The following is a 282373-nucleotide window of genomic DNA, read 5'->3' as shown; positions in this document are numbered from 1 at the left end:
AGAGAGAGATGCCAGCTTCATCTACCCACAACAACACAGACATAGTACCCACAACCAGAGTGACTCGCAGACACCCTAAAGACCCAGTAACGGGTCTGCAGTAATTCAGGGGAGAAAACAGAATGTGTCCCTGGCTAGATCAGGCTAAATGAGTTGCTCTCGACCCCTATGTCTCCACCCCTTATCATCTCCGTGCCTCCCCTCCTGACAGTCAGCAGGATGCAGCATGGTGCCACTGTCTCACTCTGAAGGGAACCACTAAGGTCCTCAGGTGACCCGCACCCGAAGACACATCATCATCTGTCAGAACCCCACAGAGCTCACGTGGTTAAACACCTCATGGGTCCCCAGGCCACTCGCCTCCAAGAAGCAGTTGCTGTTAAACCGTGTAATAAAAGGATCTGCCTCCTCCCTGCAAAGTGCCAGCGGCATAGAGGTGAGTGCTGAGGCCACACTTTTCCCAGGACCCTCCCAGACACATGCCCACAGCCAGCTACTTCCTACTGAAATCTCCAGCGCGTGGGTGCGTGGCAGCAGATCAGAGCTGCAGCACTCTGATCCAAGCTGAGTCACTGCAAGGGGCTAAGTTACAACCCCAGATTCTTTCCCAGTGACCTGGACTGTGCAGGTTTACGCACCATGGGTTGCTTGCCTCTCTGCTGCGGCAGATATTCTGAACCCCAGCACTATCTGCAAATCCCATTGCTGTCATCGGTCCCCATAACCTGTGTTTCAGGTTTCAGAGTCAATCAGGGCCATGACGGTCACCTGCAGCCACAATGTTCCTTGTTAGAGGAGCCTGGATTAGGAAGACTTTTTTAGCTACCTCCCCTGAAAACTTCAGCAAGCTTGTCGCCACTGCGGACATCCACGGAGAGTCTCGGGGGTTCCTGAGGCATCATCCACACCGTCCTCAAGTGACAGAGCTGAGTGAAGGGTAGCATAGAGCCCAAAGGTAACTTGTTTAGAGGGAGAAAAAAAAAAAAAAAAGGCTCAATTAGCTGTTATGCCCTAAATGCCCACTAGATGGAGATAGTCCTCAATAAAATTTTGTGCCCACTTTCTTCCTCTGGCTTTGATTAGTTGTTTTTGTTTTTGTTGAAATAAGGTCTCACTATGTAGCCTAAGCTGGCTTGGAACTCATTGTGTTGACCAGGCTGGCCTCAAATTCATAGAGATCTGTCTGTCTCTGCCTCTATGAGCCACCATGACTCCCTCCTCTTTGTTTTAATATACCTCTCCCCAGATGTTGTATCCCTCTACAGTGGTTTTAATATACCTCTTCCCAGATATTGCATTCCTCTGGTCGTGCGTGTGTGCGTGTGTGTGTGTGCGTGTGTTTTCTGTTTTGTGTCATTTCAAATACATTTTGTGAATCTGAATACATTTTATAGAGAATTTCATATGTGAATATAATGAGTGTTGATCAAACCCACCCACCCCCATTTCATCCCTACAGATTCTTCTCCTATTCCCTCCGCTTCTCCCTTTCTTCATATGCTTTATTTTTTAAGACTCACTGAGTCTCTTAGGGGTGCTATTTAGGCGTGGATGCAGGGCTGTCTACATAGGGAGCCTCTCAGAGTCTTAGTGGTGCTATTTAGGCGTGGATGCAGGGCTGTCTACATAGGGAGCCTCTCAGAGTCTTAGTGGTGCTATTTAGGCGTGGATGCAGGGCTGTCTACATAGGGAGCCTCTCAGAGGTCATATCCCTGAAGGAAACTCACTCTTCCTCCCCAGCAGCCTTCAGTTGCCAGGAGCAGTAGGGCTTCATGATATCCTCCCCCATCCAGGCTGGGATTTTGACTGGCTTGATATTGTGTGATAGTCAAGCCCAGGAAGATGGCTGTGCAAGCCTTAGGACACCTGGGTTTAAATCCCCAGCACATACATGGGAAAACAAACAAAAGCAAATAACTGGGTAAGGCTACCCTTGCTTCTAACCCCAGTGGCTGGAAGTGGGGGTGGACCTTCAGATTCTTCCAAAAAAAAAAAAAAAGAAAGAAGAAAGGGAGGGACGGAGGGAGGAAAAGAGGGGAGGGAAGGAAGAAAGGATGGAAGAAATGAAGGAAGAGAGGGAGGGAGGGAGGGAGGATGGATGGAAGAAAGGAAGGAGAAAGTCATCTCTCTCCAGCATCACTAGAAACCAGTTACCATCAAATACTCTCAGCCTTTTATTAGCATACACAACGCACACACACACACACACACACACACACACTCCTCATTCCTGCTTTCATGGTGGAGCAGTGACTGCCTCGACCCGTCCTGATGTGATGCTTTCTCTCTGACTCCTGAGGTGTCTGTCGTCTGTCTCTTCAAAGATCCCGATGTTGCTTATCACAGAGGAACACAAGGTACAAGGGAAGAGAGGTGAAAACGGGAGATGATGGTGGGGGAAGACAGAAGAAATAGGATTAGAGGTGGCGGAGAGAGAGAAGGCGAGAAGACAGTGGCTCAAGAGCAGAGAAAAGCAAAGGAAAATAGCTCCTACCACGGAGCGTATTCTGATAATCTGAGTTGTGTCAACTGCCCCACCCTGGAGCAACAGCTGGGATGAACCTTCTGTAAATTTGTGTCTGCTGCAGTCATTGACTGTGGGCTCCCTGAGAATGATTGTTATCTGAGAATGCCGTGGGAAGAGAGCGTCCGAGTTTGTGTTCTCCTGCTGTGATAAGCACCATAGCCCAAAGGAACTTGGGGAGACAAGTCTTTATTCTGTCTTACAGATTACATCATGAAGGGAAGCCAGGGCAGGAACTCAAGGCAGGACCCTGGAGACAGGTGCTGACATAGTGCCACACAGGAGCACTGCTTACTGGCTTGCTATTCAGGTGCATCTTCCTTCCTGACACCTCCCAGGGATAGCAGTGCCTACAGCTCCACATCAATCATCAATCAAGAAAATGCTTCACAAATTTGTTTACAAGACAGTCTGGTGGAGACATTTTTCTCAGTTGAGGGTCTCTCTTTCCAGGTGGCCCTGGTTTGTGTCAGGTTGACAAGTCAAGATCTTTACATTCTTCAGGACACAGAAGAAAGTGACTGACAAGCTGCCAATATAGGCGGAACTGTCTTTGGAATTTCCTGCTTCGTGGAAAAGTCTGCTGGATACTATGGGCTTGTAGGCTGAAGATGCATGCCCCAATGGTACAGAAAAACTTTGGGTGACTGTGCAGGCAGCAAGATGTCTCTGTCAATTCTAGAGTTTTGGAATTTGCTTACAATGCACTTCCTATTTACTTAGATAATATTATATCCTTCTGGAGTCTTTGATGGAATTGAAGAATTTATAGTTATAGTTACAGTTTTCCTTAGTTATGATAAAAGATAAAGTAGATATAAATATTGTAACTGTAATTCTTGCTTGATACCTGTTTTGTTATATGTAATTTTACTATATTAAAGTTAAAGCCTTCCTTTTTGTTTAAACTGAAAAGGGAAAATGGTGTGGAAGGTTCTTCTGTCTATGTGTTGCTTTTATTGGTTAATGAATAAAGAACTGCTTTGAGCCTGTGGCAGGGAAGAATAGAACTAGGCAGGAAAAGCTAGGCTGTATGCTGGGAGAAAGAAGGTGGAGACAGGGAGATGCCATGGAGCCACTGCCGGAGACAGACATGCTGAAACTTTGCTGGTAGGCCACGACCTCGTGGTAATGCACAGATTAATGGAGATGGGTTAAACTAAAATGTAAGAGTTAGCCAATAAGAAGCTAGACCTGATGGGCCAAACAGTGATATAATGAATACAGTTTCTGTGTGATTATTTCGGGTCTAAGCTAGCTGGTCGACCAGGAACAAGCAGACCCTCATATTACAAATTTGTGCCCACTTGGCCAACTAAATCCACGTAAAACCTGAGAAGGCTTGAAAAGGAATTCTAAGAGGCAGGTGAATCTCTGTGAGTTCGAGACCAGCCTGGTCTACAAGAGCTAGTTCCAGGACAGGCTCCAAAGCCACAGAGAAACCCTGTCTCAGAAAAGCAGAAAAAAAAAGAAAGAAAGAAAGAAAAGAAATTCTAGACACAAAAATAGAGTTTAACACAGATTCTTGCTGCTTGCTGGCAGGGTGTGGCATCTCCTTTCAGAGGGGTCTTACTGATTCAGCAGTAACAGCTGCATGGTTTCAAAATGGCAGCTTCCCAGCCATGGGCCATGCTGTTAACAGGAACTCTGGTTCTTTGGGGAGACCAAGCATTTTGATGGGGTCTGTGAGCAGCATGCTGTGGCTTGCTTGATGGTAATGTGGACTGGCTGTGTGCCTGGAAATGGGGTAGTGTGTATGGCTCTCAGAGGCAGTGAATGGAACAGCTCTGCCATGCTGGACTGGCAGGCCAAGCAGGCAATGCCATATTTCTCTTAGCAAAGGCACAGCTAAAGTTTTAAAAATGCACTTAGCGTTTTAAGAAGTGCTCCTGGACAATAAAGAATTACAGATACACAGTAGGACCAGATTTAGACATAAAAGACCTTTAAATGGGTCACAGTGTTGGCTAAGTGTATGTAGGCTTGGGAGATAGAAAAAAGAGTATAGAGAGTTGGAAAAGAAGTAAATGATTTTTTAAAAGGGGGTAAAGTCTTTAAAGAGACAAAGTGCAAACAGTAATAGATTAAAGGAATAAAGATAATAAAATAAATATTAAAAAGTAATAGAATAAAAAACAGGCCATGTAAAGATGGAAAATTCACAGAGTCTGGATTATGTTTATTTTGTGTTTTATTTAAAGTTTTTGACTGTGAATGAGCTAAGTGCAGAGAGACATTTCATTGTATGGGCTGCTAAGCTAAACCAGCATGTATATTATAAAGGTATCTTGACTTCAGAATTTGGGTCTAAGGATATGTTGCTTTGGAAAAGAGGTTCTTCTTTTGCTTTCACAGAGGATGAGAACCTGTGGATTGCTTCCAGACCAATATGGTTTGATGGAACAAGACCCCCCCTAAAAGGTTGCTGTGAAACCCCCACAAAGAAAATACTTCACCCAATAAACAGGAGGAAGCAGTTTGGAGAAATTACGCCCATATTATCAAATATTGTTCATAAATGTTCTTTTACATTTAAAGGGCAATATGCACCTCTTTAAGCTTAGCATTTATAGCACCTTCATAGCCTCCATCAGTATCCTAGTGTCCATCTCTCCTAAGACACAGATCCATACAGAGTTCATGGCAAGGATTGCACACATGGTTCAGAGGTAAGGAAGGCTCAGTTGTCCCTGCCTCCTTATTTTTATTTTAATGTGTATGGTATGTGTGTGCACATTGCTGTGGGGCCTCAGCTCTGGTTCTTCGTGTGCTGTCTACCATTTTTGTTGTTGTGTTTGAGATGGGGGCTCTCACTGGCCTGGAAGGCTCCCATTACGTTAGTCTAGGGATCTGCTTGTGTCCATTGTCTTAGTTCTGGAATTCAAGAGCATACTTCCACGCCAGATTCTTATTTTGGGGGGAAACATCTTGCCATGTTTGTAGCTTTTGTCAGCCTGAAGCTCAGCATATAGCCCATATTGTTAGGTACTAACCCTAACCCTTAACAATAATCCTCTTGCCTCTGCTGCTTAGACAGCAGGATCACAAGCTCTCACCACCATACCCAAAGACTTTGGAAAATGATTCTCCTGGGCTCTGAACTGTTCATTCAAAATCTGTTTTCTAGTCCAGGTGTGGTGGTACACACTTTAATCCTAGCACCTCGAGGCAGAAGTAGACAGATAAATCTCTAAGTTCAAGGCCAGCTTTATCTACATAGTGAATTGTAGGCTAGCCAGTGCTATACAGTGAGACCCTGTTCCCCCAAAATAAAAATATTTTTATTAGCAATGAACAATTACAAATCAAGAGTGTAAATTGATAATTAATTACACTTGGGACGTGTGGCTCAAGGGGTAGGTAGGGACATGAAAGAGATCACAGTCTTGTGAAAAGTGCCAAAAAGAAAGTAAGAGTTTCCCATCCAAAGTATAACCAGTGGTCTTTATTTCTCCCCTGTTGGGTAAAGGAGTCATGAAAGGTTGCTGATGTGTTTAATTGTGAAGAAGCATCATAGGAGTGCCAGTCCCCAAAGGATCAAAGCAAGGCTTTCATTAGGAAAAGACCAGCCAGAGCAGATGAGAGGGACCTGAGAGGAGGGCTCCCTTTGGAGCAGAAGGTATTGATCTTTATGTTTATCCCGATGGTTATATTCTTCAAGTTGCAGGCAGATTTTGTCGCGCAGCCCATTCCATGTATCACACGTGGGGGAAGGTTCTCAGTCACTTCTGTCAAAGAAGAGACCCAGCAGTCACTCTTCTCTCCCATATTGCCCCCGCTTCTCACCTACATCCTTTGAAAGGGAGCTCTGGGGGCTGGAGAGATGGCTCAGTGGTTAAGAGCACTGTCTGCTCTTCCAGAGGTCCTGAGTTCAATTCCCAGCAACCACATGGTGGCTCCAAACCATCTGTAATGAGATCTGGAACTCTCCTCTGGCATGTGGGTGTACATGGAGGCAGAAAGTTGTATACACAATAAATAAATAAAAAGGAAGGAAGGAAGGAAGGAAGGAAGGAAGGAAGGAAGGAAGGAAGGAAGGAAGGAAGGGAGCTCTGCTCAGAAGGGTCCAGAATCCACAACTTCCACCACTGCATGAGAACATGAGCACAGCTCCATCCACGTGGAGTCGAGCCTTCTTGTCCTCTGGCCCCACTGTCTTCCCCATATAGAAGGAATCTTAAAAGGACCCTCGCATCTTAGACACAAGACTAACACTGAGGCCTCTGGGTACCCATGAGAGATGAGCTCAATGCAGGTGAGGAGGAAGGCCAGACACAGGGTCTCAGCTGTTGGCTAGAACCCTTCGAGTGGGCCTGCCTGCCTTCCCCTCCCTACCCTCTCTCTCCTTCTCTGGGAGGGAAATATTGTGGATCTCCCGCAAACTGACTTTCCTTCTTCTGAGGGCTCTGAGTTCCCTATGAGAACAACTATAGAATGCACCTTATATCTGTTTCCCAAGGTAAGGCACCCTATTGTGGATGGCTTGAATCTTCCTTTGCATTCTGTGACACCCCATTTTCTTGCTTTATCTCAACTCATCTAGACAAAGGGCCTGTCCACTGTTCATCCCAGAACCTCTGTCAAAATTTTTCCCAACTAAAAATATAGCTTGCCCCCAGACCTCTCAAGTTCTCCGTCCACCACTTAGTTGGCTCCTAATACACCACTCGTTCCACAAAACCTTTCCATACGTTGTTCAGGAAAGAGTTGCCAGCTCCTCCTTTAGCTGTGCATTCCAGAAAGAAAAATCTTACAGTTGTTTTCCCAGTTCCTGTCTCAGTGGTATATGGATCCTTCATAACAAACATAATTTTCTCTCTCTCTCTCTCTCTCTCTCTCTCTCTCTCTCTCTATATATATATATATATATATATATATATATATATATCTTTTATATCTTTTCCTAAATCTAGAGTGACACTAGGTAAAACTTGAGTGCTTAATTGCAGGCTTTGGTGGCCACAATGGCAACACTGGTAAAGACATTTGGACCCCAAGTGCCATCACCTCCTACACCTCTAGTGAACTATGGCTCCATTCCAGGATATCACAGCAATGCAGGTGCCCAAACCTGACTCCTCTAGGGAAAGGAGTTACATTCCTTCTTCGGTTTCCCTTCCCTCCCATTCTTAACCCTTATCTCCAACAAATGGTTCCTTCCAAACCTTACAGACACATGGCCCATAGGACCACTTTCTCCACATGGAGACAGGTTTCAAAGATGGCCCAGAGTCTCTTCCATCTCCTGGCAGCTTCTACCCATGTTCAGTCAGGGTTGCTCTAAACTACCAACAGTCTATAAGAGGAAAAGTCTGTTGTTTCTGGGATTAAAGCATTAAATCCACAGCTCCCCTTTTCTATCTGTGTCTCTATCGTTTGTCCTGAGGAAAGCCAGTGGTTAGTCATGAGAACATGATATTAACTATAAAGAGACCATAAGAGAAAGAATTGAAACCCACCAGAAACCACAAGTGAACACGGCCCTTAGGACACACGCTGAGCTGGGACCATGCTCCTGGCCATTCTTGGGTTACAGATCTACACACGCTGAGATGCAATCAGTGTTTTCTGTGTTCAGTTGTTATGTGTGGCATAGCTCACTGCCTAGTGACTCACTGCCTGTGCTCTTAACAAGATGCTCAAGGAAGGACTCATACCTCTTCCGGTAACCTCCACACACTTCGTCTCTACACCGGAGCACTTCAGGGAAATCGGGTTACATGTGCCATTGTCACTGAAACAGGCAGGGCATTCAACACCGTTGGGTTGGAGAGATGGCTGAGGCACTGAATGGAGAGAGAAGAGGGGAATAGGCAGAAGAAATAGCTGAGAATGTATCTACCCACTATTCATCAAACACTGGTTCTCCTCACGATTCTACCAAAAAGCACTGCAGCTAGAACAAGCTGGAAGGAGACCCAGGAGAAAGATGAGCTGGAAGGAAGTCCAGGAGAAATGCCCTGCTCTGTGGGTACAGTGACGGATCTCACAGAAATCCCATGCTGTCCTCACCTTCATCAGTTACTCGGCTCTCGGTCCTGGGGGAAAGTCATAGACAGACAGCCAGAGCTACACAGAGAAACCCTGTCTCAGAAAACAAAAACAAAGGAAGAAGTCTAGATAACGGGAGAAGAGATCATCTGTTTTCTAGAAAGATGCTGTTCATAGGGTGAGGAATGAGTCGGGGTGGTCACGCACACCCGAACTCCCAGCTACTCCTTTGGAGGCTGAGCGGAAGGATTGCTTGAGACTAGAGGTTCAAGACAAACTTCAGAAACACAGCAAGGCTACTTCTCAACAAAACAAAAATGAACCTGAGAAATGAAATGGGTGAGAAAGCCTGTCAGTTGGAGAGGCAGAGCAAAGCCGTTAAACCAAAGGACCCTTAGAGAAAGTCCCCAAGACCAATTCCTGCCATCCAACTGTCGCTCAGTCTACCACACAGGAGAAGAGCCTGTATCTATTTCAACCCATTTTCAAGGAGCGCTCTACACAAAAGGGAGGCAAGCGTCAGTGCTGTTTCCCGGCACAGAGATAAACCCACAGAGAGGCAAAGGAGACACAGAGCAGATAGCGGAGACACGGAGCAGATAGCAGAGGCACAGCCACTCACCCCTTTTGGGCTCTTTGTTGCACTGCTCAGTGTAGCAGCATTGGAAGTCATATGCAAACGTCCGATGGCCCCCCAGGGTTGCTGAGAACGCTAGCTCAGTACACTCGTCTTTAGAACAGCCTCTCTCATGGAGCCTTAGGTTTGTGGCTGGTTCAGCTGAGAAACAAACCCCCAAGAAATGATCTCTTCTGAGGTACAGAGAGAATGAAAGAAGCGTCCAGAGGTAAGGAAGCTGTTCCTTCATTCTCTCTGTCTTTATGTTTCCTTATCTCCCAAAGGCCCTCTGTTATTGTTTCTGAGAACAAATGAACAGAGGGACACTTCGTTGCGATGGGTCTGAGGTCCAGTAATAGAGTGTTTGCTTAACGTGCATGGGGCCATGAAATTGATCCCTAGCATGTGGGGGGGGGGGGTGTTCACTCTCCCATAACTCTATGAGGTTGATATAAGAAACAGAGCCAAGGACTCCCGCTCTGTCCCTAGGGACCACATCCAGTATCATTGCGCATCCCCACCACCTCCCAGAAGCCCACACTCCCAGCCCCATCCTTCAAGGAGGCAAGGATAAACTAGACGACAGTAAGAGTGCAGATCAGCTTACATGGTGATTCAAAATCCTGTGCTCTGTAGAAGCAGCCTTTGGAGGATTCACAGGTCCTTGGATTAGACAAGCATCTCCCGTTAAAGCATTCTTTGTTTTCACATCTGTAACTCTCTGCGAAAAGGAAACAAACAGGCTCAGAAAGTCATCCCAGGGCTTTGCAGCTGCTGGCAAGCTTTCCCCGGGGTCAAGGAGTCATGAAAGTCAAAGGGAACCCTGAAGGCTTGAGCGGTCCGTGGCGTCCCCCGAAAGGCACCTTACTGCCCAACTCCCCCTTCCCATCCTTGTCACTCTCACCCACACAGCTGACAGACAAATGGGTGAAGATGTAGACAGCAAGGAGACTCTTCAGAACCAAGGACCAGGACATGGTGACTCGCATGAACACTGTGCAAGAAACAAGTGAGGACAAAGGAGTCAGAGCTAAGAGGCTAAGCCCTTGTAATCCAGCAACCCAAATGTCAGGCAACAGTATCTGTCTGTGCTTTCACTCATTCACTAATTCATTCTGCAGGCCAAATGTTAGCCACCACTGGCTTTACACTAGATACGGCCATTTGAAAGGAACCAAAACTGGCAAAGATGCTATATCTACCACTAGGCTACAAGGGAAGAGTCAGTCAGCCTGGGAAGGAGTTTTGCTCAAGACAGATTTCTTCCTGCAAGGGTCTGGAAGGTACCAGATCTCCTTTCACAGCCGAAATGGCCGAGGTGGTCAAGAAGTGACTCCTCCGGGGAGCAGGTGGAGGCTCCCTCTACATACTGCAACGTTCTGGGCCATGGTGCTCATCAGCCCCTCAGCTAAGGCTCACCATTTCCAAAGCCACCATTTCAGAGTCAGCCTCCGCCACCAGGTGTCACAAGCACACACTGAAAATGCTCACCAAGAAGACCTGATGTCCTGAGGCGGAGGAGGAGAGAAAAGCCAGTGTTCTCTCCTTGAGACAGGCAGAGGAGAGCATGCACAAGAAACGCTGAGGATGGGCTCTCTCCTCATTGTCGCTGACTTTTGCAACCTAGTGGTCATTCTCGCAAGTTAACATTATAAGTTGATAGAATCTTAGCATGAAGCCAAGTGCACTAAACTAAACTGATCTGATAGAGATGGACACCATGAGAACAGCTCTTCCTGGACCTCTGGCTTGCAGAGGAAGGAAGAGGAGGGGATCAAAAGGCCTCTGGGCCTCAGTGAGCTATGCAGGGGACTTCTGTTTAAAAGCTATGAAACAAGCCGGGCCGTGGTGGAGCCCGCCTTTAATTTCAGCACTCCAGGAAAGCAGAGGCAGGTGAATCTCTGTGAGTTTGAAGCCAGCCTACTCTATAGAGTGAGTTCCAGAACAGCCAGAGATACACAGAGGAACCCTGTCTCGAAAAAGAAAAAAAGTTACGAAATGAAGTTTGGCCTGTTGTGTGTGCCTAGCATCCTCCACATTCCCTCAAGGCAAATCCTAGCATTGGCTCTGTCCGGTGCCACCCATTCCTTCCTTCTTGGATTCAAACCTTAAGACATGTGCATTTTTGCAGGTGAGGGACTGGGCTTGTTTTTCTACATTTTCTCTCTCTTTCTGCCCATTTTTAGGTGCAAGTGTTCCATTTCTCTTCTATGGAGAGAAAGGGAAAGCTAAAGGGACTCGCTCTTCCTCTACCTTCCTGCAATCATCTAGATCTTTATCATGTTTTCTCAAAATCCAGGACTGTGCCATGGAAGTGAGGGCAAGGGGAACCTTCCTGGGAACCCAATATGCTGAGCGGTAAAGAAAGTGAGGGCCATAGGAAAAGAACAGCAAGCATGCCCAGATGCCCCCAGAAGCTGGTGTGGAGAGGTATAGGAGGAGGGACACAGTGACCGGTCCGAGATCAGCAGAGCCTCACTTGCAGTCTCTACCAAGGCCTGGATGCTGGGCAAGGGAAAGGTTCCTGCTGCCCACGCTAAGCTGACAAGTACGTCAGGGGATACAGGAGCACGTGCTTGGAAAATCTGCCACAGCCCAACAATGGCCAGGTGGAGACCATGGGTCCCTGATGAGGATCCATCCTCCATTCCAAAAAGTGTTCATTAGAAAGCAGCCGGTTGTCAGGGCCTGTAAGATAATGGCCAGGATCTGGCACACAAATCCCAGTATTCTTTCCTAGAGTTATGTCCACAGGGCCCCTTTGCCTATTGCCAGCCTAGGAAGCAATCCCAACTCCCTGCTTACAGAACCATGAATTCCCCACACAGCCCAGCTCCACGCCACTTGACTTCACGTCCTTTCCAGGCTTCTCAGTCAATGTCCAAAACTCTACAATTCATTCTTCTCTTACCTGCTCAGATTCGTAAGCCTGCTAGTCCTGGACTGTGGAGATAAGGAAGGTTCCTGCAAAGAAGGTGTGAGGCCAAGAGGCCAGCCTTACGGCAGAGCCTGGAGTAAGACCTTGATTAACCTTCACTAGGCTGTCCTCTACTGCCAGAGGCCTGGATTCTACCCAGCAGGCCAGTCAGAAGAGCTCACTCTGTCACTATGAACAGCAACCTGAGGTCACTGTCACAGTGGCGGTGGGGACAAAGTATGGCACCCCACTGACCGGGAACCACCCAATTCTGTGCCAACTTCCTGCTCCCAGGGCAAGGCCTCAGTGAAATCTCCATGAGGACAACTGGCCAGATATGTGCTAACTAACCTGTGGTCAAAGGAGATTGGGCATAATGCTTACTGGGGACATAGAGGATTCACTGTCTGGTTTATATCCCCTGCACATCACATTTGGCTTCAGAATGGTCCCAAGTTCCCTCAAGGGCTCTCCATCCCACGCTCATTCTTGCCAAAACATCATTCTGCAGAATGACAGCAGCCAGCCTGGCATCTGTAGAGACCCGGGTGCCTAGAGATGACAGTCATTCTCATTATACTGTGGTGTCATCCTGTGACCTGACAGCCTTGAGTGGCAGGGGACCCTTTATCCTAAGGAGCCCATCCTGGGAAGGGGTCCTTCTCCTCTCTATGGGTTGCCTATGGTTAGAGGAAGCTGATACATGGGCCTAGAGTCTGCAGCAGCCTGAGCAGGAATAGAAGAGGGCTTGCCTGATCTTAGGACATTTCTGACTTCCAGGATGCCAGAGCCAAGCCTGCTGAGAGGCAGGGTATAAATCACAGACTTCAAAGCTTAACAGTTTTAATAACCAGGTCTGACTTCAACTAATAAAGTCAACTAAACAAGTAATAATAAAGAACATCCAACAGCGTCTTATTCAAAGTGGCCACACTGAGAAGAGAGACAAAGAGGTTTGGTGACCTGCCCGCCAGGACCATCTTTAGGATCCTGGCATGAGGTTTCTGCTTCAGTATAGCGCCAGTCATATGCCTAAAGAAGCAGTCCTGGCCGAAGTGCGACCCCACCATCACTGCCTAGGCTCCAGTCTCTCCTGGAAGGCAGTTTCCAAGCACCTCGTTAGAACATCCTCATTCCTACCCAGCAGGTCGCTTACACTGGCATGTGTGGCTGGAGGTTAGAACTCCACCCATCCAAGACTATACCTGTTCTAATGGACAGTGGATTCCCAGGGAATGAGGAGAGAGGGCAGGGGAGAGAGAGCAGCGTGATGGGGACACAGCTCAGTCAGAGTGAGCAGCAGAGGCAGAAAGTCCCTCTCGTGGATTCAGCGCCTGTGGCCCAGGGGAAATACTGACAGCAGGTGAGAACAAAGGCAGCAGAAAAAAGTCAGGTACCCGTGCCCTGGGATCAGTGATACACTCAGATAAGGACGGTAAATAACCCGGTCCAGCTCCTGGCTTCTAGGTGGTTGCTCTACTTAGTGAAACTGGATGGAGTCCTGCAGCTGCAGACTCTGTGATCTTCTTGCCTTCTCTCTTTCTTGGCCATATTTTAATATCTGGTGTCTCAGAAAGTCACTGGGCACAGGGAGCGAACTCTAGAGAAGTGCCCCTGGGTCCCACTTTGAAGCCCTTCCATACCTAGCTGGGATCACTCGGGCTATGGAGGAAGGAAAGTTTTATATGCATGTTTCTCTGAGAGAAGCTTGTTCCCTCAGTGTCCTGTGTGAACTTTTGGGTGCATGGTACCAGGCATGACATCACTCTATACTTGGGAGACCATCTCTGCCTCATCAGGATGAACATAAGTTAGGCCCCAGAGTGGTAGCCAGCCTCCCTATCCCTGCTCTTTTCTGCTTGTTTGTTCCTAGGTCCTAAAATGACAAGGGTGTGCTTTGCCACACAAGGCACATCGGAAGGTCGCATAGGCTGTGTGGGCAGTGAGAAATGGGTAGGTTAGACTAACGTCGGTGGGCTTCAAGCTGTAGAGTGGTCCCTGGTGTCCTGATACCTACCTGACCTGTGACGATTAAGGTGGACACGTTCCCCTCCCTGAATGTATAGACCAGACGGAGGCCATGCTGCTCCGCTGGTTTGCGTCTCACAGATATTTTTTTATGTGATGAGGATGCTTTGCTGTCTCTCAGAACTTGTTAGCTCTCAGAAGGTCAGTGTCTCCCCAAAGAAAATGGTATTCTATTCTGTTTCATTTTTAATGTGTCAAAGCAAAATAATAGATGAAATTATGTATGTACACATACCCCCGCACGGACGCACGCACACACGAGCACACACTGCGTAGCACCTGCACTTGTCACTACAGGAGTGATATCGATCACCAACTGCCTTGAGAGTTGCCACAAACTTCACTAACATTGACAGTCATGAGCAAAAAAGGAGGGAAGGATGTGGGCAAGTTGGTGTCAACAGATACATTTTGAAATAGAAAAAGCTCACGAAACAAGAAAAAAAGTTGTGAAATAGTGATCTGGGAAATGAGATCTTTTTTTTTTGAGATCTTTTTTTTTTTTAAAAAAAGAAGACTTCTAATATTTGTACCACAAAGAAATGACCAATATCTGAGGATATAAACATTATTATTGAGATTTAACCATTAAAAATGTAGACATTTGTAGAAATAAACCATCATATTCAGGAAATATAAGTAATTTTCATTTGTGAAAACATACACATGTTATATACACATGTGAGCACATGAAAGACAGTGACAAAGGGTTGAGGGCAGAGGGATGACAAAGGCATCGGAGATCATCAGCTGTGGCCAGACAGCACCTTCAGTCTACAGCAGCCACCTTATCAACAAGGTCACCAAAGGAAGGGGAGTGAGCCAGAGTGGATATAAGTCAGCAGAGTGCACGGGCATCCTGCAAAAAGTGATCGGTTTGATTCTCAGCACTTCATAAACCTGGGCATAGTGGCACGCACGCACAGTCCCAGCACTCAGGAGACAGAGGCAGGAGGGCCAAAAGTTCAAGGTCATTCTCAGATACTCAGCAAGTTTTAGACCAGGTTGGATTGTGTGGGAAAAAGTCTCAAGAAAGGGAGAGCGGGAAGGGAATCCTTGAATTCTATAGGAGATACTTTCACCAATTTTAGAATTTAAGTAATCAAACAAGATTTGAATACTTTGAAAAGGCATGAGGTTGATCTGCAAGTATTGTAGTTTATACAAAAACAAATCCTGAGGCTCCTTAGATTGAAATAAAGAACATGTGTGAGGTGGAGATGCCCTGCTCCGCAGAAAAACATCTGGTGTGTTCCTGGGAAAGCATCACAGCTCAGATGATGCTCTAATTTCTGACCTACACAGTCACACAAACCCTCTCCAACTATATGTGCAGTTCCAAAGTGTTGTGCACCACTGACAACAATAGAGATGCAGAGGCAGGACCCAAAGAGACAGGAACAGCAGAGACAACCATAAGGTGTCACTCGCTCCCTGTGGCATCATCAGAAGACACAGGTATCTGGTCATCTTCCGCAGGCGGTCACATGCCTAGGATCACTGGGCTATCCAGTACATACAGTTCAGCACCACAGCCTGGACTGCTAGCCCACTTCAGGAAATTTCCATGTTCAAAACTGTTACAGTCACTACAGCCAAAATGCTAGGCGACAGAAATGCTCTCACACTCTCTCAGCTAGATGTTGTCTCTCTCCCTCCCTCCCTCTCCCTCTCCCCCTTCTCTCTCTCTCTCTTTCCATCTGTATAAGGAGATGGAGGGAAGTTTGCTCCCTTTTCTGCACCAGTGTAAGCAGTTGCAAATGGTACCTCAGTTAAACCCCATGCGCATCAGAGACCTGTTTCCCTTCATAGCCTGGTCCACAGACCCTTCATCTACACCTTACACCTAACCCAGTAAATCATCAGAGATGCAGACCAACATCTAGGGTTCCTCTTACATGAGCCTGCTCATCAGCTCTAAACCCAGTCCCTGGTCACTAGATCATCCTTCTGGGAGCTCACAGCTTTCTGTTCCTGAGCTAATGTAGCATTCAGAAAATTTTAGCATAGCTTTAAAAGAAAAATATTGCGATCAAACTTGAGCTCCCATAAATGAACTGTTTTTTCTGTTAGTGAAGAGGCAGACCTTTGAAGTACTCAGTCTGAGGTTGGCATGGCTACCAGGCTCAAAATGACTCATAGCCAACTCAAGTTCTTGGTTTCAGCTAAGTCCACTGAGATGGGCAGACACTGCCTCATCGGCCACTCTCCTCCTCCCCATGAACACTGGAGCATCTGCCTCCAGTAACGTCTGTTGCCCTTGCTTAAAAGCCTCCCTCCAGTCCAGTGGTTCTCAACCATTCTAATGATGTGACCCTTTAATACAACGCTTCATATTGTGGTGAACCCCAACTATACAATTATTTTGTTGCCACTTCACAACTGTAATTTTGCTACTATTATGAATCTTAATATAAATATCTGATATGCAAACCCTGTGGAAGGGTCATTCAATCCCCCCAAAGGGGTCAAGACACATAGGTTGAGAACTACTGCTCCACTCAGTGTCGCTGCCCCCATGGAGACAACAGGAAAAAACTATTCAGTTCTCCCTCAATTACAGATTCTGAACTGAAAGTGGTGTCCCCTGTCTTGAGCTTTCAAACCTTCTGACTGCTCCAAATGACTGTGGACAGACAGAGCATATTCACCAGCCCGTGAACCAATGTTCTAACATGTGAACAGACTAGACGCAGGGAGAATAAGCTCTATGGGTTCTCAGGGACAGAATACATTATTCAAATTCCTTATTAAGTACTTAAACATTCATGTATTAGAATGTAACTGTATTTGAGAACACTGTCTTCTGAGAAATAAATCAAAATGAGGCTATCTGTGTGGGCCATATCTGAAACAACAAGAACAATAGGCAGGGACCTGAGTTAGGCAGGGGGCAAACCATATGATGCCAGAGGAAGTGATGGTCACCTAGAGTCCTCAGAGAAACAAGAAGTGCCAGCATCACAAGGACAGAGACCCTGCTGGGCATCCCTCTGCGGCGCCTTGCTATGGCAGAGTTGCACACTCAAATTCTGGTAGACCAGAAGACTGGAATAGTAGTCCAGCTTCACAAAAACACTGGGTTTGCTTTAAGAGAATTCTAGACAGACTATAATGTGGAATCAAGGAAAGAACCACAGGTAAGCACACAGGGTCCTGGTAAGTTCCTATTCACCATCCCAAATGTGAGTACTCAAAGACAGGTCCACCTTAGTGAAGCCATGCTAGACTATTCCAGACTGACAGATAAAACCTTACCAGAAAGACTAGGCTGTTTCAAGTGTGAAAGTCATATTGTCATCCCAATAGTGAGTGTGAGTCTGTAGGTTTTCTTTGTGTTTCCACATCACAATATCCAAACAGCAGAATTCAAGGCTGTGAGTTTGTTGACAGCCATTACAACTGTCCTGCCTCTATGTGAGTGACCTCTGAAAGCGGCACAAGTTTCAAAGATATTGTAAATCACAAAACCCAAAATGTTCTCTAGACACATATCCAAGGTTTACGAAACTAGGCTGGGAGTCCAGAAGAATTAATGGTCAGGACTGTGAGGTTACAACATCAGCCCTTGGGGCTGTGCACACCTCTGTGTGATTTCAAAAGCATCTAGTAGAAATCTGGCTGACTACCGTAAGTTTCAGCATGAAGGTTTCCAATTAAATCCCACACATACAAAGAAAAGGCCAAAGTCAGTGTTTACGCTAATGTTCAGGATACCAGGGCACATGGAGAAATTCCTGAACCTGTGGAATCCTTGACCATTTCTGAAGATACCTCAGCTCTGGGACGCTGGTACCTAAAACACAAAAATGGCAGAAGTGGACTTTGCTGCTTGTTTTGTATGCAGGAAATGGGCCCACATTTCACAAACAAGCCAGGTCTTTGAAACTTAATTAGGCAATAGTTTTTCTTTTTCACTATCATTGTATATTTTACTTGCACAGTGTAACAAAGTTTTTGAATATTTTTATTGATATAATTTACACACTGTATAATTCACCTTGGAAAGGTGAGAAAGTACAATAAATTGGGGTTTTTCTCCAGAAGTTCTGCTGTCATTGTCACAGCTGAGGGAAGATACCTTCATCCTGTGGTGAAGGCTGCCAGCCACTAACTATTACAGGCAGTGCTTTCAAAATGGATGAGACACTGTGAAAAGACCAAATCTGGGAATCTTGGGTAGAAAAGGGGGGAAAATTTATTCTAAAGAAAGAGAAAATATTTTTAGTAAAGTCACATCCGTCAGTTTCCTCACATTTGGAAAGTGATAGTTAAACAAGAGAGGAAGAAAACATCAAACAATACCAAACCAACAAAATGATCAGTACATAATGAATGCATGCCTTTCAGTAATTCCTCATAATACCAGAGTTCTTAATTAACTATATTTTAAAAATAGCAATCTATCCAGTTGGGATAAAGTGGGTTCATAATTTTGCTACCTCAGAGAACATGCATCTTTCAGAAAAAAAAATGGACTCTGCTTTTAGAATGGAAGCATGAAAAGGATGTTCTGGTGTGGGAAGTCCTTCTGTCTATGTGTTGCTTTTATTGGCTAATGAATAAAGAAGCTGCTTTGGGCCGATGTCTTAACAGAATATAGCCAGACTGGAAAAGATAGAGAGAGAGCAGGCTGAGTCAGGAGACATCATGTAACCGCCACCACAGACAGATGTGCTGCATCCTTGCGAAGAAGCCACAGCCACATAGCTATACACAGATTAATATAAATGGGTTACCCAAAGATATAAGAACTAGCTAGCAATGTGCTTAAGTGATTGGCTAAGCAGTGATTTAAAAACTATAGTTCCTGTGTGATTATTTTGGGGATGATCAGCTGGGAACAAACTAACAACCTCCCACCAACAAATTGACGCCCAACATGTGGTTATCCAAATCCACATAAAACCTGATAAAGGTTGAAAAGAAAGTCTAGACACACACACACACACAAATAAAAAAATTAAAAAAAAAAAAAAAACAGAGTTTGACACAGCTTCTTGCTCTGTTTGCCGGCGGCCTGCCACAGCGCCTTTAAGAGAGGTCTTTTTGATTTAGCACTAACAAAAAAAAAAAAAAAACTGCACAGTTTCTAAACACCAGCTTCCTGGGCCATGCTGCCAGCACAAACACTGCCTCCATCAGGAGGCCGAGCATTTAAATGGGTTTGTGAGCAGAGGGCTACAACTTGTTTAATGGCAACCTAGATCTGCTGTGTGCCTGAAAATGGGGCTGTGAGCACGGCTCACAATGAATAGACCCCCACCATGTTATACTGGGTGGAGTCAAAAGACAAAGCAGACTTAGTCTTGGAAGTATGCTTAGCATTATGAAAAGTGCTCCTGGACAAAAAATTAGTTTCAGATACACAATAGGACAGATTCAGACATCAAAGACCTATAAAGGAGACACCATGTGTTTTTACAAAACGCATGTAGTCTTGGAAGAGAAAAGAAAAAGAATAAAGAAACACTAAATGTAATATAAAAGTGAAAAAGTAATAGAGCAAAAACCTTAAGCCTCATAAAGATGGAATATAGCAGAGAGTCTGGGTTATGTACATTATTGTGTTTTCTCTGAATTTTTTGACTCTGAAGGAGCTAAATACAGAGACACAATTCATTGTATGGGCTGCTAAGATGAACTGGCATATATATTTTTATTTATTTATTTTTTCATTGAAAAAAACATTCCCACCTCCTTCCAGCCTCCCATTTCCCTCCCCCTGCCTCTTCAGTCTGAAGAGTAGTCAGGGTTGCCCTGTGGAAAGTCCAAGGTCCTCCCGGCTTCATCCAGGTCTAGGAAGGTGAGCATCCAAACTGGCTAAGCTCCCACAAAGCCAGAACATGAAGTAGGATCAAAACCCAAAGGTGACCTGTCAGGGGGTCCTGACCATCAAACCACATTCTTCTGGAAGCAATTCACAGGTTCTCATCCTCTGTAGAAGCAATAGAAGACCCCCTTTTCCAAAGCAACATCTACTTAGACTCAAATTTTGAAGAACCAGAGATCTTGGGGAAAATATCTTCATAATTTAAAGCGAACATTTATAACTTCTTTAACAGACAGCCACTGTCTGTACCCTGGGGCCGATCCCTCCCTCTAAGATGCAGAAATATGCAGAAGAGATGGTGATGATTCCACACTCATGGTTCTGAGGTGAAAGAGTTTCAGGGGTGCCTGGAACTTCCTCTTTTATTTATATCTCATTTTACTTTTTTTTTCTCTGTAGCTTTGGGACCTGTCCTGTAACTAGACTGGCCTCGAACTGAGATTCACATGCCTCTGTCTCTGAAGTGCGGGGATTAAAGGAGTGCACCACAGCCCGGTAATATCTTATTTTTATTTTATTCTATTTTTTTGAAACAAGGTCTTTCTGTATAGTCTGGCCTGCCAGGAAATCACTATAAAGCACATGATGTCCTCCTACATTCCTACATGCAGTAATCCTACTGCCTCAACCTCTTGAGTGCTATGAGCTTCAACCTCCTGAGTGCTCATGTATCACCATATCTAGCTATAAATTTTTTGAGCTGTTTTATGACAAACTGTGGGAAATGATCCTCCAAAGCCCTGAATTACCCATCCAAATTCATTTTCTTAGCAAGAGTCAATTACAAAAAATGAATAGAAAATAATAATCAGACATGATATGTTCCAGGATGCATGGCTCAAGGGATGGTTGGAGACAAGAGTAAGACTGAAGAGAATCTCACGAATGTCATCTCAAACATCTTGGACATGCTACAAAGAGTGAAGGAAGGAGTCATTTCAAAAGGGATCACAGGGGCTGGAGAGATGGCTCAGTGGTTAAGAGCATTGCCTGCTCTTCCAAAGGTCCTGAGTTCAATTCCCGGCAACCACATGGTGGCTCACAACCATTGGTTTTGAGGTCTGGTGCCCTTTTCTGGCCTGCAGACATACACACAGACAGAATATTGTGTACATAATAAATAAATATTTAAAAAAAAAAAAGGATCACAGGGGACTAGAGAGATGGCTCTGCAATTAAAATTGTGCTCTTACAGAGAACCAGAGTTCAGATCCCAGCACCCACATCAGGCATCTCACAACACCTGTAACTCCAGCTGAAGGAGATCTGACACCCTCTCTGGACTCCACCAGCAACACGCACACGCATACACATATATGCATACATGCACACACATGTACACATACATACAAATTTTAAAATTCAGTAAAACTGAAAATCACCAGATTTTCATTCCCCCACAGTGAAGGATGCCCTCCAAACGTGTGTGTAGAACTGTGGGATTGCCTGAGCCCAAATGATCAAAGCCAGACTTTCAGCAGGAGGAGAACAATCAGCATTGGTACTGTTGAGATGGATGCAGGTCGACGGCCAGTTCTATCCGGAACTGATGAAGACTGAGCTAACTCATTCGAGCAGAAGGTGAGGATATTTGTGCTGTTGAGAACAGTTATACTCCTGTTGCAGGCGCTTTCTGTCGCACAGCCCATTCCAGTGATCACAAAGGCAAAGGGATGACTGCTTCCCGCTGCTAAGAAAAAGACTCAAGAGTTAGTCTCCCCTCGTCTCTTCCTCCCTCCTCACCCACAACCACTGGGAAAGGAAACTGTGCTCAGAATGATCCAGAGTCCACACTTCTACCTCTTGACTAAATGCATGAGCCCAGCTTCATTCCATCCATACACAGGCCCAGCCTTACTGTCCTCTGGTCCCATTGTCTCCCCGGTATAGAAGGAACCATTTAGAGACCGTTGCATCTCAGACACAAGGCTAACACTGGGGCCCATGCTTGCCCACTCACTAGGAGAGATGAGTTTGTTACACATGGAAGAAGGCCAGATTCGGGGTCTCAATTATTGGGTAAAACCCTTCTAAGGTACCTGTCTTCTCTACCCAGGCTCCCGTGAGTAAAATATTGTGATTCCCCCGAAAACTGACATGCCTTCTTTGAGGCACTGGGTTCTCTATGAGAATAGCTATGGAACATACTGGATGCCTGTTTCCTGGGGTACACTGAAGTAGAAGCCTGTCTCACTAAGGATGGTTTCAACCCTCCTCTGTATTCTATAATATCCCATTTACTTTATTCATCTCAACTCATCCAGACACAGGGCCCTTCCCTTGTTCTCCTCCAGACCTCTGTAAAATTCTTTTCACATAAAAACATAGCTTGTCTCCAGACCTGTCAGAATCTCAGTCTATACATAACCCGTGCCTAAAACACCACTAATTCCACACTACTTTTCACATTCTTACGAGGAGTTGCTAGCTCATCCCCATAGCATACAGTCTGGAAAAAAAAACCCTACAGTTATTTTTTAAGTTAATCCCTGAAATGTACCTGTGCCCTTCACAAATATGTACTTTTCTCCTGCATAGGAAATTATAAATATTTCACTAAAATCAGTGACTTTAACAAAACCTGAGAACTTATTGATGGGGTCTGAGTCATCATAACATTGATGATGGCTTCAATTGTCATCTCTCTGTGCACTTCTGATCAAGGTCCTATTCCAGAATATCACAGCAACACAGATGCCCAAATTTGACTCTTCCATGGGAAGCAGTTCATCCCCCCCCTCCCTCCGCTCCCATCTCCTATCCCAACTCTTCTTCCGCCACCTCTTTTCTTTCAAATGGGCTCAACCTGAGTTTAGAGGGACAACCAAACACTTGATCCCTTGTTGCCTTTGCTCTGCGGGCTAAACAGTTTTTAAGATAATCTGAACCCCGGGAGCTGGAGAGATGGCTCAGCGGTTAAGAGCAATAACTGCTTTTCCAGAGGACCTGAGTTCAATTCCCAGCACCCGCATGGCAACTCACAACTGTCTTGAACTCCAGTTCCAGAGGATCTGACACCTTCATACCAATACACATAAAGTTAAATAAATTATTTTTAAAAAATTTTAAAAGGGATAATCTGCCCCCATCACGCCCATCTCCTGGTAGAGGTGCCCAGGCGTTGAATCCATTGAATCTGCCTATGTCACATCTGGGTTCATCTATGTGACTAACAGGGCACAAACTGCAATGATATGTCACTTCTAAGATGAGGACTTGAAAAATCTCTGCTCCACTAATGACTCTGTGTCTCTCTCCCATCACTTCTCCGAGGGGGAAACAAGAAGATGTGCTAGGAAAACCCCGGAAACCTACGAAGAGACCCTGGGAAGAGAAAGTGAGACCCGCCAAATGCAAAGAGTGAGCTAGGAAACAGATTCTCCATCTGAAGAACCACAAGACATCCTGGGTATCTGAAGGACCACAGCTTATACCAACAGCAGGACTTAGCCTGACAAGACACCCTGAGATAGTCACACAACAACGCTGTTCTCAGTGTACAGACTTTCAGATACTGACTGGCGATAAATAATTATTGCCTTCAACTGTTAGGTGTGGTATTGGTAGTGATAAATGGTGCTATGCCCTTAACAATATGAACATCCTTGAGGAGATAATGATACCTGTGCCAATAACCGCAACACACTTTGTCTCGTTTCCCTTGCAGTTGAGGAGACTTAGGATACCCTGCGTGCCTGGCTCCTCATAGTAGGCAAGACATTGAATACCATTGGCTTCTTCAGATGCCTGAGGTACTGAATGGAGAGGAAAAGGTTTTTATTTAGAGAAATGGGCAGGAAATAATAGCTGAGACTATCACTACTTCACCCAACACAAAACCATATAGTTCTTTCATGATTGAACAACAAAAAATACAACTAAAATGTCATAGGAGGAGAGAACAAGAGACGGGTATCGGAGATCCTGTGGTGATGGTTGTGCACCCAACTCTCTACACCTCTCTTCAGTCACTCGCCTGTCTACATGGCAGGAGAAAAGTTCCTAGATATTGGGAAAGGAGATAGTCTGTCATCTAAAACTATGCTGACAAAAGGGTGAGGAATTAGTGCCAGCGTGATGAGTGTGTGTGTGTGTGTGCTCCTAGATATTTCTCCTTAGGAGACTAAGGATGGAGAATTACTTGAGTAGAGGAATTCAAAACAAGCATGGCAAACACAGCAAGATTCCATGATCACAACAAAAACAAAGATGAGGGACTAAATAGGTGAGAAAAATCTCTTAGCTGAAGGCTGGGGGGTACACATTTAAATCAATAGCCTCAAAGAAAAGAGTGAGTGCCAATCCATGGCACTCAACTGTCACTCGCCTCCCATCCAGGCAAGGGGCTTGCATCTACCCTTTCGCTTCTCAAGGACGGGGCAAAAGGAAAGACAAGCACGCAGCTCTGGCACAGCCCAGTGCAGGGAGGGACCCACAGATAGCCAGAGAAACCATGGTGCAGGTATCCATGGTACAGAAATGAGCTTTACTCATGTTGTGCTCTACTGATTGAGCTTATCAGCATTATGGCAATATAGATATTATCACTTGTTATATCTAAATGTCCGTTGGTCCCCCAGAGTTGCCTATATAGGTGGTCACACACACTGTACTCCCAGCTGCACCAACTTTGGAGGCTGAGGAAGGAGGATTGCTGGATCTCAGTAATGTAATGCAAGCCTGGATACATGCAAGACTCCATCTCAACAATACAAAAATCCAGGATGAGGAATAAACAAGGTGAGGAAATGTCAAGTGGAGGAGCAGAGCAAAGCATTTAAACATACTGAGTCATTGAACATATTAGAGAATAGACCCGGGACCAATTACTGCTGCACAGCTGTCACCCAGTCTGTGTATACAGCTATGTATACACACACCCAAGAGAAGGGTGATTATTCAACCCAGACCCTTTACAAAAGAAAGCAAAAAGGGAAGGCAAGTGTCACGGCCGCGGCCCATCAGCAGAGAGACGCACCCAGGGAAGGCAGAGGAGCCCTGAGCAGGTGGGGCCCCGGCTGGAGCTGTACTCACGTGTTAAGTCACCCTGGTTGCACCTATCAGATGTGCAGCAACGGTTCACAAAGCTAAATCTCCGTTGATCCCCAAGCGTGGCTGAGAATTCCAGTTCACTACATGGGTCTTTAGAACACCCTTTTTGCTTAAACGTTTGGTTTTTAGCAGGAGCTGCAAAAAATTGAACCACTAAGTAAATTTTCCTCCTGAGTTAGTGGTAAAAAAAACCTGTCCCTTCATGAGTTTTGCCTTGAGCACTGCACTTCTCCAAGAGTCCCTCCATCTGCAATGGTCTGTTTCAGAGAACGAACCAACAGAGGGACCATTTGCTACTAAGGGAGTGACTGGTGGTAGAGTATATGCTTAGAATGCGTGATGCCCTGAGTTAGATTCCCGATAGTGTGAAAGAAGGGAGTCACACCCGAATGGTCCTCATCATGTAGAACCCAGGTCCTACAACAAGCACATGCTCCATCTCCACCGCCTCCCAGAACCCCAGGCCCCAGTCTTATCCTGGAAGGGAAGCAAGGATAAACTGGAGATGCTCAAGGTGTGAGGGTTGGCTTACATGGTGTGTCAAATCTCTGTATTTGATTGAAGCAACCATTAGAGTCTAGACAATCATCTGCATCCTCAGTACATTGTTCATTTTCACATGTATATACTGTACACTGGTAACTCTCTGCAAGGAGGAAATATACATCATTTTAAGGGTAACCCAAGAGCCTTGTAGTTGATGTTTTCCTGGAGTCAAGAAGTCATAAGAGGCTAGATAGGAGTCTCGTCTGGTTGGCTACTTCCCCAAGGTTCTTGACTGCTCACCTCCCCCTTCCCATTTTTAGGAGAAAAGAATGCCATGTTTTAGTCTTACCCTCAGAGCTGACAGCTAAGCTGGTAAAGACAAAGACTGTGAAGAGGCTCTTCGGGCTGGAGGACCAGGCCATGGTGACTCCTGTGAACACTGAATGAGATGCAAGTGAGGACAGTGGGGTCAGAGCTATGGCGCTCAGACCTGTAATCCAGCAACCCACACACCGACTGTATTTTTTGTCCGTGTTCATTCACACATTCTTTCTGAAAGACAAAATTTAGTGAACACTGGCTTTAGAGTAAATTTAGAAGGATGCAAAACTAGAAAACATTCCATATCTGTATCAAGGCATGGAGGATAGGGAAGGGTCTTTCTCCCAGGGAAGGAATTTTACTCAAGAGAATTCTTCTTGCATGGGTCCAGAGGGCACTAGATCTCCCTCCACAGTTGACAGGGCTGAGTCAAGAACGGCTCCTCTGGAGAGCAGGTGCAGGCTCTCTATGTGGTAGAAGGTTCTGGGCCATGGCGCTCAAGAGCCATCGGGCCCTTAGCTAAGGACATGGATTCACCACCTCCAAAGTCACCTTTCCTCTAACAGCTGGCCTCCCTCACCAGGTATCACAGCCCACACTGGAAATGCTCACCAAGAAGTAGCCCGCTCTTCTGAAAGGACTGCCTTGAGATGGAGAGGAAGGCCAGTGATCTCACCGGAGCGAGGAGGAAACAAACACTCTATCTGCACTATCTCTGACTTTTATAGCCCAGATGACCTTTGCCTGGTGATTAACGCACAGTAAATAGTATCTTGACAGGAGACCAAGTGTACTAAATTTCCTGATCTTCTAGAGAGAGAAAGAGATTCCATGAGAACAGCTTTTCCTGACCTCTGTCTGGTAAGAGGAGGCTATGATGGCCCTGAACCTCCACTGAATTACAGAAGAGGAGGAAGCTATGGTGGTCCTGGACCTGCACTGAATTACAGAAGAGGAGGAGGCTATGGTGGTCCTGGACCTCCACTGAGCTGCAGAAAAGACTCTAGGGACTTGAAAGTTGCAGCACGCAAAATCTTGACTCCACACCCCCACTTTCCTTCAGTGGAAAAAAAATCTCAGTATTCCCTATCACAGACTCCATTCTTCCTACCCAGAACCAAACCCCAGGACCCACGTGCTTTTTTGCTGGAGAGGTACTGGGTATGTTCCTTTACGATATATTCTTTGTCATTCTTCCTTGTTTTTATCCAAACTCTTACTAGCTCTTTTTCGGTCTACTTATTTGCAGTGGAGAGAGAAACAAGAATCACAATTCATTTGCCCTTCTGCAACTGTCCCGATATGGTTACAAATTCTTAAAACCAGGACAGTGTGGCAGGCATGGAGATCAGGGAGAACCCACCTAGCAACCCACTATGTTGAGTGTTGAAAAGTACTGGGGCTACACGAAAGGGACAACATGGCTGCCCAGACTCCCTGAGGCTAGGGTGTGGATGTATGGAATGAATCATTTTGACAGGGGCAGCTGGGGCGGGGTGGAAGGGAACATCTAACAGACACAGATCAACAGAGCCTTGGCTGTAACATCTACAACAGCACAGAAACCTAGGGGAAAGGAGAGCTGAGCTTTGTCCTTGAGGGTCAGGAGTATATTTCACCATGTCCAAGAAAGAGAGAAATGGAGGCAGAACACAAATATACCAGAGCAATGAGGAGAGTGGCATCAATCAGTACCCTGACCTAACAAGTGACCCCAGCAAGGACCATGGTAATTATATTCTTCAGCCCTTCAGGTGCCTAGGATGGGGGTCCATCTGTCCAAAATATCCATTGGACACCACAGCAAGAGTTCACTCAGGCAGGCAATGACCTCAAGCACAAAGTCCTCGGTTTGATTCTCAGCACTTCAAAAATCTGAGCCAGGTGACACTCACCCACAATCACAGCACTCAGGAGGAAGAGGGAGGAGGACCACAAGTTCAAGGTCATTCTCAGATACTCAGCAAGTTTTAGACCAGGTTAGATTGTGTGGGAAAAAGTCTCAAGAAAGGGAGACTGGGAAGGGAATCCTTGACTTTATATGGGAAATACTTTCACCAATTTTAGAATTTAAGTAATCAAACAAGATTTGAATACTTTGAAAAGGCATGAGGTTGATCTGCAAGTATTGTAGTTTATACAAAAACAAATCCTGAGGCTCCTTAGATTGAAATAAAGAACATGTGTGAGGTGGAGATGCCCTGCTCTGCAGAAAAACACCTGGTGTGTTCCTGGGAAAGGATCACAGCTCAGATGATGCTCTGATTTCTGACCTACACAGTCACACAAACCCTCTCCAACTGTATGTGCGTTCCAAAGTGTTGTGCACCACTGACAACAATAGAGATGCAGAGGCAGGACCCAAAGAGACAGGAACAGCAGAGACAACCATAAGGTGTCACTCGCTCCCTGTGGCATCATCAGAAGACACAGGTATCTGGTCATCTTCCGCAGGCTGTCACATGACTGGGATCAGTGGGCTATCCAGTACATACAGTTCAGCACCACAGCCTAGACTGCTAGCCCACTTCAGGAAATTTCCATGTTCAAAACTGTTACAGTCACTATAGCCAAAATGCTGGATGACAGAAATGCTCTCACACTTTCTCACATAGGTTTTCTCTCTCTCTCTCTCTCTCTCTCTCTCTCTCTCTCTCTCTCTCTCTCTCTCTCTCTCTCTCTCTTTCTCCATCTGTATAAGGAGATGGAGGGAAGTTTGCTCCCTTTTCTGCACCAATGTAGGCAGTTGCATGCAAAATGGTACCTCAGTTAGCCCCATGCGCATCAGAGACCTGTTTCCCTTCACAGCCTGATCCACAGACCCTTCGTCTACACCTTACACCTAACCTAGTAAATCATTAGAGATTCAGACCAACATCTAGGGTTCCTCTTACATGAGCCTGCTCATCAGCTCTAATCCCAGTCCCTGGTCACTAGATCATCCTTCTGGGAGCTCACAGCTTTCTGTTCCTGAGCTAATGTAGCATTCAGAAAATTTTAGCATAGTTTTAAAAAAAACATTGCAATCAAACTTGAGCTCCAATAAATGAACTGCTTTTTCTGTTAGTGAAGAGGCAGACCTTTGAAGTACTCAGTCTGAGGTTGCCATGGCTACCAGGCTCCAAACTGACTCATAGCCAACTCAAGTTCTTGGTTTCAGCTAAGTCCACTGAGATGGGCAGACACTGCCTCATCAGCTACTCTCTTCCTCCCCATGAACACTGGAGCATCTGCCTCCAGTAATGCATGCTGGCCTGATGTAAGAGCCTTCCTCCCCTCCAGTGGATCTCAATCATCCTAAGGATGTAGATTCTAAACTGAAAGTGGTGTCCCCTGTCTTGAGCTTTCAAACCTTTGAGTGTTCCTAATGACTGTGGACATACAGAGCATATTCACAAGCCTATGGACCAATGTTCTAACTTGTGAACAGACTAGAAGCAGAGAATATGCTTTATTGGTTATCAGGGATAGAGTACATTCTCCAAATTCATTATTAAGTACGTAAATATTCATATATTAGAATATAACAGTATTTGAGAAAACTGTCTTCTAAGAAATAAATCAAAATGAGGCTATCTGTGTGGGCCATATCTGAAACAACAAGAACAACAGGCAGGGACCTGAGTTAGGCAGGGGGCAAACCATATGACGCCAGAGGAAGTGATGGTCACCTAGAGTCCTCAGAGAAACAAGAAGTGCCAGCATCACAAGGACAGAGACCCTGCTGGGCATCCCTCTGTGGCGCCTTACTATGGCAGAGTTGCACACTCAAATTCTGTTAGACCAGAAGACTGGAATAGTCTAGCTTCACAAAAACACTGGGTTTGCTTTAAGAGAATTCTAAACAGACTATAATGTGGAATCAAGGAAAGAACCACAGGAAAGCTTACAGGGTCCTGGTAAGTTCCTATTCATCATCCCAAATGTGAGTACTCAAAGACAGGTCCACCTTAGTGAAGCCATGCTAGACTATTCCAGACTGACAGATAAAACCTTACCAGAAAGACTAGGCTGTTTCAAGTGTGAAAGTCATATTGTCATCCCAATAGTGAATGTGAGTCTGTAGGTTTTCTTTGTGTTTCCACATCGCCATATCCAAACAGCAGAATTCAAGGTTGTGAGTTTGTTGACAGCCATTACAACTGTCCTGCCTCTATGTGAGTGACCTCTGCAAGCAGCACAAGTTTCAAAGATATTGTAAATCACAAAACCCAAAATGTTCTCTAGACACATATCCAAGGTTTAAGAAACTGGGCTGGGGGAGGTAGAAGAGGTAACAGCACTGTGCAGTTACAACATCAGCCCTTGGGGCTCTACACACCTCTATGTGATTTCAGAAGCATCTAGTAGAAACCTGGCTGACTACCCCAACTTTCAGCACGCAGGTTTCAAGTTAAATCCCACACATACAAAGAAAAGGCCAAAGTTACAGTGTTTACGCTAATGTTCAGGATAGGAGTGTTGTGATCTGGCTACCCTCACCCCCCCCCCCCAACAAACAGCAGAACTTCCTTGTACTTTGTAATTGACAAGGATGTTTGTGTTCTTTCTGACTGGTGGTTTTCCGCAGAAGTGTTCCCAGTACACAATGCCCTAATCTTGACATCTGGATGCTCAGCATCTCTCAAGCCTGTAGACTGCCTTGACGGGTTACTCTGTCTAGGGTCTGTAACCCGCCTGGCTGGTCAGTTATTCCAGGGTCACGGAGAGGTACCACCTGAAAGACATGGGCTGATAAGAGGAATGAGGCTAAGCATATTTGTCGAAGCCTCCATTTATTAGAGTCATGGTTACAGCTTATATAGGCCCTGGATGAGGAGCTTGGGGGGCTGGGGCACAGGATCTTGCCACGTGGTCCATGCCCGTCACGTAGGCCAAGAGGTTACGATCGGTCAGGTCACGATTCCTTGGTCAGGAAGTCACAAGTTGACACACCTAGTTCTCTAGATAGTTTGGAATGTGAGGCGGGTTCCGCTAACAGATAGCTCTCTATTAACAGTTAATTTGGGTGTGGGATGGGCTTTGTCAATAAGACTATTCTCAATACAATTGGGAAGTGGATCCCTCTGCAAAACTCCTCACGGCGGTGCTTCCTGTAAATTTTGGGGGTCATGGCTCCTGACACAAGCCAGCTGCTTAAAGGTATAAAAGGCTTTAGCTGGGGAAAAATAAAGGTTGCTGTTTTTCCACCTGAAAAGAAGCCTCTGTGTCTCAATCCCAGCACCCCCCCCCCCCGTACCAGTCTCTGTATCCAGGCTGTGCCGGCACCGCATATGGAGAAAATTCCTGAACCTGTGGAATCCTTGGCCATTTCTGAAGATGCCTCAGCTCTGGGAAGCTGGTACCTAAAACACACAAATAGCAAAAGTGGACTTTGCTGCTTCTTGGATATGCAAGGAATGGGCTCACATTTCACCAACAGGCCAGGTCTTTGAAACCTGCTTAGGCAGTGGTTTTTCTTTTTCACTATCATTGTATATTTTACTTGCACAGTGTAACAAAGTTTTTTAATATTTTTATTTACACAGTGTATAATTTACCCTGAAAAGGTGAGAAAGTACAATAAATTGGGGTTTTTCTCCAGAAGTTCTGCTGTCATTGTCACAGCTGAGGGAAGATACCTTCATCCTGTGGTGAAGGCTGCCAGCCACTAACTATTACAGGCAGTGCTTTCAAAATGGATGAGACACTGTGAAAAGACCAAATCTGGGAATCACACATAGAAAAGGGGAAAAAATTATTCTAAAGAAAGAGAAAATATTTTTAGTAAAGTCACATCCGTCAGTTTCCTCACATTTGGAAAGTGATAGTTAAACAAGAGAGGAGTAAGAAAACATCAAACAATACCAAACCAACAAAATGATCAATACAAAATCAATACATACAAAGTGATCAAATACAAAATCAATGCATCCAGTAATTCCTCTTAATACCAGTACTCTTAATTAACCATATGTTTAGCATTTTAAGAAGTGCCCCTGGACAGAAAATTTATTTCAGATATACAATAGGACAGAATCAGACATCAAGACCTCTAAATGAGACACAGTGTGTTTTTAAAAACATGTATGTAGGCTTGGAAGAGAAAAGAAGAATAAGAAAGAGACATTAAATATAATATAAAAAGTATAAAGGAATAGAGTAAGAAAAATAAGCCATGTAAAGATGGAATATACACAGAGAATCTGGATTATGCATATTATCATGTTTTCTTTGAATTTTTTGACTGTGAAGGAGCTAAATAAAGGCAGACATTTCATTGTGTGGGCTGCTAAGATATATATATTAAAGGTATCTTGACTGCAAAATTTGAGTCTAAGGATATGTGGCTTTTGAAAAGGGATCTTCTTTTGTTTCCACAAAGATGAGAACCTGTGGATTGCTTCCAGACGAATGTGGTTTAGCTGCTTGTTCTTCCTGGCTGCCTGGCTAGCTTACACCCAAAATAACCATCTTAATTTAACCCATTTCTGTTAATCTGTGTATCAACACGTGGCAGTGGCTTACTGGGTAAAATTCCCAGTGTCTGTCTCCAGCAGATCCATGGCATCTCTCTTACTCTGCTTTCTTTCTCCCAACATTCCTTTTAATTTTCCCCGCCTACCTAAGCCCTATCAACAGGCCCAAAGCAGTTTCTTTATTAACCAATAAAAGCAACAGAAAGACAGAGGGGCCTCCTAAACCATTTCCCCTTTTCTGTTTAAACAAAAAGAAAGGCTTTAACTTTGTCATAGTAAAATTACATGTAACAAGACAGTTATCAAGCAAGAATTACAGTTACAATATTTATATCTACTTTATCTTTTATCATAAATAAGGAAAACTATAAACTCCATCAAAGAGTCCGGAAGGATACAATATTACCTAAGTAAATATGAAGTACATTATAAGCACTTCCAAAATGCTAGAACTGACAGAGACATCTCACTGCCTGGACAGTCACCAAAGTTTTTTGAACCATTGGGGCATACATCTTCAGTCTACAGTCCCATAGTATCCAGTAGACTTTTCCATGAAGCAGGAAATCTTAAATACAGTTTAGTCACTTTCTTTTGTATCCTCTAGAATGTCTTGCAGACTCTTTTATGAAACATGAACCCCAAAGAATAATCTCACCTTTAGGCAAGTTCAGCAGTCATTTCTCTGTGCGGGTCCTGCATTTCCAGTAAAGCAGTCCAGGCAAGAGCAGTTTCTTGCCCAAATGGCTAACCAACTCCATAAGGAGCCTCTTCAGTGTCCATCATCCTTTTGAAGTAGCTTGGTGCTACCTGGAGCAGATGTGTTTCATTGTCATAAAAAGTCTTAAATTTTTAAAACATTTAAATGTCATATTCTGAAGGTCTCTGAAAGACTTGAAGAGTGCCTAACTAACTGAAATATATCTATATATATCTAGAAAACCTAACTAACATGACCACAATCTTGACTATTATAGATGACTATCTATTAACCTATGTTTTTAATTATACATTACATTTTTAAATGAATTATACAAACATAATACCTTAAGCAAGACAAGAAATACATATGCATATAACAAAATTTGCCTTAAATTTGTATCAATAAACCAAGATCTATACCAAAACAAATTATTCATCTCTATAGCATGGTTTAATGGACCAAGATCCCCTGACAGGTTGTCATGAACACCCCCAAAAATACTTTACCCAACAAAAAGCAGGAAGCAGTTTGGAGAGAACTATGCCCAAATTTCCCAAATATTGTTTACAGATATTTGTTTACATTTAAAGGGGGTATTATATAGAGATCAATACTTTGCATTGCTATGCATCTTGTTTTACTGATACAAATTTTAGGTCAATTATGTTATATGTATATTTCTGATCTTGATTAAGGTATTGTGTTTGTGCAACTCATTTAAAAATGTAATGCATACTTAAGAAATATAGGTTAATAGATAATCATCTATAATAGTCAAGCTTGTAGTCATGTTAGTTAGGTTTTCTGGATAAATAGAGCTATAGTTTAGTTAGATAGGTAATCTTCAAATCTTTCAAAGATTAACAGAATATGGCATTTAAAATGTTTTAAGAACTTAGGACTTTTCATTACAGTGAGACATATCTACTCCTGGCAACACCAATCTACTTCAAGAGGATGATGGGCATTGAAGAGGCTCCTTAAGGAGTATGCTAGCTGTTATGGCAAGAAATTGCTGTTGCCTGGACTACTTGATGTTATGCTGTATGAACTGGACATGCAGGAACCACAGAGAAATGACTGCTGAACCTGCCTAAAGCTGAAACAGTCCTTCGGGGTTCCAGCTTCATGAAAGAGTCTGCCAAACAATCTGCAGGACATAGAAGAAAACAGCTGATAAACTTTACTATTAAAAGGCAGAACAGATTTCAAATTTCCTCCTTCATGGAAAAGTCTTCCAATACTATGAGCCTATAGGCTGAAGATGGGTCCCCCAATGTTACAAAAGAACACTGGGTGACTGTTCAGGCGGTAAGATGTCTCTGTCAGTTCTAGAGTTTTGGAAGTTGCTTATAATGCACTTCCTGTTTACTTTGTAATATTGTATCTTTCTGGAGTCTTTGATGGAATTAAGAATAGATAGTTATAATTATAGTTTTCCTGAGTTATGATAAAAGATAAAGTAGATATAAATATTGTAACTATAATTATTGCTTGATATGTGTTTTGTTAGATGTAATTATACTATGTTAAATTTAAAATGTTCTTTTTTATTTAAAGAGAAAAGAAGAAATTGTGTGGGAAGTCCTTTTGTCTATGTGTTGCCTTTATTAGTTAATGAATAAAGAAGCTACTTTTGGCCAACGGCTTAACAGAATATACCCAGGCTGGAAAAGATATATAGAAAGACCAGGCTGAGTCAGGAGACATCATGTATCCATTGCTGCAGACAGATTTGTGGCAATCTTGCCAGTAAGCCACAGCCACATGGTTATACACAGATTAATGGGTTAACCAAAGATGTAAGAACTAGCTAGCAATGTGCTTCAGTGATTGGCCAAGCAGTGATTTAAATAATAAACTTTCTGTGTGATTGTTTTGGGGCTGATCAGCTGGGAATGAACAACCAGCCTTCCTCAAAAAAATGTTTCAGGCAAAGGGAGCTAGGAACCAAGCAGGTGTCTGTCACTATTTTAATATCTGACAAAATAAGCCTGAGACACAACATATCAGAAGAGATAAAAGTCACCTCATTCCAACTGAAAAAATGATCCATCAAGAGGGCATTAGAGATACCATCTTACACCTGTCAGAATAGCTAAAATCAAAACCACCAATGATAGCCTATGCTGGAGAGGATGTGGAGTAAAGGAAATGCTCATACGTTGTTGGTGGGAATGCAAACTTGTGCAACCACTTTGGAAATCAGTGTGGCGGTTTCTCGGGAAACTGAGAGTCAACCTACCTCAGGACCCAGCAATTCCACTCTTGGAAATATACCCAAGAGATGCCCAATCATACTACATAAGCATTTGTTCAACTATGTTCATAGCAGCACTGTTTGTAATAGCCAGAACCTGGAAACAACCTAGGTGCCCCTCAATAGAAGAATGGATAAAGAACGTGTGTCATATATACACTTTAGAGTTTTACTCAGCGGAGGAAAAAAAAAAAAAAAAAAAAAAAAAAAAAAAAAAAAAAAAAAAACACTGACATCTTGAATTTTGCATGCAAATGGATGGAAATAGAAAACACTTTACTGAGTGAGATAACCCAGACCCAAAAAGATGAATATGAACCTTAATCTGGCGATGGACGGAGATAGAAACAGAGACCCACATTGGAGCACTGGACTGAGCTCCCAAGGTCCAAATGAAGAGCAGAAGGAGGGAGAACATGAGCAAGGAAGTCAAGACCACGAGGGGTGCGAACACCCACGGAGACAGTGGGAATGATCTAATGGGAGCTCACCAAGGCTAGCTGGACTGGGACTGAAAGAGCATGTGATCAAACCCAACTCTCTGAATGTGGCTGACAATGAGGACTGACTGAGAAGCCAAGGACAATGGCACTGGGTTTTGATTCTACTGCATGGACTGGCTTTGTGGGAGCCTACTGTTTGGATACTCACCTTCCTAGACCTGAATGGAGGGAGTAGGACCTTGGAATTCCCACAGGGCAGGGAACCCTGACTGCTCTTAGGACTGGAAAGGGAGGAGGAGGGGGAGGGAAATGGGAGGAGGGGAGGAGGTGGAAATTTTTAATAAGAAAGAAAGAAAGAAAGAAAGAAAGAGAAAGAAAGAAAGAAAGAAAGAAAGAAAGAAAGAAAGAAAGAAAGAGAAAAAAGAATTCTTAAACACACACTCAGCAAACACAGATTTACCTAGCTTTGTCAAACAAATGCTCCACCCTGATGATCAGAAATGAGTTTCTTCTTTCCTTGACTGCACTCCAGCATTTGTTTCCTTGGTAACAGCCATCCTAACCAAGGCAGCCCAAAGTAGCATAAATCCTAACTTCTATGGTGGTTAAGGGTATTGAATGCCATTTGCATCTCTTCTCAGTTTATTAGCCCATTTCTCTTCCTCTCTCTCTCTCCCTCTCTCTCTCTCTCTCTCTCCACATCTTTGTAAATTATAAGTGGTTTTTTTGTAAATTATAAGTGTTAATCCTCTGTCAGATATATAGGTGTAAAAATCTGTCTATAAAGAGGAAGTGTTAGAGGTTCAAAGTCCAGAAAAAGTAATTTGAAAACTTAATTGTCCCCATGGCTGATAACATAACTGCTTTTGGAGACAGTCTTCCCAGAAGTCGTAAGTATAGATCCTCATTTAACATAGCAGGTGGCCTAAGAAGGCCACCTTGTAAGAACAGAGATTATGCCAGGTGGTGGGGCACACCTTTTAAACCCAGAACTTGGGGAGCAGAGGCAGGTGGATCTCTGTGAATTTGAGGCAAGCCTGGTCACCTTGTCTACAGATCACGTTCCAGGTCAGCCAAGGCTACATGGAAAAACCCTGTCTTGAACCTTCCAAAAAAAAAAAACTAGAGATTAGTGCCCATGTAATAAATATACAGCGGGTAGACAACATAAAAATGCAGAAAGAAGGTCAGGTAAGCCTGAGGGCAAGATCTTCAGGGAAACCAGCCCTTCTCCCAGTACCAACACTCACACTTCTAGCATTCAGAATCAGGAGAACGTGAGGTCATGTTTCTGCCATCTATCTGTGGTACTGAAGGGCCCAGACTCTCACCCAGTCTGCCCCACACCTGTGTTGGCAGCCATGACAGGCTGCAGAAAAGACCCAACAAGATGTAGGCCCCCGACTCAGCAGCATGTGCCGAGTCCCCAGCCTTGCCCGACCTTGCCCTAATTACTGTGAAGAAACTGCCAGGTATCCTCCTTGTGGTGCAGAACCAACCAGAAGTTAGCTGGTGGGCTCTGGATGTGCTTTACTGAGAATGGTGGGATGCAGTAACTGCCCCCTCCCATGGCATCCAGGTATAACTACCTTTCAGCAGCTGCAGCTGACCAATCAGCTCAGGACAGGTTCCCCCAGCCCAGAGGTATCCCAATCCTGAGACTGTTACTATGCAGCTAACAGACCCCCAGATGCCCTCCTTGCTCTACCCCCAATATATGCCCTGTCCCACTGCATTTCCAGGTCCCTGCTGCTCTACCCACCGTGTTGGACAGATGGAGGAACCGAGCTATCTCATAATTAAGAAGACTCTTTGCTCTTGCATCAGATCTAGTCTCTTGATGGTTTTTTGGGGTTCACACTCTGGGCACAGCAGTGTACTGTGATGACAGTCCTTGCACACCAGTACTTGGGAAACTCAGAACACTAGCATAGAATAGCTTCAAAGAGAATCTCCAGAGAGACACGAGGTTTCAGGGCTACTTAAAGTGACCCTATCGCTTAAAAAAAAAAAAAAAAAGAAAGCAGCATTGTATAATAGTGTAGCATAGGGTTTGGGGTGATAAAAGGTTGTGGCGTTAATGACTGTGGAGGCAGCAAACACTACTGAAGTACCCACTGCTACCCCTACACAGTAACAATGGTCTGGGCAGCAGCGCTTGCTTACTGGTTAGGTTGTATTTTCTCGGGGAATGGAGAAGGGAAGAGTCGGTGTGAGCACAGAACAATTAGAGCATAAGAAAGGCCAGAAACCTGAGCTTGGGTGCACAAAAACCAGCCATGGAAACAGAGAGACTTCAGCATTTTCCAGAGTTGGTAGCTATTTTATTTTTATGATAAAAGATATGAATGTGTCGAGGGACACTACAGAAGTCATCATAAATGCTGTCCTAATTCCAAGTCAAAGTTCACTTACGTGTGTGTGTGTGTGTGTGTGTGTGTGTGATGCTGATACTGTATAACTGGATCCATCAGCGCCATCTAGTGGAAGTCTTTATGTCTTAAAGGAACAATCTGGTTCCCATGGAACAATTGTTCCTACTTGAGAGGCCATCCATCTTGCTTCTCTTGTGAGCAACTGCTCCCAATGATGGACTGATCTCACTATGGAGAGGTCCACAAGGTTCTGCTGTTGCTGTAATCAAGTGATAACAGGCTCTGGACAATGTACCTTTCAGGAGGCCTGAATAAGATGGAAAAGCTGACCAACAGAAGCCTCAGTTATTCTTCGTGTCTTTCAGTTGAAGGACAGCAAATAAAGAACTGAAAATGTATGCTCCCAGTTCTGAGACTCCGAAACGTGGCACGCTGAACTGAGCAAGGATATGGCCAGCAGACCTGATATCAGGGACACAGACGTCAACAGAAGGCTGAAAGCCCAGGTTTACGCTGCTCTTACCTGTGAACTGGGTGTCTGCAAGCTCTGTGAGGTGGCTTTACAAAGTACTGGGGCTCAGCGTGATACAAACAAGAGATTGCTTTCCAGCTTCCAAGCAGATGGTGCAAATGCAGAGGCAACCATACTGAGGAGTTCTGGAGTCAGGAGAGGAGAGGAAGGCTAGTCAGCTGAAGTGTCACAGGACGGACTACAGTGTCTTGTGAGCATGTGCACAACAGAAACAGGGAGAAGCCAGAGCAGATGATGTATTGTGTCCCGAAGAACAGAGGCTCATCCCATGTCTTCACAGACCCAAGGGCTGCTGGTCAGCAGATACTCAGAGGCAGGCATGGTAGCCGCAAAGAATGGGTAGGGGATTCTGCTGTACCGTAGTTAGGGTTTCTAGTGCTGTAAAGAGACACTGTGGTCACACTTATAAAGGAAAACCTTTCACTGGGTCTGGCTTACAGTTTCACAGATTCAGTCCGTTATTGTCTTGATGGTGGCAGGCAGGCAGACATGATGCTGGTGAGAGGCTGAGAGTTCTACATCCAGATTAGCAGATACATTGAAGAAAATGTTACAATGGGCATGGTTTGAGCATCCGAGACCTCAAGCCCATCCTCAGTGACACACTTTCTCCAGCAAGGCCACGCCTGCTCCAACAACGCCTCACTTCCTGATAGTGCCTCTGAGCCTATGGGGACCATTTTCCTTCAAACCCCCACATGGTGTCAGACTGGGTTTGTTAGGGTGGGGCAATAGCTACAGGCACCAAGGGAGCTCCCCAACTGTGTGCTTCATGTGTCATTGGCTAGAAGGGTGGGACTGGAGCTGGCAAAACACTAAACCTTTATTGTAGGAACACACCCAAGTGACAAAGAGGGTTCCTGATTGCCACTACCATGTCATCGCTCTGAGTGCAGAGAGGAAGGAGTGGCAACTACCAGAGAAAACTGCAGGCAGACAAACTCCTTCCTTGATCCTTAGGCCGCCAAAGCAGACTATGCTTCTTGGCATGATGGTCTATGATGTGAGTCACGGTGTTTCTCTCCTCATCAGGAGGCAACGGAGGGAGCTTCTTTGCTTTGGTCACACCTCACACGGAACACTGTGTCCTGTCCAGAGCTCCTTGAAGAAAAGCTCCTGCAGTAACTCTGTCAAAGGACTGCTCTCACGATGCTCTCACATGTTCTGTGTCAAATGAATTGCTCCCAAAGATGGCCACAGCCCTTAGTAAAGTCCCCAGTACCGGACCATCTGCAGAGCCACACTTGGTTTCAACCAGTCTCAGTGATGCATACCTTACAGAACATTGAGATATTTTTAATTGGAAGGTCTTATGATTGGCTGAGTTATAGTCTATAAATAAGCACACATCTAACCCCAACACCATTTGTGTCATCCTTAGATGGTGAGGGAGACTTTGCAGAAGCAGGTAAGGACCCTGAGACAGGAACACTGCCCTGTACTACATGGGGCAGCTACCAAGGTCCTCAGAGGAGAAGGCATGGGCACCAGAGGAAGAGGCTGTGAGCCAGACTCAGAGTGGAGGGTGTGTGTAGACGATGCAGGAAGGAAGTCAGAGTAAAGGAATGCAGGTGATCCCTGAACACTGTACAGACAGGAAATGGGTCTCCACATGATCCACCACAGAGAAACCAGCTCTGCAGACACCTGAACTTTAGCTCAGGAAAACTCAGTTCAGACTCCTCCAGAACTGCGGCTTTGTGCTGTTTCAAGCCACCAGTTTTACTGTGATTTGTTATGGCTGCAACAAAAATCCAAAACAGTAAACAAAAGATAAACAAAAATGCTCTTCCAAGATTTTACATTCTACACCCATAGAGTGGGTCACTTGATTCTTTTCCCTAATGACAGAGTGGGTTGAACCCTCAGTCCTATGTTGACTAGCAAAACAGCTCAACCCACCTCTGCTGACTGCTTCCTTTCTTGCCATTTGGGGATGAGGACAGTACACACATTGGAAACAACTGTGCAAGGATTAGCAATTCACAGAGAAATTGCTAGGAACAGTGGCCAGCTCATCAAATGCCTCCACAATACACCAGGAATTTTTACTAGTAACAAAATTCAGCTCTCTGGTCATGAAAAAGAGAGGCAATTGATGCTCAGGAACCACGTGGGAAACTAGGAGGACCCACACACCACTTCTACTTCCTCAACTTTGAGCCTGAAACAATTGAAAACAAAATGCAAGTTACTTTGTTGTGGTCATTGTTTCGAGCCAGGATTTCTCTGTATAGTCCTGGCTGTCCTGGAACTCACTCTGTAGACCAGACTGACCTCGAACTCAGAGATCCACCTGCCTCTTTCTCCTGAGTGCTGGGATTAAAGGTGTGCGACCCCACCATCTGACCAATATGCAAGTTTTTAAAAGTTCAGTGTTAAGCTTTTCTGGCCATCCAGCGGGGTGTGTTCCTGTTGCTAGCTTTCTTTACGCCATCCCACTGTGCCCCCAAGCCTGACTTTTTGTCTGCAAGGTCCTTGGAACCCCATCACAGCCTACTTCAAGGCTAAGGGGACAGGAGAGCCAGCAGGGAGTTTTCCTGCCACTGGGCTTTCTTTCTCCCATCCCATCGTGCCCCCAAATACGCCTTTTCTTCTGCAAAGTCCTTGGAACCCAGCAAGAGACCCTGCTCCCATGCTGTGGGAACCAGAGGGGTGAGTCTGTGGCCACACGGCCAGACACTCGGAAGTCCCACTCTTTGGGACTTTCCCAGGGGGACAGATTCCAGGCTTCCCCTCAATTCCCTAAGCTTTTCTGGCCATCAGGTAGGGCGTGTTCCTGCTGCTGGCTTTCTTTACCCCATCCCACCCTGACCCCAAGCCTGCCTATGTGCCTGTGAGATCCTTGGGACCCTGCAACAAAGCCTGTGTCAGTGCTGAGGGGATCTGAGAAGCAAGTCAGCACCCACAGACTAGACAGCCTGGCACCCCACTCTCCAGGACCTTACCAGTGTACCAGAACCTAGGGGACCCTCCACAATTCCCTAACTTTTCTTGCCAGCCAGCTGGGAGTGTCCCTGCTGCTGGGCTTTCCTCCAAGGCACCCTGTCCCCAAGCCCACCTTTTCCTATGAGGTCCTTAGAATCCTCAAACACAGCTTACTCCAGTGCTGAGGGGACACAAGAGAAGGCAGACCAAGAAAAACTCCCAAGTACTCAGTTAGCCACAGCAAAGATTGGACCAAGACGTCAAGCCTCTGCTGGCCTCGTTTGAAAGAAGAGATGGATAGGCGCCAATGCAAGAATTCCTCCAACATCCTGAAAAGCAACATGGTAACACCAGAATCCAGCGAGCACGCAACAGGAAGATTTGAGTACTCTAACCCAGAAGAAGTAGAAGAAAACGACTTTAAATGTAACCTTATGAAAATGATGGAGACCTTTAAACAGGAAATAAAAAGCTCCCTTAAAGAAATGGAAGGGAAGAGAAACAAAAAGAAGAAATTAATAAATCCCTCAAAGATACCCAAGAAAACCAAGAAAAAGCAATCAAACAGGTAAAGCAAACAGTTCAAGACTTGAAGACTGAAATGGAGGTAATAAAGAAAACACAAACCAAGGGAAAACTGGATATGGGAAATCTGGGTAAACAAACAGGAACTACAGAGCCAAGCATAACCAACAGAATACAAGAGATAGAAGAAAGAATCTCAGGTTCTGAAGATACTATAAAGGAAATAGACTCATTGATCAAGGAAAACATGAAATCCAACAAATTCTTAACACAAAACATCCAAGAAATATGGGACACCATGAAAAAAACCAAACCTAAGAAACTATAGGGGGTAAAAGAAGGAGAAGAACTCCAGATCAAAGGTCCAGAAAATATATTCAACAAAATTATAGAAGAAAACTTTCCTAACCTAAAGAAGGATGTTCCTATGAATTTACAAGAAGCACATAGAACACCAAATAGACTGGATAAAAAAAAAATTCCTTCACCATATGATAATCAAAACACAAAACATACAGAATAAAGAAAGAATATTAAGAGCTGCAAAGGAAAAAGGTCAAGTAACATATAAAGGTAAACCTATCAGAATTGCACCTGACTTCTCAATGGAAACCATGAAAGCCAGAAGGTCTTAGATAGATGTGCTACAGACACTGAGAGACCATGGATGTAAGCCCAGACTACTATACCCAGCAAAGGTTTCTTTCACCATCGATGGAGAAAACAAGATATTCCATGACAAAGCAGATTTAAACAACATGTATCCACAAACCCAACATTACAGAAGTACTAGAAGGAAAGCCTCAACGCAAGGAAGCTGACAACACCCACAATAACACAGACATCTGATAATACTACACCAACATAACTCAAAGAAGGGAAACACACAAACACTACCACCAAAAATAACCAGAGTTAACAACCAGTGATTATTAATATCACTTAATATCAATGGACTCAATTCACCTATAAAAAGGCACGGGTTAAGAGAATGGATACAAAAACAGGATCCGGCATTCTGCTGTTTACAAGAAACACACCTCAACCTCAAAGACAAACACTACCTCAGAGTAAAGGGTTGGGGAAAAGTTTTCCAATCAAACGGACTTAAGAAACAAATTGATTTCAAACTAAAATCAATCAGAAGAGATGGAGAAGGACACTTTATACTCATAACAGGAAAAGTTCATCAAGATGAAGTCTCAATCCTGAATATCTATGCCCCTAATATAAATATACCCACATATGTAAAAGAAACTTTACTAGAACTCAAATCACACATCAAATCCCACACACTAATAGTAGGAGATTTCAACACTCCTCTCTTGCCAATGGACAGATCAACCAGCTAGAAACTTAACAGAGAAATAAGAGAACTAATAGATGTAATGAATCAAGTGGACTTAACAGACATCTATAGAACCTTCCACCCAAACAGGAAAGAATATACCTTCTTTCAGCACCTCATAGAACCTTCCCAAAAATTGATCACATACTCAGTAACAAAACAAACATCTACAGATACAAAAAAAAAAAAAGTGTAGTAACGACCTGTGTCTTATCAGATCACCATGGAGTAAAGCTAGAATTTAACAACAATACTACACCTAGAAAGCTTACAAACTCATGGAAACTGAACAGTTAACTACTAAACCACCCCTGGGTCAAGGAAGAAATAAAGAAAAAAATTAAAGTTTTCCTTGAATTCAACGAAAATGAAGACACAACATACCCAAACCTATGGGACACTATGAAAGCAGTGCTAAGAGAAAAGTTCATAGCACTAAGTGCCCACATAAGGAAAATGGAGAAAGCTCACATTAGAGACTTAAAAGCACATCTGAAAGCTCTAGAAAAAAAGAGGCAGACTCACCCAGGAGGACTAGAAGACTGGAAATAATCAAACTGAGGACTGAAATCAACAAAATAGAAACACAGAAAGCAATTCAAAGAATCAATGAAACAATGAGCTGGTTCTGATGGAGGAAGGTCATTTGTCAATAAACAAACTGCCTTGGCCCATTTGATAGGCTACCCCTTAGGTGGGTGGAGTAAACAGAATAGAATGCTGGGAGGAAGAGGAAGTGAGCTCAGACTCGACAGCTCTGCTCTCTGGAGCAGACGCCATGCACCATGCTCCCCTCTCCCCGGCAGATGCGATGAAGCTCTGACCCAGGATGGACGTAGGCTAGAATCTTCCCGGTAAGCGCTCCTTGGGGTGCTACATACATGAACAGAAATGGGCCAAGCAGTGTTTAAAAGAATACAGTTTGTGTGTCGTTATTTTGGGGCATAAGCTAGCCAGGCAACCATGAGCCGGGCTGTGGGAAGAGGCCCGCAGCTCTTACTACACTGGTTCTTTGAGAAAATCAACAAGATTGACAAACCCCTATCCAGAGAGAACACCCAAATCAACAAAATCAGAAATGAAAAAGGGGGCATAACAACAGACACTGAAGAAATTCAGAGAATCATTAAGTCTTACTTCAAAAGCCTGTACTCCACAAAATTGGAAAATGTAAAAGAAATTGACAATTTTTTAGATAGATACCATATACCAAAATTAAATCAAGACCAGGTGAGCAATTTAAATAGACCTATAAGTAGTGAGGAAGTAGAAGCTGTCATCAAAAACTTCCCAACCTAAGAAGGCCCAGGGACGGATGGTTTTAGTGCAGAATTCTACCAGAACTCCAAGAAGAGCTAATACTTATACTGCTCAAAGTGCTCCACATTATAGAAACAGAAGGGTCATTGCCAAACTCTTTTTATGAGACTACAGTTCTCCTGATACCAAAATCGCACAAAGACTCAACTAAGAAAGAGAATTACAGACCACTCTCACTCATGAACATCAATGCAAAAATTCTCAATAAAATACTGGTAAACTGAATCCAAGAACACATCAAAAAAATCATCCATTATGACCAAGTAGGCTTCATCCCAGAGATGCAGGGCTGGTTCAACATATGAAAATCTATCAATGTAATCCATCATATAAATAAACTGAAAGAAAAAATATGATCATTTCATTAGATGCTGAAAAAGCATTTGACAAAATTCAACACCCCTTCATGATAAAAGTATTGGACAGATTAGGAATACAAGGATCATATCTAAATATAATAAAAGCAATATAGAACAAGCCAACAGCTAACACAAAATTAAATAGAGAGAAACTCAAAACGATTCCACCTAAAATCAGGAACAATACAAGGCTGTCCACTCTTTCCATATCTCCTCAACATATTGCTTGATGTTCTAGCAATAGCAATAAGACAACATAAGGAGATCAAGGGGATTTGAATTGGAAAGGAAGAAGTCAAACTTTTATTATTTGCAGATGGTATGATAGTGTACATAAGTGACCCCAAAACCTCTACCAGAGAACTCCTACAGCTGATAAATACCTTCAGTGATGTGGCAGGACAAAACATCAACTCAAAAAAAAAAAACAGTAGGCCTCCTATACACAAAGGATAAAGAAGCTGAGAGGAAAATCAGAGAAACATCACTTTTCACAATAGCCACAAATAGCATAAAGTATTTTGAGGTTACACTAACCAAGGAAGTGAAAAACCTATTTGACAAGAACTTTAAGTCTTTGATGAAAGAAATTGAAGAGGATACCAGAAAACGGAAAGATCTCCCATGCTCTTGGATTTGTAGGATCAACATAGTAAAAATGGCAATTCTACCAAAAGCAATCTATAGATTCAATGCAATCTCCATCAAAATCTCAACAAAATTCTTCACAGACCTTGAGAGAACAATAATCAACTTAATATGGAAAAACAAAAAACCCGGGATAGCCAAAACAATCCCATATAAGAAAAGAACTTCCCAAAGCATTACCATCCCCTGACATCAAACTCTATTATAGAGCTACAGTAATGAAAACAGCTTGGTATTGGCATAAAAACAGAGACACTGACCAATGGAATCAAATTGAAGACCCGGATATTAATCCACACATCTATGAACACCTGATTTTTGACAAAGAAGCTAAAATTATACAATTGAAAAAAGAAAGCATCTTTAACAAATGGTGCTGGCATAACTGGATGTCAGCCTATAGAAGAATGAAAATAGATCCACATCAATCACCATGCACAAAACTCAAGTCCAAATGGATTAAATACCTCAATATAAATCTGACCACACTGAACCTGATAGAAGAGAAAGTGGGAAGTAGCCTGCAATGCAAGGGCACAGGAGACCACTTCCTAAGTATAACCCCAGTAGCACAGACAATAAAAGCAACGATGAATGAATGGGACCTCCTGAACTAAGAAGCAAAGGACACTAAGACATTAAGACAAAAGGCAACCTACTGAATGGGAGAAGATCTTCACCAACCCCACATCAGACAAATGTCTGATCTCCAAAAGATTTCAAGATCTTTTTTATCTCAAGAGCAAAAGAACTCAAGAAACTAGACATTAAAATTTTTAAATAACCCAATTTAAGAAATTGGGCACTGAACTAAACAGAGAATTCTCAACAGAAGAATTTCAAATGGTCAAAAGATACTTAAGGACATGTTCAACTTCATTAGCTATCAGGGAAATGGAAATCAAAACAACTTTGAAATACCATCTTATACCTGTCAAAATGGCTAAAATCAAAAACACTGATAATAACCTGTGCTGGAGAGGATGTGGAGTAAGGGGATTGCTGGTGGGAATGAAAACTTGTGCAACCACTATCAGTGTGGCAGTTTCTCAGAAAATTGGGAGTCAACCTACCTCAATATCCAGCAATACCACTCTTGGGAATATACCCAAAAGATGCCCAATCATACTACAAAAACATTTGTTCAACTATGTTCATAGCAGCATTATTTGTAATAGCCAGAACCTGGAAACAACCTAGATGTCCCTCAACGGAAGAATGGATAAAGAAAGTGGGCACATCTACACATTAGAGTACTACTCAGCGGTAAAAAAAACACTGACATCTTGAATTTTGCATGCAAATGGATGAAAGTAGAAACCACTATCCTGAGTGAGATAACCCAGACCCAAAAAGATAAATACGGTATGTACTCACTCATTAGTGGATTCTAGCCATAAACAAAGACATTGAGCCTATAGTTCATGATCCTAGAGAAGCTAAGTTTTAAGGTGAACCCAAAGAAAAACATATATAGATCCTCCTAGAAATTGGAAGCAGACGAGAAAGCCAGGCAAAAGTTGGGGGCATGCAGGCGAGGGGGGGGTAGAGGGAAGGGAAGAAGAGAGAGGGGAGAAGGGGAGGGTTGGGGAGAGCTTGGGGGAGTGGGATGGTTGAGATGGAGGAAGGACAGATATGGGAATAGGGAAGTAGATATCTTAATTGAGGGAGCCATTTTGGGGTTGGCAAGAGGTTTGGCTCTGGAGCTGTTCCTAGGAGTCCACAGGACCCTGGGCAGTGGGGAAGAGGGTGCCTGAACTGGCCTTGTCCTGGAGTCAGACTGATGACTATCTTGAATATCACCACAGAACCTTCGTCCAGTGACAGATGGAGACAGAGACAGAGACCCATATCGGAGCACTGGAATGAGTTCCCAAGGTCCAGTTGAAGAGCGAAGGAAGGAGAATATGCGCAAGGAAGTCAGGACCACAAGGTGTTGGTTCACCCACTGAGACAGCTGAACTGGGAATGAACGAACATGGGATCAAACTGGACCCTCTGAATGTGGTTGACAATTGGGGTAGACTGAGGGGCCAATGATAATGGCATTGGGATTTGTCTCTACTGCATGTAATGGCTTTTTGGGATCCTATTCTCTTTGGGTGCATACCTTCCTGAGCCTGGATATAGAGGGGAGGGCCTTGGACTTTACACAGGACAGGGTGCCTTGCCCTCTCTTAGGACTGGAGAGGGTGGGGGAGGATGGGGGGGAGCGGGAGGGAAGTGGGAGGAGGGGAGGAATTGGGAATTTTGATTGGTATTATTTATAAAGTAATAAAAAAGTTCTGTGTCTTTAAAACCCATTTATGTATTTTACATGTATGAGTGTTTTTGTTGAATGCATGTACACACATCACATGCATGTCTGACACCCAGAGAAGTCAGAAGGGGGATATTGTCCTTTGTAACTGGAGTTTCAGGCAGTTGTGAACCACTATGTGGGTGCTTGGAACCTACCCCGGGTCCTCTATAAGAGCAACCCGCCCTTCATCTGGAATCGTCCCTCAAGCCTTCCTGTGTCAGTCTCCGTGTTTGTGTTGCTTCTTATTTCCAGCAAATAATGGGTGTAATTGCCCTTCCCTAGTCCAAGCAAGAGAAGAAAGTTAGCTTTTGTGGCTCCGAGGATGTGTAAGTTCTGTACTGGGGGTGGGGATCACTGAGAGGAGTCAAGCACACCCCACAGCAGTGTAGGTGTTGAGTGGTCCCCACAATAGTATAGGAGTCTAGCACACACCACGGCAGTGTAGGATCCAGTGCACCCCGTGGCAATGTAGGAGCCTAGAGCACCCCCTGCAGTGTAGGAGTCGGGAACACCCAATGGAAATGTAGGAGTCAAGCACACAGCAGTGTGAGAATGAAGTGTACCCCACAGCTGTGTAGGGGTTAAGTGCAACTCACCGCAGTGTTCACACAGCCCCAAGGGTAGAGGCTAAAAGACGCTTACCCCCTTACCTAGGCCAGAACCCAATGAGCATTCTCTTTAATCTACAGAGGACTGTAGAGTGAGCTTAGAGAAGCCATGAAACTGGTGCCAGGAGGGAAAGAGGATTCTACAGCAGGAGGATCACAGCAGGGCCTGGTGGATGCAGAGAGACAGTTGTCACATACCAACTAGCCATCGGGCACTCTTCTCCTTCCTAAAACCTTGGGAGACGAGCTGAATACTGTTGGAAACTGAATCTGAGAGCTGAGGTCCATTTGCTCAGGGTCAGCGCCACAAGAACATGGTAAAGTTTGGGTTCCATACAAGCTTTCTCTCTCCTGGAGTCCCCTTGCCTTGCTGGCACATAGGAAAGGCTGTTTGAGCTGGCAATGGCCCAAGCCCTGCCTGTGAGAGGGGACACTTTTCAGAGATCTTGAGGAAAATATCTTCATAATTTAAAGAGAGTATTTATAACTTCTTTAACAGACAGCCACTGCCTGTACCCTGGGGCCGATCCCTGTAAGATGCAGAAATATACAGAATAGATGGTGATGATTCTACGCTCACGGTTCTGAGGTGAAAGAATTTCAGGGGTGCCTGGAACTTCCTCTTTTATTTATATCTTATTTAATTTATTCTATTTTTTTTTTGAAACAAGGTCTTGCTGTGCGGTCCGGCTAACTAGGAAATCACTATAAAGCACATACATGATATCCTCAGACATGCAGTAATCCTCCTGCCTCAACTTCCTGAGTGCTATGAGCTTATTTACCACCATAACTGGCTATATAATATTCGAGCTACGCTATGATAAATTGTTGAAAATGATCCTCCAATGTCCTGAATTATCCATTCAAATTTATTTTTCTTTAGAAGAATCAATTACACATATAAATAGAAATTAACATCCAGAAAAGATATGTTCCAAGATGCATGGCTCAAGGGATGGTTGGAAACCACAGTAGGACTAAAGAGAATCTCACGAATGTCATCTCAAACATCTTAGACACGCTATGAAGAGTAAAAGAAGGGGTCATTTCAAAAGGGATCACAGGGGACTGGAGAGAGGGCTCGGCAACTAAAATTGTGTCCATATAGAACCAGAGTTCTGTTTCCAGCACCCACATCAGGCATCTCACAACACCTGTTACTCCAGCTGAAGGAGATCTGACACCCTCTTCTGGACTCCACCAGCAACACACACACGCATACACGCATGCTTGCACACATACACACACATGCACACCCTCACACAAATTTTGAAATTAAATAAAACTGAAAATGAATTGGAGTTTTTACACTATAATACAAACAAGCCAAGCAATCACCAACTTTTAATTCTCCCACATTGAAGGAATCCGTCCAAATGTGTGTGTAGGACTGGGGGATTGCCTGAGCCCAAATGATCAAAGCAAGACTTTCAGCAGGAGGAGAACAATCAGCATTGGTACTGTTGAGATGGATGCAGGTCGAAAGCCAGAAGTTTCATCCGGAACTGATGAGTTGTGTGCAATCACAGCAAACTTACTCGAGCAGAAAGTGAGGATATTTGTGCTGTTGAGAACAGTTATACTCCTGTTGCAGGCGCTTTCTGTCGCACAGCCCATTCCAGTCATCATAAAGGCAAAGGGATGACTGCTTCCCGCTGCTAAGAAAAAGACTCAAGAGTTAGTCTCCCCTTGTCTCTTCAGCCCTCCTCACCCACAACCATTGGGAAAGGAAACTGTGCTCAGAATGATCCAGAGTCCACAACTTCTACCTCTTGACTAAATGCATGAGCCCAGCTTCATTCCATCCATACACAGGCCCAGCCTTACTGTCCTCTGGTCCCATTGTCTCCCCAGTATAGAAGGAACCATTTAGAGACTGTTGCATCTCAGACACAAGGCTAACACTGGGGCCACTCACTAGGAGAGATGAGTTTGTTACACATGGAAGAAGGCCAGATTCAGGGTCTCAATTATTGGCTAAAATCCTTCTAAGGTACCTGTCTTCTCTACCCAGGCTCCCGTGAGTAAAATATTGTGATTCCCCCAAAAAACTGACATGCCTTCTTTGAGGGCACTGGGTTCTCTATGAGAATAATTATGGAACACATTGGATGCCTGTTTCCTGACGTATACTGAGGTAGAAGCTTGTGCCACTGAGGACGGTTTCAACCCTCCTCTGTATTCTGTGACACCCCATTTACTTTATTCATCTCAACTCATCCAGACACAGGGCCCTTCCCTTACTCACCCCCGAACCTCTGTAAAATTCCTTCCATATAAAAACATAGCTTGTCTCCAGACCCATCAGGCTCTCAGTCTACCTGTAACCCGTGCCTAAAACACCACTAATTCCACACTACTTTTCACGTTCTTATGAGGAGTTGCTAACTCATCACCATAGCATAAAGTCCGGAAGAAAAACCCTACAGTTATTTTTGAAGTTAATTCTGAGAAGTATCTGTGCCCCTCACAACAAACATGTACTTTTCTCTTGCATAAGAAATTATAAATATTTCACTAAAATCAGTGATTTTATCAAAACCTGAGAGATTATTGTTAAGGTCTGAGTCATCATAATTTTGATGATGGCTTCAAGTTTCATCTCTCTGTGCACTTCTGATCAAGGTCCTATTCCAGAATATCACAGCAACACAGATGCCCAAACTTGACTCTTCCATGGGAAGCAGTTCATCCCCCCTCCCTCCGCTCCCATCTCCTATCCCAACTCTTCCTCTGCCACCTCTTTCCTTGAGAAAATGGTTCAATCTGAGTTTAGAGGGACAACCTTGCTGCCCTTGCTCTACAGGAGTAACAGTTTCTAAGATAATCTGCCCCCATCACGCCCATCTCCTGGCAGAGGTGCCCAGGCATTGAATCCATTGAATCCGCCTATGTCACATCTGGGTTTATCTATGTGACTAACAGGACACAAGATGAAATGATATGTCACTTCTAAGATGAGGGCTTGAAAAATCTCTGCTCCACTAATGACTCTGTGTCTGTCTCCCATCACTTCTCCGAGGAGGAAACAAGAAGATGTGCTATGAAAACCCCGGCAACCTATGAAGAGGCCATGGGAAGAGAAAGTGAAACCCGCCAAATGCCAAGAGTGAGCTGGGAAGCAGATTCTCCATCTGAAGAACCATAAGACACCCTGGGTATCTGAAGGACCACAGTTTATACCAACAGCAGAACTCAGCTTGACGAGACACCCTGAGATAATCATACAGGAATACTGTTCTCAGTGTACAGACTTTCAGATACTGACTGGCGATAAATAATTATTGCCTTCACCTGTTAGGTGTTGTATTGGTAGTGATAAATGGTGCTGTGCCCTTAACAATAGGAACCTCACAATCCTCGAGAAAATAATCATACCTGTGCCGATAAAGAAAGCGCATTTTGTCTCATTTCCCGTGCATTTTAGGAGAGTTGGGGCACTCAGCGAGCCTGACTCCGCATACTGGGCAAGACATTGAATACCATTGGCTTCTTCAGATGCCTGAGGTACTGAATGGAGAGGAAAAGGTTTTTATTTGGAGAAATGGGCAGGAAACAATAGGTGACACTATCACTACCTCACCCAATCCAAAACCATATAATTCTTTCATGATTGAACAACAAAAAATACAACTAAAATACCATAGGAGGAGGGAACAAGAGACGGGTATCGGAGATCCTGTGGTGATGGTTGTGCACCCAACTCTTTACACCTCTCTTCAGTCACTCGCCTGTCTACATGGCAGGAGAAAAATTCCTAGATATTAGGAAAGGAGATAGTCTGCCATATAAAACTATGCTGACAAAAGGGTGAGGAATTAGTGCCAGTGTGATAAGAGAGAGAGGGTGTGTGTGTGTATGTGTGTGTGCATGTGCATGCTCCTAGATACTTCTACTTAGGAGGCTGGGGCAAGAGGATTACTTGAATATAGGAATTCAAGACAAGCATGGGAAACACAGCAAGATTCCATGTTCACAACAAAAACAAAGATGAGGGACTAAATAGGTGAGAAAAATCTCCTAGCTGAAGGCTGGGGGGTACACATTTAAATCAATAGCCTCAAAGAAAGAGTGAGTGCCAATCCATTCTCCAACCGAGGCAAGGGGCTTGCATCTACCCTTTCATGTGTCCTCATGATTGAGCTTATCAGTATTATAGCAATATAGATATCATCACTTGTTATATCTAAATGTCCGTTGGTCCCCCAGAGTTGCCTATACAGCTGGTCACACACACTGTACTCCCAGCTGCACCAACTTTGGAGGTTGAGGAAGGAGGATTGCTTAATCCCAGTAATATAATGCAAGGCCAGACATGCAAGACTCCATCTCAACAATATAAAAATCCAGGATGAGGAATTAAAAAGGTGAGGAAAGTCTCTCAACTGGAGGAGCAGGGCAAAGCGTTTAAACCTAGAGACTCATTGAACCTACTTAGAGAATAGACCCAGGACCAATTACTGCTGCACAGCTGTCACCCAGTCTGTGTACACAACTGTGTGCACACATACCCAAGAGAGGGGCTTGTATCCAACCCAGACCCTTTACAACGGAAAGCTTCAAGCAAAAAGGGAAGGCAACTGTCACGGCCGCAGCCCATCAGCAGAGAGACGCACCCACGAAAGGGCAGAGGAGCCCTGAGCAGGTGGGGCCCCGGCTGGAGCTGTACTCACGTGTTAAGTCACCCTGGTTGCACCTATCAGATGTGCAGCAACGGTTCACAAAGCTAAATCTCCGTTGATCCCCAAGCGTGGCTGAGAATTCCAGTTCACTACATGGGTCTTTAGAACACCCTTTTTGCTTAAACGTTTGGTTTTTAGCAGGAGCTGCAAAATATTGAACCACTAAGTATATTTTCCTCCTGAGTTAGTGGTAAAGAACCTGTCCCTTCATGCCCTCTGCCTTGAGCACTGCACTTCTCCAAGAGTCCCTCCATCTGCAATGGTCTGTTTCAGAGAACAAACCAACAGAGGGACCATTTGCTACTAAGGGAGTGACTGGTGGTAGAGTACATGCTTAGAATGCGTGATGCCCTGAGTTAGATTCCCGATAGTGTGAAAGTAAGAAGGGAGTCACACCCGAATGGTCCTCATCATGTAGAACCCAGGTCCTACAACAAGCACATGTTCCATCTCTACCGCCTCCCAGAACCCCAGGCACCCTGTCTCATCCTGGAAGGGAAGCAAGGATAAACTAGAGATGCTCAAGATGTGAGGATTGGCTTACATGGTGTGTCAAATCTCTGTATTTGATTGAAGCAACCATTAGAGTCTAGACAATCATCTGTATCCTCAGTACATTGTTCATTTTCACATTTATATACCATACACTGGTTACTCTCTGCAAGGAGGAAATATACGTCATTTTAAGGGTAACCCAAGAGCCTTGGAGTTGATGTTTTCTAGGAGTCAAGAAGTCGTAAGAGGCTAGAGAGACCACTGGAGTCTCGTCTGGTTGGTTACTTCCCCAAGGTTCTTGACTGCTCACCTCCCCTTCCCATTTTTAGGAGGAAGGAATGCCATGTTTAGTCTTACCCACAGAGCTGACAGCCAAGTTGGTAAAGACAAAGATTGTGAGGAGGCTCTTCAGGCTGGAGGACCAGGCCATGGTGACTCCTGTGAACACTGAATGAGATGCAAGTGAGGACAGTGGGGTCAGAGCTTGGGGCTCAGACCTGTAATCCAGCAACCCACACACCCAACTGTGTTGTTTATCTATATATTCATTCATTCATTCTTTTGTTCATTCACTCATTCTTTCTGGAAGTCAAAATTAACAAACACTGGCTTGTTATGCTAGATGTGGCCATTTGGAAGGATGCAAAACTGGAAAACATTCCATATCTATATCAAGGCATGGAGGATAGGGAAGGGTCTTTCTCCCAGGGAAGGAATTTTACCCAAGAGAATTCTTCTTGCATAGGTCTGGAGGGCACTAGATCTCCCTCCACAGTTGACAGGGCTGAGTCACGAACGGCTCCTCTGGAGAGCAGGTGCAGGCTCTCTATGTGGTAGAAGGTTCTGGGCCATGGTCCTCAAGAGCCATCAGCCCCTCAGCTAAGGACATAGATTCACCACCTCCAAAGTCACCTTTCCCCTAACAGCTGGCCTCCCTCACCAGGTATCACAGCCCACATTGGAAATGCTCACCAAGAAGTAGCCTGCTCTTCTGAAAAAAACTGCCTTGAAATGAAGAAGAATGCCAGTGATCTCACCAGAGAAAGGAAGAAAGAAATATTTTCTCTGCCCTCACTATCTCTGACTTTTATAGTCCAGAGGACTATTGCCTAGTCATTAAGGCATAGTAAATAGTATCTTGACATGAAGCCAAGTGCACTATACTTCCTGATCTTCTAGATAGACAAAGAGACACTGTGAGAACAACTCTTCTTGGCCTCTGTCTGGTGAAGACGGGAGGAGGCTATGAGGGTCCTGGGCCTCCGATGAGCTGCAGAAGAGGAGAAGACTTGGATGGTCCTGGACCTTCGTTGAATTACAGAAGAGGAGGAGGCTATGATGATCCTGGACCTTCGTTGAATTACAGAAGAGGAGGAAGCTATGATGGTCCTGGACCTCCTCTGAGTTGCAGAAGAGACTCTAGGCATTTGAAAGTTTCAGCATGCTGGATCTTGGCCCCACACCATCCCCCACTTTTAATCAGTAAAAAATTTCAGCATTCCCTGTCACAGACTCTATTCTTCCTACCCAGAACCAGACCTTAGGATCCACAAGCTTCTCTGCTGGAGAGGAACTGGGTATGTCCCTCTACAACATATTCTTTGTCGTTCTTCCTGGTTTTATGCCAAACTCTTGCTAGCTTTTACCAGCCTACCTGATTGCAAGGAGAGATAAACAAGGAGTCACAATTCATCTGCCCTTCTGCAATTGTCCAGCTCCTGATTGCATTTTTTCAACATCCAGGACTGTGTGGCAGGCATGGAGATCAGGGAGAACCCACCTAGGAACCCACTATGTTGAGTGTTGAAGAATCCTGGGGCTACAGGAAAGGGATAACAGGGCTGTCTAGAATCCCTGAGGCTAGGGTGTGGAAGTATGGAATGAATCATTTTGATAGGAGCAGCTAGGGTGGGGAGGTATAGGAGGAGACATTTTGCCAGACAAAGAGATCAGCAGAGCGTTGGCTTTAACTTCTACAGGGACGTGGAAGCCTAGGGGAGAGGAGAGCTGAGCTTTGTCCTTGGGGATCAAAAGTATTATCCACTATGCCCAAGAAAGAGAGAGAGAGATGGAGGCAGAACACAAATACAGCAGGACAATGAGGACAGTGGCGTCAGTCTGTACCCTGACCTAACAAGTGACACCAGCTAGGACCAGGGCAATCAGAGGTTCATATTCTTCAGGCCTTCAGATGCCTGGGATGGGGACCCATCTGTCCAAAATATCCATTAAGCACCACGGCTGGGCATTCACTCAGGCAGGCAAGGACCGCTTGCTCTTCTCAGCAAGCGCCCAGATTAGGCCTACTCCAATAACCTGGACTCTAATGCCCTGGCTGGCTGGCATGACCTTACATGATCACACATAGAGAGTCCCATTCAACCTGTGTAATGGGCTGTGGGAAGGTTTGCTCTCCAGTCCACACAACAATAGCCAGTGCTCTGTTGACTGGTGCCTCAGTTGAAGCCCATGCACACCAAGGAGCCTGTCTACCTCCCAAACTGGTCCTCTTCCTACATCTAACCCAACCATCGAGGAGTGGACAACAATACCAGCATTTTCACATCTAAGCAATTTGTCTACACATGGCCAGGTCAGGAAGCATCAGTTCATCCATCTGGAAGCTCAGGGCTTTGTGTGCATTGGCTAGCAGAAGACTTCAGCCAAACTTGGGGGGTGGGGGGTGTATGACATAATGGCGCCCACCTTTAATCCCAGCACTCAGGAGGCAGAGGCAGGCGGATCCTTGTGAATTCCAGACCCACCTGGTCTACATAACGACTTCCAGGTCAGGCAGAGCTACATGATAAAACTTAACAGAGAGAGAGAGAGAGAGAGAGAGAGAGAGAGAGAGAGAGAACTTCAACTTCCATAAAAAGATAATCATTTCTGCTGGTGTTTCCTGGGCTTTCAATCTCAACACTTATTCTTTGTGCAACTGCTAGAACTTTACAGAACTCAGACCACTGTTTACACAACTGCCAGGCCCCAGACAGTAATGGGGGGGGGTGTCCCACAGTCAACTCTAAGTTCTGGTCTCAGCTACATCCATAAAGTAGAAGAACAAATAATGCAAAATCGGCTGGCATGCTTCATCTCCAGATGCTGGCACATTGTCTTCTTTTTATAGAAATATCCATTTGAGCGACGTGTGACCTTTCCTCTACGCACTGTCACCTCCCTGGTGTCAGGAAACAGGCAAGAGCTCTCCAGCTCTTCCTCAATTACAGGTTCTAACCCAAGGGTGATATCCTAGTTTTGACCTTTCAAACCTTCTGACCCTCCCTGATCTGTGGGCAGGGCGTATTCACCAGCCCACAGGGTCCTGTGAATGAACGAACAGGAGACGGAGACTGAGTTAAGCTTGTTGTTGGCAACAAAACGAGTCTCCAAAACTAACACATAGAAGACAAAATCCCAGCACCCCAGAATGTAACTTTATTTAAAAACACAATCTTCCTAGAAAGGGATCAAGACAAGGACATTCCTGGGGACCCTTAGTCCAACAAGAGGTCAGGACTCAACAGATTCCAAGTACAGGTCATATAAAGACAGGGGAAGATGCTCACTACAGTCTAAGAACAGAGCCTCGGAGAAAGTAGACCTGTGGACCCTGGATGCCACCCTTCCAGCCTCTGGGGTCATAGGAACTGTGTGCTGTGTGTCGTCCCGCGGTGGTGCATTGTTGTGGCAGGGCTTTCGGGCTCATGCTTAGGCAGACTAGAAGATGAGTAGAATAGCTTCCAAGAAACATTGGCTTTCTTAAAGAGAATTCTGGACAAGATACAGTGTGGGATGCAGAACCACAGGTTAGCTCACATGGTCTTGATAAACTCCTATTCTATGTCACAAACAGAGTACTCATGATGATCTATGAGAAGCTGACAACTAAGGTCTTGTCAAAGAAACTGGTCTTTTTCTTTTTTTTTTTTTTTTTTTTTTTTTTTTTATTTTTCTTGCTGATTTTTTTTATTAATTAATTAATTTAATTATTAAAGATTTCTGCCTCTTCCCCGCCACCACCTCCCATTCCCTCCCCCTCCCCCAATCAAGTCTTCCTTCCTCCTCAGCCCAAAGAGCAAGCAGGTTTCTCTGCCCTGTGGGAGGTCCAAGGACCACCCACCTCCATCCAGGTCTATTAAGGTGAGCATCCAAACTACCTGGGCTCCCACAAAGCCATTACGTGCAATAGGATCAAGAACCCATTGCCATTGTTCTTCAGTTCTCAGTAGTCCTCATTGTCCATTATGTTCAGCGAGACCGGTTTTGTCCCATGCTTTTTCAGTCCCCGGCCAGCTGGCCTTGGTGAGTTCCCGATAGAACATCCCCATTGCCTCAGTGTGTGGGTGCACCCCTCGCAGTCCTGAGTTCCTTGCTCGTGCTCACTCTCCTTCTGCTCCTCCTTTGGATCGTGAGACTTCAGTACAGTGCTCCAATGTTGGTCTCTGTCTCTGTCTTCTTTCATCGCCTGATGAAGGTTAATATTCAGGGGGATGCTTATATGTTTTTCTTTGGGTTCACCTTCTTATTTAGCTTCTCTAGAGTCACGAATTATAGTCTCAATGTCCTTTATTTATGGCTAGAAACCAAATATGAGTGAGTACATCCCATGTTCCTCTTTTTGGGTCTGGCTTACCTCACTCAGGATAGTGTTTTCAATTTCCGTCCATTTGTATGCAAAATTCAAGAAGTCATTGTTTTTTACTGCTGAGTAGTACTCTAATATGTATATATTCCATACTTTCTTCATCCATTCTTCCATTGAAGGACATCTAGGTTGTTTCCAGGTTCTGGCAATTACAAACAATGCTGCTATGAACATAGTTGAGCATATACTTTTGTTGTATGTTTGGGCATCTCTTGGGTATATTCCCAATAGTGGTATTGCTGGGCCTTCCTATACACTAAGGATAAGGAAGCAGAGAGGGAAATCAGAGAAGCATCACCTTTCACGATAGCCACAAATAGCATAAAATACCTTGGGGTAACTCTGACCAAGGAAGTGAAAGATCTATTTGGCAAGAACTTTAAGTCTTTGAAGAAAGAAATTGAAGAGGACACCAGAAAATGGAAGGACCTCCCTTGCTCTTGGATTGGGAGGATCAACATAGTAAAAATGGCAATTCTACCAAAAGCAATCTATAGATTCAACGCAATCCCCATCAAAATCCCATCAAAATTCTTCACAGATCTGGAGAAGACAATAATCAACTTTATATGGAAAAACAAAAAACCCAGGATAGCCAAAACAATCTTATACAATAAAGGATTGTCTGGAGGCATTACCATCCCTGACTTCAAACTCTATTACAGAGCTACAGTACTGAAAACGGCTTGGTACTGGCATAAAAACAGAGAAGTCGACCAATGGAATAGAATAGAAGACCCTGACTTTAGCCCACAAACCTATGAACACCTGATTTTCGATAAAGGAGCTAAAAGTATACAATGGAAAAAAGAGAGCATCTTCAACAAATTGTGCTGGCAAAACTGGAAGTCAATCTGTAGAAGAATGAAAATAGATCCATATATATCACCATGCACAAAACTCAAGTCCAAATGGATTAAAGACCTCAATATCAGTCCAAACACACTGAATCTGATAGAAGAGAAAGTGGGAAGTACTCTACAACACATGGGCACAGGAGAACACTTCCTACGTATAACCCCAGCAGCACAAACACTAAGGACATCATTGAATAAATGGGACCTCCTGAGACTGAGAAGCTTCTGTAAAGCAAAGGACACTGTCACTAAGACAGAAAGGCAACCCACTGACTGGGAGAAGATCTTCACCAACCCCGCAACTGACAAAGGTCTGATATCCAAAATATACAAAGAACTCAAGAAATTAGACCGTAAAAGGTTAATCAATCCAATTATAAAATGGGGCACTGAGCTGAACAGAGACTTTTCAACAGAAGAAGTTCAAATGGCCAAAAGTCACCTAAGATCATGCTCAACTTCCTTAGCAATCAGGGAAATGCAAATCAAGACAACATTAAGATACCATCTTACACCGGTCAGAATGGCTAAAATCAAAAACACCAATGATAGCCTCTGCTGGAGAGGTTGTGGAGAAAGGGGCACTCTCATCCATTGCTGGTGGGAATGCAAACTTGTGCAACCACTTTGGAAAGCAGTGTGGCGGTTTCTCAGGAAAGTCGGGTTCAACCTACCTCTTGACCCAGCAATACCACTATTGGGAATATACCCAAGAGATGCCCAAACATACAGCAAAAGTATATGGTCTTTTTCAAATCTGGGAGTCAACACAAGATCTCATCATCCAAACAGCAGAACTCCCAGTGCAATTTGTCAAAAGCTCTCACATCTGTTCTGCCTCCTCAGGAGCAACCACTGTGAGCTCTGTAAATGATAAAGGTGTTTTGAGCCATGAAATCTCATATGTTCTCGAGAAACACACCCAAGGTTTAAGAAACTGGGATGGGAGAGGCAGATTGTCTAGCTGAAAAAAAAAAAGAGTCAGACAGGTCTGTGCAGCAGCAGCCACCGCCCTTGGGACTGCACACACCCTAGTGTGATTCAGAGTGTCTTGACTGACTTGGCAGCAAGGAAATGTTAAACTATCCATACAAAGGAACTACATAGAGATGCCATCATGCCCAACTCTGAATGCTAGCCATCCAAAAAATAAATAATAACTAATAATGGTTAGTATGTGAACCATAGAGGTATGAGGGAAATATAAGATAGCCTAGTCTCTGGAGAAATCAGTGTAGATCTTCCTCAAAAAACTAAAGCTAGATCTACCATACGGCCCAGCTGTGGCCCTCCTGTGGGACCCAGAGGTATCTGTGCATCACGCTCACTGCAGCACTGTTCACATCAGCTAAGTCATAGAACCAACCTAGATTTCCCAAATCAGAAGAAAGGATAAAGAGAACATGGCCAGAACTTTCTCAGCCATTAAGAAGAATGAAGTTATATTATCCACAAGAAAACAGATTTGCTGGAGATAATCACACTCAATGTGATAGCAGCCTCAGAAAGACAAATATCACATATTTTCTTCATTGTGAACCACAGATTTTATAGCTAATTAAAATCACATATGTACAGTTGACATGAGAACAGAAGATAAAGTATGTAGAGGAACAAAGGACCAGTGAGAGAAGGTAGTGTGGTGTGGAGGGGATGCTGAAAGATCATTACACCCGAGCATGGAGACGGCCTGATGTAAGCCTAGAAAGTAAGATAAAACAGATCCAATTATCCAAATATGTTATTAGGATTAAAATGTGACACTTTAGATGGGCCTCATGGCATACATCTTTAATCCAAGACAGGAGACTGAAGCAGGGGGTTGCCACAAGTGTGAGGCCAAACTACGCCACATAGCCAAGTACCAGGGCTGACAGGATTATATAACAACCCAATCTCAAACTAAAACTCCCTCCAAAACTGAGACAATCAGATCTGATAAAGCCCAATCCCTTTGACTGAGCCTTAGCTGTCACTCTGAAAGAGTCTTACACAGTTTCAACCAAGACAGACATGTCCGAGAATTGGCGTTTACGGTGTAGAACTGGACTTATCAGAAGATTGTGGGTTAGCCTATGGCTCTTTCATTGATGTCATTCTTTTCCAGAAATCCTTCTAAGAACTCTGGCTTTTGTTTGCAGCTGGTCTATTCTAGTCTCCTGGTCCATCAAAGCATAGGTTTACAAGGACTATCATCAACAACATCCTACAAAGGGATGGCGAAATGAACAGAATTTATACTCTCATGATTCTGGAAGTTGGAACTCTGAGATCTAGTGCTGACTGATTCTGCAACACCTTCCCAACGTCTAAAAGCTTTAGCTAAATTGAAGAACTTGAGTTCATTGTGAAGCACAGCCTCAATACTATTTGAGGACTGGTAGTCATGTCAGCGGCAGGCTGAGCTCTACGAAGATCAGGTTAAAGAGGAAATGCTGAAGATTCCATTTGTTTGCTATCAACTTGATTGGTTGGGCTGATGGTTAATTCGTTGGTTGGTCTAATGCTGCTGACACAGTTAATGGATTGTGAGCTCCTAGATGAATGAGATGGTGGCTATGGTCCAGGCCATGGGATGATGGACAGATAGATGTGGGAAGAATGTTGGAAGCTGATTGCTAGGTTAGATGGAGGATAAGAAGGCTGTGGACCGGGATAGAAAGGTAGACAGGCTCACTGCAATGAAAGGGATTAAACTGGGGTACCATCCAGCTCCATCACTACCTAGAATTGTGCAGACTAGAGATTCACCTTCCCCACAATCCCTTAAACAAGTGGAAGGAGAGCATCTATGTGCAAACATGTAAGAGCATTTCAGCCCACTCTAAGCATTTAGGTCTAAAGCTACCGCAGTAATCTTGAGCTTGTGAATTTGAATGCTGAAGTGATCTCCAGACTGAAGTTCCAAACTGTATGTATTTGATAAATGGACAACTATCCAAGACATCTGAAGGCCTGGAGAGCATGAACTTCTGATGCCGGTGATGCCACCTGAAGTCATCTTCTGGGAGCTAGCAGTTGGCTTTGCAACCCCATTGCTCCTTCACATTCAGGTCCTGCCTCCGTCTCTCTATTTCTTCCTTGCCCGTGTAGACGTCATTGGAATGACACATGTAATGGAGATGGCTCCAAAGGATTGTGGAGAGTGAGAACTCCGGTCAGCTGAGATACAGAATCTTTTCCAGGTACGTGACAGATGTTCACCTGAGGAGCCAAAGGACAGCCAGCACATTGTCACCTGCCGCATGTTCTTGATTGCAACAGCCTCAGATGCTTCAGGGCATTTTCTTGGTTGACCTGTAGGAACTGAAGATTAAGTTTGTGGCTCTTGAGATGATTTGCCTATCACCTCATTGCACCTGTTTTTATGGTGGGCACTTAGATTTGGTGGGACCAGCATCATCTTTTGTTATGTGTACTAAAGAAATCTCTTACACATCTAGTGGTAAGTGACCTCTGGCTGAGTTGGCATGACTCTGACTATGAAGAAAAGGCAAAGTCCCACTGTTTAAATTGCTACTGCAAATACCATCAGGCACTAGGAACTTCCTGAATCTGTAAAGCGACAGGGGAGGGAGAAGATATTATGTCATAAAGAAATAGGTCCAAAGTCAGGAGACATTGTTCACTAGACTAAGACATCTATGTCTTCTTGTAGTTCTGATTAATGTCAGTGTACAAAAGTCCCAAAGACATTCCTGGACAAGCGTGTCCTAACTAGTGTGAGATACGGCAGTGGTCACTTGTGCTGCCTATAGTCTTTCCCCATATAGGGTTTTGTTATTTGCAAGGACTCGTGGGGAGGTCACACTGGCCTTCTGAGAGGAGATAGAGACTACAGCTGGAGGGTCTGGGTTCTAACAATGAATTCGTTTATTTTTATATAAAAATTAAATAAGGCTGGCAAGATGGTTCATGGGATAAGAGTGCTTGTCACACAAGCCTGACAACTTGAGTTCAACCCCAGAACCCATATGAAAGCCACCCCAAGCGACACACTTTCCCCAACAAGGCCATACTTCCTAATCCTTCTCAAATAGTGCCATTCCCTGATGATTAAACATTCAAATATAGAAACTTATGGGGGCCATTCTTATTCAAACCACCACAGAATGCTATACAACCACCATGGTATACATGCATTCATATGAACATACATACAATAATATTTTTTGTTTTTAAGACTTATATCTTGGATGAATAGTGCAGGGCATATAGCATCTTCAATACATAAAGAAATATTTTATAATCACAAGTTCTGAGAAGACTACTTCTCATAAAACCATAAAATGTTTAGAGACATTTCAGAAATTATTGGAATTATGCCCTATGCCAAACCAAAGTTCACTTAATGTTCTTTTTTTTCTATGAAACTCAACAATAATCTTTTTAAATTTAAGTATTATAATACAATATAGTCAATGAGTATCTTAATAGTTACAAACTTGTGGATGATGCTAGAAAATATTAAAAGTCTCATCTCTGTAATTAAATAATTTTGTTTCTCTAGGAGTGGGAACCTTGATGTGTATAAAGAAAACACCACAATTCATAATATACAGTCAACTCAAATCTGAGCCGATGTGTTTCAGGCAGTTTGTTAGTGTCACGTGGTATGTCAGCAGGAGGAGAACACATATGTGTTCAGAACCAAGGTGGCAATAGAGATGCGGGATGCAACACGGACAAGTAAGAGCTCTGACAAACAACTCAGACTCATGGCGTTTTGGATTTAGAATGAGTTTTTTGGTCATTATATAATGAGAAGCCTTTACAGTTGCGTGTGTGTGTGTGTGTGTGTGTGCGTGTGTGTTTTACAAATCTCACATTCAGTTACACAACTCTATTGGGGTCATGACTGATGACTTAAGAAGTTCCCAATCTCCCAATCTCCCAGCAGGAATTCACATCATCCCATAAAACTCAGCTTTAATTAACAAGAATGGCATAGTTAATAATAGGCTATGTACTCTAAATAGATGCTCACTGTGGTGAAAAAAATAACCACAAGGTCTGTGTTGTGCAGACTGGAGCTGCTCTCAGCCTCTCAGCACTCTGTCCCAAGATCACCCAAGAAGTAGGCAGGCTTTCCCTGAGCGCTGGAGAGCTTATAGGCCTGTAGGGAACATGAGGCCACCATAGGTCAGTACTTTGACAGAGCTGGAATGGAAGCTTGCATTCCTCAGCATGGTGGCAGATACTGCAGATGTGGTTCCATCCATCTCTCTTGCAACTGCACATCTGTGTGCTACCTCTCACTCCCAAGATGTAACAGAACACCTCAACTTGAGCCAGTGACACCATAGACTCCAGGCCCTTGACACAGTCCTTAGAGATGAATGCCATTACCTCAACCTCCAGTCTCTCCAGAACCCCTTCATGATCAACTTAGTCTATGGCAATATGCGGGTGGTGGTCAAGCACCATTCTGGGCTGGGCAGTAGTGAACAAGAAACTGAACCCTCTCTACTCACTGAACCCCTTCTAAATGCAGATACCGCAAAGCAGCTACAGCGCCTCCGCCTCCCCAAGCCAGGCTGCTATCTCGCTGTTGCCACCAGAAGAGTGGACACCAAAGTCCATGGTGGACGTCTGAACCTGAGATACACAACTTCTGACTTCATGCCAGTCTAGAGACCTTGGTGGTTTTCTATTCTATTATGTACGTATATATGCATGTATTATATTTTACCATACTAGAAAGAATTTAATATTAATAATAATAATAATAAAGTCAGACTTGAAAATACATGCCTACCATGCAAATTGTCAGGAGGCTGAAGCAAGAAGAGTACTGTGATGGTTAACATTATATTTGTTTTAATTACTTGCTTAAGATTATAATTTTTTATTTCCTCTAATATATAAGTCCCTAACTTGTACAGGCTGTATCCTAGAAGCCCACTCCCATTTTAAAAATAAAAAAGAGAAAGTAACCCATGGAGAGGAGGGAGAAGGAGGAGCTTGCCAGGCACAATCTTCAGTTGGATCTACGTGCTTCACCAGAAAGAAAATACCTTAAGTTTCTGGTACTTATAGTTGTGGCTATATATATATATATATATATATATATATATATATATATATATAATATGGCATATATTATATGGATATATATAGTCATTTACCTGTTTTTTGAGCCTTTGTTATCCTTTAGAATAATACAGAGCTCCGTCATCTTAGTCTGTTCAAAACCCTGGCCAGATTCTAGCTCATGACATTTGAGATAAAGTTGACATCCAGAAGACCTGTTATTTAGTCCTTTATTGAAAGATCAAACAGTTATTGATCATAATACATAAAACTTCATTTATATTAACTTAATTGAGGAGTAAATTTATTAAAGGTTTTGAAAATAAAACTTAAAAGCGATACATAATGTTAAACCTTCCAAAGTTCAAAATTTTAATATATTAATCAAAACATTCTAATTCACTATTCATCTAGCCTTGATAAAACACTGACTACTGTTATCATAGTCACAAGCTCAGAATTTTGAGTTGTCTTCAAATGTCTTACAAATATAGACTTAAAGATGCTTCTCATTATGCTAAAAACTCTCTGTTCAATCTACACACACACACACACACATATGGCTTTAGAAACAAGTATCCACCAGGGAGTCAAGGATTTGACTCAGGATACAGCTTCAAGGGGAGAATGTGGTTATTAACATTAAATTTAAGGTTTTAATTATGGCAGTAAAATATAGATGCTTTTAGATAGATAGATAGATAGATAGATAGATAGATAGATAGATAGATTGATAGATTGATAGATAGATGATAGATAGACAGATGATAGATAGATAGATAGATAGATAGATAGATAGATAGATAGATAGACCTCTAACATGTTATCTCCTAACTTGCAATCACCTAATTTATACAGGCTGTACCCTACCAGTCCACACACATTTTCCCCAGACTTTGAAGACTCTTCTTAAATTGACTGATCTTGTAAAATTTGTTGTTCTTCCAAGATATTATTAGGTCGTAAAACTAACTGCTATATCTGCTTTTGTAATCAAACTTGTCTTACTCTGCTCAAAAAGACAATTGCAAGACCCAAAATTGTAACTTTATGGGTTTTGCCTTTATAAACCCTGGACCAATATGGCTAGATGATGTATCTTGGGGATGCTCTCAGGTGCAGACCTGGTGCCAGATACCCAGTTCCAATACCTACATTAAAACTTATTCTTATTAAAATTTATTCATGGTAGTAATGAATCTCTGAGTAACCCAAAACAATTACCACATGTTGAGAGACCAGCCTAGGCTACATAGTGAGTTTTAAGTCAGCTAGGGGTACATAGAGAGTCTATGTCTCAAAATACACACACATTAGTAAAATATTTTAAAGTACAGTGTCAGAATGTTACAGGGAAAACTGAAACTCAGCACAGAAGCAAAAAATGTTCTCTCCAAAAATTCATCCTACAGGCCCAGGGGGTAACAGAGATTCCCACAAGCATTTGTGTTAGAGTCTTTAATCCAGTGTGTGTATGAGAGAGAGACAGAGACAGAGAGAGAGAGAAATATGATGGCAATTACATTTAGACATCTGCTCCAGCTACTGTCTGAGAAGGGCACTGAGGGAACTTGGAGTGAACAATAAGGTCACTCATTTGCCAGCTCTGTAAATTTCCAAATTGTTCCCAACAGTTCACGTCATATCTGTCCTATGGTTGGATGTGAACCAAAGTCCACATAAACAGTAAGAGTACAGCCCAACAGATGCTGAAAAGGGAAAATGGCACATATGGTGAGGCTCAAAATAAACCAACCACATCACCTTCCTGGCCAAGGTAGATGCAAAAGCAAGTTTATAGGCATTAACAAAGAAAATAACTATTATAAACTATCTAATCTCTTTACTAAAACTTAAAATCTCTTTTCTAGCCCTTTTCAATTGACTTAGAATCTACTTCATATAGTTTCATGCTGGTTCCTAATTTTGTTCCCTGAGCATCGCTGCACACTGCAGGTTTCCCACACACCATTCTCCTGTGAGCAGAGTAATTCCATCACTAACCAAGGTCATCTTCCTCTGGGAGAACATGCAGGTGCTTCTGTTAATTGCATTTAGGCTAAAGCTGACACTATAGGTAGGGAACGTTCTCCTACATTATTACATAAAAAATTCCAACTGGACCAAGGCTATGTTCTTTTAATTACACAGATTATTTAAAAATTATTTTTAGGTCAACAGACAAGATAATGGACTCCATCAAGGCATCTTTATACTGATGTCTTAAGTCGACTTTGTTCTCATTCGTTTCCCTCTCTATTGCCTTGCCTGTGACCCTCTCACCCTCTCCAGCTAAGAGATCCCTTTCTTCCTGGCTAGTCTTCTCATCTACTTTCCTACTAAACGCATCCCATTGTCATCTCTCTTTCCCACCTTCTTAAAATCTCTTCATTCCCATTCAGAATCCTGTTTCTGACGACCTACATAGTCACACACATATAAAAACATGCGCATGCACACACACATAACGTTAATTCCATGCTTTACACAGAAGAAAAGACTTGTGTTTGCCTGAATCTGGCTTATTTCTCTTAACACAATTTCCAACTGTAACCATGTTCCTGCAAATGCCCTTGCCCAATGACTGAATAAAATTTCACTTTGTATATGTGCCTCATTCTCATTGGCTACTCATCTGTTTATGGTCATATGCGTGGTTTCCATTTCATGGCTATTGTGTCTAGAGCATGGATAAACACAGGTACAAATGTTTCTGTAGTAAGTTGACTTAGAATCCTTTGGATAAATACCCAGATTTACTATATCTGGCTCATGTAGTGGCACTATTTTCATTTTTTTTGAGGGCCTCCGTGTTGGTTTCCCTAAGGTCTACACTAGCTTCCATTCCCACCAACAGAGAGTAATGAATCTCCTTTCTGTACACCCTCACCAGTATTTGTCACTATGAGGGCTGGCCACTCTGACTGGGATAAGATGGCCCTCAAAGCAGCTTGATTTTTTTATTTTCCTGATGGCGAAGGATTTTGAATACTTTCTAAAGTACATATTAGGCATATCTATTTCTAGAACTATTGTATTGTTAGCCCACTTGTTGATTGGATGGGTTTCTGTCTTGTGCAGTTTTTACATTTCCTAGATAGTAATTTCCTGTCTGATTTGTAGTTGGCAAAGCTCCCCCAACCCTGCAGCCATCTCTTCACTCTGGAGATTGTTTCCTGTAACAGGTTTTCTTTTGGGCCACACACCAGCTCCCAAATCATCACATGGAGACATTATTAGTTATGAATGTTCAGCCTTAGCTTGAGCTTGTCTCTATGCAGCTTTTCTAACTTAACCTGTTTCTCTTCATCTACATTTTGCCTCAGGGCTTTTTACCTTTCTTTTCTTCCTTTTGTGTGTCTTACTTTTCTGCTTCCTCCATTGCTGTCTGACTGGGTAACTGGGTGACTCAATGAATGGCCCCTTGTGTCCTTCTCCCCCTTCTTCTCCTCCTCTCCTCCTACTTATGCTCTCTGCCTGACAGCCCCGCCTGTCCCTCTCCTGCGTAGCTATTGGTCATTCAGCTTTTTATTAGACTAATCAGGTACCTTAAGGCAGGTAAGGTGAAGCAAATGCAACACAGATTTACATAATTAAAACAAATGCAACATAAAAAAAGTAACACACCGAAACATAGTTAAAGTAATATTCCACATGTTTCCTTTGTTGTGCGGAAGCCTCCTAATGTCCTGCTGCCCCACTTGTTAAATCTTTGAGTTCTTTCCTGAGCTGTTGGAGTTTTTCCCAGAAACTCTGCCTATGTTTGTATCTTGGAAAGTTTTCCCTGTGTTTTTCTCTAGCAGTTTCAAAGTTTCGGGTTGTTACCTTAAGGGTTGTGTGTGTGTGTGTGTGTGTGTGTGTGTGTGTGTTTTGTTTTGTTTTACCAATTTTGCATTGGTTTTGTGTGTGTGTGTGTGTGTGTGTGTGTGTGTGTGTGTGTGTGTGTGTGTGTGGTCAGAGATATGGATCCAGTTTCTTCCTTCTACACATGTGTGGTAGTTTGATTAAGAATGGCCCCCACAGACTCATAGATTTGAATACTTGGTCCCCAAGCAGTGATGCCATTAGGAGGTGTGGCCTTGTTGGAGTGGGTGTAGCCTTGTTGTCAGAAGTGTGTTACTGTGCTTTGAGGTTTTAGAAGCCCAAGCTGGGATCAGTGACTTTCTCTCTCTTTCTATAGCCTGTAGATTAGGATGTAGAACTCTCAGCTACCTCTCCAGCACCATGTTTACCTGTGTGCCTCCATGCTTCCTTCCGTGATGATAATGAATTAAACCTCTGAATGAAAGAAAGCTCTAGTTAAATGCTTTGCTGTGGTCATAGTGTCTCTTCATGGAATTAGAACATTGACTGAGACAGCATGGAAACCCATGTTCCCCCAAAAGAGCCAAAGAGTCTGTCTTTCTCCAATATGTGCTTTTGAGGCTTTGTCAAAAATTATGTGATTGAGTCAGGCTGTGGTGGTGCATACCTTTAATCCCAGCACTTGAAAGGCAGAGGCAGGAGGATCTCTATGAGTTCAAAACCAGCCTGGTCTACAAAGCTAGTTTCAGGACAGCCAAGCCTGTAAGACAGAGAGACCCTGTCTCAAAATACAAATTCTGTGGTTGTAACTGCGTGGGTTTACTCCAGCCCTCTGTTCTATTCCATTAGTGACATTTCTGTTTAGTGACAGTGTCATGTCAACTCCATGTCTACAGAGACTGGATATTCTGTGACATTGCCATGTCGACTCCATGTCTACGGAGATTGGATATTCTGATATCCAATATAGCTCTTTCTACTCAGGATGCTTTGACTGTTCAGGGTCCCTTGTGCTTCCATGTGAATGTTGTGGCTCTTTTTTAGGTCTATGAAGAATGCTGAAATTTTGATGGGGATTGCATTGAATCTGTATATTGTATTCAGTAATCTAGCCCTCTTCACAATATCAATTCTGCTCTACCCATGCAAGGATGGACTTTTCAGCCATGCATCTGCCTTCAAGTCAACCGTACTGATGTAAACCAGTGGTTCTCAATCTGGAGGTCACAATCCCTTTGAGGGTCATGTATCTGACATTCTGCATATGAGATATTTACATTACAATTCATAACAGTAACAAAATTACAGTTACAAAGTAGTAACTAAATAATTTATGGTTGGGGGTCCCCACAACATGAGGAACTGTATTAAAGGGTCACAGCATTAGGAAGGTTGAGAACCAGTGGCATAAGTGATCCCTCATCCAGGAGCCTGGAAGCAACCAAAATAAACTCAAGGTTCGCCAAGGCATGTTTGTGTGGAATCATTTCCTTCATCTGTCATTGTTTTCCGTGTAGGATGAATGGACTCCCTAGACATAAATTGTTCCCGTCTCCCCAGGAAAAGTCAGACGGCACTTGACTGTTGTGAACAGTCTCGACTGAACACAGGAGTGAAGATTTCTCTCTGAGATCCTGAGTTTGAATCTTTTACGAGACAAATGCATTCTGAAGCTCTGATAGGCAATGAACGAGGTGCCTATTGTTAATCTCCCCACACACACACCGAGAATCTGTTGAGGAGAGATTCCATGCTAAATGTTTTTATAGTTTAGCAATAGAATCTGAAGTAAGAAAAATGAATTCAGGAGTGGGGGGAGGGGGAGAAGGGCGGGAGGAGGGGGAGGGAAATGGGAGGCAGGGAGGAGGTGGAAAATTTTTTTTCAATAAAAAAGAAAAATGAATTCGACAGAATCTCATCTTCATATTGTGTTTTGAGAAATACTTTGCTTTTTCTTGGAGGATGATAGTGATGATGAGTGTTATGTGTGAGCGTGTTCGTAGACAATAAAATTCAGAATCAGTGATATTGTTAGTCATTGGCTTTCAGTGAAGTAATTAAATCTTTTTGACTGTATTAAAGTATATATTTAGACAGGCAATGGTTATTTAATTAAAGGTGCACACCTTTAATTCCAGTTCTTGAGAGGCAAAGGCTGGTGGATCTCTGAGTTCAGCCTGGTCTATAGAGCGAGTTCTAGGAGAATCAAGGCTACACAGGAAAACCCTGTTTAAAAACACAACACATATGTGTGTGTGTTGAATATATATAAACACATATATGCATGTGTATATACATATATATGCTTATATAAGTTGTATGTATGTGTGTGTTGTGAAAGAGAGAGAGAGAGAGATACATACACTACATACACACACACACACAATCAGAAGGCATCTTATCTATTTGCCTCTGGTTAAGTAGACCGGATCTGGGGTTGAGGAAATGACTTGTTGGTAAAGTACTTGCTGCACAAGCATAAGGACTTGAGTCTGAATCCCTAGAACCCATATAAAAGCTGGACATGTATGGTATAGAGAGCCTTTGAAGGTTTCCAGACTTTGAGACTCCCTTTCAGAGTTCAATTAAAGACGTCACAAAGAACTAAAGGTAGGCTAAAGATCTGAGGATAAAGAAGTCTACTCACAACAGGTTCTGTCTATCTATAATTCTTTATTCTTCTCTCTTCAATCCATCATTTCTCATTGTTCCTTCTTGTTCTCCTTTGTTCTACATTGTTCTACCCGTTACAAACGTTCCCAGTCATATATATCCTTAAAACCAGCAATTCTCTAGCCCTAGCAGGTTCCAGGGCCAGAATTCTTTTGCCCCATAGGAAATCAGATCACGGTTTTCACACACACACACACACACACAGAGAGAGAGAGAGAGAGAGAGAGAGAGAGAGAGAAGGGGGTGAGGAAGAGAGAGAGAGAGAGAGAGAGAGAGAGAGAGAGAGAGAGAGAGAGATCCATGGAAGTGGCTAGTACAAAACTGGTGAACTTCTCAATGGAGAAAGTTAGTTAAGAAAGGAATTAAATCACCAGGGAATCCTAGAGGGGAAGGTTAGTGCACTACACTACACTATTAGGTGGTAGATAAAAGAGCTAAAAGGTTTATTTTCAGTAAAATTATGAATAGGGCATGGATTGTTTAAATCAGCGCGCCTCTTCTTTTTTCCCATAAGTACATAGGCTACCAGGTAACCAGGCAACCTACGTAAACAGTCAGGGAGAAGCTTATAGCTCTTGATCAGAGAACACACACCAAACACTATAGTGTCTATGGGCGTAGGTCTGGAGTTAGACTTACTGCTCTAAGCAAAGAGACCCAGGCCTCTAAATTATCAGTTCCGAGCTATGCTGTTAGGGGCCCTTCTGATCGTGGGTGTTGTGGGTCTTTCTCTGGGTCCTTGAGAGTAAAACACAAGAAGTAAATTTCCTGAACTAAAGTGATCAGTAAAGTGAGGTGAAAGAGAGCATAAGAGGTTAAGAATCTTTTAAGTGGGGTAAAACCAGAACAGCAACTTGGGGCAGGTAGTAATTCTATGTCCTTGGAGATGTGTGAATATCTTAAACAGCATGCTCTTGCCTGAACCCTAAATATTGATCAAATGCCTGCTGATAAAGATAATTGCAGGAAGATAGATCTCTGTGCTTACCTGGGAGAGAGGAACAAGGCCTGGCAGTGGAAAACTGTTTTCCAGAAATAGTTCTGAATTGTGGGAATTCATTTCCAAATATGTAACAGAAAGGGAGGTCAGCCACAGCAGAAAATCTACAGCAAAGGACAGCCACTTTATTCACAAAGCAGTAACGCCAAAAACCCTTGCCTTTTCTTTAGTCTTTATCAGGTTCTGATAAGTGGCTCACGGAAAGATGTTGAGCGATTGCTATGTAATGTGTGGCTTATAGCAAGCAGTATGGCATATGAGCCTGCATATCCTCTCTCTCTCTCTCTCTCTCTCTCTCTCTCTCTCTCTCTCTCTCTCTCTCTGTCTCTGTCTCTCTCTCTCTCTGTCTCTCTCTCTCTCTCTCTCTCTCTCTCTCTCTCACACACACACACACACACACACACACACACACACTGTGGGCCTCTTTGTCGCCCTCTGAACCCACAGCAGATATCTTCAGTGAGGACACCCCTGCTTCGCTCTTGTTCTGTGACTACTGCAGTGAAGTTTTCAGTGCCTTTGATTCACCATGCTCCTCACTGAGCAACCCCGCACACTCATTGGTTCACCCAGGAAGACTTGGGAGGGTCTGTTCCTTCGGTCTGTGGTCAGTGCACTCTCTAGATAAACAGACACTGTTCAGGTCTCCTTGGCAAAAGGGATACATTCCCAGTGCCTCCAGCTGGTATTTTCAAGAAGCACATCTCAGTGCACACGTGTGATCTGCTAGAAACTACATGTCGTGATGGCAGGGGTCCTGCATGCTCTGTTTTATAAAGGCACATTGGTACTTTGTTCTGAAAGAATCTACACAAACTGCAGCCATCAAAGAAGAGGGGACCTCAGCTGAGAAATACTTCCATGAGAGTCACCAGTAGGCAAGTCTGTGGCACATTTTCTTGATACACGATTTGTACGGCCCAGCCACTGTGAGCAATGCCACCCCAGGAAGTGGTCCTGGATTACATACAAAAGCAGGCAGAGCAAGCTGTGGGGTCATGATGCCTTTGAGTCATCCATGAGGAGTAAGGCAGTGAGCAGCATTCCTCCGTGAGTTCCGCTCCAAGTCATGCGCTGCTGTAGCTCCTGCCTGACCACCCTCAATAATAGACTCTAACCTGTGAGAGGAAATAAACCCTTTTCTCCCCAAGTTGCTGTTGGCCATGGGGTTCATCACAGCAACAAAAAGCAAATTAGAACAACGGTCAATAACCCTTACGTAATCTTTCTTTTGTGGTAATGGTTTTGTCCTTTGGTTGTCAGATCGAGGGCAGTGTCTGGCACCTAGAGAGAAAAGGTCTGGGATGCTACTCATGTCTTGAGACACACCAGGAAGTGTACACCTCAGGGATGCATCTGGCCTCCAGTGTCATTAGCACAAGGCTGGGCCCTCCAATCTAATGCCAGTCTTCACAAGAAAATCAAGACTGTCTTAGAGGCTCGTTCACTGAAAGGAATACGAAAACATTATCAAGGCTGTCCAGAGATACTTTACATCTTGATAGGAATTCAGACCCCCACTGAGCACATCTGTAATCCCAGCACTCAGGAAGTAACGACAGGAGAATCAAGAGTTCAAGTTCATCCTCCTGATTTACATAGCAAGTCTGAGGCTAGACTGAGCTATATGAGATCTTGTCCCAGAAAGTCCCCCAAGGAATTGGATAGTTTGATTTCTCGTATGGAAAATATGCCTTTAATGTTGACTAAAAAACAAATGGGAGAAAAAAGGAAACAGAACAAAACTGCATCATGGCACTGATAAGTTCAATAGCGCCCCCTAGAGGATTGACTCCCCGTGACTCTTCCACGACAATACAAGAACAAAGAAAAATGGCATTTACATCCATTGCTGGTGGGAATGCAAACTTGTGCGACCACTTTGGAAAGCAGTGTGGCGGTTTCTTAGGAAATTCGGGATCAACCTACCCCAGGACCCAGCAATACCACTCTTGGGAATATACCCAAGAGATGCCCTATCATACAACAAAAGTATATGCTCAACTATGTTCATAGCAGCATTGTTTGTAATAGCCAGAACCTGGAAACAACCTAGATGCCCTTCAATGGAAGAATGGATGAAGAAAGTATGGAATATATACATATTAGAGTACTACTCAGCAGTAAAAAACAATGACTTCTTGAATTTTGCATGCAAATGGATGGAAATAGAAAACACTATCCTGAGTGAGGTAAGCCAGACCCAAAAAGAGGAACATGGGATGTACTCACTCATATTTGGTTTCTAGCCATAAATAAAGGACATTGAGCCTATAATTCGTTATCCTAGAGAAGCTAAATAAGAAGGTGAACCTAAAGAAAAACATATAGGCATCCTCCTGAATATTAACCTTCATCAGGCGATGAAAGGAGACAGAGACAGAGACCCACATTGGAGCACCGGACTGAAATCTCAAGGTCCAAATGAGGAGCAGAAGGAGAGAGAGCACGAGCAAGGAACTCAGGACCGCGAGGGGTGCACCCACACACTGAGACAATGGGGATGTTCTATTGAGAACTCACCAAGGCCAGCTGGCCTGGGTCTGAAAAAGCATGGGATAAAACCGGACTTGCTGAACATAGCGGACAATGAGGACTACTGAGAACTCAAGAACAATGGCAATGGGTTTTTGTACTGGCTTGGTGGGAGCCTAGGCAGTTTGGATGCTCACCATACTAGACCTGGATAGAGGTAGGTGGTCCTTGGACTTCCCACAGGGCAGGGAACCCTGATTGCTCTTAGGGCTGACGAGGGAGAGGGACTTGATTGGGGGAGGGGGAGGGAAATGGGAGGCGGTGGCGGGGAGGAGGCAGAAATCTTTAATAAATAAATAAATTAATTAATTAAAAATGGCATTTACAGGGTGATATCAGCAGCATGACTCAAAGACAGAAGCAGTCAGGGCTTCAGACAACTGTAAACTAAAATAAAAAACCGTCACATCTCAAGATTATCTCCTAGTGCCTTGTCCCTGAGTCACTCCCTGATGATAGGGCTTTGTGACAGGCAAAACTGGGCACAGTGGGGGGCGGATGCAAAGGAGACTGGGATTGAGCTGAAGCCACTGCCAAAAAAAGACCAAGTCATTCCTAAGTCTGAAAATGATCAGAGTCCAGGTAGGTTTGTTGGATTTCATATTGATGTCTCACTCAGTGTGACCAGAGAGAAGGGTTTACTGCCTAAGAAAGATTAAAAAATAATAGGTCTAATTATGGGTGTGTTCTGAAAAACATTTAATCCAGAAAAAAGAGAGGCAAGGAAAGAGAATAAGGAAGGGAGAGATGAAGAGAGGAAGGAAGGGAGGGAAGAGTAGGGGGAGGAAGGGAGGAAGCGATGAAGGGAGAGAGGGAAGAGGGGAAGAAAGGAGGGAGAAAAGGAGGGAGGGTTGGAGGGAGAAAAAGAGAGAGGAAGGAAGGAAGGTAAGAAGGAAGGGAGGGAGAGAGGAATACTCACCTTCAGCATCTCCAACAGACCAAGAATGATTTTTACACACTCCCCACCCACTTACTTGGATTTTTGAAGCAAAGAGTTTATTTAAAAAAAAAAAAAAAAGTTTTAATGTAGATTTGAGGTCATAAAGACCCAGATAGAGACACATAAGGACAGTGACTCTATAATGATGCGAGTGCTAAGGAAGTCATATTGACTCACCGTAATAATAGTTATACACATATGATATAGTGGGTTCTCAAGTACACTGTTTGTAGGACTCAGACTGTTAAATGAGTTGCTAGGCTTGTTCTTAGATGTAGAACATTTCGTTAGTAAATGAGCTCATAAGAGCTCATAACATTTATGAGGTGCATTCTGTGGGTTTATAGACTGGTGATATAAAAACATAGGTCAACAACAGCATTGTTATTGTGCACGGGTCACAAGGAAGCAAAGATATATGTCTTCATGAGAAGCATGGTTTGTATCTAATTTTCCTTTTTCCTGTCTTTCTATCCTGCCTCAGTTTCTCCTTCTGGGACATGGATCCCTTAATCTTAAGGGTTGGTGATGACAGAAACTCCCTTGTTCTGAGTCTTTCTAAAAAAGATTTACCTGGTCGGGTGGTGGTGGCACACGCCTTTAATCCTAGCGCTTTTGAGGCAGAGGCAGGAGGATCTCAATGAGTTTGAGGTCAGCCTTGTCTACAAGAGATAGTTCTAGGGCAGCCAGAGCTGTTACACAGAGAAACCCTGTCTCAAAAAGCCACACACACAAAAAAAAATTTACCTCTGTGTACGTGCATAAATGTGTATGAATGTATGTATGTGTGTATCCAAGAATGTATGTGTGTATGTGTGTGTGTGCATATGTGTGAATGTGTGTATATGTGTGTATCTGCATATGTATATGTATATATATAAGTGTATGTGTATATATGAGTGTGTTTGTAAGTTTGTGTGTGTATATGTATGTGTGTGTGTTTGTGTGTGTGTGTGTGTGTTTGTGTGTGTGTGTGTGTATCACATTTATTCAGGTACCCACAGAGTCCAGGAGAAGGTATCAGATCCTGGAACTGGAGTCACAAACAGTTGTGAGCCCCTACACGGGGGTACCAGGAACCTCCTCCAGTCGTCTACAAGAGCAGCAAGCGCTCTTAACTGCTGTGCCATCTATTCAGCCCACCAAGGCTTCTTCAGGCTTTACAGAGACATGGATCCTGCCTATGCAGAGACTGAAAGTCCACCTTGTAAAAAGACACAAGAAGGCCTGAGCTTAGAGAGCGAAGGGTCATGATAACTACATGAGAACTTGAAAAGTATTTTATCAGTGAGACATCATATCACAGAAGCCGTAAAGCAGATTTTCATGTTTAATCCAAGATTAACATTAAAATTGGACTTTTTTCTACCATGAAGACCTGCAGATGATACTTATGAGTCACCACTGAAGTGAAAATCTGGCAGATTTAACCTGGGTGTAAAAGTCTAGAACAGATGATACATCCCCAAGTTGTCAGAGGTACACACACGGCACTCTCCCTTATTAACAGCAAAGAGCCCCTGTGCTGTCAAAACACCAAGCAATGTTGGCTGTCTCCCAATGAGGAAAGCAGGTTTGCATACTAAGAAAGTGAACGTGCTTGAGAATTTTCACATAAAGAATTAAATTTGGCTGAGTATTTGGTACTGAAGGACACAAATCATCTTCAATACTTTCCAGAGTTGATATTTTGATTTTATAATCATGAATGCTAAGGAAGTCCCTGAGAGGACCAGCTTCCAAACGGCATCCTCTGCTAACCACTAACACTGATTCTTTGCCATAGCCTGGATACAACATGTCACAAGACCATCTGCATCTCTCCTAACCCAGTACAGCAGGCAAGATCATTGTCCCCACTGCACAGGTAGCAAAGCTAAGACATGAAGAGGCACTCGTCTAAATCCAGGCTTGGAATTGGGAACCATACTTTCAGATTTTAGTGATTGCCTTAGTTAGGGTTTCTACTGCTGTGAAGAGACACTATGACCACAGCAACTCTTATAAAGGAAAACATTTAATTGGGGCTGGCTTACAATTTCAGAGGTTTAGTCCGTTATCATCATGGCAAGAAGCACAGCCACATGCTAGCAGACAGGGTGCTGGAGAAGGAGTTGAGAGTTCTACATCTTGATCCACAATCAGCAGAAGTAGACTGTATACCACACTGAGGGTAGCTTGAGCATATAGGACCTCAAAGCCCACCCCCTCAGTGACACACTTCCCCCAATAGGGCCACACCTACTCCAAAAAGGCCACACCCCTAATAGTGCCACTCCCCATGGCCCAAGCATTCAAACACATGAGTCTACGGAGGTCATACCTATTCAAGCACACCATAGAGATCCTGCAAACAAGAAAGTGAAATGAATGTATGCATTTCTCTCTGCTCTTGATTGTGGACATGTTGTGATCAGCTGTCTTGAGCTCCTGCCCTGCAGTGATGGACTATAACCTAGTGTGATCTAAAACAAATCTTTTCTCCCAAGTGGCTTTTTGTCAGGGTATTTTATCACTGAAATAGAAATTAAACCAGAACAAAAGTTGATGCTGAGGAAATGTTATTGTTGCTGTGGTAGACCTGACCATATGGCTTTTACACTCTGGACTATATTTAGGGAAGATGAGAGAGCATTTGACACACTGGGCTAGAAAAGCCACTGGATGCTGGAAATGGAGGGGTGGGACATTTCAATGGGAGCTTGGAAGATAAAAATTCTGTAAGAAATGTAGACAATTGAGAATCAACACATGGGTTTTTAGAGAATATCAAAGACTTTATTAGGAATGCGGACGGGTCCATTCTGTGTGGCATTTTTTGGCTGAGAATCTCTGTGTGCTGATTGGGGTAGGACTGAAGATGCAGCTGTAACTGTCAGAGAAATCAACACCACTGAAATGAAGTTCTAAGCTTCGATGAGGCAAAATAGAAGCATCTCCTCAAGTCAGCACTCAGATCCTGATACAACTGTGGTCCAGTGAGGCAGGCTACATTTTAAACGGGCAGCAGAACTTGTGGATGTAAGTGCTATCCACATGGTACTAGTTTGGAAAGCATAGAAAAATGCAAGATTTAGGGCATCATGGAGAGGATCTGAGGGCTGACATTGTGTGACATAATCAGTCCCTGTGTGGAACTGTGAAGGTGGTCTCAGTTGCCATGGAAACCCCAGAGTAGTGAAGATGCTAAGACCACATACATCTTCAGGTCTGGAGTGGAGCCTCCCTAAACCCAAGAGAGAAGCTGTATGTGTTACAGGTGGCAGAGCTGGAGGGGTTAGGCTTCTTAAGTCATTTGGAGCAAAAAAATCCATTAGGAGCTTCAGATACTGTACAGAGGAACCACAAAATTTGGTATGTGCCCTTCTGGAATTTGGGGTTATTTTGATCTGATTGTGTAACAGGACTCAGATCTTAGTAGACCCCCAAGACCTTAGCACAACTGATGTCATGTTATAGGCACCATTCTAATCTTAGAGCCCAGCATGCAGACCCCAACACCTGCCAAAATGGGAACAAAGACCTAATCCATCAAAGACCTTGTCCATAGTCCCAGGTCTGGAAAAGTCCCCAAATGTTCTAACCTTGATTTTTGGCTTCTGTAGTTTTACTTCTTGCTAACTGTGCTTGCTAACCAAAGTGTGTCAAACAGGATGCAGCTTTGGGGCATAAAAGACAAAGAACGGTGAGGCTTAGAGTTATGAAATTTGGGAAAGCTACCCTGTAGCCCTCCAGCCAGCAAATAAAGACTTCCTATTGGCTTTAAGAGTCCGTGTTCTCAGAGACAGCTGACCTGGTCTTGTGAAAGCACATGAACTCTGGACCAACGATTAGGGGGCCTGCATGGAACATATCTAGGACCTCTGCACGTGTGTGACAGTTGTGTAGCTTTGTTTGTTTGTAAGGCTCCTAGTGAGATCAGGCCCTGTCCCTGGCACTCAACTGGCTTTGAGGAACCTGTTCCCCATGCTGGATTGCTTCACCCAGCCTTGATGCATGGGGAGGATCTTGGTCCTACTTCAACTTCATGTACTATGATATGTTCAAGCCAATGGGAGGCGTGCCCCTTTCTGAATAGAGACTGAGGAGGGGTGGATGATGCAGAGGGGGGGTCAGAGGGAGGGAATGGGAGGAGAAGAAGGAAGGGAAACTGTGGTCAGTATGCAAAATAAATGAAAAATTTTTAAATATTTTTTTTTAAAAACGAGTGTGTGTTCTTTAAAAGAGAGCAACATTCTAAAGACCCCAGTGAAATTACCAGAGACACTAAGGCCTCAGAACCTCTGGACCCATTGCACAGGAACTGACAGTTTCTGAGACATTCCAGAGCCCCAGAAACTTCTCCCACCTCTGCTCCAGATGCCTCCACCCTAAACAGTCACCTGGATCTGGAGGTACGTGTTTATGGTACCTTCTGCATAGGGTGGACCCAGCCCTAGTGTCTGGGCTCTGCATGAGATGTCACCAGAGCCCCCTGGCTCAAGATGGTGTGGTGGCCACCCTGGGTTGTCCTTACTACGTGTCTCTCTGTGTTTCCTTCTGTGTGTTTCTGTCAGTTCTGTTGGTTGGAGAAACAGATCTAAAATGGAAGACGAAATGAGCTATCCTGGGGCCAGAGTAGCTGCTTCTCCTGTGATAGTACACAACTGTCTGTAACTCCTGTCCCAGAGAATCCAGTGCCTTCTCCTAGCTTTGGAGGGGGAGGCGCTGAGTGCATTCACAAGGTGTACAGGCGTGCTTGCTGCAGGCAAAACATAAAAGTAAAAATCTTTAGAAGTGGAAGATTATGGTTTAAAAGAGTTGTGCTGTATGTCCAGTTGGCAAGAGGTGGAGTAGAATGATTGGCTTTATCAATTTGACTCTCTGGAAAGAGAGTCTCAATTGGGCGTGTCTATATTAGGTTGACCTGGAGACATGTCCTGTAGTGGGGAGATTGTCTTCATTAAGTATATGGGAAAACCCATCCCACTGTGGGTGGTGCCATTCCCTGGGCACAGGGTCCTGAACTGTAGGAGAGGAAATCAAGGTCAGCAAGGGATGCTGTGTGCTTATTTTTCTCTCTGCCCTTAACTGTGGATCGTGTGAGACTCCTGTATCAGACTCCTGAGGCTGTGGCTTCTCCTGAGTGATGAACTGTATCCTGGAACTGTGAGCTGAACTAAGCCCTTCATCTCCTAAGCTCTTTCTGTGAGATTATGTTATCACAGCAGCAGACAGAAAACTGGAGCACCGGGTGAAGGCACTCTCAAGCCCTCCTGGTTTTGTAACTTTTAGGTAAACATGAAACTGAAAATAAAGAGCTAAGGTGGGCTGCAGGGACGGCTCACCGCGTAAGAGAGGGTACTGGCTGCTCTTGTGGGGGACCTGGATTCCCTTCCCAGCAGCCACATCAGGCTGTAGCATCACCTATAACTCCAGCTTCGGAGGATCCGGCACCACTTCCAGCCTCTGAGAGCACTGTACACCTGTGAGCACACACCATGTGCACAGAAATAGTAAAAATAAATCATTTTTTAAAGAGCTAAAGTAAATCAGAGTGGACGCAGCAATGTGTACCATCATAGCCCTCATGGTGGCTTGCTCTTGCATCATTGTTAAATAAATACTCTTTACAATAAAGAGCCTTGATGACTTACACCTTTTGATTTCTTTATTGCAGAAAACCCCATTTATCCAAAATTAGCTCAACGCCCACCTTACTGTTAAACCTAAACCCTGTAAGCTTGGGTCTGAGTGGCTGTCTTGTCCCCTGGGTGTCTGATGTGGAATGGAGAATTAGGTTTAACTCTCTGAGTGAAGGGACCAGGGTTCTGCAGCTCACTCCATCCTGCACAGTACTACAGGAGACCTCCTAATCCCAGGCTCTGAGCTCCTCTGTCCTCTATCTTCCTGGAGATTTGATCATGCAGCTAGCGGGAGCATTCTGGTTCTCTGCAATCCTTTGGCTTGCCCTTCTTGGGCCTTCATAGTGACAGGCCTCTGGGATGACAATTTTCCTTCATCTGCTGTGGGTCTCTGGACAACTGCTGAGTTAACCAGATGTCATGATGCCGTACCAGACTGAAAGGCTGCTGAACTTCTGTGTTGGTACTAGGAGCAGCACAGGGCACAACAAGGCTCAGCTGGGGCACCTCCTGCATGTGACTGCACAAGAAGTAGCACGTAGAATGCTGGAGTACAGAGATGCTAACAGAAGGTGCCAGCAAGGCCACAGGTTCATCTTCTCAGGAGCAATATGGACCAGGAGCAGGGATATCATTGAGTCCTGAGGCAAAGAAGATCCTATCTCCAGAGCAAAGACCCTACCTCCAGGCAAGATGAGAAGAGGTGGGCAGGGTCTTGAACCACACCCAGCACCTAACATATCAGGACAGACTGTCTAGAAGTCAAACAACACTTTAATAAAGGACATAATGTGGCTGCTAGCATTGCCTGGAGTCCTGTGACTTCCAACCCACTGAGCAACTAAACTGGAAGGTATGTGAACAGAAAGGGCATTGACGCCCATGGGACACTGGGTGGGGCAGAGCCCAGGGATCTCAGAATAGCAGCTTCAGAAGAAGGAGGCTGCCGAAGACAGAGGAGATGAAGGAAGCTTTGATGCTTGTGCTGGTACTAGGGGTCGTGGTGACTGTGGTTGGGGTCGTGGTTGTAATCTCATTTGTGCAGCTAACCATCTGGAAAGCGAATTCTCCAACTGTTACGTTCCCAGGAGTCAGGATGTCGCAAGTAGCTTCATCAATATTAGAACACCCTTTCAGCTCCACTTTGTTATGTACAGTACCTGAAGATGCAAATGAGACAGTCAGAACTCTGTAACTTTATACAACCCTACCACCAAAGCCTCAGCCCATGCAGAGTTATTTATCTGCAAGCCGTAGAGCCCCTCTTGTGACAGCCAACTTCAAGGAAGAAGTTCAGAGTAAAGAATACCAAAAAGTAGCAGTACAAGAACTATGAAGGTCAGAAATCAGATCCCTCCCCACCCAACCCCAAAAGCAACTAAGATTATGAGATGAGGGTTGCTAATCCAGGCTTAAAGAAAGGATGGGAGATAGATCTTGGATGCCCCTTGTCTTGTGTTCCTGTGGAGCTGTCAGATGAAAAAGCCAAGAACAAACAGGGCATGGTGGTGCACACCTGCAAGCCCAGTGCTTGGGAGACTGTAGCAGGAAGATCATGAGTTCAAAGCTAGCCTCAGCTACATGGCAAGACTCAATCAAGAAAAACACAGAGGGGAGGGAATGAAAGAAGAAGGAAAGGGGAGAGGAAGATGAGGGGGAGAAAAAGAAGAAAAAGGCAAGCCTGGGGAACAGGCTCGGGGGCAGTTCTTTCTTTCAACTCTCCATTCAGAAGGGAACGAATCAGTGGGCTCCCTGGGCTCCAGCCCCAATTCCAGTATTTCCCTCAGTTCTCATTCCTCTGGGTCTGATTTTTTTCCTGTTTGAGTTTTCCTTGAGAAAAAGGAAAGTTAACAGAAAGTGTACAGGAAATGCTCAGCATCACTATCTTACCTCAAAGTTCTGCCTGCTTACACAGTTTCTTATTGTAGAAAAAGGTCTCCAGCCAGCTGACCTGAGCTTGTGGGAGCTCATGAACTCTGAACAGACAGCTCGGAAGCCGGCATGGGATCGATCTAGGCCTTCTGTATCTGGGTGACAGCTGTGTAGCTGGTCTTTTATGAGGCCCTAGTAGTGGTACCTGGACCTGTCCCTGATACATGAGCTGGCTCTTTGGAACCTATTCCCTATGGTGGGATGCCTTCTTCAGCCTTGATACAGTGGGGGAGGAGCTTGATTCTGCCTCAACTTGATATGCCATGCTCTGTTGATTCCCATGGGAGGCCTTACCCCTTCTGAATGGAGACAGAAGAGTGGATGGGGGGATGGGTAGAAGGGAGGTGATATGAGGGAACTGGAGAAGAGGAGGGAGGGGAAACTGTGGTTGGTTTGCAAAATTTAAAAAAAAAATGATAAAAAAAGTAAAAGGTCTTTAGCACTTTCAATGATGTAGTCAAAATAGCAGCTACTTCTGAGTGGTTGTACCTCTATGGATCTGCCAACTGCAACTCAAGCATCCCTGGGAAACAGGGAGCTCCCAGAGGCATAAGGAACCTGGTTCTGTCAGAGTATAATGTGTGAAAGAGACCTCCAAACCCCAGAAAGAAAAGTTGCTGTTGTTTTGTCCCAGGTATCAGTGCTGAGCGTTGAGCTAACATGAGTCAGGAAGTGTGGTGCTAGGTACATCTTGACAGGAATTTGAAAGTGATGTTGAACAAAACAATAAAGAAAATTTGTGACCTGCTGACTTTTAGTGTCAATGAGATGACACCACCAGGAGACTCGGGCATGAGATGAACAGAGATCTTTTGCTGCCTTTAGGTACAACTTTAGAATTAAAAACCAGGGCAATGTGGGCACCTCAACCATTTCAAGGAAAGTGACTTTTTGCTGTGGTTTAACTCAGAGGTACAATGTATGTTTTGCATGTTTGAGGCTCCAGGGGATGAAGAAAAGAGACAGATAAACACAGAGATACTGAGAAAGTGAGAGGGAGAGAACAGACATTCCGGAATAAGAAAATCTATAGAGGCTTGGATCCACTGGAAACTCCATGGTTATGGGTAGGCTTTGAGTTGACAAGCAAAAATTGAAATGAAATTTGTATTTGGGTGCAGGCCTTAAATCCTTTTAGTCTGAGCTGTATTTTAGGTGAGACAGGCTAGTTATTCATTTTTTGTTTGTACCACTTTTTTTCCTTCTTGGAAGTCACTAGATCACATTCCCAAGAGTTCCACTAGCCAGGATGGACACATTGGTTCCACCCAATGTACTATAGAAGAACATTACACATTCACTTCCAGACCTAACTGCTGAGTAGCCTTGCACCACTGCCTTCTTCCCCCTCCCCCACCTTTTACCCCTACCCCCCTACACCCATCACAAACAACCAGTAGCAAAGTAGAGATCTACTCTGTCCTCAGAAAATAAGGACAGAGCTACAGGGTAGTAGTGGCCCAGGGCTGTTCCACTAGCAAAAGGCAAATGTGCATTGCATGCTGCCGCCAGGTAGGTGGATACTCTGACAAAATGTCAGCACTGTCAGATTACTTTTGTAGAAAAAAAAAATAACCAGATGGCCATAGCTGCCCCAAGCCAACCCCTCTCAAGATACAGAAAAAACATATATATATATATATATATATATATATATATATATATATATATATATAAATTAAAATTACACCTATTCACTCTTACTGAGCAATGGCATCCTAGTACCAAAGCAAGTGCCAGAGGGTCATGAAGTCAAATAAATGAGTCTGGGGTTTAACCACAGGAGAGCAGGAGAAAGGCAACAAGAAGTAGTACTGGACTAAGAGCAGAAGTGGCGACCAGCAGAAGGCTTTCTGGCTGATGTGAATATGTTTTATTAGCACTGGTTAATAAAGAAGACGCTTTGACCTATAGCAAGGCAGGATATAGTAAGGTGAAAATGGAAGCAGAGACAGAGGAGGAAAGAAGATGAAGTCAGGGAGACACCATGTAGCTCCAGAAGGAAAAAAGACACCAGATCCTTACCAGTAAGCCACAACCTCATGACAATAAACAGATTAATAGATATGGGTTACTTTAAGATGTAAGAGTTAGCTAGAAATACACCTGAGTCATTGGTCAAACAGTGTTGTATTTAATATAGTTTCTGTGTGATTATTCAGATCTGGGAGGGCAGGAAATAGAGCAGTCTCTAGCTGAAAGGCATCCTGAGCTAATCCCTGCTCTGCTTCTACCCTTCCCAGTCCTTTTGCTTTTTTATCTCAGCACCTGAATCAAGGCCTGACGTGTTTCAGCTCCAGCCCTGTTAAGGAATTGAAGTCCCAAACTTACCATCTACATGGTCAGCAATGATGTGGACACATCGCTCTCCTTGGGAACACTGCCGGATTTCCTCCTTGCAGTCTGTTGTTGTGCTGGAGCTATAGCATGAAGGGCACTGGATTTGGGTGTTGGCGCGAGTATTACCATCACCACCTTCTTCTTCAGGGCCTGGATAAAGGAAAGCCATTACTTAGAATCATGCCATCACACTGCCCTGGGGAAGAGGAGACAGGCAGGCAGAAGCTGCCGGAGGGTCTGCCACTGGAAAGCTCAGATCTATCCCTAAAGATACATGCTTTGTCCAAACGTTTCCTATGCACAACCCCTGAGGCCCACCCTTATGGGGCAGCCAGTCTGTAAGAACGGTGGTCCACAGTGCTCTGAGGTTGACATGAGCAAGAAAGGAAAGAATCCAAGCTGTAGCCAATTTCAATGCCAGTCAGCTGTTTGAAGCATTAGCCAACAGGTTTCTGATTGGCATTAAGACTTGTCCTGAGCAGATGAACAAGGTCCATTTTCATATTGTGATGGAGCGAAAAGCAAAAAATAAAAATAAAAAAAAATCACATTGAGAACCAGCCTTGCACCTATCTGTCTGTGCTTATGATAATGAACTTCACCATCTCTGCTCACAAATTTTTCTTCTTCTAAATCAGCAGTTCTCAACATATTTCCGATGGTCTTAGGAACTGGGACACCACTCAGTAGCAAAATTACAATTATCAAGTAGCAACAAAAATTAATTTACAGTCGGGAGTTCTTAAGACCATCAGAAATATGTTTTTTCTGGTGGTCATGCCCCACGGATTAAGAACAATGGTTCTAAATGAAGACTTTGACATGGATGACCACTTCTCAGATTGTAGTCCAGGACCTCCTGGATCCCTGTGGCACTGCAAGGATCCCAAAAAGTTAAAACCAATTTTATACAGCATCAAGGTGTTATCTGTTCCTTTTACTCCTTTTGCCTTGCGTGCATGCAGCAGAATTTTCCAGAAGCCCCACATTATTCGCGAGATTAAATCAGACTAAATACACAAGCAAACATGAGATCCCAGCTTCCTTCTAAGTTATAAGTTAAAACATTCTTTCAAAATATATATTTGAGGGTGAGGTGCTAGAGAGATGTCTCAGCAATTAGAAGCACAGGCTCAATTCCCAGGTTCAGTTCCCAGTCACCATGTGGCAGCTCCAGCGGACCTGATACCCTCTTCTGGCCTCTGTGGGCATTTCACATGCATGGTATACATACGTACAACCTCATACATGTAAGATTAAAATAAATAAATCTTATTAAATGCTTTTTGGAAGCTATTTCTTTGTAAAACTCTATTAGTATTAATAAACTTTTTATTTGCTTTTGTTTTTTGAGACAGGGTCTCACTATGTAACTCAGGCTGGTGTTGAACTAATAGAGATCCCTCTGTCTCTTCCTCTATCACAGAGTGCTAGGATTAAAGGCATGTGCCACCTTGTCTGGCTAAATATTTTTACTTTTGAGTAAATGAATTAAGATTTGTGAATTTGTTTCACTTTAATTTCTAACCTAGTAAATGTAAGCAGGTAGTGACCATATAAACAAAAGACTTGGGAAGTTTCTCTTGCTACTGAGACACACATCTATATATTATATGTATATATTATAGGCACACACCTACAATCCCAGGACTCAGGAGGCTGAGGCAGGAGGACTGGGTGAAGATCATCCTTGACTCCATAGCAAGTTTGATGTGAGCTAGACTGCAGGAGATACTGTCTAAAGAAACTGGTGGTTGAGGCCCTGAGATCACAAAGTTTAAGAATGACTAATGAGCACTTGCTTCACTTGCCACACAAATGAGATCTGCATCTTCACTGAAGAAGGGGAAAGCATGGTATTTGGGCTGCCTGAGTACCCTCCGTGTTTCTTTTGTGATTGCGGTAAGTCAGATGTTGATGTCATCCAGGTCTGTGCTGAAGTGCCTGGTCTTGACACATCATCACAAGCCAAGCAAAGTGGTCAGAAAATTAAGGGTGGAACATGGAGGTGTGACACAGGACAGGCTGCTGGGCCCAGTACAAACCTTCGTTGTTGTTGTTGTTGTTAGGGCATGCATCTCCTTCACAGCACTGGCTTGCAAAACTGAATTGTTGATTATCAGACACACGCACTGTGAAGGACACTTCAGTATTGTTGTTGACGGTGCTGCACTTATCTTTTGAGCAGAACTTGTTCTCGTACGAGTACGGGGACCCTCCTACATCAAGGCAAACACAGACTGTTAGCACCTGGAGAGACTCCAGCAAGAGCAGCATCTGGAGGATACAGTGCTTTATACAGGAGCATATCTTAGGAGAGACTGCAGAAGGTTTCTTAAAACGTCAAGAAGCCAGTGGGGCATAGTGGCGCACGCTTAAACCCCAGCACTCGGAACAGAGGCAAGTGGATCTCTGTGAGTTCGAGGTCCGCCTGATCTATATCGTGAGTTCCAGTACAGTCAGGGCTACATATTGATGTCTTAGGTGGGGAATGGGGGGAGAACAAAGAAAGCCCTGTCCCATCAGAGAGAACTCCTTCCTTTATCGTATTAGCAGAGGAATGGGTTAAACTCTGCCATTAGCTAACCTACACCTTGTGAGCCTTATGTGGGCGTGCAGCCAGGAAAGATGTAAATGAGACCCAGCACAAAGTTGTAAACTTACTTAACACATGATTGAAAGTTTTCACGATTTTTTTTTTCTGTTAAACCACCTCTCTCAATTCTTGAACATGAACTTTGTGGGGGACAATGTATTATCAAGTCGAAAGTTTGGGTATAAATGTTACTCAGGAGGGACACCAGAAGATGGTGATTTAGTCTAACAAATCTACAGCCCTCCCAGGCCACTAATTTGTCTTAACAGCTCAAAAAATAATAAAGCAGGCACAGTGGGATTTGGTATATGATACGACATCACAGTACCATCTATGGCTCCTTCCTAGAAACTACATGAGAGTCCAGTCAGAGCTACCCAGTACAGAGACATTAGCTATATGTGGCTGTTACGTCAAATGTGGATTGGTCAAAATAAATTGAGGAACTGGGAGTGTAGCTCTGTGGTAGAGTGTTTGTCTGGCATATGTGAAGCCCTGGATTTAATGTCCAGAACCACACAAAAAAAAAAACCATTAAATAAAGTTAATTGGCCATGTTGGCATATAATCGCAATTCTAGCATTCAAGAGGCAAAGATCGACACTGATTTCCTCAATGACTCTCTGACTTATTTTTTGGTAAAGGGTCTTGAGCTGATCTGGATCCCACCAGTTTTAGACTGGCAAGCTCCAGGAATCACCTTTTCTTAGCTGCCCCACTGCTGAGATTACAGGCATGCGCTACCATGCCTGGTCTTTTTACATAGATGCTGATGGACAAGTTCAGGTCCTCATGTTTGTTTGGCAAGCACCTTATTGATTGACCTATCTCCTGAGCCCCATTGTTGACTAAGGCCTTGCAAGGTTTCAATGTCAATTTGTTGGCTGTCCAGCTTTTGTGTATAGAAGAACTCTAAGTGCCTCAAGAGGTTCCCATCAGTCAGAATGCCTGGGGAGGAGTTTACCAAGGAAAATATATTTGATCTAGAAGAGAAAGGAGCCAGGAAGCTGAGAGAAGAGATGGCTGAAAAACATACATGTCCCAGGCAAGATACCTGCATCTTATTTAGCTCTGAGTTGCTCTAACTGTTTACATCTATCCAAAAATGTATCTACAGCAAGGTTTTGGTCAGTGGGACTGATTTCCAAGACACCACAGGGTTTATTCGCTTGTTTGATTCTGTGCCTGTATTGCCATGCAGTCCTGCTCACCTCAGCCACTGGGGAGTCGTCTTCATAACCCACTAGTCTCACTGCACAGCACAGCACAGCCCCGGCTCAGATGTCTTCCTTGTGCCCACCCTCTTTAGCACATCCCACAAGTCCCAGAGACAGAGGCAGCCCCACTCACCTAGAGTGGAGTTGACCGAGGACTCCACACAACTTATCCACTCAGTCACTGGATCGCTGTCGGGACAGTTTTGGGGTTCACTAGGGCAGCTCCCAGTGCCCTCAGAGATTGAGGAACACTGTGTACATTTCAGGGAGTCTTAGGGAAGAAAATATTCACAGAAGTCAACAACCAGTAGACATTCCCAGAGCACTACACCCACTACAGGAAGAAAGATCCAGATGGGATGCCCAACTGTCCTCTGAAGATCCCCAAACTCATGCTATGAGATAGAGCAATGCCCACTAGATTCCCCTCCTTATTCATCAGTCATCAACAGGAAGAACCAACCCTGACCACCAGCAGAGTGGTCTCTCTGAAGGCAGAGTAGACACATGGGTCTCACATAACACAACAGGCCTGGTAGAATGTACCAGATTGCCAAGAGCAAGGATGCTCTGATGTGGTGAAAAAGAAGACTTTATCCAGAAGGGGGCTTCTCTCACCTATAACTGTGATGGCAAACGCCGCAAAGACACCAGCAATGAGGATGCCTTTCATGATGGCGGGGCTGGCTTCTCCTAAGGATAGGGCCACGGAGCCTCAAACCTGGAAAGACAAAAGAAAGTAATCCATGATCTTGGAGGAATGCCTACCATCAAAAGTGTTTGAAAGACACTGAAACAAGCTTAGTGCATGATCTGTCCTTGTTTCTGGGGCAGAAAACTCAGTCCTGCACAGCTGCACAGAACTGTGACTTTTATCCATCTTGCCCTGACACAAGGTTGAGTTTCAGCTGCAAATGGGCAGACAGAGCAATTCCCAGATCTGCTGGGGCCGAGTTACCGGTCTGTCAGATTCCTGTCACTATGACAAAATCCCTGAGATAATCAATTTATAAGGAAGGAAGATTCACTGTGGCTCATGGCTTCAGAGGTGTCAGTCATTTTGCCCCATCACGTGGGCCTTCGTGGAAGCTCATGACAAAGGAGGTCTGTTCACCTAATGCAGCCAGGGAGTGACCAGGAAAGAGGAGTGTGTCCCAGGGTCTCACTCAATGAGCTAACTTCCTCCTCCCAGTCCACCCTCCTAAAGGTTCCAGCATCTCACTATAGAACCACAGCTAATGACCAGGCGTTTGTGGTATATTTGAGATCTAAATGCTAACAGGGCCCCAGATAAAAACAGTAGCCCTGGGTTTTGTGTCCTCCTCACCTCCCTCTGGTTCTATAGTCCCCTTATCTCCCCTGCCACAGGATCTGTGTCCTCCCACCCCTCCAGAGTACACTGTCTCTTCTCCCTGCAGGGATCTCCTGCATTCGCTTTGATGCCCAGGGGCTTTGCTGCCACCACCTATGCAGATAGCCCTTGCTTTGCCCCAAGCCCTTTACATGCACTAATCTGAGTAATTTCTTAGCACCTGGACAAGACTGAGCCCTAGAAGAGAGAAATGATGCTCTCAGAACCAAGCTCTTATTCCTTGGGGTGTCAGAGCTGGGATACAATACAGACCCTTTACTCCCACTTGTTCTGCCATCCAACTCATGTGGCACACCTCAGAAGCCAGGGCCTGAACACATCGAAGCTCCTGAGTTAGATTAATGTGTCACCAATTTCTCAGTACCTGGCCTTCTTTACCTGCCAGTCATCTGAATTAGATCTTTGGAGCTTGCTAGGTTTTTGTCACATTTGTTAGGATCCTAAGTCTCAGCTCAAAAAATTTCTCTTTGTCTGAGTAGCAGTGCAGCATAGGAAGCAAACATTTGCACGGAACTCTCCTTGATCATAATCTTATTACCCTATAAATGTCAGCCATAGCCAATGTGGCTCCCTAGGTTAACTCACTCGAGGTAGGTAACGACGCACCTGTCCCTCACTGTTCAGATGTCAACGGTCACATGTGCTGAGCAGCTGCCACTAACCATGGCAGACAGAACACTTGTCTCCCGTGGAGCCCCAGTGAATGGTACTGCCTGAAGACAGGCTGGTGTCTCCACCCCACAGACATGCAACCTCTGGCAGAAGCGGAAGCAGCCAGGCTCACCAGTGGGCCCGCTCTGAAGCCTGACAGCCCCATGACAGCTGCCACAGACTGAAGCAAAGCTGACCTTGTCTCAGGATACCCCTCTTCCTGCTCCGTCCCGTACGGCAGATCAAACACACATCTTACCACACAGCACGCCCAGCAGCATGGCCTTCTGGCTGAATGACTAGGGGCTAGTAAAAAATAAGGGAAGCTAGCCCAGTCAAGAGACAAAAACCCATACGCATTCCCAGTGACCACACGGTTTAGACACCCAGAGGGCAAATCGAGTATGTCTCATGTAGAGTATGTGATTCACAGCTCTGCATCAGCTACATGTTCCTCCATATACCAAGTCAGCCCTCCAGGCCTGGAACGCCAGCCGCTGGGGAAAGACCTCTAGAGCATTGTCACTGTGCAGGAGGAGGGGGAGGGAGACAAAAGTTGGGGGAGAAGCAATCACAGAAGGGCATTCACTGCACAGATCACCCCAGCTCCCACCAGCCTGATGGTGAGTCTTATTTCAAACCCAGAGAAGTCAGGACCTGGCTAGCAGACAGCAGAGAGGCAGGGACAATCCTGTGTGGGACATGAGGCCTGTTAATCACTTCCTTTTGCCAGAAGAACAAGGTCTCATGTAGCCCAGGCTAGCCTCAAACTGGCTACATAATGAAGGATGATCTTTATCTTCTAATCCTCCTGCCTCTGCCTCCTGAGTGCTGGGATGACAGACTTGTGCCACCATACCCACATAATGAGGTGCTAGGGATCAAACCCAGAACTTCCTGCTTCTTAGACAAGCACTCTACCAACTGAGCTGCATCTCCAGTCCCTTCCCTGCCTTGCAACAATCTATTAGTAAATCTCCCAGCGCGCTGACAGCATGTTGCCACATTGCTCATATCTGCCAGGGAAGCCGGAGCTCAGAGACACCATGCCACACAGATAACAGAATGCCAAGCAAACACGCCCGCAGCCCCAACCTCTACTCCAGCCTGCGCCACCCTGAGAACAGGGCAACAGTGGGCAGCACTGGCAGAAAAGAACCTCGAGAATACCCTGAACAAGCCAGAGCAAGCCTGAGTTCCCTCAACGCCACCCCCGCCCCAGGATTCAGCTTCTCCAGCTTCTCCCAGCATCAGGCTCCAGCTTCGGAGTCCGCTCACCTTCTGGATCCAGTCAGGGACACTGTCCCAAGAAAAGTGGATTCTGGCAGTGTGTTGGAGCAGGTGTGGGGAGAGCCCTTATATAACAGGTGGCAGTAGGCCCTTCAAGCCCAGTTGCCTTCTAGGGAGGGGCCTCTTTGTTATCCAGGCCCCTGCGTAGGGTTGTTAGATGGTGCCCTGCCCAACCATAGCGATCAGGATACTTAACCCTTGGCCCCTATGTAGGTGGTGTTTCCTCTGAGACCTGCAGGAATTGGAAGCACCTGCCTTTCCCACAGTGTGGGGACACAGTGTGTTCCTGGCCCCTTCCAGTGTCCCCCATAGTGCACTCACTTCCATGGCCTTAGAATAGCATTTCAGAATAGCAGCTTGGTAAAACAGTCCACTCCCGGTTCTGGCAAAATCCCCATTTATAGATGAGGACCCCAACTACAGAAGAACAATGTAAGAGGCTTGCCCATGGCAGGTCACTGGGCAGAGCCAGACAGATCACAAGAGGGCCACACCACTCAGAAAAGAGGTTCAAGTCTCTCTGGCAAATGACTTCACCTGGTTAAGTTTTGGAGTCTTCCAGCCAAGACAAAGCTAAACCCACTGTGCAGCTGCATGGGATGATGGGTGGGCCATGAAGGGAAAGCTGCCCACAGTAGGCTACACATGGGTCAGGACAACAACAGGGATTATTGCCTTCTCTGACAGCCAGGGTAGGTTCCTGGGATCCATTTGGGCAGCCAGCATTGACTAGAGGCCAGGTCAGGTTCACTGAGACAGCCTCCCACCCCCTTATGTGATACTGTGGCTCTCCTCAGCTTTCTGTTGTCCTACCAACACAATACACACACACACACACACTTCCCTAGACACTCCTGAAGCACCCTCCATATGTCAAGTTGGCTCTACGCATTTGGGAGTGCCTGTGGCCTTTACTCTCCGGAAGGGTTCTCTAGAAAGGAAGACAGAACAAATAAATATGATAAACATGCAAAATAGACAAAAAAAATCAGGGTCGATTCGTCAACCAAATGGGGGTACAAGACTGAATTTTAAGTAGAAACACCAGAATCATCTAGTAGAGATGACACAGCCTGAGTCAGGTTTCTAAGCAGAGACTCTGGACAGTTCTTATTCTCTCTGGCCCATCCTCCCTCAGGCTATTTGATGGGGGGGATCCCCTGAAAAAGAGCAGTCTCCTGTCTCACAGAATATTGTTGTTTCCCTCTACACACCCACTAGTGCAACAAAATCAACTAGCATGGGGCAGGATGGGGTGGTGGATACAGGAGAATGAACAGGAATGAGGAGTCCCAAGTGTTAGCTGCCCCAGCTGCACATGGAGGACTTGAAGATCCTGTGAATTTGTTTGACAGCCTTGGGAAGCCCCATCCAGTGTTAGAATGAAGATGGGCACAGGAAAACTCCACTAACCAAAGCGAAGTCTCAAGAGGCTCAGATACCCAGGCTAGAGAGACAAAAGCAACCCAAAAGATGTGGGCTGAATCCAGACTTTGCCCCTTATGTCACATAAGTTACTTATTAACCTTCTTCCCCATCCAAGCTCCCTGTGTGAAATCCCAAGGATTGCCCTAATAAAACAGCTGCTGGCCATTTGCTCCTGAAAGCTTCTTGTCACTCTGCCATGTTTTCCAAGACCGTCTATCAGGAATGTGGGAGGGGTGTTGAGCCTTTGGGGTTACACAGATGATCTTCATCAAGCTCCCTCATCGGAGCCAACACTGATGGCAACAACAAGCCCTGGGTTCGGATGGGCAGCTCTGTATGACCACCCCTCACAGCCCTGGGTTTAGTGCCCTTGGTGTCCTGAATAGTACAAATGGGTATCACATTTCCTTTGGTAGGCAAGGAAACTGAGGCCCAAAGATGTCTCTCTTCTTGACCTTCAGTCATAAGAAGTTTTCTGTGCATCCCAACATAGCTCAGGTAGTATCGAGCCTCTCTACCCAGATGGTCGGAAACACTGCCTCCACTTACAAAGATCCTAGGGGTAACATCTCTGTCATCAGTCACCAGATGGTAGGAGAAGCCACTTTCCTAAAGTAGACCTTCGGCTAACTAGCTAAGAAGCCCAAGGGCCCATGAGAAGCCGATCCCAGTGATCAGCTCAGCTTTCACTCTTTTTTTTTGTTTTTCTTTGGTCTGGTTTGGTTTTTAAAGACAGGATTTCTCTCTGTAACAGTCCTAGCTATCCTGGAACTCACTCTGTAGACCAGGCTGGCCTGGAACTCACAGAGATTCGCCTGCCTCTGCCTCCCAAGTGCTGGGATTTGAGCTGAGAATCCCTGAGAATGACTCAGACACGTTGGTTCCATCATTTCTGAGAAAGAGGAGGAAGTCAGCCATTTTTATACCAGGTGCTCTTAGCTCCCTTAGGTGGGATTGGGCCTCACAAGGCTCTTCCCCATCTATGATTGGATGAAAAAACCTTGGTTTTGAGACCTAGCTTTTCTCCTCCACATCTTTGAGGCTCTGGAGGCCTGGGCTGGTATCTCTCTTCTTCAGAGCTGTTACCTGCATGCCTAGAGCTGTTACCTGCATACCTTTGTGGAAATACAAGGTAGTGTCGTATTGTTCCTAGAGCCCCAGTGATATGAGCAGGGAAAGAGGCCATCGGACACTGTGTGATTGCTCCGAGTTGTTTCCATAGCCAGAGGAAGCAGAGAGGCAAGGATTGACAGTGGAAGATGCTGTGATCAGGGCACAGGAGGGAGGAACCTGACTTTTGGATCATCCACCTCTGTTACCCACCAGAGTCTCCTTTTGGCTAAACTAGACTGAAAATAGCAGAAAAAGGATCCTGAGAAGTGTTTCGGGAGAGATTCCCCTTTGGAATTGGAGAATCATGAAACTCCATCAGCAAGTAGGCTATAGATGAAGGAATAGTGATTTGGGGCTGTCTGTCTCCAAATAGTGTTTCAGGATGAGTACTGGGTAACCGCATGATGACCTCCCATAGGCATGGGGGGGGGGGGTTCTTCTGAGGATGAGCTTGGACTTGTGAAGCCAAGAGATTTGGTCAACATCAACATCTATGACATCATGAAGGCTCTGGGGAGGGGATGGTGGGTCCCAGGACAAAGCATCTTCCCTTCTTCAGATTCCTGCTGGAGCACAAGGGTTGGGGGACAAATTAAAGGAACTGAGTGTCCACATATGTTGTGATAATTTTTGTAATTAAAGACTTTACTTTTAAATGTTTATGTGTGTGCCTGTCTGTCTCTGTCTCTCTGTCTCTCTGCCTTCCTCTGTCTCTCTGAGTTTACGTGCACAGGTTCTCATAGAGGCCAGAAGAAGGTGTCAGATGTCCTGGTGCTGGAGCTACAAGTAGTTTTGATTCACCTGACATATTTAGCCACTGAGCCAATTCTCTATTCCCAGAAGTTGGTGCATGAAAAAAAAAAAAAAAAAAAAAGCAAAGGGCTTATACAGAGGCTGCTTGTTCATTTCCCAGCTGCCCAGACCAGAAATAATTACACAGAAACTGTATTAATTACAAAACTGCTTGGTCAATATCTTTGGTTTCTTATTAACTAACCTTTACGTCTTAAATTAACCCATTCCTATTATTTTATATTTTACCATGAGGCTCGGAGTTTACCAGTAAGGTTCAGGGGTGGGCGTCTTTCTCCTTTGGCAGCTACATGGCATCTCTCCAACTCTGTCTTTTTTTCCTCCTCTATCTCTGCTTGGAATTCCCACCTTGCTCTATTCTGCACTGCCATAGGCCCAAAGCAGTTTTTTTATTAATCAATGGTAATAAAACATATTCACAGTATACAGAGGGGAATCCCACATCAAAAGGTTGCAAGGTTTCCTCTATGCCTTGACCTACTGATAACCTCCCCTTCAGAGGGGAGTCATCACAAGTGAGGAGTCTACACTGATTTGCACATCATGTCAGATGACAGCCATCGTACTGATTCAGGTGCTGCAATACAGCCAGTGTATACTATGTCTCCAGACATTTTGTCGCACTGATGGCCCCTGAGAATGAAAGGCTGTGATTCTTATCTCTGGGCGTCTCTGAAGGAGGAGTAGAATTTTAGAATTTGAGCACATCCGCACATCCTCCGTCAAAACAGAAAGGGTTGTTGGAAATCTTGGGGACAATTATTTCAGCTTTCAGATGAAGAGTCTGAGGTCCAGAGAGCCAGCGGTGTTTCCAAGACCACGCAGCCAACCAGAGCCTGAATCTGGAGGTGGGGTGGGGTGGGGTTCGGGGGTTGGTTTTCTTTGCACTTTCTTGAGTGCAGGGCAATCACTGTGGTCACCTGCTGTGTGATGTCTAGAGGGTTAGACGGGAGGATGGCAGGATGGAGAACAGCTAAGTGTTTTTGTTTGGGGCGGGGAGATGGAGGCCTGCTCACCTCACACTGGCGAGGGAGTTGGGTGTGTGTGGGTTACCCTCACATTTTCTAAAACCAACCCTAGAGAGATACAAGGGGATTTCCAGAAACGAAACTTATGGCCGGTAGGTCTGAAAATCAGGCTGGCTTTCAGGAACCACTGCTCCCCCACCCCGCGCTGCCCAGACCTCCATTCCCCTTGCCCTTTGATCCCTGACAATGGCTGCCCTTTCCTTGCTCCAGGAAGAACCTGCCTATGAGGAGTTGCCAAGGGTCATTTAAAGTCGGCGGCAGGGTGGAGGAGCACCTGTTGTTCCTTGAGAGAGAAACGAAACCAGTTTTCTTTCAGCTTCTCCTTCCATGCCCCAGAGACTGTCTCCACTCTGTCTCTTCTCAGGACTCTAGAATCTTCCAACCTCCTTATCTTTCAGGGAGAAGGGAAAATATAACACTGTATGTCACAGGGGCAACCTGCCATGCATAAAATTTCATCCATGCTACACGACATCTGTTTCACTAACATATCAAAGACTGACATGGTACGGCATCAAGGATCCTCCAGGTACCTCTGTGTGCATTGAATAAATGACTGACCCCCAAATACATGAGCATAAGTTGTAAAATTAATGAAACACCTCTAACTATCTCACAATAATTCCCAGACAAACCGAAAAATCCCCACTAAATACTGAACCCATTCCCTCCACACACAGTATACAGGGAAGGAAGGGCTCAAGCCTGTTAACAGAGCCTGGTAGTGGGTGGGTGGAGACATTTCCACCAGATCCCAGGTCCCAGGTTCTACACAGATGATCATTTCCTGTTTTGTCTTTGTCATAGTCTTACCATTTCTTAGTGTTTACCTGTCTTGTGCCTTAGAATTTCACTCTTCTCTGTGCTTCTGTAAAGTTTCCCATGTAGCAAAAGCACCCTGCCATCCATGGTCCTGCATCCTGGTGACTTAGCAACAACACCCTGCCATCCATGGTCTGTATCCTGGTGACCTAGCAACAGCACCCTGCCATCCATGGTCCTGCATCCTGGTGACTTAGCAACAACACCCTTCCATCCATGGTCCTGTATCCTGGTGACCAGCTTTTATTGGGTCCTGATATAAGTGTATGGTCCCTGGTGGCTCAAAACTACCTCATTTCTCCCTTCTTTAGGTGACCGTTAACTAGACAAGTTAGTGTAACTTGATAATTCACACATCTCATCAAATCTGTGAGCTTCCGTTTTCCCTAAGTGTGCTATTTGGTGTCTCATTAGCTCAACATGGTGTCCCCTAAGCCCGGAGGCCCCACCTGTCAGTGTATAAATGCTCCAGGTCCTCTTCAGCTGTTTGTTACAATCAGTAGGGACTGTGTGGCTGTTGTTGGCACAAAGTGGAGTGTAAGGGTTAAAAAACAGCAGTACAATGAAGTTGCAGGGCAGATCTTAATCTGTGATACACTGTGGCAACGGTGATGTGGTAGGAGCTGAATCAGCCTCAGTGTACATGGATGCTTACGTTTTAATCAAATGCATTTCTTCTTTAGCAGGTATGGGGTTGGATTATGTGGTGGTTCGATGACAGTGGCTCCCATAGGCTCAATATTTGAATGCTTAGTCATCAGGGAGTGGCCTTATTTGAGGAGGATTAGAAGGATTAGGAGGAGTGGTCTTGTCTGAGTAGGTGTGGTCTTTTTGGAGGGAGAGTACAGCTGGGGTGGGCTGTGAGGTTTCAAAAGCCCACACTGGCCTCAGCATCTCTGTCGCTCTCGGCCTGTGGATGAGGATGTGGCTTTCAGCTATTCCTCCAGCACCATGGTGATAGTGGACTACACCTCTGCCACTGTGAGCAAGCGCCCAGTTAAATGGTTTTTAAAATTAGGGTTGCCTTGCTCATGGTGTCTTTTCATAGCAACAGAACCATGACTTAACACATAAGTATTTTTAGGTGTAGGAGTCATATCGTTACCACTCCCTCTTCTTTATTACTGTTATTCTCAAGTCCTGCCCACAGGCGCACGCATGCGTGTGCACACACACTCACACCCACACCCACATCATGGTACATGTATGGAGGTCAGAGGACAACAAGTTGCAGGAACTGGTTTTCTCTTTTTGCTATGTGGGTCCCAGGGACTGAACTCAGGTGGTCAGGTTTGGTAGTAAGAGCCTTTACTGACTGAGCCACCTTAAAGATTTATTTTTATTTTAAGTGTATGTTTTGAATGCGTGTATGCATGTATACTATGTGCATGCCTGGAGGGGAGAAGAGGGTGTCGGATGCAGCTGTTGTGAGTCACCCAAGATGGATACTGGGAACCAAAGCCAGATCCTCTGCAAGTGTAGCAAGTGCTGTTAATTCCCGAGTTATCTCTCCAGGCCCTCCCTGAGCCATCTTGCTGGTCCTAATCTGTGCCTCTTGATTGGTGTGTTAATTTATTTATCCATACATCGCTCTGGACACAGGTGGTATGCACATAAAAGAAGGGAGTGTCTTGTTTGCGCTTCTCTGGAATTCAGCTTCTGCAGTGTGAGGGATGGCTACATCTTGCCAGTTCACGACTAGGTTGGATCTAGGAAAGCAGCAGCTGTCTTGGCTGTACTTGCCTGGAGTCAGGCTTCTAGTCTGCAGAGAGTGAGAAGGAGCCAGGGTGGGGTGGGGGCAGAGTAGGGGTGGGGCGGAGGGGAGTGGACGTAGGGTTGCAGGCACTGTTGCTCTTACAAAATGTCAGACCTTCTTGAATAAATATCTTTTGAAACAATTAATTGATTTATTGTGTATGTGTGTGTGCTCCTGTGTATGCATATGTCCCATCTGAATGTGGGAGCCTGTGGTGGCCGGAAGAGGTGTCAGATCCCCTTGGAACTGAAGTTAAGGGTGCTGGGAACTGAATGCCAGTCCTCTGCAAGAGCAATATGTACTCTTAATCACCAAGCCATCTCTCCAACCCTGAATAAATACTTGTTCACTACAGAATTTCGCTTGACTGGTTGTCAAGATGGTTTTCAGCAGTTTGCTTGTTCTGCAGGGGGTCTGTGCATTGATTCCTAAGACTGCTGCTTCAGAAAGGAAAACCACCTTCTAAAATATTGGCTTCGTTTGGAAATTAAATGTTTAGTTTTATTTTACTATACTGGGCTGCATAAGGTGTGTTAGTCCCAGTTAGCTAAAGGAGCAGAACTGATAGAATGAATACATATATTTTAAAAGGGGGTTTATTAGATTGGCTACATGATGTGGCCCAGGTAGCCCAATAATGGCTGTCTCATGGTGGAGAGACTGAGAGCTGGCAATTGATCGGTTCACGAGGCTGGATGTCTCCATATTCCCGATCTGACACTGAAGCTGGAGGATTCCTGGAGAGCTGCTGGGCTTCAGTCTACTTTGGAGCTGAAGAGAATGCTTCTAATACTGGTGGAGGAATGCAGCAGCAACAGAGTAGATGAACTTGCCAGCAAGAGTGAGGACAAGCAGGCAACAAGCAAAACTTACATGTCTCTTAATCTGGGCTGCACAAGAAACCCTGATTTAGTGTGGGTCTTCTGCTTGAAATAATGCGATCAAGAAAATCCCCCACGGGAGAGCTCAGAGGGTTGAATTTTAGTTGATTCCAGATCCAGTCAAACTGACAACCATGATCGATTCACACATAGGCTGTTTTCACAGAAGTGTATGAAGTGCTTTGAGCATACGACACGCTTGGCACTACCTCCCTCTCTCGCTTCTCTCCCCTCTCCTTAGTCCCGCTCTCTTCCCTAGACGTCTCCTTTCCACTTGGGTGTGAAGTGCACACACATGGTTTTATGTATCTATGTAAAATCTAGGATCCACAAATGAGGTAATATATGTGACACTCATCTTATTGCGACAGACTTAATTCAGTTAGTATGGAAATAAGTATAGAGGTTCTTCAAATGACTGAAAGCAAATGTATGTGACCCATCTACAGCCCTGCTGCGTATGCACTCTAAGGACCCCGCGTCAGCGTCACAGCTACACACACATCAGTGTTTCCTGCAGCTCTATCCACAACAGCTTTGTTACAGATCCAGCCTCGGTGTCCAGAGCAGAGGAGTGGGTAGAGAAGATGTGGCTTAGGCACACAATGGAATCTTTTCCAGCCATAGGAAAAATGAAGTTATGTTGTTTGTAGGAAAACAGACACAACTGGAGATGATCAAATTAAATATTATCTATCTATCTATCTATCTATCTATCTATCTATCTATCTGTCTATCTATTATCTATCTATCTATCATCTGTCTGTCTGTCTATCTATTATCTATCTATCTATCTATCTATTATCTATCTATCATCTGTCTGGCTGTCTATCTATTATGTATCTATCTATGTATCATCAATCTATCTATTATCTATCTATTTATCTATCTATGTATCTATCATCTGTCTGTCTATCTATTATCTATCTATCTATCTATCTATTATCTATCTATCTATCTATTATCTATCTATCTATCTATCTATCTATCTATCCTTTGTTCTTTCTCTGTGAATATTTCAAGAACCTTTAAACTCACTAAACAACTCTGAAAGGCTTTAAATGCTGGTGTGATGCATGGATGGTCTACACAAAGCCAGTATCCAAATTCAGTGGCCATTTTTTTTGGATCTGAAGAGAGATGAATGAAAGATTGAAATGTCAAAGGAGCTGTTCACTGAGATAGACCAGACTGTGCACCTGTCTCTATGTGGTACCCATGTGGCTCCCATCCTGGGTGGCATGGAAGTGGTGTGTGTTAGGGAGGGCTCAGAGGCACCCTTCTTTCTCCTCATCCTCTGTCTCTCCTCACTCGTTTCCAGCTTTCTTGTCTCTATCTGGTCCTACGATGCCTTCATTCTTCTCTCCCTTCTTCTCACTTCCCCAGGAACCCATATGCCACCCCAGGGAACCCAGAACTCCATCTCCCACTCCCTTTTGGAGTCTCCTATACCTTGGCCCTGGGGTATGGCCAGTTGCCAACGCAGTCTGTCATCTGTTCTCTGTCCTCTGTCTGTGGTTTCTGAGTCTGGAGGGTGGAGGGGTGAGTTAGAGGACAGCTGGACGCAGGCCAGTCTCCTTGGCAGTGGGGAGTTCCTCACCTGGAAAGACTGCTCTCGCCACACCATGAAAGGACGTTAGACTCCTGGGCCTGGCTCACAAGTCCCATTGGTTAGGTTTGGTGGAGTCTATGACTAATTGATTAGTTTCCAATCCACTTCATAGCTGGGCGGTGGTGGCGCATGCCTTTAATCCCAGCACTTGGGAGGCAGAGGCAGGCGGATCTCTGTGAGTTCGAGACCAGCCTGGTCTACAAGAGCTAGTTCCAGGACAGGCTCCAAAACCACAGAGAAACCCTGTCTCGAAAAAACCCAATCCTCTTCGTAAATAAGGGGTGATGAGACACTACATATTTTCTCTCAGGTAGATACATTTTATTTTACTTTATTTTTTCTGTCCCTCTTTATTATTGCCAATTGGCACATAATAACTATACATATTTATTGGTACAAATTGAGATTTTGCTGTATGTATATAAAGTGTAACAATGAAAGGAAGACTATTATTATGCCATTAAGTCAAACACTTATTATTTATTTAATTTTGTTATTTAACTTATGTGCTTGTGTGTATCTGTCTGCCACGTGTGTGGTACTTTCAGTGGTTAAATGCTCCAGAGATGGAGTTACAAGTGGTTGTGAGTTATCATGCCACTGCCAGGACCCGAACCCAGGTCTTCTGGAAAAACAGCAAGTGCTCTTAACCACTGAAGCTATCTCTTCAGCTCTGATCATTTCTTTGTTTTGGGAACCTTTAAAGACCATTTGTTTAGCTATTTTGAGATACACAGCAATCATGAACTCCACTCTTCCCAAATGCCAGCCTGCTCCAGGACTCATCCTGTACCTCACAGGAGCTTTGTAGCTACAAACTGATCTTCTTAGTCTCACCTCCTTCATCCCCCTTCTAGCCTCAGTAACCCATATTCTACTCTGTATTTCTTTTGTTTTTTCCTAAATAGCCAATATTTATTTATTTATTTCCAACATAATATTTTTATCGATTATTTGGGAGCTTTACACAATGCACCCTGATCACACACTCTTCCAAGTCCTCCCAGGTCCACCCTCCCACCATTCGCCCTCCCCTCAAAAAAAAATTGCCAAGTCCAATTTGTATTGTCTGTTGCCATATACTCATTGGGGTACGGACAAATTCCCAGTGGCCAGCCCTTAAAGATGACTGAGTCCTTCACGCCCCCTCTCACCAGAAGCCATCCACTGTGAAGAGTTACTCTTCAGCGTCCCTATCATGATTTTCAAGGACTCTTTTCAGTGGCTTCCCATCTAGACTCTTTCTTTCTGGGGGTGGGGAGGGAGAGATCGTGACAGATGTCCTCAAGGTCTCTCATTCTCAACTATGAGCCCGCAGCCATTGATACCACCGTAAAAGAAGCTTCTTTGCCCACAACAGCCAGCAGCAGCAAAGACTGTGGACTTCCACATGGTTTCCAATAGCGGCACAGATCATGGACGTTCACATGGCCTCTGGCTGCAGCATGGACCATGGACCTCAGCATAGTCTTCATTGGCAACCCAAATCATGGATATCAACATGGCCTCCTGTGGTAGCCCTGGTCATGGACATCAGCATGGCCTTGGGCTACTCTGTATTTCTATGAAACCAATGTGGTAAGCTTCCATGCATGAATGAGAACATGAAGTGCTTCTTTTATTTAATACAGTGCCCTTTATCTAGGTCACCATAAATGTCTGAATTTTACTCTTTTTCATGACAGACTATCATTCCATTGTATATATACACTACTTTTTCCTAATCCATTCATCCATGGACAGCCACTGTTGGGGACCTGAATAATGACTGGGCAGTGCTGCAATGAGTGTGGATGACCTGGCATTTTGTCCCCTTGGTGGATGTACCTAGGGGCAAGACAGTTGGGTTTCATGCGGTTTTATTTCCAGTTTTCTGGAGCCTCCACTAACTGCACTAATGCATTAATGTGTGAGTTTTCCATTCTCCTCATGGGCAGCATTTGCTATTTGTTTATTGATTATTTATATGTTTTGCTATTTGTTTATTAATTATTTATATGTTTTGCTATTTGTTTGTTGATTATTTATATGCTTTGTTATTTGTTTATTTATTATTTATATGCTTTGTTATTTGTTTAATTATTTATATGTTTTGTTATTTGTTTATTGATTGTTTATATGTGTTGTTATTTGTCATCAGCATTTGTTGTCTTTCCATCCCATGACAACTGGGGTGAGAAGATGTCTCATTGCGGTTTTGATTTGCATTTCCTCGGTTAGTCATCAGGATGGAGGTTTATTATAAACACGTCATGGCTGTTTATACAGCCTTTTATAAAATGTGTGCTCAGGTCATCGGCCTGGTTTTGGCTGGACTACCTTTTCAGCTGTTGAATATCTGAGTCCCCGTGTATTCTGGACCCCACTTCTTTCTCAGAAAGAACAAGTGCACATCTTTCCCATTGTGTAAGCTGTTTTCTCATTCTTTGTTTTCTTTGCTGAGCAGACACTTTTCAGTTTGAAATAATTTCATTAGTCAGTGTTTTCTTTTACCTTTTGTCTTTGCTTTCTTCTTTTACTTTTATTTATTTATTTATTTATTTTCCTTTTTTCTACATCAGACTGGTATTGTTTCAATGTGATAACAAGGTTTGTGGGAGACACACGCCATTCAATAGTGTTAGCATTCAAGCACCGTGCTTATGAACACAAGAAAGAATCCCACTTGTCATTTTTTTTGCTTTTGTTTCCTGTGCTTTTGGAGTTTGCCATCCACTGCCTTGGGTAGGTTGTTTCCTGTGTTTCATTCTTGGGACCCACATGACAGAGGAGAGAACTGACAGTTGTCCTCCGACCTACACACACACACACACACACACACACACACGATAAACAGATGCAGTAAGAAGCTGCCTTTGCCAACATCCTGGAGCTGCCATTGGCAGATCTGAGTTGAGTGGAGACAAGGCTCTGCTTTCATTGTTCGTATGGATTCCAGTTTTCCTATCACTACTTGTTGAAGAGACCATCTTTCCTCCAACACACATTTTGGCAGTTGCATTGAAGACCAGTTGTCAGGGCAAGACACACGGATGATTTCTAAGTTTCCAAATATGCTCTATTGATTTATGTGCTGACGTTCATATTAGTGGTGTTTCGGTTTTTATAGCTTTGCCCTATGTTTAAAAATCAAATGCTCTCATTCTTACAGACTTTGTTTCAACCCAGGACTGATTTGGCTATTTGGAGTCTGTTATGGCTTTGTATGAATGTTAGTATTATCTTCTCTTCCTCTGAGAAGAGTTATTGGTATTTTGATGGGCATTGCATTTTGCATTGAATCTGGACTTGTTTTGAATAATGGCATTTTACCAAGATCAGTCCCTCCAATTCAGGATCACCTATTCCGTGTGCTTTCTTCTAGTTTCTTTCGTTGGTGTTTCATAATTCTATTATAGGGTCTGGATTAGTTACTTTCTTCACTACTGTGACCAAATACCTGACAAAAGCAACAGAGGAAGAAAAGAGGTTTTTTGGGGGGGGGCTCACTGTTTGAGGGTACAGTCTATTATAATGGGACAGTCATGTTGGCAGGAGCTTGAAATGTCTCAGAAGAAAATTTATCATGGGACTGTATGTAAGACATGAAGCTTCTAGAAAGAAATATAGGGGGACTCCTTCAAACATCAACAGGGGTGGTTAGGAAGCCAATGAGAGAGAGACAGAGAGAGAGACACACAGAGATTCTAATCTTCAGTTTATTCTCTCCTGCTTTCATTGTAAGACTCCAGCCCCTGCAATGGCGCCACCCATGTAAGGGTTGACTTTCCCAACTTAATTAACCCAATCTATAAACACCATCACTGACGTGCCCAGGGGTCAGCCTATTAGGTGGTTCTAGAACCTGTAAAGTTGACAGCCAGTATCAACCACCACAGAGTTCTTTCTTTAAACACTTCCTAAACTTATCCTAAGTATCTTATTTTTCTTTTTTGGTGAGAGTATGAATGTAACTTCTTAATTTTTCTCCTATGTATGTTTATTATTGTCATGTAAAGATGCTAATTCTGTAACACACCATTTTATGGAGAAGGAAATCGTAACCTTGGAAGGAACATTGACTCACAGACCATAAATTGCTTTATCATGTTGCAAGCAGCTCAGGTACTCTTTGCCATAACCTAAGCTGCTTATGAGGAGAACGAACACAGGATATGAAAATGAGCTCAGGAGAAGGGTGTGAGCACAGTCCTGTAGATTCTCCATAAATTAGTTCCTTTTGTGAACTGGTAATTCTGTAGTAAACTTGGTTCAGTTCCTCAAGCACTAGACTAGACTTTTGGGGCCATCTTGCCTTTCTAATTTCCGATCTGTTTTCTTCTCATTTCTCAGAAGGGTCTTCTTTGCTGGAATTCTGTGTGTCTGTGGAGTCAGCCCTGTTGCTTCCTGTGTCCACTCCATTTTGATTCTATGACAACAATGTAACTTGCACTGACCTGTACATGTCTGTCTGCTTGTAGCTGTTTTCATTAGATTTCTAAAAAGCTAGGGAAGACAGGGAATTGATTTGTCTTCTTCAGCTTTCTTCTCTTAGTACCTTGTTGAGTAAGTTTAAAACCTGGTGGTGAGGGCATGTGGGAAAAGAAATGAAGGCCAATGGTTAGAGAAAGGGCAAGGAGTGAGGGGGATACCACCTTGAAAATGCACATTTATTTATGTGCATGTGTGTGTCTGGGTGGGTGTATGGCATCTGTGTTCAGGTGCCTGAAGAGGTCAGAAGAGGCTGTCAAATCCCTTGGGGCTGGAAGTGGCTCTGGGCTAATCTGACATGGGTCTGGGTCTGATCTGGGTCTTCTGAAAGAACAGCGAGCCCTTATAATAGCTGAGCCATCAGTCCAGTCTTGTTCACAGGTTTTGTAGAACTGATTGTACTGAAAGTGCCCTGTGATGGTTAGCTCATCTGCTCCTAGACACACGCTCACCAGAAAGGGCCTCGTGGGTGGGTTTGCCCATATCACTGACAGCACTGTGAAAATGTCCTGAGCCAGCCTTCCAGTCTTCTGTGCGTTGTGCAAAGACCATCATATATTTCCCTCTTACTCTTTTGTTCGTTTGTTTTACTTTTGATACTACTTTGCTCTATTTGAAGGGTTGGTGCAAAGTACAAAACCTAGGTGAGCACTTTGGCACAGCTTACAGAAACGATACAGATATCTCTCAAATCTCTTGATCTTTACAGCCAGTTGGTATTGCAGCTTCCGTTTTTCTCTCAGGTGAAGAATCGGAGATTCAAATGGTGTGTAAATTTCTAAGCTCGCTTGACTGCTAGATGACAAAGTGCACTCTGAGGCTGGGCTTCACCCAGATCACTATGCCGTGTGGCCTTGTGTGTCCCTCTAGGCTGAGAGTCTCTGGTGTGAGCTTGTGGCTACAGAGCTGGCCATTGCTCCTGTGGCCCCTATGACCCATATGTATATATGCATGCCAAATCTCTCCCCTATGAGCTCTTTCTTTTAAAATAAAGATTTATTTATTTATTTATTTATTTATTTATTTATTTATTTATTTTAGTTTTTTGAGACAGGGATTCTCAAAAACAGCCTTGGCTGTTCTGGAACTCACTCTGTAGACCAGACTGGCTTCGGCTTCAAACTCACAGATCTGACTACCTCTGCCTCCTGAATGCTGGAATTAAAGGTGTGAACCATGCCACTTGGCTTAAAAATATCTTTTATGTGGGCAAGTGTTAATGTATCACATGCATGCAGTGTGCTTAGAGGCCAGAGGCCAGCCCTGGATTCACCAGAACCGTAGTTACAGATGGTTGTGAGCCACCATGAGGGTGCTGGAAACCGAACTGGGGTCCTCTGAAAGAGCAGCCAGTGCTCTTAACCTCTGAGCATTTCCCCATGTTTCATTTCTCTCCTTTAATTCTTAGAATAGCTTAGGAAGTGAGCGACGATTTTTTTTTTCATTTGGAAGATGTGAACAGAGGACCGTTTATCTCAAAGAGGAGCAAGGACCATGGACGAAGCTTATGTTTCAGGACATGACTGGATCTTCTGTGAAGTGATTGGGAGTGGGAACATTGAGGGCAGTGATTTTGATGAATTTTTAGCCTGTTCGAATATTGCAACTATAGGAATAAGGTAACCAGAGAGAGTTCCCAGAAGAAATGGAGAACAGGTGGGGCGAGGGTGATCATTCTTGACGGACTCCTCTGCTGAACTCTTGTCTTACTCCAGCCTGTCTTCCTTGATTACTCTGCACACTTACTACAGTGGGACTCTTTGAGGAAGTCACATCCGTGCTGGAGGCTGGGAAAAACCCTGGGAGGAACCCACTTCCCATAGTTGCTTCGGGTTTACATACTGGTATGACTTTCTGGGACTCAGCTAGGCTTCCTTCAGTCAAGTAGAGGGCTGATGGGGAGAGGAGGTCATTGTCTTCAGGGACATAGCCACTGGCGAGTTTCTCACATTCCAGGGGATGGTGTCACACTCGTACCCACACGGGTTGCCCAGCTCAATTTGTGAGCTTATAAAAAATTAAAATAAAACCAGAAACAAAAACATGAAAGTGGAAAAGGACTTGATGAGAGGAGGGGAAAGGAGGAGGTGGGTGTGTGGGAAGAAGATAAGGGAGGATATGAATCTGACCAGAATGTAGCATATACTCCTTTGGTGGTGCGTGCCTTTAGCCCCAGCACTTGGGAGGCAGAGGCAGGTGAATCTCAGTGAGTTCGAGGCCAGCCTGGTCTATAGAACAAGTTCTAGAATAGCCAGAACTACACAGAGAAATTATGTCTTGGAAAGAAAAAAAAAGAATAAACTAATCTTAAAATATTAATGGTTTTCTTTTTTCCTTTTTGGCTACCTAAGGGCAAGGTGGGTCACCAGCAGCTCTGCTGGGGTTACCTGCAGAAGTCCAGGCAGGGTTCTTACTCTGGCCATGTCTGCTCAAACCTCCATGGCCTGACCTGGAAATACCAGCTGAGCTTGTGCAGGCAGCTTTTCCATGAGTACAGGAAGGACATAGATGTCATCAAGTTGTACTGGGAGACCTTCCTTGAATGGTTTATTCCAGAACATCTACCCAATGAAAGAGGTCATGCTAGTCTCCTTACATCAAAAATAAAGAGTAAGAACTTCAAAAATCAGTTAAGGATCCTGACTCCAAGTCAGCATGCTCTGCACACCACAGCCTGCACACCACAGCCCTGTACATCACAGCCTGCACGCCATAGCCCTGCACGCCACAGTCCTGCACACTACAGCCCTGCACACAACAGACTGCACGCCATAGCCCTGCACACCACAACCTGAACACCACAACCCTGCGTACCATATCCCTGCACACCACAGCCCTGCACACCACAGCCCTGCACGTCACAGCCTGCATACCACATCCCTGCACACCACAACCTGAACACCACAACCCTGCGTACCATATCCCTGCACACCACAGCCTGCACACCACAGCCTGCATACTACAACCCTGCAGGCCACACCCCTGCACACCACAGCCTACACACCACAGCCTGCATGCCACAGCCTGCACACTACAACCCTGCACACCACAGCCCTGCACACTACAACCCTGCACACCACAGCCTTACACATCACAGCCTGCACACCACAGCCTGCACACTACAGCCCTGCACACCGCAGTCCTGCACACTACAGCCCTGCACACCACAGCCCTGCACACCACAGCCCTGCACGCCACAGCCTGCACACCACAGCCCTGCAGACTACAACCCTGCATGCCACAGCCTGCACACCCCAACCCTGCACACCATGGCCCTGCACACCACAGCCCAAACACCACAGCTGCACACTACAAACTGAAGATCATAGACTTGCACAGAACAAACTGAACACCACAGCCTGCACACCACAGCCCTGCACACCACAGCCTTGCACACCACAACCTGCATGCCACAGCCTGCACTCCATAGCCTGCACACCACAGCCTGCACACCACAGCCTGAACACCACAGCCTGAACACCACAGCTGCACACTACAAACTGAAGATCATAGACTTGCACAGTACAAATGGAACACTACAACCCTGCACTCTATAAGTTGAATGGTGTTCAGATTGTAGTCAACCTAAATACCACAGCTCTACACATTACAGCCTGCACACAACAGCCTTGCACACCACAACCCTGGTCCCAACACCCATCAACACTACTACACAATGGAGAGACACAGTTTGGGTCCTCAAAATGTTCTACAGTGGCCCCAATATATGTGCCAAGAACTCATAGTATAGTCCACAGGCTCCTGTGGAAAGCTTAACAAGTATACAATGACCAGGCAGTGACAGTGTATGCCTTTAATCTTAGCACTCGGGAGGCAGAGACAGGAAGAACTCTGAGTTCGAGGCCAGCCTGATCTACAGAACAAGTTCCAGGGCAGGTTCTAAAACTACAGAGAAACCCTGTCTCAATAAATCAAAAAAGAAAAAAATAAGAAAAGGAAAAGAAAAGAGAAAAGAAGAAACATACCCTGCTTCCCCAGCCCTTTTACCCCTAATTTCTGTATGAGTGATACTTGCTTGCAACCAATTCCAAGAACTGACATAGGAGGTTAATCGCTAACCGCATTTCTCTCTAGATTTACAATGTAGTTACTATAGTAACAAGGGGCCCCAGCACATGGACAGCCACCTTTGGAAAGTCCCTGCAAGAACCCTGCAATCTAGTTATGATGCCCTAGGTGAAATGGAGCTTCATCATGGAAGGGTGTGGTGATGGGTGGGGTAGGTAGGAGAGCGCCAGCTCTTGTGGCATAGGTTGTTCTCGAGTGGGTTTTGTTGTCTGTGTCCTGAAATAAATCATCACTCAAACAGGATGCAGCTCTGAGCTCTCTAGGGCAGCGTCTCAACCTGCTTGCTACACATTTCCAATAAACAAAGAGGTATGTTGAGATAAACAATAAAAAATAGCTAAGGACAAAACTGAAGAATTCTCCCAATGAAGGATTTTCCAAGTCATCCCTTCCTACTGTCTATGCCTCTACGTCAGACCTCCACATACATGTTGGCCACTCCATCCCCTTGAATCACTCTCATGGTGTATTGTGGGTCAATGCAGCCCATCTCAGAGCCCAGCCTGGAGGATCAGGGCAAAGACGTGTTGGGGTGAACTCTGACTGTGGTCTAAGGAGTGCATCAGTCACATGTATCTGTTCCGAGAAGAGGCCTGACCAGGAGGAATGTGGTGGTAGAGTCAAGCATACTGTCCCCAGGATCTCCAGCGTAGACTCTCTGAAGCCAGTGCTCAAATAGAATATCAAACGGGCACCTAAGGATTCTCATGTTGCTACTCAGTACATCAGAGTTCAGAGGTAGCTCCTTGTAGCATTCCTTGATACTATGTATATCTTAGGAGATAAAGTATCTACTCTATGGCAATTTAATGAGATAAGGTACTTATCATTAACTCATTGTTGCTTTCAAACTGCAATTGAGCTAGACTTTCTGAAAGGCGTGTGGTAGGAGGTGGGAAGAAATAGGGAAGGTAGCTCAAGAAACAAGTTGAAAAAGTGGCTCCTGGATTATGAGGGCTCTGACCTCACCTATGCACTAACACATTCATAAATCCATAGCTGGGAACGTCTTGGAGCAAGTGGATCCCTAGGACATGCTTTTGAAGGGTACGCTTTGTCCCTAGCCCCCTGTTCTTGCAGTCCTGATTATGTCCTCAGTGAGGTGAGATTTTCTCAGCCACGGCTTTCACCCCGATGCTCCCCACCTCGGGCCCAAACACTAGAACCAAGTGACTGCATGCATCTCTGATACCTGGAGCCAAAGCACAGCGTTTCTGCTTCCGGTAGATTACTTCCCCCAGGTCTTTTGTCAGAGTGTCAGAGAGCTGACGAACACAGAGTGTTTGGGCATTCCTGTCCTGTCCACAGAATGCCACAGCCCACCACTGCCACTGTGATGCTTATAGAGACTTTGAAACACGTTTCTCAACCCCTAAAGCCTTTCTGGGGGATGCTTTCGGATTTTGGATTTCTTCTTTTTTTGAAGATTCATATATATATATATATATATATATATATATATATATATATATATATATATATATCTCACGAGACACCTTGGAAATGGGGCCTGGCTCTTAACACAAGATTCCCTTATGTTTCATAGGCATCTTGTACAGTTAGGAGGGTGCATTAGATACACCTAAGACGGCATTCCGCAATTTTTCATACTTCTACATGAAACAGAGATTCATGAACACTGACCCCTCAGAGGTCAAGTGTGGAATTGTATTTGCCACTTAAGGTATGATGTCAATGTTTATTGACTATTCCATGCCCATACTAAACATTTCATGTTCTCCTGGATAAGCAGAAACCCTATGAAGCAGAGGTTATCTTGGGAGATAAAGTATCTGCCTTAAGGTAATTTAATGAGATAAGATACTTTTAAGTAGCCCTTGTCACTTTCAAACTGCAATTGAGCTAGACTTTATGAAAGGCGTGTGGTAGGTGGTGGGAAGAAACAGGGAAGATAGCTCAGAAAAACAAGTTGAAAATATAGACACAGCTTTCAGGAAGGCACCGGCAGTGAAGACAAGATTGAACTATAGGATACGACTCCTCGTGTGGGAACTCTGGTGAAAATAAAATCAGATTTCCAGGAAGTAGAGAACAAGGAGACAACAATGGGTGGGGATAGCCAGAGCCAAATTTAAAAAATTAAAAGGAAATTGAAATTGCAGAATCTGGGGATGGGGTCTCCAAGTCATGTCTACATTCTGGTCTTAGGACATATGCATGACTCGCTTTCCCTACAGGTCAAGGGTGTCCATGGAGTGATCATCACCTCCAGCCAGGACCAATCTCATCCTTTGTAGAGTTCAGGCCCCCCTTTGAGGATGAGGATGAGGTTCAGAGAAGATGCAAAAATTGCCTGAAGCAAAACGAGACTCTGCCTGTAACCATCCTTGCAGGCTTGAAGACAGTGCCTAAGTGTTGCTAATATCCTTCCTCTCTTCAGCTATCAGACTATTGAAACCATAGACCCAAGAAATTAGAATGTCTCCAGGAGTCTCATGCTAGGAGAAAGAAAAAATTGAATCCTGCCACCAGCCAGAGCGGGACCTGTCTCCCAGAAAGAGATTTCACACAGTTCTCATTGTCAGCCACCTTTCAGGAGCTAAGGCAAGGATGGGTCAGTGATGAACAGGACCACACACTGCTTGACTATGCACACTGAGGTGGGAGGTGATGTCTGCTGTGAATATGTTTTATTGCCATTGGTTAATAAAGAAGCTCTTTCAGCCAATGGCTTAACAGAGTGAAGCCAGGCTGAAAGAGATATATAGAGAGAGTAGGCAGAGTCAGAGAGAAGCCATGTAGCCACCACTGGTAGGCCACAACTTTGTGGTGATGCACAGGTGAATGGAGATGGGTTAGTTTAGGATGTAAGAGCTGCTAGCAATATGCTTAAGTTATTGGCTAAACAGTATTCCAAATAATATAGTTTCTGAGGGATTATTTCGTGGTCTAGGCAGCCAGGAACGAACTAACAGCTTCCGACAACAGCACACATTTTGCCTTCTATTTAAACTTAAGCCTCATATCAGAATATGATCTCTTGACTTCTCTGTTCTTTCTCACGTGGCCACATTAAGTATCCTTTCTCTCCTTGTCACTATGATTTATATCTTTATTGACCTATTAAGGATGGATGACCGGTTCTCACTTGTGAGGCCTACCAGCTCCTGTCAACATAGAAGATCCCAGAAAGGGCTGGTGCAACCCTTGCTCCAGATCCCCTTCCATTTCTGAAAGGACTATCACAGTCTCAGAGCCAAGCAGGGGCTGAGAGCAAGGGACCATGCTTCCGGAGTCAGCCACCCTCCCTGGGGCACACTGTATAGCCCTGCCTCACTTACGTCTCACTTGGTCTAAGGCCTGCTTTCGGCCCATGAAATCTTAGCAGAAGTTATGTCGCAGTCAACAAAAGCATTAGTGACAGATTCTCATGTGTTATTGAACTTGGGGGTCACAACCTGTGCCCCAAGTCAGGTCGGGCTGCCTGCCTGCAATAAGTGAACGAAAAGAGCCAAATCAAAGTGAAAAGCAGAAATAAATGTACTCAGTGTGACCCCACTGGAAAGAGGGGCAAAGGGGTCTAATGAACCCCTCAAATATGTCTTCTTAGGTCCTGAAGAAAAATTAAAATTTAAGTAGACAACCAAGGATGCGCACACCTAAACAGTCCCTGTCAAGGTATGGTTCTGCCCACCACTGACCACCCCCATCATCTGGGTTGCAGCCTGTAAGGCGGTCGGATGAGTGCGTAGAACGTGTGAAATATTCTTCTGGGAAATGAGGTTCCACACTGGCACCTTGTGTTTCTCCCAGCATGACATTCCTGGGGCGATCGCTATTCCTGCGGGGCCCATTGTTTTAACAGTCTCCTAGACTGAAGGACACAAGTCTCTCTTCAGAATATCTTCATTTCTGCCAGGCCTGTTACAATGCTCTTTTTTTTTTCTCCCCCATGACAATCAACAATTCTTTTTTGTTGATGCTGTTTGGTAGTCTTTTTGTTTGTTTAGTTTTTTTTTTTAATATTTATTCATTATGTATACAATATTCTGTCTGTGTGTATGCGTAAAGGCCAGAAGAGGGCACCAGACCCCATTACAGATGGTTATGAGCCACCATGTGGTTGCTGGGAATTGAACTCAGGACCTTTGGAAGAGTAGGCAATGCTCTTAACCTCTGAGCCATCTCTCCAGCCCCTAGTTTTTGTCATTTGTTTGCTTGTTTTTGAGACAAACTAAGACCTAGCTGTCCTGGAACTCATTATGTAAACCAGGCTGGTCTAGAACTCAGAGATCTGCTTGCTTCTACTACCTCTTAGAGTGCTGGGATTAAAGGCATGCGCCACCATGCCCAGTTTCCAATAATTCATGTGTAATATTTTCTTCTTTCTTTCCTTCTTTCTTCCTTCCTTCTCCCTTTTTGTTTTTGTTTTGTTTTGTTTGTTTCATTTTAGCTGGTTGATGTTTTGAAACAAGCTTTTACTATACTGGTTAGCATGAAATTCACTGTGTAAACCATGCTGGCCTTGAACTTACAGCAGTCCTCCTGCCTCTGACTCTCATGTGCCAGGATTAGAGTCATGCACCACTATCCCCAGTCTAGAACCTTTTCCCTTAATCTAGGTGGAGATGACATGGAATAGAAACTCAGCTAGCTGAGATAACATACGCAAGGAACAAATATGTGATATTGTAACGTCTAGTACCTTGGGATGACTTGTTACAGCAGCTTCACATAATGATAACATGGCTATTGTCTCTCCCTTGATATCTACACTGCTGGCAACAGCCATGAGGGTTCCATAGTACTGCACCTGCCTTATGCAAAAGGAAGAGATGAGTTTCTGTATCCTAAAACCTCAAGATGCAGGATGCAGACCTGCAGTGGGAGGAGCTAAAGAGCAGAGGCAGAAAACAGCTCCACAGATGAACTCACCAGTGTGGGGCATAAGCCAAGGGCCTGCTGCCCTGGGCTATGAAGGGAGGCTCCTCTTTATGAGGGAGACTTTTTGACTTAGGTTAGCCTAGTGAAGTGTGTCACAACCAATTTCCTCATCCTTAAGAGAAGTGGACAGAGGAAGAGAAATTGGTTGGAAGTCTTGATTATCATCCTCCTGAGTTAGGAACATTATTGGTACCCACTCTTGATACTGTGCAGATAGACACAGGCCAATGAAATGCAGAGCTGGGCTGATATCTCACTGGCCTGGAATCACTCACCACTTTTACAACTCACAGTAGCCAGCAGAGCAAAATCTTCTGGGGTGTCTAAGGTCTCATAAGGAAAAAAGACAGGTGGTATTTGCATCTCTCAAGGACGGACCTGTGTCGTGCAAAGGTGGAAGAGGAAATAAGACTCTGCAAACATTCTGTCCCTCTTTATGACACCAGTCATATGCCTGGCAGTCAACCAAGTCATCTGCATATGTTCTTCCTGGGCGTGTGCAATGGCTGGGGGAAAAAAATGAGCCAAAGTGTGAGGCCTGGAGGTGGGAGAGCAGAACTGGATGGGAGACCATGCCCTGGTGTTGCCCACCAGAGAACAAGCAATCAACTGTGTGGCTTTCTTCAGGCTTCAGGAGCCCCCCAAGAACTTGCCAGATCCATGCAGCTCCTTATAAGAGCCCAGACATAGGGGAAAATAACAGTGTATGATTTTCTTGCATGAACTCTGATTCTAGAATGCCTAGGAGGAGGGCCCAGTACCTGGTATGATTCATTCTGAATATGTTCTTCTGTCTCAGCACTGTCCCCATCAAGTGCTTCCCTAGAGCTTCTAATTGACCCGCCAGGGCTGGCATGAGCCTAAGGCTGGGTCCCTCAGGCTCAAGACTCAGCTGAGCCCACAAACCACTGTGGAAGTCCCATTTTCAAGAGCCTGACAAAGGAAGAGATGGTTGTTGGGTGAGGGAAGCCACCAAAGTAAGTCTGGAGAGCCTAAACCTGAGCCTCAGGGAGTGCCACAGCGTGGAGATCCTGGACCAAAGTGCATCGGAAGGCCTGCAGTTGCTAACCAAAAAGTGAGGCATCAGATCGGGAGGTAGTGGCAGGCAGCCTGGTGGTGGCATAACTTGATGAATCATGCAGGACGTCACTGAAGGTGACCTAGGGAGACCATGGTTCCAGGCCATGACAGGAAGGCAACACCAGACTGCTTTCTTGAGGTGACCCATCAAGAAAACCCTGGAGAGATGTAGGTGCCATGGGGACCTGAAGGGAGGGGCTGGAGGAGAGGTTAGCCCAGTTGCCTCATTTCTTGCCTGAAAACTGGGTTTTCCACTCACTGATTCATATTTCCATAAAAAGCTTCCCAGGCTCACACATGCGCACACACATGATGAGGTGGGGCAGGTAGGGTGGAATGAGAAGGGGGAGGACACTGAGGTGCGTGGAGAATATGCTCAAAGTCTATTATATACTTGCATGCAAATGACCTTTTGTAAGCCAGTGTAAGAAGAAGAAGCCAGGGGAGTCAGGGAAATGTGGATGAGCCTGCAAATGAAAACTTAAATAAAAGGTTGCAGGGCTTGTGGGATGGTTCAAAGAGGACCTAAATTTAGTTCCCAGCACCCATGGAGCAGCTCATAAGTACTTCAGCCCCAAGAGATCCAGTACCTTTTCTGGACTCCAAGGACACCAGCACACATGTGGCACATACACACACACACACACTGTAAAATTCGAGTGCCCGCACAGTAACTCATAAACAAACAAACAAACAAACAAACTGACCATGAGAAAAGGAGGACTCAGTGCCCTCCGGGCCTCTCTACCACTCTGGAATCCCATTCATGTGTCCTAGAGACAGGAGACAGTGTGAGAAAGACTCCAGCCATCAGGAAGAGTCAGACCCTCTTGGAACTAAAGGGGTGTGTTTCTCTAAAGTACAGACTTCTCTTACATACAGAGTTGGGAGACTGTTAAGCTGAAGGGTGCTCTAGAGCCAGGCGGGTCAACAGGGTAGGCTGTAGAGAAAAGTCATTGGGAAGAAAACTGGTAGATAGATTCATGGCAGATTTATATACCCCAAATTTATATACTGGAACCCTAGCCCCCAATGTGATAGTATTTGGAGGTGATGTTCTTGGAAGGTAATTAGGTCCTGAAGGTGGAACCATTACAAAAGCAACCCCAGATGAGAGCACGTCCCCTGGGCAGCTATGCAACAGGGAGTGGGTGGTTCCCAACCTGGAAGAGACCTCGCCATAAACCGTCCATGCTGGCATCTTGTTCTTGGGTTTCCAGCCTCCCAGGCTGTGAGAAATAAACTCCCGTTGTTTGTCACCCTGTGGGTATGGTCAACCTTCACCGTCGACTAGACAGGACCTACAATCACCCAGGAGGCTCACCCAGGAGGCTCACCCAGGAGGCTCACTTCTGGCTGTGGCTATGAAGGTGTTTCCAGGGGGGGGTTCTGGACAGGTAAGACAACTAGGATAACTCCTATCAGAATAAATCTCTTTATTTTAATGAACTCACAAATAAAAGGCTCACAGTGCTGGATTAAGGCAGCTTCTCAAACAATCATTTGTCCAGTCCCAAACTCCATGCATCTTAGTGAACATTTTCTGTACCGTCAGAATGACCATTCTGAAGCCATGGAGCTTCCCATAGGGTTTGACACTTTCATTATCAATTACATCTTTAGGCACAAAGAAAGAAAAAGCTTAGGAGGAATGACTTGTAATAGGTTATAGTACAAGGTGTAACTATGGTTACCAACAGTCTATAGTACAGAGTGTAACTATGGTTACCAAAAGCATATAACATCAAGTGTAGCTTTAGTTACAACTAAGTGAACAATAGAGAGGATTTATTTTTAATTGTCATTGTTTTGACACAGCATCTCATCTTGCTATGTAGCTCAGGTTAGCTCAGAATTCCCAATTCTCCTGCCTCCGCCTCAAGTGCTGGAATTTGTAAGCAACAACAAGAGCTGGTGCAGGCAGGATCTTGAATGTTCCAACACAGAGAGATGATAAATCTCTAAAATGATACATTGTAGCTACCCTAAGTTGATCATTACACATCGCATAAAATACTGAAAGGTGGCCACATGACACAAATTACTAACTATTGTTTTGTGTCAATTAAAAATAAAAACAGCACTCGCTGCTTTCACAAAGGACCTGGGTTCAGTTCCCAGCCACTTACACAGTGGCTCACAACCATAGCTCCAGTTCCAGGAGCTCTGATGCCCTCTTCTGGCCTCAAAAGGCACCAGACGCACAAAACACTCGTACACACAAAATAAAAGTAATTCAATCTGTAAGAAGTGAAAATAATGGTGGGGAGAAGCACTGTGAAATGCTGGCTTCCAGAGATGACACGGCTGTCACACTCATGAACTCACTGGGACTGTGGTTAGAACCCAAGGCCTACACCAGATCAACATCAGTCGGTAAGTTCTAACTGGACTATGGGTTAAACAAAAAAGGAGAGGTCATAAAGGAGGCAGGGGGATGTCTGTGAGGAAAAAAGAGTGGATGTGATCAATGCATACTCCGGTTCTAGGAGCTCTGATGCCATCTTCTGGCCTCCGGGGACACCTGTGCACCTGTGTTGCACATACATACTCTCGGGCACACACAGAAAACCAAACGTTAAAAAGTTCCACTGGTGAGGAGGGCTTCTGCTCAGGGCACTGACAAGGGAAACCCGTCTTGCTGGAATGTCACCGGGCCCACACTCATAGCCGCTGAGCCCTGTTTAATGCTCTATGTTGCTTCTTTCCACAAGCAGTTAAGATGATGTGCAAAGAGCCGTGGGCTTGTTTGGACTCCAGTGCGGAGGCTTATGAGCTGTGTGCTCCCTGCTCTATGAGTCACGCCTTCCTAATCTGTTAAAATGGTGAGTTATACCTACCTGAGGGAAAATGAGATGTGCCTCACCCCACTCGTTTATGAAATAGTCCAGGAAACAATTTGCCATTGGCCCCACAAAACAAATGAGATTTGTGAGCCGAGCCCAGGAGGAAATCCAGTGTCCTCTCACGGTTCTGTTCAGGGCCATCTCCTCATGTAGGGCCCAGTTAAAGTCAGAGGACAGGAAGGGCTTGCTTTCCTCACACGAGGCTAAACAACATGCTGAGAAGACCCTAAAGGCTCAGCTCTCCTTCCCCCGAAGTGTGCGCTCCACTGCTGAAGAGCCCAACCTGGACCCACCCTCCCAAAGATGGAAGGCGTGGACAGGCAACAGCGGCATTTGCACCTGGCCAGAGCCCAGGGTCAAGGCATCAGAAACTCCAGAAGGAACCAGACGGCGGGCGCTGCCCCTCGGCGTGCCACAGAGGTTCCCTGGGAGGTGGAAAGAAGGAAAAAGACTTCATAGAGGAAGGTGGGGTGGGAGTGGGAGCTAGGGAGGAGCAAGGAAAGGCAGAGGGTGAGCTCCCCTCCTCCTCCTGTCACCCCTGTGCCACCCGGTGTGGGAGTCTATGTCGGCACCACCCAAAGGCAGGTGGATGAGCCTGGTCTGTCTCCAAATGATACCCTACCTTCCTAGTGCTTCACTAGGTGACAGGTGGCACTGCCGTTTTGACTTGTGTCGTCTTCAACAGCTCTTCTTTAAAAAGAAGTATAGAATTGGCCCTCAGATAGACTTTCCCCCTGCCCCCCACCCCAAGTCAGCGTTTCTCTCTCTATAGTCCTGGCTGTCCTGGAACTCTCTCTGCAGACAAGACTGGCCTCAAACTCAGAGATCCACCTGACTTAAGGGCAGGTGTGAGGATCTCCCTGGGAAGGGGATATAGACTAGATTTTGTGGGTACACTAGGGATGGGTGAGGGTGGGAACAGGGGGGATCAAGTAGTAGGGGGGAGTAAATAGTGGGAGAAACTAATGGAATAGGGGGGCATCTCAGGGACAAGGTGGAAACCTAGTGCAAGAGAAACTCCAAGGTATCTACAAGAGTAACCGAGCAAAGACGTCTAGTAATGGAAGACACCGAGCCTGAACCAGCCGTCTTCTGTGACCAGTCAAGTCCTCAAGCAGAGGGATTGGGATGCCAACCCAGCCACAAAACTTTCAACCTATAGTTTGTCCTGCCTGAAGAGTATTCTGGGACCAGAGCCTAGTCTAGCAGAAACATCATCAAAGAGACCAGAGATGCTTCATTCAGCAACTGCTGGAGGAGATCCAGAATCCCATAGTCAAACATTAGACAGAACTCAGGGAGTCTTGCAGAAGAGGGAGACGAAGGATCAGAGGAACCAGAAGAGTCAGGGATACCATGAGAACTTGGCCCACAGAATCAACTGACTGGGTATAAATGGAGGCTGTGCTCTGTCGCCCAGCCACCCAGGCCTGAATAATCGCACAGAAACTATATTAGTTACAACACTGTTTGGCCAATGGCTCAGGCATATTTCTAGCTAGCTCTTACATCTTGAATTAACCCATTTCTATTATTTTATATTTTACCACAAGGCTCGTAGTTTGTTACCTCTTGCTTCTTTGGCGGCTACATGGTGTCTCTCTGATTCCACCTTCCTTCCTCTTCTATCTCTGCTTGGATTTCCTGCCTTGTTATATTCTACCCTGCCATAGGCCAAAGCAGTTTCTTTAGTAACCAATGGCAATAAAATATATTCACAGCATACAGAGGGGAATCCCACATCATTTCCCCCTTTCTGACTAAATATAAAGGAAGGTTTTAACTAAAACATAATAAAATTATATATAGCAAAACAGGTATCAAACAATAATTACGCTTACAAAATTTAGTCTATTTGTATCTGAAAAGTTTTACATCTAATTTATCTTTATCATAACTAAGGAAAACTATAATTATCTGTCTTCAACTCCATCAAGGACCCCAGAAGGTATAATATTACCTAAGTAAACATGAAGTACATTGTAAGCAACTTCCAAAACTCTAGAATTGACAGAGACATCTTGTTGTCTAGACAGTCACCCAAAGATCTTCTGTAACGTTGGTGCATCCATCTTCAGCCTATTGGCCCATAGTAACTGGCAGACTTTCCCATGAAGCAGGAAATTTGTTTGTTACCTCTCGCTTATTGGGCAGCTACATGGCGTCTCTCTAACTCTGCCTTCTTTCCTCCTCTGTCTCTGCTTGGATTTCCTGCCTTGCTATATTCTGCCCTGCCATAGGCCAAAGCAGCTTCTTTAATAATGGCAATAAAACATATTCACAGTATACAGAGGGGAATCCCACATCAACTGGAACTCATGAGGCTTGCAGAGTTCAGGGAACCCGTAGGGGTCTGACCTAGGTCCTCTGCATGTATGTTATGGCTGAGTAGCTTAGTGTTCTTGTGGATTCCTAACAGCAGGGGTGGGGGCAGTTGCTGACTTTTGTCTACTTATGGGACACTTTTTTCCTATTATATTGCCTTATTCAACCTTGATATAATAGATATGTGCTTGGTCTTATACTAGCATATTATGCTGTATTTGATTGATAATCCTGGGAGACCTGCTTTTTGGAGGGGAGATGGAGGGTGGATTTGGAGGAGAGGAGTGGTAGCGGGAGAGACTTGGGTGAGAGGAGAGAGGGGAAATTGCAGTCTGGATGTAATATATGAGAGGAGAATATATATATGAATAAACTGGCCCTCAAGATAGCTTAGCAGATAAAGGTGCTTGCTGGCAACCCTGATGACCTGGGTTCAATCCCTAGCTCCCAAATGGCAGAAGGATAGACTCTTGTAAGGTGTCCATTAACCACCACACATGTACTGTAGTAGTCAAGCACACACCCACACAAATACACACACAATAAATAAAATAAGCAATTGAGAAAAAAAAAAGACATTCAGGTCTGAGTATGGTGGCCCATGCCTGTAATTCCATCTCTTGATGGCAGCGGTAGGAGGATTGCAAAACTGAGTCTAGCCCCGGGCTACACATTCTGTGAGAGAAGAGGAGGAGGAGGAGGAGGAGGAGGAGGAGGAGGAGGAGGAGGAGGAGGAGGAGGAGGAGGAGGAGGAGGAGGGAAGGACAAGAGCTGGAATGCCGGGGATCTCAGCACTGGAAAGTAGATGTTAGAGGGTCAGGAGTTCAAGGCCAGCCTCTCCCAATAATGAATCTGAGGCAGTCTGAAAAGAGCCTGAGAAATAGTTTAGGGGATAAAAATGCTAGTTATGCAGGCCTGACAACCTGAGTTTATTCCTAAGAACCCGCATACAAAGCTGGATGTGTGCCATGCAGCTGTAATCCCAGAATGCCTAGGACAAGGTGGGAGGCAGAGGCAGGAGAAGCTCCCAGGAGCTTGTAGGTCAGCTCGTTTGGAGTACACAACACCTAGAGTACACAACACAGCAGTGAGCGATCTGACCAGTGCACATGTGTTGTCACTTGAGTACTCCCCACTCACTCTCGCATGCGCTTGAGCACACAGCACACACACACACACATACAGAGAGAGAGGGGAGAGAGAGAGAGAGAGAGAGAGAGAGAGAGAGAGAGAGAACCAAAGCCAGGCATGGTGGCCTTTGATCCCAGCACTGAGACGGCAGAGGCAGGGGGATCTGAGTTCTAGACAGCCTGAACTACAGAGAAAGTTTCAGGAGAGCCAGGGCTGTTACACAGAGAAACTCTGTCTCAAAAATATATATATAAATAAAAAATAAATAAATAAATAAATGAGGGAGGGAGGGAGGGAGGGAGGGAAGGAGTGAGGAAGGGAGGGAGGGAGTAGGGAGGAAGAAGGAAGGAAAAAGAAAACCAAGAAAAAGAAGAAGGATGGAAGAAAATAAATTTAGAAAATTTATGACAGTTCAACAATTTTATTTGGGGACCACAAATGTTGTATTTTTTGTTTTATTTGGTTTGTCATAATCAATGGCTAGGATGGAGAATTGTGGAGGAGTAGTAGGTCTGAAGGAAAAATAAGCAGAAGAACCAGTGAGGGCAGAAAGCACGAAGGGAATCTCCTGTGCCTGCTCCCCAGGCTTCCCGTGCCTTCTGAAGCACTGGGATAACTTCCTCTGGACTGGTGCTATTTTAGGAACTACATGTGAATTTCCAACACGTGATGTTGGTGGCATGGGCAGTAGAGAGCCAGTATTCCTATCTGATTTTTGTAGACTGTCACTTAGATCCAGAAGCAGAAAGCCGCTGGTATGTCCAAAGTTCAGCCTGGCTTTGGGTGCACAATTCCAACCCAATTCAAGTCTTTTTTTCTTACCTCAAATGTGTCCACGTGGCTTATGCAGAGCATGAGTGGACTGTCACAGAAGGCTTTTCCAAAATTATCTTGTGGTTCAAACGTCCTCAAAAAACACTCACAGGATGAAAGGAATTTGAAGTACCCAGCACAAGTGCTCCATGGTCATAAAGCCCGTTTGCAAAGGTGGGCTCCATGTGTGTGTGGTGGCCGTATCAGGAGTCTGCGCACACACTTCCCAGGGGAGGTCAGCTGAGTCAGCAACAGCCAAAAAGCCATCTCGAAACTTGTACATTGTGAAGATGAACAGGTATTTATTCAAGGAAAACTCAGCGACCCCATCCCCCTGCCCAGTCCATCTTTGCTGTCCTAACATGAGGTCTGCTTTGCTACCAAGTCCTGATCACGGTGTGGTCCTGCTCATCTCAGCTCCAGTCTCCTGCAAGGTGGTCTGACAAGTCCTCAGAAGTGTGTGGAACCGTGCAGAAGACAAGCTCCCCCTCTGGCTAGCACCAGGCTTCAGCCTTTTCCTTCCCTCATGAGATTCTCAGGGAAATTTCAATTCCTTCTCTGTGCTGCAGGTTCTGAACCATGTTTAAGATTTGGGAGGTAAATAGGCCTTTCCCTGTGTTCACTGCACCATGGGTGTTTGATGTTCAAACCTGAAAAGGCACATCCCATGCCGCAGGGACGTCTCACAGCCTGAAAGTCTTCAGGAGAGGTGAAGGAGAGGTAGCTCATCAGTTAAGAGCACTGGCTGCCTTTCTTTGCAGAGGACCTAGGTTCAGCTCCCATCACCTGCATGGGAACAACTGTCTGTAACTCCAGTTCCGGGGGCTCCAACACCTTCTTCTGGCCTGGTCTCAAGAGCACTGCTCACATACGCAGACAAAAGACACATAAAATAATAAGAGAAAAATCCTATGACACATAAAAGCTCCATGCTGAGCAACTGCATTCTGACTAGCAAATGGCATGTTCCGAACCTGCTGAGTTCCAGGCATGTGATTTGTGGAATTTACAGGCAAATTCTCAGGCGCATTCTCCTAGTCCTCTTCTTTTTTTTTTTTTAAGAATATTTACTTATTTATTTATTATGTATACAATATTCTGTCAGTGTATGTGCCTACAGGCCAGAAGAGGACACCAGACCTCATTACAGATGGTTGTGAGCCACCATGTGGTTGTTGGGAATTGAACTCAGGACCTTTGGAAGAGCAGGCAATGCTCTTAACTGCTGAGCCATCTCTCCAGCCCAGTCCTCTTCTTAATAGAGTTCTTTCCAGGGAATTTAAACAAGACCTCGTATTTCTTTTTTAATGATTTAACTTTATTTTATGTGCATTGGTGTGAAAGTGTCAGATCCCCTGGGACTGGAGTTACAGACAGCTGTGAGCTGCCATGTAGGTGCTGGGAATTGAACTCGGGTCTCAGGAAGAGCAGCAAGCAGCATTTTTTTAAAAAATATTTATTTATTCCTTATGTATACAGTGTTTTGTCTGCATGTGTGCCTGCAGGCCAGAAGAGGGCACCAGATCTTACTACAGTTGACTGTGAGCCACCATGTGGTTGCTGGGAAATGAACTCAGGACCTCTGGAAGAGCAGGCAGTGCTCTTAACCGCTGAGCTTTCTCTTCAGCTCCGCCAGCAGCATTCTTAACTCATCTCTCCTGCACCTCCAGCAAAAATGTTAAAGATGTTCCAGGAATGTGACTCCTCTCCCCCATGCCTTCTCTATACTGTGTACTCTATTTCCCTTACGGGGTCTGGCTTCCTGTTACAGTGTTAGATAACAACTTCCACTGGAGCCAACGAGGGTGAGGCCTGTCTAAAACTCCATTTATTGGTGATTTCCCTGACACCAGGTCCATAAAGCTCTTATCTGTCAGCAGCTGAAGAATTCAGTGAGCCCCAGGAACAGCCCCACACCTAGGAACCTAAGGCAAGTCAAGATAAGCGAGGGTAATAAAGCCAGTGTGGCTGTGTACAATACTGGTGCCTCTGCCAACATTTATGCTACAAGACACTGGGCATTTCCCTAAGGAACCTTCTCCCACTTCTCCCAGCCAATCACACATATCTTGGGGCTCATTTCCTCTCTGGTGCTGTGCATACTTTGTATTTTCTTAGATTGTTTCAGAGTTCTATGTTTGTAGAGTTCAGTCAAGCCTGAGCCTGACAGCCTCAACAAGCTTGGCTCTGCCACCCGAACTCCTATGTCAATTAAAAAGACAAATGTGGGGCTAAAGAGGTGGTTTCGCAGTTGAGTGTGTGCTGCTCTTCCAGGGGATGTGAGTTCGGTTCCCAGCACCCACACTGGACAGCTCACAATTACCTGGAACTTCAATTCCAGGGAATCTGGTGCCCTCTTCTGGCCCTCCTCAGGCACACACAGAAACATACACATAAAAATAAAATTTAGATAAGCTAACTTTTAGGATAGTTTTATGTCGATTTGACACACATTATAATCCCCTGAGAGGAGGGAAGCTCAATTAAGAAAATGCCTCCATATGATGGAGCTGTAGGGCCTTTTCTTAATTAGTGGTTGAGCGGGGATGGCCCAGCCCATTGTGGATGGGGCCATCCCTGGGCTGCTGATCCCTGGTTCTCTAAGAATGCAGACCAAGCAAGTCATGAGTTACAAGTCAGTAAGCATCACTGCTCCATGGCTTCTACCTGAGCTGGAGCCTCGAGGCCCCTCCCGTTTGAGTTGCTGTGCTGTGGTGTGGAAGCGTGGGCTGAACGAAGCCTTTCTTCCCCAGTGTCTTTGGCCATGGTGTTTCATTGCAACAATAGTAACCCGAAGACGGGAGAGAAACACGGGGACATTTATAAAGAGATGGGGAAGTAAAAGAAAGAACCCTTCGCTCTAGAACCTGGGCGAAGCCTCCTAAGACAGCAGCACAATTAGCATTCACTGTGGACTTAAAGGCATAGAGCTAATATTTCTCTTATATGAAAGTGCTTGCAAGTAAGAATGCTGAAGAACAGCTAACTAGTCTTAAGGCCAGAATATATACGACCTCGGGTGAGGCAGGTCTCACCACTCCCGGTCAATCTCACAAAACTATTCTGTGTTCACCTCAGGCTGTGTCCTGCTCTAAGTCACTCCACACAGTGTAAAACTTTTCAGTTGTGCCTTGCCCTGGGAGGGTAAGTAGCTTTTGAGTCCATTTTAGGATGCACTGTGCACCTGGCCGGGAGGGGCAGAGGCGGATAAGCAATATAACCATCTATCCAGCTCCACATGACATGGGCTGATAAATGACTTTTCTGGGAGCAAAGGGGTCCCACCTATAAATTTATCAGGATGACTGAGACTGTAGATGCATATGGGTATATTAGCATCCTACCAGGAGGGCCAGAGAGATGGCTCAGCTGTTAGACACTTGCCGCCAAACCTGGAGACCTGTGTTCAATATACTGGATCCACGTGGTAGGAGACAACCCACTCCCACAGATTGCCCTCTGGTGTCCGCACAGGCTGTAGTGTGTATGCTGCTTCCTCGGTCCCCAACACACACACTCACAGTGCTAGAGCCATCTCTCCAGCCCCTGGCTTTAGTTTTTTAAGACAAGTTCTCCTGCAGCTCAGATAGACCTCTGGCTCACTATGTAGCCCTAGCTGATCTTGAACTCTGATCCTCCTGCTTCAGCTTCAGTGCTGAGATCCCACACTTAGCCTTAGAGGGATGTCTAAGGATAGACTACTGTCCCGCCAACATGCAAAGATGTCGCAAGACACAAGAAGTGCACCTGCAGGTTACAACACAGTGTGATAGGAGCGAAGTCCAGGTGAGTGTTGCGTCTGTACAGAAGAAAAGATTTGGAAAGACGGAACCCTAATAAACCATGAAAAGATGTGGTTTCTCGTGAGGATGAGAGATGGGATGAGAGGAGACTCAGGTTCTTCACTCTATTTCATTTTGTCCTGTTTGGAGTTTTTATAAGCAGTTGTTACTTTTGTAATCTGAATCCCTAGTATTTTACTAACATAAAAGCTTAGGCAGAATGAGGGTTTAGCTCAATGATGGGGCATGGGGTGGACATCAGTGGAGTGGAGTGGAATGGAGTGTAGCTCAGTAGCAGATCCTGAATTCAGTAGGTTCAGTTCCCAGGACTATAAAAAAGAATGTTCAAATGCCTGAACAACTATTTTTCTCACAGCTATATTTTTAATCTAAGTAGCCAGAAGTTAATCTTTTTAGGAGCAATATGCAATTTGAATATTTTTCATGCTTTACGGATGAAATGTGACCTAAACAGAGCATTCACAATGAGGCAGCAGGTGAGTCTCCCTTCTCTCAACTCCAGGGCCCTACTCCTTCACTGCATCCTGGGTCTTGAGTGTTCTTTTCTACTTAGAAAAGAAACTCTTCTTGACGACCCCTTCCTCCACGTTATACTTCAATATATCAACTGTTTGCTTGTTTGTTTTCATACTGTGTGATGAGCACACCTGTTTACCCCAGAGAAGGAGAAATTCAACGCCAGCAGGCATCGCCTCACACAGAAAGCAGAATCTTCAGCAGCAACGGCTACTACTCCACCACTACTGGACTTTCTCCATCTTCCCAGTTTGCCCCGCCTCCACCCATACTCGTATGACCACATTATCTTACATTACGCAGCAAACACCCCACAGGACAGTCTTCACTGCCACTTCAGTGCCTTCGACTACCTGAGGTTCGCTACCTAATCCAGCCCCCTCCAAGCACACAGGGACAGGGACTGGGAGCGGAGTGACTCGTCCATGTGCGCACAGACCATCAGGGCAGAGTCACATTCGGGATGCAAGGGAATTTCAGGTGGCTTCTGCTTACTGCAGATAGAGCATGAGTGACAGCCAGAGAAGCACCCTCCTGCTCCAAGTCACAGTCGTTAAGCTGTTGAATACACACAAGAAAAGAAAATGCAATCTCTGTAAATATTTCCTAGTCGTGCACAAGGCCAGGGGCTTGGCTTTAACATCTGAAGCTGCAGAGAATCAACAAGAGTCACTGTAGCATCCAGGCTACACACAGCTGCACTGTGATAAAATTGTGAGCTCTCCCCAACAGACTGAAGACTTGACTCTGGGGCTTTGTACCACTCAATACTGATCTCCTAACCAAGTCGACTGCTGTAGGTTTGGGTTGTAAGGGGGACAAACAGCAAAAACACCTTTACAGATTACCGGGTACAAGGTGTGTGCTGAGCATAAGGGAGCCTGAAGCTCCAGCCCTTCAACAGAAATGACACCATCTAGAACTCATGCCAGGTGACATGTGGAATGACAATGTGGATAAGAGAATGAGACATCACAAATGTGTGTGTGTGTGGTCAGAGATACCGGTTACATAGAAAGCGCCCTTGTTAGCAAGGTGGGACTGCACCTTTACGGAGGTTGCTGTTGGGGAGCGCCTCCGGAGAGGCTGGTCATTTCATGACATTTTCTGACCTTCCTAGTTTCTGTTCACTCACCTTATCTGGCAGGTGACTAGGCCTAGGACAAAGCACATGAAAATAGCCCAAGCATGCCCTGAGGCTCCACTGCACCAGGAGCTTTAAGGACTCTGCCTGCTCCCAGGGATTGGCCAGCACCACCTCAAAAGCTCATTACTGAGAACTATATTATACTAAGTTTGCCAAGAGACATTTTAGGTGTTTTTTTTTTTTTTAACATAAAATACTCCACTAAGCTCAACTATAGTAACTACCTCACTATATCCAGGATGCCTCATTCCACATCTTGACTGCAGACAACTAATTTTTAAGTCTATCCACCCAAAGATGTAAGCCACAAACTCACGGAACTCCTGATAGATGGGGGAAGGCGGCCTCAAAGGAAGACCTGGACAGTGCCTGTCAAAAGTGAGTGCTGTTGGACTGGCTCCCAATGGCCCTGGGGAGCCAGTGCTTACAGATCACTACTCTGCTTGTACCTCTGACCTTTGGCCTCCACCCTGCCACCTAAAGCCCCTTCTGGGCTGATCCACTACCTCAATTGAGCTCTAAAGGCTAGCAGCATGCCCCAGCTGTAATAGAGACCAGAGTCTTTTGATCACAGCTTTGTTTTGAGACAGGGTCTCATATAGCACAGGCTGGTCTCACACTCTATGTAGCTGAAGGTGACTTCAAACTTCTGATCATCCTTCCTTCTCCTGAATGATAGGATTACAGATGTGGGTCACATCTGTTTAGAAGGCACTGGGAAGTGGCAAGACTCAGCTCCAGTCCAATCTTCACCTCCAAGGCTCTTTGTGGACCCGATTTACTGGATTTCTCACAGGTCTTTTCCATCCTTGTCTAAATACACTCAGACCTCTCCTACCTATAACCAGACATGCTCCAAGTCAGGAGTCACTACCTGTGTGAACACGTCAAACATGCTCCAAGTCAGGAGTTACTACCTATGTGAATATGTCATGATATTGCAGATTCAAGGCCACGTCCCTAATTTGATCCCTCCCCTTCCTTAACGCTTATGTGTGGACACACCCAGGACACTATGTGCTGTGCCAGCACTCTGGAGTCTTAGTCCCAACAATGGTTACTCCAACCCTGCAGGCCCTCTGCAGCAAGCCCACCCCGGCACTCGTTACACACAGTCTTCTGGGCACTGGTTCCCCAGCCTTGTCCACATAGCCTGTGTGTGACAAGACAGTACTCACGGCTGTTACATAAACTATTTTATTAAATAACCAGGACTGACCCTTTCCCACACACACCAGCACATGCACACGCACACGCGTGTCCTCATTTCTCTTCTTCCTGAACAGCCACCTCAAACCCCACGGTTCTCATCGTGACCATCCTCAAACCTGAAAATTGGGAGCTGCCATGCGAAACATGGGTGCTCTTCCCCCAGCCCTGGGCAAGCCCCCCCCCATCCTCCTGATGGAGCAGGAGGTCAGCTCTTCCAAGGCACCCAGATCTGGTGTGGTTTCCCTTCACACGACCCAGGAGCACCAGCACCCAGAGCTGCTCTTTGAGGCTGGGACCCCTCACTTCAGGTCAACTCCTCCCACACACGGGAGGCTTTGCATCTGTGCTTAAAGCCTCCCCAAAGGTTCCTGGAGTGGGTACTATCTGGCGTGAGGAAGAGCACTAGAGAACAACTGAGCACCAAATTCCCTAATGCCACCCTGTAGGAGGGCGCCAAGCTCCAGTTCAACCTCTACCCGAAAAAGCAAGCCCAGAGCCACACACGAGGAGGCGGGTGGGGATGGCAAGGTCTTAGCCTTGAGAATCTCACATCTCTACCCTCTAGCATAGACCCCATCAGGGACCTACTAGCACCTTGGCAATGAGAAGGGCCCAGCCCAGCTGGAGACAAACCACACAGACAGGGGCCATTTGAGTTGGTCCTAATCGCCACGTTGGTAACAAAGTTGAGCTCCTCCACCTGACACTGAATTGTGGACACACAGCACAGCAGCGAAGGTCACAAGGGGTGCAGTGACAGAAGGTAGTGTCTTCCAGAGGCACACGGACAGTTTACACATTGCTCACAGGCAGGCTAGGACAGGACGACAAGAGCACAGGCTGCCGGGACTCAGCAGCATATCTAGGGCACCCTGGGGAGCTGCCTTCTGGGAAGATGATGCCAGGAAGCAACAGGTAAGGGCCTGTCCAACCACTTGGGCTAGGGCATGTGTTCTCACATGACCTTCCTGCATCCTTTCTTGACCAAGTTCCCTGAGGGGAAAAGTCAGACAGATAGAAGTCAGGTCAGAAGAGGACATCAGAGAGAGCATCAGAGAGACTCAAGTGCCAGGAGGGGAAGAGGAGACAGGGCCAGAGCGCAAGCCTTCTGGGTGGGTAAGGCAAAGAGAGAGCTGCCTCCTGAGAAGGAACACTGAGAAAGCTAGGGACAGAGGACTGAGACACAGCTGACCTTGCCCAGGGAAGGCTGCAGACCAGACCTGGGGCAGACAGAACTCGAGGAGAAAAAGGCCTGCGGGGCCCTGATTGCCCATACTGAAGTCAAGCCAGCACACCGCACAAAGCTACAGGCTGACACTGCGCTGGTGCCGGCCCCCTCGGACTCCACCGTCACTTCCCCGGCGTCCCCGGCTCTGGGGTCCCAGCTCCTGGCCATCTAGACTGGCGTGGTCTGAGAGGCCACGCAGGTGCTCCACTGAGTCACACTTCTGCAAGTCAGAGGCCACGGTGCGCAGGCTCAACAGGCTTAATGTGTCCGTATCTGGGCCTGGACCAGGCCCAAGGCTGCTGCCCTCTTCCAGGCCCCCGCCCTCTGCCCCTTCAATCCCACTGTCCCCATCTTCAATGCCCTCAGGACCAGCTTCAGCTCCCACAGGGGAGGATCGTCGTGGACCCAAGGAATGAGGAGGCAAGCCCCGGCGCCGAGCATGAATCTGCTCGCTGATCTGCTCCAAGTTACGCAGCGCCACTGAGTAGCGGGTCTTGGCCTGTGCCACCTGCTGCTCCAGTTCTGTCACCTTGGCCTTGTGCTCCTGCAGGGGAAACAGGTAACCCATAGATGTCTTCTGAACCCACTCAGCCTAAGCTCAGCCTCCTACAAGCCCCTAGATACCCTAGGCAACACTGAACCACAATGCTTTTTCCAGCCCTGCTACACCCTCTGAATGTCCCTCCTCACCTGAGCCCCACCCAGCCTTCCTCCCATTGGCTCCTCCTCCTCCTCCCTTTCTCTCCATTCCTCCTCTGCTTCTGGCTGGTTTGCCCCCATTCCCAGCTTCCACCAATTCTCACTTTCCTCATTTACCTTTGCTTCTTGATCAATGTTCTCTACCAGCTCAAACCGCTCACTTGGGCCTCCCACTCCTGCAGGGTCCTTTTGAGCACTTGCTAGAGCACTGGCTGATCTGGCAAGGTTTTACCCGCATCAGTCCCCAGCACTGACCAAAGAAGCACACCAGCACTTCCTCTACCGGCCCATCCTTCAAGCTTAGCTACCTCCAGGATTTGGCTGAACTGGGCCTTGAGCTCGAAGTAGGGGCGGCTCTTGCCAATGGCTCGCCGGAGGGTCTTCTGCAGGGCCTGGACCCGAGCCTCAGCCTGCTGGCACAGCCGAGTCACACGCTGATGCTCCCGTTCACCTCGAAGCCGCTCTTCCTCTGCCTCATTCACCTGACCCGATAGGGAGGAGGACACACATCAATGAGCTGGCATACATACATCCCCAGGATCAGCCCTAGGCTGCCAATATGCACACTGCCCTGGGGGAACCTGAAAAGGAATGTCCACAAAGTCCTCCCCCCCAACCCCCACTGTCTACAAAGTGAGACGGACAGGGATTGGGGACAGCAAGAGCTTCTTACCATCTCTTTCGGACATGGATCTCAAGCACTTGCCTCTGTAAACACCTCTTCCCCAGTCTTGCCTGTCATCGCCTGTATGACATGCCACTCAGCTTTGCTGATACCATGGAAGGGTGCTACAGCCAGCTCATTCCCTAACTGTGACTGAACACCCTCAAGCACACTGCAATTGAGCAGCCAAATAATCCCGAGGGACCCCTTCAGTGCCAGTGGCTAGAAGTACAGGACAGGAGGCACTGCCTATGGAAAGCCGCGGAGGCATGCTAACTTCTCCTAGTTTCCACACGCTCCCTATCTGTGTGTAGCCCAGAACAGCATGGAACCAGGAGATTTCCAAAAGTAGAGAACCAGACAAGCTCATGGGTGCCCCCATCCCTATGGTTACCCAACCCACCTACACCCATTCTTGAAGCTCACAATAGATAAAGTGTCTTCTCTAGGCATCCAAAACTGAAAGACACAGTCACTACCCAGGAGCTAACACATGCCACGGACAAGCTGAAGAAGGCATAGTGAGCCCATGCCAGGGTGCCCCCTTTCCCAGTCTACTTTTAGGAGCCTGGAAATGGTACATAAATCAACCCTCCAAGATACACTAGCAGAGTGCAAGACAGTGAAGGGAAACTTCCTGGAAACAGGAACAGGGAGTTACATGGCTGAACTTAACACATGGGTACTGAATCCAAAGTCACTGCCTGGAAGCAGCTCATGGGTCGGCCCCACCCAGAGGACCGAGAGTAGAGGAGGCCTCCTAAGAGGGAAATGTTAGAATGGAAGCACTGGAGGGCAAGCAGGGCAGTGGTAGGACAGATTCCGCCCTAAATGAAACCAAAGCTAAGGGAAGGTTGGAGGGGGAGAGAGAGTGGAAGGGGTGAGGAGGTAAGGTGAAGCAATATAAAACGGAGCAGCCCCTTACCTTACAGGTAGCATGGTTGAGCATCTCTTGCCAGGTAGGGTCCAGTCGATTTTTGTCAGCCATGACACCCTGCTCAGCCACGAAGACCATCTCCCGGGCGGCACTGTGCATGCTCACAGCCCGCTCGTAGCGCAATGCTGCCTTCTGTGTCTCCTGCTGGGCCTGTGGGGAGAGGGCCATCAGGATGGAGAGTCCTGAAGGACCCCAGTCACCCATAAGATCCCTCAAAGGGGTAAGGAAAGACAAAGAGGAAGACCCACTTATACTGTCAGCTCCAGTTTCCAAACCACACTAAAGATAGATGCCATCAAAGCAACGCTCTACAGATTCGAAAAAGAAATGTAGGAACATGGAGAAGATACTGCTGCCAGGACATGGTGGCCCCATGAAATCTAGCCAGACTCTGTGTGTGTGTGTGTGTGTGTGTGTGTGTGTGTGTGTGTGCGCGTGTGTGTGTGTGTGCGCGCGCATAAATAAAAACAACTATTTTTAAATAGTTATATGTATAGGATGCTTATGAAATTTACATGAATTCCCTGTTCCAGGTTTCGGTTAGATTGTCATCTCAAAGGTATGTCGTTATATATAGGCATATATCCCAAAATCTGGGGAAAAAGTCCAAAATATTTCTTAGCCCAAAATTAAGATAAAGACTGCTTCTCAACTCACTGGCTAAGATCAAGCATAGCATCTATTACCAGTTTAACATCTGATACATCCTCTATCCAAAATTAAGATAAGAGATATTCATCCAGTACTAGGCAAGCAAAAACCTGGAAGCAAACCCACACTTCCAGGTTGACAGAAAACGGAAAAGAGTATGTCTTACAAGTGGAAATAGCAAAGCTGGGCGTGACGGTACACACCTTTAATCCCAATACTAAGAAGGCAGAGACAGGCAGAACTCTGTGAGTTCAAGATTGAGGCCAGCCTGCTACACATAATATGCTCCAGAACAACCAGGACTCATGGAAAGACACTGTCTCAAAATAAATAAATACACAGAAAGGACGGACGGACGGACGGAAGGAAGGAAGGAAGCAAGGAAGGAAGGATGGAAGGATGGATATAGCTGTTGAGCTTATAAAGTATGACACAGGGTTAGGGGTCTGACTCAGTAGCAAAACACTTCTTCACAACTGAAACCATTTCTCAGCCCCAGAAAGCACTTCATCACCAGAAGGTGGCTGTCTAGAGCTTTGGTATTATGTTATAACACAGTAACACAGATAAGATGAAGGAACAAAGATAGCACATATTATATGACCCTACTTTTGTAAAATATACACCCAAGTAGTTTTTAAAACAAAAAAAGCAAAATCTAGAAATAATAGTAAAGGGAAGAACGCATGCTTAGTTGCTTACAGCATACAAAGAAACAGATTCATAGCAACTAACAAATTGGCTTTTAGAGTTGGCATGACATACATACACTGGGCACAAACAGGGTTAAGCAGCCACATGAATAGGTGATGGAGGAAGGTCACTGGTTAAAAAATAAACTGCTTGGCCCTCATAGGTTAGAACATAGGTGGGTGGAGTAAACAGAACAGAATGCTGGGAGGAAGAGGAAGTGAGCTCAGACGCCATGCTCCCCTCTCCCGGGCAGATGCAGGGCAGCTCCTCTCAGAGGCAGACGCAATGAAGCAAGCCGCCAGGTCAGACATGCTGAATCTTTCCCGGTAAGACTGATGCTACCCAGATTACTAAAAATGGGTTAGGCAAAATATGAGAATTAGCCAGTAAGGGCTAGAGCTAATGGGCCAAGCAGTGTTTAAAAGAATACAGTTTGTGTGTTGTTATTTTAGGGCATAAGCTAGCCAGGTGGCCCAGGAGCTGGGGCGGCAGGAACGCAGCCCGCAGCTCCCCACAACAAATAGGAATCAGTTCAATGATTTTAGCTGTTCAGATTCGGCATGTACATACTTTTTTAAAAGATCAGACTTTTCATACAACCTAATCAACCTCCTGCACTTCTCTAAAGCAGTAACAGGTTGCACATCTGACAAAGTGAATGACATAAATTACCAAGTCAAACTTTTTGTTATAGGTTGTAGAGTAAATGAGTTTTATAAACAGAATTATTGTAAAAAGGCAACTCTACCAAATTTGGCAGTATCAATAAAATTGTAAAAACTCAAGAAGAAATAATTGTAAAAGTTCCTGAGCAACGAGTTTGTTCATGTGTTTGTTTTTGAATGACTGCTAATTATCAAATTATATTTAAAGCTAAATCTATCGTATGTGCAAATTTAAGAAATATCTGGAGAGCAAAAAAAAAAAAGGCTGAGGAGTAGGAGGAGAACACCAGCTTTTCCCTCTTCTTACTATTTCTATATTTTAATTCATATATAATTAGAAGTTCTTTTTGTTATTAAATGTAAATTTGGTTCAAAATGAAAACTAAAAAAAATGCAAGTTACTAAGAAGTGGTTCTCAAATGCAAAATATAAGTGTGAATTGCCTAGGTTGTATACAATTTTGTAATGAAATTTGAATTACAGGTAATAGTACAGTGATAATATATACCTAAATGAATAATACAGTGTAAAAACCATATTGCTTACATATTTTGAGATAAACAAAAACCTATTCCCATTAATAATAATAAATATTCCAAGGAAGTGGTGGTGCATGCCTTTAATCCCAACACTTGGGAGGCAAAGGCAGGAAGATCTCAGTGAGTTTGAGGCCAGCTTGGTCTACAAAGCAAGTTTTAGAACACCAGGACTGTTACACAGAGAAACCCTGTCTCAATAACAATAATAATAATAATAATAATAATAATAATAATAATAATAATAATAATAAATATTGACCAAAAAAACCAAAAACAGTAGCATTATCAAGCCAGGTATAATGGCCCAAGCTTTTAATCCCAGCACTCAGGAGGCAGAAGCAAGCAAATCTGAGTTTGAGGCCAGCCTGGTCTATACAGAGTTCCAGAACAGCCAGAGCTACATAGAGAGACACTGTCTCAAAAAGGAGAAGGAAGGAATGGAGGGAAGGAAAAAGGGATAGGACGGAAAGGGAAGAGAGTAAGAAACAAAGGAAGAGAAAACAGTAGGATGTCAGAGTGGATATCCTAGATACATCCTAACTATTTAAACACAGAAGACATCTAAACATCAGCAGGTGAGGCCTATGGGTGGAACTCAGCAGGAGAGTTCTTGTCTGGTATTCCCAAGACCCTGGGTTTAATCCCAGCCCAAGGAAGTAGAGGAGAGGGGAGGGGAGGGCAGAAGAGAGGAGTGAAGAGGAGGAGAAGGCAGAAGGAAGGATAGAAAGAATGAAGCCATTAGTAAGACTGAAATTTTCTGGACAAGACCCAATGCCTCCACACAACCATTTCTTGACCATGAGTCCATTTTCTTACATTTTATATATATTTGTGTGTGTGTGTGTGTGTGTGTGTGTGTGTGTGTGTGTATCAGCACAAATGCCACACAATGCATGTGGAGGTCAGAAGACAATACACAGGAGTCACCATGTGGATTCCAGTGAATGAGCTCATGTCATCAGGCCAGGGAGGAGGTGCCTTTATCCACTGAGCCCATTTCCTACAACTGTAAGAACCTCAACTCACAGGCTGTTCAGAGCACGTCCATACCCTTAAGTATGGTGCCTTATTCTCAACTCCATATAGAGAAACAGACCCTGCAGGAAGCCCTCCCTGATTGTAGGTCCAACTGCCCTGCTGCTTAGTGCTGTCAACCAGACACAGCCTAGAGTCACCTGAAAGGGAATCTCAGCTGGGGAACCGTCCAGATCAGACCGGCCTGTGGGCATGTCTATAAGGCACTGTCTTGATTGCTAATTGATGTAAAAGTCCAGCCCACTATGGGTGGCACATTCCCTGAGCAGGTGGTCCTAGACTATATAGGAAAGCTAGCTGAGTATAAGCCCTCAAGTGAGCCAGCAAGCAGGTTCCTCATGGTCCTGTCCCAGTTCTTGCTTGGGTTGCTGCCTTGACGTCCATCAATGATGGACTGTGACCTGGAAGTGTAATTCACAGAAACCCTTACCTCTCCTATGGTCTCAGTATTTGTCACAGTAGCAAAAACACAGGCATACCTCCTTAGCCAGTCGTCGAGCCTCATAGTAGGGCCGGGCCTTCTCAATACAACTCCCCAAGTGAGAGCCCTGAGTGTTAAGCTTTCTTGCAGACTCCTGCAGGATCCTCCGATAAGTGGTCCTGGCCTCCTGGAAGGGAAGATACAGAGCAGGCATACAGGTCTCAGAACCTCATTTCTCAGACACACCACTGTCTCAACCTAGGAAAACACAAATAGAGAAATCCCCAGAAACCAACCCAAGGGCGTGAGGAATGAGACACTCACATCTAGCTGTAGTTCCACCTGGTTGATCTCCTCACTAGCCTGGTTCAGATGTTCCAGCTCCTCCTGCCAAAGAAGGGTGTGAGTTAGAAAGGCGTGAGGAGCCTCAGGTGAACTACACTAGGCAGGGAGGAAAAACAGAGAGAGAGTCCCAGCAGACTGGGGAGCAGAGTGAGTCACTTGAAAAGGGCTACAAAATGCAGGAGGGACTGTTCCGGTGGCACCCTGTCTAGGCCAGAGCACAGCCTCATGTAATCTTCACAGTTCCACTTAATTGAGTAGTCAGACCCCATTGCAAGGATGAGGAAACCCCAGTTCAGGGAATGCGGTCCTGCCACACACAGAGCAGCAGCAGTGAGCCTCACTCTCCACCAGAATGCACTACTTCCTCTTGATGGGGGAAGTTTTCTAGAAGATAAAGGATTCTCCTTCCTGGGCCAGGAGGGTCACACACTTAGTACATGTTTACTACATACTTACTGCTCAGTACTTAGAAAAATGTGAGCACGCTGGGCGGTGGTGGCGCACGCCTTTAATCCCAGCACTCGGGAGGCAGAGGCAGGTGGATTGCTGTGAGTTCGAGGCCAGCCTGGTCTACAAGAGCTAGTTCCAGGACAGGCTCCAAAGCCACAGAGAAACACCCCCCCCCCAAAAAAAAATGTGAGCACAGAGCCTGGAGAGATGGCTCGGGGTTTAAGACTACACGTTGCTCTTGTAGAGGTTCCAGGTTCAGGACCCAGCACCCACATGGTAGTTCACAACCACCTGCAATTCCAGCTCCAGGGGATCCAGTGTCCTCTTCTAGCCTCCAAGGGCACTGCATGAACATGGTCCACATACATATATGCAGACAAGACACATACATAAAATAAATAAATCTTTAAAAAGAACGTAGAAAATAGAGAAAAAATGAGTGGAGCTGGAGAGATGGCTCAGAGATTAAGAGCACCGGAGGAAGGAAGGAAAGAAGAAAGGAGGGAGGGAGGGAGAGAAGGAGGCAGAATTTAGAACACAGCACACAGAGAAGTGGTGACTCCCATCAGTGAGCAAAAGGTTCTTGGCAGCAGCAAACCTGTGTGAAGATGGGTACAGGGGCCCCCTAGACCACAGGGTCACCCATCTAGGCAAGAAAAAGCCGGAGCAAGATGCCTGGAGCCCCTCTTCCCAGCAAGAAGGCAAAGTAGAGCAAGTGCTCCAGGGAGACAAGTTGAGGGGCACAAAGAAAGACCAGTGAAACAGGCACCATAGGAAGAGCAGAAATAGAGACCCAATTGGCAAAGTGAATCCCTAGAGCCTGGGGCCACTGAGTCTGAGATGTAAGATGACAAATCCGAGCAATGGAAGGAAAGCTGGAGGGATCACAGAAACAGAAGTAAAAGCTATTTACTGTGTTCCAAGAGGAAGAAGGGAAAGACCCCCAAGGAAATGCAGGACACAGAAACACAAGGGCTTGTTGGATGACCAAGATGAAGACCAAAGACCAGGGAAGAGAAAGGTTCCAAGAGGTTTTTTGACCAGATCTCATCCAATGCAGTACAACTTTTCTTAGTTATTCATTTTTCTAATTATGAGTATAGGATGAGGGGTATGCATGTGAGTACAGGTGCCTGCAGAGGCCAAGGCATCAAATTCCCCTGGAGTGACAGCTGGTTATAGGCTGTCCAACATGGGTGCTGCGAACTTAACTCAGGTCCCTGTAAGAGCAGTACATGCCCTTAACTACTAAGTCATCTCAGAAGCCACCCCCCACCACCCCCCGTGCAATGATCTGATAGTGGCAAGGAAGAATCTCAGGAGAAAAATCACTAGACGTACTAGTTTAATATCTCATTGGTCCCTGGGCCTGAGAGAAGAGCATGGAACCACCCTAGATCTCTCAGTGATGGGACAGGGAGCTAAGAAAGGTGCTGGCTACAAATCATTTTCCCTTGCCTAAGAGAACACATTCAATCCCAGATCCTGGAAATCTGAGGATATCCGCTAGAGTGCTGGGCTGTGCCAAGGGCTCTGCATCAGAAAATGCCAGGAACTTAGTCTCAGGCTCCACAGGGTAGGTGCTCAGCTCCAGGCACTGCCTCCACCAGTCCACGCAGTCTGCCTGCTGTTTATGCATGACAGCCATTAGACCCACCATCTTGCCCCCCTCTGCACAGATGTGATGTTGACTACCATTCACCTGGCTTGGCCCTTCCAGCAACCCAGTGAGGGGGGTTGGACTGGAATGAAAGCGCTCACTTATTTCATAAACAGACGCACACGTGCACACTTTGAAAAGACACTGAAAACTAAAAGTACAGGAAACTGCTCCCATGTGTCCAATAAGTTCCAAAACAGACGGGCTATACAGAGAAACCCTGTCTCAAAAAAACAAAAAAGAAAGAAAGAAAGAAAAAGTCCGCTGACAGGTCTAACTAGTGCTCACAAAGCTCACACAGAACCAAGAGAAGCCCCCCACAGACAGACGGACATGGTGAGCAGGGAGGGACAGCCACACTGAAGCATCATGGCAAAGTACAGTGGGTAGCCGCTGAGCACCCAAAGTGCTGTTGTGGACAGTCAGCAACACATTCCATTTGGCCTGTTCCACCAGGAACTCCTGGCACTCAGCGAAAATGGAATTCAGGGAGGACAGGGTCTGAGTCAGCATGCATCATCTGTCAGAAAGCCAGCAGCCAGCAGGAAGATGACCTTCTTGGGGCACTCTGGGTGCATTCCCAGAAGGCCAGGCCACTGAGTCAAAGCATGGGTGCTTGACTACAATGTTTCTGCTCCACCCTTGGACGCTCCTGGTCCTCTTCCACAAACCACCAAAAGCCCAAGCAGAAGATGAGTAAACAGGGCCAGGTTGGTGATGACTGTACTTTGAGAGTTAAACTAACAGATGAAGATTAGGACGCTAAGAATTGGGAGTAAAGCAAGTGTGTCCACATATCTTTTAAAAAAAAGTATCCATCGGAAAGAAAGTAGAGCTGAACATGGTGGCACACACCTATAATCCCAGCATTCAGGATGCAGAAGCAAAAGGATCAGGAGTTCCAAGTCAGTGAGTTCAAGATCATCAACTACATGAAACACTATCTCGCAAAACAAAACAAGACACCCAAGGAGGCAGAGAAAACCAGAGGGGGCCAGGCCCATCCTAGCACCACCAATCCCTCTGCCCAACACACCGCACTCCATCCACTAACCCTCTTTCCAAAAGCTGGAGGACTTGAGGAACTCCAGTGATCCAGTGAAAGCTTGATGGAGACACGACGACCTTTTCTGAAGGGGTAAACAGATAGTACAGGCAGGTACAGGCGAGTCTACAGTCTACTTCCAGAGACATCCCACCAGATGACAGATAAGAGCTACCTGCCTGGCAGCCACGGAAACCCAGCCACACATTATGGAGCCTCACCCTGAGGATAAGCATTTCCAAGAAATTCAAAAAATTCCAAAATAGTCAGAGCCCTGCCTCTGGGCCACCCCTTGCCTAGTGGACTCGGCCCCGGCTGTGCTTTAATTTCACATCTTATTCTGTTCGGCAGTGTAAATGAAATGTTTTTGAAAACTCCCTAGTGGGTTTTGATGGATCTGTTAATGGAGACACATTAAATGTGTTGAGAATTCCGTAAATCAGACACTTCCTGAAAGAGCTGAAGCACATTTTCCAGGCATGCACTATCAACACTAAAACAAACACAGAACACTTGCTAACTCACCTCCTCGGCACCAGAGAGTACAAACGCAGAAGGGCAAAATGTTGTGGCCACCACCTCAAAACTGTGGTATTCCACAGCCACCAGGCTGCTTTTTCCTACAGCAAAGTCTACAAAGTCAGGCTGAAGAACTGACCTATCTGTGCCTGTGTCATTAAATGAGGCAGAATGTGGGGCCTTCCCTCCCGGTGCAGCTTACCACACTCCACTAAGTGCAGTATGGCTTAGCAGGAGAGACTAGCCCCTCTAGTGCAGGTCACAGAGCAAGCTCCCTGGAGGCAAAGCTGACCTTACGCGCCATCAGGGCATCCAACACTCCCAGAGAGCATCTTTCAGAACTGCGGGTTTAGTCTACCTGATTACATTTCCACAGGGACTCTGGTGGTTACCTTTTGGGCAGTGCAGCACAATCGTGTCTCTCCATTCTACTTCCTTTGCCTCCACGAGAAAGTACACAGGACAAGAGGCAAGAAGAAAATGGAAGAAGGCAGGAGAGAAGGTTTCTCCAGAGCAGAGCAGGGGATGTTTCAGGAAGGTATAAGAAGTACATTAGATGCCCTTCTCGAGGAACAGATAGAGCTCCTTAACGATCTATAAACGCTACCAAAGAAGCAAGCAAAAGTATTTGTAAAAAAGAAAAAAGAATTCTAGACTTCTGTGCACAGTGAATGGGGGCTGTGCAAACCAGACAAATCAAATCTCCCACTTTATAGACAAATTTACTCAAAAAAAAAAAAAAAGTTAACTTTCTCAACAATCACAAATCATGGGGCTGAGGCAGAGGCTCCAGACTTTTTTGTGTGTTTTCTCAGTGGAGGACAAGTCTTTAGAATGAGCATGAGAAGCTGAGCTGTTTTCAATTCAGCACCATGTAGTACAGCAGAAATAAAATACTGACTCATGCCAGAAAAGACTAGCTCACCAAATCCTTCATTACAAGCACACAAACGGCCCAAGAGAAGCCTTACTACACACACACACACACACACACACACACACACCAAAACCAGCTTTGCTTTCTTTGCAATTCATTGGCATTACCCAGTTAAGGTTTGTTGACAGACAAGCCCAGGAATTCAAGCTTTAGAATGCTCTGGCTACCTAGAAGGAGATAAATCACTACCCCAAATAACAGAACCTCAGAGATGCAGCCTACCCAAATGGCATAGTTGGATCCCAAACACAGGCACATGCTGGCTATTATTTGCCCAAGAAACTTCCCTTAGAGTCCTCCTTAGACAGCACCCTGAAACACCACAGATAGCTCGGCTTCACCTAGCCAGCCATCTCCTCCACAACCCCACTTCCCTGATGTCTCTTACACAACCATCCCCGCCTTACCAACTAGACTGGACACGCTCCATGGCAATACACTGTTCTACCATTCTTTTGGTAAATCCACAATTCCAAGAGCCAGGAATGTATAATAAGGACTGATCCCAACTGGTCTAAATCCTTGCAATATAAGAGGCTTTCTGCTGGGCATGAAAGTCACACTTTTAATCCCAGCACTTGGGAGGCAAAGGCAGGCGGATCTCTGAGTTCTAGGCCACCATGGTCTAAAATAACCCTGTCTCAAAAAAAAAAAAAAAAAAAAATACAGACAGAAATTTTTATAGTGCCTTTCAAATTACCCAAAAGATCACACAACTAGATTCTGAAACACTGCTGAGAAGGCAGAAAAATAGAAAGATTCCCTCAAAACTGCCTCCCAATCTCAGTCACTTTTTCTTGCCTCCAGTACATACAAGACATCGGGGCTCCCAGCCCCTCTGCTTAGTCAGAAAGAAGAGCAATGGTTCTATGTCCTGAAGTGTACCATCACCCAGCATACCCGAGCAAGGCCCCGGCTCCCCATCAGCACTTCCGTTGGGACTTGTCGGTGATAAACCACAATGCTTGGTGCGCATACCTGTTTTCCTTCCTTACCCCAGTGCACTGTGGGAGAGTAAGTCTAAGGCCCCCTCCTCGAACATCTCTTCAGCGAGTCTGGTACCTGGGCTTCCCTGCCCTCCATCCACTCGGCCTTCTCACCTGTATCCTAGGATCCAGTTCTTCCTCCTCTCTAGGGGACAACTTGGTCTCACTGCTGTTGCTTCCACCACCTCCAGGCTCCTCTGCGACTGGGCTCCTAGGGACTTCATCCTCTACCACCTCTGGCCGCAGTTCCCCCTGGGGAGTCTCTCGGCCTCCTGGAGCCTTTTTGAAATCAGCCATGCTGGCTGGAAGAGGGCAGAGCCCTATGCACAAGAGAGGGCTGACATGCTGGGACCAGGGCCCCAGCTTGAGGCTTCCTGGGCTTTGGATGTCAAAGAGAAGGGCTTCTCTTCTCAGGACAGGGGGGAAAGAGGGCACAGGACGAGCCTCACGCTCGGTTAGAGGCCGAGATTCAAAGTGTTGGCGAGGTCCCTATAACTAAAGCCTGGTCTGTGCGAAAGTTCTTCACACCCCACCACAGGGAGTCCACCGAGAGACCCCAGCAGCAACAGCCCCAAATCAAGGAGCAAAGGGGGCCTGGATCCTGGGCCGAGGCCTACGAAGAGGAGCACCATTCGGGAGGGTGGAGGCAAGCGCCTCCAGGCTGCGGTGGCAGATGGAGAGACGGCTAAGTCCGAGCAGAGGCTAAGAGATGAGCCTCTGGGGAGCTGCAGGAGAAACAAAGGCCAAGTTATATATGATGTCAGCATCAGAACCTTGGCCAGCAGCCTCTTCCCAGTCCTGGGTCTCCCAAAGACACCACTGTATCCCAAACACACCCTTGTGTGGTCCGACCAGTCCCCACCTCAACTTCTTTCCTCAGGCCTCAAGGACTTGAGGTCCGACCCTGTCCCTGTTCCTCTCACTCCAGCCCCTCCCTAGTCAGCATCTTCCAGACTCCCCTCTGAGCCCCCACCCTCTCATCCACTCCCTCCTTCGATTCAGCCGGTCCCCCAACACCCTCTCCGGCTTAGCAATTCACCTTCTAAGCCTCTCAACCTCGCCTCACCAGTCCTGCGGACCATCTGAGCCTCTAGGCTCCAACCCCACACTCTTCCGCAGTCCCGAGGCCTGAGTTCCAGTCATCCCTAATGACCAAGAGCAAAAAAAATCCCCGTCCTGGCTTTACCTCAGTTTACCTTGTTGTGCGGGGAGCGTCTACGGAGCAAACAATCTTCCCCCGCCCTCCCCGCAACAAGACTGTCCAACCAAAAACGCCCCGGCGGAGAGGAAACGGAAATATGCCATCGCGTAACAACGCTATCCCGCCCTTCCTCACTGACAAGCCTAGCCCTGTGCGGGCTCAACGTCCGGAAGGCTGGCCTTCAGCGTCCGTACAGGATGGCGCTGCTCTTTGTCCAACATCGCCTTTCCTGGCTCCCAATTCATCCCCACCGAGTCTAAGTAAAATGAACGCCTGAATATGAGATTCTGAGGAAAACTACAGCGGGTGATGGGGACCTAGAGTCCCTCCCGACCAGGGAAGTGCTAGCAATAGTGTCGTAAGAGAGCGGACATCTTGCTTTACGGCATAGAGGCGGTGGCTGCGGACGGTCCCTTCTAAGCGTGAACCGGAAGTAGTGTTGGGTGCTTCTGGTTTCGGTGGCTTCAGCTCTCTCGCACCGGGGGATTGCTAGTAAAAACAAAAGTCGTTGTCCAAAGGTGATTTCTCTCCCTTCAATGAAACCGGCGGACTCTGTGTCAGGAAAGGTGAACGAAACTCCCGCTCCCTCCCTGCCGCCGGCGCCGTCGCTCCCGCTAAGTGGCTGGCCTCACTGGGCGCCAGCTACGCCGTGAATGGCGGGAATCTCAGCGTTGCTCGCTTTGAGGAGGAGGACGAGGCTCGAACTAAGCCCAGTGTATCACTCCCTACTCCATAAATGGATGGTCTGGATGCCCCTGCTACTTAGGCAAGAAGGGCAGCGGCTAAGAGCTGCAAGGTGGGGTCTTTGCTTTGTGCTGAATGCCTTAGCCGGGTCAGGCTTTTCCCTGGAGATGAAGCACGCCCCTGGGCCAAGTTCTCGTCCCATTGGGTTCTGTCCAACACAGCCCGTGTTTGGTAAAGCGGTTACAAGATTTTGGCTAGTCAAGAGCTGCATTCCTAGTTGCGTAGGGGGTCTTTAGATGTTTTAAGGGGAACGTGAATGAGGAAGGAGAACGGGGGTTCCGTAGTCAGAGAAGGGAAAGGAATTACAGAGCTGCTCACTGTAGATGCTATAAGCCAGCGTGTTTCCAGTTGACAGTTACGTTAGGATTCTTCTCCGTGTTAAAACCATCAGGAAAACTATATAAGGATTGTAGAACGAGATGCAGGGGCCAGTGCAGTGGGGGAGAGATTGGACCCCAACTACAGCGTGAACAAAGGGAAATTTATAGCCAAAGATCGGTGTTGGGGTCAGTGGATGGAATGCTGATAAGAGGGAAAAGTAGGGTCAAATGGGACTGGTTAAGCCAAACTGGATTCTTACTGAAGACAGCCCTGGAAGGTTTGTGTCTATACTGAGAATCCTGAGGTGCAGGATGGGTAGAGGAGTGACCTTGGTAAACTTACTGCACAAAATTCCTTATTAAAACCAGGTTTGAGAAGATAGTGTGCAGGTGGGCCTAGAGAAGGGGTCAGAGACCCGACTAAAGTTAGACCAAAGGATCGTTTCCATGTCTCCAAGACCAGGAAATGGAGGCCCTGTCTTTCCTAATAACTACATTGCAAAGATATGTGTGGCCCCTGGCTCTTTGTGAAGGATACCCCTAAACTATAAGAAATACGTACACTGCCTTAAAGGGACAAAGGAAGGATTCAAAATTGTAGACCCTTTTTAGTAAGTGCTCTAAGAAAAGTAACTTCGGGACCCGTTATTATTAGCAACCAGGTGTTGCCCAAAATAAACAGCACATTCTCCTGACAGCATTGAGCTTTCTCAAATGGGCATTTCAATGGAACATAAGAGACTAGGTCATCCTAGGGACAGGACTGTTGGTGCTGTCTCCAAAAAAGTAAAACTGGAGTGTGGGAATACAGCTCAGCAATACAGCCCTTGTCAGGTTCTGAGTTCAGTCCCTAGCACAGCACAAGTTGGAAGTTTTAATTTTAAAAATCCTTCTATTTAGATTTTTTTAACCTCTGTGTGAGTGTTTTGCCTGCCTTTATGTATGCGAACCACATGCGTGCCTGATGCCCCCAGAGATCAAAAGAGGACATTGGATCTCCTAGAACCAGAGTTATGGATGCTGTGAGCTGTCACATGGGTGCTGAGTCCAAGTCCTCTGCAAGAGCCAGCGCTCTTAACCACTGTGCCATTTCTCCAGCTCAGAAAAAACAGCTGTTGTTGTTGTTGTTATTACTATTATTTTATTTTATTTGGCTTTTTAAGACAGGGTCTCACTTTGTAGCTCTGGTTGCCCTGGAACTCACAGAGATCCACTTCCCTCTGCCCCTCCCCCAAGTGCTGGGATTAAAGGCATGAAGTACCACACCTGGTGAAAAACTAGTTTTTAATGAAGATGGTTTAGGGTCTGTTGTGAGGGAAATAAAAGGTAGCAACAAAGGTCTGGGCTGGTGAGAGGCCCAACGGATAAAGGCATTGCTGTGCAAGCCTGACAACCTGATTTCTTTCGTGGGAGGACTCAACTTCAATTCCCAGAACCCACATGGTGGTGGCTCAAAGCTATCTGTAACTCCAATTCTAGGGGATCCAACATCCTTTTCTGGTCTCTGGGCATTGAATACATGTGGTGCACATGGATATATACATACATTTTTAAAATTTTAAGAATGTAAAATTTAAAAGCCTTAAAAAGAGAGAAATAAAGGATATCTATGTCAGGCCAGGGGCAGAAAAAGGACCATAGAGGGCTAGCAGCAGCAGGTTGTGAAGAATTTTTTTCAAATGGTTTCACTGTATTCTGGCCTGGAAGTGCCATGACCCTCTGCCTCAGCTCTGTAAGCATTAGTATAGACATTATTATTCCCCTAACATTACTGTTTGCCTAATTTCATCCTTAAAGATGAAGACATCGTGAACTTGTGCGTTTTGTTTTCGAAGGGGCTGATCTTTAAATACCTGATCAGTGTTTCATCCTTGCTCTGTACCAGTTCATGGTACTTCTGTGCTACTGATCGTTCTTCGTAGTCAGTTTACTTACAAAAGTGTAAAAAGAAACATTAGTCTTTCTGTAGGAATAAGTGTTTGACACCTTGAAGTTGACTAAACTTGATAAGCAGCAGGAACCCCAATCACTTTTTAATTAAGTTTATTACTAATAAGAGCTAGAGAGATGGCTCAGCAATTAAGAGTAGCACGCTGTTCTTTGAGAATGAATTCAGTTCTTAGCAAACTATGTCAGGAAGCTCACAATTATAGCCTTGGGGGAGTCAGTGCGCATACCCCCACACATAGACATAATTAAAAATAAAAACCTTTCTTGAGCCAGGCGGTGGTGGCACACGCTTTTAATCCCAGCACTCGGGAGGCAGAGGCAGGCGGATCTCTGTGAGTTCGAGGCCAGCCTGGTCTACAAGAGCTAGTTCCAGGACAGGAACCAAAAGCTATGGAGAAACCCTGTCTCGAAAAATAAAAAAAAAAAAAAGAAACCTTTCTTGAAAAGATAACTGTCTAGCTTAATTTAAATGATAATTGTCAAGGCATCAGAATCACTTGTATTGCTAATGTCATTTGTAAGTTTTTGCTTATCTCCTTTAATTTCCTGAAAGCCATTTTGATGTACTTTCCCATTAATAACAAGATTAATTAAAACCTTCATTCTGTAATTCAGGACTCAGTTAACCCAATCTTTCTGTTCTAGTTCTAAATTACTATATTTCACTTTGCTGTACTCGGTTCTCTCCATCTCTGGAAACTCAGCTGACCACTATGAAGTTACTTGGAAAAGAATTTGAAGCAGGAGCAGACATGTTTTGCATGTGACCGAAATTGAAACACATAATGGGAAACATATTTAGTGATATAGTAACATGATGGATAAACTGAATTTCACCTTTACACAGTAGTAACAGCAAGCCTTCTCCATTCACAGGCTTCACGGGATACAGATGGTTCCACCATTCCCACTGGGGGATACTCTCACTCTTGGGTATGGATAGGGCCTGTGATATTCTATTTATATTCCATTAGCCAGCCATGTGCAGACACCCTGGCACCAGGAAAAGCTCGTGAGTAGTTGAGCATGTAGCTCTGTGGTAGAGCATTTGACAAGCATATTTAAGGGTCTGGATTCACATCTCAACCTACAGAAAAAGAGGAGCCACATGATTTGTGAACTCTTCCAAAATCTTTACCCACTCCACTTCCTAGAATTCTTGCCCTGCTCCACTCAGCAAGCTTTACAGCTGGGATTTAACATTTTGTCTGCTCTGGCCCACATTAGACAAGAGCTATCATTTGGGGTCACCCAGGAAATACACAACACTAGCAAAATGGGGGGTGTCTGTGTACAATTTTGTTAATCTCTACGAGCATATATAAACAAAATGTTTTGCATACTGATTCTAATTATGCAGCACTCTGTTCAGAGTCTTAAAATCCCTGGGCAGGTCCCCGATTTGCAGTCACTGATAACTAAAGCTCAGTGGGACATTTGAAGACCTAACACATAAATATCTGGTTCAGTGGAAGGAAGTAGTTTCAGTTCACAGCTGTTCATCGGATTTTTGTTCTAACTTCACTCTTAATTGTGCTTCATTCTTGAAAATAGTTGCTCATCTGTAGCAGCTGACGTGAATAAGGTGAGTGGTGGGTGTGTCTGTAAACATCAGACACAATCAGATTTTCCTTTAACTGTCAGATTGCAACTCTGCATTCCATTTGAAAAGTGGCAGGTAATGTAGTAACTGAAAAGAGATAAGGATGGTGTACCAAAATGAAGTTTTCCAGTTCTGTTTTTCCTTACCATACATCCCTTGATAAGCACCTGATTGGGCAGTTTGTCTGTATATGCCTTTCAAGTCACAGTCTTAGAAAACGTACACGAGTTCCCAGCAAATTAAGCCGAGCGCCTCAACGAAAACGTAGCCGCTGTCCCTTGTTTGCTGGATGGACATCCGTCATATGTAGTTTGTCTCTGGAGTTCTGCTGAATTTTTATTTATTTTGCTGTGGCGAAGGCAGGTAGTGAGTTTGGAGTCACCCTAGTCTACATACCGAGTTCCAGACCAGCCAGGGCTACATGGACCATCCCAAACCAAAGCCTGCCTGTTCTGCAATAAGAGTTCAAACCCCAATAATCGCTGCCTTGCACTCAAGTCACCACGAGCATATGTAACATCTGGTGATGCCAGTTTCAGTGCCTGCACCTAGAAGATAACACCCTGGAAACCACCATAAAACTGAGCCCACACGTACAGACAAACAAAGCCATATTTTTCTGTTGTGCAACATTTCAATCTCTTGTCTAAAAAGTAAACTGAAGTCGCTACAAAAGAAATCACACACACACAAAAACAATTTTAAGCTACACTTTTGTTATTTCAACACAGAGTCCTCTTTTCACATCTGATACTGTTGTAATACACCCTGACAAAGAGCAACTAAATGGAGCAAGACTTTATTTTAGCGGACAACTCTAGGTTTTATATATAGTGCCATTATTGCGGAGGAGGCAGAGCAGCAGGAACTTAAGGCAGCTGATTGCCCCACACGCACAGCCACGGCCAAAGCGAAAGGATGCATCAAGCTTTCTCTTAGTCGTCTCTCAAAACCTGCACGGTGCAGAACCCAACCTCTGTGAAAATGTCTCACAGGTTTGCCCACGGGCCAACCCAATCCATATAAGACCTCGTTGAGACTGTCTTCTCAGGTGACGTTATGTCCCATCGAATTGACAAAACTAACCATCACAGATTCTCGGGTAGCCTATGCTGGCTAGGAATTGCAGAGGCAAGGGATGACTGAATTCTGATCCTCCTGCGTACGACCCGCGTACGACCAATCCGTTTTATGTGGTGCTGGTAAAGAAATTCCGGGATTTGGCTAATCCAACAGTCTGCCACCTGAGCTAATTCCCCAGCAGGTTCCGGATTGGGGTTGATCCGCTTTCTAGGCGTCCTAGGCTGTATGCATTCTTAAGTTTTGGACCCCGGTGCTCTGCAGTGTATGGAGCCGTCTCCGCTCGCACTGGTCTCAGCCTGAGGCAGCTAGCCAGCAAAACAGGCGGTGCTCTTGGGCAGGTCATTAACCTATAGGAAAGATTAATCAAGATAGTGGACATCCGGTCTGGCCTCGCTGTGTAGGAAGATAGGAACTTGGTGACAGATTAGAGCGACCGGCCTCCCTCTGGTAACCTGCTACGGCCCTGACCCGTCTCCAGGTGGCAGGAAGGGACCCACGTGCAGACACCCGAACGGGAGGCAGGTTAGCAAGTGTGGCGGTCAACAGGTCGCCGTGCTGTGCTAACTTCGCCCTCCGCCAGGTCAGGTCAATAGTGCGCTTGCGCCGGATCGACGCCCCCAGCAACCAGCAACAGTGATGTGGTGACCCTGCAGGCAGAGCAGGCCAATCAGCATGCTGTCTTCTGGCCCCGCCCTGCGCTGCACCCGCCCCTTCCTCCGCATGCTGAGCCCTGCACCGTCTGCAGCGCGTTGAGGTGAACGCAGCTCGGGGCTGCCCCCGGCGACTGGTGAGGGGGTTGAGGGCCTCAAGGCAGGGCGGGCGGGGCCGCGACCCTCGACGGCTGCCGTCTCCCCTCGACCCGGGATCCAGCGGCCCGGACCGGAGGGCGACGAGCGGCGCAGGCGCAGTGAGCCAGTGCGCCTGCGCAGGCCGCTCCGGGACGGTCGTGCTGTCCGGCCGCGCGTCCGCGAAGTCGTGCGCCTGACGGAGCGGGTCACGGGGAGACGACAGACTCCGGCCTGTAGTGACGGCCCCAGGGGACCCGAGGAAGCAGGGGCCGCGCGCCCGCCACTTTCGCGTCACTCGGGGGCGCCGGCACCCGCCCGTGGCTCAGGCAGGCCCGCGTGCGCCTCCGCGGTGGGAAAGGATTCTTGCGGCCGAGCGAGAAAGCCAGAAAGACCTGGCAGGCTGTCGGCCAGTAAGTTAAGCCCCGGATTCAGGTCCGCCTAAATAAGGGCGGTTTTGAAGAGTAATCGCGATTGCCGCGCAGCTTCAGTTCTCAGTTCTATGGCTGCTTTGACCTTGTCCTTTTCCTAGAAAACGATCCCGGTTTCCTGTAATGAGTTAGCCCAGGCTGCGGGCACAGGTAGCCTAAGTCCTCTGCTCAAGGTCGCACAATTAGTCACGGAAGAGCCAGAATTTGGATGCTTGCCTTTCTCTTCCCTCTGAGCAGGTGTGTCAACATAAAAACGAAACTCCCCAAAGGTAATGTGAGATGTAGGCAGGCTACAGCAGAATTGGGGAGATACCTGCTGAAAGGTTTAGATGCTGTGTGATTATAGCCTTAGCTTTCAGGTTCGTGGAAGCTAATAGTATACATTAATGTCTTCCAAAGGCTTTACCTGATGATTTAAAGGCTGTTAGATAACAGAGGCGAGAGATAAATGGCTATTAAGGCTGATGGAAGATGGCGGGGCAATGGTGGTGCATGCCTTTAATCCCAGCTCTCTGGATCTCTGAGTCACAGGCCAGTCTGGTCTACAGAGTGAGTTTCAAGACAGCCAGAGCTACACAGAGAGAAACTCTGTCTTGCGGGGAGGGCGGGAAGCCAAGATAAATTTATCACCCCTACCAGTCTTTCAGCCTCAGAGTAACTGTTGGGATTTGTTGTTGTTGTTGTTATAAAAAAAAAAAACTTAAGGAATGAGTTCCTGTATCATGTTATTAGCCACCATGATCCAGGTAGCAAGTTTGAGGACAGCTTGACATGAGACCTTGTCTCAAAAAAAAAAAAAAGTATGACCTAAAGTAAAGGTAGCCGATGAGAAAAATCTGCAAACAAAAGGTATGGGAAGACTGATTTTGGTTTAAGATTTACTTTATGCATTTGGGTGCGTGTGTGCACGCATGTGCATGAACTCACCCATGGAGGTCAAAAGAAAGGATCGGGTCTCCTGAAACTGCAGTTATAGGCATATGAGCTACCCTATGTGGGTGCTCAGAAGAAACCAAAGTTTGGTCCTTTGCCAGAAGAGCAGGCATTCTTAAAATCACTGAGCCATCTTTCCACGCCCAGGGTATAGGTTTTAGTTCCTCTCTGGTGACATACTTTGCTTCTAAGTTAGTAAAAGATAATAGTTTCCTAAATTGATGCATTATATAGGATCTTAGGTCAGGTGGGTGATAAAGGACTATTAAGAGGACTAAAAATAACACAAGATGATTTGGGCTCTCCATTGCAACATTCCAAGTCTTTATAATCATTCCGCATATGTGCGGCTTTTCCAGGGAACTTTACAGGTTGCAATCCCAACTCAGTTATCTAAGGCAGAGCCTATATAGTATATATGGTGGATGGGACGATAGAGAACAGATTGAAAGAGCTGGATACTAGACTAATACAGCCACGTGACACAAAGTGCCATTTTAGCTTGTTTGTATGTTGGTGATCCTTTAAGATTTGATCACCTGGTAATGTCTTAATTGAGTTTGTGTAAGTAAATTCCATGATATTCACAATGACAGGCCCACATTTTTCTGGACTCGTCCCATTGTTAATTGGCACATGATTATCACTTTTTTTTTTACAGCCTAGAGTGTGTTGTTTGTGTCCAATTTATTGGTTGTCCCAGAGAAGATGCAAGAGACTGCTCGTTGCTTCTGCCATGTTCTCCCTGTTCTGAGATGTCTGGCTTTCAGTTTTGCCCATTTGTTAGAGAGACAGAGGATAAGCTCTTGGTGTCTGTATTTTTTTTACCTACCTACATACTAATCTCTAACCTTCCCAGAATTCACAATCTTTGTAAAAGGAAAACTTTTGATTTGTATTTGGATCATGATCAGACTTGGTTCTTGAGATGGAAGCAGTTGTCACTCCTGTTTCTGCCATCTCCTTGAATATGTCACACTGGCCATAAACCATCCAGTGAGAAATGGATAATTGATTTCAGGGTCCAGGACAACAGTGTCTCTCAGCTTTCTAGAGGTAGGAAGAGTCCAAGTGAAGAGTCACTTTCCCTGGAGAAAGCCACAGTCCGTTCCTGCTCCTAGTTCTGTCCCCTCATTTGAGTTTCATTTCCTGGGTAGGGTCCTAAGATTATTGTAGCTGAATCTTGGGTGAAACATTATCCTAATTATTCTTTATCAGTAAGAATACAGGAGTCAGATAGTGGGTAAGAACCTGAAGGAGCAGAGACGCAGAGAAGCTACTAGTAATCTACCTGCTCCACTCCTTCCATCTAAGGGCTGAGATCCTCTCTATCCCGCCTTACCACTTTCCTGTCCAATCTGTCTACAGTCCTCCAAAACCTCTGTGGTTAATTTTGATCATCTGTGGCTAGCTCAGCCCTCTGACTCCCAACAAGCTTTATTTGTTAGAACATGATCAGAATATCACACATTTCCCCCTTTTTGTCTAAAAAAGAAGGAAAATTATAACTAACATAGTAAAACTATATACAATACATATAGTAACTATGTACAAATATGTACATGTGAAAATTACATTAATAATGTCCAGTCCATTTGCATTTGACAAATTCAGAGAAAATTCTCCATTATCTATTTTGATGAGTCCAAAAGGTTGTACCTAATTCACTTTCTATTCTTATTTGCATTACCAAAACTGTCTTTTAATGTCTCTCAACCTTACATACTATTGTGAGTTTCTTTTCTGAATTTGGTAACAAGGAAAACAATAGCTATAACTATCTAATCTCCGACTCCCATCAGAGACCTGAGGTTTAGTACTACTGAAGTAAACAGAAAGGGCCAAGCAATCAACTTCCAAAACTAAGAAATGACAGGAACAGTTGGATGTCTGGAGAGTCACCCGAGGTACCTCTATAGCTTTGGGGCACCCATCTTCAGCCTGTAGGCCTAGGATATCTGACAGAGTTTTCTGTGACACGGGGATTTTTAAGAACTGCCCCACTTGTGTCAGCAAAGTTCGGCAGTCACTTTCTTTTGTGTCCTGCTTGTCCAATTTGAACACCATACTGTCAGCAGTTAAAGCAAGGGCAGTTGTTTGCCCAGTGGCTAACTTTTGCCACAAGGAAAAGAAGTTCCATCTGGAGTTTTTTCAATCCACATCATTTTCTCTGAAGTAGACTGGTGCTGCCAGAAGCAGATGGGTCTTACTGTCATTTAAAGAACTATTTTATTAAAACATCTTAAATGCCATATTCTGTAGATCTCTGAAGTGTTTGAAGACCACCTGTCTACCTAAAATATATCTCTGTTTGACCTTGAAAACATACCTAATATCACTATTAGGTATTAGGTAATAAGTGAATAGTTTCTAATAATAATTTTCAAAGACTAGAAGTTTATATTACATTGTTGAATGAGCTGTATATGTACAAAACCTTATAGAGTAGAAACATAGGTACAGTAGGCTCTAACAAAAATAAATTTATATCAATATACAAAAATATCTTAAGAGTAGAAACATCTAGTATAGCAAAAATAACCTCAATTTTTTTTATCAGTATACAAAAATCCATACCAATGTAAAATATTTAGACTGGTAGTGCTTTTTTGGTTTAAAAGTAGATTTAACACTGGGGAGGCAGAGGCAGGTGGATCTCTGTGAGTTCAAGACCAGCTTGGTCTACAAGAGCTAGTTCCAGGACAGACTCCAAAGCTAAAGAGAAACCCTGTCTCGGAAAAAAAAAAAAAAAAGTAGATTTAATAATCTACCCTTTTATCCTATCATTTCTATATCCCCTTTATCTTTTTAAATGAGATCCCTGAATCTAACTTTCTTTGTTCAGCTTTTTTCTTGACCATTACTAATAACAACTACCATAACCCCCTGAACAACAAAAAATCACCTACCCTCCCTCTTGGGAATGTAGGTATTACGTTCTTAGCCATGTGGCTCAGTACCTTTCTCAGAGGGGCAGCTCACGTGTTGCTTCTTCAGTGGTCTGGGCTGGAATGGGGGAATGGGCTTCCTCCTTTCCAGCATTCTCCTGTGCTCATCGCCCCGCCTCTCCTTCCTGTCTGGTTGACCCGCCTACACTTCCTGCCTGGCCAATTAGCGTTTTATTAAAATACATGATTGACAGAATACAGACAGTTCTCCCACACCGGACCCTGGATGTTTGAATATTGACGATGGAAAAATAACTACCCAACAGGGACTATCAAGAAAACTGGATAGGTTATGTAAGATGTACTAAATCATATTTCTAAATTTATAGAGCTGGTTTTGGAGTTGGACTCTGGCTCAGTACCTTTCACAGCAGGGCAGATCACATGTTGCTTCTTTGAAGTCTGGGCAGGAGTGAGGAAGGGCTTCCTCCTTCCCAGAATACTGTTCTCATTGCCCCACCTCTACTTCTTGTCTGGTTGACCCGCCTATACTTCCTGCCTGGCCAATCAGCGTTTTATTAAAGTACATGATTGACAGAATACAGACAATTCTCCTGCACCACAACTCCAAAGCTAGCTTTAATTTTTAATTGAACTACAAAAAGACCATTTGCAGAACAGCAGAAACAAACATTTGAGATTTATGGAATTTTATCCTGTTGGAAATGTGATATACTAAAAGGCAATTTACTCTTTTTCTGGGACATTTTCTCTGGATGATTTATCCTTTTTTCTTTTCAGATGCCTCATTTGTCCAGTGGTCTTCAGATTCTTGAGTTAAATGTCTTCATTCTTCTGAAAAGATAAAAACAAAACCCTGCCCCAACCCGAACTTTAAGGAATTTCCCTTTAGGCAAGTTATATCTGATCAAATGAAAAGCATCTGTTAGCCTTATAAGTTAGTTTAGATAGACTGTTCACACTGATGAAGTATCTATTGCCTCTTCTAATCAAAAACTCTCTTCAGTTCATATCTAATCTTTATCAATTTTGATGGTATCCATAGTTTTTCTTCTCCTGTGTAAACAAAAGCAAAACCTCTTCCCCAACTTAACACATATCCTGGTCTCCATTCTGAGGTCAACATATCCTTAAAGTATACAGGTTGATTTAATTCAGCATTATTTTCTATTATCCAGTATCTCTACACAGCTGTCGTTCCTTTCTCATTAGCATTTAAAAATTTTAAAGTTAATAAAGCGTTGTACAATCTATCTCTGGAGAATCTTAATTACCCCTTTCTTTTTATTAAGCATATCTTTTAGAGTGCAATTATATCTTTCTATAACTGCTTGCCCTGTAGGATTTTGGGGTTTACCTATAACATGCTTTATGTTATAATATGCAGAAATACTGTTTTATTTTACTAGAGACATCTGCTGGAACATTGTCAGCCTTAACGTATACAGGTATACCCATGATGACCAAGACTTCTAATAGGTGTATAATTATAGAATCAGCCTTTTCAGAACTTAAAGCAGTTTTCCATTGAAATCCTGAATATGTATCTGTGGTATGATGTACACATTTTAATTTTCCAAACTCTGCAAAATGAAACATCCATTTGCCAAATTTCATTTATTTGATACCCTTTGTGTTACTTCCTGTAGGCAGTGGTGTTTGGTTATACAAAGAACAAGTAGGACATTGCCTTATAATTTCCTTGGCTTTTTGCCAAGTGATGAAAAAAAATTTTTCAAACCCTTGCTATTAACATGGTTCTTCTTATGAAGTTCTGAGGCTTCTAACACTTTCCCACTAATAGTTGATCAATTTCACCATTACCTTATACTATATAGCCTGATAGATCCACATAGGATCTGATCTGTGTTTATTCGAGGGATGACTTATTTTATTTACTTATTTATTTTGATTTTTCAAGACTGGGTTTTTCAGTAGCTTTGGAGCCTGTTCTGGAACTCACTATGTAGACCAGACTGGCCTCGAACTCACAGAGATCCGCCAGTCTCTATCCCCCCCTGAGTGTTGGGACTAAAGTTGTGTGCCACCACCGCCCAGCTCAAGGGATGATTTTTGTTTCTGATTATTTCTTATAACTGAATAAATAGCAAAGTTAATTTTAAATCATCTGGAATAAATTCAGCAGTTTCAGTATGTGAAACAACTCTTTTTGCATATTGAGTCAGTAACTGTATTAAAAAGTTCTGGAAAATTAATAATACCATGAGAAGATTATATAATTCTGACTTTTGAACAGAATTATAAGGGCTTTCAGCCACTTTACTTAAATTTCCTGACTTATAGCCTGACTTTCCTGATTTGTTGGCATCAGAATGTAGGGGCTCCAGAAATTGGTATTCTCTTTACAGTATGAGGAAAGATCCAATGAGTTGTCTTTATAAATGGAAGTCTCTTGATTTGGAGATATTTATTACTACTCTTTCCTAAATAATTCCTGCAAACTCTTTGCCACTGTCCATTTTCTGTCCAATATGAGGAAATTTCAGCATTAGTAAAAGGTACCACAATTTCTGTTGGGTCTATTCCTACTAATTGATGAAGTCTCAATTTTCCTTTCAGAATCAACTCAGAAACTAGTTCTTTAATTTTTTACTGTATGGTAAAAATATCCATTCTTATATATTATCTTTTTTTTTCTGCACTAGAATTTCAGTAGAAGGTAAAATAAGCAGAGTACAGTCAAGCTGTGGATCCAGACAATCTACATGTACATTCTACAAATTTTTTTCTTCCAAAGCCAGTTCTCTCAACCTCAGCTGATAATTTTCTTGTACTATTTAAGTCCTTATCACTTTGTAGTTTAGAAATAAATTACTTAGTTCTTGGATTGTCAATCCAGTTGTGGGACATAGCCAATTAATATCTCCCAGAAATGTTTGAAAATCATTGAAAGTTCATAATTGATCTCTTCTGATTTGTACTTTCTGTGGTTGAACTTTTTTGTAAACCTCTATTATATCCTTGGTAGAATTGATAGAATCTCCTTGTTTTTCAGGAATAATTTATAATTCCCAATGAGGCCATTTTTTTTACTTCGAACATTTTCTTTAAGGTATCTGCATCAGAATCAACTAGTAAGATATCATCCATAAAATGGTAAATTATAGATTGAAGAAACTGATTGTGGAAGAATCTTTCACTGATATCTTTTAACAGGTTGGGAACTGTAAGTAGGCACTGTGAAGGCAATTTTTTTTTATATCCTGTTCTTGCAAAGGTATAGTTTAAAAAAAAGCACAGTCTTTTAAATCAGTCAGTATAATTGACCATCCTTTAGGTGATAGAGAAGGCAAGGGAATTCCAGCCCCATTAGCTGAATCACCTTATTAATAACTCTTAGATCTAGTACCATTTTCCAGATTTCTTTTTAATAACAATACAGGAGAATTCCAAGGATTGGTTGATTCTTCAGTATGTTGAGCAGTTCGCTGTTCCTGTACCGGCTACTCTGAGACCTGTAATTTTTATGATACTAAAGGACATTGTTCCACCCAGACAGGGTTGTCAGTTATTTTTAAGGTAGTGTTGTTTGTACCTTTGAAAGATCAGCAGCTGTTGTGCCCTGTTTATGTATAACCTGTATGGTCAGTGCCTGTTCTTTATAATACCTTTTAATGTTTTTCTCAGAAACATATGTTAGTTTTTGGTTTGTTCCCAAGATTGGAGGAATGTTAATCTGGGCATTCCGTTCCTGTAATAAGTCATGTTCCCATAAATTCATTGCTATGTTAGCCCCATATGGCTTTTATTTTCCTCTCTGTCCTTCCAGCCTGATACATTCAGCCCATCTTATACTTTGTTTTACTTAAGATAAAGTTCCAATCTCTAAAAGCTGAACATTTACCTCCTAAAGAGGCCAATTCTGATGCCAAGATCTTGGTGTAATTATTGTTACATCTGCCCCTGTGTCTATCAAACTCTCAACTACAATGCCATTTATTATTCATATTTTTAACTTTGTTCTTTGATCATTTATAGAAGTTTGCCAAAATGTGTTTTATGGTTTCTCCTTGAAATTTTTGTTTTATCTTCTTTTTTTTTTTTTTTTTTTTTTTTTTGGTTTTTCGAGACAGGGTTTCTCTGTGGTTTTGGAGCCTGTCCTGGAACTAGCTCTGTAGACCAGGCTGGTCTCGAACTCACAGAGATCCGCCTGCCTCTGCCTCCCGAGTGCTGGGATTAAAGGCGTGCACCACCACCGCCCGGCTTGTTTTATCTTCTAAAGCTATTCTGTCATCCAGAGCAGTATGGTTTTCCATAACAGGCATTAAGTCTTTTAATTGCTCTGTGGAGGAGCATGACTGAACTAAATTTAATATGGGACTTGCAAGAGGCCCCCATGGTGTTTCCCAGTGGTAAAGGGTTACCTTATGTGTCCCATGTTGGTCTGCATTCATTAGGCCAGTGTCGGCCTTTGTTGCACTTTCTGTGTATTCCAGAAGGCTAGGGCCTTCTGTTTGGAATCTCTTTAAAAAAAAAAAAAAAAAAAATTGTTCCTGGGAACATCTTGTCTGGAATCTCTTTTCAGATGACCTGGTTTACCTCAATTCAAACATCGAACCCTTTTGATTTTTCTTAATTTTTAGCAGTCACTTCTATCCAAGTATCACCACAAGTGTGAGATCTAATATCAGCTGTTTTTTAATCCATTCCTCTGTGGGTGCTGATCTTGCTTTCCAAGGCCTGATTGCCCTTATATGTTCTGAATTAGCATTTTCAATTAATATTCTTCTAACTCCTGTATCTGATATCATTCTATTTACAGTCCATCTTTGTAAAAATCAGTGAAGGTTCTTTGGGATCTTGTATAATTTTAGCAAATGGCTCAGTTCTCTTTCCTGATTCATCAATCTTGTCCTAAGCATTCAAAGCTGCTGTACAGCATAGGAACAAGGTGTGATCATCAAATATAACCTGTCTTTCCACATCAGCATAACAGTCCTCACCAAAACTTTGATCTTGGGAAATCTCATAACTTCTATCCCTACCTTGCTCTTCAATGGCCCTAGCTTCATCTCTCCACCAGGTTCTCCACTGTATCAGAGGACCAGCTTCCAATACTGCTGTAACTACATCTTTCCAGTCTTGTGGAAATTCTGTTCCAAATGAACCTTGAGTTTAACATCTGCTTCACAAAAATTGAATGCATACCATATGAAACTATTGGTTTCTTAAATCTCTTCAAATCTAACATTTTTATAGGTTCCCAGTTAACTTCTGAATAGCCTTGGGGATGCCTATCACTTGGTGGTTGCTCTTAAATGATTAACTGGATAAATTAAGTCTGGTTCTCTAATAGCCTTGGGCTGCTCCCCTTCAGTTTCATAATACCATGGTGTGGTAACTTCTGCTGTAAACTCCTCTGTGTGTAAATATTTTTCCTAGTTCTATTAGTCTGTCTAAGAATGTTATCAGTTTTTTGTATTTGTCACTAATATCAAATAACTTTTTAGGGGTAAAATAAAAATTACCAAATTGATAATTGACATTATGTCAATTATAACTAAGTTGATTTATCCATTTAATTGTTCAATTTTAAACCATTCATTATAGAACTATACAGAGACCTGCATCATGTTTCCCATTTTTAACATGTAGAAGAAAAAAAAACCTCTTTAAACTCTTTTTTTTTTTTTGGTTTTTTGAGACAGGGTTTCGCTGTAGTTGTAGAGTGTGTCCTGGAACTAGCTCTTGTAGACCAGGTTGGCCTCGAATTCACAGAGATCCATGTGCCTCTGCCTCCTGAGTGCCAGGATTAAATGCGTCTGCCACCACTGCCTAGCTTCCTTTCTTTTTCTTTTTTTTTTTCAAATCTTAATTTCACCCTTTAAGAATTCCCAGGTGTCTCACCAGATCTGCTGCTGATGGCAGTGAAGTGTGAGGATGGCTGAAGCTGTGTGGCATGCCTGGGTGGAGAACACAAGTTGTGCGTAGCCTGACTGATGGCAGCTGTAGCTGATGGTGTGTAATTGTGAGCTGAGAGTATGTAGCAGTTGCAGCAATAGAAGCCAAAGCTGGTGCTGGAGCAGCTAACCTAGTGTGGCAGCAGCCTGAGGAGGGGGTCCAGGAGAAGTCCACAACCCATGGGGAAAAGGAACCAAGGAGCCAGCATGTGAAAGGCAGCTTTGCCTGAGGTGAGGGTGGGGGCCATCTCTCCCAAGTGCAGGGGCCAGCTCTTGTAGTGACTAGTGAGAGGGAAGGCCAGCAAAGGGCGGGGCTGGCTCAGCATAGCCCTTTGATTTCATCTTGCACAGTGCCTAAGGTCTCCTGAGGTGACACAGGCCACAGACATCAACACAGTCCCTAGCTGTAGTCTGGGCCTGGACAACACCCTGGCTCTGGGTGGAAGGAATGGCCACTCAGGTGGGAATGGTTCTGATAGCCATGTGGCTGCCCCAACCCTGGCTCTGGGTGGAAGGAATGGCCACTCAGGTGGGAATGGTTCTGATAGCCATGTGGCTGCCCCAACCCTGGCTCTGGGTGGAAGGAATGGCCACTCAGGTGGGAATGGTTCTGATAGCCATGTGGCTGCCCCAACCCTGGGTCTCTATGGATGTCCCAATGGGGTTCTGTTAAGGATCCAGTGATGACAGTGTACCAGAAGCCCAAGGTCTTGAACCAGACCAGTGACTCATTGCAGTGAACATTTGTAGTAAAGCTGACAGGACAAAGGGGTATAAGATGACACACTGAAGCCCCAATGCCACCAGGACAAATGAAGAGATGTTGAAAAGGAGGAGAAGCAAAGAGATCTGTTTTGGTTTTGGGGGAGAATTTTGGTTTTACTTTTGTTTGTTTGCTTGATTTGCTTTGTTTTGTTTTGTGGGGGCCTGGCAGGGGTAAGGAGAGGATATGAGGGGTGAGCAGAATTGGGGTATATAATGTGAAATTCTGAAAGAGTCAATAAAGAAGCTAAATTTGAATAAATAAATAAATAAATAAATCTCACTCTTAAGATCAATGATGGATGATTTCTAAGTGTTCTAAGCATTATAATTTTTTTTACAGGCTTCTACCCCAGGAACAGACCTTTGCTCATGTAATGGGATGAGGTAAGGAAGAGATGTAAAAGGGCCAAGCAGCAAGCTTACACCCTACACTCCGGTCTGTTATACTGAAGAGATGGAATATTTTTTATTTGCCTTTTTATATATATGTGTGTGTGTGTGTGTGTGTGTGTGTGTGTGTGTGTGTGTGTGTTGTGCATTGGGGTTACTTTCCTTGGGCATGTTCCCTGGGAAGCCTAGGAGAGGATGAGCTCACAGAAGCATGAGCTGAGATGCCAGCCTCTCAGAGTATTGCTCTTGTACATTTGAAACCAGCCACTGGGTTTTAGTTTTATGAAGGCAACTATTCCTTTAAATGACCAGCATTTGGGAGGTAGAAGCCGGCAGTTCTCTGGGAGTTCAAGGCCAGCCAAGGCAACATGAGACCCTGGATCAAAAATAAAATTAGGGCTGGAGAGGTGGCTCAGCAGTTAAGAGCACATACTGCTCTTTTCATGGGATCCAAGTCACTCCATTTCCACAGGATCTGATGTCCTGTCGTCTCTGTAGGTACCTGCACTCTCATGCACATATCCTTACACAGAGACATATGCATAGACATAAGTAAAAATAAGATAAATATTTAAATTAAAAATAGAAGCAAAGCTCTCCCTGGAGGATTCAGAGTTAACTACTCTGAAGTCTGCTCTATGGCTACAAAGGTGCCCCTGCTTTGCAGGACTTAAAAGTCATCTTTGAATAAGGTATCCTGGGGTTTATAATAGTCCAGATTGGGGTAGGACAGGAGGGACACACATAAAAAGTGAAGTGTATCATAGGTAAGATGAGTAGTAAATGAATACATGTGGCACTGTTCCTCAGTTTTGCTTTCGTTTTTTAAGATTTATTTATACACAGCACTTGGGAGGCAGAGGCAGGCGGATCTCTGTGAGTTCGAGACCAGCCTGGTCTACAAGAGCTAGTTCCAGGACAGGCTCCAAAACCACAGAGAAACCCTGTCTCGAAAAACCAAAAAAAAAAAAAAAAAAAAAAAAAAATTTATTTATACAGTGCTCTACCTGCATGCCAGAGGAGGGCACCAGATGTCACTGCAGTTAGTTATGAGTCACCATGTGGGTGCTGGGAATTGCTCTTTTTTTTTTTTTAATGATTTATTTATTATGTATACAGTATTCTTCCTGCATGTGTCCCTACAAGCCTGAAGATGGCACCAAATATGATTACAGGTGGTTGTGAGCCATCTTGTGATTGCTGGGAATTGAACTCAGGACCTCTGGAAAAGTAGTCACTACTATTAACCTCTGAGCCATCTCTCCAGCTCCAGTTTTGATATTTGAAAATAACTATTTAAGAAATACCTTCCTCCTGCTGTATGTGGTGATGTGCCCTTTTAATCCCAGCACTGGGGAAACAGAGGCAGGTGCATCTCTAAGTCTGAGGCCAGCCTGGTCTACATACATATCAGGACAGCCAGAACTACATAGATTGACCCTGCCTCAAAAATTGAAGAAGGAAAAAAAGTCCTTACTTCAGGAAAAAACACACAAGAGGAACATATCCATGGTGATCCTCCACCCAGCATGGAGGAGCAGCAGACGTAGAGTTCACTCTGGCTTCTTGTGGGCCGAGCATTTCATCCACTTGACTCTACTCTACAGAAGTAGAGGCCCAGTCAGTAGGTTCTTCAGCCAAGCCAACAATGCCTGGTATTGAGGGATATATTTCTATTTCCCACAAGAGAATAACTATTGGCCATTTTGTTTGCTTTTTCTCAATGATCTAAGAGCACACCTTACTAGAGGTTGTATGATGTCCCATGCCTATAGAAACAAAGACTGACTGATCTCTCACCTGGTTGGCTTTACTAGTGACTTCTCCCTCAGGGCCTGGGATCTGTCACTCTCCCCAGACACCAGTATGATGTAGGTCAGTGTAGCTGTGCCACCCATTCGACCAGCAAGTGTCACACCTGTTTTCTGGTAGGTAGGGAATCCCCACTGGGATGCACTAGAAAATGACCAAGGAGGAATGCCAGGCAATGAGAAATCCCCAGGGGCTTCAGTCACACCAGAATATAGGTTGAGTACTTACTTCCCTCTTGGCCTCCCCAGCAATGTTGTGTGTTTCTAGTTGTAGCAAAGACCACACACACACACACACACACTCCTTGGAATCCACACATGCTTATTTACTGGACAAGTGTCATTTGCCCCTCTTGCCTTACCTGGCTCTACCCTCTGAATTTCTAGGACTCCGAGTGACTTCCTTCTCTTGAGAGGTAGGCCAGCTAATAATGTTACAGGCCTAAAGAGTTCAAGGTGCCTTTTCTGTGTCCCCAGCCAGAGTTGTTGCAGCCAGTGCTGGACTTAGGGTGACCTCCCTGCAGGGATCACAATGATGAGTCCAGTTCCTGCCTCCCTTTGGAACGGCTGGGACATCAGCTCTTGAAAGAAGAAACGGAGGAATCTGCAGACCAGTTTTCAAGGCCACAGCCTTTTTCCCTCTGGTACTTTCCAGGTATTAGAACCACAGATTGTTGACTGGAAAGACAGGCATCATGTTCACAGCACCTGGCATGGCAGCAGTTGGGGGAAGACCTTATTCCTGCAGTGAATGTGGCAAGAGTTTTCGGTACAGTGCAGTGCTGCTGCGGCACGAACGTGCGCATGGTGGTGACAAGCGTTTCCGCTGTCTAGAGTGTGGTGAACGTTGTGCTCGAGCCTCAGATCTGCGTGCGCACAGGCGGACCCATGCTGGCCAGACCCTCTACGTCTGCAGTGAGTGCGGCCAGAGCTTCAGTCACAACAGCCTGCTGGACCTGCACTTGGGGACGCACCGGAGGCGTAGCCACACTTGCCGTTGCCGCCTCTGTAGCCGCCGCTTCCCTCACGTCCCTGCACTGCTGCTGCATCGGGTCCGTCAGCACCCACCAGAGAAGCCGCACCGCTGCCCACTGTGTGCCCGTTCCTTTCGGCAGAGTGCTCTTCCTTTTCACCTGGCACGGGCACACCCCCCGGAGACTGCCACTGCCACTGCCCCTTCCCCTAGCACGCTCCACCACTGTACACAGTGCCCACGGGCCTTCCGTAGCAGTGCTGGGCTACGGAACCATTCCCGTATCCACGTGGTCCTCAGTCTCAGCGACCCTGGCGCTGAGGCCCACCAATGTGGTGTGTGTGGTAAGAACTTCAGCAAGAGTTCCACGCTTACACGACATCTCCAGAGGCACTCAGGGGAGAAACCTTTCAAGTGCCCTGAGTGTGGCAAGGGCTTCTTGGAGAGTGCCACCCTGGTGCGGCACCAGCGAACACACACTGGGGAAAAGCCATACGCGTGTAACGACTGTGGACGCTGCTTTAGCGAGAGCTCCACACTACTGCGCCACCAGCGCAGCCACCAGGGTGAACGGCCACATGTGTGCCCCACTTGTGGCAAGGGCTTTGGACAGCGATATGACCTTGTGGTGCACCAGCGCAGCCACACGGGCGAGCGGCCCTTCCCGTGCCCAGAGTGCGGCCGGGGCTTCACAGACCGCTCAGACCTCACCAAACACCTGCGCACACACACGGGGGAAAAACCTTACCACTGTGAGCTGTGTGGCAAGCGATTCACCTGCATCTCCAACCTCAATGTGCATTTGCGCAATCATGCCGGCCATAAACCACACAAGTGCCCAGAGTGTGGCAAGTCCTTCAGTGTTGCCTCCAAACTTGCACTGCACAGAAAGACACACCTAGGTGAGCGGACAGCAGAGTGCTCGGAGTGTGGCAAGTTCTTTAGCCATGGCCGGTCACTGTCACAACACCAGCGGTCCCACAGACGTGCTCGAGCAGCTGCCATGGCAGCCACTACCACCACCACTGTAGTCACTGAGGTGACAGTAAGTCCTCCCCTTGCCCTCACAGGGCCAATGCAACAGGAAAAACCAGGGCTCTTGGTGTCTCCATTTCAGGAAACTTGCTAAGAGGACCCCATGAGGGGTGTGGGTGGACACACATTGAGCCCCAAGGAACAGGGCAGCTCAGATGGCTAGGTATTCACCTAGCTTGCCTTGTCTCTAAACCGAGATCCCCACCAGCTCTTCCATCATCTTCCCCAGCTCGAAGTACTAGGAGTCAGGGAACAACACCACATCCCTATGCAAGACAGACTAGGTGTTCCTGCTGTTGCTGCCACTCTGCTCTCTGATGTTGCTGTGGCTCTTCAGGGAACATTTGGTCAGTTAGATCTCTTGCTTCTTACTGATCTGTTATCTCTACTGCTTTCTCTTGCTTGAAACATGTAGTTGCAGAGGTGAAACACGGGCAGTATGGAAAACTGGAATGGCTTCATTCATTAAAGAACCAAAATCTGTAGCAAGTTACTCCCTTGAAGAGGTAAAAGTAGCCAGTAGCCTGGCTAGCCATATGTCCTTTCACAAGATGCTTCTTAGGGCCCAACAAAGTGGTTCAACACCAGTTGACAACCTGAGTTTGATCTCTGGAACCCATATATGTACCATCCATGGCCCATGTGCACACACAAAGAAGTAATTTCCCCCTCCCCCAGTAAATGGCTCTTAGGACAGTTTTCTCTAGCCAGGTAGAATTGTTTGCCTTGGGATGCAGCCCACGACTGTGTGGGTCCATAAAGCTCAGTGACACCATGTGAAACAAAGTGTTATTTACAGACGAAGCTTCAAGGCACAAGGAGACAAGTTCCCTGGAGTCCTGGGCAAGGGCAGGATGTAAAGCCTGGAATTGGCCAATGACTGCTTATAGGTGGTGAAATTGTTACTTGTTTGGGTTTGTGATACCAAGAACCCCTTGGTCAAAATGAGTTCCAAGTTCTCATCCCTTTTGGTGGTGGTTTCTTCATTGCTGTGACAAAATGCCTGAGAAAATCAACTTAAAGGTTTATTTTGGCTCGTGGTTTCAGTAGTGTCATTCCATTGTCAGCTGGTTCCAACTCTGTGAGCCTGAAGCAAAGCCGAAAGGCATGGGAGGCTACTTACTTCAGGGCAAGCATACAGGAACATGATTACTCTTCAGACATAATTCCCCAGGGACTGTGGCCTCACTAACAGACCTTCAGCTATGAACTTAACTCTAACTCTGAACAGCTGTTTCTCTGTAGGGCTTGGTACTGCATAACAGGTCAGACTGCAGGGTCCAACCTGAGGCAAATGCCTTCTAGTGCAGCCTGTCCCCAGACCAGGGCAGATGATACGCTATACAGGAAAGGTCTCAAAAGAAATTGGGCATGTTAGCAGATCAGTTTCTGCTGCATTTTGGCACAGCTAACATCCTGTTTTCAAAAGTTTCTCAGATTCTTTTTTTTTTTTTTTTTGGTTTCTCGAGACGGTTTCTCTGTAGCTTTGGTGCCCGTCCCGGAACTAGCTCTTGTAGACCAGGCTGGCCTCGAACTCCCAGAGATCCGCCTGCCTCTGCCTCCCGAGTGCTGGGATTAAAGGCGTGCGCCACCACCGCCCGGCAGTTTCTCAGATTCTTTTTTTTCTTTTTTTCTTTTTTTTTTTTTTTTTTTTTTTTGGTTTTTCGACACAGGGTTTCTCTGTGGTTTTGGAGCCTGTCCTGGAACTAGCTCTGTAGACCAGGCTGGTCTCGAACTCACAGAGATCCGCCTGCCTCTGCCTCCCGAGTGCTGGGATTAAAGGCATGCGCCACCACCGCCCGGCAGTTTCTCAGATTCTTAACTCTCTAACACCAAAGCATTTGTTCTGCCCACATTTGTATAAAATACCATTTATTGTTCCTTGAGGAATGCTAAAGCAAGGTATCTGGAGCCCAGTTGTGCCTTACCCTCAACTTCACTCTTAATACCTAGCTCTTGGGGACCACCATCTGACTTTTCTCTGCATCCCTGAGATCTGGCAGCCCAGGTTGTGAAGAGCTGGCTGCTGAGAGGGCAGAATTAGAGTCAAAAGAGGAAGAGAGGCTAGCGCCCTCAGGAGATTGCAGGGGTTTGGCCACAGAGATGCTGAGACTAGACTCCAAAGAGCCAGGTGACTCCTGTGCAGAGAGCAGGGTTGGGTGGCTTTTGCTGCAGTGAGCTGCCACACTGTCTGGCTTCTCAAAGCGTTTGCCACAGAACTCACAGGGGAATCGCAGGGCAGCTGCAGTTTCTGCATGCTTGCGTCGGTGCCAGTTTAGAGAGGCCTTCTGACGGCAAGTGAACCCACATATCTCACACCTGCAGCCAGAGATAGAAGCCTTGGTCCACCTTCACCTCCCTGGAGGTTCTGCTGCCCACTTCCTGGCTGCCAGATACCAGCTCCCTCCATGGCCCCTGGCACTCACTGCAGGGGCTTCTCTCCTGTGTGGATTCTTCTGTGGATGACAAGGTTGCTGCTAGTGCGGAAAGAGCGAGCACAGAATTCACAGATGTAGTCCCGGGTATCTGTAGGCACACAAGGGACATTCAGTCACCTGTCTTCAGGCTTTAGCCCACCATCCCCAACAAAAGGCGAGTACTGGGGCTCAGGAGTCTTGGGTCCTAATACTTGACTGGTCCTAAAAACTAAGTGAGACAGACAATAGAGCATCTAAAACTGCACTCCTGACACCTTTAAGCCCTAGCTCTGACTGTCTCCTAGGCACAGGCATACCTCCCCTATCTGGGGCCTTGGACTGCATCTTTGTCAAAGGAGTAATTAATGGAGAGCTGGAGGCCTGTGTGGACAGGAAGTACCAAGTAGCAGGCACATACCCAGGACCAGAAATCTTCCAGGTGCATGTTGTATCTGCCATCCCCAGTGCCGTGTCTACAAGTGGCCAGTCTTCCTTTTACTGAACTTGCTAATTCCAGCAGCACTTGGTGTCACCATTGTTACTGATCAACAGCCCTCAGGCTTTTGTGGTTCCTCTCTGCCACTAAACCTAAATGCCTGCAGCAGAAACATCCTTGCATCTTAAGACTATCTCACAGCTCTCTGAAGACCTGGCCATCACCTGCAGACTCTTTCCTCCATCACTGCGCCTCCCACAAGCTCTGGCTTCACATCCTCTCCTCTATCTGCTGTCATACAGCAGTTCTGAACCCTTGTCTCCTCGTCATTTATTTCATCCTCCGCTCTGCTCAGACATCACTCCCAAGCACCATGCCACCTCACACATTTCAAGCCTCCTAGCTCCAACCAGGTCCTCCCGCCTTGTCCAGTGTGACAAGCTGATGATTCCAGGTCACCATCATCCCTCCTACCTTCTCATAGCCCCTGCCCCTCTCAGCTGTCTTTGTGGCCTTCTCTCACATTACCAATCTATCCTGTCCCTTGGAGTACTTGCTTGGTAAAAGTCCTACTCAAGCCAAACCTACCCCCTGTCCTGTGCATAAATACTCAACCCTCCCCCACGGTCTTTCCTTTTATTGATGAGTTCTACAACGGCTTCTGTCCCAAGAGAGCAACTGCTCTCTCCGACACTCCTACTGTCATCCCCGGAGCACAGCTCTTGTCACACTGCCTTGTTACCTAGGCCCCACTCCTTCCTTGGCCTGCAGCTTTTGTCAGCCTGTCCTCCCTGCTTCCTTGAGCAGTTTCTGCACTGCCGCTTTCTTTGCCTTCTTCCCCTCTGGCCTAGCTCTGAAGGCAGATGTACCATGTCAGACTTCCTTCCTTCCTGTGCAGGCACACTCCAGCCCCATGGCTCCAAACACTACCCTTATACTCATGACAGATTTCTGCTCATTCTGTAAATCTCATCTTACATCTTGACATCTAATTAACATATATTAACCCAGATTCCTACCCACCAGTCCCTTGTTTGCCTTCAGGGACTCATCATCACCTTTTACCCAGCTGCCCAGGCCAGAATCTTCTTAGTCACCCTCTCCCCTGCCAGTCCCACCTGCAGCTCACCCATCTTTCTCACACAGCCCTTTTGCACTCCTGTGAGAGCCTCAGGTACCGCTCACCAACTATGTTGGACAAACCCAAGCCGTTACCATCAGTGTACAACCATCTCTACTCATCTAGAGTCCAGATTCTCCACATAGTCATCTCTGAAAGTCAGCTATCTCCCTACCTTGGGAGAGCTCACAGTGGACTCATCCTTACTGTGGCCTTCGAGGCCTCCTCTCCATTCCTGAACACATGGATGCTTCCCACATGTGCTGCCCTCTGTTCCTCACTTCACTCAGGTTTTGCTGCAAAGCCTTGACCACAGAAACAACTTGCCCTTCCTGCTCTCCATTCTCCCCTCTTTCTTATCTCTTCATGGCCCTACCTGACTAGAGTAGACATTTCACAATAGTCTCAAGCAGGCAAGGGCTAATAGCACACAGGGACTAAGGGTTGTCGTCCTCCCCAGGGAGCTGAAGGGTCCAGCACTCACCACTGTGCAGCTTCACGTGCTCCTTTAGGTGCTTCTTAAAGTTGAAGGACTTGCCACAAGCTGGCTCAGGGCAACAGAATGACTTCTGGTGGATGTGCTGGTACTTCTTGTGGTGCTAAGAATGGGTGACGAGACGAGGCAAAAGGATGGCTGCCTCCGCAGGGAGACTGACTTGAGCTGGGTGGGCAGGTAGGCCCTCTTCCACCCTTGTTTCCTACCACAGTTCTGTCATTGTCTGGGCCACCACTTGACCTATGCCCTAAGTAGCACAACTGTCCTTCCACCCTGACCACTAACTGCCCTCACCTGCTCCCTCTGGATGCCTAGCCACTCACTTCCTTACACACCATTATTGCATGGCCACAGAATTGCCTGCACAAATTGACATCTGAGTGACACTCATGGTTTATCTATCTTGCTTTGTTTGTCAGAGACAGAGTGTAGTTTAGGTGAATATGATGACCCACACTGATATGTGCTGCAGTCTCTGGCTACTGCTATTTATACATACCAAGGTGGGGCTTTCTCCTAAACCTGCTTTGAAAATACACAGGCTTCATAGGCTCTCAAAGTAGAGCACTGTTGAAGGAAAAGGGTTCTTTTGGGTTTGGGGGAGGGAGTTCTTGTTTTCTATTTTCTTTTTTCAGTTTGGGGTTCTGATCCAGGACCTGGCATATGACAAGCCGGTGCTCTACCACTGAGCTACACCCCCACCTGGCAGATAGTCCTTCGAACTGAACTTCCCAATGAGCAAGTCCTTCTTATGTGATCTAGTCTCATCCTAGCTCATGCAGTCCTGGATGCCTTCCGCATTCTAGTCCTTTGTTCCCAGAGTTAATGGCAGCAGCAGCTGCAGTCCCCCACATAAGAGGCTCAAGTCTGACCTGCAGGTGCCCTTCTCAGGTCTACTCTGCCCACCTACACCTCACCATCTCTCTGGCCCTCCCTATACTTGGGGCCAGAAGCCCTTACTAACTGTGGAGCATGGGTCTACACCTCTACACCAAAAGCTGTGTGTGCTACCTTGCACATGCTAGACAGCTGCACTACAACTAAGTTATATCTACACCACAGCCCAGGAGTGTCTTTTTCTCCACCCCACCCGCAACCCCAGTGGTCCCGCAGGCCTCGGCTTGTGTCCCTCACATTCAAATACTGCCGGTTGGAGAAGATCCTTCCACAGCCAGGGAAGTCGCAGGGCATCAGCTCTCTTTTAGCAGCTTTTCTGTGGGGAGAATGGGAGCAAGACTCCTGCGCTCTGCCTCACTCCTGACCTCTCCCCTCCCCACAGTCCGATCTCCCCAGTCCTACCTAATTCTCCTGAGCCCAATCTGGGCAGTGTCCTCATCCCAGGTCGGGTTCGGATCAGACTGGGCCTGACTCCCAGGTCTATGGGTAGCAAAGAAGCAGCCAAGCACCTCAAGAGTGACACATCCCAGGGCACCCCGGCCTTCTCTGTCTCAGCCATCAGGTTACCTGTCCAGAGACTCGGTCATTTGCAGTTCTACAGAGGCCTGAGGGGTCCTTCTGAGATCCAGCTGAACCTCAGCATCTGATGTTAGAGCAGCTGGAGAAGCCAGTGAGGAAAGAACAGCACAAGGAGCGGGGAGAGTTGCAGGTACTGGTGGTATCTCTCCCTCCTTAGGTGTATGGGTAACAGGGGATGGAGGCGGCTTAGGGACATCTGGTTCACTACTGGAAAGAAAAGAAGGAGGAGGAGGACATTATCCCTCTGGGCAATCAGTCAGTCCTAACCAAGCCCTAGCCCTTAAATGGAAAAAAATCCCAACTCCCACAGTGGGGTCTCATGCTCTCAGCCTCCCCCAGACTTCATCCCTTTCCCACATTCCCAACTCAAAGCCTACAGTTCACTTTCCCCAACATCTGCCCTGCCCACCCTGCAACAAGTCCATCCCTCCAGCTGACACATCTCCGAATTATAAGGAGCCAGCTGCTTCCTCCCTCTGTCAGTCTGTTCAGCATCCTCCCTCAATCCCAACTGGCTCATCTGGGGAGGAGCTGTAGGTCCATGGACTGGCATCACTGAGCAGCTCTTCATCCTCATCCTCGTCCACATCCTGTTCCTCTTCCGGGGGTGGGAAGGTCTCCAGTGGGGATTCTAGTCCCCTGCAAGCTCATGAAAGACAATCCTGAGAAACTGCCACCTCACCCCGAATACCTGTGCAGGTCTAGCCTGTCCCTCACCTCCCGTCCTCACCTGGACAGCCTGGTCTCTGGAGTCCTTTCATGCTGCTCATGGTCCAAACCTGTCGGCACAAGCAGGTCATAAGAGAAGGAGGCCTGTGCTCAAAAGACTGAGGACAGTTTCTTCCCAATGGCAACCTGGTTTGCTAGGTGGTACTTTTTTACAAATGCATTCTCTTTTGCACCTTATTTCTAGTTTCTGTCAACCATCACTATGGTTTTGCTTCCTATACCTAACAATGCATGTGATGATATATTTCCTTGCTAGCACAAAAGGATCATTATTAGTAACTGCAGCACTCAGGAGGTGGAGGCAGGACCAGGACCTCAAGGCCCCTTGGCTATATGAGACCCTGCCTCAATCAATATATTAATTAACAAATAACAAGATCATTTTTATAAACCAGTTCTCAGCTAGAGAAGATTGGAAAACTGTTTTCTTTCTCCACAACCCTTCTTTCCTTACTCACCTTCAGGCTCCTGCTTCCTCCTGGCCTCTGAGCACCAGGTTCTCTCGGTAGTTTGTGTAAGGGGGTGCTGCTTAGGCACCTCTGAAGGTGTAGGACTCAAAGAAGGTTCCCAGGAGAACGTGTGGCCTGCTGAACACTCCCACACAAGCTCCCCATCTCCACCTCCAGGCCCCCGAAGCCCAGGCACTAAGCTGCACTCCCGGCTATGCCTATGAGACAGGAGCACCAGGTACTGCAGACCCTTTTGGGGCAGAGGTTCTGGACCTGGAGGTAAGATGTTGCAGTCACGCAAGGTTGGAAATCTCTCTCACCCAGAAAACCACTCAAAGCATCCTAAGCCCTCTAAATCCATCCATGGGCAACCTCAGTTCAAATCTGGTTTATCGATTTTTAAAGTACTCTTTTTAAAAATATCTTATTTTTAATTAGCTTTAGTGTGGGGAGAGGGGGTGTGCACATGAATGCAGGTGTTGGGTCCCCCTGCAGCTGTAGTTTCAGGCAGTTGGGAGCTCCCTGCCATGAGTGCTAGGGAATGTACTTGGGTCTTCTGCCAGAGCAGCACCCGCTCTTAACCTCTGGGCCCTCTCTTCAGTCCCTGGAGAGTTTTGCTTTTGGTTGTTTTGCTCTTGTTGTTCTGCTTTGGCTTTAAACCTAGACACACCCACCCCAAGGTCCTGAGACAAAGCTCTCTTCCCAAAGGCTGCTGCACCACGCTATTTCGGGCTCGTCCCCTTCCCAAACTCATTACGGGCTTCTGATCCAATTCTCTTTGAGCATAAGATTCTGGGAGCTGCCACTACCTGTTGCCATCTTTTACTTACCTGCACAGAGGACACAGCCAGAAGAAGTATACCTGCCAGAGAAGAGCTTGGGGTCAGCTCAGAATCTAGGAAGCTAATCACCCGCACCCAGACACTCAGACACAAGGGGCCAACCCTACAGACCTCCCATTCGCTGAGGTTGTAGGGGAGGAGCAGCCTGCCCTGACTAAGCGAGAAAACCGAGGCCGTAGGAACAGATTGGGCGCTCTGGCTCGGTGCCCACCCCAGTCCCGGCCCCTAACCTGTCCAGCAAGAACTTGGCGAGCTGTGAGTGCAGGGAGAAGCCCAGCCGCTCCTTGAGGAGGCACCACTGCTCCATGTGGCCGCCCAGGCGGATGCGGCACTTGCTGCGGCGCGCGTCCAACAGCCTACGCTTCTCCCGCCGCCGGCGGGAAGCATCTGTCACCGGAGAGGCCATGCGCGCCCGAGTCTGCGGGAGGACGTGGTGCCGTCGGGGAGTGCCGGGCAGACACAGCCCCAGCTCCGTCTGCACTGAGTGGGGACCCGAGCATACTGCCTCCAAAGCACTCGCGACTCTCGGATCCAGCTACCCATTCTTAGAGCCAGGGTGGGACTTGGGGTACGGGGGTCGCAGGCAGGGACAAGAGAACACCACTGGGAAATTTGTTCTCCCTGTCCCAGGATGGTGGGGTCTGCGTGCAGCCGTTCCTCGGCCTCTTCACTGCTTCCCATGCAAGGAAAGGCCCGACCCGCACTGCCTGGGCACCGGGCGGGCCCACGCCGGAGTCTTACCTGCGCGCCCCAACCCGCCTTCGCCTAGACTGCGCGTGCGCCTCCCGGTCCCGCGTGCTCACTCCGAGAGCCGCGGGAGGACCGGGGCCCACCGCGCTCGCCGCCGCTGTTTCTCCTTTAAGAAGAAACAGTCCCCCTTGGCGTCGCAGGTTGCAGACGGACTTACTGCAAGAGGCCAGAGGCCTGCGCTTGCGCGCCGCCGTGCGCCCCTCGCAAAGCCTACCGGGAATTGTAGTTAGCCCTGGTCCTGGATGATAGGGGAGCCTGCAGTAGTCAACTGCTCTTTTCTCTGCTAGCATCTCTGCCTCTCAGTTGCCACCAAGCAAACGCTAGCTGCAGCATTCCCCTCCTGAAGACAACTGGAACTCTTTCTGAACTGCTAGACCACCCTCCAGCTGCAGCCCATAACCTGTTACTATCAACATTCCTTCAAGAAGTTGCCTAGATTGTATGCAGACTTTCATTTCACAGTATCTATCTACAAATGCCTCTGACGGAACTATTTCCATCAAGCAACCGCAACGGGGATTTTCGAGGTCACTTTTTGTTTTTTGTTTTGCCTAAGACAAGGTTTCATGTTGTTCAGACTCATCTCCAACTCACTATGAAGTCAAGGTGACTTTGACCTGCCTCCACCTCGGAAGTACTGGGATTACAGGACCGCACCTCTGTGTTGCAGGAGAGTTTAGCTCTCTCCTCCTCTGCCACTGCATTCCTCCCACTTTCTCCTCAGCTTCGCTCTCTGACTTCACCTACTCCTGGTTTCCTCCCTCCTTGCTGGCCTTTCTTCTGGGAATCAACTGTTACCAAAGGATAAAGTGCGCCAGGTTCAGACCCTGGCAAGCCGCTCTTTTGGATGCTTTCTTTGGGGGTGATCTATATAAGTCACCCATTGATGGCCCACAAGGTTTATGTTTCTGGCTTCCCTCTTTGGATTCCAGACTCCTTTGACTGCCTAGTTGGCCCTTCATGGTTAATTGAGTTAATACACTTCTTGAGAATTTAGAGATCTGGAGAGAGATGGCTCAGCAGTTAAGAGCACTGACTGCTCTTCCAGAGGTCCTGAGTTCCATTCCTAGCAACCACATGGTGACTCACAACCATCTATAATAAGATCTGGTGCCCTCTTCTGGTATGCAGACATATATGCAGACAGGACACTGTACAGATAATTGTTAGAGGAAGGCTGCTTGTTTGTTTCCAGCTGCTCAGCCCCAAAATAACCACGAAGAAACCATATTATTTGCAATACTGTTTGGCCAATAGCTTAAGTGTATTCCTGGCTAACTCATATCTTAAATTAACCCATCTCCATTAATCTGTGTATCACCAGGAGGCTGTGGCTTACTGGGTAAAGTTTCAGTCTCCGAGGGGCTACATAGCTTCTCTCTGACACCGCCTTCTTTTTCCCAGCATTCAGTTTAGTTTTCCCCACCTAGCTCTGTTCTACCCTGCTCTGCTATAGGCTCAAAGCAGTTTCTTTATTAACCAATGGTATGCACAGCATACAGGGGGGGAAATCCCACATCACATAATAAATAAAATATTTTTTAAAAAAGAATTTAGGACAGTGCCTGGCACGAGAGTATCAACAATGAACAGCTACAGGAATGAGCTCAAACCTCACTCCCAGCCACCTGCACTATTGGCCGCCTTTCTGTGGCAAATCACTACAAAAGTGACAGCTGGAGACGGCAGAAATTCACTCCCTGGCAGTTTAAGAGGTCAGAAGGCCAGCACCAAAGTGCTGGCAGGGCCACGTGTCAAGTGAGAGCTCCCGGAAAGAACTTTCTCCTTGCCTTTCCTGCCTTCCAGTGGTGTCCAGTATCCTCCGCCTTCTGACCATGCCACATCAGCTTTTGACTCCATGGTCACATGGCCTCCTTTGAGGGCAAGCCTTCATTTGCCTGCTTCAAACAATCAATTTAGGTAATCCAGACAATCTCCCATCTCAATGCGTCAAACAATTATCTGCAGGGTGTTTGCTACAGAGAGCAGTTTTCACAGTTTCTGGGAGCGGATGTTTGAGGAAACTATGTTTCCATGTCCAGGACCCGCCCCATAGACTGCGAGGTATCTCCGCAATGAACGCGGCTTGCTGAGCAAGTCTGGCGGCCTTAGTTTAATCCCTAGAACATACATAAGGGTTTAAGGAGAGCAATATGGACTCTGCACACTTGTCCTCAGGCCTCCACAAACATGAACCATGGCACACATGCCCACACGTGTTACATGCATACAGAACACTTAATTCTTATTTTTAAAGATGATCACCAGATGTGGTGGTGCGGTGCACACCTTAATCCCAGCACCTAGGAGACAGAGGTACATGGATCTCTGTGAGTTTTGCAGGTCAACCTGGTCTACATAGTGAATTCTAGGCCAACCAGAGCTATAGAGTGAGACCATGTCTCAAAAAAAAAAAAAAAAAAAATTTAAAGTCTGTCTTCATGGGTCTGGAAGAATAGCTTCGTAGTTAAAAGTGCTTTCTGCTCTTGCCAAAATCCAGAGTTGGTTCCCAGCACTCACATCAAAACAGACCACTAAAACTTGTAACTCTTTTTCTTTAATATTTATTTATTATGCATACAATGTTCTGTCTGTGTGTATGCCTGCAGGCCAGAAGAGGGCACCAGACCTCATTACAGATGGTTGTGAGCCACCATATGGTTGACTGGGAATTGAACTCAAGACCTTTGGAAGCAGGCAATGCTCTTAACCACTGAGCCATCTCTCCAGTCCCAAACTTGTAACTCTTAACTCCAGGGGACCCAACACCCTCTTCTGGTCTTTGAGGGCACTGCACTTCTGTACACAAACCCACACCCTGACACATCCCCATATTTTTTTTTTAATTAAGAATATTTTCCCTTGAAGCTAGAAAGGTAACCAGACAGGATAATGTGCACCTTTAATTCCAGCACTTGGGAGGCAGAAGCAAGAGGATCTCTGTGAGTTCGAGGCATACTTAATGAGTTCTAGGACATCCAGGGCTATGTAGAGAGACCCTATCTCTAATTTATTTGTTTGTTTGTTTGTTTGTTTATTAAAAGAAAGAATTTTTGCTCTGGCAATAAAAAAAAAGACAGTTTTGCTTGGCGATAGTGGGGCACTCCTTTAATCCCAGCACTATGGAGGCAAAGGCAGGAGGATCTCTGTGTGTTCCTGGCCAGCCTTGTTAGAGAAGCGAGTTGCTGGACTGCCAAGACTATACACAGAAACCCTGTCTCTAAAAACCAAAACCAACAAAGAAAAAGACAGCTTCAAAAAAGTAGGAAAGTCAAGTCAAGCACTGATTCTAGTGGAGACACGAACTCACCAGAGTCTATCAGCTCTCTCTTTACTCCGTGTACTTATTCAAACATCCATTCACCACTTTGGGTACTGTTACGCCCAGTCCGTGAGGACCCCAAAAGAGTGGATTATTTTTAAAATCTCAAACTCTGCTCTGTGTGGTTTTAACGTCCTACAAATCATCGTTAACCAACTTTCAGTTACGTTCCTCGGACCCTTCCTTTGACTAGGCCTGAGTCTTGACCCGCACTTATCTCCTGGACTAGTCCGTGGAGGGTAGCTGATGCTACCGCCCCCCCCCCCCCCGCTCCTAGAGATAGCCTTTTCTCACTGTCCTCACTTTTTTATATCAACCTTTAATCACCGTCCCTCACCTTTGCTGTCTAAGACTTTGGCTTGGTTTTTGGAAGAATTCCACAGGGCCTGTTGAATGGGAATGCTCTTGTCCTTGACATCTGCCCTTAAGAACTTTCCACCCACCCTGGCCACCATTTCCCTGGCTACACCCCACCCCACCGCCGCTGTCTTTGCTGGCCCTGAAGAGAGACGGCGTTCTTTCTCTCTGCTTCTGCCATAGTCTCAATAGAACAGCCTTCCTCTCCAGTTGAACAAGGGCAGGGTATTTTTTCCTTAGCATCGTTCATTAATTGAATAAAATCCCGACATATATAACACTCATGATTGGATGGGTCGTGTGCTAGTCTTCTGCTTCATTTCGTTGAGACAAGCTCCCGCGCTTCCAGAGCTCACTGTGCAGCTGAGGATAATAACCTTAAACCAATCGCTCTGCCCGCGTATATTAGTTATTGAGGAATATTTTTCAAAAGAATATTGTTCTAATGAGGCCTCCCCCGGCAGATCTGACCCCTCTACCTATCAAAAGTCTTGTGTGGTTTTGTTGGTGGTGATTGGTTTTGGTTTTTTCTCGCGGGTTGGATAGCTGTAACGATTATCTCCCTCAGCAGCTCACCAGGGCAAAGGGAAGTTTTGGGGTTACATGAAAAAAGAAGTGACGGGTCGGGTGTCTGGGAGAAGCCGATCCAGGACTGTTCTTCCGGAAGATCCTGGCTTTTCCCCTTTGCAAGCTAAAGTTCTCAGAGTCGTGTCGCCGCTGCTGCAGCCACCCTCGCCTAAGCCAGATCGCTCAGAGAGGGAAGCCTGGAGCAGCTCCTAGTGTGACTCCCAGTCGATTATGCCCCTATCGCTGGGTGCGTCTGCAAGGCAACAAGGGTGACCGTGCAGTCCATAGCTGCGGTTCAATGCTGCCTTCGTCTCTCCCAGCACCGCTTTTCTGGGTTTACAGGAGGCGACGACGCTGGAACCAGCGGGGAGGGACGTTGTGGGGCGGCCGCACGTAGAAGCGCGCGTAGCACAGGCTCCAGGATGAGCGGGAAGGCGCAAGACTTCAGGTGTCAGGATGGCCGAGTGGTCTAAGGCGCCAGACTCAAGGCGTGAGCCTTCCCTACGGGCGTTCTGGTCTCCGAATGGAGGCGTGGGTTCGAATCCCACTTCTGACACATTTCCTTTTCTTTTTTTTTCTTTCTTTTTTTTTTTAATTTCCCTCCGCTCAGGAGCCGATCCTTCCGTGCAAGACTTCTCTCAGCAGCCGGCGTTGTCAGGTCCTCCAGGGCAGCGAGTTGCTAGGTGCCTAGTCGCTTACTCCCTGGCCACCGCAGTTGCCCGGCAACCCTGTCGTCACCTAGTCTAGTGCTGTTAGAAAGGAGAGCTAGTATGTCCTCCCTGGTGGTCTAGTGGTTAGGATTCGGCGCTCTCACCGCCGCGGCCCGGGTTCGATTCCCGGTCAGGGAAGTGACTCTTTTGCTTTTTGTTTCCTTATTTTCCAAAAGTTTCATTACTTAGTAAAACTCAGACTGAATACTTCGTTTAAGAAATAAAAGTGAGTTCGAGTTCGGTAACTTTCTGTTTTAACAGAGAACCGTACTGTGGTTTTGACACCAGCAGTGAGGCGTTGACGCTGAAATACGACCCAAAGCAATACTTCCGCCAGCCCCGCCTGGCTCCTGCTCAGAACCCTGCTACACCCAGGGTACCCTCACAGCAGCTCCTCTGCCAGCGCTTGCCTTTCTGGTTAGAAAATATGTAGAAATAATTCAAACAGTGCTGCGAACACTAGTGTTCTCTTTACCTAGAGTCAACGCTGGTCAATATTTTGCCGCAGTCTTTGCTACTCTGAAGATAGATTATTGACGATAGACAAACAGATAAATGATAGGTAAACAGTTAGATTTAGATTATTCATTGATAGATAATAGACAAACAGATAGATAGATAGATTGATAGATAAATAGATGAACAGATCAATTAGCAAATGAATGATAGCTAAATGATAAATGAATAATCAAATAAATCAAATGAGCCGGGCAGTGGTGGGTACACGCCTTTAATCCCAGCATTTGGGAGGCAGAAGGAGGTGGATCTCTGATTTCGATGCCAGCCTGGTCTACAGTGTAAGTTCCAGGATGGCCAGGGCTACACAAAGAAACCCTGTCTCAAACAAACAAATAAAATGATAAATGATTAATACTTAAATGATAGGTGATTTACTGATAATAAAAAGATAGAATGACAGATTATTAACAAATAACTAAAAATATTATTTGTTAATAATCTATTATTCTATCTTATATAAATTATAGATTAATTATTAATCATAGAATGATAAATTTTGAATAAATAACTGATAGGTGATTAATAGACAAATGGTAGTTAGGAGATAAATAGATAGATGAGATATAGACAGATGGTAGATAAATATCCACAGCGGTCCATCTCCCGTCCTACCGTTTGAAAGCTGCACACTGTTACTCCATACAGACACTAAGAACATTGTCATTTGCCTGGCCTCCTACATTCTTCGTGATTTTAGTGCAAAACTTCAGTCAAAACTTGGCCAAATTCAAGCTCCTCCTGGCCACAGTGTTCATGCTTTTCATTATAGAAATTTCCATTGTCTGTGGAAAATAATTTATATTAACAAGTGAAAGCATTTAGATGACATTTACATTCTAAATATCAGGCTCCTCCCCCTCCCCCCCCACAGTCTGGAGCTCAGTCCCAAAGTAGGCATGTGTTTCTGTGTGAGCTGTGTCTCCAGGCTCACCTGTTACCTTCTTAACATCTTTAGCATCTTCATAAGATTGTGCATCTGTAGCATAATTTCTGTTGCTGTCAACCAAAGTATTCATTTCTCCCTAGGCCCCTTTTCTAGCTCTCCAGATCTGTTTTGTGTACTCGGTATGCCTAGGACTGTGTGAACTATGAAAGACCTGTGCTGTTTTTTCTGCCAGGGCTAAATATGGCAAGGGAAATGCCATTACATTTTAAAAATATTTTTAACTATGTGTGTTCACGGGCACATGTATGGGTGTGTGCCCTGGAGCTGTGTGAGCCACCTGGCATGGGTGTTGGGCTAGCGAATTAACTCTGCAACTTCTGAACCATCTTTTCCAGCCCTGAAACACCATTTTTAAAAAATGAAAAAAAAAAAAAAAAACACCATTTGTCACCAGTCCCTCCTGAGTCAACGGTAGTCCTGAAATGAAAACTTTCTGTGATCAAGGTTACAGTGTGCTTATCAACTGCTCTGCTTTAAGTTAGCCAGTTGTAAAAGATTTTGAGGCTCAGCTCTGCCCCTAGTGTTAGGAGTAAAAATCCCGTGGGGATCCAGAGTGAGCTTGATTGCTTGCTTTGACGCAGCTGTGAACCCTTCTGCAACAGTAAAACCTTTACCTTGCCAAGATACCGACAAACCCATATCTTTTCCTTTCTTTTTTGGGGGGAGGGGTAATGGGGGAACTGAGGCAGTTGAGACAGGGTTTCTTTGTGTAGCTTTGACTGTCCTAGAACTAGCTCTGTAGACAGGCTGATTTTGAACTCAGAGATCTGTCTGCCTCTGCCTCCAGAGTGCTGGGATTAAAGATGTGCGTCACCACCACCCATCATCCCCAACCTATTATTAACAGGTCTTAAACCTGGCTTTCCCAGGAACAGGTGTGGTGGCGGCACACATCTTTAATCCCAGCATTTATTTGGGAGGCAGAACAAATTTCAAGAGAACACAAACAACTAAGTAAAAAGAAATATTTAAATCAATGCAATATAGAAAAAAGAGGAATTCAACAAAGAGATGGCAATACTGAAGAAAAAACAAACTGAAATACTGGAATGAAAATCACAGTAAATCAAATAAGATGCTTTCAGGAAGCCTCACCAATAGGACAGATCAAGGACAGGACATCTGAAAGATGAGGAAGAAGATCTGGAAGGATAAGCAGCACTTCCTAGATGGATGGACACTGAAGAGACAAATCTGAGAATCGTGGCCATGGAAGGAGCAGGATTTCATTCTGACCGCATTTTTAATAGCATCCCAATAAAATCGTAGTGGAAATTTTCCCAAATTAGGGAGTGTAGCAATTCAGACACAAGGGGCCTTTAGGAGATCAGCCTGACTAGCCTAGAAAAGAGAAGACTGAAAATAGAAAATCTGCTGGATAACATGGCACACAGCTTTAACCCCAGAGCTCAAGAAGTGGAGACAGCTGGATCTCTGTTCAAGGCCAACCTGGTCTGCATAGTGAGTTTCAGGCCAGCCAGGGAGCCAGGGTTACACAGTGAGACCCCATCTCAAAAAAAAAAAAAGAATTTGCTCACCAAATAAAGTCCAGGTCCTAATGGTTCATTCATTACTGCATCCTATCAGACCTTCAAAGAACCAGCAGCAATGCTTCTCGAGCTGCTGCATGAAACAGAAAGGAAGCACCACCTCCAAGCTCTTTTTGATAGGCCACTATTACCCTGAAGCTAAAACCAAACACACACACAAATACTATAGACCGAAGGCTCTCTGATGGAGATAGATGCAAGAGTTCTCAAAAAAGTACTTGCAGGGGCTGGAGAGATGGCTCAGTAGTTAAGAGCACTGACTACTCTTCCAAAGGTCCTGAGTTCAATTCCCAGCAACCACATGGTGGCTCACAACCATCTGTAAGGAGGTCTGGTGCCTTCTTCTGGCCTGCAGGCATACATACAGACAGAATATTGTATACATAATAAATAAATAAATATTTAAAAAAAAAAAAGTACTTGCAGATCAAACTCCAAACCACATCAAAATGATCATTCACATTGATCAAGTTGACATTATTTCAGATTTCAGAGATGCAGAGATGGTTCAACACAAGCAAATATTAAATATAAAACATCGTATAAACGGACAAGGACAGAAACCATGTGATCATCTCAGTAAGATGTAGAAAAAGCTTTTGACAAAATCAAACTGCTTCATGACAAAGCTTTAAGGAAATACTGAATAGAAGAAACATATATCTCAACGTAATAAAGGCAAAACGTGATAAACCTGCAGCCACCATTGTACTAAATGGAGAAAATCATGAAACTTTTCCACTGAATCAGTGTTCAATTTCTCCACTCTTATTCAGTTTAAAGCTGGAGGTCCCAGAGCAGTAAGATGAGAACAAATAAGAAGGGTTGGGGGGGGGGAGGATAAAGAAACAAAGTATCTTACTTGAAGGTGATCTGATTCTCTAAGTGGGAGACCCTAACCACTCCTCCAAGACACTCTTAGAGCTGATAACACTTTCAACAAACTGACAGTTTGTAACATTAACACAAAAACCAGTACTCTTGCAACACACCAATGACCAGCATACTGAGAAAGAAATCTGGGGAACTGTATTACTCAAGATTGACTCAATTTTTTTTTAAATACCTTGGAATAAACCTAACCAATGAAGTGAAAGACCTCTACAATGACAATGTTAAAGACAGTCAAGAAAGAAACCCACGAAGACTCTGGAAGATGGGAAGGCTTCCCATGCTCATGGATCAGAAGAGTCAATATTGCAAAACTGGCTATTTTGCCAATGGCCCTCTACAGATTCAGTGTAATCCCTTCAAAATCATAAAAATCACAGAAATAGAAAAGAAATCTAAATTTTATCTGAAGATGCAAACAATCTTTGCTAGCCAAAGCAAACCTAAGCAAAAACAACAATGCTGGAGGTGTTCCTAACCCTGATTTCAAATTTGATTTGATACAGAGCCATAGTAACAAAACAGCATGTTCTGAAACAAACAAAAACCATATCTTTATATAAAGAACAGAATAGAAGACCTAGGTACAAACGCATACACCTGATTTTTCGCAGAGATGCCAAGAGTCTGTGTTGGAGAAAGACAGTCTCCTTTAATGAACTGTGCTGGGAAAACTGGGTGTTACCTGTAAAAGATATTAGACCCTCACCTCTCACCGTATACAAAAATTAGCTCCAAATGAACCAAGGAGCTTAATTTAAGACCTCACATTCTGAAAATAGTAGCGGGAACGGTAGGGTGATCATCTCAAGACCTAGACAGAAATAAGGACTTTCTAAACAGGACGCCAGTTGCTCAGGTAATAAGGCCAGCAATTGACAAATGGAACCAGCCTCATGAAGTTGAAAAGCTTCTCTACAGTCCATCAGCTTACAGAATGTGAGAGAACCTTTACCAGCTATATATCTGATAAAGGATCCCTATCTAGAATATACAAAGATTAAAAAGCTAAGCAAGAAAACAAACAATTCAGTTTTTAAAAAGAGCTAACAACCTGAACAGAGAGTTCTCAAAAGGAGAAATACAAACATCCAATAAGTGTTTTGAAAAGTGCTTAACATCACTAGCCACCAGGGAAATGCAAATTAAAACTACTTTGAGATCCCTCCTCACCCAGTCAGAATGGCTATCAGGAAAAGAACTGATGGCAGATGATGGCAAGGATGTGGGGAAATGAGCCGTCACTCACTGCGAGTGGGGGCTAAGCCACTATGAGCCGTCACTCACTGCGAGTGGGGGGCTAAGCCACTATGCCGATCCGTGTGGAGATTTCCCAAAAAACTTCCACATGTCCCAGCCTCTCCACTCTTGGATATATTCCTAAAGGACTCTACATCCTACAATAGAGGTACTTGCTCAGTCATATTTATTTCTGTTCTCTGTATACACTCACACACACACACACACACATACACACTAGATATAAAAATAATCTAAAATATTTTTAAATAGCACAATAAAAATTTTAGTGCAATTGAAGAAGGTGGAAGGTGAGCATTCCGGCCCAGCCCTGTGACACTGGCGTGAGCCTTAGGGTTAAATGGGGAGACGTGGGGCAGGGAGCCAGGCCTGCATAGCTGCTCTTGGTCAAGGTGCAGTCTGGTTGATCCTTATTGCGCTCTGGCTCCCCAAGACAGTTCGGAGAAGTCCTTATTGCTTGAGGGAAGAAGCTGGCTCCCTCGCGAGGACTTCTGCTACTCAAAGGTAACCTCAGCACACAGGGATCTGCCTGGGAGGCATTGGGGCAAAAGAATTTACCAGATGAGAACGAATATAAAAGTTTTAATAAATAGTCACTGCCTTGAGAGGGGCTGGGATTTATTTATTTTTTTTAACAGTAATTGAGAGAAGTCCCCTGGCCTGGCCTCCTTGGGTTATTTGAGTGAACTTTAGGAAGGCAGCTCCTGTTCTGAGCCTAAATTCTTTATTTCCCCTTAAGGAGTCTATTCATTTAGTTCTCTGATAATCCCGTAGTGCATTCTGGCTGCTCCCTGGCCCTTTCTTCCCTCCTTCCCACCCTTATAGCCGCCCCCAAGTCTCTTTCCCATTCATGCCTGTTTTGTTGTTACCCCTGGGTTTAACTAGGCCTGGGTGACCATGGATTTCAAAGTGTTCACTGGAGCCTGGTGGGTTTACCAGTAGGTACACAATTGAAGACATTTCTGTCCCACCCCCAGAATCCATCAGTAGCCCCATAGTTCAACAGGAAGAGGTAAAGCTACGTGGCCGCTCCCCTACCTATGACTGACGTCTTACCCAGGCCCAGCCTTATGCAGTCGGCACTGCCGCTTTGACCATGCTTGCGATGGTCATGTCATGCTCAGGAGAGGGCATTTCACAGCCCTTCTCCCTGTTTTCTGGTCTCACATTCTTCCCGCTCCCTCTTCTGCATTGCTTCCTTTGCACTGTGAGAGGGGGCGGTATCAGTGTTCTTTTTAGAACACAGGGGTCCACCGTCACTTACTCTCGGCACCACGAGCAGCCTCGTGTCTCTGCCTTCACCGCCGTTCATTGTAAAGATCCCCTCAGACTGAGAGTAGCATTGTCGGTGAATGTGAGTGTCAGTACATACAGGGCACCTTGGCACTATGCTGAGTTAACTGAACAGTAGTGGTGAGTTCCTCCTAGGACATTAAGCCTCCTTGGCCACAGGTTTTTAACTACGTTTGCAGTGCCAGGCACGAGTTTCCTTTTGTGGAGCAGGCCTCAAAACCTATCAGAGAGCGTTTGGTTTGCCTCGCAATCGTGCCAGTATGGCTTTAGTGGGCACCTCTTACCCGGAAGGCTGGTGGGTTAGCTCGCTGGGCTCTCGGCTGGGTGAGACCACCGAAGCTTTTTTCTCCCGGCCGCCTGCATTGCGCTTTCCTGCACTCTGGCAACTGGCCAGCAGATTTGATTTCTCTGTCACTCGCCTAGAGAGCATGTGATGTCTTCAGCAACGGGGTCTAGTCAACTAGTTCTGGTGAGAACTCCAAGAGGAAGAAAAAGGAGCTGGATTGTAAGAGGCTCCGAGGCCTCCCCGAACAGCCGCTCATGTGGGGTGTCTGTTGGAGATCGTCTTGGTTGCTTTACCTGGAAAGACCCAGTCTAGAAGAGCGGCAGTCCACTCCCTGTTTTGGTGCCCTGACCCCTATAAGACTAAAGAAAGTTATTAAGCACAAAGCATGCGTCCATCTATTCTCTTTTTTCTCTTTTTAAAAAGAATTTTAAATTTTTATTTATTTTTAATTTTTTAGATTTATTTTATTTGTATGAGTGTTTTGTCTCCATGTATGTATAGACATATGTATGTAGGTAGGTATGTAGATATGTCTACCATGTGCACGCCTGGTGCCCTCAGAGGTCAAAAGAAGAAGGCATTGGATCCCCTGGAGCTGGAGTTACAGATAGTTGTGAGCCACTATGTGGGTGCTGGGAATAGCACACGGGTCCTCAGCAAGAGCAACCACTGGGCCATGTCTCCAGCTTCACGTTGTTATGTTTTGGGGTGTATGTTCTTGAACGTATGCACACATGTGTGTGCAGGTGCCCAAAGAAGCTAGATGAGCACTGACCCTCAGAGCTGGAGTCACAGGTGTTTGTGAGCCACCTTCCATGGTTCCCGGCAAGCAAACTCTGGTCCTCATGAGCTAGCAACAAGTGCTCTTCGCCACTGACCAATCTGTCCAGGCCATGTCTCAGCTCTTGACTGTGACCAGTTGCTTGAGTTCCTGCCTAGACTCCCCCGCGGGGATGGACGGCAGCTTAGATCCTTTCTCCCCTCAGCTGCCTTTGATCGAAGTGACAGTACATAGCTTGCTGCTCTCTGCGGGGAGAGAGAGACTAAGAAAGCTGGTGAGTCAGTCCTGGGAGAAACAATCTGTAGCCTGAGTGTCTCTCCACATGCCTTCTGGGTGTGCTGCGGAGGTGAGAACCTGGCTGGTTTGGACCAGGGCTGTTTGTCATGGTTGTGGTTTGGTGAACAACCCCAGGAGATAAAATAATGCCTACCCTGCCCGAAGAAAATTATATCATGGAACTCGCTCTGTAGACCAGGCTGATCTCAAACTCAGAGATCCACCTGCCTCTGCCTCCTGCTGAGTGCTGGGGTCTCAGCAGATTCTTGACAGTGCCTAGTTGTCTTTGGTTTTGAACTATCACCTCACTATGTAGCCACCTGGTCTCTTCCTGTGACCCTCAGGGTGACTAACTCAAAACCCCAAGAGTTCCCTTCAGGGCAAAATTCAGACCAAGTCACTGCCAAATGACGGGCTCGTCTAGAACACATCCATCCATCTCTACACCCTTCATCTCGTTATCTCTCTGATTAGAAGGCATCGCCAGCATCAACTCTGCCATCTCTACACCCCTCCTCTTGGGTCTGCCAGGACAGGGAGGAGTAGGGCGCACAAATCAGAATGCAGTCCTGGGCCTTCCGAGACATTGTATTCATCAAACACCTAACCTACTCATTGTGACAGGTTCCCCGTGTGAATCACTAGTTATATGAATGCAAAGGAGAATAAGACAGAGCCAAGGATTTGGAATGACGGCTAGACGGTTTTGGTGAGAATGAAGAGACCCTTGGTCCTTGTCTTTGACCATTAGACTATTGAGACAATGGACCCCAAGGGATTGGAAATCCTCTGGAAGTCTCCTACAGCGAGAGGGGAAAAGCCAGAGCCTGGCGCCAGGCAGAGATGGAGCTTGTCTCCCCGGAAGAACTGAGACATTGATGGGTCAGTGTGGGCAGGGCCACACCTTGACAGGATTGTTTGGTTATTCAGACATGGTGCCTTCTATCTACACTGTGTCAGCAACCCTGAAGACGGCCTGACTTTATTCTTCCCCATGTGGCTACACCAAATACTTCTGCTTTCTCTGCTTCCAGCCATTATTACCCTCCCTTCCTACGGGGTCTCACTACGTAGCCTTGGCAGGCTGGGAACTCTCTATGTAGACCAGGCTGACTTCAAACTTAGAGTTTCCTCTGTCCCTGCTTTCTGAGTGCTGGAGTTAAAGATGTGTACTATCATACCTGGCTTACTCTCTTTCCAAAGATATTTTCAATGTATTTGAGTATTTGCCTGTATGTGTGTGTACATGTACTACATGTGAGCAGTGCCTGTGGAGGTCAAAAGAGTGGATTGGATCCTCTGAACCTGGACTTATGGGTGTGTGTGTTGAAGGCGGGGGCATGTTCTACGGTCGTGTGCAGAGGTCAGAGGGCAACTTGTGAATCAGTTCTCTCCAACCACTTGGAACCTGGTGACTGAACTCAAGTCAGCAGGCTTTGTGGTAAGTGCCTTTACCTGCTGAGGCATCTTGCTGGCCACATTGTTTGTCTCCTTAAACAGTATGTTAAGAATGCGTGGACAAAAAGCCGGGCAGTGGTGGCGCACGCCTTTAATCCCAGCACTTGGGAGGCAGAGGCAGGTGGATCTCTGTGAGTTCGAGACCAGCCTGATCTACAAGAGCTAGTTCCAGGACAGGCTCCAAAACCACAGAGAAACCCTGTCTCGAAAAACCAAAAAAAAAAAAAAAAAAAAAGAATGCGTGGACAAGCCTGACTTATTGGGGCTTCCAGGGCCCAAGTCTTGACTGTGAAAAATCCCAGAAACAACACTATTAGAGTATGTCCACTGAGGCCGTTGGAACAACACAGGAAAGCATGGAACATATTGCTGGCCACTGTGGCCTCAAGTGACCAGCATCTCAACTTCCCTCAAAATTTGGTCATGTGGTCATGGAGCTGGGCAATGATGGCACATGCCTTTAATCCTAGCACTCTGGAGACAGAGGCAGGTGAATTTCCGTGAGTTCAAGGTTAACCTGGTCTACAGAGTGAATTCCAGGACAGTCAAGGCTACACAGAGAAACCTTGTCTTAAAAATATTCAGTCATGGAAGGGAGAAAACTGAGATGAGGAGGGGAAGGTAGTGGTGTGAGTGAGAACAACCCCATAGGCTCATATGTTTGAAGACTTGATGTCCCAGTTGGTGGAACTGTTTGGGAAGGACTGGGAGGTGTGGTCTTGTTGGAGCAGGCATGTTACTGTTGGAGCAGGCATGTTACTGTTGGAGCAGGCATGTTACTGGGGTGGCCCACAGCACTTCCAGTTAGCTTCCCCCCCCCTCCTTTCAGGTAGGGGCGCGAATTCTTAGCTTCTGCTCCAGCACACCTGCCTGTTTGCAGCCATGATTCCCAGCACAATGGTCATGGACTCACCCTCTGAAATAACTGCCTTGGTCATGGTGTCTCCATAGCAATAGAAAAGTAAGCCAGAGAGTTAGGACTAGATAAAGGATAAAAGCCAAGGCCCAAGAAAGGCAAGGGTCTCATCTGCCCTCAGGACACAACTCTAAAATTATTTAGGTGACTCTAGAATGTCAGGAAACACTTGGGCTGACCAGGTGGCTCAGAGGCTAAAGATGCCTGCCACCAAGCCAGGGGACTGAGCTTAATTCCTGGGAGCCACACAGTAGAAGGAGAAGGAGAGAACCAACTCCAGGCCTCGATCCATGGCATTTACACACACACACACACACACACACACACACACACGAGGGGGGGGGAGAATAAATAAAATTTAAGTTTAAATTTTTAAAATAAAAATAAAACAATGAAAGTCAAATTCAATAATTGCTTTATTGTTTTTATCTCTGTGACACAAGTTCTTCCTGATCTACTGTCATAGATCCAGGGGTCATGGGCCTTGGGTCAAATCTGAGCAAAAGCGAAGATGGGTAAAAGTGGGTTTTGCATCGTCTTCCGGTGGACAGACTTGTTTGGAATCACTGTAGTTCCTGAGGCCCATATGGGTGCTTAGAGTTCACTTTTGGGGACGTGTTCTTTTGTGTTTCTGGGGTTCCTTGTCAAAGCCAAGTCCACAGCCTCCTGAATGTTCTTTGCCACCCTAAGCCCTGACTTGATAGCAGTGTCAATCCAGCCATGGGGCATATCTGTGTGCTCACCTGCAAAAAAGACCAGCCCTTCTGGCTGGCTGAGCTCCTGGGCATAGTCCACATATTGGTAAGGGGTGAAAAAGGCAAAGCCACCCATGGAATAGGGGTCCTGGCTCCAGTTCTTGACTGTGGAGTAGGGACAGAGGGCACGGAGTTCTTCTTTGTTGCGATTGTGAATAGCAGCTAGGTCATCCAGAACAATGTCCACCACCCGGGTGTGGTCCAGGGCAGTGAAGAACGAGGAGTCATCATCCAGGGTGTAGGAAGCTAGGATGACGCCCACACCATTGGGGAAGATGTGGTTGGGATAGTAGACGAAGCGGGAAGGCCGGTCAGTGCTCGACTTCCCACTGAAGATGCCATCGTGTTCCCAGAAACGCTGTGTGCAGGCCAGGATCACTTTGGTGGCGCTATTGTAGTGGACGGAGCGCAGAGCATCCTGCTTGCTGAGAGAAAGAGATGGCTGGAATCGGAGGAGCCGGGCAGCCTTGGCAGTGCTAGCTACCACCACAAAATCGGCAGTCACCCGCGCCCTGGGCTGCAGAGGGTCAGGTGTCCGGTAGGTCACGTGGACACAGTCGCCAGACATCTCCACTTCCTCAGCTGGGGAGTTGAACCAGACAGTCCCCGGGAGGAGCGAATTGTGTAGGGCCTGGGGGAGCTGGTCAAAGCCCCCAACGATTTCATCGAACCTGAGAGTGAGCAGCAAAGAGGGAGATGAGTGGGTTGATGGACAGGGCCTTCAGAGGACAGGCCATTGGGACTGGACAATGACTCGGTCCCTTCACAGGCATGTCCCAGCCATGTTTTAGGGGGACGAACCGTTGGCAAAGAACCAAGGGCAAGCAGAGTGTCCATTAGCTCCAGGGACCCAGAGAAAGGCACTGCTTGGGGGTGACCAAATTGGAAGCATACATCTACCCTGAGCTCATACAACCCCTCCCCTGGTCACTTATCTCCTTTCGCCACCCAGGATGCCTGGTCAGAAACTGAACTTCCCATCCTCCTGCCTCCACCTCCCAGGTTCTGAAGTTACAGGCAGTTGCTGCTCCTCCCAGTTTTAAGTGGTGCTTAGGAAGGAACCCAGGGCTTCACGTGTGCTAGACAAGCAGTCTAGCAACTGAGCTGGAGCCCCAGCGCTGGCCCCGGGTTCTTAGAGCCCCTTCCATGATGCCCTCAGGGGCTGCTTAAGGAAAGAAGCTAAACACTACTGAGCTGTTTTACTTAGACTTCCTAGGACTTCCTCCCTTCCCACGCTCCTTCAGAGCAGTTCTTGGTTTGTATTCAAATTGATAAGATGGGCAAGAGTCCTTGCCAGAAGATCAGAATGTCTAAATAAATCAATATCCGGGCCTTCTGTTCAGCTGTCCTGTAGCCTGTTTTTTATTTTCATTTTTCACAAAACCAGTTTATCTTTATCTTTTTGTTGTTGTTGTTGAGTCTGGAACTTCAGATCCTCCCACCCCTACCTCGGGTGGCATCACAGGTGTGCACCACCTTGCCTGGCGCCCTTTTATCTTTATTGCTACAGATCACGTGGTCAGTGACCAACGGTGACTGGAGTCTCAGGTTTGCATCCCTGCTAAGTCTTCCTGGGCTGAAAGATGACAAGTGTCCCTCGAAGCAGAGCTGAGGCCACAGTCCCTGTCACAGTGCAGATGAGGCTCACACTCTCTCGATAGACCCTTAGTGTATCCAGAGGTTCTCAGAGTGGAGTCCCAAGGTAGGCAGCCTATTAGAAGGCTCGCCTCCGGGCTCTACCCCAGGTGTTTAACACCCCATCCACTCCAGTGACTCTGAGAGTTCTTGGAGTCAGGATTCCCTCCTTTCTCCTCCCCCACCCCGCCCTTTTTGAGATTAGCTGTAAACTCAGAAACCCACCCGGGTCTGCTCTCTTGAGTACTGGGACTGCGCAGCACCATACTGGCTTCCAATTTTGGAGGAATTTTTCTCCTGGTTTCTTAGTTCCTCCCTTCATACCATCCTCATCAGGAACTAGTGACCCCCTGTCCTGCTCCATTCCTCACCGGGGTTCTTGGAAGAAGGAGATGATGCCACGCAAGGTCTCCGTAAAGGCCTCGTAGTAGCCAGAGTCTGTGTTCAGCAAGTCCCCGATCATCTGCACAGCCCCGCGGCTCAGTTTCCCCACCTTGATCAGGTACTCCTGAGGAAATGAGGCAGGCAGATGAGAATGTATAAGGAGTTAACATGTGAACCTTGCTTCCTATCCAGGGACAGCAAGGAACAGAGCTGGACGGAGCAGAAGGACAAGTGTGTAGCCCCTGGGCCCCAAGGCTGTGTTGTACATGTGTCCAGACACTATCCCCTTGGTCCCTGTTTAGGGACAACAGGTAACAGTAGGAATAGTTTTCAACCTACACACTGTCAGCCGTTCATTCATACAATCCTCTAAATAATGATAAGGGTTCCTGCTTTGCTGATGGAGAAACTGAGTCCCCGTCTCTGTGTCTGCCCATGTGGACCCAGTCTGGCTTCTACAGAAGACCAGGCTAGGAAGAATCTGAGTACCAAAAAGTTCTCATCCTACCCTGACCTCCCACCCCTGCCCCATCACCTGCTGACCCAGCCGCTCCATCAGCAAGTGACCTCAGAGCTGGTTCATGCTGCACCTGCTGCCCTGATTGTGCCCTATGCTTTTTTTCGGCTCTGTGTCTTAGATAAAGCTGGCATATGGCCGTGACAAAGCTGGCTGGAATGGCTTCACCAGTTAGAGTGGGTGGCCATCTGGTTTGCCTGGGGCTGCACGCTCCTTGTCACCAGCACACGCAGGGCCAGAGACCAGGCCCTGAAAGAACCTGCTAGGATGTCCAGATACTGCCGGCTGGGAAAAGTGCCACTATTCAACATACTTGTGTAACCCAGGGGCTAAACCAGAGGGCCATGAAATCCTAGGAACAGCAGCACCAGGGTTCCCGAAGACATGCTGGATCTGTTAGGACTGCCAGCACCAAGGTTCAAAGAGGTTATCTCTGCCCCAAATCTGAGGGCATGTTCACTGGGGTGTGGGTCCTGGAGATCTCTGACTTGTCTCTTCTCTAATCTCTCTCTTGAGTAAGCAGTGGTCAGACCACACATGGCCACAGGCTTTGACCCACCCAACAGCTGAAGCAAGCAGCCCACAGAGGCAAACCACAGCCAGGACCTGGAAGTGACTATCAGCTTCTCTCTCAGGATCAGCTGGAGAATATCCACCACCACCCCCCTCTCCCCGTCCCCAGGCCCATGGGTGAGCTAGCTCCAGCATCCAGAAGCCAACAGCCTCCAATCAGGCCACATCTGGAACCTTCCTTGTGTTTTTGTTATCTGCAGTGCCAGGGATTGAACCCAGGGCCTCACACATAACAGACCAGCTCTTACACCTGTGGGCTATACCGCAGGCCCAGCCTTTCCTGACTTTCACCATAGTTCTGTGTTACGAAAAATGTTTTCATCAGTGGTAACCTGCATACGACAGTGGTCCCCAGCAAGCAACGCTGTAGCCTGCTTGGTTCATCCAAGGAAACATTGTGATTTTTGCACAACTATACAGTTATTTAAAGATACATTCTGAGACATTAGCACCTTGTTAAGCAGCACACACCTATATAAGGTTTTCCCATACCTCTGTCTGCCTTGGCTCTGTGGGTATTATGGATGACCCCCTTGATACAGCAAGCTGTGACTAAGTAGCCTTGATTGCCCTCCTTGGAGGGTCTCTGTTTAGTTCCTTCCCTCCCTCCCTCCTTCCTTCTCTCTCCCTCCCTCCCTTCCTCCCCTAATGGAGCTTGCATTCTGTCAGGGCAGACAGTTAAACTAGACAAGTACAGTGTAGCGCAATACGCCCCAGGTAGCAGTCCCGCTGGGGTGGTGTCAGGGTGTAAGGTCTCAGAACTGACCTTGGTGGAGAAGGAGTCGTACTTCTCCAGGACCTCACGGCAGCTGCTGTTCTTCAGCTCTTCCACAATCTCAGGAGGGAAGAGGACAGGGAGGACATGCGGTGAGGGTCGGCCCACAGAGATTGTCCAACCCACCCTGTCCTTCCCCCTTCCCCATGCACTACATTTGTTCAACAGCCCGTGTGTGTGTGTGTGTGAGTGTGTGTGTGTGACACTTTAATGAACCCTGCCTTCCAAAACTGTGTCCTAAATCTGGGATGGTGGGAATTTCACCTCGCATGGGTACCAAGTATGCAAAGGTAGGTGTCCAGGCTCCCCCATCAGCCTTAAGGTTCTGCCTCAAGTCTACCTCCTTGCCCTGTGTTGGGGACACTTCCGTGGACTTCTAGGTCACTGTGAAGCATGTAGGCACCAGAGGCTGGCCCCACAGAGCTGTTGAGAGAGGCTGGGTATGCTGACCTGAAGTGAACCACAGCAGGACAACACTGGGGGACACCCGGGGAGGGGCCTCTCACTGAGCTCAGTTGTATCCTGAGGTCCTTCCAGGCCATGGATCAGAGAAGGCAATGGCATGGTCACTGGCTGGGCCAAGTAGAGAAGGTGGGCAAGCAGCCGAGGTAGAGTGCTAATTGTTCTTCCTTGACAAACTGCCAGCCATTACGACTGCACAGTAAAGGAACACTGGTCCTGTACCTAGCACCATTTTGTCACCTTAACGCATCCTGTCACCTAATCCTCATTGCAACCCAGGAACAGGAGGCTCTGGCAATAATGGAGAAGTGAGAGGGGGCCGGCAAGTATTATGCCTGGAGTCACACAGCGCATTCAACCCCAGAGCTTGCAGGGCTCTCTCTGAAATGAACCTGGTCCCCGCACGACGATTTCTCGGCAGCTCCTTTGTACATGTCTGTACAGGCACCGCCGTCTGGGGTCTGAGAATATACTGACTGCAGAGCCACTGCCTGACACAGGACAGAGCCATGAGAGGGAGTGGAAGCCAATGATGCTCAGTCTGGAGCGGGCTTCCTGCTCTCAAGGATCTGGGGTCCACTAAAGCTCCTCCCTGGGGAATCAGAGGAACTGGAGGGTGTCTGCCTTACCTTCCTCAGCGACTTATCAAAGAGCTGTTCTGCCGTCTTCCCCATCTCGTCAGCTCTCAGCGAGTAACCCAGCAGCCCAGGGTCGGCCTGCACCGCCCCCGTGCGCTGCCGGATTCCATTCACCAGCACCCAGGTCTGATTGTTGCAGGGACAGAATTCCTTTAGCATCAGCCCAAATTTCCTGATGAGCTCATGAGAAAGCCTGTGAAGGGGGTCAGAGACTTCAGGCTCTGAGAGTCAGCCAACAGCCCTTCCTGCTCCCCAGGCCTACCTCTTGCCTCCCTCGAATTCACCAAGACCACCCCTGGCCTTTCTCCATGAGAGGGATGCCAGGCACCCTGGGCATTACACTAGACTAGAAGCCTTAAGGCCAAGAGGGAGCTGGATTTCCTGCCAGTTGACCTCTATGATGGCTGAGATCTCGGCCACTTTGTGCGGAACCTGCAACCTTCACACTTTCAAGGGTGAACATTCCTGAACATCCCAGTTCCTGGGTACACAATGAGGGTGGTGTGCCGAGTGTGTCTGTGGAGCCAGACTTCCTGAAGGCTACGTTCACTACTCTTGAACTTCTCCACACTTCTCACCCGTTCAGAAAGAGTCTCCTGGAAGGATACCAGGCTTCCTTTCATTTACGTACTCAGAAGGCTGCTTTTGACTTCCCAGCAGGTTTATCTTGCACCACCCTTCTTCTCTGATCCTCAACCCATGCTCCTTGGCAGTCAAACCTAGCACAGCTCTCTCCTTATGTGGATTAAACCCTGAGGCTGGGAGATGCTCCTGGGCTGCCCTAGGGCTGGGAAATCAGTTGAGTCAGACCCTAACCCCTGGGCTTCCAGCAAAGAGCTCCATCCACTGTCCTCCCGGTGTGACAGCCCTCATCCTGGCCTTCCTCCTATTTACCTGTGGTTGATTGGGATTCGCATGGCGCCCAGCTCTATGTACCAGTGTGCTCCAGGAACTCTGTGGGTTTCTATTCTGCCACCTACGCGCCCTGAGGCCTCCAGGACAGTCACCTGGAAAGGTACAGTTCTTTAATGGACTCAGTGAGCCTTGTCACATACCCTCCCCTGTGGCAGACCCAGACTTACCACCCTATCCCTCCTAATCTCCCTCCTTCCCTCCCTCCTTCCCTCTTATCCTCCCTCCTTCTCATCTATCCTTCCTCCCTCCCTCCCTCCTTCCCTTCCTTCTATCCGTCCTTCCTTCTTTCCTTTCCTTTTCAGTGCTGTGGATGGAAACTACAGGGTGTTCCTCACTCTACCACTGAGCTACAGCCCTAGCTTCATCCTGACTCTTTCTGGAAGCCACTCTTGATTGAGCTTATCTGCCCTCCTACCCCAGCTACCCTAGAGCCCTAGAGCTTCCTCTCAGCCCCAGCTCCCCAGGGATGTCCACAGCTTGGCCTTCTACCTCCCTATTTAGAGCCCAATCCTCCCACAAGAGATTCTCCCCTGCCCCATCACGTACCTGGTGGCCAGCATCCTGCAAGATCTTGGCAGCAGTGAGCCCAGCCATGCCTGCCCCAATCACCACCACCTGCTTCCTCTCTGCTGTCTGCCCCAGTCCATTTTGAGCCAGCTGCAGCAGCTCCTCATACTGCGGGTCCTCAAAGCACTTGACGAGCTGGCTGTTGAAGGCCTGGGTATCCAAGCTCAGCACAGACAGGAGGGTGAGAGCCAGCCAGCTTGGGAACATAGCTGCAGATGTGGCAGTTAGGCAAATGACTAGGGATGAAGGAGGACTGACCATAGCCCTTGATCTGAAGAAGATTTATCACTGGACCTGTGATGCAACATCCCAGGCACTCCCCAACCCAAGAGAGCCTTAGTCATGGGTCCTCCCAAGTGAACCTGCCACTCTTCCTGCTAGCCCACAAAAATGCCCTTCAGGTACGAAAGCCACTCACTCAGAGAGTGACACATACACGTGTCTGCACTGCCATGCACACAGTGAGGTAGACCTGCCCACCACATAGCATTTCCCCATGTCCACCACCATTTGAGGTAGATAGACTTTCTGCTGCAATGAGAAGACCCTTAATTCAGTACCACAGTGAAAGACAGAAGATTGGAAGCCTGAAACCTTGTATAATAAAGCAACAGTCCCCAAGAAGTGCGAGATAGGTCACCAGGTTCCCAAGACCCAAAGGATCATCACAAGGTTGCCTCTCAGAGATGGGCCTGGCTCCTCGAAGTTAAGTTTACCAGGTGGTGAGTCTGTGTTTTCACGCTTCTCTTCTGATGTGTTTCTGTCAATTCTGGCTCCACTGAGGGAGAGGCAAACCATGCCTTCCCTCTGGGAGCCCATCAAAGGTATGTGTGTTGTGGTAGTTGAGTTCTTGGTTTCAAAGCTATTGTCTGTGTTATGGGACAAACTGTGTTTTCCCAAAATTCCTATGTTGAGACTTTAACACACAAGATCTCAGAACTCAACTCTTTTTAGGGGTGGTGGTCTTTGAAAAGATGACTGAGTTAAAATGAAGTGTAAGGGTGGGTCTTCCCGCAATGTCCTCCTAAGAAGTAGAAGTATGTAGGCCTTGGAGCCTACAGGAGAACTACTACTGCCTCCTTCCTAAACCGGCGTAATTTCTAACTGCATCCTAAATACTTATCCCTATGTTCACAGCTAAGAGTGGCCCTCGTCCCTCACCAAAGAAACTTCTTTTTGCAGCACACAGAGACCAGTATGGGAAGCCTCAACTGGTCAAAGTGAAGAGAGAAACTGATTGGGGGGCACCCAGTCCCAAAAGATACATCTACAACACAATCCCTACAACTACGGCTCAAGAAAGAGGGAGCAGAAAGATTGTAAGAGCCAAAGGACCAGGGCATCTACTTTGAGATAGTCTCAGAAACACACACACACACACACACACACACACACGGGAAAAGTGGGAGAAGGGAGGAAAAGGGGGGCCTGGGAAGTTTGGGCGAAGAGTTAGAAGTGACCACATTGTATGGAATTCTCAAAAAAAGTAATAATAATATTGTGTTTTTAAAAAGGAAGAAGAAATGTGAACACTAAGAGAAACATCAGGGATGCCCCCATGGAAAGGGAATACTGATTAGGACGTGATGACATTGAGAGACCAAGGCCCACCCTCCATACCTTCATTGAGACATTCATCCACTATGAGACATACCATGTTCTATGTATTTTCTAACACGGTTTGAGCTGACTAATACAGGTTGTTCCTCTGTGTCTGTCCCCATGTTGGTGAAGAAACAATCGATTTCTCCAGGAGCATAGTTCACCACGGAAACACGTAGTCACGTTACAGCAAATGGAGGCAGAGGGATTGCCACCTGTGTATGACTGATTGCTCTCTCACCCCATTCCACCCATCACCGTGTTCCTGAGTTCTTGTTCGTCCTCGGTACGTTAGATAATTGCTCAACCTGGGTATCTGGCGTGAATCAAAAGTCAGTTCTGTCTGCTCAGAGCCTGGCTCCCGGGAGTTCTCAGAGCAGCTGAGGGGTACGAGCAGGGAACAATGAACAGAGGGGAAGGTGGTGGGTAGAGGAGTGAATGAGTAGACAGAGGGACGGACACGTGGACAGGTTGTCCTCTGCAGTCATCACAGACACCAGGCCTGAGGCCAGGGCCAGGGGCTAGGGTTTCGTCTGGACTTGTCATTGCTCACCCTTCAACTCAGCTTTACAACCTACTTCTGTCTGCTTTCCTCAGGGCCTGCCTGACTCCAGACTCCCTCTGTGAACCAGGGCACTGGGCATCTGGCTTTCGAATTATTCTTCGGGAATGAAACGCACACACACACACTCACACACACACATTCACACACACACACTCACACACACATTCACACACACACACTCACACACACAGATACATACACACACAGATACATACACACATACACACACTCACATACACACACTCATACACACTCAAACTCACACACACTCACACACAGATACACACACACTCTCACATACACACTCACACACACATACACACTCATACACACTCACATACACATACACACTCACACACCATGACCAGAATCCAGGCTTCTTTCCACCCCTTGGACTCACTCATCTCTAGGCCTAAGAAAGTGGATCCTGACTTTGAAACCGGAAGTCTGGGGTTTTCCCTCTTTGCCCCCTTGTGGTATACTTATTTACATTTATTCATTGTATATGTGCACATGATTCAGTATGATACACGCGCCCATCACCTTAACCGCATGTATTGTTGGAAAATGGTGCTCGAAATTCCCAGCAACCATCCCTTTACAAGGGGTGGGCCCTCTGGGAAACAACTCCCTTGAGCTGGAGGAAGTTTGCACTGGGCTGCTCTCGTCTTCCTGTCAGCTGCCCTGCCCTGGAGAACCCTGTCGACAGGGTGACTCCAGAGCAGAGACAAGCGAAGCATCTTCGAGCCTCAGGAGCTATCAAAACAACCCACAGTCCCCAGCTACAAAAAGAGAATGGAGCCAGGAAACCTGGCATTTACTATACAAGGTGATACCAACACCAGCCCTAGCGTCCCTCCACCCACCCCTGGCTTTAAAGAGTGCTGTGCCCTGTGTCTGTTGTGGGGTGACCACTGAGAAGCCCAGGTGTCCGCTGGAGTCAGGAGCCATGTTTGCCCTAGCCACACCGCATCAACCCTAAACTTTATGTGACCACGAAAATACTGTGAACATGTGTGTAATGACTTTGATGGAGGAATGGATAAAATCTGCAAGTGAGGAACAGGACACAGAAATCTCACATCCTGAATCCGTTTGTTTCTTTGAGATAAAAGTGGCTCAGACTGGTCTGGGAGTTCTAGAAGTTACTATATAAGACCCTGCCTAAAAAAAAAAAAAGTGTGTGTGTGTGTGTGTGTGTGTGCGCTCACACACAGACACATACACACATACCAAAGACGGAGCATGGTACCGAATACCTTAATCCCAGCACTCAGGAGTCAGAGTCAGACAGATCTTAGAGTTTGAGGCTAGCCTGGTCTAGAGGGAATTCCAAAACAGCCAGGACTACACAGAGAAACCCTGTCTCAGAAAAACAACAGCAAAAATCTACCAACAGGGAAGTTGGAGAGGTGACCCATCGGTTAGAGCACTGGCTAGGTTCTGTTGCCAGCACCACAAGGGCCTCAACACCATCTGTAACTCCAGTTCCAGAGGGTCCAGTGCCCTCTTCCAGTCTGCGTGGGTACCAGGCACACACATGACACACAAGCAAGCAAAACATTCATATACATACATATATGTATATGTGTGTATATACATTAAAACTCACCCCCCCCCTAAAAAAAAAGAAAGAGGGAAAGAAAAGGTTCTAATGTTTTACAATAAGGTAACTAACCAACAACCTAATTAGTATTTCTGTTTGTTTACTGATATAGGAACTCGAGTGGCTAAAACTGGCCTTGAGTTCCTGATCCTCCTGCCTCTACCTCCCAAGTGCTGGGATCACAGGCCTGAGCCACCACACCCAGCTTTAGTTTAGTTTTGAGACAGGGTCTTACTCTGTAGCCCGGACTAGCTTTGAACTCTCCATTCTCTTGCCCCAGCTTCCCAAGTGATAGGACCACAGGCACCTACCACCATGCATATTTTGTAAAGAACACGAAGGGGGGAATTTGAAAAGATATTGAACAACAGTAATAGTGTACATGGATGAAAACCCTGCCTCTGCCCTATGATTACACACTGTATTATGTACTAAATTATCACACTGTGCTCCATGAATATATGTGATCATTATGTGTAATTAAAAAGAAAAAAATAGAGCTGGCCATGGTGGCGAACACCTGTAATTCCTGCACTTGGGAGGTGGAGGCAGGAGGATCAAGGGTTCAACATTCTCAGCTACAGTTTAAACCCAGGGGGAAGATACATGAGACCCTGGCTCAAAAAAACTAAAACAAAATAACAAATTAATTAAAAATGAAACCAACTCTGTCCTTTCAAAATACACCTGTCAGGGAATTTCATTTCTGTTACTGGTTTGGAAACCATAATCAACTTGGATCTAGAGCTGGCCAGTGGGGATTGCAAGGGAAGACTGAAGGTGGTCCGGAGCCCTGGCCTGGCAGGCTCCCGGGGTTCTCACCGAAGACCAGCATGGATCTCAATCTCCAGTGGCCAGCTGACTCCAGTCCTTGAGTCAGTCTGAGGGTGGACAGACAGAACTTGTTTCTCTCCCACCTCAGAGCTTCCCCTATCTCGACCCTAGAATCGTGACTGCCACGGGAGGCACACAGGGGAGCCCTGGAGAAGCCCAGAGCCTGGGGGCTCGTGCCCAATCTGGGGACTCATGCCCAATCTGGTGCCATCTGCACACAGGCTAAGTTCTGTTCACCTTGTCACTAACTAGGGGGTTAAAGAATCCTTCTACCAGTTCTTCCCAGAAACCTTAGAGAGATTTGAACCCTCCTGAGTCTCTGTCCAGGGCTCCTTAGCACTGCTTGCTTAGGGCCTTTCACCTCAGCATCTACTTCTTCCTCATGCCCGTTCCTTACTGCTTCCACCACCTAGACAAGGGGCTTTATGATGTCTGTCTGTCTGTCTGTCTGCCTGCCCTCCCCCGCCATGTGTCTCTTTCTCTCTTTTTTCTTCTTCTCCCCTTTCTCTTTCCTCTCTTCTCTTTTCCTTTTTTAAGACAGGATCTCGCCATGTAGCCCAGGTTAGCCTGGAGCTCACTGTGTATCCCAATTGATCTCAGACTCCATCATCCTTCCCCTTCTCTTACGTTTTACTCAAACTGAAAAAGCCACCTCCTTCTTCCTGCAGGGCTCCAGGGCACTGGGAACAGAAACTTCAGAGTTGTACTTTTTTCCTGCTTGGTACATCCCTGGTGTGTGCTGTTCTTCTGACACACCTCTCGCTTCCAGGATTTGACTCTGTTTTTCCTGGAGCCCTTCTGAGAACCATCACCCTTCCTTGTCCCTCTCTTATGGGATGGAGAGCCATGGAGGTGTGGTGGAGCCTACGTAAAGGTTGGTACGTCTGCAGACCCACCCGCTTAAGGAGCGAGCCTGGGCCTGGTGGAAAGCAGGGTGAAGGGAGCAAGTACAAGCACAGGCTCCTACTGCCCAGCACAGCCCCGCTCCGGCACAGCCTTGCTCTGGCCCTCTGACATCTGGAGCCAGGGAGGCTCCTGAAGCTCGACCCCACGCAGCAAGAGCATCACCAGACTCTGGGTTTAGGCCCTCAGATCCCCCTCATAGTACTCTAATTACCTCTCCTGCTCATTCATAAAGCAGATTTACACCAAGAGGGGTTCATCAGAGACAGACCATGCCAGTCAGAGGATGACGCAGCAGGCTGCTTCCTAGGGTACCTGAGTGTCTCCAGAGGAGCCCCAGAACACCATGAATCAGAAAATCGGATGAGATATCTACAGGGATTCCATACTTGTACGATGTTTTAAAAGGACAGACCTGAGAATGGAGATAAAGTGACCATCAGGGGCTCACACTGGCCATCCCAGCGCTCCAGAGGCTGAGGCTGGAGGCCGTCCATGGCTCTGAGGTCAGCGTGAGCTACACGGTGAGTTCCACGCCAGCTGGACTAAGGGTGACTCTGTCCCTAACAACAGCATAAGTGATCACGAGGCTGATCTCTGGAAGGTGTTGCTTGAGTCCAGACACAGAAGACCTTCCTGGGCCTATGAGAAATTCTCTGCAATGTCACCTGAGTGGTGGTCACATGAGTGTGTCACCAAGTTAGATGTGTATACAGGGCAGTATATGCTCTATAAAAATCTCAAAAGCCAGTTCTAAATCATAAAAGTAAACCCAATGCTAACATTAAAATTACATTTCTAAAAATTTTTGAGACAGTGTCTCACATAGCTCAGGCTTCCTCCAAACTCACTATGTAGCAAAGGGTGGCCTTCAACTATTCATCCTCCTGCCTCTGCCTCCTAAGTGCTCAATTAGAAATGTATATGCTTGGCTGATTTTTTTTCTCTCAGGGGCTGAGGCAACGGCTCAGCATGTGACACTTGCTGTGTAAGCATGAGGACCCGAGTTCAAATCCAAAGCACCCACGTGATCGCCAGATGTGATTGTGTGCACCTGCGATCCCAGTGTTACAGGAGCTGACTCACTGGGGCTTTACCGGCTGGGCTCTAGTTTCAGGTTCCGTGAGAGACACTGTCTCAAGGGAATAAAACGGAGCTTGAGAGATCAGAATATCCAACAGCCTCCACACCTAAGCGCACACACACACACACACACACACACACACACACAGTTTTTCCTACGTTCAAAAGGTTGGGGATGGTGATCCTAGCACTTGGGAAGTGTGCTGGCTAGATTTTGCGTCAAATTCACACAAGCCAAGGTCATCTGAGAAGAGGGAACATCAATTAAGAAAATGTCTCAGTTAGATTGGCTTGTAGGCAAGTGTATGAGAGCATTTTCTTTCTTTCCTTCTTCCTTTCTTTTTATTTTTCTTCTTTTCTTTTCTTTTTTATTTATTATTTATTTTTTTTAGTTTTCGGGACAGGGTTTCTCTGTAGCTTTGGAGCCTGTCCTGGAATTTGCACTGTAGACCAGGCTAGCCTTGAATTTACAGAGATCCACCTGTCTCTCCCTCCTAAGTGTTGAGATTAAAGGTGTGCCCCACCACCACCTGGCCTGTGGGAGCATTTTCTTGATTGATGATTGCTATAAGAGAGCCTAGCTCAAGCTCACCATAGGTGGTGCCACCCATGTGCAGGTGGCCCTGGGTTGCATAAGAAAACAGACTGGGCAAGCCATCGGGAGCAAGTCAGCAAGCAGTATTCCTTCATAGTCTCTGCATCATTCCTGTCTCCAGGTTCCTACCTTGATTTCTATATAAACTGATGACATGACCACTCCAAGGTATGGTTAAGGGGAAGATTTCTATTATAGATATAAGAGAAAGAACAGCCAGAGGCATCTGAAAGAGTTCAGAGCAGAAAGAGAAAGAAGTAGACAGAACTAAAGGAGTAAGTCACAAAACAAAACAATCCCACACCAATTAGGAATTATGATTAATAAAAGGGTTATTTATTTAAAGGGAAAAAACTTACAGATCACTTTCCTAGACAACAGCCTCCTGCACGACCAGGAAAAGCGTCTGATAGCCAGAAGCGGAATCCGAAGCAAGCAAGAGAGCCAGAGAGCTGCCTCTATTTATTTCAAAAGTGAAAGATACCACACCCCAGTGGGCTGGTATCTCAAAGGCTATTGGCTGAAGGAGCAAAAGTAGCTCCCACAGCACCTCCCCTTTTGTTTAAGTAAGAGAGTTTTAAACCTACTACAAAATTATGTACAATAAGAACAAATATCCTATTCTAACTATCCTAAGTCTTGTATAATAAATAACTTGGCCAAGTCATGAGAGGAAAGAAGCTACACTTATCTAGTCTTCAACCCCATTGAAGATCTGAAAAGGGAAATAATGTTACCTGAGTAATTAGGAAGTACAATCAAACAACTTCCAAAATATGCAACAAATCACAGAGACAACTGGCTACTTGGGCAATCACCCGAACTCACGTTTGCAGCATTGAAACAACCAATTTTGGCTAAGGCCTACAATAACCGACAGATTATTTTTAAAGGCAAGAAATATTTCAAAACTCTCTTACCCTGTCTTTGCAAGATTTGACAGTTCTGTTTATCCATTTTCGGATACTCTGTATTTTGTCAGTAGTTGAGGTATGGGTAGTTCCTTGCCCAGAGGCCGGTTTTGCCAAAAAGAAGACAAGCTCCAAGTGGAGTGTCTTTGGTGCTCAACAATCTCTCAGGAATAGATGGGTGCTGCCAGGAGCGATTGTGTCTCACTACCACAGAACTCTAAATTAGCTTAAATGCCATTTTCTACAGCTCTTTGAAGAGGCTGAAGATTATTTATACAGAATATAATCGCTATGCATATAAAGAACTTGATTAGTCTAACTATAAATATGACAGACATAGATGATTATTGATCTACAATTCCTAACACCTATCTAACTTAAAAACTAAGAGAATAAACAACTGTGCAATAAATGAGGACAATGACCTCCAAATGTAAACAATGTATATCATTACATAAGCAATATATATAAGTATCTTAATCAGAGGTAGAAATGTACACTGTAATAAGGTAAATATATATGTCAATACAATATATATCAATACATAGAAAATGTTTTAAACAGAGGTAGAAGCATGCATGCATACAATATTCAATATAATTTAACTTTGTATCCATATACAAAAATCTATGCCAATGCAATTATCTATAAACAATAATTCACAAATACCAATCTATTAGACCATCATGCAGTTCCCCCCTCTTTTTTGAGCTTATAAAATTCTTCCCCCAACCCTCAACCATATAATAATTATAATCAACTCCTAAATAATGTCCCTAAACCCAGGGACAACTTTGCTGGGAGAGGGGATGTAGGTTGTGGTGGCGACATCAGTTGTGGTAGGATTTGCTGAAGGAGGCAGAGGCAGGAGGATCAAGTTCAAGGCCAAGCTGCCCTAGCGGCAGGCAGCCAAGCAGGGTTTGCCCCACGTGGGCGCCAATTAAAGGAGTAAGTCACAAACCAAAACAATCCCACACCAATTAAAAATTATGATTAATAAAAGGGTTATTTGTTTAAAGGGAAAAAACTTACAGATCACCGACCTAGACAACAGCCTCCTACACGACCAGAAAAAGCATCTGATAACCAAAAGCAAAATCCAAAACAAGCAAGAGAGCCAGAGAGCTGCCGCCACTTATTTTTAAAGCAAAAGATACCACACCCCAAAGTGCACTGGTATCTCAAAGGCTATTGGCTAAAAAGAGCAAAACTCGCTCCCGTAACACAGAACACAGCCAGCAGATTGGACCTGACCTGGGCTCTCTGCAAGAGAGGGGAACATAGCAGGAGACAGAGAATTCGTGGTGAGAGGAGCAGGAGCAAAACAGAGACCAGGTCGGGGCATGGGGCAAGAATAGCAGGAGTATATGGAGAATGAGAAGTTGTGGGGAAGGAGGCCCATGAGCTGGAGGAGGGTTAGGATAGAGCAGGAACTGAGAAGAGCTAGGATGCCGACATGGATGTTGGAATGTGTAATAGGTACATGTGATACAGAGGGCTCCTGGAGGCCAGCATGTGCTTGGATGTGCTAAAAGGTAATACAGGTAGCCATATGTCCCTTCTGCCCAAGGTAAGAGGAAATAACTCCCTTGGTAGATGGGAACCAGTTTCACAAGTTCCTGAGGAAAGCTGGCTTTTATCTAACTGTCAGAAATCCTATTATAGTCCAGGTTAAGCCCATTTCTAGGTATTTGGACTGCCTTTTAGAGCTTGGGGAATTGGAACGTCCTTTGGACCTAACACTTTCCTTTTTGATGGACCTAAGAGTTGTAAGCAGAAATAAACCCTTTCCTCCCCAAGTTGCTTTTGGTTATAGTGTTTATCACAGCAATAGAAACTTGACTAAACTGGGCAGTGGTAGCACACGCCTTTAATCCCAGCGCTAGGGCAGAGGCAGGTGGATCTCTGTGAGTTCAAGGCCAGCCTGGTCTACAAGAGCTAGTTCCAGGACAGCTAGGGCTGTTACCCTGTCTCAAAAAACAAACCAAAAAAAAAAAAAAAGGAAGGAAGGAAGGAAGGAAGGAAGGAAGGAAGAAAGAAAGAAAGAAAGAAAGAAAGAAAGAAAGAAAGAAAGAAAGAAAGAAAGAAAACCTTGACTAAGACAGAAGGTGGAAGCAGGTGGATCAGAAGTTCAAGGCCAGCCTCAGCTACAGGGCAAGTTCAAGGATAGATTATACTAAATGAGACTCGGACTCTTTAAAAAAAGTGTGAATTACATGAGCATGCATGCACTTATACACGTACATGAGTGTGTACAGACAATGAGGCAACAGTAGAAAATGAAATATAGTAATTGATGAGAATGCCAGGTGGCGTTGGGATGCTTCTAGCATGAACTGGGATGTGTTTTGAGGCAAGGGATTATTTTCTGGCCAAGGCTGTCAGTCTGCTTATCACTTTCACCACGAAGGTCTATTAGGGGCTTCTGTTCTCTACTCCACGTGTAGGAAGGGGTTATGCTGCCCTGTGGATGCAGTTTGGCCAACATGAGATTGGCACAAATAGGAACGAGCTTAGCAAGCCAGGACCCCACCTGTGCCAGAATGCACGTATACCTGCTTGAAGTAATGGAAATAAGTTCCTCTCCTTTGCCGCCCCTTAATAATGACCCATTTCTATCCAGACAAATCCTAGAACACATCCTGAAACCAAGAGAGATGGATTGAGTCATCCTAGACCAGTTTGGGGTGACATGCATAGTAAGACAGACTGTGTTCCTGAGTAAGCTATTTGCCGTCTTATGCCTAGGCATAATTGGGCATAAATATGATTAAAATCAGATGCATTATGGGAAAGGATATGCATAGTGAGCAAAGGCTTGCATAACCCGAGGCTGTCAATCAAAACAAAGACCCACCCATGTGACACCTAGCAACTAAACTCCTCCTTCTAAACTTCATAAAAGGAAAGCCTCAGACAGTACCCAGAGCCCTGGATACCCTCACTCACGTGACCCACTGCTTTCTGAGGACACATTCTGACCTGTACTACCACTTTGCTTTGAATAAAGTCCTCTCCACTTTTGCTAACCTACTTGTGTCTTTATTTGAGTTTTCTAAATAAGACGCCAAGAACCTGGAAACTAACTCCTAGACTTTGACCACCAGTAACAAAGAGATTCCTGAAAGGGACCCTTGTGTGTTTGGAAGATTGGCATGGATCTCTGCCCAGGAGATATTGTCTTGCAGATGAGGGAGTCCATCCTGAGGGTATGTCCTGAATGTCTAGCTTCAAGATTTGTTCTAAGGGTTTATCCTGGGGGTGTCTGTCCTGGGGTCTATCCTGAGGTCTGTCCTGTGGTCTGTCTCAGGCTCCATCTGTCTCTCTGTCTAAGTATATGCTATGTGTGCATGGGTGCGCACAGAGGCCAGAAGAGGGTGTCCAACCCTCTGGAGCTAGGCATTTGTGAGCTGTCTGACGTGGGGACTGGGAGCCAATCTTGGGTCCTGACAAAGAGCAGCAAGTGTAAGTTCTCAGCATCTTTCCAGCTACAACCCTCCCCTTTCTTAGAGAGAGAGTCAGAGAGAGAGACTACATAACTTGGTCTGTATAACCTGGCCTGAAATTCCCTATGCAAACCAGGCTAGCCTCACATTTATGGTGGTCCTCTTGTCCCTGCTAGCCCAGTGCTAGGATTACAGGGTGTACCACCATGTGCAACTTCTGTTTTTCTTTGACTGGGGGGTCTGACAGCCAGGGTAGAGATTCCTCTGCCATGCTGGGCAGGGGGGAGATTGCTGTCCTCATCATATTCCCAAAGCTTGAGTCTGTTTACTGTGAGTAGAACTGGTAAGAACACAGGAAGCAGCACAAAAGCAGGACAAGGAACTGTGGGTAGATGCTCTGCACTGGCCCCTGCCCTTGCAGCATGCCTTTCTCCTTTTATACCTCCTACATCTGCCTCTGCACCCACTCCACAGGCCATGTGGGAATCACCTGTGCCCTGAACACAGAAGGAGACCATGCCTGAGCAGAGCACTGCAGGAACTGCTTCCTTCTAGGATTCTGGACAGAGACGGAGTCAGATAAGGCACAACAGGTGATGTGGGTCAGGAGTCTGGCCCTGCACTGCGTGCATAGAACGGAAGCTCAAAAGCATCATGATAGCCGGGCGGTGGTGGCGCACGCCTTTAATCCCAGCACTTGGGAGGCAGAGGCAGGCGGATCTCTGTGAGTTCGAGACCAGCCTGGTCTACAGAGCTAGTTCCAGGACAGGCTCCAAAACCACAGAGAAACCCTGTCTCGAAAAACAAAAAAACAAAAAAACAAAAAAACAAAACAAAAAAAAAAAGCATCATGATGGATGGGGCGGGGTGGGGGAAAGTGTATGCAGAGAAGGGAGAAGGGAGAGAGAACAGGAACCCAGGAAAATGGAGAGTTCCTCCCCCAAAACAGCTGGGAATAGGGGGACACGCAGCTCACACCCTTCCTTGTTCAGTTCCAGATCCAATTAGCACAGATCACACTCACAAAAGGCATGCATGTCACATATAACATACAATACACACGTGCCACATACAATATGCATAACAGCACACGTGCATCACACAACACATTGCAGAAAGCACACACAATTCTCTCTGTCTCTCTCTTTCTCTCCCTTCTTTCCTCCCTCCCTCCCTCCTCCTTGGAGTGGCTCTGGACCATCTTACACCTATGAAATAGCAGAAGGAGAGACGGGCCCATCCTGTTATTAAAGTAAGGGTTTGCCCCAGAGGCACCCTCACTATCCTGTGTCTTGTTATCCTGCCTGCTTGCTACCAGGAAACTAGTCTTAGGATGTTATGCCTGGGCACAAAGGGACCTGGCATAGTCAGAAGGGCCAATAACATCCTTCTAGAGTGACAGAAAAGCTGGAAGAGAGGACATTTCCAGGGTCTTCCATCCTGGGAAAGAAGGCAGAGGGACCTACCTGGGAGCCTGCCTGGGGCTGGTAGCATCCATGTCCATAGAGCCAGAGCTTGGGCAAGTTGTCAGTGTTGAGGAGGTTGGGTGGACTTCAGAGTCCTGGACCAGGAAGTGGCCCTCTGTGCTCCTCCATCATGAGCCCACGACTCTGGTCTCGACAAAGCTGGGCTCCCTTGGTTTTTCCCTGATTTCCAGGTCTGCCAATAGGCTTGCAGAACAGGGCAGAGGGTGGGATGAGATCAAATGTATAAGCCGCTGTGTGACATCCAGGGCAAGGCTTTCATCCTGATGCAAGCAGAGGCATGGTGCAAGAGGGCGTGCCCATCAGTGGCTCAGCAGGACCTGGCAACTCTGCCACTGGGTGGGGATGGGTCCTCAGTTCTGCCTCCCACCGTCAGTGACCCAGCTCCTGGGCTCTGTGTCCTCAAGTCCTACAGGGAGCGTACTCGGGTGACCTGATATGACTGCAGGGATGCTTCTTTCCCCACCTTTGCACCTGACCTTTCCCTTCTCAAAGCTGCATAAGGAGAGAAGGTTCTAGCAAGACTAGCAGTTTTGAGGTGTCTCCTGGAAGATGGTGGCACAGCAGAGGGTCTGCAGGGTGGAAGGGGGCTACAGCCTGAACCTGCTCTCCACCTCCAGTGGCCCTGTTTCCCAGGGGTCTGGCTTCTTTGCCCTTTCACACAGAGCTGTCCTCTAGTGGTCGATATGGTGGTAACAGCAACAGGGATACTCTGCCTCTCGTCTTTCTTAATTCTGAGCCTGGCTCTCATTAAATAAAAGAACTGTTCGTTACCCTTGTTAAAGACTTCAAGGCAGACCTAATTCAGGAAACTTTTATCATGGTTTTAAAACATATATTATTTTCATTTACTCGTTCAAAATTTCATAGATCTATGCCCTGTATTGCATCTTCCAGTGCCTCTGTCTTCTTACTGTTCCCACCCAGCTACAGGTCCACCTCTTGTTATTGCTGTTAATAACCCCTGAGTCTGTTAGTGCAGTCTGTATGTACGTAGATGTGTGCCCATGGCACAGGCCGTGTGCCTGCACACATATTCCTAAAGGAGAGTGACTCTCCCTCAGCACCATCCACTGCCCAAAGTTCCCCCACCGAGGAGCCATGCTGAGATGTCAACTGGCTTGATCTTCTGCGGGTCTTATTCAGGCACCTAAAACTGCTGTGGGTTGATGATTCCAGAAGCCACGTCACGTCCAGACATCTGCATTTCACAACTCCCCATCCACCAGCTCTTAGACTCTTTCCACCTCCTCTTCCTCAAAGTTCCCTGAGCCTGGGATGGAGAGAGGTTGATCTAGATGACCCATCCACAATTTAGCACTCACAGTCACTTCTCCTGGACCCTTGGACCAGTCGTGAGTCTCTGCATATTCACTAGCCTCTGCAGAAGGAAGATTCTCTGACCAAAGTTGAGAACAACACGAATCTATGGTATAAACTTAAAGATTTAGAAGCAAGTTTAGAAGCGTGAGCACTTTACATGACAGCAATAGTAGGTTCCCCACTATGATCTCCCCTGTCATGGACTTTTTGACCAGTACCAGGCATGAAATTCCTCCAGTTGAGCAAGTCTCGTTGCCCAACCAGAAGGCAGTTGGTTACCCCCATAGCTGTCATGCCACTATGCACCAGATGGAAAAGCCTGCCCGTCAGCTCAGCATATTACAAATAAAATTTATTATGTGTATTTGCGGTTCAAACATAACGTTCTGGGGGTATGCATACACGGTAAAATTCCTTGTCTGTCATCCTACATAATGTGTGACATGACCAGCTAAATCTACTCAACAATAAAATATACCTATTACAATGTAATGAACGTGGTCCTCATACTGTATGTTAGATCTCTAAACTTGCTCATCCTATCTACCCCTATTATATACTGTCATGTAACTTTTAACCTACATCTCCTCATCTCCTCTGCCTTCCCCTTGCCCCACTCATGATAACCCTTGTGCCATTTTACTATCACCACGTATTTGAGCTTTATAAGATTTTAAAATACATTCCACAAATGAGTACGCTCAGGCAATATTATCCTTTTCATGTTTAACAGTTCATTATGTGCCAGGTGGTGGTGGCACATGCCTGTAATCACAGCACTTGGAGGCAGAGGCAGGAAGAAAAGAAGGTGGTGGTTCTATCTCCTTTGTGTGTGTATACATTCAGAAAGAAGATTGCTGGCTCCTTATTGTTTTGCACATAGATGCTTGGTTCTCCCAAGAACACTGTGCAAGCAACATCCCTTCCCCATCGCATCATCTTGTTACCCTGCAATGGGGTTTTGTAATGCAATAGAAACTGGACTGAACTTTTAACACAACAAGGACAAGTGGGGATTTACAGCCAGGAGTCAAGTGGATGTGAGAGGATGGAAAATTACTAACAGGAGCTAGGAGTAGCGCTCAGTGGGTAGAGCACTTGCCTGGCGTGCAGGAGGCCCTAGGTTTGGTCCTTAGCACTGCATAAAGCAGGCCTGGTGGCTCAAGCTTAGAATCCTAGTTCTTGGGAGGTAGAGGCAGGAAGATCGGGAGTCATCTTTAGCTACGTATTGAATTCAAAACCAACCTGGGATATATGAGACTCTGCCTCAAATTTGGAGAGAGAGGTGGAGGGAGAAACCAAGAAGGGATGAGTAGAGGAGGAAAAGAGAAAAGAAGAGAAGAGGAGAGGAAAATAGAGAAGGGTGGAGAGGAAGAGAGGAGTGGGGAGGGGAAGAAGGGAAGAGGGAAAAGGAGAGCAGACTAGGAAGATACATTAGTCATTGCAGTGTTTGCTCTGTATCCACAAGGCCTTGAATTTAATCTCCAGAAATGTAAAAAAAATGGAAGTGGGTCAGCAAGATGGCTCAGCAGCCAAAGGTGTTAGCCACCCAGCGACACAAACCTGAGACTGGGTTCTACTCAAGGTGAAGAGGAATGACTAGAACGCCACACGCGTGCATGGCACTCACCCTCACCAGCACACACTATCAGTAGACGGAATAATACCACAGGGCAGATGTGGTGGCGCAGGTTTGCACCCAGCACTGGGGAGACAGAGACATATGGATCTCTGCGGATCGGTGACCAGCCAGTCCAGCCTGCTCAGTGAGCTCCCAGCCACGTAGGGTCCCTGCCTCAAAGTGAGATCAGAGGCTCCTGAGGAATGGCACCCAGATTGTTCTCTGGCCTCCACATGAATGTGCAAATATGTACACTCGTGCATCCACAGTGACATGAATACACACACACACACACAATTTGAACAAAAAATAAAATGACTAAGAAGAGACATGGAGGGTAAGGGGATTGTCTCTCTACCGAATCAATAAGAATGCTGAAGGCAGGCCAGGTGGATGAGATTCTGAGAGATGCAGAAGCGAAGTGGGATCTTACATCCAGGGCGGGATCTGGAGTATGCTGACTTACCAGGAAGAAGATTTGGTGGAGTCAGATTTGTTAGGTCAAAGGGGAGAGCCTTTGTTAGCACCCCCAGTCATAAGCATGCTGCCTGAAACAAACATTTGTGTTTTTCTGTAATGTCGGGATCATTTATTAACAATAAATTTATAAGGTACACTCTGTTTATTGATAGCCATTTGCCAAGCAATTCAGCTTTCCTTGGTAACCTGGCCAAGACAAATACAGGTTCTTTCATTCCAATATTAATGATTAGTATTAACTCTCAAACCACATATTATATAACATAGTAAATAAATATACCCATCCATCCATCTATCTATACATCTGTCTGTCTGCTTTTCTATCATCTATCATCTATCTATCTATCTATCTATCTATCTATCTATCTATCTATCTATCACCTGTTTGTATGTAGGTTACCGAGTGACTACAGACGGCTGAAAGGCCACAGCAGAACTCGAAGGGTTTCCAGGCAGCATGACAGAGTTCTGTGTGTACAAGATGCCACAGTTTGTGAGCTACAGAGCTAAGGTGTGCTAGAGGCAGTGGAGGCGACGGGTTAGACCAGGTTCAGACAAACTGGCAGATGGACATGTGGACAGCAGATTCAGATGGATGAACGAGCAAGCAGGCAGTTCATGTTGGCCATACCTACAGGACCAAGCTGAACTGAAGCTCCTGAGATGGCGGAGAGTATAATGCCAGAAAGTCACTTGATACACATACCAGGTAGTCATTTGGCAAGTTGGTGGGGCTCCTAAAGTGTTCGGTGCCCTCCTCTCTGTGGGATCTAGAGGAGTGTGTTGTAGCCTTTCTGAAATCTCTGTGTCTGCTAAACTCTCAAGTCTGGAATTTCTACTTGGTTTTAATACACAGGTGTCTCCCTACGGTCTCAGTCTAGCACCATTTGGACTTCTAGGAGAGAGTGATTTTATCAGCTTGTGCTGTGTGGGAGGTGCCAGACACATGGTATTGTCCATCTGTCCATGGAGCTATGGAGTCACCCCTATTCTCAGAATGGAGTCAAAGCCAAGTGTGGTGGCTCACAACTTCAATTCCAGCACTTAGGAAGCAGAGACAGTGGATCTCCATGAGTTCAAGGCTAGCCTGGTCCACAAAGTAAATTCCAGACCAGCCAGGGTAACATAATGAGGGCCTGCCTGGAAAGAAAAAAAAAAAAAGGAGTGCTGAGGGTTCCTTTTAGTTCTCCGGGTGCCCCAGGGTAGCAGGTTCACACATCTGAGTAGATGAAGTCGCTGAAGCCTCAGCCAAGTCACCCAGCATCAGCTTTGAGGACTAGCAGGGGAGGACAGCGTCAGTTCTCATTACATAGATGATAGACAGACAGATATGCAGGCAGCTATGGGGTTGTGTGAGAACCGATTCCAAATCAGAGTGGAGAGAGAAACCGGAAATGTCAGTTTGGAGCACAGATGCCAGACTCTAGAGGAAGCAGCGCGGACTGAGGCTCCACAGGAGACACATAGCGTTTTACTGAAGCTTTCTACTGAGACTCCACGGGAGACACGCAGCTTTCTGCTGAGACTCCACGGGAGACACGCAGCTTTCTGCTGAGACTCCACGGGAGACACGTAGCTTTCTACTGAAGCACGATTTCTGCTTCAGTCACCCTATTTTTAAAAGATTTGCTTTGTTATTATGTGTGTGTGTCTGTATGAGTTTATGTGTACCATATATGTGCAGTAGGTGCCTTTGGAAGCCAGTGGATGCCCTGGAGCTAGAGTTAGAGGAGGTTCTAAGCACCTGTGCAAGTGCTGGGGACTGAACGCGGGTCCTATGAAAGGGCAGTTTGTGCTCAATTGAACCTGAGTTCTCTGTAAGTCTGGCAAGTGCTTTTGACCGCTGAACTAACTATCTGTCCAACCTCATTATTTTTATTTTATTTTATTATTTTACTATTTATTTCTTTATTTTGGTTTTTTAAGACAGAATCTCACTATGTAGCTCTGGCTGTCCTGGAACTCATTCTATAGAACAGGCTGGCCTCAAAAATCAGAGAGATCTACCTGTGTCTGCCTCCCAAACACTTGGATTAAAGGCATGTGCTACCACATTTGTCCAGCACCATTATGTTTAAGTATGTATATGCATGTATGTCTGTGCAGGGGTATATGCACTTCAACACAGTGTCCACACAGGCCAGAAGAGGGTGCAATTAGAGCTAGAATTACAGGCAATTGTGAGCTGCCCAATGTGGATACTAGGCACTAAATTCAGGTCGTCTGAAAGGGAAGCATGGGCTCTTAACCACGGAGCCATCTTCCTAGCCTCCTTCACCTCTATAACCAATGTAAGGTCATTCTCATTTACCAAACAGGTCTAATTTCATTATATTTGCCAATTGGTTTTTGCTTGTTTGTTTATTTGGTTTTTTTTTGTTTTTTTTTTTTTTTTGAGGTAGATTCTCACTCTAGTCCAGGCTAACTTGGAACTCACTCGGTAGCCCAGGCTGACCAGGGATTCACAATCATCCTCCGTCCTCAGTCTCCTGAGTGCTTAGAGGACAGGCAGAGGTACCCGGCAGTTCTGCTCGTAGTCAGGAACATATCAAGAATGGCAATGAACCTTCGCACAGGCTTTTTCAACATTTCTTTACCGGAAAGTCACACAGGGACTTCAGTGTGGAGGTCAAAAAATGCAGGCCCATTTCCACCTTGTCTGCAGGTCAGGGAGTTTGGAGACTGACAAGCCATAGTTGCACGTACTAACTCAGGAGGTGGTTGCCTGGCTCTTTGGAAATTAAGGCAGCTCAGTGCCATCCTGACGGGTGGTCAGAATGTGTAAATGTACTTTTGCTCCTTCTTCTGTTACTATGAGTTCACCTAGGGAAGGGTGGGTCTTCAGCATATGGGAAGTAGAGCACCTTAGCTACCCAGAATGCTAAGAATTTGATGTCTCAGAGTGATAAGGCCCTAGACTGTGTGAGTAGTCCTTTGTTAATAAAGTCTTTTATTACCTTCTCTCTGAGTTTACATTGGGTATAAACGCTGTGGGAAAATAAACGTGGGGATTTTAGGGTGTCAGTAATCACTGGAATGCCCTCCCGGTACTTTCTATGGTTTCTGTCTTATTATTTTTATGTGTCTTCATATCCTTTACTTACATTCCTTCAACTCCCACGCCCCTACCCTGGAAAGAAGTATTTTTGTCAAGGCTGATCCTCGACACTTCAGATCAGCTTTGCAAAGCCTCTTGAGGCCAGGACACCCTACGAAGGTCTCTCTCCCAGACTTCTTCTTCAGTGTTGGTAGGTTTGGGTGAGTCTCTTCCCAAAGACTCCTGGGGCTTGGGACTCGCAGGAAGTGAACTTACTCACCTAAGATGCTGGGAATTCTGAAAAGCAGGTTCCCAGACTAGCTTCTTTAAAAATTAGCATATATTACTTACCCATAAAAACAGGTTTCGCTATGACATTATTACACTTGTGCATAATGTATTTTAATCATATTCACCTCTTCTGTCCCATCCCCACTCCCACTGACTCTCACCTCTTCCCAGCTGTCCCTCTTTCACTTTGAGTCTTTTTGTTTGATTGTTTCTGTGAACTGGTGAGTTGTACTAGGGTTGCTTGCAGGGGAACGGTCAGTTTCCTTAGCAGCTACACCACTAAAGAAAACATCTACCTGTGTGTAGACAGATCCTTGGGGAGGGGTGGGGCCTCATGATGCCCCTCCCCACTCATTTTTGCAAGCATTAGCTTTGCAAAGTCAAGCTTTGCTCTTTAAACCTGCCTGCCTGTACCACGCTTCGTGAGTTATTATCAAACCCAAGTGATGGCAACATAAGTAACATTTTCAGCTTTGTCCTCTTACAACGAGGACGGCCCGTTTACTGGCCCTCTGAAAATAACCATGTATTCCTGGAAACAAGAATTCTCAAGTAGTGCGTCCACATCATAGAGCGATCGGGTAAGAAGAAAGGTAACCATTTCAATCTCACTTGAAAGCAGGAAGGCATCAAAGTACAACAGAGGTCTGTGAGGACCCAAAACAGCGCCGATCAAAACAGCAGCCCTGAAACTGGCCGTGGTTAGGCTCGGGGCAGGAGAGCACTTGCTGTCCAAGCATCCGGACCTGAGTTTAATGCCCGCACCCACGTAAAAAGTTGGGTGTGGTGGTGCACATCTGCATCCTGTCACTGGAGAGACAGAGACGACAGGCGGTGTCCCTGTAGACATTGGCTAAGCATATAGTTAAATCAGTGAACTCCAAGTTCAGTTACAGGCTGTTTCCAAAGATAAGATGAGGGCTGGAGAGATGGCTCAGTAGTTAAGAGCATGGGCTGCTCTTCCAGAAGACCCGGATTGGATTCCCAGTACCCATACTCATCTGTAACTCCAGTCTCGGGGGATCTGGCATCCTCCTCTGACCTCTGTGAGCGCTGCATGCAGCCAAAACACCCATCTACATTTAAGATTTCTTTTAGAGAAAAGCAAGTAGAAAGTGATGAAGGGAGACACTGGACATGGGCCTCATGGCACACACACACATGCACGAGCATCAGAACGTGGCATGAGCTTAGTGTAGCATAATAGACGAGGAAATTCGGCTGTTTTATGACATACAACTGAAATAATAACCTAAAATATGGCTTCCAGCATGATAACAGGCCAGCAAAGGGCATTGGTAGATTTCAGGCAGTTTCTGAGACACTTCTGTCAAGTATATAAATGTCACCACTGCAGCGTCTCTCTGCGATGGTTAATTCTGTGCATCATTTGGTTTAGACCTGGCCACCTCCTGGCATGATTTCTGGGTGTGACTGTGAAGACATTATCAGGTGAGATTATCATTAAACAGGTGCTCTATACAACAGATTGCCCTTCCTAATGGGCAGGTCGTGGTCATCATACAAGCCACAGACATCGGCCTTGGTTCCATTGATCCTCAAGTGAGTGGAGCCTGAAGCTATCCTTCCTCAGCATCCTGCATGAACGCCATAGTTGTGACCTTGGCTCAGCTTCCAGGCACCCCTGGGCTTGTCCCCCATTGCCCTTCCTCCACATGCAGAGACATACAGAAGCTGGCTATGTTGCTTTCCCGTGACGTTTTTTTGTACACAGGGATACAGTAGGACCAGCATGGCCGGGAATGGCAGGTCCTGGGAGGCAGCCCCTTAGAATTTCTCATCTTCCCGGTGGCAGCAGGAGTTGTGAGTAGGGAAACCCTTGGTCACGTCTGTGATGCCCAGGGGCAGGACTCTGAAACTTGTCCCAAAGCGCCTATGTCCCAGAAGCCCTGAACCCCAAGAATCCTCTCTGAACCCCAACCCCAAGCCACACTTTGCTTGCACCAGTTCAGACAGGCCAGACTTCCAGATCCTGCCATCCACCACGAATCTTAAGAGGTGCTGCATGAACGAGGCAAAAGATGAAGTCTGAAGGTAGAGTTGACAATGTCACGTCTCTTCACCTACCTGCCTGTGCTGGTTAGTTTTTGCCCATTTGCCCAAACTAGAATCACCAGGGAAGAGGAATCGCCTCTACCAGGCTAGCCTGTGGGCAGGAGTGTGGGGCACTGTCTAGACTGATGGATGGTTGATATTGGATGGTCCAGCCCACTATGGGTGGGGCCACCCCTGGGCATGTGGTGTTGGTTGTAGAAGAAAGCTGACTGAGTGCAGGTAAGGGAGACAAGCCAGTGAGCAACTGTTCCCTGTAGTTTCTACAGCTGCTGCTGCTTGAGTTCTTGCCCTGACATCCCTCAGTGATGGGCTTGGATGGTGATGTATAAGTCAAATAAACCTTTTTCCCCCAGATTGTTTCTCGTCATACTGTTTAGTCACGGCAACAGGAAGCTAATGAGGACAGTGAACATCAGTTTCCTCATTGACATTGTTGACTTTGGTATAGGTAAGATTAAGAATGGCTAGTGAGGGGGCTGGAGAGTTGGTTCAGGAGAGTTGGCTCAGAGGTTAAGAGCACTGGCACTGGCTGCTCTTCCAGAAGTCCTGAGTTCAATTCCCAGCAACCACATTGCTCACAACCATCCATAATGAGATCTGGTGCCCTCTTCCTGCAGAACACTATATACATAACAAATAAATAAATTAAATAAAAAGAAGAAGAATGCCTAATGAAAGCCCCTAGTGTGACCTCTGACTCTTTGACACATCTGTTCCTCTGGTAGGACTGAGACCGAGAGCTGAACATTAGGAATGAGGGATTTTCCAGAACACATCTCCACTTGAAAATATAAATATGCTTTTGCAATAGAATATACATAACTTGAAATTTATTGTTTTATTCCTTTTTTGATACAAGGTCTCAGGTAGCCTAGATAAGCCTTTGAATTTCCTGTGTCTCTAAGGATGGCCTTGAACTTGTGTTCCTCCCTCCTCCTTCTCCTTCAGTACTAAGTGCTGGGATGCCAGGCATGTACTGCCATGCCCGGTTTTGCAGTGCTAGGAATGAACTCTGGGCTTTGTACATGTTAGGCAAACATTTTCTATCAGCTGAGCTACAGCCGTAGCCCTGTTTTATGCATTTTTAAAAAGATTTGTCTTATTTTGAATCATAGGTGTGCATGTCTGTGTGGATGTTTGTACACAAGAGTGAAGGTGCCCACGCAGCCCAGAAGAGGGTGTCAGATCTGCTGGAGCTGGAGATACAGGTGGTTGAGAGCTGCCCATTATGAGTACTGGGAATAGGACTCAGGTACAGTGAAAGAGCAACCAGGGCTCTTAACTTCTGAGCCCTCTCTCCAGCCCCTGCTGTAATCATTTTTAAGTGTTCAATTCAATGGCATTTAGCGCTTCTGTGGTAATGTGTGTCATGCCTCACCTTATACAAGGACACTTGCTACCCACTTTGTGTGTGTGTGTTTTTATGTGAGACTCCTTTGTTTTCCTTGGTTTAATGTCCTCAGGGCTCAGCTATGTTAAAGACTTTCCCTTCTGTCTAGGGCTTAGTCAGGTCCCATTGTGCATTTCTCCACTCATCCACTCATGAATATTCAAATTCTAGTTTAGATTAGAATGTTGGCAAAACGACTGATTACTGATCTCAGAAATGAAGGCAAACAGTAGGTGAGAGAAGAGAGGGACACACTGGGGTGGGTGTCATGGTGCTGAGGCAAAGGCAAGGGTGAGGCCCTCTTCCTGGATCACTGACTTTGGTATGGCTGGCTGGGAATTCCTGTCATTGGTGCCCTGGCCCTTCTTGCTGCCTACTAGAACTTCAGCATTTATATGCCGTCCTTCACCCTCCACCCTCACCCCCATCCCTCACCCCACCCCACTCACCTGCATTCCAGTCGCACTGTGGGTCATTTAGCCTCATCCTCCATGAGGCTGAACCATCTGGGAAAGCATCCCTGTTGCGGGCAAGAGGGCAGGCTGCCTTTGCCAGACAGGTGGGTGGTAGGACCAGCTGGGCCAGTGAACCCTGCCTGGGTTTTCAAAGACCACAGCCCCAGGCCCTCTGGACAAGCTTCTTTCCTAGAGATAGCATCAGTGCAAAAGGAGGACTGGAGTGGCGGGGAGGGGGGGGGTACCTGCCCTGGCAGACACTAGCAGAAGAAGACTGCGGATGAGAGCTCCACATGCCTGCCCTGGTGAGACCCGTAGGGACGGAGCCAGAATGAAGTTTAAACCTCAGCACTACCACAGGGATTGTTCATGAATGGGTCTGCATCTTCCCGTCTCCCTCCCCTCCTACCTGCTATGGTGCCTCCTCAGGGGTCATAGCCCCCTCCTGGCTCTATCCTTGTTGCTCTTGACCTCTCTTTCCTTTTTTTCTTCCCATTGCCTCCTCCAAATCACTGAGTTGTGTGAGACCCCAACTCTTCAGAGTTACTGCAAGAAAAACTGCCCATCTGTGTCTAGGCCGACCCACATATCCTCGGATACCCCTCCTTGGAGCGGCCCAGAGGACTCATTACGAAAGGGGCTATGGGAAGAATCCTCATTCATCCTGGGCAGAAATCAGGGCCAAAGGGAGGCTTTTCTGGAGCTTCTCCCTCCTTCCACAGTCCTTCATCAGTGCTAAGAACTGATTGAGTAAATGAGCAACAAAACACCAAGCGCTGCATGCCTCCAGGAGATCAGAGGGCTGGCGGCGGGACGAAACGCAAAGGTTACTGCACTCTTCCTGGACTGGAAGGCCCAGTGTCAATCACTGTGTAGACACAAGAGAGTGCTTATCAAATGACCGAAAAGACCGGTCCTGATCTGCAGGAGTCTCTATCTGTGGAGAGTCTCGAGGAACAAGGAACCCACCATTCCAGCAACTCTCAGGCGCATGCCTTCATCTCCCCACCACACCCCCCAAAACTGGCTTAAATAACACTGGCCATTATGTGTCCGCAGTGTAATGAAGACCAAACAGAGAGTGAAGCACCCTCGATCATGTTAATCAGAAAAGTCAAAGCAAATTAGGAAACTCGGAATATTAGAAAGTTGCGAGTGGAGTTGAGGGGGGAATGTATGTGGAGGGGTGCGTATGTGGTAGGCTGTACACGTGACAGAGATATGTGTGGTTGAACTATGCATGAAAGAGGCTCATATGGTATGAAGGAGGCTACCGCAGTGAAGGCCCACATGGAGGAGCGTGCGGTGGACGTGGAGGAGCGTGCAGCGGACATGTGGTGGACGTGGAGGAGCGTGTGCAGTGGAGGTCCACATGGAGGAGAACGTGCGAAGGAAGCACACGTGGAGGAGGCACACATGGAGGCGCGTGCGCAGCGGAGGCACACGTGGTAAAGGCACAAGTGGTAGAGCTCTGTTGCGGATGCCATGCTGGTATGTTTCTGCCACAGGCATCTATACAGGTGTCTATGGCAGCATTTGTCCCCATTCCTGTGTCACTAATATCGGGTGTGGCCTGCCCTTGCCCAGCTTCCCTGCCCGACACACCCAGGAGTGTCCACCTCTCTACTTTTCGTGAGACTTGTTTGGATGAGGCAAAATCAAGTTTAAGTCTCAAAGCTGCCACGGGGCTGGTTTGTGGATGTGTTAAGTCAGGGGCTGCATCCTTGAGCTGCCCTCCCCTGCTTGGTGTCTGCATTCAGCAAGAGGACAAGTCAGGGGCCCGAGCCCCCACATGCTTCTGCCCCTATTGCTCTTCAGCCTCTTTGCTCTTACCTCCTTCAGATCACTAAGTAGTCCGGGCAGGCTGCAACCTCTGGGCCTTTATACTGGGTGCTCTCTGTGCCCAGGTTAGACTTCCTCAAGGTCCTCCCTAAGCCACACTCACACAGCCTCATCCCTCAGCTTCACCCAGCTCTGGCTTTGTCCCTTCCACTGCCACCTTTCCACAGTCGAATTTCCATATCACCAAGAAGGAATGACTCTCTGACGGGGTAAGATTGGCAGAGCTAAGGCATGAGTTGTGTATTGAAATAAGAGGCAAATTTCACAGTGTCTAGAACCCTGCTGTGAAAGGGGACATACAAAAACAGTTTTAAAAAAGACTGTAAGGAGATCCAGGCTTGGCACACCTTTAGTTCCAACACTCAGGAGGCAGAGGCAGGCAAATCTCTGAGTTTGAGGCCAGCCTGATCTATAGCTCAAGGTCTAGGATAGCCAGGGCTACACAGTAAAACTGTTTCAAAAAAACAAAACAAAAAAAAATTAATGTAAGGGACGCTTGAGGTAATAATTGTGACAGTGAGTCAGGCTAAGACAGCATTTGGGTGTCCCTCCCACACATTCAAAACTGCCCTGCAGTTCAGGGATAGCTATTTGAGACAAGAAAGCCTAAAGTGCGCTAATATAACCCACAGAATTTAAATATCAGGGCTGGTGAGATGCCACACAAGCAGGAGGATAAGTTAGATCCCATGTCTCAGCTGAAAACAAACCTGGACATGGTGCCACATGCTTGCAGTCCCAGTACTGGGGAGGCTGAGACAGGAGGATCCATCGACTTGTAGGAAGTCAGCCTACTTGGTGAGATCTGGGCCAGCGAGACACCTTGTTTCAGAAACTAAATGGACAGCCCTGAGCTGCGAACCCTGAGGTTGTACTCTGGACTTCACCCCTATCGGCACGCATGTGTGCAGCTACCTGTACACTTTCACCCCACACGCACGAACACACACACACTCATACAGAATTCAAATATTTATCTTAAGTCATTTTAAGATTCTTCTAAAAAGACCAGAAAAAAATGTTTAAAAATATTATATACTGTTCCCCTAATTAATTAGCATAACTGTTAATTGCACTAGTATTTTGATGGAGGTGGGTCTTGTATCTTATCTGTTGCTTTCATAGGTTAACTAATAAAGAAAACTGCCTTAGCCCATTTATAGGCCAGCCCTTAGGTGGGTGGAGTAAACAGAAGAGAATGCTGGGAGAAAGAAGCTGAGTGAGGAGTCGCCATGATTGTCTCACTCCAGACAGACGCAGGTTAAGATCTTTCCTGGTAAGCCAGCTCCTGGTACTACACAGAATATTAGAAATGGGTTAGATCAATATGTAAGAGCTAGCCAATAAGAGACTGGAACTAATGGGCCAGGTAGTGATTAAAAGAATACAGTTTCCGTGTAATTATTTGGGGGCATAAGCTAGCCATGCGGGCGGCCGGGTGCCGGGGACGCAGCCCCGCCGTTCTTATTACAACAGTATTTGTTACTAGGTGCCACTCTTAACAGGTCCTGGTTTTGTTCTATGGGATTAATAACACTGATATAAAAGTAAAATGACTATTGAAGAATATGAAATAATATATACTTTTTTTTGGATTTTCGAGACAGGGTTTCTCCGTAGCTTTTTGGTTCCTGTCCTGGAACTAGCTCTTGTAGACCAGGCTGGCCTCGAACTCACAGAAATCTGCCTGCCTTTGCCTCCCGAGTGCTGGGATTTAAGGCATGCGCCACCACCGCCCGGCTAATATATACTTTTTAAACAAACACAGTTTCAATATCTATAGGTATGGCACAAGTATATATCATTATCATCTATTAAATCGTCACTTTATTTTTGGCTGCCAGGGACTGGAGAGATGGCTCCGTGGGTGCAATAGCTAGCTGCTCTCACAGGGGACCCAAGTTCTGTTCCTAGCTCCCCCGAGTGCATCCAAACCACTTGTAACTACAGTTCCAGGGAGATCAGATGCTCTCTTCTGGCCTCTGCAAGCACCTGACCTTGTGTGCACAGACCCACGCACAGACATACGTAAATAAAAATGAAAGCAACTCTTAAAATAAAACTGTGACCCAGGGATGAAGGAGACAAGTAGGGTTCGTTCTTTTCCCTCTTTCTTTCCTTCTTCCTGCCTGCCTGCCTTTTGTTTGCTGTTTTCAAGAGTGCATTTAGTGAAGCAGCACTGCTTTGATAACTCCAGGCGTGGCCAAGCAGAGGGGAAAACCAAAGGCTGTGAGTCTGGGCAGAGGATGAAAGAAACATACTGAGATAGATGGTGGAGACAGAAAGTTAGGCTGCACACAGAGCCTGGGCTTGGGATGGGAAGTCTGCATCTATATGGCCCTTCTGAACTTGGAGATGCCCTCAGGATTATGAGTTTACCTCAGATATGAGGACCCGTGTTTCAAAACTTTACCCTTTCCTGGTGGAAGAGAAAGGTCTAATGTAGATGAGACTGGCCTCAAACTGTCCATGGTGTGCTTATGTGGTGCTGGAGATTGAACTCGGGGCTTCACTTGTTTTTTATAAAGATGATAAAGTTCAAATCCAGGGCCCTGTACAAACTAGACAAACATTCCACCTCAAAACTAAACCCCAGCCCCAAAGGGGCCTTTTACGAATAACCGAATTCACGCCCATTGTTCTCACCAATGTCATTCATGGAATCACAAGACCTGGACCAGAGGAAGGGGGGCAAGTCCATCTCCAGCTGCCCACCACCCTTCCCCTTTCTTCACTGAAGAGACAATGAGAAAAAGAGCATCAGAAAGTTCAAAAGAAAGCTGGATGTGGCACTCAGCTGGTCATCCTAGCCCTCGGGAGTGAAAGCAGGAGGATTACTGTGAGTTCGTGGCAAATAGGACTACATAGCAAGTACCAGGTCACCTAGCAAGACCTTGGCCAAATAAATATACACCAATGATTGTCCACTCAACCAGAAAAACAACCAGGAAAATTACAGGATCTCAATAATAACCACAACTGTAGTCTTCATTATCCAACTGAAAGATGCAGACTAAATGAGACTAAAAACAAGATCCAGCTATCTGCTGTCTCCAAGAAACACAGTTCACTGGCAAAGGTACACTCAGACTGGCACACAGTGGAAGTTGATACACCAAGCAAGAGGATGCAAAGCCAAGCAAAAGTAGCCACATGCAAAATTAGTCAGAAAAAGTGGAGAAGGCAGTATGTGTTAGAGAGGCAACAATCCATTAAAAGGTGCAGCAATTGCAAATGTACATACACCAGATGTTGACACACTAGACTTCACGAGACAGACACTAAACAGAGGAAGGATGGACCCAGATACAACAATAGTGGGTGCCTTCAGTATGCCACACTCTTCAACAGATGATGGATGCATGAATGGGTTGGTGGGTGGGTGGGTGGATGGATGGATGGATGGATGGATGGATGGATGGATGGATGGATAAACAGACAGATAGATGATGGAGAGAGTTAACCAAGAATCTTCAGAGGTAAGGTGTACCAGAGATCAAATAGGCTTGTGTTACATCTACAGAATATTCCTTCCAACAGCTGTGGAATCTGAGTTTTCTCAACAGTCCATGGAACCCTCTCTAAAATAGATCATATTTCAGGACACACACAAAGTAAGCCTTGGCAAATACAAAATAAGGACTGGGGAGATGGCTCAGTGGCTAAAGTGGTTGCTGCAACGCATGTGAATCGGAGTTTGGGTCTCTTACAACTCATGTCAATGTTGGGTGGGTGTGGTAGCCCGCCTGCAATTCCTGCCTGCAAAGGTGGAGCCAAGGGATCTCCAAAATAAACTAGATAGTAAGACTAGCCCTCTCTGTGAGCTCAGGGTTTCATTAAGAAACCTTGTCTCAATGAAGAAGGTAGAAGAGAGAAAGTGGATGATTTCAGACATCTACTTCATGTGTACCCACATACTCAAGCACGCCCAGACATGAAAGCATGCACGCTGCACATGCATGAAAATGAAACAAGAAAAATATTATCAAATAATATATTTATCTTATCAAATCATAATGGAATAAAACTGGAAGTCAACAGCAAAAGAAATCATACAAATGCATGGGTTGTGAACTCTGGTCATTGAAGAAATCAGGAAACAAAAATTCTTAGATTTAATCCCAGCACTTGGGAGGCAGAGGCAGGCAGATCTCTGTGAGTTCGAGACCAGCCTGGTCTACAAGAGCTAGTTCCAGGACAGGCTCCAAAACCACAGAGAAACCCTGTCTCGAAAAACCAAAAAAAAAAAAAAATTCTTAGAATAAAATAAAAATGAAAGGCTACGAGAACCTTTGTGATTCAACAAAGTCAGTTCTAAGAGGAAAGTTTATAGCTGCATGTTCATCCATTAAAAAATTAGAGATTTCAGATAAATAATTCATTGATGCCTCTCAAGGTTTTAGAAAGATAGGAAGAACAAGTTGAAAATCAGCACATGATTGATCTATAGCCAGCCCTGGACTGAAATACTAGCCAGGCCATGGTGGCATACACTTTGATCTCAGCACTCAGGAGGAAGAAATGCACACAGATCTCTGTGAGCTTGAGGCCAGACTGATCTACAAAGTGAGTTCCAGGAAAGCTAAGGCTACGCAGAGAAACCCTGTCTCAAAAGACAAAAACAACCAAAGTCCCCAACAGACCTGTAAAGTAGAGATAGCACCAATACTCCTTAAGGTGTTTCATGAAATACGAAGAGAACAAGCATGGGCAAGCTTATCATATGAAGTCAGTATTGCCCTGATGCCAAACCCAGATACAGACTGAACCACCACACAGAAATAGTAAATAAAATAGACCAGTTTCCCTGATGAACATCAAAGCAAAATTTCTCAACAAATACTTGCAACAACCAATAAATTTGATGACACATTAGAAAGATCACATGCTGTTATCAGTTAGATTGCATTCTAGGTTTGCAAGGATGATTTGACATACATAAATCAATAAAGTATGAGTACACTCTGGGAAAGAAATCATATGATCATCCCAACAGATAAAGATAAGGTTTATGAAAAATCCAACATCCCCTCAAGATAAAATCCCTTAAAAAACTAAAAATAAAAACTATACCATGATACAATGAAAGGCATATCAGACAATAACCTATAGTAAATATTATAACCAATATACTAAGTGTAGAAAAGCTGAACGCAGCTTCTCTAATACTGAAAATGAGGCAAAGAGGCTGGCTCAGTGGCTAAGATCAGCAGCTCTTCCAGAGGACTTGAGTTCTGTTCCAAGCACCAACACTGAATGGCTCACAACCTCCTATACCTCCAGCTCCACAGGATCTGATGCCCTCTTCTGGCCACTTCAGGCACCTGCACACATGGCACATACTCACATAAGCATACACACAAATGAAAATAACTTTTTTAACTGGGCATGGTGGTACATGCCTTTCATCCCAGCCCTTGGGAGGCAAAGGCAGCTGGCTCTATGAGGCTACCCAGGGCTGCATAGTGAGACTCCATCTCAGTCAATCAACTGATCAGTCAAGCTTTTTAAAAAGAGTCAAGGGTGTCCCTTCTCCCCATTTTGATTCAATATAATGCTAGATATTTTAGCCAGAACAATAATGCAAAATAAAAAATAAGACACAAGTAAGAAAGAATTCAGATTCTCTCTATTTTCAGACAACGTCATTCTGAACCTAAAAGATCCTAAGGACTCCAACAGAAAACCCTTAGAACCTACACTTTCAGCAAAGCAGCACAACCAAGGTCCAGGAGCCAGAAGATTTTCTGCATTCCAACAAGAAACATATTGAAAAAGAAATCTGGGGGAAAAATCCATTCCCAATAGCTTTGAAAGAAAAAATATAGAAATAAACCAAGCCAAGAAGTGAAAGACCTCTAGAGTGAAAACTTTAAATAAAATATAAAAAGGAAATTGAAAGAGACACTAGAAGATGGAAAGGTCTTCCACACCCATTGACTGGCAGAATTAATACCAGTAGGCTATATTATCAAAAGCAATCTGCAAATCCAGTGCAGTATTCAAAATTCAACAACATTCTTCAAAGAAATGAAAACAGTCCTATTTAGTACACGGAAGTACAAAAGACTCCAAATAAAAAAAGCAATCCGAAGCGAAGAAAATGCTGTGGAAATCACAGCATCTGCCGTGCAACTACACTTCCGGGCCACAGTAACCAAACCAGTGTGGTGCTGGCACAGCACAGAGGCGAATAAAATGACTGGGGGACCCGGAATAAACCCATGTGATCACATCCTCCAATCCCCCCCCCCGCAAAGATGTCAGAAACAGACATCATAGAAATAACACTTGCAGCCAGGCGGTGTTGGCGCATGCCTTTAATCCCAGCACTCGAGAGGCAGAGGTAGGCGGATCTCTGTGAGTTCAAGGCCAGCTTGGTCTTCAAGAGTTAGTTCCAAGCCGGGCGGTGGTGGCGCACGCCTTTAATCCCAGCACTTGGGAGGCAGAGGCAGGTGGATCTCTGTGAGTTCGAGACCAGCCTGGTCTACAGGGCTAGTTCCAGGACAGGCTCCAAAACCACAGAGAAACCCTGTCTCGAAAAACCAAAAAAAAAAAAAAAAAAAAAAAAAAAGAGTTAGTTCCAGGTCAGGCTTCAAAGCTACAAAGAAACCCTGCCTTGAGAAAATAAAAAAGAAAAGAAAGAAAGAAATTAGCACTTGCTTTATGAATGGGTATGTGGAGGCGGATACCATGTCCAGAAGAATAACATAGTTTGTGTTAGAAGAATAAAACTGAATTCCTGTCTCTCATCTTGTGTGAAATTCAGTGAAAACTGGATCAAAGACAATGTGCCAGCCATGGTGGCCCAGACCGGTAAGTCTCAGCACTCATGTGCTGAGGCAGATCTATGTGAATTCAAGGCAAGCCTGGTCTACGTAGCAAAACCTTATCCCAAAAAGAAGGAGAGGGAGGGAGAGATGAAGGGAGGGAGGGAGGGAGGGAGGGAGGGAGGGAGGGAGGGAGGGAGGGAAGGAAGGAAGGAAGGAAGGAAGGAAGGAAGGAAGGAAGGAAGGAAGGAAGGAAGGAAAGAAAAGGAAAGAAAAAGGGAGAGAGAGAGAAGGAATGAAGGAAGAGAAGGGAAGAGAAGGGAAGAGAAGGGAAGGGGCCAAGCCCAAATGTAAGAACTAAGACTTTGAAGGTGTAAAGATAGATGCTCTGAAAAGACTCCAGTAACTTGGGATATAACCCCAAGAACTCAAAACACTCATACCCATCAAATAGAAATGAATAAATCTTTGTGTCCCCGACTGTCCCGGAACTCACTATGTAGACTGGGTTGCCCTCAAACACACCAAGATCTGACTCTCTGTCTCGTGAGTGCTGAGATTAAAGGTATTAGGACCATGTCTAGCTAAATTAATCTTTTTAAAAAGAGGCACAGAGAAAGAAAAAGACAGACTAAGATTTAGGGGAGGGGAAGAATCCTTACATATTGCTGGTAGAAATGTAAATTAGTGCAATTACTGAGGAAATCAATTTGGAGCTTCCTCAAAGGAGAAAAAAAGCTGAAAATGGAAGTCCTGTGTGATCTAGCTACATTATTCCAGGACACATGCATCACACTGCAGAGACGCTTGCACACCCATGCCTACTCCAGCACTACTCACAGCGGCTTAGTTATGGAACTAAGCATAGGTGTCTGTCAACAGATAGATTTCTTTTTCTGATGTCGTATACACACACAATGATTTATTCAGTTTTACAGAAGAATGAAATCATGCCATACATAGGAAAATGGATGTAAGTGGAGATTACCGTGTTAAATGAAATGAGCCATATTCAAAAAGACAAACACCACATGTTTTCTCTCATAGCCAAAATCTAGATGTAAAATGTATATATTACAAAAACATATTCAAAATATAGCTGTATCCACATGGGGAAAAGTAAATTAAAATGACAGTGCTCTGTTAACTACTGACTTTTCAAGATGAAGCAATTTGGCATACTTTGAGGGAAAATTTGGTAATGTATCTAAAACATTCACACACACAGATTGTATCCTACCCAGAAATTATACTTCTAGAAATTTCTCCTGGGGAAATAGTCTTGTTGCAAAGATGAATATATAAAATTCATACAAGCATTGTATTTATATAAGAAACCTAGGAAAAATACAGATGTAACTCACCCATTAGGAGTTTGTTAAGGAAGTTACTATAAGTTAAAATAATGGGTTTCCTCACCTTAACAGCCGCCTGACTTCAGTCTACACATATCTGTTAACCCTCTGATACATGTATATAGAATATAAATTTGTATAAACATGTATTTGTCGTGGCATGATATACACATACATATTAAATATATATGGGTGTGTGTATGTTTTTTTTATAATGAATGTGTATGACATTCATAACTGAAAAACTATTCTATAAAAAATGTACAGAGCAAGCTTCCGTAATGACAAGGCCTGGTTTAGCCCCTCGCTCGTCAGCACTGTATTTGTAGCCTACAGTCTCTGTAATCATACGCCTTAGTCACACTTACTCACTAATGACTTTGTAAGTGCCCCTGCAGCCGCACCCATCTTAATGCCAACTCCCAAGACTGCAGTTTGCTTTTTGGCTTCCTTGGCTTCTGGCAGCCACAGAAAAACCATTTTCACTATTCGTGAGAAGTTAGACACATTTTAAAGGTTAAGCACATTTTTCATGCTCCTGTGAAAAATGTATCGAAGGGTAGTGAGCTCCGATCCATGGCTAAAAATCCAAACTGGTCTCAAGGCCACTGATGCACTCTGGTACCTGTGTAGAACAATGGCTCCCCAGACATGTCCACATGCGAATCCCCAGAACCTGTGACCGTGTTTCCTAACTTGTTAAGGAGGATTAAGGTTGCACAAATAATGAGGTTGCTTATCAGCAGAACTTATAGACATGGTGTTCAGAGCCCTGGGTTGGGCCAGATGTAATCACAGGGTCCTCGCATGTGGAAGGAAATAGCCAAGCAGCTGGCATGGGGGTGTCACAGTGACTCAGCCCACACTGCTGACTTTGCAGGTGGACGATGGACCGAGTATGAGCCTGAAGTGGGAGGGTGGTTGGGCATGCAAGGCCAGGAAGCGTGCTGTGTCCCAGGGTCTCCAGGAAGGACACAAGCTGCCAACATTCTGACAGACAGAACTTTAAGATGTTTTAAATTCCTCGTTCCTTTAAGCTACCAGATTCCTATTCCTCTGATACATCGCCAGTAGAAAACAGATCCAGTCTCCAACACGACTGCTCTGTGACACCGTTCCTACGGAGATGTGAATGAACATCTATTCGCTCCAACACACACCGACGTAACAATATCGCCAAAGTCCAGCTCGATGAACCAGTGAGTTTATTGGGGTTATCAACAGGAGTATGGGTGAGTAGTTACTTACAAGATATATATGACTCAAAGACAGTTGCCTCACTGAAAGCCCCTCGACCCAGCAGGGGTGACTACTCATGAACCCTCGTGCTCTGCAGGAGTCAAGGCAGCTCAGCAGGTGGGAGTCTCGTTTCTAGTGCCCTCTTCCTAAGGAAAGAGAGACTTAGAAATTTCACAAGCTTCAGGGATTTCCTGTGACTTGTGAATTGTTTACTTCGTAAGTCTCAGTGGGTGTCTCATTAGAACTTCCCTAGTTTGGAGGGCTTTGGATTTTTTGTTCTTGTTGTTGTTTAGGTTATTCAAGACAAGGTTTCTTGTTTAACCGCCCTGGCTGTCTGTCATGGGTTTCATGGAACTCTCTTTGTAGACCAGGCTGGCCTCAAACTCACAGAGATCCGCCCACCTCTGCCTCCCACATGCTGGGATTAAAAGCGTATGCCACCATGCCAGACGAACTTCTCTAGTCTTAAGGAGCTCCTTTCTGGGCAGAATGCTTCAGTTCTTCAGGAAAGGGCTACACAACAAAGCCATGATCATTTTCACGCCCGAACCCAGTCTTGTCCAGAAACTTACACCTTTCAAATTAGTCTTCGAACTAGTGCAGGAAAATTCTTCCCACCCCTTCCCCGCTGAAGGGGCAATACTTGGTAAAAATCGTCCTTCCTTGCCTCTGCTCCACCCAAGCTCTTTCTTTACGTACTTGGTAAGAAAGGAAGCAAAGACCAGCTCCCTTCCGAGCCTCCGCATCCAGAGCTCTGGCTCCCACCCAGCATGGCAGGCAACTCTGTCTAAAAGGGAGCGAAGGGGCCCACTCCAGTCCTGCTACACAGCAGTGGCGGTTGGCAGGTACAGCCCTTGCAACCGGCCTGGGGTATGGTGTGCTGCTGCAACACAAGGTTTTCCTGCCACAAGGCAAGCCTGTCTGTATGGAAACTGCAGGCTGCCATCTTTCTTAAAGTATCTTGCGCCACCAATGGTTGTCAAAGACCTGGCTGTGATTATTCCAGCTCACACCAACTTGCTTCGTCTCCGAAGTAGGAAAGTGATAAAGACTGGGATATTCCCGGTTCCTGAAATGAGCATAGAGACAGAGGATGGGTGTGAGCACAGGGCATGTGTGAATCACCACTATTGCTCTGGCAAGCCTGGTAATTGAGTGCGTGTCCACTAATAGAAATACTATCACCTGTGATCGATCCTAATGGGATCGGCTGAGGTTAATTGCCTCTGGGGCTAATTACCCTCTGGCCTCATTGAAAAGTGAGAATGATTGTTGGTTCATCAGCAAGGGACTCATTACTTTCTGGGCTCCTTCAGGGGATCTTCCTGCTCTATTGAAAGACTCATCTCAGTGGATTCAAATAATAGCCAACTCAGGTTTTGAGTATCAAGTACAGCCACCTTAAGAAGATCCTTCTTAGGCACTGGGATAGGTGAGGATCGGGGGAATCTAGTTTCCATGTCAAGGGGGATGCATTTATGCAGTTTCAAAAGAATGCCCCGGCTTCCCACGAGCCCCTCCTGGTCTCTTGCCGCTTGCTGGCTCTTGCAAATGGGTGGGGCTGTGGAGCTCAGCTTGGCTTTCTGGGAACAAGGAGTGTTGGCAGGGGCAGAGGGAGCAGCGCAAGGAGACCTCATTAACCCACGCCTCTTGGGATCCTCCCTGGAGGTTTTATGGGAAACTTTTTTAAATTGGTGTTTACGTCCTATGATAATGAAGGCAGTCATCAGGGAACTTACAATGAGAGGAAGATACTTTCTCCACACAGCAGCTAATCGGGCAGTCTCAAGAAAGCACAGCTCTGCAGTGGGAGGGTGACTTGGCAGCCAGACACAATGTAACTTTGTTAACTTATATGCTTGTTTATTTTTAATCAGCCTTCATGGTGTGCTGAGTAATTTTTTTGATAAATCTTCTATAGATCATATCTATTCATTTGGACGCAGACATGTATATGGATGTAAACACATATGCAATTTATTTTTGAAATACTTTTGTGCGTGTTTTCATGGAAAGGGGGTTTGTGCACATGAGGTGTGCTGGCTTGTTTGGTGTCAACTCGATACAAGCTAGAGTCACTTTGGTTTATTTATTTAATGTGTATGAAGGTTTTGCTGATGTATGTCTGTCCCTGGTGCCCGTGGAGGTCAGAGAGGTTATCCCTTGGAACTGGAGTTAAGGATGGTTGTGTGCTGCCCTATGGAGATAGAGCCTGGGTCCTCCACAAGAGCAAGTGCTCTTAACCACTGATTCATCTCTACAGCCCCTAGAGTAATTTTGAGACCCTCAATGGAGACAATGTCCTGAATTGGCCTGTCGGCAAGCCTGTGGTGCATTTTCTTGATTGATGGTTGATGTGGAGGGTCCAGTCCACTGTGGACAGTGTCACCCTGGGCTGGTGGTCCTAGGAGCTATAAGAAAGCAGGCTAAGCAAGCCATGACAGCAAGGCCACCAGCAGTGTTCCTCCATGGCCTCTGCTTCAGCTCCTACCTCCAGGTTCCTGCTTTGAGTTCCTGCCCTGACTTACTTGGATGATGGGCTACGTGCTGTAAAATGGAATAAACTCTTTCTGCCCCAAGTTACTTTTGGTCATGTTTCATCACATCAAAACAAACTCTAAGACATGGTTGAAGTGTTCACAGAGGCAAGAAGAGGGCGTTAGATCGCCTGGAGCTAGAGTTACAGGCAATTGTGAGCAGCCAGATGCAGGTTCTGGGACCTACAGAGGTAATGCAGCTCTTACCTATTGAGCAATCTCTCCAGCCTCTCAAAATATTTTAGATTTATAGAAAAGTATACCTGTACGGCACACACACACACACAAACACACGTAAATTTTTTTGTTTTTCTGGGTTTTTTTTAAACTTTTATTTTTATTTTATGTGCATTCATGTTTTGTCTGCATATATGTCTGTGTGAAGGTGTTCAATCCCCTTAAAACTGGAGTTACAGCAAGTTATGAGCTGCCATGTGGGTGCTGAGAATTGAACCCGGGTCCTCTGGAAGACAATATCCAGTGCTCTTAATCACTAAGCCATCTCTCCAGCCCCCAAGATTTTTTGTTTTTGTTTTTGGGTTTTTGTTTTTTTTGTTTTTTTAAACCACAGCTCTTGGGAGGTGGAGGCAGAAGCATTGCCAGTTCAGGGCCAGCCTGGGGTCCATGTCAAACCCTCTTGGGAAAAAAAAAATCAGAAGGGCTGGAGACATAGTTCAGCAGTTAAGAGCACTTGTTGCTTTTCCAGAGGACTGGAGTTCAGTTTCCAAAACCCATATCTGGCCTCTGCATAAACCTACACCCATGTGGCAGACACATGCATGTACTGGTACCGCACTCCCTGTGGCCCCTCACCTTCTGAAAGGCGGTAAGCATGAGCCAGGTTATGCAAGGACTCCTCCCTTCCCCAACTCATCCCATAGCCTATCTGAATATAATATTTTAATTCCTTGAAAATTTCATGCAATGCTCTTTGATCATATTTACCCCCTACTCTTTCCAATTCCTTCCATATCCACTCCCTACCCTCAATTTCATGTCTTCATCTTTTTTTGTCATTTTCTCTTCTTTTTTGGATAACCGTGGAGTCTAATTTGTGCTGACTATAGATCTGGGTGTGGAAACCCAACCCCTTTCCCCAGAAACCATCAACTGTCACAGCTCCTTCGTTAAGGGGTACATTTGACTTTGAATTTCTATTAGCTTTTTTTTACAGTCTGGTTACAAAGAAAATTACATATAATAACCGTGCCTGTCAGATATATGAATATGTCTGAGGAGTGTCCAAACATTTGACATTGCAACATGATCATTAATCTTCAAGGTTTATGCTTGAGTATCATGCAAGTGAGTTATTTTGAAATCAATTTAAAAAAGAACTCACCTCACAATGTTTTAAGTAGTTTTGTGTTGGGCCATGCTCACAGGCTGGGCAAGCCTGACTTGGTCTCATCACTCCATCAATCACCATTCTCACGTATCCACGAGTCAGGTTTTTGCATCAAGAACATTTAAGTTCTGCCCTTCGCTTGGGCTTGGATGAGTCACCCCGGAACTCTGAAATCTTAGCATCATTACTGGATATTAAGGCGGGGGGCAAAGTGAGCTTTTAAGAGGTGATTAGGGTTTGGCCCTAAGTAGTATCCTTTCATGCAATTAGCTGATTAATAAGTGAATGGATCATCATGAAAGTGGCTGACATCAGAGCCAGTCTGGCTAAATCTCTTGCCCTGTCTCTCACCATGGAAAGCTCTAGGTCCAGCCATCACCCGATGAGACACCCTCGGCCCAGAGCTGGAACTGAGAGCTCCAGCACCCCTAATTTCCTCACCATCTACCTGATGTGTGGTGGTGCGGACAGAAACAAGACGGACCAAGACAGACGCTCTCCCAGAAAATTTTAAGCGTGCCGTATGTATCATTTACTGCAGCCACTGAGCTGTACAATAGGTCAGCACAATTATCCTGTCTGAAGCCTTCTGCCTCTTGACCAGTCACCCCAACTCCCCCATCCATGGTAGCTACCATTCGACTCCATGTTTATGAGCTCAGCCTTCTAAGCATTCTTCATGAGGATGGAACCGTGAAGTGTCTGTCTCTCTGTGCCTGGCTCACTTCTCTTGGTATAATGTCCTCCAGGTTCGTCCATCTTGACACAATTGACAATTTCATTCTTTTCCCTTTCTCTCTCTCCCTCCCCCAACTCTCTCTCTGAGACAGGGTTTCTCTGTGTAGCTCTGGGTGTCCTGGAACTCACTCTATAAACCAGGCTGGCCTCCAGCTCACAGAGATCCACCTGCTTCTGCCTTCTGAGTGTGGGGATTAAATGCATGTGCTACCACTGCCTGACTGAATTCTGTAAAAGGTTGAATTGCACTCCACTGTGTAGGTGTACCACATTTTCTATTTTTTTAAAGAAGTGTGTGTGTGCTCGTGCACGCATATGCACGTGTATACAGATACTCCTACTCACGGGGGCCAGAAGTGAGTATCACACTCTGCCTCTTCCTCTGAGGCAGAACCTGAACTGGGCTCACATCTTGGCTAGGCTGAAAGCCAGCAAGCCCCAGCAATCCTCCAGTCTTCCACTCCCCTGGGAGCTGAGGTTCCAGGCATTGCAGAGATGACTGCGCTTGAATAACTGCAGAACAATCACCCTGAAGACCGAGCCATCTCCTAGCCCCGGTATACCAACATTTTCATTAAGTGTGTGTTGATTTTGTGGGTGCTGGTTGCTTCCATTTCTTGGTTCTGAGAATAATGCTTCAGTAAGCACGGTAGAGCAGATGTTCTCCTGTATGCTGAGCTCATTTCCTTAAGATATGTGCCCGGTAGCTCGATCATATGCTAGCCATGTTTTTAATGTTGCACAGCACCGCCATATCATTGTCCACAGTGGCTACTAGTTCAGATTCTTACCAACCACTATTAGGTTTTTCTCTTCATGGGTTCATTCTCACCAACACTGTAAGGGTTCTCTTGTCTTTATATCTTCACCAATATTTGTTATCTTTTGAATTTTTATTTTTTAGATTGCCACACAAGTATATGCTGTATGCGGAGCATGTTCCTCCCCCTCTCCCTCCATTAGTCCCTCTCTCTCTCTCTCTCTCTCTCTCTCTCTCTCTGTGTGTGTGTGTGTGTGTGTGTGTGTGTGTGTGTGTAGTATTCGGGATTTGAGCCCGGGGAGCTACACAAGTCCTCCACTTCACAGCCATCTCCTTAGCAATTTCTACTTTTCTTTTTCTGCTTTGGTTACCTGTGCTTTGTCATCAAATCCAAAATATCCTTGCCTAGAACAATGCCAGGAAGCATGCCAAACAGGAAAAGCAGTAGCAGGAAAAGCAGCTGAAGGAAAATCAGAGAATGAGAACTATGGGGAGGAGGGTGGAGAGAGATTCTCATCTTCAGGAAAGGGAGTCAAGTCAAGGAAATGCAGTCCCTCTGGGAGGAAGAGAAGCCCAGATACTGTGGTTCCTATGAGAAGGGCTGAAGCTCAGGGGCCCTGCACAGTTAAAAATGAATAATTTCGGAACAATTTGGAGGTGATCACTGTGCTGTGCACAAATTGGTATTTGTTTTTTTTTAATTATTTATTTATTTATTATGTATACAATATTCTGTCTGTGTGTATGCCTGCAGGCCAGAAGAGGGCACCAGACCCCATTACAGATGGTTGTGAGCCACCACGTGGTTGCTGGGAATTGAACTCAGGACCTTTGGAAGAGCAGGCAATGCTCTTAACCTCTGAACCATCTCTCCAGCCCCACAAATTGGTATTTGAAGAAGGGTTTAACCAAGCACCAATGTGGTGGATATACATACGCACAAGCAAAGCAGTCATATACCTAAAATAAGGCTTTAAAAATTAAAAGCAAGAACGCAAAAGCTCAGGTAGTACCCCCAAAGATGGACTTGGGGTCGTTAGACCCTGTGTCTATCTGGTCCTCTGCCCAATGTGGCTCTGTTGGGGAACTCTCCTCCCTCTGCCTTTGATCATTACAGCATCACTAGGGTCTTTAGTTGGTGTACAGGGGCAAGTGGCCAAGCCTAACTTGTTGGAACCCCCAAATTCAGGCTTTTGTCTCCTAAACTCTAGATATGCAAACACTAAGCCTTTGCCACTGGCCCTCTTTTTCAGCGTTTACATAGGCTGATCCTCTAAACGGTGGACAGAGCTGTGAAGTTCTCTCCTGTGTACCTCATGGGTGGGATAAAGTCCTTAGCAGAGCAGTGATTGTCATGCATCTGGGGCTCAGGTTGGACTTTTGATTTCCAAGGGACAGGGACACCATCTTAGTTACCATAACTGTAGTCCTCAGAATCCTGGTGTGCTCTACATCCTACAATTAACTACTGTATTTTAAACAAACCAACGGGGTTTCCAGATGAAATATGGGGGCTCACACGGCTGTCTGAAAAACAAATCTCACTGTATTTTATCTGGCAACCCTACCTATAATGAAGAGAACCGCTCCTTACATGGGATACTTATCCAAGCATGAACGTTTTGAGTATGGGGATTGAGAAACCCGCCAATAGCGGTCTACATTCGCTTTCTTCACAATCACCTCCAAGCCTTGCAAGGCTCAGACTGCTGACACTCCCAGGTAGGAAGTGTGAGGGAGGTCCAGGATCCACAGTTCCGCCATTTCCCCAGGTGATTCTGTAGGCAGTATGAGTCTATATGTGAGCATCATTACCTAGAGTATTCGAAGCTGTGGAAGCTGCTATTGGGCCAGCACCACAAGTAGCCCCCACGGTCGCAGAGGTACTTTCAATCCTCTGTCTAGGCACCTGGAAGGCCAGTGCTCTCCGTAGATGGCTAGGGTAGGAGACTGGCTGCCCTGGGGGCGTGGTCTAGCGGGGGCGTGGCGTAGAGGTGGGCCCAGATGTTGTTGCAGCTGTCGCGGCTGCGATCTGAGCCACCCAGGTAGGTGTCGCCCGGTCGGCGCTGCAGGCAAGCTTCTGGCTTTAGTGCAGCGGCAGCGGCAGGCCTGCTGCGTTCCCCAGCAGCGCCCTTGCCGTCCGCCGTCATTGCTTGTGCGTGGACGGTGGGCTGACGGGACCCACACCAGGACAATGGGCCGGTGAATACTGAGCTCCTAGTGCCGCCAGGGGACTCTGAGGCCACAGGTCTGAGGGCGGGGCTGACTGGGCAAGGGAGGAGCCAGGTCGCGTGAACGACCTGTGGGCGCGGTCGCTGGCGGGACGTTTGAATCCCCGCGACCCGACCCGGCAAGGGTGGGGCGTGGTATAGGCTGGGCGGGCAGAGATGGGGTGGGATGATGGGTGGGAACGGCTAGCTGGGGGCGCAGTCTGGCGAGGATGAATTGGTTTGTGGGCGGGTTGGAACTTCTGACTTGGTTGGGGGCGTGGCGAGTAGGCGGGGTCAGGCCGAGTACTACCTAAAGTGGGCGGGGTCGGGATGGTTCTGGTGAAGGAAGGATGAATGGAGCTCGGGTCAGGATAATGGATGGAGAGAGAGCATGTCTTAAGTTACGTCCTGTAAGGATGAGGCCAGACATATCAGGCTTAGTGTGAGTCTGATTTTCCATAGCCGAGGGACCTCGTTCCCTGTCTTTTTCTGTTATTGAGACTGGGTCTCACCTGCTAGCCGAGGCTGAACTCTCATCAATTCTCCTACCTCGACCTGCTAAGGGCTGGTGCTATGTACCTAGTGCCTTTTATACAGAAAGTTTTTAAAAAGGAAGGTGCTTATGTCAACCAAAGCTCTCTTGAACACTCTTGAACATGGCTTAGGGTTGGGGGGCATTTGTATTTACAAAATGCTTTTATAAATAAAACTCACTTTATTGTAATAAATCCACAAAAGAATTCACACAGTTATATTAAGGTAGCCACTCAATAAACACTAGCCCCGTTCTAAAGTCTGTACATCTCAGAGAACTTCTGAACGGTTAGAATGGCCATTTGAAACCCTGGAGCATCTCTCAGGGTTTTACACTTTTGTTTTTCTAGTTTCAATTATGTTGTAGTTCTTTCTTCACCTTTTTCTGTTTTTGTTTCTTTGTTTTTGTTTTTGAGAAGTTGAATTTTTTTCAAAACAGGGTTTCTCTATGTAACAGCACTGGCCATCCTGGAACTCACTCTATAGGCCAGGTTGACCTCAAACTCACAGAGACCCACTGCCTCTACCTCTTGAGTACTGGGGTTAAAGGTGTGTGCCACCAACACCCAGAGAGTTCTTTCTTATTTGCAAAATACCTTAAAATTATTTTTTGTTATTGTTGTGTTTGTTAGCTCCCAGGTTGGCCTCAGATTCCTTATGTAGCTCAGGATGACCTTAAACTTCTGATCCTTCTGTTTCACCTCCTGAATTCTGAGATTACAGAAATTTGCCTCCAAGCCTGGTTTATTCATTGCAGGGGATGGAATCCAGGGCTTGATGCATGCTAGGAAGCAATCTACCAATTGATCTCTAGTCCCAGTCTTAAAATGATATTTTATTTTGTTATTTTCACAATTTAAAAAAAAAGTTGCAAAACAAGTTTTTTTAATAAAAAACTATCTTTAACTCATTCATATTATTTCATTCTCCACTAAATTACCATCTTATTTAACAGAACAACAGACCTCTACAGACCTTGTTCAGATCCCTACTCGTCTTAAGGATTCATTGTCAGGGGGTCTAATTATGATGCCCTGTCTCCTTGGAGAAGCTTATGTATCAAACAGAGCAGAGTTGCTGATTTCCCTTCCCCCAAGACCCTGCAGAATGGTCCCTGAGGCTCCAGGTTTCAAGTCTCAGCAGGTAAGCATGGCCACGAGGTCTTGGAACAATTCTGTCCCTTACCCCGTTGGCCCGTCTTCCCCTGCTCTTCAGGATGGCGTGTGTTTGCCTCCACCAATCTTTAAAGGCTCCTTCCTCCAGTCTTCTCATTTACTCGGGGCTTCCATCCGGGATAACCTTTTGTGGCTCTGTCTACCAAACCCGAGAACAAACACATTTATAAGGCTAGGCCGGGTGTTCCTCCCAAACCCATAGGGCTCTCGCTCTCCAGCCTGCTTCAACTGTGCCTGGGCAGGTGTCCGGGACAGGCTGTGGCAGAATGGCTGGTTGGGGCTTGTCATGCAGCTTGTTGGTAAGTAATTGGGCCTGCCTTGGGCACAGCAGAGGAAAAGGCATGAGCCGTGATTAGAAGGCAGGACACACTCCCTGTCCCAAACACGACAAGAAGTGGGGAAAAGGTCAGGTATCTTTTACCAGGCTCACCCTAAAGCGCCTCTTCATTGGTGTTTAAGGTAAACATGTGGCTGTCTATCTAGAGCGAGTTATGGCAGGGAGGAGAGGTTGTAAAGAACCTTCCATCTGCTCAGGATGTGATGCCAGAGCGTGTGGCAAACTCAGCTTTCAGAGCACTTTTGACTTCTGTCATTGCTTGGGAGAGGCTGGGATCTGAAGCAATCACCTACAACGTGAAGCCTGGCCCATCGTCCTCCATCACACACAGACTCCCTGTTTCCACAGCCCAGCAAAAGTGGTATCTAAGTGATCCCGTTTGTCCAGATAAGGTAAGTAACTCGTCAGCGCTGCACAGGTTCTCACTGGTGGCTCCATAGTCCACATTTTCTCCAGGCTCATGTTTGTGTGCTGGGGAGTGGGACAGGATGCTCAGAGGAGCTGAGGCCAGTGGGGGCTTGTATGAGCGCTTTAGTCGTATGATGGCTTTTTTCACAAGCCAGGAGGAAGTTTAAGTGTGGTGGCAGGTGAAGCAGAGGTAGCAGGCAGAGGCCAGAGTGAATTAGGATGCCAGCTGGCCAGGCTTTGAGTAACTCGAACACACACTTTCCTGGGGACTTCGAGGAGATTCGTCTCCAGAGGGTGTAGACTGTGAGAATACAACTCTTTAAATGTTTGTCATCTTCGGCCTTTGTGAAGTCTCTCAGCAGGCTGGCGTGCCCTTCCCACTGCTGTGTGGGGCAGCAGCAACTCAGTGTGATCACGGGTTTCTCATACATGTCCCTGTGCTGTGTCCTTTGCCGTGTATTTATGGAAAAAGTACGTAACTGAATATGAAGAAAGAACAGCTGAAAGGGTCCTGAAACAGAAGATGAACTGTGCCAGTGAGATGGCTCAGTGAGTCTGGTTCCCAGGATTCACATGGTGGAAGGACAGAATCGAGTCCCAAAAGTTGACCTCTGACCTCAACATGTGCACCATGGGTGTGTACCCCCTCCCTACCTCATAAGTAAATGTCATTTCAAAAGAAACTTATCCTGATCAAAGTCCAGTGCCCAGGCGGTGGGGGGAAGGGGAGCTGCTGTGATTGGACCTTTCTTTTAGACTGTCTTAGTTAGGGTTTCTATTGCTGTGGCAAAACACCATGGCCAAAAAGCAAGTTGGGGAGGAAAGGGTTTATTTGGCTTACACTTCAGCATTGCTGTTTATCACTGAAGGAAGTCAGGACAGGAACTCAAACAGGGCAGAATCCTAGAGGCAGGAGCTGATGCAGAGGCCATGGAGGAGTGCTGGTTACTGGCTTACTTCCCTTCCCCTGGTTTTCTCAGCCTGCTTTTTCTTTCTTTTTTTTTTTTTTTTTTTTTTTTTTTTAGTTTTTTTCGAGACAAGGTTTCTCTGTAGCTTTGGAGCCTGTCTTGGAACTAGCTCTTGTAGACCAGGCTGGCTTCGAACTCACAGAGATCCGCCTGCCTCTGCCTCCTGAGTGCTGGGATTAAAGGCGTGCGCCACCACTACCTGGCCCAGCTCAGCCTGCTTTCTTATAGAACCCAGGACCACCAGTCCAGGCATGGCCCCACCCACAATGGACTAGGCTCTCCCCCATTGATCACTAATTGAGAAAATGTCTTACAGCTGGATCTCATGAAGGCAGTTCCTCAATTGGGGCTCCTTTCTCTCTGATGCCTCTACTTTGTGTTGAGTTGACACAGAAAAGCAGCCAGTACGTAGAGGCCCAGTTCTGAAGCTCTACTTAATCATTTTCATGATGGTTTCACTGTGGATCTGAGTGTATTTTCGGGGAATATGACTCTGGTTTTGCTTAACATTTTGGTCCTTGTAAAAGGTAAGAGATTGTTTGTAGTTGTTTGTTGGTTTGTTGAACTCACTGTTTAGCCAAAGCTAGCCTTTGACTCATAATGATCCTCCTGCCTCAGCTTCCCAAGGGCTGCGATTATTACATCATATCTAATCATAGTATATTTTCAGAATCATCTTGTGTGACTGAGGTTTGTTCCTTTCCTGTTGTATCCATTACGTCCATTCTGTGATGTATTCGCTCTAGGTCAGGATTCTCTCTCTGATGCTGTGATGAGGGAAAGCTGCTCTGCGTCTGAGCAGCTGTTGTTGGGGTGTTGCTGCCCTCTAGTGACAAGTGCAGGACTTGCTGGGCACCCTGAAACTCAACAAGATAGCTTCCTGGCTCCCACAACTACGTGGCCCACCCCAAACACACACAAAGAATTGTCCTATGCCAGGCCAGACTTACAAATCTTAAGGTACAGAAAGATTGTATTTTAGCAAAAGTTTTAGAGAGTTAATTAAACCAAGAACGGGAATATGAGACAGGCAGCTGCCATCATTACCGGGAATCGTCTACTTTTTAAAATTGTCTCAAAGCATGCTGTGTCTCTCCTGGGCTATTCCCTTTTTTCCTTCCATGTCAGAGTCAGAAGACCCCTCTATCTCCAGAGATGTTGGTGAAACTTTTAAACAAGCATGCTTGGGTGGGAAGAAGGGGAACCAAAATTCAACTCCAGAGCCGGCTTTTCAATGCCATAAAATAGCATAAAATAACACTTCAATATTATCCATACTCAAATGACACCTTCCTTAATCTCTGCAAAACTGGATCCAGTGACCAGAAAACAGGATAGTGGGAGGCAAAGCAAGCCAACAACAAAGAAAGTTCAGAGATAAGAGATTTTGTGGGATTCAAACAGCAGGCTCCAATGGGACAGAGACAGCAAGCTCCAGGAGGGAGCTGGGAGAGAGAGCTGGCTAGGGAGGAGGCAGATGCACTTGATCTGGGCATTTTGCTGCTCTGAGAGTGAAGGTGCCTACAAAGAACTGGTTTATAGTATTTGAAAGATTCTGCACCCATCGGGCTAGCGCGGATCCTCTGCCTCACAGTCTGACACAGCAGACGGAGGGAGAAGGACCCCGTCTACTCTTGTAAGGGATTTATAAAGACAAAACCACAAAGCAGTCACAAGATTACAGTCTCAAAATACAAAATTACGTATCCTGTATCATAATTGGCTGAAGGTTAGCTAAAGCTTAGCTGTTGGTTCCTGATAGGCTATTATTATCTAAGGGGGATAGCAACAGCCCCCCATCACCCGCCAGTTATGTCCTCCAGACATCTGCTGACCCTTTGCTAACCGTGGGGGCTGTTTGAAGTATTACTCAGCTGATAGAGGAAGGTGAGTGGTCAACATTCTCTGTATGACTACGGGTGGGGGAATGGGCTGCAGCCAGCAACTTTGTGTAACTTAGGTTTTTCCATTAGCCAATACTTCCCCTAAAGAGGGGTCCCGCAGCCTTCAGCTTATCCTGGGGGCTGGGGTGTCAGCCTTCAGCTTTTTCTGGAGATGGGGTATAGTTCAAGGTCCCAAAAGGGCCCAGCACAGAAATGGAATCTTTTCCAGCCTTTTGACATCAACTCACTTCAGAGGGTGAAACACTCAAGACTGGGAAATCTCTTAGCTAGGGACTCAGTGTCTCAGTTGGGCACCTGCCAGTGTCTGCGAGAAGAGGCAGCTGTAGGCGCTGCGGCCTGAGCAGCATCTGAGTTCCAGCCTTACATGGTGACAGTCAGTGATGCTTCAAACCACTCTCTTGTGCTCTCTCGCCATAACGAACGCTATGCTCATCACATGGAAGTGAGTGAGAACCACCGTCTTGTGACAGTTCCTGGGGAGAACTGAACAAATAAATATCTGTTCATCCCAGACAGGGCACCCACGCCAGCCTGGAGACGCAATTCCACCCAAGTCTAGCTTCCTAAACCAGTCGGTTTATGGGGGTTACAAGAACATAGGCGAAAGGTTACTAACAGATGCAGAATGCTTCAGAGGCTACACTGCTGAAAAGCCCCACCTAGCACAGGTCAGAGGTCATGAAAGCTGTATCCATGGAGCTGCTCGGCAGCCCCATTGATTGGAGATGCCCACTTCCCCAAAATTGTTATTCCTTATATAGCTTTGTAGAGAGGGGCCTTGTGAATGTTGTTTACTTCTTAGCCTGTAAGCATCCCAGGAGGCGACATGTCAATTCTGTGGAAGTAACCACCCCACAACCGGTAACTGCCCTCCAGCAGAACCTCCTTCCCAAGCTCTCGAGTGAAAGCAAGTCTGTCACCCAGCAACCTCCGGGTTCCTGGGCAGTTTTATACTGAACTCTTTTCTACTGTCTCTCTAGAGCTCATTCTGGTCTGTTTGGAGCAACACACTGAAAGTGACTGTGTGTTCATGCTAAAGGGGAGACAAGGCCTAAGGGGAGAGTCAAGCCGTTTAACTAGCCAAGGCGCCTGCGTTCAGCTTGTTTCTTTGTGTAGACGCTGGGATTTGATGTAGAAAAGGAAGGCTGTGGTGTAGGGGGGCCTCCGTGGTTGTGGAAACAGATTTTGACACTTCTGATGTTGCGAGTGAGATTTGAGAAAAAAAAAACCGTGTGTGTGCATGTATGTGCAGCAGGGTGTTTGTGTGTGTGTGTGTGTGTGCACGTGCGTGTGCGTGTAGAAGTCAGAGGTCGATACCATGTGTCTCCCTCTATCACTCTCCACCTTATTTTCAGAGACAAGGTCTCACAGAACCTTGTCATGTTGCCATTTGGCTAGACTAGCTGACCAGCAGGCTCCTGGGATCCACCTATGTCCACTCACCTCCTTACAGGCATGTACTGCTACACCTGGCCTTTTACATTGCTGCTAGATATTCAAACTCATTCCTCATGCTTGTACAGTGGCATTTGGCTTTTTGAGGCATCTCCCCAGGCCCTGAAACTTTATTCCTAAAAAGCCAGTATTAGGGAGGGAGAGGGATCTCAGAGGTTGGTAGTATATACAGTATATACAGTATTAGGGAGGGAGAGGGATCTCAGAGGTTGGTAGTATATACAGTATATACAGTATTAGGGAGGAGAGAGGGATCTCAGAGGTTGGTAGTATATACAGTATATACAGTATTAGGGAGGGGAGAGGGATCTCAGAGGTTGGTAGTATATACAGTATTAGGGAGGGCAGAGGGATCTCAGAGGTTGGTAGTATATACAGTATATTCAGTATTAGGGAGGGGAGAGGGATCTCAGAGGTTGGTAGTATATACAGTATATACAGTATTAGGGAGGGGAGAGGGATCTCAGAGGTTGGTAGTATATACAGTATATACAGTATTAGGGAGGAGAGAGGGATCTCAGAGGTTGGTAGTATATACAGTATATACAGTATTAGGGAGGGGAGAGGGATCTCAGAGGTTGGTAGTATATACAGTATATTCAGTATTAGGGAGGGGAGAGGGATCTCAGAGGTTGGTAGTATATACAGTATATACAGTATTAGGGAGGAGAGAGGGATCTCAGAGGTTGGTAGTATATACAGTATATACAGTATTAGGGAGGGGAGAGGGATCTCAGAGGTTGGTAGTATATACAGCTGTTGTGGAGGACATAAGCTCTGTTCCCAGCACCTACACTAGGATCTCAACTGCCTCTCAACTCCAGCTGAAGGGAGTTGTCCTCCCTGGGCTTCCCTTATACACAGTCTCAGTCTCTCTCTCTCTCTCTCTCTCTCTCTCTCTCTCTCTCTCTCTCTCTCTCTCTCTCTCACACACACACACACACACACACACACACACAAGCATACTTAAAAATAAAATAAATCTTCTTTTCAAATTCATTATTGATAGGTGGTAGTGGCGCACGCCTTTAATCCCAGCACCTGGGAGGCAGAGTCAGGTGGATCTCTGTGAGTTCAAGGCCTGCTTAGTATACAGAGCAAGTTCCAGGACAGCCAGGGTAAGGGCTACACAGAAAAAGCCTGTCTCAAAAATAATCCATTATTAAAAACATTTGGGCAAGGAGATGGTGGCGCACGCCTTTAATCCCAGCACTCGGGAGGCAGAGGCAGGCGGATCTCTGTGAGTTCGAGACCAGCCTGGTCTACGAAGCTAGTTCCAGGACAGGCTCCAAAGCCACAGAGAAACCCTGTCTCGAAAAACCAAAAAAAAAAAAAAAAATTGGGGGGTGCCAGGAAGTGATGGACCAAGCTTTTAACCCCAGCACTCGGGCGGGAGAGGCAGGTGGATCTCTGTGAGTTCCAGGAAAGGCTCAAAAGCTACACAGAGAAACCCTGTCTCAAACAAACAATAAAAATAAATAAATAAAAATATTTGGGGGAACACAGGAATATGTGGAGGAAGGAAGGGATGGGAGTGATATAAAAACAGTAGTCATGTATGAAGTTATCAAAAATTAAAAAGAACAAAAACCAATACATATAGTTAGATAGTATACTCTTATTATTTATTTATCATATAGATTAATGTTATGTTACATGCAATACACAATATATGTGTATGGTGAATATATAACATGTACATATATTTCTGTATCTGTGCGTAGAGAAGTATGTATAGAGAGCAAGCAAGGAGAAAATCTACATTTATGTTCTAGGACATAGAGAGAATTTACACCCTGCTGTCCCAGTCGGGCCCACAGTGAGTCGCAGTCTGCATGTCAGTTTCCTTGGTGCTGGAGCCAAACACATACAACCTTAGCTGCAATAGTCGCATGACTTTAAACGAGCAAGCTCACTTTCTCACAGTGAACACACTGTAGCAGAATCTACGCTACAAACTTGACATCAACAATGATTTCTGAGCATCCGGATGACAAACAAAACTTGAGTGATTTCTTTGCAGACCCTCCCTGTGAGTCTATCGAATCATGTAACAAAGGAATAAGAGGGTGGAAGGTGAGGCCAGGCACAGCTGTGCTCACCCTCAGTCCCAATCCCACCACCACTGAGACATCCTACAGCCCATCCTTACCCCAGCATATAAAGTAGACCTCCCTTTTCCTTTTGAGTGATTCGTTTTTACAAAGTTCTTGTGCCAGCAAGATGATATAGTTGATGCGTTTTTCTCAACTAATACAATTACATTTTCTTTCTGTCTCAAAACAGACTTTGTTTGAACAATTTCTTTTTAGGTATCAAAACCCATGTGCTAGGCAAGCACTGTATTACTGAGCCACACCCAACCTTCTTCCCAGTGTTAATCAATAAAACTCCAATATACCCCTTGCTATTACTGTACCTGTGAAGTTAATATTGAATGTCAAATTGTCAGGATCTGGAATAACTATGAATTTCTGCGAGAGAGTTTCTAAACTTGGTTCACTGTGGTTGGAAGACCTACTCTGAACATGGATGGTTTCGTTCTATGGACTGAGGCCTTGGGCTGAGTGAAAATAAGAACATGAGCCAAGGAGCAGAATGCCTCTCTCTCTCTCTCTCCTCTCTCTCTCTCTCTCTCTCTCTCTCTCTCTCTCTCTCTCTCTCTCCACAATGTGACCAGCTACCCTATGCTCCTATTGTGATGACTGTCTTTCATCTAGCATGGGCTATACTGTCAAACTGCCAGGCAAAAATCACCCCTTCCTGGCACAAGTGGCACGGAAGCAGGCATGCTGGGATATGACCTTGGCAATGGCTGGAAGAGGAAAGTCTTTAGTGTTCTGAAAAGAAAGAGGTGGAGGGCACAGGGATGACAGTGTTATGCCCAGATCACAGGGTCCCCCAAACAACCACAGAGTCCGCACTCATATGCAAAAGCAAAGAGCCTTCATTCCGGCTCCAGCTTGGACCCTCCACCCATCTGACAGCACAGTGAGTCATAAAAAACCCAGTTTGGGTGGGGTTCTTAACATAGCAGAGGTTGAGGTGAGGGGATTCCTAAGGTTCAGGACCCCTGATTGGCTGACATTTGTCTACGGGTGTCTTGGTGAAAGGGGATGGGTGTGTGCTGGGCTAAGGGACAGCTGGTGATGCTGGAATCTACATCTACGATGGTTGAAACATTAGGTATTTCTTTTGGAACATTTGGTATTTTGCCTTTAAAAGATCCATTCCTGGTTGGAGACTGTGTGCTCTCAGTTTGTGATCTTTCCCCAAACCAGGTATTGCTTTAGGGTAAACTGAAACTCGGGTCTATTGTTTGAATGGCTGGGCTGGGCCCTACAACAGCCCACTGACATCCATTGAGAGGGGGAATGAGAAAAGGGATGTAACAGCACACGGAGAAGGATCTGTCTTAAATAAACACAAACACACACACACACACCTGAGAGAAATGGGAAAGCTCCATGAGGAAGGGAGGAGGGTCTATGTGTCTGGATAGGGGTTTGACCTGGAGAATTAGGGGGTGGATGAAGAAGTCAGATGCAATAGGAGACTGTGGGTGCCCTGAGTGTGAGGGGCCATGACATCCGTGGCACCACTGGGGTAGTGTGGGGGACCTAGAAGTCTTCCAGTCAGCAATTTGTGCATCCTGTGACCAGTGGTACAGAGTTAAATCCCCTCTCTTTACACATCAGAGGACAGGTCAGAGAACAGGCCTCTACTAGCCATGTTTCAGACAGTGGGCAGAAACAAACTCTTCCTCATTCCCGAAAGGATGCTCCACCTCCCACGAGAGGGAAGAAAAGAGAGGGGGAAAGACAGAAGCTAAAATTAAAAGGCCTCTAAGAGAAACTATATTAGTCATAGGTGCTAAGGTGACCATGTGTCAAACGTGAAATTCTACGTAATTTGAAAAAGGAAATGTCTCCTTTATTGGGATCCCAGAAAGTTCAGTTAAAACAAAATTAAACAAATGGTAAAAAGCAAAACCCGGGGCGCTGTTTACTGAGGGGATGCCCATCAAGAAAGTCGGCCTATTAATCTCAAAGAACTTGAAACCCATATGACAATTAAGTTCAACTGGGGGTAGATGTCAGGTAGAAAGCTGGGAGAGAACCTTGGTTAACTAGCCCTTCCTAAGGAAGGAAAATGTCCTTCAAGATTTTATTCAAAATTTTCTTGGTTTTCTCAGCAGCTTCATCAAGTACACGTGCCTGTTGCCTGTGTGTTGAGTCAAAACAGCAAGAGACAAAGTTAACAGCTCGAACGCGCAGCTGGTGCGGCAGAGACAGTGTCGAGCCATCTTGTAGGTGCTTCTGTATAACCTGGGGCTGACTCATATTCAGAGCCACCTGGTGAGGAGAATTGTCATCTACACCAAATTTTTGTTGGAAGACTTTCTGACACTCTTCCAGATTATTTGGATCTGAGATTTCTAAAACTCCCCATGAATCATTCTTCTTTATGATCCCTTTAATAAATTCCACTTTCTTACTAACAACCTCCTCACAGACTTGGAAAAGGGTTCCAAAGAGACCATCATACCTGATGCTATGGAGGTCTTTTGTCAGTGATTCTCTAAGCTTAGGGAAATCGAGAGAATCAGGACTAAAGTTGGACACTAGGAATATGGGGGGCTCCTCCACCCCCTCCTTCTGGAGGTTTTCCTGGATGTTCTTTTGGATGTTCTCCCGTAGCTGGGGTTCTGGGAGGGCACTAGTGTCGAGGTCCCTGTCCAGCTTTGTCCAGACGACATAGAACCTCCTTCTCATGCTCTGCATGGCTTTGGCCAGCTTCACATGATTCGAACTGAACTGCTCAGAAGCGATGATGATGATCAGGTCATATTTGCTGAAGTCCATCTCCTCCAGGTAGTTCTCCATGCTCTGGGATGTGACCCCTGTGCCAGGCAGGTCCCACAGGTCCACACTGGGAAACTTGGAGGAGGAGTATAGGGCCGGTTTCTGTGTGGTCCTCACCACCCCAGTGGGAGCTGAATCCTTCTCCTCATGTCCAATCTCCCTAAGAGCATTGATGAAGGATGACATGCCATTGCCGGAGTCTCCAGTTACAGCAATTTTCACTGTGGTTCTTGATTCTTCCTCTTTGATATTCTTAACTATAGAGACTACTTCTACCCATTTCCCTGCTTCCACAGCAGTCTGGATATTCTCGACAACTTCCTTAGATAAATTACTTCTGTCTTTGGAAATGACTACAGGATTGGAGAAGCATGTAACTTGTTTATCCTCAGGGAACCCAGCTGCCTTTTCCATGTTGATGAACAATGGAGCAACCTGCAGATATATTAGGAAGGGAGTTAAGGATGGCTGTGAATATGGGGACCCACAGGAAACACTGTTCTTCATCCAGGCTTTCACATCCACAGAGAATCCTATACCACGACCTGCTGACTACAGACAGAGCAGGCTGAGCCCTCTTGTGCACAAGCACATTTCTTGGTGGGCGAGGATAGCTCTGTAGCTGTTACTGCAACACTGAACCCCAAAGCTAAGCACTGGAATGTCAGGCAGTTCTCTTACTGGGTACAGATGTCCATACTCACCCCTTCCCGGTTGCCAGGACTACCAAAGATGTGCGTTCAGAGCAGGGAACAGCCTGTGCCAGCTCCCTGCCTGGAGGACCCACAAGTCTTCATGTCTCTCATCCTACATCCGTGGCTTTTTGTTGCTGTTACACTCAGAAAAGTGCTTTTCCTTTTCCCAGGGGTGGCCAGCGGTAGAGGCATAACCAATGCACTGCTACACACCAGGTCAACAGCAAAGCCTCATGGTCTCCAGATCATCTCATCCGGGGCTGGAGAGACGGCTCAGTGGTTAAGAGCACTGGCTGTTCTCGCAACGGACCTGGGCTTGGTTCCCACACCCATAGGGTGGCTCACAACCACCTGTAACTCCAAGTCCAGGGATTCCACAGCCCACTTCTCGACTCCAAGAGTACCCATATGCACATGTGCTCATACAGACACTCAGGCACACATACACATAAAATTGAATATTTAATAAATATATAAAAATTCCACCAATTTTAATTGAGAATATGGGTTGTCTGTTACCACTGCTGCTATTTTTATTAACAGAGATTGAAATTCTTCTGTGAACAGGCTTTAATGTTTTTATTAGCATATATATTTTGTATCTGGCTTTGTTTCAAGTCAGGGTTTCTCCGTGTAGCCCTAGCTGACCTGGACCAACTTCTGTAGACCATCCTGGCCTCACACTCAGAGATCTTCCTGCCTCTACCTTTCTGCGAGTAAAGGTATGCGCCAAAACACTCAGCATTTTTGGTATAGATTAGTACTACACACTTGGTATTATTATGACATTTCCACACACAAACACCATGTGTTTTATTATATTCTCCCCCACCTGTGAACCTTTCGAACCTTCCTCCTGGTCCCAGGGATGGCTCTCCTTTCCCAGCCTGTTCCACTTCTACTCTCAGAGTTGGTTTTAGCTATCTGTGGGTGTTTTTCTCCTGTGGCCCAGTGAGTTTCCTTTGACTGTTTACAGAGCAGGCGTGAGAACTGGCTTACAGCAGCACACACATCTTCTCAGTGGCTGCAGGCCTGAAGAAAACGTCTCTCCTTCCTTCACCACCCATTTAGTGGGTCCAGATCCTCAGGGAGGATATGGTGAGACAAGATGTCAAAGGGCCCAGCTGTGTGGTCATCTTTTCAAGTACCCACGGCTGCAATAGGTTCAAACGTGCAAGAGACACACTGTGTCCAGAAGTCAGCATTCTACACACACACACACACACGCACAAGCAACCATGCTTCCTATAGGTTTGTTTGTTTGTCTATTTGTTTTGGAAAGAGACAGGGTTTTTCTGTGCATGCAGCTTTGGAGCCTGTCCTGAAACTTGTTCTCTAGACTAGGCTGGCATCAAACTCACAGAGATCCTCCTGCCTCTGCCTCTCGAGTGCTGGGATTAAAGGCGTATGCCACCATCACCCAGCTACTTCCTACAGTGTTTTCATGCTTCTCGTGTCTCCTAAGTATCTTGAGCCATGGGCAAGGGCTGATAGAGAGATACTGATGTCTCACTTTGATGGGGCATCAATCATATTTCTGTTCCTAAGTCCTTATCATGACACTGGAAGTATTTTGTGGGGCAGGATTGGGAAGGATAATCTTTCAACACCAAGGATGGAGGGTGTGGGGGTGGGAGAGACGACTCAGGTTAAGAGCACTTACTGCTCTTCCATAGGACCTGATATGGATTCCCAGCATCCATATCAGGTGAGTCATAACATCCTGTAACTCCAGCTCCAGATATCTGACACCCTCTTTGGGTCTGCTGGGACACTGTACAAATGTGCCCATATTCCACACAGACACATATACACATAATTTAAAACAATAAGAAACTGTGCATGGTGGTACACACTTTTAATCCCAGCACAAGGAGGCAGAGGCAAGAGAATATCTGTGGCTTCCAGGTTAAACAGTGAGGTCTACATAGTGAGACACTTTCTCAAAATAATAATAATGATGATAAGAAGAAGAAGAAGAAGAAGAAGAAGAAGAAGAAGAAGAAGAAGAAGAAGAAGAAGAAGAAGAAGAAGAAGAAGAAGAAGAAGAAATAACTAGTTTATAAAAGATGGAGGATGTGGATGCATACACCCATACACGGCACAGGTAAGCACTAGAGTAGATTGCTGGCCTTCTGGAGTGGATGCTGGGATATATCAGTGTGCGGACAGGACTCCAACCACTTCTCAGTGCCACACCAAATCTCAAGACACTAGACAGCAGCATACACCTTATCCCATGGTTCTTAGCTGAAAGCCCTCGCTGGGTCAGGCGTGTGCAATCCCACAGTTATGAGTGATTGATGTGGCTCTTATCCTTGAAGTTTTATTTTCTTGCTTGTGTGTATGAAACTAAAAGCATTTGAAACTCAACGCCTCATATTTGAAAAATTTCCTGCCGGTCTCATGTATTCCTCTGTCCTTTAATGGTCTCTCTGCCATCCAGTGTAGCCAGAACTACAAAAAGAAACCCTGTCTTGAGAAGGAAGGAAGGAACGAAGGAAGGAACGAAGGAAGAAAGGAAAAAAGGAACGAAGGAAGGAACGAAGGAAGAAAAGGAAAGAAGGAAGAAAGGGAGAGAGGTCCCTGCCAGACTTACTCATGGGTCCTGTGAAAGGACTACAATGATGCCCAGATGTGCACCATAGATATCCAGGGCTCTCCTCTGTGGAAGGTGCTTCTCAGGCACCCTTAAGTCTTTGGTACTAGTTTTTGCTCTGTTTTCCCAGTGGGAGCATCCTCTGCCTCCCTTGCTCATCTTCCAGGAAGGACTGTCCTGCATGCAGCACAGCTCTGCTGGCCACACTATGTCAGCCTGAGAAGCTGGCTGCAATCTCCACATAGGGCAGGCTGACACCTCCTCCTGAGTCCCCAAAGCATCAGGCTTGGTGAATTGTGGACAACTTCCTAGGTCCCTAGTTTTCTGCACATTACTGGAGTAGTTACTTTTCTCACTCCTGTGACACAAAACCAGCAGGCTTCCTGTGAACAGCTGCAGAAATCACTGCTCAGACCCTGACAAGGCATTGCCTAGAGCCAGCCCTTCAGAGCTCAGCCTGGAGTTCAAATGGCCCAGGCTTCCCTATTTGAGGTGCAGTTCAATTTATACCTCTAGCTTCTCTGGTTTGCCTCTGGGCACATGGGGGGGGATGAGGAACAGGCCCTCCTGGCTCACACCCCTGTGGCAACACCTTCCCCACCCTTCTGGGCTGTACCCTCTCTGACCAGGAACCAAAACAAGCCCTTCTCCATTAACCTGCCTTCTGTCAGGAATATTGACACAGCCAAAGACAATAATGAAGGCTGTTTTATCCACATGTGAAAATGCCATAACGCAACCTGCTATTTTGCAGAGCATATTTCTGTTGTTGCATTTATTTATTTCTTGTGCTGAAGGTGTGCCAGACACACACGTAAGTTAGAGGACCCTTGCGGCCGACAGTTCTCTCCTTCTCCCATGGGGGTAATAGAGATCAAGCTCAGGTAGCGATCACTTTTACCCATTCAGCCCCCTCACTCACCCACTATTATAGACTAATTAATAGTATACATCTTAAAATGTAAATCACTGTCTACTACCGGGCGGTGGTGGCGCACGCCTTTAATCCCAGCACTTGGGAGGCAGAGGCAGGCGGATCTCTGTGAGTTCGAGACCAGCCTGGTCTACAAGAGCTAGTTCCAGGACAGGCTCCAAAACCACAGAGAAACCCTGACTCGAAAAACCAAAAAAAAAAAAATCACTGTCTACTAAAGACCGTGCTGGTATAAAACTCACTGTGTAACTTTGAACTGAGTCTTCTGTCCCACTTCCCAGCGCTGTGACCAGGAGTGGGATCCACCTCACCCAGCTAAATAAACAAATACGAAAAATCACAGTATGAAAAGATTGCCCAGACAGGACCGCCTGTAGTTCCTTCTGATTCCAGTGACATTAAGCCTCCCTCAGTGGGGCTTCCAGAACTGTGGGAACCAGCCTATACTACTTATGGTTCTGAGCTGTGAAGAACTTGTGTGAACACAGACCCTATTAGACCTCAACCCCCACTTTGTTTTTCCTGCCTTCACTAGTAGGGAACACAGGGAATTTCTAGGTGTTATGTATTCCAGGAAAGTGTGATCCACCCCAAGGATGTTGGGAACGCTGTTGGACCCAGCATACAAGCTCTGGGAAGGTGGTATGATTTAAAGTACCCAACAATATGGACACTCTAAAGCTCCATGAAGGATGGTGCCTATGGGGTCAGTTTCTTCAAAGCAGATGAAATACTTGATCTGGTTTTTGTTGTTGTTGTTGTTGTTGTTGTTTTACCCTGTTTTGATTTTTTTTTTGATAGTTTGTTTTTGGTTTGCTTGTCCTAAAAGGGTCAGTGAGATCACTTAGCAAGTAAACATACTTCCCACGAAGCCTACAAACAAGCCTTACCCTGAGATCTAGTGTAGAAAAAATCAGCCCCACAAATTGTCCCCTGACCTTCACATGCAAACAGACACAGACACACACAGACGACCACTAAATAATTGATTCTTAAAATATTGAACTGAGCTATACAAAACAAGAGTTTATTTAGAACCTCACTGCTCCAAGTCCCAGTCTCCGTGTGCTCTGAATAAGAACCAATCCTGGCACAACCCCATCTTGCCACGGGGGAGTTCTGATCCAGGACTCAGCCAGAGGCTGAAAGACTGAGTGAAAGCCCACCTGCCTTCTCTAAATTAGGTCCCTTCAGAAGACCCACAAAGCCAGGGATAGGCGGATAAAAAAAAAAAAGGGCTGGTGGGTTGGAAGGACTCGACTCAGCCAAAACACCAGGATCTGTGTGGTCCTGAAGACAGTCAGGGCAGAGCCTGCTGTTTAGGATCCCCGAGAGGATCACCAGACCCAAGCAGCCTGCCCTGAGCAGTTTATAGCCTAAGATGCGCTTAACAGTCTCTCACCTACCTGCTCAGAAGCCTTAGAAAACTGGAATCCAGTCCAGGATGTTCAGGAGGGAGAGAACAGAGGTGAGGAGACCTCTGGGGAAGACCCAGTACAGGAGCTGGAGCAGCTGAAGGGCAGCCTGAGCTCCTGGGTTTCCTTAGACCCTGCAAACTCTGGACCTTGCTCCAATTCCTCGCTTGTAGGCATGAGCCCTGCCTGCCTCCCATGAGGGGAGGGGCCCCCTGCCAGAGCAGCTTTCAGTTTCAATTCCTGGAAATGGCTGGTTTGCAGGACACAGCTACACAGGCTCCAAATCTCCTTCAGAGAGGGAGGAGTTCTGTCAGAAGGCCAGGCTTGGGGGTGGGAAGTCGGCAAGGAACAGAGACATCCAAACTGTAGTAAGAGCTTCCTGATGTGACCCCCATGCCCCATTCCTGGAGCCCCCTCCTGCTCTGCTGATGCAGCCACCTCTTCACACCCAGTGAGAGAGAGCTGCAGACACTTCTCAACACTGCTCACAGCTGCTGTCCCTGCTCACTGCCTGTCTCTCATCTTAGCTCACAAAGGAAGTAGAGTTAAAAGGATCAGGAGTTCAAGGCCATCTATGACTACATTTGTTTGGAAGTCAGCCTGGAATACAAGAGACCCTCTGTAAACACACACACACACACACACACACACACACAAACTCACCTCTACTTGGGGTTGAGGTAGCTGGAGAAATGGCTCAGCAGTAAGAGCACTTATTTATCTCCTAGAGAACCATCTTCTCATCATCTTCACAGCGCCATACCAGGAGCGCACACCTGCCTGTGACTCCACATGGCCTCGGAAGTCACCCAGACACCATGGCATACACAGACACGGACAAATGTGCATAGGGAAAAACCTCTTTAAAAAAAAATTCTCTGTAGGGCATTTGTAACCAGGAGACAGGGCAGGAAAATAATGACAGCAGGGTGACACAGAACTAAATAGAAAGATGACAGTTTGTTCCTCTTCCTTGTCTGAGAAACAGCAGCTCTCAATAGGGAGTTAGGAAATCCTGTGTGGCCAAACAGCTGAGGGACAAGGATAGGAAGGGACAAAGTCAACATAGGCTGATGATGTGCTTTAATATTGGACAACAGTGAAGGGCGGCTGGGAATCCTCCTGGGGAAATGCACCTCTCTTTGCAGGTTGCAGGTGAGGACCTGGGCTGTGGGGTGGAGGTGTTTCATGTACCCCCTGGTCAGAGTGAAATGTCCTCCAAGACCACCACACTTGTCCTCAAGCGGGGGCATTAAGCACTTAACTACTGACCGGATGTAGTGGTACGTGCCTTTAATCCCAGCCCTTGGGAGACAAAGGCAGATGGGTTGTGTTTATTTCAAGGCCAGCCTGGTCTATATAGCCAGTTCCAGGACAGCCAGGGCTACAGTGTGAGACCCTATCTCAGATGACAAACAAAATAGAATGCAATTACCCCAAGCACACTTCTCCTTGCAGATAAGCACTTTGTCCTGCAAAGAGCCCTGGGGAGTTGGGGGTGGGGCCCAGTTGGCAGGTGCTCTCCCTGTCATGCACAAAGCCCAGAGTTCCATCCTTGGTACTGCATAAACCTGGGCATGAGGGGCACAATGGCACACACTTGTAATCCTACACTTGAGAGGTGGAGGCAGGAGGATCAGAAATTCAAAGACATCATTGCCTGTATCCCAGGATGTGTGAGACCCTGCCTCAAAACAGCAGCAGCAGCAGCAGCAGCAGCAGCAGCAGCAGCAGCAGCAGCAGCAGCAGCAGCAGCAGAGGAATAGGAACTTCCGAGTGCTTCCTGCTGAAGAACGTATCAAACACGGCCTAGCTGAGGACACGTGGAAGCAGAGCTGACACCTATTTCCATCCTCTCGTCCTCCACAGTCAATTAGCCAGATGCTGACTATACTGAGTGTTCGGGATCCCAGTGGAGCCAGGAGCCTCTCTCAGGATGGGTTTTTAAGCACAAAAACGGTGTCCTGGTTGACACACTTCAGTTAATAAGAATAGTTAGCCAGGCTGAGCTTTAATCACAGCACTCGAGAGGTATGAAAACAGACATAAAAAAGAAATCCCACACTAGCTCAGAATTGAGTATAATAAAGGGTTCTTTATTTAGGGATAGACTCACAGATCACAGTCCTCTGCTAGAACAGGGAACAACAACCGAATCCAGCAGCCGGAAGAGAGAGAGATAGCGTGTGCTTTACATGGGCATTTATAGTATAAGAAGCCATGCCCAAGTTGGCAGGTAACTTAAAGGCTACTGGCTGAAGAATTTCCTACAGCACCTCCCCCTTTTGTTTAAAAAAGAGAATTCTAAGCCTAATACAAAAATCATATACCATAAGAACAAATATCAAGTATAAAAATTAGAATTACAACCAGCATAAAAAAATATCAAGGAAAAAACATGTGATAAATGTTTCAATAATTATTCTATTCTAAGGAGTCTAAGTCTTGTATTATAAATAACTTGGCCAAGTCATGAGAGGAAAGTAACTACAACTATCTAGTCTTCAACCCCATGGATTCCCAAGATGGGAAATAATATTACTCGAGTCAGCAGGAAGAGCAATCAAACAACTTCCAAAATGTGCGACAAATGACAGAGACAACTGGCTACCTGGGCAATCACCCAAAGTCTCATTTGCAATGTTGGAGCAACCAACTTAGGCTAAGGCCTAGAGTAACTGACAGACCGTTTTAAGAGGCACAAAAATTTTCAAAATCGTCTTACCCTGTCTTGGCAAGCTTTGACAGTTTTTTTTCTTGTATCCTGCTTGTCCTTTCTGGAAATCATGCATTTTGTCAGTGGTCAATGCATGGACAGTTCCTTGCCAAAAGGCCAGTTTTGCCAGGAAGAATACAAGCTCCAAGTGGAGTGTCTTCAGTGCTCAACATTCTCTCAGGAATAGATCGGTGCTGCCAGGAGCGATTGTCTCACATCAACAGAATCTTAAGTTATTGAAATGCCATATTCTACAGCTCTCTGAAGTGGTTGAAGATTACCTATCTATGTGGAATACAATATCTATGTATCTAAAGAACCTGATTAGTCTAACTATAAGTATGACAAACATGGATGACTATAGACCTATAATTCTTAATACCTATATAACTTATTATTCATATTAGAATATTAAACAATCTTTAAAGGTAAAACAAATGAGAACATGATCTCAAAATGTAAACAATGTATAAGTATCTTGATCAGAGGTAGAAATGCATATTACAATATGACAAATGCATCCTAAAATTGTATCAATAAACAAAATGTCTTAAGCAGAGGTAGAAGTTTGCATGCATACACTATGACAAAATAGCTTTGCCTAGGTATACAAATATTGTAGACAAAATAGATACATATTCATTATAATTTAAGTTTTGATCAATATACAAGAATCTATACCAATATAAATTGCCTATAAATGATAGCTCACATGTGTTCACTCTATTACTCATTATTATTAGTGTGAGTGAGCTCACACTAATCTATTATCCCATCCATTTCCCTCTCTTTTTCTTTTTTTTATATTTATTTAGTATGTATACAGTGTTCTGTCTACATGTATGACTGCAGGACAGAAGAAGACGCCAGATCTCATTACAGGTGGTGGTGAGTAACCATGTGGTTGCTGGGACAGGACCTCTAGAAGAGCAGTCAGTGTTCTTAACCTCTGAGCCATCTCTCCAGCCCCTTCCACTTTTTTTCAAAAAGATCCCCAGACCTACATAATTTACACCCCAGGCCCCAACCCTATATCAATTATAATCAAACCTAATTGATGTCCCTAACTCTGAAGACAAACTTTGTTGGGAGAGGAGACATTGTCTTCTAGAATTGTTTCTAGCTGTCATGGGGGCGATGTTCTTTCTATGGGATCCTGTGAAAGTAAAATGATGGTTAAATTTCAAGATTACTGGTTGGTATAATTGCAAATAGTCTCTGAGTATTCAGTAGGGTTTTTCTGAGGATCCTATTTGGAGTTCTGGTACAAAGGTGCACCATTTCAGCTAACCAAGTTGGAACGATTGTGAGCATTTGGGATCCAAAACAGGTCTTATAGCAGCACTATCAGCATCATGACATCATATCAAACAGGTGGAGTCATAGTTGTGGGGGCCCATCTTCTTTTTGGAAACTTCAAAGATTGCTGCAGGAAAATTCACTGTTCAATGTGGAAAACTTAAACATTATTTATACAGACATATGTTCAATAATCTGTATGATAGAGACAAAAATATGTATGAACAAAAGTAATAATTTTTTTCTAAATTCTTTCTTCTTTCTGTCCCATACCAGATGGCTCCTGACATGAGACAGAAACTCTAAATTTTATTTTTGACAGCATGCTTGGATCTAGAAAAGGACAGAGCCATTGTCCAACTCTAAAACCAGCTTTGATTTTTCAAGTGAATCATGACTATTATTATAGTAAGAAGCATATATCTATATATACATATATGTGTATGTATCTAAATATATATATAGGGGATGTTCAGTGATTCTTACCCTCAGATGACCTGTCCTCATAAGTCATAATTCTCTTTCCTTGGTGATCCTGTTTGGATAGTTATCTTTTCCTCTTTAGACATATAGATGTCCAGGGTCTCTTAACTTTTGAAGATGAATATTTTGCTGCAAAGTCAAGAACAGAACACTGCCCAAACCACTATGAGCCTTCCTTACCATGTGTGTGGTTGTCACCTCTGTGGATGAGCCGTCATTTCTATTTCTCAAGAGGTTTCTCTTTTTCAAACCAAGTCTTTATTAATTTTGATGGTATCCATAGCTTTTCTTCTCCTGCAGAAACAAAAGTGAAAACCCTTACCCAAAGTAGCGTATCTCCTGGTTTCCATTGTGAGCTCAACACATCCTTGAAATGCACCAGCTGATTTAATTCAGAAGATTTTTCTATTATCCAATGTCTATCTGCTGCTGTTATTCCTTTCTCATTAGCATTAAGAAAATTCAATGTTAATAAAGCATTATGTGATCTATTTCTGACGATATTTTCCATCCCTTTCTGTTTTTTTAAACATATATTTTATAGTTTGATTTGATCTTTCTATAACTGCCTGATCTGTAGGATTGTTTGGTATACTTATAATATACTTTATATTATAATAAGAAAAACTGCTTCACTTTCTTAGAGACAGATACTGGACCATTATCTGTCTTTATTTGTACAGGTATACCCATGGTGGCCATGACTTCTAATAAATGCATGATTACTGAATCAGCCTTTTCTGAGCTCAAAGCAGTTGCCTATTGAAAACCTGAATAAGTGTCAATGGTGTGGTATACATATTTTAATTTTTCAAAATCTGCAAAGTGGAACACATCCACCTGCCAGAGTTCATTCCTTTGAGTATGCTTTGTGTTACTTCCTGCAGGTAGTGGTGTTTGGTTATAGAAAGCACAGGTAGGACATCTCTTTAAAATCTCCTTAGCTTGTTGCTATGTAATAGAAAAAAATCTTTCTTTAAACCTTTGCTATTGACATGATGTTTATTATGAATTTCTGAGGCCTTCAACACACTTCCAATCAATAATTGATCAATTTCTACATTACCTTGTGCCAGAGGATTTGGCAGACCCATATGGGATCAGGTGTGTGTTATGTATATGGGACAAAGTCTCTTCCTTATTATTTTGTGAACCTGTAGGAATAATGAAGTCAATTCTGTATCATCTAGTATAAATCCAGCAATTTCAATATAAAAGACAATTTTTTCTGCATATTGTGAATCAGTAAGCAAATTGAGAGGTGGTGTAGGAGGGTCTTCTTTCTATGAGTTGCTTTCATTGGTTAAATAAAGAGACTGCCTTGGCCTTTTGATAGGGCAAAACTTAGACAGGCGGAGTAGACAAAACAGAATGCTGGGACAAAGGAGGCAGAGACGGAGAGCAGCATGCCATGAAGCTGCCAAGACAGACATGCTGAATCATTCCTGGTAAGCCACGAGCTCGTGGTGACATAAATATTATTAGAAACGGGTAGAATCAAGATGTGAGAGTTAGCCAATAAGAGGCTAGAACTAATGAGCCAGGAAGTGTTTAAATGAATACAATTTCTATGTTGTTATTTGGGGGGTTTAAGCAAGCCTGGCAGCAGGCCCACTGCTCCTTTTACTACAAGAGATTCTTTAAAATCCCTTAGTACCATGAGGATAGCATATAATTCTGCTTTTTGGGCAGAACTGTAAGGACTTTGTTACACCTTACTTAAATTTTCTAATTTGTAACCTGCCTTTCCTGATTTATTTGCATCAGTATAGCATGTACGGGCTCCAGTTATTGGTGTGTTCCATACAATGTGGGGAAGGATCTAAGTAGTCCTCTTTGTAAGGTTAATTCTATCACTTTGGGGATAATTGCTTTTAATTTCTCCTAAAAAATTAGCACAAGCTCTTTGCCAAGGTTCATTGTCTTTCCATAATATTTAAATTTATCAGTAGTAAAAGGCACTACAATCTCTACTGGGTCTATTCCTGCTAGTTGACAAAGTCTCAGTTTTCCTTTTATGTTTATTTCAGAGACCTTTTCCACACAAGTTTTTAATTTTTTACTTGGTTTATGTGGTAAAAAGATCCATTCTAAGATAATATCTTCCCTCTGCTTAAAATTCCTATAGGGGAAATTCTGAAAGACAATATGACTAAAATGCAATTAAGATTTGGATTCATCCTATCCACATGTGCCTCCTGTAATTTTTCTTAAATGACAATCAATTCCTTTTCAGCTCCAGCTGCAAATTCCCTGGGACTATTTAAGTCTTTGTCACCATCTAAGGTTGTGTTTAAATTAACTATTAGATCAGATGTTATTCCAACAGCAGGTCATAGACTGGAAATGTCTCCTAACAACCTTTGAAAGTCATAAGAGTCCTCAACCGGGCTCTCCTAATTTGTGCCTTTTGTGTTCTAATTTTCTGTAAACCTATTTTATAACCTAGGTAATTGACACAATCTCCTCTCTGTATTTTTTCAGGAGCAATTTGTAATTCCCATTTTGGCAAATCTTTCTTTACTTCACCAAACATGCTTTCTAAAGTTTGAGTCAGATAGCAAAATGTCATTCATGTAATGGTAAATTATAGATTTAGGAAATTGTTTACATCCAAGGGATGACTTACAAAGAATTGGCATAGGGTGGGGCTATTGAGATTTCCCTGTGGGAGGATAGCCCACTGGTATCTCCTAGTAGGCTGAGAGTCATTATAAGTAGGCATTGTGAAGGCAAATTTTTCTCTGTCCTTTTCTTGTAAAGGTATAGTGAAGAAACAATCTTTTACATCAATAACCATAAGAGGCCATCCTTTTGGTAATAGAGAAGGCAGAGGAATTCCAGACTGTAGAGGGCCCATAGGTTGAATTGCCTTGTTGACAGCTCTTAGATCTGTAACCATTCTCCATTTCCCAGATTTCTTTTTGACAACAAATACAGGAGAATTCCAAGGGCTGGTTGATTCTTCAGTGTGGTGAGCATCTAGTTGCTCCCATACCAGATGTTCTAAAGCCTGAAGATTCTCTTTGTCAAAGGGCACTGTTTAACCCATATTGGTTTCTCAATTAACCATTTTAAAGGGAGATGTGTTGGCACCTCTAAAATTTTGCTAGTTGCTTAGTGTTCTTGTATAGCCTGAATGACTGGTAACCTTTGTGTATTGTACCTTATAATATCCTTCCCAGAAATATGAGTTTCTGGGACTGCAGGAATGTTAATCTGGGCATTCCATTCTTGCAGCAGGTCATGACCCCATAAATTCACTACAATATTAGCCACATATGACCTCAGCCTTCCTTTCTGTCCTTCTGACCCTATGCATTCAACCCACCTCATGCTTTGTCTTACTTGAGATAGGGTTCCAATTCCTAGAAATTGAATATCTGCCTCTTGAAGAGGCCAGTTTGAATGCCAAGATTCTGGAGTAATTGTATTCATGTCCTAGGACACCCACAACCCTTCTCAGGTGTCCTGTTCTACCACAATTAAAATATTTAGGAATCGGACAATGGTGGTGCATTCCTTTAATCCCAGCACTTGGGAAGCAGAGGCAGGCAAATCTCTGTGAGTATGAGCCAGCCTGGTCTACAGAGCTAGTTGCAGGACAAACTACGAAAGCTACAGAGAAACCCTGTCTTGAAAAACAAAAACAAAAAGAATGTAGAAAACATTTGACATTTTGATGTTCCCTCAGACATTTGGAAATTGCTTCTCCTACCCAAGATTCAATATTATAGTCAGATGTCTCAATGTTCATTGTATGCAGGATCCATTAATCCATTGGTGCTGATCTAACCTCTAAAAGCCCAAGTATCTTTTGTATTCTAAGTTGGCATTTTCAAAACCAGAGAGTCAATAAGTACTCATCTAGCATCTGGGTCTGTTAACTCCTATTTGTACAGCCTTAGTTAATCTTTGTAAAAAGTCACTAAAGTGTTCTCTCTGACCCTCTATAACCCTGGTATATGATTCAATTCATTTTCTTGGTTCTTGAATTCTGTCCCAAGCACTTAAGGCTGTTTTGTGGCATAGGGACAAGATTTGTTCATTGTAAAGAGCTTGGGCCTGTGTATCAGCATAAGCGTCCTCACCAAGAATTTGATCTTGGGAAGTCTCAAATCCTTTTGCTTTTCCCCGTTCTTTTAAAATTTTTCCCTCTCCTCACAAATAACATTTCCACAGCAATTGTGGCCCATCATCTAGGACTGCTGAAACTAACTGAAGCCAGTTGTATGGAGTGTCCTTATTGTTAGACGCCTATGTCTTTACCATCTCCCAGGAGCCTCTCTCAGGATGAGTTTTTAAGCACAAAAACTGTATCCTGGGTTGACATACTTCAGTTAATAAGAATATTAAGCCAGGCTGAGCATATGACACACGCCTTTAATCGCAGCATTTGGGAGTCAGAGGCAGGTGGATCTCTGGGTTCAAGACCAGCTGGTCTACAAAGACAGGACAGGACAGGCAGGGCTGTTACACACAGAAAACCTGTCTCAAAAAAGAAAGCATAATTATCTAGAACTGGAACAACAGAAGCCAAACATCAAGATCAATACATTTAGAGAATTTGCCAGAACTATGACTTTGATGAATTAGGTCTTTGTTTATTTTGTCAAATGGTGCTATCTACTTGCTGAGTTTTAGGACCTGAATGGTACTTCCATCATGGAATCAGTTGTGCTAAGCCCTGATGTGCTGTTGCAGCCTCCACCCACATGAAGCACTCTCTCTCTCTGTCTCTGTCTTTGTCTCTCTCTCTCTCTTTCTCTTTCTCTCTCTGTCTCTCTCTCTCTGTGTGTATGTGTGTGTCTATTTCTCTCTCTCTCTCTCTCTCTCTCTCACACACACACACACACACATACACACACACATGTTCAGGTGTGACCTAGTAGGAGATATTTAGGTCATAGTGTTATCGATTTAGGAAGGGACCAATCTATAGGATTCAGTTGTTTCCCTTAAGAATGAGCCTTTGAAGGATAAAGGGAGCCTGGCACCTGGATCTTTTGTGCTCTATTCTCTTCTACATGAACTCCTGCCCTTGTGATGACCTCAAGAGGCCAACTTGATACTTCACACAGGGGTTCCTCATGCTCCAGAACTATGAGTTAATAAACCTGATTTCCTTTTATATTGCCTAAGCTCAGAGATTTTTTATAATACAGGAAATATACACAAACTTTGTTGTCTAGGCCATGAGGAAGCCACTCTTCCCTGTTCTGGCATAGGGCTGACTCTTTGAACACTGATCATGTGTTTGTCCAGACACAAAGACATCTTCAGCAGGCCATCGATAGGGCTCAGCAGATTAAGGTGCTTGCTGCCAAGCCTGACCACTTGAATTAAGTCTCCAGAACCTATAAGGTAGAAAGTGAATACAGACCCCACATGTTGTGGTGTGCATGTGACCACACACATGCACTCACACATGCACACACAGCCCCAACACACAGTAGATTTTCAGGGACTGTTTCCATCTCCCTCTCCACCCTCCAAGTCTATAAGAGCATCTTGGGCCAGTTGAGTCACCACCGGGGTATCTAGGGAAAGATATAGATAAGAATGAAGCAGTTTTGATGAAGACAACTTTAATGGTTTAGGAGGAACACCATTTGATGGACACGTGCAGGAAAATGAAACTGGAAGCATCAGTGCTAAGTGCTGAGCTAGGAAAGTGTGGCTGATGATCTTGGTGGACACTTGCTCTTCCAAGGAACGGGGTATTAGAGTTGCCTGTGGGAAGATGAGCAATTTTCTTACCTCCTCTAACGATATTAAGACTTACTACAACACGTTGCTATTGTTCTTCATTTCTAGAAAATAGCTAGGTTCTTAATCAAAAAGAAGACCCTGAGGCTGCCAGAATTTCACTTGAGGTTTAGTTAGACCCTCCTCAAAGGACTTCAGCAAGGTGGGTATTATCCTTTAGGACATTCCTCGAGACAGTCTTGGCATTCTGGGCAAGTATCTCAATGATGAGGCTCTGTCTCCAGAGTCTTAAGCCACGGGTGAAAAATTTCCACAGGCCATACCACCACGACACTTCAAGACACCTGAGGAACATGCACACGGGAAAACTCATCATGAGCCTCAGCCTCCAGTCCTTCGTGTGCAACTCCTGGAACTTTACGGCCACGCAGCCCGTCTGCAGTGCCCCTGTCCTCTGAGCCACCTGCTGAAGGGACCCATCATCCACACCAAAGAGTTTCTGGTAGTTTTCAAAACTCTCCTGGAGGTTAGCAGCATCACACATACGGCTCACAGCTGTCTCCTGGGGTCTTGTGAGCATGCTATTCTTCAGAGACAACGCCTTCTCGCTGATGCTCCTGTCACAGATTCCAGAAAGAGTCTCTAAAGAATCTGCGTACCTGATGTTGGAGAGGTCTATTCTCAGTGTGTCTCTAAGGTTTGGGAAGTCATGAAAATAAGGACTAAAGTTGGATACTAGGAATATGGGGGGATCCTCCACCCCCTCCTTCTGTAGGTTTTCCTGGATGTTCTTTAGGATGTTCTCCCGTAGCTGGGGTTCTGGGAGGGCACTTGTGCTGAAGTCCCTGTCCAGCTTTGTCCAGACGACATAGAACCTCCTTCTCATGCTCTGCATGGCTTTGGCCAGCTTCACATGATTCGAACTGAACTGCTCAGAAGCGATGATGATGATCAGGTCATATTTGCTGAAGTCCATCTCCTCCAGGTAGTTCTCCATGCTCTGGGATGTGACCCCTGTGCCAGGCAGGTCCCACAGGTCCACACTGGGAAACTTGGGGGAGGAGTATAGGGCCGGTTTCTGTGTGGTCCTCACCACCCCAGTGGGAGCTGAATCCTTCTCCTCATGTCCAATCTCCCTAAGAGCATTGATGAAGGATGACATGCCATTGCCGGAGTCCCCAGTTACAGCAATTCTTATTGGGTGTCTAGACATACTCTGCATTATATTATTAACGACACAGATCAGTTTCAGCAAGTTCCCCTCCTTCACAGCCTCACCAATTTTCTTATTGACTTCTTGAGATCTGAGGATCTGGTTGGTACAGAATGACTCATTAGCTGTGATGGATTTAGACGATGGACTGATGAGGGATTTTGCCATGTTTATGAAAAGTGTGACAGCCTGCAGAAGACAAGAAGACACTGGATGACACAGGAATCCACAGAAGTCACATACCCCAGTCATGGGAGTCATATCTGACAGCAGAGACTCCATAGCAACTCCCTTGAACAGAGTGTACTACCTCCTCTGGGATGGGCTCTCCCTGCAGCTGCATGGCCCTTCCCCATGCCTACCTTACAGCTGCCCTGCGGGCCTTTGAGCCCAAGCTATAGAATGTCAGCTGGGTCCTTCAGTGGGAAAATGGGTGGGCAGGTCTGACCACTGCAGAAGCCAGCTCTCCACAGCCAGTCATCCACTCTGCTTCTCCTCAAGAGTCAAATATTCATTGGGGGCTGTGGTGGTGCACGCCTTTAATCCCAGCTCTCAGGAGGCAGAAGCAGGTGAATTTCTATGAGTTTCAGGCCAGTCTGACCTACATAGTGTGTTCCAGGTCAACCAGGACTACATAGTGAGACCCTGTCTTCAAAAGAAAGATGAATTTTGTGTTTGTATGTGTTGCAAGCGCACACATGTGCATGTGTGTGCATGTAGGTCAAGGGTGTTATTCCTAAGGAGACCAGTCATCTTGTTTTTAATTATTTGGTTTTATGTGTATGGGTGTTTTGCCTGTGTGTGTGCGTGTGTGTGTGTGTGTGTGTGTGTGTACCACATGTGCCTGACACTTGGGAGGCCAGAAAGCTGCTGGCTTTCCTGGAAGTGGAGCTACAGATGTTTGTGAACTGCCACATGGGTGCCGAGGATTGTTCCCTGCCCTTCTGGAAGAGCAGTCGGTGCTCATGACCACCAAGTCTCCTCTCCAGCCCTTGTCTGTTCAGCTGACCTCTCACTGGAACCTGTGGTTCATTGATGAGGTTAGATTGCAGGGGCAGGGAGTCCCAGAGATCTGTCTGTCTCTACTCCCCAGAAGTGGGGTTGCAAACCCATTTTGTCATACCTAGGTTTTTGGGTTGTTTTGTGTTGCTTTTGGTTTTTCTCTGAACAGGGTCTCACTATGTAGCGCTGAATATCCTGGAACTCACTCTGCAGACCAGGCTGACCTTGAACTCACAGACATCCACCTGCCTCTGCTTCCCAAGTGCTGGGATTAAGAAATGTGTCTATGCCCAGCTTTGTTCATGTGGGTTCTGGGGGCTGAACTCACGGCCCCATGCACTCTATTGACTGGACCATTTCCCCAGCCCAAAGAATTTAACTATTTCTAATCACACTATGAAAATTTTGATACCATTCATCTGTAACTACCTTCACAGTAAACACCTGTAACCCATCAACTTCAGCAGACAGGACAAACCAAACTTCCCAAATAACCCAATGATTCGGTCTTTTGTTTAATTAATTTTTAGATTTGTTTGTATGTATGCTTGCTTTGCTTGCCTGTATGTCTGTATACCATGTGTGTGCCTCCTGTCCTCAGAAACTGGAAGAGGCTTTCAGATCTTCTGAGAGGGGAGTACAGTTTTGAGCCACAATGTGGGTGCCGGGAATAGTTAAGCCACCAGTGTGCTTAACTGCCTAGCCATCTCTCCAGTCTCAACCTACTGATTCTTAATAAGCAGTAAATTTTTGTGTTCCTGTGTGTTGGCATTGGTACTAAAATAAGGATTCAGACTATTCTGCAAACGGGAGCTGGCTGAATCCTTATCATGAGATTGAAGCATTTGTGAACCAGGGTTGTAGTGAGAATTCGCTGGGGTGACCTTGTGGGTTTTAGTCAAGATCATGGCTCCCCACATTGTTTCTGGGGGATGGGCCATCTTCACAACCCCACTATTAGCGGGGATTGTTGAATCATGGAATTTGGAGAAACACATAAATCTGTGTTCCAAGGACATGATCAAAATGGCTCCAGAACAAACTATTTCTTATGTCCTTAAGAAAAGAAAAACTTTATTAAAATGATCAGATGGCTGTGAGGCAGTGGTGGCGCACGCCTTTAACCCCAGCACTTGGGAGGCAAAGGCACACGGATCTCTGTGAGTTCGAGACCAGCCTGGTTTACAGAGCTAGTTCCAAGAGGCTGTTACATAGAGAAACCCTGTCTCGAAAAACCATAAACCAAAACAACAACAACAGAACATGATCAGATGGCGTCTTGGGCCAATATAAAAGCTTCTCCCATTTTGCTATAACTACCACTCTGATGTACTCAGCAATGTATTTTAAGATTACCTTAATTTCTGGCTTGTTGTTGTTGTTGTTGTTGTGTAAATCTATAAAAATTTCATGAAGCTCTCATGTTAGAACATGAATGTGAGGTGACCTAAATCTCTCTTCCTGGGCCATTATAAGTCAAAATGGCTCCAGAATAAACTACATCTTATTTACTTTAAGGAAAAAAAAAAAAAGACAGGTTGCTTGGACATCAAAGCCCTTCTTTGTACATCACCACCAATATTTAAAAAAAAAATTAAACCCAAGAGGCTGGGGTGTTATCAGTTGATGAGAGTACCTGCCTAGCAAGCATGCATCCCTGGGGTGATGTCAGAAGCATTTATCATGAGCTGTTGTGGGCCATGACGGAACTACAGCTTATAGTGGTGATAATTCCGGTGTCAACCCACCCGAGAAATCATTCTCAGATGGAGGAAGCCTGCCTGGCAAAACCAGCAGGGCCACTGACTCTGAAACTGCTGCTTTCATCTGCAATTTTGCGTGTACAATAACAGCTATGATAGCTCGCCATTACTATGCATTTTCATGTAATGTGTTCATGTAATCTCATGATTACATCTCAATATATGGGCACACACATTTGTGGATGGTCAAAAAGATTACTTCTCTCTATACTATATTCTCCACATTACCGTGAGAAACTTAGAAGCCTGTTCTCTATCATTAGCCTTACTGAAAGAGCAAGTTGGCCAGACCAGACACGTGTCCTTCTGGACAGATCACACACGGAACTTTCACAGATTTTACTTACGAAATTGCTGGCATCTGTCCTTGTAGGACCTAAGACTTCAAAGGATTTATGATGAATTAGGGCAGTATTGCAGGTGTCTGTCCTTGTTCTTAGTCCTTCAAGAGACCAATAGCACCTAACTGACTAACCATGTCCAGATATTATTAATCACCCTTAAGAAATGTATTATTTGCCTTTTCCTTAGATCTCTCAATGGTTTAGTTTTCTCCCTTTTAACCTGTAGCGGCCCCTTTAAGAGACGGTGGGAACCTCCTCACAGCTGCAGCTGGGGTCGGCTACAAACTAGCCAAGTTTTGCTAAGCATCTTCAAAGAATGCCCGTGTCCCGAGAACTTTCCTTGTTGCTTTACTATTACTAACAAGTTGCTAATGAATTAGCAACTTGGGAATTTGTTATGGTGGAAGAAATAGATTGAAAAGAAATAAGATGGAGGAGAAGAAGAAGAAGGAGAAGGAAGAGGAGGAGGAGGAAGAGGAAGAAGAAGAAAAAGAAGAAGAAGGAGGAGGAGGAGGAAAGAGATTTGTAACAGAGAATTGGAATTAGAATTGAGATAGAGAATTAAAGCAAAGAAATTATTAACAATTAGGACAGAAGAATTAGGGTAGAGGCAGAAGAACAAAGAGAGAAGAATAAGAACACGAGAACAGAACATGTGTGAGAAGATTCTTTTCCTAAAGTCTTCAGACTCTATTCTTACCCCTATTGTGGCATCTCTGTTTTAACCCTGAGTGAAAACTTTTATGGCAGGCCCTTGAAAGTTGTCAATAGGTGAATCCCTAGTGTCATAGTAAACTGTCACTGGGCCTGGTGTCATACACTCCTATTCCCAGCACTTAGAAGTTGGAGGCAGAAGAATGAGAAAGTAAGGGCATCCTCACCTACACATTAAATTTGAAACTAGCCTGGACTACATGAGACCCTGTCTCAAAGAGAGGGGGGAAGGAAGGAAGGAAGGAAGGAAGGAAGGAAGGAAGGAAGGAAGGAAGGAAGGAAGGAAGGAAGGAAGGAAGGGAAGGAAAGGAAGGAAGGAAGGAAAAATCTAACCCTGTGTGTATCTCCACCATTTAAAAACTTCGGAACTCAGTCAGATGTAGTGGTAAATGCCCTTCATTCCAGGAGAAGCAGGTAGCTCTCTGGGTTCCAGGCCAGCTTGGCCTGCAGAGCGAGTTCCAGTACACACAGAGGAAACCCTCTCTCAAAATTAAATAAGCAAGCAAGCAAACAAACAAACAAAAACTTGAAAACTCAAGACCATCTCTTTAATCCACACAGTGTATATCAGCACCATGAATTACTCCCAGCCAGACCCACCCCTTGGGTTCCCATGAAGCAACTAAGCACTTGGCCTGTCCCTACACTGAAGTGCCTGGTGTCTGCCCCATAAGGCCTATTGTTCCATCTGTGGGACCCTCCCAGGGTCCAGCTTCTGAGTGTTGGTTAGTTCCTTGTGGTGGCCCCATACAGTTCTCTCCTGGTGTGGCCTCCCACCCACCACCCCACCCCCACTCCCGCCATTCTCTCCTTGGAGGACCCCTCCTCTCAACCCTTTCCTGAGATGCTTCCTCCCTTTGTTCCCCTCCTGGGATGGGTCCAGTTCTGCTCCCAAACACTTCCTCCTGCTGCTCCTTACACAGTCCTTGGGTCTGGACCTGCCCTCTGTGTGAACGGGGTTGACTAAGAACCCCCACCTGTGTTTGAAGACTCACCCTGCTCCTTGAAACCCAGACAGTTTCAGAAGTCTGTTTTCTGACTCGGCACTGGGCAAGCCATGCTACCCACCTTCCAGATCTCGTTTAGCCACATCATGACCGAATGGGATGCTCTCTCTACAGCTCTCTGCTGTCTGGGTGAAGGCTCCTTAGTCTCCACTCAGATCTCTGGGCTGGTGTTCCTCTGGTGCTTCCTTCTCCCTTCAGTTTTATGCAGTATGAAGGTCTATGTGCATGGGCCTGAACTTTGTGGGTCTCTTACAAGCCTTAAGATCATTAATCTTCTTCAGAACCTATTAGAAAAATAATATTACAACACCTGAGTACAGATGGAGAAATATATTGTTAAAAATAAGGAAGGAGAGCTTTCTGCCGTCTTTCCACGCCGACACCATGGTGCACACAAATGTCCTGGCAGAGGCTCTCAAGAGCATCAACAGAGCTGAGAAGAGAGGAAACGCCAGGTCACCATCAGGCCATGCTCTAAGCCATTGTTTCGTTACTAACTATAATGATGAACCACAGTCACATCGGTAAATTTTAAATCATTGATGATCACAGAGCTGGGAAAATTGTTGGGAGCCTCACAGGCAGGTTGAACAAGTGTGGGGTGATCAACCCTAGATTTGAGGTACGACTCAAAGACCTAGAAATACGGCAGAACTCTCTGTTTAGTGACAACCTTAGTCTTCATTAACAATGAAGAAGCAAGACAAAAGCACACAAGAGGGAAATGCTTGGGATTCTTTTTCTAGAGTTGTAAATACATAAACGAAAAGCCTCCGTGAACTGTAAGAAAGATTTAATGCAAGAAAGAGAAAGGAAGGAAGGAAGAAAAGAAAGACACTAGCAAGCACACTCACATGTACACACACACTCACACACATGCATACACACACAAGCAACACACTGTCACACCTCCATGAGAAGGTCACATACACAGTTTATGTGGCTGCATGTTGGTCTACATCACTGGGTTCTGTCAAACTGTATTTTGCGGTTTTCTCCTCTGAAAGGTTAAAGATGAACGCAGCAGCACCCTGCGAAGAGCCAGTTTCTCCAACACAGATAAAAACACTCAACTGAGTTAGACAGGAGTTCACTAAAGAAGCTAGCCTTCCAAGCCAGGACTCCTAGTCCCTGGGAGTTCCACATGAAGTATGCATGCACTTCACATAGTTTTAGGACATTCCAATATTGCCAGTGGGGAGTTGTCATCCTGGACTCTGGCCCCAAAGGGAACATCAAGAGGGGCTGACTTAATGTGAGGAAAACCCCCACCTGCTTTCTCTGAACTAGGTCCCTTCAGAAGACCCAAAGCCAGGGACAGACCAGTAAGGAAGGGCTGGTGGGTTGGAAGGACTCGACTCAGCCAAAACACCAGGATCTGTGTGGTCCTGAAGGCAGTCAGGGCTGGTGCCTGCTGCTCAGGATCCCCAAGAGGATAACCAGACCCCAGACAGCCTGCCCTGAGCAGTTTATAGCCCAAGCTGCGCTTAGCAGTCTCTCACCTACCTGCTCAGAAGCCTTAGAAAATTGGAATCCAGTTCAGGACATTCAGGAGGGAGAGAACAGAGGTGAGGGGGCCTCCCAGGAAGAGCGAGTAAAGGAGCTGGCGCAGCCGAAGGGCTGCCTGAGCTCCTGGGTTTCCTCTCAGACCCTGCTCCACTCTGGACCTTGCTCCAACTCCTCACTTGTAGGCATGAGCCCTGCCTGCCCCCATCCCCACACACACACACCCCGGAGGAGGGGCCCCCTGACCGAGCAGCTTTCAGTTTCAGTTCCCAGAAACGGGTTGGTTTACTGGATTCAGCTACACAGCCTCCACATTCTTCTTCAGGAAGGGGTGGGATTCTGTCAGATGGCCAGGCTTGGGGCTGGGAAGTCTGCCCAGGAACAGTGACATCCAAACTGCAGTCACAGCCTCCTGGTGTGACCCATGAGCCTCCTTCCCTGGAGCCCCCTCTTGCTCAGATGACAGCACTATGTTGAGTCACGGTGAGCCTGGTCCTCTAGAACTGTGGGCCCTTCGAATGCTGCTGCTGGAGGCTGCTGTCCCTGCTCGCTTGTTCGCTTGCTCCCTCCCACCCCACTCAGCCCAGTCCAGAAGTTCCAACTACAAGGAAACTTCTCTGACCTGCTCCGATCCTGTCATCGAGACAGGATCAAGGCATGTGGCCCCAACAGATTATGTCACCTTTAACCGGTCTCCTTCTGCCCATGAGTTTTTCCCAGTTCAGGATGATTTCAACAACAACAACAACAACAAAAATCACTTTCTTCTATATGTATATGTCCACTTCCTGGGCAACATCTTTGCTCAGAGGCATGCCCTAGACCACTGATTGTACCCAGGCGGAGGGGAGTGGGCTGGTTTCCCTGCATTGCTGTTAAGCAGGACAAGACATACTGGCTGGGTGAGGCCTATGCCATTGTCAACGCAGTGCATGCACCCTGGGCTGCTCCGCTGCCTTTCACTGGCCCGAACTCTCAGTTTCGCCCACTCACTGTGTCTGGGCTTCCCCCGTCTCCTCCATCCCCATCTCTGCCTTCCGTATGTGTGCCTAAGTGTATATATGTGCGCCACATGCATGCATGAGCCTCAGAGATCAGCCGGAGCCCCTGGAACTGGAGTTACGGGCGGTTGTGAGATGTGGACGCTCAGCAAGAGCGGTAGCTCCAGCCCCTCCTCCATGTTTCTGCCTCACGGCTCTTGTTAGGCCCACCACTTCCGCCGTTTGGGAAGAGCGGTGATCCTGGGCTGCACCTTCCCACGGGCCCAATCGAGCCTGGAGTGGCAAAGCCTCTGTGCCCCAGCTGCCTGTTGATTCTCTATCCCTCCTGCCCGCTTCTGGGAACAGGTTTCTAGCTGCCCACATCCTGCTTCAGTAGCTTTCTCAGTGTCTATGATACAAGGTGCTTCGAGACCAGCCTGGTCTACAAGAGCTAGTTCCAGGACAGGCTCCAAAACCACAGAGAAACCCTGTCTCGAAAAAACCAAAAAAAAAAAAAAAAAAAAAAAAACAAGGTGCAGCCTCAGAAATCCCGGCAGGGCCTGGTGCTTACCTCTGTAGTGGGGCTGAGAGCTGCACTCCTGACTGGGTCACCTGACACTATGAGCAAAGGAGGGCTTGGGTCCCCAAAGTGGTCTCCACTGGCCACCTGTCTATGAATGTCACAGCCTCTTTCTTCTTTATAATAGCAATAAAATACTTTTTTAAAAGGCTTATTTAGTTTATGTATGTGAATGTTTTGCTGGCTTGTATGTCTGTGTACTGTGTATGGGCCTAGTGCCCACAGAGGTCAGAAGAGGATGTTGGGTGCACTAGAACTGGAGTTATGAGCAGCTGTGAGCCACAATGAGTGCTGTGAGTTGAACCCAAGCCCTCTGCAAGAACAAGTGCTTTCAAGCACCACCACTGAGCCATCTCTTCAGCCCTAGCTCTACTCTGGGAATCTGTGGGGAGCCTCCCTGGGGTCCGGAAAAAGAAGAGCTTTGGGGCAAGGTCTCTGTTGTTGTGGAGTGACAGAGGGAGATGTGGCTAAAAGATTCCTCTTAAGTGTCTCTGCCATGCTTGACTTCTGTCACGCAGAAAAGGACAGCAGGCCGATGTCCTTGCACTGGAGTGTTCCTGACTGATGGTCTCAGTCAATAGATGATTGACAGGCCAGGGATATGGAGTCAGGAAGGTGCTTATTGTGCAAGCAGGAGGGTCCTGAGCGCAGTCCTCCAGAACCCAGATCTCAAAAGTTAGGCATGGCGATATGTGCCTGTAACTCCAGTGCTGGGGAGATGGAGACGGGCAGCTTCGCCTATTTGGTAAGCCCACTTCCGGTGCCTCAGTAAACAGCACCAGTTATCTTGCTTCAATAAGCACGGCAGAGGACATCTGAAGAAAGTACCAAAGTTGCCCTGTGGCCTCCACAGGCTCGTGCACATTACGGAATGACTTACAAAGAAGGTATACCAGGCCTCTAAGTCCAGGCTGTCTCTAACTCTGAGATCCAAGGGACTTCTGGCCATGGGACCTTCCCCATGCTCTCTCCTGTATGAGGAGCATTTGCTCTACCAGAGTCCTTATAGCTGGCCTCTGCCTCCCCACTGTCATGGGTGCAAAAACAAGAACAAGCATCTCCCTGCTGGGTCACAGGGAGATTTCCATTTCATAAAAGTCTAAATGGGCCGGGCAGCACTCAGGAGGCAGAGGCGGGCAGATCTCTGTGAGTTTGAGGCCAGCCTGGTCTACAGAGTGAGTTCTAGGGCAGCCAGGGAAATACAGAAAAACCCTGTAGAGAAGAAAGAAAGAAAGAAAGAAAGAAAGAAAGAAAGAAAGAAAGAAAGAAAGAAAGAAAGAAAGGAGGGAGGGAGGGAGGGAGGGAGGGAGGGAGGGAGGGAGGGAGGGAGGGAGGGAGGGAGGGAGAGAGGGAGGGGAAGGAAAAAAGAAAAGAAAAGGTAGAGTTATGTCCTGCATCCTAACCAAAGCTTTCCCTCCCTCTCCTCTTCCCAGTTCCCCACCTTCCTTCCTACCAGTGCCTTCTCCTCCCCGCCTCCCTGCCCCATCCACTCCTCCTCCACTGTTTCTCTTCAGGTACAGGTGGGCATCCCATGGCTATCAGCCAGCCATGGTATCTCAAGCTGCAGGAAAACTAGGCACCCACTCCTCCTCCAAGGTTGGATGAGGCACTCTGGCAGGAGGAATAGGTCCCAAAATCAGGCAGCAGGGTCAGAAATATCCCCCACTCTCACTGCTAGGCTATAAGTGATGTTTTTAGGAAGAGCTGGAGGCTCTCCCTTCTCTGCAAGGGAAGCCAGCTCTCCAAGGAAGCCTGAGGAAGCATGGCTGCTGTAAAGTTACATGCTTGTCCTGGCACTAACACTTTCCTGTTCTCAATGTCCTGCCTGAATGAGCCAAATAGAGTGGGTGCCCAAGAGGTTTGGAAAGGATGTTTTAGATTCTTCCATTTTAATGGTCCTAGCATTCCAACTCAAGAGCTCTGGTCAGTCAAGTATCTATCCCAAGAATGAGTACAGCCAGGCTCGCTGGGAGGGACCCTGGCTGGCAAGGCAGGGTCTATTTATAGACTGGGCACCAGATAAAAGCTCAAGGCAAAGTGACTTAGCAGCCAGATGCAGTGTGCAGCCACAGGATATGCAGAGCACAGGAAGCCCGCTCTGGGGGCCTTTGGCCAGAATCTCCTTCCAACTGGGGCAGTCTGGAGCCAGGGCTGCATCCTGGACCAGGGCTTGGTACCTCCTCACATGGTGTCCTACCCCGAGGCTGTGTTTGTGGATCATCTGCCCATGGAAGGCATATGGGAGCTAGTCACTCGAAATCCCTCACTACCTCCTTGCTCCCTTTCCCTCAGCAAGGTGTGAAAAGGCTCAGGTGTGAACGCTTGTCTTGCACACCGAGAAGTCTGGCTTGTCAGCCTTGCTGTGTGCTCTACCATATTGTGCGTGAGCATCGCTGACACCTCTCAGGGATGCGGGTGCTAGGCTCACGCCCAGGTGTTCAGTGCGGATGTTTGCCTATAACTAACGTGTGTCACACATGAAGACATATAGCACATATACACACGCACACATGTGCCTATATGCAGGCAGACACAGAGCCTTTCCCTTCTGGTGGCCCAAGTTGCTGAAGACACCTGTCATTTACTTTGAAACTAAATAAAGGTGTCCTTCTCAGAGACGGTGGGGGAGGAGGGCCTTAGCTCCAGATCAAACCGATTTTGTTGACATGGTTCCCACATGTGGCCCCAACTCATACCACACTTGTCTCACTGTGATATGGAGATTCTCTGTGGCTCTGAGGGAACTGACCACCTGGTCTCCTGATGTCTTGGGGCAAAGGTGGCTGTTGCCGTCTCTGCCCTCCTCACCTCACAAAGCACCTGAGTCCAAGCTCCAGTTATCATAAAGTCAACTGATCTCCAGTTCAATATAACTGAGAAGTTCGTGGTGGGGCCCAAAGATAAGCTCGCCTCCTCCTGCCTCTATCCTCAGAATACGTAACAGCCCCAGAAGTCTACTGTGACATCGGTGGGAGTGTCTCTACCTGACAGCCCCTTGGAGGAGTCAGTCTTGTTATCAATAATTTGAGGTGTAATTCAGCCAAAAAGAAACGCTGTTGTTGTTGTTGTTGCTGCTGCTGCTGTTGTTGTTGTTATAAAAATAGATCTCCATTTATCTGAGTGGTGGCTTTAAAGAAGCTCGGAGTGACATGGATTGGGTTAGAGGGCACAGATTCAACTTCCTTCTGAGCCATCCCATCCCCTCAGACTCAGGAATCCTCTGCTGACCCACGTGTTCTTCATGAGTGCTGGCATGCTCACTGAAAGGGAATTTGTGCTTTCAGAGGTTTGCCCAGATAGCCATATTATAAGAAAAATGAGAACGAGGCCGAGAACCAGAAAGTCGACCTCACCAGCCTGGGGCAGTCTTATTGACCAGTGAGGGGCCCCAACATTTCTGAGGGACAAACGTCAAGTGTACTTAGAGGGGCTGGGGGACATGTATACATACATAGGTAACTACCAGGAAGTTACAGCTTTGTGTATCTGTCTGTGTGTGTCTGTGTGAGTTTGTGTGTTTTGTGTGTGTGTGCCTGTGTGAATTTGTAGGTTTGTGTGTGTGTGCGTATGTGTGGTATATGCCTGTGTGAGTTTGTGTGTTTGTGTGTTTGCGTGTATGTTCATGCGTGTGTGGTGTATGCCTGTGTGAGTTTGTATGTTTGTGTTTGCATGCATGTGCACATGTGTGTGTGTGAGAGTTTATGTGCATGACCTGCATGCAGGTGCCCGAGGAACCCAGAGGTGTCGGATCTCCTGGAACTGGAATTACAAGCCCTTGTGAGCCAGGATGTGGGCGGTGGGACCCAAACCCAAGTCCTCCATAAGAGCAGTAAGCACTGTTAACCATGGAGCCTTCTCCCCAACCATCATGATATTCTATAAGTCCAGTCTCTTGGCTTCTCCTGCCACAGCAGCATCTTTAAGTTCTCTCTACCTTTCTTGCGTGTCTTGAAGATTCACAGCTGGGGGTGTAGGCTTTTATGTTAGACAAGCAAAATTTAAATTTCCACACAAAAAGTTCTTAGAAATCAACAGACCATGTTTCTTTTGCAGATAAACAGTGCCAGCTTCTCATTTGTGTGTCAGTTACTCATGCTGCTACCCATTCCATTCGACTTTTGTTTTACACACACACAAAAAAAATCAATTAGACACACTTTATTTTTAAACCTTCTAAAATAATTTGATCATGGAAAGACAGATGACTTGGCTGTTAATATGGCTCCTGAGTTTGGTGTGGGAAGTCCTTCTGTACATGTGTTGCTTTTAATGGTTAATGAATAAAGAAGTTGCTTTGGCCTGTGATAAGGCAGAATAAAGTAGGTGGGGAAGACTGAACTGAATGCTGGGAGGAAGAAGGCGGAGTCAGGAAGAAGCCATGTAGCCCCACCAGAGAGACATGCCAGATGGAACCTTATCTGGTAAGTCACAGCCATGTGACGATAAACAAATTATGGAGATGGGTTAGTTTAGGGTGTAAGAGCTAGCCAATAAGAAGTTAGAGCCAATAGGCTAAGCAGTGATTTAATTGATATAGTTTCTGTGTGATTATTTTGAGTCTGAGCAGCCAGGAACGAGCAAGCAGTCTCTGCCAATAGAAGTTCAATTCCCAGCACCCACATCAGGTAGCTTACAAGCATATATAACTCCATCTCCAAGAGATCCAATGGTTCTGGCCTCCACAGGCATATGTATTCACAGGTAGAATCCTCACCCCCAAACACACACATATACACATAATTAAAAATAAAATAAAACCTTTAAAAAACAAAGTAATTTAATGAAAAAGTAGGCAAATTAATTTGTTAATAG

At 45.7% G+C, this 282373-nt stretch overlaps 9 protein-coding genes, 3 non-coding genes and 1 pseudogene across 22 annotated transcripts; 4 read left to right on the top strand and 9 right to left on the bottom strand.

Moving 5' to 3' along the window:
• Positions 1-5792: 5792 nt before the first annotated feature.
• Positions 5793-12261, bottom strand: LOC130878477 (protein RoBo-1-like). The gene is made up of 6 exons (XM_057776468.1): positions 12043-12261; positions 10036-10125; positions 9739-9852; positions 9138-9293; positions 8182-8310; positions 5793-6252 (listed from the first exon to the last, which is right to left on the bottom strand). The coding sequence occupies exons 2-6, from the start codon at positions 10118-10120 to the stop codon at positions 6062-6064; spliced, it is 675 nt and encodes a 224-aa protein (XP_057632451.1). The 5' UTR covers positions 10121-10125; positions 12043-12261; the 3' UTR covers positions 5793-6061.
• A 37735-nt stretch (positions 12262-49996) lies between these two features.
• LOC130877001 (protein RoBo-1-like) lies at positions 49997-53712 on the bottom strand. Its single transcript, XM_057773924.1, has 4 exons — positions 53659-53712; positions 53254-53380; positions 51959-52090; positions 49997-50238 (listed from the first exon to the last, which is right to left on the bottom strand). Exons 1-4 carry the CDS (start codon positions 53710-53712, stop codon positions 49997-49999), a joined length of 555 nt encoding a protein of 184 aa, XP_057629907.1.
• A 29074-nt stretch (positions 53713-82786) lies between these two features.
• On the bottom strand, positions 82787-90629 carry LOC130877000 (ly6/PLAUR domain-containing protein 8-like). The gene is made up of 5 exons (XM_057773923.1): positions 90575-90629; positions 90090-90227; positions 88189-88362; positions 86135-86293; positions 82787-83031 (listed from the first exon to the last, which is right to left on the bottom strand). Exons 1-5 carry the CDS (start codon positions 90627-90629, stop codon positions 82787-82789), a joined length of 771 nt encoding a protein of 256 aa, XP_057629906.1.
• Positions 90630-105277: 14648 nt separating this feature from the next.
• On the bottom strand, positions 105278-105381 carry LOC130878896 (small nucleolar RNA U13). Its single transcript, XR_009057509.1, has one exon. It is a non-coding gene; the product is annotated as a small nucleolar RNA U13 (small nucleolar RNA).
• Positions 105382-124069: 18688 nt separating this feature from the next.
• Positions 124070-145804, bottom strand: Sh3bp5l (SH3 binding domain protein 5 like). 2 transcript variants are annotated; one of them, XM_057774778.1, is made up of 7 exons: positions 145720-145804; positions 144648-145258; positions 138916-138978; positions 138650-138778; positions 134576-134737; positions 133295-133468; positions 124070-132831 (listed from the first exon to the last, which is right to left on the bottom strand). In XM_057774778.1, exons 2-7 carry the CDS (start codon positions 144828-144830, stop codon positions 132364-132366), a joined length of 1179 nt encoding a protein of 392 aa, XP_057630761.1. In that variant the 5' UTR covers positions 144831-145258; positions 145720-145804; the 3' UTR covers positions 124070-132363. The 2 variants fall into 2 exon arrangements, with proteins under 2 accessions (XP_057630761.1, XP_057630760.1); XM_057774777.1 differs by having other exon boundaries at positions 145730-145793.
• A 6343-nt stretch (positions 145805-152147) lies between these two features.
• Positions 152148-168421, top strand: Znf672 (zinc finger protein 672). 8 transcript variants are annotated; one of them, XM_057774320.1, is made up of 4 exons: positions 152151-152221; positions 162343-162644; positions 163519-163562; positions 165857-168421. In XM_057774320.1, exon 4 carries the CDS (start codon positions 166075-166077, stop codon positions 167479-167481), a length of 1407 nt encoding a protein of 468 aa, XP_057630303.1. In that variant the 5' UTR covers positions 152151-152221; positions 162343-162644; positions 163519-163562; positions 165857-166074; the 3' UTR covers positions 167482-168421. The 8 variants fall into 8 exon arrangements, with proteins under 8 accessions (XP_057630304.1, XP_057630303.1, XP_057630308.1 ...); XM_057774322.1 differs by lacking the exon at positions 152151-152221 and adding an exon at positions 152407-152632; XM_057774323.1 differs by lacking the exon at positions 152151-152221 and adding an exon at positions 152649-152887.
• Positions 168422-169082: 661 nt separating this feature from the next.
• Znf692 (zinc finger protein 692) lies at positions 169083-176229 on the bottom strand. Of its 3 annotated transcripts, XM_057776558.1 has the most exons (12): positions 176094-176229; positions 175583-175770; positions 175341-175372; positions 174520-174783; positions 174063-174111; positions 173849-173971; positions 173321-173539; positions 173156-173233; positions 172991-173069; positions 171845-171959; positions 169814-169913; positions 169083-169706 (listed from the first exon to the last, which is right to left on the bottom strand). In XM_057776558.1, the coding sequence occupies exons 2-12, from the start codon at positions 175756-175758 to the stop codon at positions 169337-169339; spliced, it is 1605 nt and encodes a 534-aa protein (XP_057632541.1). In that variant the 5' UTR covers positions 175759-175770; positions 176094-176229; the 3' UTR covers positions 169083-169336. The 3 variants fall into 3 exon arrangements, with proteins under 3 accessions (XP_057632541.1, XP_057632543.1, XP_057632542.1); XM_057776560.1 differs by lacking the exon at positions 174520-174783; XM_057776559.1 differs by lacking the exon at positions 175341-175372 and having other exon boundaries at positions 174520-174728.
• A 4569-nt stretch (positions 176230-180798) lies between these two features.
• On the top strand, positions 180799-180904 carry Trnal-caa (transfer RNA leucine (anticodon CAA)). The gene is made up of 2 exons: positions 180799-180836; positions 180859-180904. It is a non-coding gene; the product is annotated as a tRNA-Leu (tRNA).
• Positions 180905-181124: 220 nt separating this feature from the next.
• On the top strand, positions 181125-181196 carry Trnae-cuc (transfer RNA glutamic acid (anticodon CUC)). The gene has a single exon. It is a non-coding gene; the product is annotated as a tRNA-Glu (tRNA).
• A 10632-nt stretch (positions 181197-191828) lies between these two features.
• Positions 191829-240896, bottom strand: LOC130876999 (L-amino-acid oxidase-like). Its single transcript, XM_057773922.1, has 7 exons — positions 240698-240896; positions 198435-198664; positions 197868-197980; positions 196965-197166; positions 195865-195933; positions 193996-194132; positions 191829-192660 (listed from the first exon to the last, which is right to left on the bottom strand). The coding sequence occupies exons 1-7, from the start codon at positions 240894-240896 to the stop codon at positions 191829-191831; spliced, it is 1782 nt and encodes a 593-aa protein (XP_057629905.1).
• Positions 240897-249353: 8457 nt separating this feature from the next.
• On the bottom strand, positions 249354-258440 carry LOC130878753 (immunity-related GTPase family M protein 2-like). Its single transcript, XM_057776854.1, has 2 exons — positions 258237-258440; positions 249354-253037 (listed from the first exon to the last, which is right to left on the bottom strand). Exon 2 carries the CDS (start codon positions 253014-253016, stop codon positions 251877-251879), a length of 1140 nt encoding a protein of 379 aa, XP_057632837.1. The 5' UTR covers positions 253017-253037; positions 258237-258440; the 3' UTR covers positions 249354-251876.
• A 9880-nt stretch (positions 258441-268320) lies between these two features.
• Positions 268321-276233, bottom strand: LOC130877692 (immunity-related GTPase family M protein 3-like). The gene is made up of 3 exons (XM_057775204.1): positions 276002-276233; positions 274557-274779; positions 268321-269854 (listed from the first exon to the last, which is right to left on the bottom strand). The coding sequence occupies exons 2-3, from the start codon at positions 274581-274583 to the stop codon at positions 268637-268639; spliced, it is 1245 nt and encodes a 414-aa protein (XP_057631187.1). The 5' UTR covers positions 274584-274779; positions 276002-276233; the 3' UTR covers positions 268321-268636.
• On the top strand, positions 274880-275241 carry LOC130877693 (40S ribosomal protein S15a-like; annotated as a pseudogene).
• Positions 276234-282373: the final 6140 nt, after the last annotated feature.

This window comes from Chionomys nivalis, chromosome 7, assembly GCF_950005125.1.
Source record: "Chionomys nivalis chromosome 7, mChiNiv1.1, whole genome shotgun sequence".
NCBI classification, from domain to species: domain Eukaryota; kingdom Metazoa; phylum Chordata; class Mammalia; order Rodentia; family Cricetidae; genus Chionomys; species Chionomys nivalis.
Note: the sequence above shows the minus strand (reverse complement) of the source record. Positions and strands in the feature narration are given on the sequence as shown.

Coding starts and splice junctions, on each gene's coding strand:
- Znf692 (XM_057776558.1), bottom strand. CDS start 175,758: ATGGCCTCTCCGGTGACAGATGCTTCCCGCCGGCGGCGGGAGAAGCGT. Junction 175,373..175,582: donor GCCAAGTTCTTGCTGGACAG/GTTAGGGGCCGG, acceptor CTTCTCTGGCAG/GTATACTTCTTCTGGCTGTG. Junction 173,070..173,155: donor ATTGGGCTCAGGAGAATTAG/GTAGGACTGGGG, acceptor TTCTCCCCACAG/AAAAGCTGCTAAAAGAGAGC.
- LOC130878477 (XM_057776468.1), bottom strand. CDS start 10,120: ATGCGAGTCACCATGTCCTGGTCCTTGGTTCTGAAGAGTCTCCTTGCT. Junction 9,294..9,738: donor ACAGGATTTTGAATCACCAT/GTAAGCTGATCT, acceptor TTTGTTTCTCAG/CTGAACCAGCCACAAACCTA. Junction 8,311..9,137: donor CAACAAAGAGCCCAAAAGGG/GTGAGTGGCTGT, acceptor CTCTCCATTCAG/TGCCTCAGCCATCTCTCCAA.
- LOC130877000 (XM_057773923.1), bottom strand. CDS start 90,629: ATGAAAGGCATCCTCATTGCTGGTGTCTTTGCGGCGTTTGCCATCACA. Junction 88,363..90,089: donor CTCGGTCAACTCCACTCTAG/GTGAGTGGGGCT, acceptor GCCTTGATGTAG/GAGGGTCCCCGTACTCGTAC. Junction 83,032..86,134: donor CATTGCTGACCATGTAGATG/GTAAGTTTGGGA, acceptor TTGCATCTTCAG/GTACTGTACATAACAAAGTG.
- LOC130877001 (XM_057773924.1), bottom strand. CDS start 53,712: ATGGAACATGTGCTTGTTGTAGGACCTGGGTTCTACATGATGAGGACC. Junction 53,381..53,658: donor ACATGATGAGGACCATTCGG/GTGTGACTCCCT, acceptor CAAACGTTTAAG/CAAAAAGGGTGTTCTAAAGA. Junction 50,239..51,958: donor CGCTTTCTTTATCGGCACAG/GTATGATTATTT, acceptor TCTTTTTCTTAG/CAGCGGGAAGCAGTCATCCC.
- LOC130876999 (XM_057773922.1), bottom strand. CDS start 240,896: ATGACGGCGGACGGCAAGGGCGCTGCTGGGGAACGCAGCAGGCCTGCC. Junction 198,665..240,697: donor CCACGCCCCCAGGGCAGCCA/GTCTCCTACCCT, acceptor CCACATCTGCAG/CTATGTTCCCAAGCTGGCTG. Junction 197,167..197,867: donor CGAATCCCAATCAACCACAG/GTAAATAGGAGG, acceptor CCCCCTTCACAG/GCTTTCTCATGAGCTCATCA.
- Znf672 (XM_057774321.1), top strand. CDS start 166,075: ATGTTCACAGCACCTGGCATGGCAGCAGTTGGGGGAAGACCTTATTCC.
- LOC130878753 (XM_057776854.1), bottom strand. CDS start 253,016: ATGGAAAAGGCAGCTGGGTTCCCTGAGGATAAACAAGTTACATGCTTC.
- LOC130877692 (XM_057775204.1), bottom strand. CDS start 274,583: ATGATGTGGCTAAACGAGATCTGGAAG. Junction 269,855..274,556: donor GGCTAAACGAGATCTGGAAG/GTGGGTAGCATG, acceptor TGTCTTCTGCAG/GCTGTCACACTTTTCATAAA.
- Sh3bp5l (XM_057774778.1), bottom strand. CDS start 144,830: ATGGCTGATTTCAAAAAGGCTCCAGGAGGCCGAGAGACTCCCCAGGGG. Junction 138,979..144,647: donor AACTGGATCCTAGGATACAG/GTGAGAAGGCCG, acceptor CTTCTTTGGCAG/GAGGAGCTGGAACATCTGAA. Junction 132,832..133,294: donor AGTTCAGCCAAATCCTGGAG/GTAGCTAAGCTT, acceptor TTTCCCCTGCAG/GAGCACAAGGCCAAGGTGAC.